The sequence below is a fragment of the Schistocerca serialis genome, chromosome 1 (assembly GCF_023864345.2).
Source record: "Schistocerca serialis cubense isolate TAMUIC-IGC-003099 chromosome 1, iqSchSeri2.2, whole genome shotgun sequence".
In the NCBI taxonomy this organism is placed as follows: domain Eukaryota; kingdom Metazoa; phylum Arthropoda; class Insecta; order Orthoptera; family Acrididae; genus Schistocerca; species Schistocerca serialis.
This window is the reverse complement of record NC_064638.1, coordinates 70,543,072-70,804,119: the sequence shown is the minus strand read 5'-3', so window position 1 is coordinate 70,804,119 and position 261,048 is coordinate 70,543,072. Positions and strand designations below refer to the sequence as shown.

Sequence of the window (261,048 nt, the reverse complement as noted above, 5' to 3'; positions counted from 1 at the left end):
CTGTGGTATAACCACCCAATACATTCAGTATTGCCTGTTAATCCTGTTTGCTCTGAATCCCACATGCTTGAGCAATATATTGGGATAGGACACCTGAGTTTTTTGTAAGCAGTCTCTTTTAGAATGAATGCATTTTAGCAGTATCCTAACAATAGATCTTCCACATGCTTTAACTAGGACTGAACCTATAATATCATTCAATTTCACTGTCCCAAAAATTGCTACACCCAGATATTTGCACAAGTTGGCTGATTACAATTTTGACTCAAAGATACTGAAGTCATATGGGACACTACATTTTTGAATTTTGTGAATTGCACAATTTTACATTTCTGAACATTTAAAACAAGTTGCCAATCTGTGCACCACTACAAAATCTGAGTGAATATTTGTGCAGCCTTTCTCAAACAGTATTTAATATACACTACCGGCCATTAAAATTTCTACACCAAGAAGAAATGCAGATGATAAACGGATATTCATTGGACAAATATATTATACTAGAACTGACATGTGATTACATTTTCACGCAGTTTGGGTGCATCGATCCTGAGAAATCAGTACGCAGAACAACCACCTCTGGCCGTAATAATGGCCTTGATACGCCTGGGCATTGAGTCAAACAGAGCTTGGATGGCGTGTACAGGTAGAGCTGCCCATGCAGCTTCAACACGATACCACAGTTCATCAAGAGTAGTGACTGGCGTATTGAGATGAGCCAGTTGCTTGGCCACCATTGACTAGACGTTTTCATTTGGTGAGAGATCTGGAGAATGTGCTGGCTAGGGCAGCAGGTGAACATAAGTAATCCAATAATAAATTACCTCGCGTGCAGCAGCACGCAGTCGCGCATTATCCTGCTGAAATGTAGGGTTTTTGCAGGGATCAAATGAAGGGTAGAGCCACCAATCGTAGCACATCTGAAATGTACCGATCACTGTTCAAAGTGCCGTCAATGTGAACAAGAGGTGACCGAGACATGTAACCAATGGCACCCCATACCACCACGCCAGGTGATACGCCAGTATTGCAATGACGAATTCACGCTTCCAATGTGCGTTCACCGCGATGTTGCCAAACACGGATGCAACCATCATGATGCTGTAAACAGAACCTGGATTCATCTGAAAAAATGACGTTTTGCCATTCGTGCACCCAGGTTCGTCACTGAGTACATCATCGCAGGCACTCCTGTCTGTGATGCAGCGTCAAGGGTAACCGCAGCCATGGTCTCCGAGCTGATAGTCCATGCTGCTGCAAATGTCGTCGAACTGTTCATGCAGATGGTTGTTGTCTTGCAAACATCCCCATCTGTTGACTCAGGGATCAAGATGTGGCTGCACGATCCGTTACAGCCATGCGGATAAGATGCATGTCATCTTGACTGCTAGTGATACGAGGCCATTGGGATCCCGGACGGCGTTCTCTATTTCCCTCCTGAACCCACCAATTCCATATTCTGCTAACAGTCATTGGATCTGGACCAACGCGAGCAGCAATGTCGCGATACGATAAACCGCAATCGCGATAGGCTACAATCCGACCTTTACCAAAGTCGGAAACGTGATGGTACGCATTTCTCCTCCTTACATGAGGCATCACAACAACATTTCACCAGGCAATGCCAGTCAACTGCTGTTTGTGTATGAGAAATCAGTTGGAAACTTTCCTCATGTCAGCACATTGTAGGTGTCACCACCGGGCCAACCTTGTGTGAATGCTCTGAAATGCTAATCATTTGCATATCACAGCATCTTCTTCCTGTCGGTTAAATTTCGCGTCTGTAGCACGTCATCTTCGTGGTGTAGCAATTTTAATGGCCAATAGTGTACATAATTAAATCATCTGTAAATAATCTATGATTAATTTTAGTATTATCTCTTTGCTCATTAATATACAACATAATGGCAGACATACAAACACACTTCTCTGGAATGCTTCTGAAGTTACTTCTACATATGTCAATTAATGTTCATCCAAGATAAGAGGTCATGTTGAGTAATCCTTATTCATGTTAAATTATACTTTTACATGACAACTGTTGCCACTCTCTACAGTGTAAACTCTATATGTTTGTCTACAACTCTCTATCCTAGATCACTTGTTACATTCTCCTTACCAAGAAATCTCAGTCCAATCACAAATTTCATTTAATACTACAAATAAGTATACTTACATTAATAACCATTGCTACTGAGCCAAGCTGAAGGCCTTCTGAAAGTTAAGAAATACTGCATCCACCTGATAGCTGTGATAAACAGCTTTTAGGGCGTTGTAAGGAAAATGAAAGTTGGGTTTTGCACAACAGATAACTTTGGAATCCATACTGGTTGACATGGATGAGGTCATTCTGTTTGAGATCCTTCATTATACATGAGCTCAGAATATGTCTAAGAGACTACAACAGATGGATGTCAGTTCTATTGGACAGTAGTTTTGGGAATTACTTGTGCCCTCCTTCAGGTAAGTGACAATATCTTTTTTTCGACTGCTAGACATAGCTTTTTGTTCAAGGGATTTACAGAATATTTTGAATAAACATTTGGGTATCTCTGCTGCAATTTCTGTACAGGTCTGGAGCGTGTTTAGTTTTGACGATTTCAGTTGCATCTCAACACTGCTGACACAATATCTATATTACTCATCTTTGATTATTGGGAATGCCTCCACATTTGATGACTGGAACTTTAATAGTCTCATCTTTTTGGGGAGGGGTTGGAGTAGTGGTCCTAGTTTTCTGATGGTATTATTTCCTGAAATAAATGGTGATGTTTAATTATGACCAAGAATCTGCATTTGTTTCTGTCAAAATTGGAAGTTTTTATTTTGATGTAACTCTCAACGTACATGGATTAGAATTAGTCCCTTATTTTGTCTTTATGGATGGATGTGCTAAACCTGCCAGGAATTAGCTGGAGGTGGTGTACTGACGGTTATTACATGTTCCCAGCACAGGTGAGTAAACATTTTTCCACATAAGCAACTTATCATCTGCACAATTCATCGTTGGTTTGATTGGTCAACATGCAATGGAAATGCACAGCAAACTACAGATGAGGGCATTATAAAAGTGACAATGTGTGTCATGAAGAACCTTATTATCAAAACTACAGGTGTGCACATTTGGAAATGAGTGAAGAAATGTACAGCTTCATCCAACATACATAATGAATAATGATGTAGTGTTAAATTTAGACAAATCTGAGACCCTAAGGATGGGTACCAACAACTTTTCTTCCTGTGTACAATCTTTTATACTCAGGAGGACAGGGTGGGGGAATGAATCTCGTACAGTATGTGTACTCCACCACCACACACTGAATGCTGGCTTGTGAAACACCCATGTTGATGCAGATGTTATATTATGTTATGGATTAATTCATGAGATATCACAAAAGGATACACACATTATATCTTGTTCACTGCAGTCAGAAATAAATAGCATCATCTACGTTGAACATTATAACTTAGTAAAACTCTTATTGAGTCTTGATATTCTAGAATAATTAATTCATATCAGGGAGATGCTAAGTCACAGATAGGCACAAAGAAAAGACTGTCACAATATAAGCTTTCTGCCAACAAGGCCTTTGTCAAAAATAGATGACACACACACACACACACACACACACACACACACACACACACACTCACTCACTCACTCACTCACGCGAATGCAATTCACACACATATGACTGCACTCACTGGCAGCTGAAGTCACACTGCAAACAGCAGCTGCAGCACTACTTCATGATGGGACAGGCAATTGGGTGTTTGTAAGGAGGAGGCTGGGGAGGGGAGGGGAAGGGACAGCAGAGTGGGGTGGAGGACGGTGAAGTGCTGCTGGGGAGCATGCAGGGACAAGGTGGAGAGAGGGTAGGGCAGCTAGGTGCAGTTGGGAGGTTAGACAGAGGGCAAAGGAGAGGTGGGGAGAAGGAGAGAAGAAAAGAGACTGGGTGTGTTGGTGGAATAGAGGGCTGTGTAGTGCTGGAATGGAAAAAGGAAGGGGCTGGATGGGTGAGGACAATGACTAACAAGGATGGGCCAGGGGGTTACGGGAACGCAGGATATACTGCAGCAAGAGCTCCCACCTGTGCAGTTCAGAAAAGCTAGTATTGGTGGGAGGGATCCATATGGCACAGGCTGTGAAGCAGTCATTGCAATGAAGAGTGTCGTATTGGGTGGCACAGCCTGCAACGGGGTAGTCCAGTTGTTTCTTGACCACATTTTTTCAGTGGCCATTCATGGGGACAGACAAATTGTTGGTTGTCATGCCCACAGAGAATGTAGCACAGTGGTTGCAGTTTAACATGTAGAACACGTGACTGGTTTCACAGGTAGCCCTGCCTTTGATGGGATAGGTGATGTTTGTGACTGGACTTGAGCACTTGGTGGTGGTGGTGCTGGGAGGATGTATAGGACAGGTCTTGCATCTAGGTCTATTATGAGCCATGAGGTAAGGGGTTTGGAGCAGGGGTTGTGCAGGGATGGACAAGTATATTGTGTAGGTTTGGTGGATGGCGGAATACCACAGTGGCAGGGATGGGAAGGATAATTTCTCATTTCAGGGGACAATGAGAGGTAGTCAAAAACCCTGGCGGTGAATGTAACTCGGTTGCTCCAGTCCTTGTTGGTACTGAGTTACAAGGGGAATGCTCCACTATGGCCGGACAGAGTTACTAAACATGCTGCCCAACATGACATTCTTCATTTCAATGACTGCTTCACAGCCAGTGCCATATGGGTCCTTCCCACCAACACTATCTTTTCTGAATTGCACAGGTAGGAACTATCCTATGTTCCTGTAGCCCTCCTTGCCTCAACCTTTGTTAGTCATTGTCCTTGCCAACCCAGCCCCTTCCTTGTTCCCATTAGAGCACTATAAAGCCCGTTATTCCACCAACAAACCCAGTCTGTTTACTTCTCTCCTTTATGGCTACCCCCTTCCCCCCCCCCCCCCCCGCCACCTCTCCCTTGCCCTCTGTCTAACCTCCCGACTGCACCTAGCTGCCCTACCCTCTCTCCACCTCGTCCCTGCTAGCTCCCCAGCAGCACTTCACCATCCCTCACCTCACCCTGCTATCCCTCGTCCTCCCTGCCCTGGCCAACTCCTTACCCCCAACCAGTGGCCTCTCCCTTCAGGCACTGCTGCTGCTGTTGCTGCTCGCAGTGTGGCTTCAGTTGCCAGAGACTGCAGTTATGTGTGCGAGTTGCGTTTGCTTGTGTGTGTGTGTGTGTGTGTGTGTGTGTGTGTGTGTGTGTGTGGGTGTGTCAGCATCTCTGCTATATGGTGAGTAGAAACTACCCGGGTTAATTATGCTAAGGAAGTTCAATCAATATACTGATCTGAATGCCTGCAGGTCACTACAAGCCATTTAAAACATGCTACAGGGTGCTGAGAAAAGACAAATATTAGCTGGCAGCTAAGAGAGCAATATTTTCCCAGTGTGTTTCACCTGGATCACAATGGAGACTCACGTCGTTATAGGTTTTTTTCGTCAGTGGACTGAGGCGTAAGAAAAGGAAGAATGTTACTGCCTTCAGAGCCCAGTTGATGGAGTGCCATGCAAACACAAGACGGCTGCGTACAATGGGGGGTGACCTGCAAAAAGAGCTGTCTCTCTCTTCCCTAGTTTTCACTAGTGCAGTGCATTGCAGAGCATCACCTTGACACTGTAACACTGTAAGCAAAAGAGGCTGGAAGGTGTGGCACTGGAAGACTTTGGTTACCATCCCAAAGCAGCAGCAGCTAGTTAGGCATCTTCAATCCAACAAAGAAGCACTCTTTTTGCTAAGCAACCTTCACCAAGGCTTCAACTGAACACAGATATATGTGACACTGATCTTCTCCAAGGCTCCAAAGTTTTCTGCTGCCCTGGCTCTCCTTCACCCATGGTTTACTCTCACTGGTTAAATAACTTAATATTCTCCATCCAGTTGTGTGTGGCATTACAAACACAAAGTCATCCTTGTGCCAGTTTGTTCATTCGATAAACAAATTCCCCAAAACATATTTGATTGCTACGTGCATCTGACCATGGAAAAGTATCTTTCAGGAGATGCAAAATTTTCTGCAGTTGCCATTTCCCGTTGGCTTCTTTTGTGTACACATGACATCCTGATGCAGTTGTCCTCTAGAGACCATCACTTCTTGTATCAAGGTGGATGGCTGGATGACCAAGTGCATAATAATCAGGGATCAATTTCAGCCATGTCTCTCTCCCTTCTCAACCACTGTTTCCCTTCCATGCCCCTTGACTTTTATAACTACCACCTGGTTTCTGTTGTACATAACTTTTCACTCCATGTGCTTTAACCCTGTTACCTTCATAATTTCCAAGGGTGAATTCCAGACGCTTTCTCGAAAATACAAAATCTGTAAATGAGAGGCGTTAGCGATGGTGTAGGTTTGCCTTTCTCTAACCAATCTTCTAAGTTAAGTCATAAGGTAAGTATTGCCTTGTGTGTTCCTTCATTTCTCTGGAATCCAAATTGATCTTTCCCGAGGTTGGCTTCTACCAGTTTTACCACATTTCTGTAAATAATTTGAGTTTATATTTTGTAACCATGACTTAGGAAATTGATCATTTGATAATATTCACACCTGTCAGTACTCTTTTGGGACTGGAATTATTACATTCTTCTTGAAGTCTGAGAATACTTTATCTGTCTCATACATCTGGCATACCTGGTGGAATAGTTTTGTCGTGGCTGTCCCTTCCAACAATATCAGTAGTGCTGATGGAATGTTATCTACTCCAGGAGCATTGTTACAACTTAGGTCTTTCAGTGCTCTTTCAAATTATTCTCATCTTCATAGGTATCCTCTTCTCTTTCTATAAGATTGCCTTGAAGTTCATTTCCCTTGTATAGCCCCTCTATGTACTCCTTTCACCTTTCCCTTTTTTGCTTAGTACCTATTTTCCATCTAAGCTCTTGGTATTCATACAGATGCTTTTCCTTTCTCCAAACATATCTTTAATTTTCCTATGCAACGTATGTATCTGTCCCCAATTATAGATGCTTCTATATCCTTGCACTTGTCCTCTAGTCACTCCTACTTGGACATTTTACATTTCCTGTCAATCTCATTTTTTCAGATTTTTGTATTCCCTCTGACCTACTTCATTTTTATACTTTCTCCTTTCATCAATTAAATCCAATATCCTATGTATCTCCAATGGTTTCTATTAGACTTTGTTTTATTGCCTATTTTATCCTCTGATGCTTTCACTATTTCACCTCTCAAAGCTAACCATTCATCTTCTGCTGTACTCTTTTCACCCCATTTTATTGGATCATTGCCTAATGCTCATGCAGACTCTAATTTCCTACCATTTTGTAGTTTCTTACTCTTTAATCAACAGTTCATAACCAATAAATTGTGGTCAGAGTCCACATCTGTCCCTGAATTTGTCTCACTGTTCAAAACCTGGTTCCAAAATTTCTGTCCTACCATTATATAATCAATCTGTAACCATTTGGTGTCTGCAGGTCTCTTCCATGTGTATAACCTTCTTTCAGAATTCTTAAATGAAGTGTTTGTGATGATCAAATTGTGCTATGTGCATAATTCTAACATGTGGCTTCCTCTTTCATTCCTTTCCCTCAGTCCGTATTCACCTACCATTTTTCATTCCTTTCTTTTTCCTACTATAAAATTCTAGTCTCCCACCACAATTAAGTTTTCGTCTCCCTAAACAATCTGAATAATTTCTTGTACAAGTTGGGATCACAAATTTACTCCAAACTTTGCACACTTTTAGTAGATCATTAAAACAACATAATGTGCAAGTAGTAAGGTGCACTACTCAGGAAATTTTGAGAAAATTGCAAGAGAAGTTTCATGCATCTACGGTGTAAGTGATGTATCTGTACAAAGATGCTGGCCATAAGAAGTCAGTGTGGTTAAGTGGTTAGCATTAATACTTTGCAAGAGGGTCGTGGATGAGGTGACGGTTTGACTCTGACTCGAACGTAATTTTTACTCTATATTTTTTTCATCACTGTTCATATTATTTAATTTATGATATTTGAGAGGTTACATAATTAAATAAACCACATGTATTCACATGAAGTTTTAGTGAATTTCATATTATTTGACTACTTATTATTTTTAAATAATTTAATTATTAAAACAAACATATTTATAAATGTCAACAAATAAAAGAAGAAAAGCATAGAGTTTTCCTGAAAATGTATGCCTGTTGTGATTTGCAAAATTCCTTACACATGCAATCTTGTAAAGTAACCAGAACTAATGTGCACCTTGACACTTTGAGTTGCAAACACAAGGCAGGCCCCATTTGTCTGTTAACCAGCGTTGCAGCGATACATTGCTATTATAGCACGAACGAATAGTGTAGATGCACAGAATTTACACTTGTACTACAAAAAGGAAGGTGACTTCCTGTTCTTTGACTATTGCAGTTAATGAATGTCATGACAATTTGAACCGTTACCTTGTTCATGACCCTCTTGTAAAGTGCTAACACTAACCAGTTTATCATACTGAGTTCTTACGGTCAGCATCTTTGCACAGATACATCAGTTACATAATAGACTCATAAAACTTCTCGTGTGATTTTCACAGAATTGCCAAAGTAATGCACCTTACTACTTGCACATTATGTTGTTTTAACGGCCTAATAAAGGTGTACAAAGTTAGAAGTAAATCCATTACCCCAATGTCATCACATACCCTTGTCAAATCAATTGCATGTCTTCCAAATTCTACATAAGGACGGCACACTCACTGATACTACATGCACTGTGCATTTATCTGACTACCAGTAATTCCTCACCCACTGACGCTGCTTATCACCTGGACAGGTTTATATTGATAGTAGGTCAATGGTCGTACTGTTCTGGCTGATCAGTGTAGACCAACATCGGAGTCACACTATGTTGCATTTACACTGCAGCAACGACTTAAACAGAAGCTTTTTGATTGCCCCCTAATATTATGCATAATATGCAACACGACAAATCTTTCAATGAAAAAAGCAAGCAACTCCAGTCTAACGTCACAAAGGAATTTCCAAAGGTGACACACTGGGACAAATTCACATAGATCATCCAAAAAATGCTGAGTGATTTTATCTCTGAATGCTACTACATAAAAATCATGAAAAAACATCTTTCACAGATTGAAGAAAAGTTGATAGATATGTATGTATGTGAAAGTACAAAGAAGCATATCGGCATTAAGAACTACTGGAAAATGATAACCATTAGGAGGTAGTACTTCAGGTAGAAACCTTATTCATGGATGGGTGTTGGAGGGCTATATGACCCCCATGGGGCTGTGTTATGGATTTATAATGATGTGTATGGAGAAACTACACTTACATTTATTATACATAATAACACTTATGATGTGAATACTACAGGAAGTCAACGCTTCTTTTAAAAATCTTGCATAGGTTCATTAATTTTAATTCATGTTCCCGTCTTAAGTTGTTTCCTTCTGTTGTGATTTACAATGCCTTGCTTGTCACAAATTTACACTGTAAGGGTATAAACCCTTCTTTTTTTTTTTTTTTTCTATATTAATGAGTAGACATCGATGCAGTTCATAGTGCATGGCCATCTGAACATTGTTAGGATTGCTAGTGTTCTCTCTTTTAGTATTGCTGATTGTAATTATTTTCTTGCCATTATGTTTCCTGATGTAACTGTAAAGCAGTTCCACCCACACACATTCTCCATGCAAAAACCAACGGAGACTAAAGTCCACTTTTCAACACACATCTGGGCTTTGTGCTTTGTTTATGGTCATGGCATAATATGAGTTCACCGAGTGTTGAAAATTTTTAAAGTGAAATGGTAAATTGTTAGGAATCAGGAGCATTTGCTGTATAAAACTCACTTGCCTGCACCACTTTCCATCGTAATTTCCACTTTTTTGTTGTTGTGTTGGAGACAACTAACTTTAAGCTTCTACGAGTGAAGGATTCTGAGGAGTGAGATAATGAATGATGCTCTCAATGAGAGTTACGTTGCACCTTGCTTTTGGAAGCAGTTTCCAAATAGTCAGTTAATGCCTGATGTTCTCGAATTGTAGCAAGTTTCACCTTAAGCTCTTCACTGGATTCTTGAGAACGCAACCCCATTCTGATGTATTTAAAAGACTCAATAGTTTTATAGGCTTTTTTAAAAACAAAACAAATTGAAAATGTAATGATCAGGTACACCAATACAAAGCAAACTTAACACTTCTTCCTAGTGAAGAATATAAACATCTATTACAAGAAGCACAGCATTGTCATTAAGTTTGTGATACACAGATCAAAGGCAGTAAATCGGTATATCCTAGCCAAGTAAAGTCAATATTAGTTTATACTCAGAAACATGTTTTTCCACAAATTTCATGTAGTAGCATTCAGAAACAGAAGCACTCGGTATTATTTGGATGCACTGTGTACATTTCTCCCAATGTGTCACTTTTGAAGAGTCGTTTGTGACACTTGACAGGAGTTGCTTGCTTTCTTCATTGAAAGATTTGTCTTGTTTGCATTTTATGCATAATATAAGGGGGTAATCCAAAAAATTTCTGTTTGAAAGAGTTGCTGCAGTATATATGCTACACACTGCAATGACAATGTTGGTATACAAGCACCAACATGAAGGCATGGGAGTAGTGTGGCATTCATGTCTTTCCAATGTGCGTTCGGTAAATGCATAAACATAAACTTTGGCGATGTTATTTTCAAATGTATTCACAGAGGACTAAAATGCTATTATTCTTTTCTTCACTACCAAAGGGCACATACCAGTAGACATCCATCAGAGAAGAAAGAATGAGTATGGCGGCAGCATGTCTGCCAAAAACCACATTTGTGCAATGGTGCACAAGTTCATGCTAATGCACGTCCCTACATCACAAATGTTGCAACGCAGAAGTTATATTAAACTCAAGTAGGAGACATTCTAGTAACCTCGCTATAGTCATTTTCTCTCCCCATGTGATTGCCTCACCTTAAGAAAAATGCCTTGAAGGATCGATGATTTCATTCAGATGAGGATGTGCAGCAGGCAGTTATGGACTTCTTCACACAACAGGACACAAGTGTTTTGTGAAACATGTATCTTCAGCCTGGTACATTGATAGGATGATTGCTGCAATTCTTGCAGCAATTGTGCCCAATTGATTTACTGATTCTGAACTATGTGGCCTTTGAATGAAAACTTTTTGATCATCCCTTATATGATGGTTCATTGACATATAACAACATTCACAGGTAGTTCACTGAATACTCTCTCTGCAGTTTCTACGTAAGTTGATTGTAAAACCACGTCTTCCAATGTTAATTCATGATTGTGTCTCTCAAATGAATGTGCACTTCTGTAGGCAATTTCTCTTGATTCTGTTGTTGAATAGCATTGTTCTGCCTCTACTTCCATGTACAACTAAAAACTGTTGAAATAAATGACAGGAATTGGTAACATGATTGTATCTCGTCTGATTATGCGATATGAAAAAAATTCCTTCAAAGTTAATTTTTCTGTTTGTTACTGCACCAGTATATGGTTTCACCTCTTTCAAATTGAAATGGCAACCATCTACTACTCTTACAAAAATTAGTAGACCCACAGAATTGTTCATGTTCTCCAACTATTCTTTAGTTGGCTTGAATCACAACTTTAATCTTATTGGATATCGTTTAATCCTGCATGTATTGAATATGTGACCCAATTGATTGTACTTATGTAACATCATCTGCAGTTTTCAACAATTTCCCATCTCAATCAACTTATTTTTCTGCAACATTGATTGCTGAACATGGAAGTAGCACCTAATATAATCTTTAAAAGTAAGCACTGTATGTGCTCACACTTTTTAGAAAATGTTTTGATTCCATTGTTTCTACAGTGATGAATGAAATAATTCTGGTGGGGGCCCTTCCAATGCTGCTCATCCATTTTTTTACTCTTGCACAAAATATTACTGGTTTTTTGTTCTGAATTTCTTGGCAATCCAGAGTTAACATGCTTGATCCACTTCGCCAATGACAACATGTTTGTTGTACTCTTTAGTGAGATCATAACAGAATGTTTCACCTACCAAATTCTACTCTCTTTTGTTTCATATTTGTACTTCTCATACACTGATCTTTGGTTCCTGCACTTGTGATAATCTTTCATGAAGCTCACTCATTGAAATCCCACTTCATTTCACAATCTTTCTTCAGCAGTTTCTCTCTTTCTGCTGGCTGAGTGTCACTTTTTATCCTATTCTCAAATTTCATCCCCTTCATCTATTAACTCTTCTCTCACTCTGTTCATTCTCCTCTGTTGTGAAGCTAAAACTCTCCTCGCTCCTTTCTTCATTGTTCTTTCTGTTTTCTTCTTTCCAATTTGCCAATGGCCAGATTTGCTCCTCTTTTATGTTTTGTCATCCTGTTAAATGTTAGTATTGCTTAAGATGGAACATATCCTGACCACGAGAGCATAATTGAACATTCTCAAACATCCTGGAACAATTTTTAAATTTTCTGGAACAGTCTGTAACATTTTTGAACCTTCTGGAAGATTCTCAGGCATTCTAAAGAAACAATGCGGCCAACCTCTGTAACTCTGGCATTTGATTGCTAGCTGCTTCACTGACTCCCCATAAGAAGTCCATTGGTGTTATGCCCTCTTTTAATACCCATATCTTTGAGCCCAACCACTGTAGCTCCAAACTGAAACCTTATTCATGGATGGGAGATGGAGGGCTATATAATTCCCAGGGAGCTGTGGGGGTGTGTTGCAGAGTAATACTGGTGCATTCAGACAAACACACTTACATTTATCATACATACACTGATGAGCCAAAACATTATGACCACTGCCCGCTGTGATGTTGAATGTCTCCTGATGGTGTTGTGGGCACATGATACAGTAAGGAAAGAATGAAGGTGAAAGAGGAGAGGAATGAGCAGTCACTATAGTGAAAATACGGGCCACAAATGCAAAAATCCACCGATATAAGGGGTTTTGACAAAAAAAGGGCACATTGCTGTGGCACTGCAGCTGGAAATGAGAATCTCTGAAATGGCGAAGCTGGTTGCCTGCTGGCGTACTACAGTCATGAGCACCTATGGAAAGTGATTGAAGGATGGTGAAATAACGATTAGGCTGTATTGTATTGGATGACCACTTCTCATAACAAAAAGTAGTCACAGGATCCCCCACTGTGTAATCTTGGATAGGGAGCAATCTTTGGCTTATCTGACAACAGAGTACGATGCTGGTGCAGGCAAAAGTGTTTCAGAGCACACTGTTCAAAGGCCATTCTTGAACATGGACGTCCACATCACACGACCCCTATGTGTCCTCGTGTTGATCCAATGACATTGTCAGTTATGACTGCAGTGGGCACAATACCACTGAGTTTCCACCAATATGTCAATGGTTGGGTCCTTACATGCCGTAAATATGCACTGCGCCACAAATGCAGGCCAGTGAGAGCAGAATTATGCTCTGGGGTACATGTAATTGTGCTTCCATGGGATCTGTAATGGTTATAGAAGGCATTATGACACTAGTAAACTACAGGAACAATTTTGCAAACCACAAGCATCACTTCATGCTCGAAGTCTTCCCCCACAGCAATGACTCCTTCCAGCAGGATAACTGGCTGTGTTGCAAGGTCAGAATTGTGCTACAGTGGCTTTAGGAGCATTATAGTGAACTCATATTAATGTCTTGGCCAGCAAATGTGTCTGGTCTGTACCCACTGGAACACTTACTGCGTGCCAGCTGTGTGCCTGTAAACCACCATCTCATAATTTTCAGTGATTCTTGACCCTTGGGTAGACATCTCATGCCATGTACTTCTGGAATCATGTCAAGGACTTGTAGAATTCATGCCAAGCATAATCTCTGTTGTCCTGTGTTTGAAAACTGGAAGAAGACACTATTAAGCAGGTGGTCATAATGTTTTGGCTCATAAGAGTATTAATAGTGGTGTTGCGAATGCTATAGAAAGCAAGTGATTTTTTCAAAATCTTGCATAGGTTCATTAATTTTATTCCATGTTCCTAATTACACAGTAAGTTGTTTTTTTTTTTTTTCATTGAGAGTTACAATGCCTTGCTTGTCACAAACTTACATTGCAAGGATAGAAAACATTTGTGTTATTTTTTCTATATTAATGAGTAGACATAGATGCTGTTCATGGCCCATGGCCATCTGTATACTGTTAACAACGTTTGTTATTCTTGAAGTTCCAGAATCTCCTCCGAGGTAAAGAGTGATGCACAAGTCCAGCAATGTGCACCTAGGGAAACAGTACAGCAGGTGACAAGGCACAGTTACCAGCCACTGCCAGACAACCTGATGGAGGTCTCGAAACATCATCAAGGAAGGATGTGTACAGTTTATGAGTCCATGCAGTGGCATCACAATACCCATTTAATTACATAAGAACTCTTGAACAAGATCACAAGAGTTCAATTTATATACTTCTGGCAATTGTTGTTCAATCTATAAACTGTTCACCTCAATTGTGGTGCAAGTTACTGTCAATAGAATAAACTTGTAGTATATTAAATATTTTTAAGAGTCTGTGCGAGGAAGTATGAGGAATCAAATTCCTGAATAAGAGATAGGTGCACAGTGTTGATAATAGGATCTCAAAAAAGGAAGAATACTTTGAGAACTGGATACAATGAGGCTGAATCCATGCAACATGACAATAACAAGAAGCTGCCTATATTACTATTATTATGTTATTATTAATTATAACATTATGTTGACAGGAATGTCTACTGAAACAAAAGTACAAGCTCTCAGCTTTCCAAGGATGATCACAGAAACTTGCCATTCCCTTACAAATAAGGGAGCAATTCTGGTTTTTGCTCTAATTCATTCAAGCACATCTAATGAACTGGTGATTTACCCTGGCATTTCTAAAATATGAATTTTTCCACAGCATCACCTCCTTTGGTAATGCTTCTGTGGTTATCAGTCTGATGTACCTCTTCATGCTGGTCTATCCTGTGCAAAACTGTTCAGTTCTGTTATAACTATTGTAGCTTACATCCACCTGAGCTTGCTTTCTGTGCAAATTTTACCCCCACCCACCTCACGACTGTCCTCCATTACCAAATTCACTATTCCTTGTTATCTTAGTATGTGTTCTATAACACTATCATTTCATTTGGTCAAGTAGCACCATAAAGGTCTTTTCTCCCCAATTAGAAAAATACCTCTTCATTAGATCTGCCCATCTTATCTTCATTATTTTTCAGTAGCATCAGATTTCAGGTGAAACAGACTTGTTTATATAAGTGCTTTGAATCAGTTAACTGCGGTTAATCAAGTATGGTGGTATTGGTTCTCGAAATACACTGCTCCTGATTACCAGTCCATTACACCAGTGTGCAAATTCAGTGTGTAATGTGCAGTTCCACACAGAAATGAAACCCTTTCACTAAAACATTGACTTATATTAAATCAAAAAGAAAAATTAAAATTATGGCATCATGATACAGGAGAACAGAACACAACTTAAGCACCGAAAACTACTTTATCTTGATTATGAATAAACTAATTAAATAATAAATGTTAGAGTAGAATTCATATTTTGGAAAATTTACTACCAGATATATTAAAATAAAGAATTAGCGTATGGGCATCACTGTCATAAACACAAGGAACCAAGGGCAACTTTATGATAATTGTAGGAGGGGGGCTACACACGGTTGTATGGATTATTTTTAATATTCTGCAAGACAAATTCTGCAAGTAACTATCATGGAGTTCCAGTTCTGACTCTGATAATAACCAGTGTAATAATGACTTTAAAATCATTTTATTAAAAGAAAAACTCCTGACTCCACTTTATTTTTCCTTTCCCTGATAGCTAGGGGATAAAGTGGGGAGCAGCTCCCCCCTTGACCCCGGCGTTCACTTGTTTAAGAGTATGTTAACAAATGTCTCCAGAATTCCAGAAAATGCTAAAATAAAGTAACTGCAATTCATCCTAAAATACTGAATGACATAACAAATCCATTTGACTGGTATTCATAAAAATAAACCAACTCATAAGTGTTATAGCAAGATTGCAATGCAATTTGGATGACAAAAGAAAGACATTCTTCACCACCATTATAAAATGTTTCATTAAGATGGGCAGTATTAGTCTCTTCCAGGGCATGCAGACAACACAAATCTCAACACTGAAAAGTGTGTGCAAGGGTGTGAAATCAAGATTATCACTTCCCAAACTTTTTGATAATGTGTAGGCAAGAATTAAACTGAATTCTGAAACCAGCTCCTAATTATTAATTGAAAAAAAGAAAGATAGATTAGAGTGTAATGTCCCATCCACACCGAGGTCATTTGAGATGGAGCACGAGATCAGAATGGTTAAAGGATGTGGAAGGAAATCAGCTGTGGCCTTTCAATGGATCCATCTTGGCATTTGCCTGAAGTAGTTTAGCGAAATCACAGAAAACCCAAATAAGGACTGTCATATGAGTAAATAACTTACAGTTTAAGGGGCATCCACAAATTACGTGAGGCGTTTTGAGGGGATAGGGTTGACCCAAATCTCACCCAGTCTCACTTGGGGGAGAGGTGAGGTATTGGGAAATACCACACAAGTTTTTCCTTCCACAAGAAATAGCGTAAAATTGCTGAAAAAACTGGCTTAAACTATGTAAAACATGTTTCTCCATTAAAATATGGCTATATCATGCACAATAATATTCATCACAGTTTGTGACTGCCACAAAGTAGCACAGTAGCTCTTCGATTGTTTAGCCGCTACCGACCATCTAAATGTGAGCCTCAATGAAAGCTGCACTGTATGAGCTGGATGGTAGTGACGCATGGACAGGTCCCGTCCATAAACGTTTCATTTCTCGACGGCTCACTCAACATTGTCACTTACTCAGTATGAGTTAGCATGATTATTATGTTGCACACGTGAAACGACATGTCCACAAAATGAAGAAGTGCTGAAACGAAGAAGTTACAAAGCTATGGAAAGCAGTGAAGCAGAAGTTCCCGAAAACGGAAGATTTGATGCTGTACGTTCAGCATGAGCTTGAACAGCTCCTAAGAGAAGCAGCAGAGCAAAAGACCCATGCTACTCTGAAATTCTTCAATAAGGTATGCTAAACACCTCTCTTTCTAGTGAGCTTCTGTGCGCAAGGGACAATGGTTTAAAGTGACTAAATCAGTGCAAGGTTGAAGGAGCAGATGATTTTATTGAAAATTACATGGACATGTTGGTTCCAGTAGTCATTCTCGAGACCACATGTATCGCCGTGGACTGAAGTAGAATGAATATTGTTTGATGAACTTTTGTAGTTCCTTTTACATAAGCATTTTATTGTTCTATTTCCTCACTGTGATTCTAGTCTACGTTGTGTCTTAAATACTAGCCTTAACTAGTCTGAGATAAAAATAATTATGCAAATTATGTTCTTTAAGTAAATCCAATGCAATTAAGCACAGATTAACATATTTACACTAAAAATATGTATTCTGAAAAATCTCACATGAGGTTGTAGGGGTGGGGGGAGGAGGATGGGAGGGACCGATCCAAATCTCACATCTCACAAGGTGGGCATGTGGAATCGAAAAAATGCCAAAATTGCCTCACGTAATTACAGATGCCCCCTTACCCCAATATGTCCAAATGTTAATACACATCACAAAACAGTATAAAATATTTACAAACAATAATTTATTGCATCACTTGGCAGTTTGACAAACAATGCAGTTTTAATATTTAATGCTCTTTACTAAAAAAACGTCATAGTTCATCCAATAATCACATCCACTTTGGTTTAGCAATGTGACCTTTGTATTTCTTCTTATATCTGAGCCCAGTAACTATAGTTGAACTTAATGGAAATGCACTTACACCGCCAAACATGGTGTCTGTTTCTGTAACAGAAATTTCATGAATCATTAATATTAACAGCAATCTATACAGCATAAAAATATTACTCAATGACACTCATAACATTCATTTTTTTCTAGGTCACTGTTTCAATTTTATCCAATGATTCTACATCTGTTCTCCACATTACCTCCTCTTGCTTCATTTTTACTGCGTTAGCTGCTGCTTAAAATCTCCCTCCCAAATTGTAACAGTTTTGTAATAATTGGATATGAAATACTTCTATTAGTATTTCTACAGAAAACAATGATAAGTCTTAAACAGTCAGCAAGAAATAAATGACAACAGTAGAGTCACTTTCTCCTCAAATATTCATTACACTCACAAAGCAGAGTGGAATATATATTATACTAGAAAAGTACTCAAAAGAATTTAAGAAAAGGTTTTTGCCATTTTAGAGTGTGTAACTGAATGAAATATACATCACAGCAGGTTATTTACTTTATTCATTACAATTGTATGTCTATACCAACACCAACAAGGGATGAGTTGCCCAAGAAGTAAAATCCTCTCTATTTTGAAACGTTCAAAACATCAGAACACTGTTTTTGAAAAATGATAGTACATACAGAAGCATGTAATATTGTCAAATGGTTTAAACTCATAATACTTGTATCAAATGGCATAACGAAACAAGTTTACTTATCTATTTACCTTACAGAGTCATATTTTGAACTACAGAGTATTAAGACGATATAAGGTAAGATAAAATGATGTGAATAGGACAAGCAGATACAGCCGTATGCAGGATGATTGTAACTAAAATAATGATGAGAATGAGGTTGAATTTGAACGAAATATCATCAAAGAAGGGGCACATGTTATAGAAAGAAAAAAAATACTTTAATGAAAATTTTAAGTGGTACAATATGGAAAATAAAAGATGTGGGATACATGACTGTTCCTTAATTAGAGCCTGAGACACTCAGCACAACAGTCTCAATGCCAGATTGCATACTACTAGTAAAACTCTTTTTAAAAAAACAGTGATTGTGTGCCAGTCGCTACAGTGACTGTGTGCCAGTAGCTCTGCAGAAGTTCCCAACACTCAAGTGTACGAAAAAAGGCATTGGTGCAATGTCTGCCAAGAGTCTGGAGAAAATAATTACAAAATTCAAAAAGACAAGTACAACATGTGACATAGGAATGAAAACAATTTATCTGGCACCAGTAGATAATGTGATCACAGCACTGCCCCTTTTTTTTTTTTTTTTTAGGGCGCAAAACTTCTATGGTCATTAGCGCCCAGCCCGTGACATAGAAAACAGGAAAAAAACGAAATTTAAAATCAGCAGCAATGGGAACAAAGTCATAAAATTTGAGAAACTAAAGGCAGAAGGAATGCTTAAAAATCCACTATAGAAAGGGGTTGGTTGTCCCCCAAAAAAAGCTTCAAATGACTGACGTCATTTCACTGTCACTAATAAACTGTAGAACGCGGTCAGCTGAGCGCGTGTCATCTGCTAAAATCGACGATAGATCAGGCGATAGCTGTAGACGGGAGCGTAACGGATTAAAATAGGGGCATTCAATTAAAAGGTGTCTGACCGTCCACAGCTGAGAGCAGTGGGGACAGAGTGGGGGAGGATCACCGCTTAAAAGATGTCGATGACTAAAAAGACAGTGCCCTATCCGGAGTCGAGCTAAAATTACCTCCTCCCGACGACGCGTTCGGGAGGAAGAGGTCCAAGCGCAAGGAAGGGCTTTCACTTCCCGCAATTTATTGTGGGGAAGTGTTGACCAATGCGCATGCCATAAATGAGCAGCTTGGCGACATAAACCGCTCCGTAGATCGGTAAACGGAAGAGACTGAATAGCTGGCCGAGGAAGAGAGACTGCAGTCTTGGCCGCTATATCGGCCGCCTCATTTCCACAGATACCAGCGTGTCCCGGGAGCCAGAGGAACGCCACTGAGACGCCCCCCAGGTGGAGCAAGCGCAGACAGTCCTGAATCCGGTGGACCAGAGGGTGCACAGGGTAAAGAGCTTGGAGACTTAGGAGAGAGCTGAGAGAATCTGAGCAGATTACGTACTGTATCCGCTGATGGCGGCGGATGTAGTGGACAGCCTGGAGAACAGCGTAAAGCTCCGCAGTATAAACCGAACTCTGGTCGGGAAGCCGAAAGTGATTTGGGGTGTCGCCAACAATATAGGCACTCCCTACACCTAACGATGTTTTCGAGCCATCGGTGTAAATAAATGTGGCTTCCGTCATTTGTGCACATAGAGCAGCAAATGCCCGACGGTAAACAAGTGTAGGGGTACCATCCTTGGGAAATTGACATAGGTCTCTGAGCAAGTCGATCCGGGGACGGAGCCAAGGCGGTGCTGTACCCCAAGTTGTCAAGAAGGTTTTAGGAAAGCGGAAGGAAAGAGAATGGAGCAGTTGACGGAAGCGGACTCCCGGGGGTAGTAGGGAGGAGGAGCGGCCTGCATACTCGACATCAAAGGAGGCGTCGAAAAAAAGGTTATGGGCTGGATTAGCAGGCATGGAAGACAGATGGCTAGCATAACGACTCAGAAGGACTGCCCGCCGATTGGACAGCGGAGGTTCAGCAGTCTCAGCATAAAGGCTTTCCAAAGGGCTGGTGTAAAAAGCTCCAGACACTAAACGTAATCCACGGTGGTGGATAGAGTCGAGACGCCGAAGAATAGACGGCCGAGCAGAGGAGTAGACTATGCTTCCATAATCCAATTTCGAGCGCACTAAGGCGCGATAGAGGCGGAGAAGGACCACGCGGTCCGCTCCCCAAGAGGTACCATTCAGGACACGGAGGGTGTTAAGCGAATGCAGACAGCGAGCTGAAAGATAGGAAACGTGGGAGGATCAGCACAGTTTTCTGTCAAACATAAGACCCAAGAATTTAGCGACGTCGGAAAACGGAAGGTTGACAGGACCTAGATGTAAGGAGGGCGGAAGAAACTCCTTACGTCGCCAAAAATTAACACAAACGGTCTTACTGGGTGAGAAACGGAAGCCGGTTTCGATGCTCCACGAGTGGAGGCGATCGAGACATCCTTGAAGACGTCTTTCAAGAAGGCTGGTCCGTTGAGAGCTGTAGTAGATCGCAAAATCGTCCACAAAGAGGGAGCCCGAGACATCAGGAAGGAGACAATCCATAATTGGATTAATGGCGATGGCAAACAGTACAACACTCAGCACGGAGCCCTGGGGTACCCCGTTTTCTTGGGAGAAAGTACGGGAGAGAGTAGTGTTCACCCGCACCCTAAATGTGCGCTCTGCCATAAATTCGCGAAGAAAAAGGGGCAGCCGGCCTCTAAAGCCCCAAGAGAACAGTGTGTGGAGGATGCCTGTCCTCCAACAGGTATCGTATGCTCTCTCCAGATCAAAAAATATTGCTACCGTTTGGCGTTTCCGGAGAAAATTGTTCATGATATAAGTGGAGAGAGCAACAAGATGGTCAACGGCAGAACGATGCTTTCGGAATCCGCATTGGGCTGGTGTTAAAAGACTGCGGGACTCCAGCCACCAAGCTAAACGGTAATTCACCATACGCTCCAAAACCTTACAGACACTACTCGTGAGAGAAATGGGGCGATAGCTAGAGGGGAGATGTTTGTCCTTTCCAGGTTTCGGAACGGGAACGACAATAGCTTCCCGCCATCGCCTGGGAAAGGTACTGTCGGTCCAAATTCGATTATAAAGGCGAAGGAGGTAACGCAGGCTATGGGTTGATAAATGCAGCAACATTTGGACATGGATACCATCCGGTCCTGGGGCGGAGGAGCGAGAAGAAGAGAGTGCATGTTGGAGTTCGCGCATGGAGAAAACAGTATTGTAGCTTTCGCGATTTTGAGAGGAGAAAGCAAGATGTCGCACTTCCGCTGCACGTTTCTTCGGGAGAAACGCTGGCAGGTAATTTGAAGAGCTCGAAATCTCAGCAAAGTGCTGACCCAATGAGTTAGAAATTGCGACGGGGTCCACTAAGGTATCATGCGCGACAGTGAGCCCACAGACCGGGGAGAAACTAGGCGCGCCTGAGAACCGTCGAAGCCGACTCCAAACTTCCGAGGAGGGAGTGAAGGTGTTAAATGAGCTAATAAAGAATTTCCAGCTTGCCTTCTTGCTATCGCGGATGACGCGACGGCATCGCGCACGGAGCTGCTTATATCGGATACAGTTGGCCAAAGTTGGATGGTGACGGAAAATGCGAAGAGCACGTCGCCGCTCACGTATTGCGTCACGGCATGCCTCGTTCCACCAAGGAACTGGAGGGCGCCGGGGCAATTCGGAGGTGCGTGGTATTGAACGTTCCGCAGCTGTGAGAATAACGTCGGTAAAATGTGTGACCTCATCGTCGACGCTGGGAAAGCGACGGTCATCGAATGTCGCTAGAGACGAAAAAAGTGTCCAATCGGCTTGGGCAAACTTCCAGCACCGCGAGCGCATATATGGCAGTTGAGGCTGCAGTCGAAGAACACATGGAAAGTGGTCACTCGAGTGTGTATCATCAAGGGCGAACCATTCGAAGCGCCGAGCTAGCGGAACAGTACCGACCGCAAGGTCCAAATGAGATAAATTTGCCGTGGAGGCAGACAAAAATGTGGGGACCCCAGTGTTGAGGCAGACTAGATCCGCTTGGTGGAAGACGTCTAGCAATAGTGAGCCACGTGGACAAGGATGTGGAGATCCCCAAAGCGGGTGTTGGGCATTGAAGTCCCCAACCAGCAAATAGGGGGGTGGAAGCTGATCAAGAAGATGAAGGAGATCAGCTCGTGCCATTGGTGTAGACGATGGAATGTATACCGTACAAAGAGAGAACGTGTATCCAGAAAGGGAAAGACGGACGGCGACAGCTTGGAAGGAAGTGTTTAAGGGGATACGGAATCGGATTTTGGGTTAAAAAATCGAATTTTTTTTTATTGGCGTATTATATTCTGCCATGTTTCCTCTTTAAAATGACGTATCATACACAGCTCTATTACAATTATAACTATTTTATTTTTATATATTTGTGAGATCGGGTATTGCGCTTTAGTTATACACGTCTCTCGTGGCTGACCATGAACTTTTTGGCAGTACCTTTAAAGTGACATGAATTCAAATATCCCGGTTTCCAGCGACTATTTATACACTATTTGCCCGAAAATGTTTCTCTCTGGTTTCCTCAAGTTACTCTTTGACTTTGTGGCGGGACTGTTTTGTAAACAGTGTGATATAAGAAAGTAGTTGTTGTTGAGTTATTTCGTATTTAGTGCTTCATTTTTCGCAGTGAAAATGCCTAGAGCTAAAGCAAAAGTATTTAAAAAGCGTGTGAACTGGCAAAAGAAAAGAAATAATGATTCATTAGCAAAGCAAAGCAGTTTATCATCATCACTGTTGGAAAATGTGAATCCACTTATTACTGATTTGCCGAACGAACTTACACCAAATGAAAACAGTGCTTCTCATAAAAAACTAAGAGATTTGGAAGAGAAATATAATTTACTTGATAGAGGGAATGAAGTTTTTGAACTCATTGATACGAATATATTGTGTGAAGCTCTTGAAAACAGTTTGTGCTGCAAAAAATGTCATGGAAACGTTTCTCTGAAAGTAGAATCCCATGTTGGCCTGGCTGCCCAGTTTAATTTAATATGCAGTGTTTGTAAATACAGCTGTAAGTTTCCAAGTTCGGTTTCAGTAACTGTAAATAATGGATACAAGAAAACTGAACTTTATAGTGTAAATATTAGGTTAGTTTATGGATTGCGAGCAATTGGTAAGGGCAAAGCAGCTGGTGATATGCTATGTGGTGTTCTAAATCTTCCAAGTGCACCTTCAAAGTTTGAAGCTTACAATTATGTACTAGGATCTGCAGTTGAAGATGTAGCACAGAAGTCAATGCAGGTTGCTGTGGAAGAAGCAGTGGAAGAAAATGACGGCAGTCGTGACCTCACAGTGGCGTTTGATGGCACGTGGCAGAAAAGGGGCCACACCTCCAACAATGGTGTTGTAACAGCAACTAGTGTTGATACTGGCAAGGTTATTGATGTTGCAATAATGTCTAAATACTGTAGGTGCACAGGCAGGCTGAAAAATGAACACAGTGATGACTGTATTGCTAATTATTATGGTAGTAGTGGTGGCATGGAGGTTGCTGGGGTGAAGAAAATTTTTCATCGCGCTTCACAGTGGTATAATGTTCGCTATGTCAAATATCTGGGAGATGGTGACTCTAAAGCATTCAAAGAAGTTTTGGAAAGCAAACCATATGGGAACAGTGTAAATATAAGCAAACTTGAATGTATAGGACATGTGCAGAAGAGAATGGGTGCCAGGCTGAGAAGGTTAAAATCAGTTATGAAAGGGAAAAAACTAGATGATGGGAAAACCTTGGATGGCAGAGGAAGATTGACTGATTCCATAATAGACCACATTCAGAACTGCTATGGCCTTGCAATCAGGCAAAATACAGGCAATCTTGAAGAAATGAGGAGAGCTATATGGGCTTTATATTTCCACACCGCATCCACGGATGAGCATCCACAACATGGTTTGTGCCCCAAAGGTGAAAACAGCTGGTGTAAATACAATAGGGGACTAACAACAGGAGAGAAATACATTCACCACCACAGTCTACCATCAGCCATCATGGCAGAAATAAAGCCCATTTTCAGAGATCTGGCTGACAGAAGTCTTCTGATGAAATGTCTTCACGGAAAAACGCAGAACCCCAACGAGTGCTTGAATAGTGTGATATGGCATCGTCTCCCAAAAACAGTGTTTGTCGGAATTAATACACTACATTTTGGTGTGTATGATGCTGTGGCAACCTTCAATCTTGGAAATATAACTAAATGCCAGGTCCTTCAAAAGTTGGGTATGTGTGTTGGTTCCCGTACGGTACGTGCTATGTTCTTTTTAGATCAGCACAGACTAAGGCATGCTGATAATATAATCAAGACATTAGTGAAAAAAGCAAGACAGGTGCAGAGGGGTGCCAAAAGAAGACTTGAAGATGATTATGAAGACTGTGAAGGGGGTATTAGCTACGGATCAGGAATGTTTTAATCTTCTTTCTCCGTTTCCCGTAAGTTTACTTTTTACTTCATCTAGGAACATTATCTCAGGTACTGGTCAACCTAGAAGTCTGAAATTTTTATGACGTAGTGACATAGGTCCCTATTACATACTGAAACAACGATTTTTTAATTACTTGATTTACAAAAGACTTAGGGGTGATAGTCTAGTAAAAAGCGATGGAAAAAATTTACTTAAAAATAAATGTACAATATCTCTGTAAGAAAATACTTTGACAATAAACTGTTGTTTCAGTATTGTTGTAACATATGAATGCACATACAGTAAAATTTTTACCTCTCTGTCTCCAGTAGTTTGTGAGAAAATGTTCCCTATAGTAGGCATATATTAACATTGCGGGGATAGGTGATTCCGTATCCCCTTAAGGGGATTGGGTGATAATGGAGAGTATCATGGAGCAGAATCATGAGTCCTCCATGGGCTGGAGTGCCTTCAACAGAGGGGAGGTCATATCGGACGGACTGAAAATGAGGGAGAACAAAGCGGTCATGGGGACGCAGCTTTGTTTCCTGAAGACAGAAGATGACCGGCGAGTAGGATCGTAAGAGGATCGACAATTCCTCCCGATTGGCGCGAATGCCGCGGATATTCCAGTGGATAATGGACATAGGGTGAACAGAAAATGGAGGAACGTGACCAAGGGTGCTGTCAACTCAACGACTGCTCAGAGCTTGCGACCGACAGCATGGAATGGCATTCAGTCGAAGGCAGAAGATCCTGATCCATAGGTTGGTCAGGAGCAGCTCCTGCCCCCAACGATCGGCCAGTTGACCGGCCACCAGCTGTGCGCCTCGGCGACACAGAAGATGGCCGAGGGCGATTTCCGCCAGGTGGTGCTGTAGATGGGACACGCCTTGGCGGAGAAGGAGAGGAACTGTGTTTCTTCGTAGCCTTCTTGGAGGTATGTTTAGATGAAGGAGGAACCGATGGTTGTGAAGTTGCAGTACGTAAAAACTCTTCACGAGAATGCTCTTTTTTCGAAGACTTGGCGTCTGACTTTTGGGCTCGAGATTTAGCAGAACCCGACGAAGGGTGAGCCATAGAGTGGGCAGGCGAAAGAGGTGAGGTTGAACGGGCGATCTTTGCGCTGGCCGATCTGACGACCGTGGTACTAAATGTGAGGTCGCAAGTCTGCGTGGCCGCCTCCTTTGTTGGCCGAGGAGAAGCAAGGACAGTGCTGTATTTTCCTTTCTGAGGCACGGTGGGCTGTCGACTGGCGAGTAACTTTCGAGCAGCAAAGGTCGACACCTTTTCCTTCACTCTTATTTCCTGGATCAGCTTTTCGTCCTTAAAAACGGGGCAATCTCGAGAGGAAGCAGAGTGGTCACCCATACAGTTGATGCAGCGAGGGGACAGAGGTGGACAAGCACCTTCATGGGCATCCTTGCCACACGTAACACATTTGGCCGGATTGGAACAGGACTGGCTGGTGTGATTGAACCGCTGACATCGATAGCAACGCGTAGGGTTTGGGACATAAGGGCGAACGGAAATTATCTCATAGCCTGCTTTGATTTTTGATGGGAGTTGAACTTTGTCAAATGTCAAGAAGACAGTGCGGGTTGGAATGATGTTCGAGTCAACCCTTTTCATAACCCGATGAACAGCCGTGACGCCCTGGTCAGACAGATAGTGCTGAATTTCTTCGTCAGACAATCCATCGAGGGAGCGTGTATAAACGACTCCACGCGAGGAATTTAAGGTACGATGCGGTTCCACCCGGACAGGAAAGGTGTGGAGCAGAGAAGTACGCAGCAATTTTTGAGCCTGGAGGGCACTGTGTGTTTCTAACAACAGGGTGCCATTCCGTAATCTGGAACAAGACTTTACAGGACCCGCAATTGCGTCGACACCTTTCTGAATAATGAAAGGGTTGACCGTGGAAAAGTCGTGACCTTCGTCAGACCGAGAAACAACAAGGAACTGTGGCAACGATGGAAGAACCGTCTGTGGCTGAGACTCAGTGAACTTACGTTTGTGAGCAGACATAGTGGAAGGTGAGGAAACCATTGCGGAAGAATCCCCCATGATTACCGGCGTCTCCGATGGCGCGCTCCTCCCTTGTGGGGGCCCTCACCGAGGGCACACCCGCCTTAGGTGATTGTTCACACCTCAGGTCACACCTCCCGACAAACGGACGGAGGGACCAATCGGCACTTTCGGAAGGTATCAGCTCGGGTAATCACCCCTCCCTGGGCCTGGCCGTTACCAGGGGGTACGTACGTGTCCTACCTGTCTACCCGGGGCGGGGAATTACGCATTACCCCGTCACCGGCTACGCATGGAAGTGCGTGGGTCGGCCTTCAGACACGCACAGGGAGGAAAAAAGAGAAAGGGAAAGGAAGGAAAAGGGGGTCTCAAACGCCGCAGCGGAGAATAGGGCAAGGAGAAGAGGGAAGGAAAAGAGAAGGACAGAGGAAGGACGAGGACTTGCAAGTGTAAAAGCAAGGAATGTGGAACAGTTTCGAGCGTCCGTCTCCGGACGTAGGCACAAACCATACTCCGAGAGGGGGAGAAAGGGAAGGAAAGAGCCAGAGGTGAGGGGGGGGGGGGGGGGGCGAAGATGGGGGACGGGGAGGGATGCGGAAAGGGAAGGGAAGGTATGCAGCCCGGAAAGGAAGGAGGGCCACATTAGCTCGGGGTCCCGTGCTCGCTACGCACGTGTCCACAAAAGAGTTGTGGACCCCCTGGGGGGGTCACAGCACTGCAAGAGAGGTCAAGCGGTGGTGTGCAAAGGTGCCGTGCACGGGGAATTCCCCGAACTTTGGACATGCCTGTAACTATGGTGCATAAAATTCTATGAAACATCCTGCATTGCTATCAATACAAAATTATACGTATTCAGGAGTTGCTACCAGTAAGACACACATCTGCTCTAGAATTTCTTGCTTGCAGGGAAGTGGACAATAACACAATGGCCATGGAACTTTCTCTTGACAGACGAAACCCATTTCCATCTCCAAGGACATGTCATAATACACAGAATTGCAAAATATGGGCAGCTGAAAATCCGCTTGGATATCAGCTGGTGCTTCATTCCACACAGATAACTGTGTGGTGTGTGATGATACCATTGTTTATTGTGGCACCACATTTTTTTGAGGAGGTGGGTCCTTGTTACCTGTATCTTAATTTCTTTGCGTGTTTTTGGTACTTGCATTGTTTAATTCATAAATTTCGGGTGTATTATAGTATTTGAGAGTTGTAGCATCGCGTTTTAGTACCTGAATAGTGTAAATTCGCGTAGTCGTTTGTCTTCTGTTTTTGTTTTGAACGGCCAGTGTCGGTTGGTCACAGTGTGCTCCCTGCCGCCGTTGGATAAGCAGCTGCTGCAGCAAGTCGTATACTCCTAGCTCACTCATTTGTTACATAGTTTAATTCTTAATTTCTTTGCGTGTTTTTAGTACTTGCATTGTTTAATTCATAAATTTCGGGCGTATTATAGTATTTGAGAGTGTAGCATCGCGTTTTAGTACCTGAATAGTGTAAATTCGCGTAGTCTCCTTCCGCCGCCGAGCAGTGTCAGCAGTGCACAAGTAGCAGCATTACTGCATTTACTAGGCAATCTTGTATTTTAATAACCGTTTAAATTTTGTCGATTTGTTTGCGCTTTCTGTAGATTAGTTCAGACGTTCTTTGCAAAACAGTTTTTAGCATGGATAGGGACTGCAACTGCTGTGTTCGGATGCAGGCTGAGTTGGCATCCCTTCGCTCCCAGCTTCAGGCAGTGTGGGCTTCAGTTACACAGCTTGAGGCTGTTGCCAATGGGCATCACTGTGGGGGTCCGGATGGGGGTTTGTCGGGGACGGCCAGCTCGTCCCACGCATCCCCTGATCGGACTACGACTGTGGTTGCCCGGGATACTGCCCGCATTGAGGCTGATCCCTCACCTGTGGTAGAGTGGGAGGTCGTCTCAAGGTGTGGCAGGGGGCGAAAGACATTCCGGAGGGCTGAACGGAAAGCCTCTCCAGTTTGTCTGACGAACCGGTTTCAGGCTCTGTCTCAGGCTGATACTGATCTTTGGCCTGACATGGCTGCTTGTCCTGTTCCAGAGGTTGCCCCTCAGTCTGCAAGATCCGGGCAGTCACAGAGGGTGGGCTTACTGGTAGTTGGGAGCTCCAACGTCAGGCGCGTAATGGGGCCCCTTAGGGAAATGGCAGCAAGAGAGGGGAAGAAAGCCAATGTGCATTCCGTGTGCATACCGGGGGGAGTCATTCCAGATGTGGAAAGGGTCCTTCCGGATGCCATGAAGGGTACAGGGTGCACCCACCTGCAGGTGGTCGCTCATGTCGGCACCAATGATGTGTGTCGCTATGGATCGGAGGAAATCCTCTCTGGCTTCCGGCGGCTATCTGATTTGGTGAAGACTGCCAGTCTCGCTAGCGGGATGAAAGCAGAGCTCACCATCTGCAGCATCGTCGACAGGACTGACTGCGGACCTTTGGTACAGAGCCGAGTGGAGGGTCTGAATCAGAGGCTGAGACGGTTCTGCGACCGTGTGGGCTGCAGATTCCTCGACTTGCGCCATAGGGTGGTGGGGTTTCGGGTTCCGCTGGATAGGTCAGGAGTCCACTACACGCAACAAGCAGCTACACGGGTAGCAGGGGTTGTGTGGCGTGGGCTGGGTGGCTTTTTAGGTTAGATGGCCTTGGGCAAGTACAGAAAGGGCAACAGCCTCAACGGGTGCGGGGCAAAGTCAGGACATGCGGGGACCAAGCAGCAATCGGTATTGTAATTGTCAACTGTCGAAGCTGCGTTGGTAAAGTACCAGAACTTCAAGCGCTGATAGAAAGCACCGAAGCTGAAATTGTTATAGGTACAGAAAGCTGGCTTAAGCCAGAGATAAATTCTGCCGAAATTTTTACAAAGGTACAGACGGTGTTTAGAAAGGATAGATTGCATGCAACCGGTGGTGGAGTGTTCGTCGCTGTTAGTAGTAGCTTATCCTGTAGTGAAGTAGAAGTGGATAGTTCCTGTGAATTATTATGGGTGGAGGTTACACTAAACAACCGAACTAGGTTAATAATTGGCTCCTTTTACCGACCTCCCAACTCAGCAGCATTAGTGGCAGAACAACTGAGAGAAAATTTGGAATACATTTCACATAAATTTTCTCAGCATGTTATAATCTTAGGTGGAGATTTCAATTTACCAGATATAGACTGAGACACTCAGATGTTCAGGACGGGTGGTAGGGACAGAGCATCGAGTGACATTATACTGAGTGCACTATCCGAAAATTACCTCAAGCAATTAAACAGAGAACCGACTCGTGGAGATAACATCTTGGACCTACTAATAACAAACAGACCCGAACTTTTCGACTCTGTATGTACAGAACAGGGAATCAGTGATCATAAGGCCGTTGCAGCATCCCTGAATATGGAAGTTAATAGGAATATAAAAAAAGGGAGGAAGGTTTATCTGTTTAGCAAGAGTAATAGAAGGCAGATTTCAGACTACCTAACAGATCAAAACGAAAATTTCTGTTCCGACACTGACAATGTTGAGTGTTTATGGAAAAAGTTCAAGGCAATCGTAAAATGCGTTTTAGACAGGTACATGCCGAGTAAAATTGTGAGGGACGGGAAAAACCCACCGTGGTACAACAACAAAGTTAGGAAACTACTGCGAAAGCAAAGAGAGCTCCACTCCAAGTTTAAACGCAGCCAAAACCTCTCAGACAAACAGAAGCTAAACGATGTCAAAGTTAGCGTAAGGAGGGCTATGCGTGAAGCGTTCAGTGAATTCGAAAGTAAAATTCTATGTACCGACTTGACAGAAAATCCTAGGAAGTTCTGGTCTTACGTTAAATCAGTAAGTGGCTCGAAACAGCATATCCAGACACTACGGGATGATGATGGCATTGAAACAGAGGATGACACGCGTAAAGCTGAAATACTAAACACCTTTTTCCAAAGCTGTTTCACAGAGGAAGACCGCACTGCAGTTCCTTCTCCAAATCCTCGCACAAACGAAAAAATGGCTGACATCGAAATAAGTGTCCAAGGAATAGAAAAGCAACTGGAATCACTCAATAGAGGAAAGTCCACTGGACCTGACGGGATACCAATTCGATTCTACACAGAGTACGCGAAAGAACTTGCCCCCCTTCTAACAGCCGTGTACCACAAGTCTCTAGAGGAACGGAAGGTTCCAAATGATTGGAAAAGAGCACAGGTAGTCCCAGTCTTCAAGAAGGGTCGTTGAGCAGATGCGCAAAACTATAGACCTATATCTCTGACGTCGATCTGTTGTAGAATTTTAGAACATGTTTTTTGCTCTAGTATCATGTCGTTTTTGGAAACCCAGAATCTACTATGTAGGAATCAACATGGATTCCGGAAACAGCGATCGTGTGAGACCCAACTCGCTTTATTTGTTCATGAGACCCAGAAAATATTAGATACAGGCTCCCAGGTAGATGCTATTTTTCTTGACTTCCGGAAGGCGTTCGATACAGTTCCGCACTGTCGCCTGATAAACAAAGTAAGAATCCTACGGAATATCAGACCAGCTGTGTGGCTGGATTGAAGAGTTTTTAGCAAACAGAACACAGCATGTTGTTATCAATGGAGAGACGTCTACAGACGTTAAAGTAACCTCTGGCGTGCCACAGGGGAGTGTTATGGGACCATTGCTTTTCACAATATATATAAATGACCTAGTAGATAGTGTTGGAAGTTCCATGCGCCTTTTCGCGGATGATGCTGTAGTATACAGAGAAGTTGCAGCATTAGAAAATTGTAGTGAAATGCAGGAAGATCTGCAGCGGATAGGCACTTGGTGCAGGGAGTGGCAACTGACCCTTAACATAGACAAATGTAATGTATTGCGAATACATAGAAAGAAGGATCCTTTATTGTATGATTATATGATAGCGGAACAAACACTGGTAGCAGTTACTTCTGTAAAATATCTGGGAGTATGCGTGCAGAATGATTTGAAGTAGAATGATCATATAAAATAAATTGTTGGTAAGGCGGGTACCAGGTTGAGATTCATTGGGAGAGTGCTTAGAAAATGTAGTCCATCAACAAAGGAGGTGGCTTACAAAACACTCGTTCGACCTATACTTGAGTATTGCTCATCAGTGTGGGATCCGTACCAGATCGGTTTGACGGAGGAGTTGGAGAAGATCCAAAGAAGAGCGGCGCGTTTCGTCACAGGGTTATTTGGTAACCGTGATAGTGTTACGGAGATGTTTAATAAACTCAAGTGGCAGACTCTGCAAGAGAGGCGCTCTGCATCGCGGTGTAGCTTGCTCGCCAGGTTTCGAGAGGGTGCGTTTCTGGATGAGGTATCGAATATATTGCTTCCCCCTATTTATACCTCCCGAGGAGATCACGAATGTAAAATTAGAGAGATTAGAGCGCGCACGGAGGCTTTCAGACAGTCGTTCTTCCCGCGAACCATACGCGACTGGAACAGGAAAGGGAGGTAATGACAGTGGCACGTAAAGTGCCCTCCGCCACACACCGTTGGGTGGCTTGCGGAGTATAAATGTAGATGTAGATATCTTCATTGATAAATGGTATTAAGAGTCTTATGTGCACCAATGTCATTCCAGCTCAACAGTGTGGATGTGTGGGTAGGATTATTTTTATGCAAGATAGTGCACCTCCACAGATTGCACAAGACAGTGCAATAACTGCTGCAGAGGCACTTTGGAATTGCTAGAACTATAAGTCACCATTTCCCTACAGCGTGACCATCCACATAACTTTTTCATTGCTGCTTCTTATTCAGTTTTTGCCCTCAGAACAATTAAAAACTGATGTCATTGTTGTTTTTTATGCAGTTTTTGGCCTCAGGACAGTTGAAAACTGATTTTTCCCATCCAATTTGATATGACCTTGTAGTGGTGGTTGGGCTTACTTAAATAACATTGCCACAACTGTCGAATGTCAAACTTGTCTGGTCATGCACACTGCAAAGGATTGTTAGTTTAATGTGCAACTTGCTCATAACTGTTGTATTACGATTCATCTGTTATTTATAGCTGAACCCATTTACATTACAATGCTTACAGCACCATCTGGTGAGAAAATTTTCATTAATTTTTTTTTCTTTCCATAACATTTCCCCCTTCTCCGAATATATTCAATTCACATTTGACTTCATTCTGACCAGCATTTTTTTCTGTTTTTTTTCTTTTTCATTTTTTAACACCATTTTGTAACTGGAACTTTAACTGTAGTCACCCTTTGTATGTAAGTATGTATGTCTAGGTAATAATGAAAGCTGGAGAACAGGCAGTAGCTAAAAGAAGTTCAGATATCCATTTTTTATTATACTTGGATATCCAAAGACTCCAACCAATTAACTGCTAAAGGTGCTGCATTTATGAAGTCTTTTCAGATAATGATGAATTTACTTTTTGGGCAGTCATGCAAAATGTGCTCTAGTGTTTGTTCTGATGTTCTGCTGTTGCACTGGTCACTATCTGTTTTAAGTCTCAACTTGTTTGATATTGTTGGAGATGGTGCAGTAGTTCTGACAGAATTGAGAAAGCTCCAGATTTTTCTTGTTTAGTTCACTCCTGGGAGGTTGGATGGTCGGATCTGTTTTATCTCACTTCTTATGACCACGGACAGATGTCCACAAGGGAGAGGGACATCAACTTAACTTACCACAAAGGATGTCTGCTTTACCCTGTGATATAATGGTGATGCTGCACGTGACATCAGACGTGTGCAAACAGAAAGAGAACAGACCAATATTAATGACAATTTTTTTGTGTCTATATTATGTTTTGGAATACAGGCTGTGGTGACAGACTGATCTGTAACATAGCCTATACTATAGGTTAGGTCGAAAGCTGACAAATATGGTTGTGAGCTGGCCAAATTGGAAAATGTGGGCTCAAGTGTACTTGTAGTGTGCTGAAGCTTTTCCAGTCACGCTGGTGTTAGCAATTCATTATAATTTTGGAAGCCAATCGGGTGATAATATGTGGTAGCCAATGAGAGTCACTGAATCTAATGACTGTTTTGATGGAAGATACAACCTGATTACTTTTGTTTTCAACTTGGCGCACCAGGCTGATGAATACTGATCTGGCTATTATGAATTATAAGGTTGGTTACTGGCTTTTGTACTGACAGTGGAATAAATGGAAATGGCACTGGATAGCATGAAATGCACCAGGGATGACGAAGTGAGTGTCGAAATATTGAAGCTGGAGAGGGGGAGGGGGGGGGGGGGGGAAGAGTGGTAAACAGTCTGTATTAGCTGTATCGGTATGATGAGGGTGGTGTGGATTGAGAGAAAGACTTCAGAAGATTTGAGGATGGCACTAATATCCCTATATTCAAGAAAGGGAGTAGGAAGGATTGTGGATACTACAGGGGAGTCACACTGACACCACATTGTGCCAATGTACACGAAAACATACTGGAAAGCAGAATCTGAAAAAGTATCAACAACAAGTTAAAAGAGGAACAAATGGCTTCAGACCTGGGAGGTCAACTGTTGACTTCATGTTTGCAGTGAGACTGCTCTAGCAGCACCATTATGAATTTTGGGAATACCTCGTGATAGCCTTTCTCGAAATGGAAAAGGCATTTGACAGTGTCTGCAGAAGAAAGGCCTGGGAAGCACTACAAAAGAAGAGAGTGGAAAAAGAAACAACAAGAAGACTGGAGAAGATGCACAGTGTAAGCCTGAGTTGTGTGAAAGTGGGAAATGAAAGAACCAGCAAACACAGCATGTGAAACAGGGAAGTGCATTGTCACCTCTCCCTTTCATTGTGGCCTTGCCGAGATAAAGACTAACATACATGGAAAAGGCTAGATGAAAGCAATGGTGTTCATGGATGACTTGATGATTTGGAGGAACAGGGAGGAGAAGAGTCAAGAACAGCTGGATGCTTGGAAGAAACTGTGAGAGAATATGGAATGAAATTTAATGTAAATAAATGTGAGATCCTCATTACAACCAAAGAAAGATACACCAACTAGCAGAAACTGTTCCAAATGACAATGATGAATGTGAATTTCCACATTTTAAGAAACTACGCAATACATATATTTATACACTACACTGAAATCAAGAATGTGCATGGCATAATGTTGCTTATCTTTATAACTCAATAAAGTGTTAGCACACTGCTGCACCGGTGACACTTAAGTCTATTATTTCTGTAGTTTGGAAGTTATATAAGAAATATACCCTGCACAAAATAAATATGGTATGTGATGCACTGTTTCCAAATTGTGGTTTTGAGAAGGCTCATAGCATTGCATTGGGACAAACCAGCTCCTACTTCAATGCTGTCTGACAATGAAGACGCATATCAAAGGAACAAATCCGTGGTATCTGAATCTATTTTTGTATAAAATGCATGGTTGACCATCTGCTTTTATTATAAACCCAATGATAACTGGCTTCAGTCATGGACCATCTTCACGGATAAGGGTTAAAATGATTTAACCCACAACATTACATTTGTCATTACTTAATAATGTGTAGAGCATGTCATGAATATCAATACAGGACACAGGACTTTTAGAAGCAAAGATAGTAAGTGTTAGTTTTAACCATTTTAAGGTGATTTTTATCATTCATTTTACCTACCAATCTTCTTCCTGGTCTTCTTTACTTGGATATTTTAAATTGAAATTTAGTTTACTGATGTGCGTATACTATTGAAATTGACATTTTACATGTTCACATTCTTATTTTTTAGTTACTGCCATATTCTTAGTGTTGTTTGTTTTAATTTTTGGTAAGCCACAAAAAATGTCAATTATTTCAATACGAAGGTTGTGCAGTTCATGTTACGAGTGTCACAAGGAATAACAGACAATAGATTCAACCAATATTTCCTCTATGACAAGTAGTGGAGTGTACAGAAGTATTAATCCAGACTTGTGTGAGGCTTTAGTATACGCTGACATGCCAAAGAATGTGCTAAAGAATCCTACTTTTAAAGGCTTCATGGTTAGTATCACTGGCCACAGTACACCAGATGAATGAAAATTGTGCAATTATTATTTCGAACAAGTGTGTGAAAAGGCTATTACCAGTATTAAAACAGGCATTGGTCACCACTATATTAGGTTTTCAGTCAACAAAACCACTGACAGATGTGGCAGATTTATAGCTAGTGTCATGGCGGGGAAATAAGATTCCATGGCACGAGTAAAGCCCCTCTACTCTGATGTAAAGTACTGGAGAATATGAATCACAGTATTGTAGTGTGCATTGTCAGGGATGCCGTAGGCACCCTACGGCCAGGTGATAATAGGAATGAGAATTTTTTGCTGTTGGTGACAGACTGAGCTGCTTATAATAAAGTGGGAACAACAATGAAAAAATACTGTCATGAAAGAATTCTATCCCATTGCTCCTGCCTTGCCCACAACAAGCACCACCTAGCACAGGAAATGAGAGATAATTTTCCTGATGTTAATAGTACCATTCCCTCTGTTAACAAAGTATTTCTCAAAGCTCCTAACTGCATTCAGTTATTTAAGCTAATAGCTCCACACAGTCTACCACCCATCTGAATCCCTACTTACACACTGGCACACCTGGGTCTTGGCAGTGTTACACAATGACGAACACTACCAGTCAAAGACTTACTACAGTAGTGAATCAGCTTTTACTGAAAAAGCCAAGAGAGCCCTTAAGAATAGCAAAAATGTTGCATCCTTGTCATTTTTAAAAGCTCACATTCAACATCTGTCTGTTGAAATTCAATGCCTGGATTCCGCATCTCTGCCACTGAATAATGCTATAATGTGATCTCTAAGGTGCAAAAGTCTGGAGGAAATATCTCATTCAATGGGTACAGCATGTTCCACTAAACTAAGGACTATTATTCTGAGGAATCCTGGACATGCAGAAAGTGTCCGCGATTATGGGGGGACGAGGCGGAGAGTTTAAAGGTGGAGTGTGTTGGGGACCATGAGCCATTATGATGATGGAATATGCACCACTGACATCTAGTGCTGTGGAGAGATCTTTTTCAGTATATAAAAATGTACTGAGAGACAATGTTTCACTTTACAAAACTTAGAAACGAGGTTAATTGTGTATAACAATATCAGAATGAAAGATAAAATTTCATATTAGTTACTGTGGTCTCAAGTGTGTGTTTTTCTGAAAGTGACACACAAAATAAGTATTCAGTAAAAGTCATCTTTAAATATTATAAAACAGAGAAAATAATTATAGGAAGGGTAAATATCTCAAATTTTTATGCTTTTTCGAGTACTGATATAAGGAATATCTAATTGTTTTATTTTTCAAAAAGAACGAGAATAACCGTATCAAAGTTGTAATAAAATTTTCTACATTTATTCCAAAAAGGCTAAAATAGTTTACCTGAATTTTAAAAAAAAGGCAATTTCAAGAAAATAAAGAGCTGAAATCCATTTCATAAAAACCTACAAATCTTGGCCCTTGTCATAACATAGGTACTGATCTGCAGGTTGGTTTTACAGTTTACAAAGCACTGTTAATAACTTTTAATCCAAAAAGGGACCTAACTTAACCGCAAATTCTATACAGATCTAACCTGGATTCTAGTGGGCCCTAGAGATTTGTTAAATTTTAATAATGTGGCTGTTTTTCAACATTACCGACCCTAATATCAATATTACTCATATTTGCAGTAGTTTGAGATTTGAATTTGGACAATATTTCTGAATATTAATGATCACTATATGCATGAATTACATGAGACTGTTCTACTACGTCACTGATCTATGCAGAGTTGTGACAATAGCAAAAAATATTTTATTTGCGCTTTCTGGAAAGACTGACAGCTGATTCTCAATTTAAATAAATATAATACAAACATCTATAAAAAAGATACACTGTAACTCAACAAACAGACGATTCAATGAGCAGCACACAGGTAAGTAAAATGAAAGATTTGTAGGCGATGCTGAGGCAAATACCTGGTTCAAATTAATTTGAACACTTCTCAAAAATATCACCTATAAAGACTTATTATTGTTCTCCATCTTGAATTCACTCCAAATAGAATTCGTAGGTTCGTAGCAGTTCTAAAATCTTTACACAAGTCATATGCAGACAATCAACAAATATTTATAAATTTTGTCCTGAAAATTAGAGTTTGAAATTTTCCAAATAGGTTTCTGCAATGCGATAGCTGTTTTTCCTCAAAACTGGCCATATGAGAATTTTCAGTGCTTTGCAAAGTTCCATGAAACTTCAACCTCATATGAATTCCACTCACTTGAGCAGTATTCCATTATAGGCAACAACTGCTCATAAGCAATTTCTTTTTCAAATAAATTCCATTTGCAATTAACCTGTCAATAAACCCAAACATCCCATTTGCTTTACTCTCAACTTGGCCAATCTTTCCATTATATCTCATATTACCATACATTTTTACAAACCACTATTAACTCTAGTTATGACTCATAAAGAATGTCAGCAACTACTGCAAATATTTTTGTCTTGCTAAGAGCATTAAGTTCTAACAAGAGAAAAAAATACATAATTATCTTCCACAAGTGCATCACACAATGACCAGAATAGCATATTTTGTGCAGGTGGTATCTCATACCTCATAAATATTTGAAGTGAGAGATATTCCAATACTGTCAAGAGCTACTAACAAAAAAGTATTTATTTACTACTGGTTTTGATCATCTGATTATCTTCATGTAGGCTGCTGTAAATAATTTTATGGTACTGAAGAGGATCAGATAATTGAAAGTGATGGTAAACACAGAATCATATCTATCTCTACAAACAATTGTCATTCTGGAGAATCTTTGAATTGGCAAGAAACCAAATTACACTACAATATTACACAATTTTACATACAAGTTGTGGAGTATAAAGGCACAATGTGAATATGCACTATTGCTTAAAGTGCTAAACAATTCTGAACACACATCCTAACGAAACTGTGACACAGAAGATCATTTGCTCTAACCAAGTTCTTGTAAATGAGATTAATGGTAACAAACTATTCAGACAGACAGAGAGAGAGAGAGAGAGAGAGAGAGAGTGTGTGTGTGTGTGTGTGTGTGTGTGTGTGTGTGTGCGTGTGTGTGTGTGTGTGGTGGGGGCGGGGTGGGGGGGGGGGGGAGGAGTGCAAGTCAAATTCCAAGCAGTACAAGTGTATAACCCTTGTTCAGTGAGCACCCAGGAACCAATCTGTGATAGTCACTTGCCAAGCTAGTAAATCTAAACACTCTAAAAAAGTGAAGCACCCGGAAGACATGGCCATGGTCAGACATCAATGTAAAACACACACACACAATTCAGCAGGTAGTTAAATGAATTTAAACAACTAGATTGGCAGTTGTATGTGGTATGTAGAACGGACACCAGAGTGCATGAGTGTTGTTCATGTTTAGTGCTGTTATCTGGCCTGATACGATTTATAAGAGGCCGCGTACTAGTATTTCACACAGTTTGAATGGCCCCATTGTGGAAATCTACATTTGGCCGGATGGGTGTGCAATATCCATATCTGTGGGGAATTAGGACATGACAGTGAGCTGATGTTAGAATGCATGGTAACATGAAAAAAAGCACATTTGACAACTAGGTTCCCATCGACTGCATCTAACCCACCTCAAGAGAGGACCGCGATATTGTGCAAAAAGCAAGTGTTAATGCCTTCACTTGTGCACCTGTCATCCCAAGGAGGTAGGGAGATTAGATTTTAAAACCCCACTATTAAAGACAAAGCACACACTCAGAATGTTTCATGGATGGGGAAGGAAACTGGACGTTTTCAATGGAACTATCTAAGCATTTGCATAAAGAAATTTAGGGAAATAATGGAAAGCCTCAATCTGGTTTGCCAGAGACAGATTTGAAGCATTGTCCTCCCGAACCAAGTGCTAACCACTGAGTCACCTCACTCAGTGTATGAGAACAAGTAACTGACGCCCTGCAACATTCTATGTCATGGCCCACCATTAGCTGCAGAGTATCAGCAGCTGGACTAGGGAATTACCACCCATGCATAAGATGCTGTTAACATAACAGCTCAAAACAAAGGGCTGTGTTTGGAGTCGTGTAAAGACCAGGAAGCAAAAGCTGCTGATGAACTGTACCATCTTATGTTCAGTGATAAATTGTGTTTCTGCACTACCCCGGTTGAATGTCACCGGCAAGTATGGAGGTGGCCTGATGGGTCTCATTCTTATAATGTTTTGGAGAGGCAGAGTAGGGTTACTACCAGCATCATAAGTGTGAAGAGCCACTGGTAGACTTCAGATAATGGCTGGTAGGGAGTGAAGGAAATCTTGACAGCACATCAGTAGGTCAATGATATCCTGTGTTCTCCTGAATTGCATCTCACTTGACTGTAGTGTGTCGTCGTTTCTCAACACAACAATGCTCATCCACCAACACCACAGGTTTCTGTGAAGTATCTGCATGATACCTTCAACTTTTGTAGTCCTGTCTTCCTCAGTGGTGTGTAATATTATGGTATATTGATAATTTTCACTTATGGACCATCTGACAGCAACTGAAAAAAAATTTTGGTGGCACTAAAATTGAGTTTGATTCAGTTGCTGTCAGTCGGTCCATAAGTAAAAATTATCAATATACCATAATATCTGCATAATGTTGAGGTAATCTTATGGCCAGCAAGATCCTCAGCTCTATCTCCAGTACAACTTCATCCCAGTGCCTTTATCCTAAATATCAAGGCTCATTTAAACAGTTGCAGCCCAACTTGCCTTCAGAAGAGTATGCAACATCGTTATGATAACCTTCCCAACTAAATCAGTGCATATACTCAGGCCAAAGAAGTGCTCATACTGCAAAGTTCTTTGTAAATTTGACTCATCTTTGATAGTAACTGAAATTTCATTACATACTCTCTCATGCGATGAAATTCCACTCCGTTTCCTCCCCTCTCCTCACAGCTACACTTTTTTGCGCGTAGTGTATATTGAAATATCATATAAATGAGAAAGAATAACTAAGAAAAATAAATTGCAGACACAAAACTTTTTGATTGGTGATGAGAACACAATATTTGAAAACTATCATACTGGGAATAGGAAATCCAGGACCTGACAGCACATAGTAATAAATTTGTCGATGCTTCATATGCCCCACTCTTGCTGACATTATCTCACCACAATTTTCCCACACAAGCAGTCTATGCACCACTTTCCCCACAGATGGTAGGCTACTTCTAACATTTAACTCATATGCAGTTATGGAGTGCTTATAGCAAAGAAACTGCTTGGGGATATTTGTATTTACAAAACTGAACAAAGCTGTACATCTATTCACTTCAGAACATTTTCTGTGCTCCATACAAACCTCTTTGTTAAGTAATTCTCTCATTATAATAGAAGTATTTCAGTAAAGAATATTTTCCAAAAATTGAAATTCAGTTCTTAGTCCATACATAGCCTGCATTCAGTAACAAAGTCAGAATAGTTGTATAAATGTTGATCACCTGGGTGAAATCTGTGATATTCATACTGAATATGAAGATTCTCTGGCAGCTCCACCTTTTTCAACGTATCAAATGGAATAGTCACATCTACAGGTGTTTCATAGAAATTTATTACATCATCTGCAAACAACATAAAAAATCTCATTTACTAACAGTGTATAATAGGCTTATAAAAGCTCTAAAGCTAATATTACTGGAAAACATGACTGTTTCATTTCTCAATGTTTTAGAAAGACCCCCTTGCAATCACAAAAATGTGCAATCTTAGTTTTGCAACTTGATGTTAAGGAACATAAAACTTTGCAAAAGCAGGCCTCACAAAATTCTATTACAGTTTTTTTTACGTAATTAGTTACTTACCAAGTGACTCTATTGTATGCAAGAGTGAATTTGGCACTCCGTGTTGGAATTCTTGGTAGCATTTTGCCAACAAGCTGAACTTAAATTCTGAATCTGCTATTGGATTGCTGTGTTTCAAGTTTTGTTTCTTATCTTGCCATACTGACTTACAGATATCGTCAATTTTTTTCTTAATGTCACCTTCTGGGATGTACTGTTTCTGTGGCCGCACGAACCTAAAGATAAAGTCATTCGATAGACATCATCAAACTGCTCCATCTGTAATGAGATGGTAAATATTCATCGTGTGTCAATGAGTACCCTCGTGAAGCAAGAGATTCCCCTGTCGATTCAATTGTTCTAGCTCTAGGCCCCTCTTTCTTCTTATTTTTGGAGGCCAGAAGCTTTTTGCTAGCTGTAAACTAAAAGCAAAACAGTTTGTTTACATACACAATTCTTTCAACATGTCTCGGACATCGATTACAAAGGGGCTACCACACAGTTTTCACTCGGTAAATGTATTACATATCTCTCAACAACCATACGTAAATATTACTACCTACTATACACATCACATTTCCAAAGCTATATTTAATTTCGTCCCCTTTCATCAGCCCATGCCTCGCGAGCGCTGCCATGATACAGTTACATGTATACCATGTGACCATAACAAGCCAATAGAAATCACAGAGTCTCTGCGCTTGTTGTTTCCCATCCGCCATTTTACAGTCGCCATTGGAACGTAAAAACCCTTCAGACGGTACGTGTATATTATCAGATTTTATGTGGTTCTGAGTAGGCTATCCGTGTGGTTGGTGATTTAAACGAAATATAAAACGATGGAGAAATCATGACGCATTTGAATCATCAAACAAACGGCGCAAGTTTGGAGGACTGCCACACGAATTTCTTTGCACTGGTAAGTTGATTTCATAAGTGTTCCTGTTTCATTAAGAAATTGAAGTCAAATTATTACTGTGTAATTTGAGTTATTGTTTCACATGGAAACGTTATTTTAGTAATATGCATAATTTTCCTATCAAAATTTGAAACATTTTAAAAACGTAGTAGGAAATGAGGACAGTGAAGTTTCATCTGTCTATAGTGTCACGCTTCGTGTAGCCCGGTACTTGAGTACGCAATTCGCACCTTTTTGGTACATTGTCCCAATTTGTCGTTTACATGTGCGACTCATTTGTTACTGATAACAAAGTATGAGCCTGCGATACGAGCGAGACACTTACTGCTTATATTATGACCTTCGTATCACGAAATAGGTAAATTTAATTTTATCTGCAAAGTACAGAAATATGTTTATTAGTATCAGTAAAGATAGTCAGCAAATGTCACTCACTGAGAACATAATTTGGGAAACTCCTCTATGTTAACTGGGGAACTTAAGACCAGCTTTCAATATAAAGTATGACAGGTATACTGTTTGCTATCACTTATGACAGAACAGTGTCACGGTTTTATACTTTCGGACTGGTGCTGTGGATAGTTAAATTGTAGGAAGTTAGATCATCGTTTCTTCCTTAATTATGTTAAAAGTAGAAACTCAAAGCGGTGACAAATAAAATCAAAGTTTAATTGCAAGATTATGTAAATTATACGACTCAATTATATTTGATAGAGCTGTCTAGTTCGAACACGTATGAACATATATAGCGTATTAAAAAAATCTTACACAAGCGGCAAATTTTATGGAGTATAGTTAACGTCCCATTTTCGAGGACCTGGTACGTAAAAAAGAAAAATACAATTTTTGTTTCATACAGAACAGCACATGTTTATACCTAAGTTGTACAAAATAAAACAAAAACGGAATACAATATTCATTTTAATTCTGAAAAGGTGTACTTTTATTTCCTTGATGAGTTTAAAGTTCTCTTTGAGCAAAGAAACCGTATTTATATAAAAAAGTGTGTGTGAGTATTTTGATTCCCTCCCGTATTACCCTTTTTAATAGCGCCAGATTTGTCAGTTGCGTCGCAGTGAGCAAAGTGATATTTAATGCATTACGAAGCCGCGAATGGAGGTGGTACCAACCATTAGTTTTCTGCTTGTTTGGTAGTACTGCAAGGAAGTGCTGCCTCCCGTCGGCCCTTACGAGAAACAGCACAAGCGGTGGACAGCGGCGCAATGTTGCAAGATGACCTCGTCCCATGCGTCGCATATGTAAGGCATCTAAATAAACTGGCAACCACTTCGCCTCGTGCACACAGTGGGACGGACGTTATTTGTAGGAAACGTCAGAGGTGTTCATGAATGACACGTCACTCAAGTCTAGTAAAATTAGTACGCTTGGCAACACTGCTTCCGACTGACAGCAGTACCGCAGCAGAATAGTGGCGGGAGAGACAAGATTTGTAAATTGATGTCCACATTGAATTCAAGAACCGATAGAACATCTAACTTTTCAGTGGTTAGAAACTCGTAAAGACGTGCATACGGGATGGCAAGGCCTCACTGCTTTAGAGCTAACGCACATTGTTTTAGGAGCAACTATGGTATCTAATTCTGAAACGGGGATCTTTCTAACAGAAATTCCAGTTGTAAAAATTGGACGTAAAAATTATACGCAATTAGAACAATCTCACTTAGTAGTATTTTGTAGGTTGCTGGATCCAAGTGCATAGGCAAACGTACCACACAAAGACGTTTGCGGTAGAAATAAATCAAATTTTACCTGTTTATGAAGCGTGATCGACTCAAAATAGCCGCAATCCTTTTTTATACTTACGGTACATTTCTAGTTAGAAATTTCTAATAACATCAATTAACGAGTCTTGTACAGTGCGTCAATAAATACCAGTGCCCACCTAGTGGATAGTGAGTTGCTTACATTTGATGTTTGTAATGGAGACATTTTCACGGATCAAAGGATAGATAAGCTTGCACAGTTTTTGTTAACACTGACGAAAAATACTTGCATCTAACTTAACACTAAAAAAATTTCAACGCTTTTATATTACGAGTTTGAAGACTATGAACAAGCTCAATTATTTCAGATTATATCGTTTTTTTAATTTGCATAAGTATATACTACCCAGCAAGTGTTTGTTTCGGAAGCGGGAGTTGTTTAGGACGTTTTCCTAGACAGCTTGTCTCAGTTCGGGCTGTGACTCGAGCCTCTTGCCATCAAGAAATGCTAGCTCCATAAAATGTGTGCTATACTTTCGAGTGAGCATATGAAGGATGGGACCGAGAGTCTTGAAAAGTTTATCGCTATTTGGCTAACCCAGACTAGCATTGTCAGTTGAAATCAGCCCCGGGAACTCGATTGTGTGCCTACTGAGGGATCCTGTATCAGATTTCAAAACAATTCATATGCGTATCCCCTAATAAAATTTTTAACTAGCTAAACTCGGTTTGAAACGATGCGTTAAAATTCGAGCAAAAGAAAATAGTCTTTAACGAATGAGTATAGCATCACCTTTTTTTTATAGAAGTTAATCTAGCAGTGTTCACAGGGGCTCCGCGCATTACATACTTACCATTAAGGGAGTTTACAAATCGTGGTATATTAATTTTGCTGTAAATCGGACACAGTCACTTGTGGTTTGTCTGTTAACTTTCTAACAGGTCACTCACATTAACTGCACGCGGGGCAGGAACGCGGTTCTCCAGTAACGCAATAGGACTTCCCAAGACTGCACACCCTATAGCCATAAGAGTTCTTGAGTACAGTTGAAACGGTTACCGCATCTTCTCCTCCATAGTTGAAAGTGGCTACTGATTGCGCGCCTTTTTTTTATGTAAGTCGAAGTCTTTACTCATAAACGGGACACATTTCTTCGGAGATATAACCTTTACTGCTTTCATGGTTGGTAAGATATGAAGTTCATAACACCATAATGTCGTACTGTGTTAAAGATCGTAGCAGTAATTAAAATAAGTTCGAAGTTTCGTTTCTTAAACAGCAGACCCAAGATGTATCCGATGAGTTTAGACTTCATTGTCATTAGAGATGCTGTTATCCCAATTTGCCCCAGGAACCCGGCTAGGCGTTAGGATAAGTTTCTTACCTCTTGAATTAAGAGGACGTATCTCCACATTACCAAAAACGCACAATATGCAATTTGCAATGTTAACTCGATGACTTGACTTTGAGAATTGGGCTCTCTCTGTATACTATTCTCATATTCCAGCATTTATTTTTTTAAATCCGAAATCTAAGTGACTATGAGTGTGATTCAACAAAGAAAGTGTTCATTTGTCCTCTGGAATGTTTATCAGCAGTGTGTCTATGTGGTATCCATCACAACACATTTAAACTACTAGGGTCAGGCAGACATTTGTGTCTTGACTCACTCCCCTTTTCTTTTGTAATGATTATTCTAATCACTGCCCAGTCATTTTTTTTATTTCTTGGAAGTATGTACTATGAGCAAGGTGTTTTTGCAAAACAAATTTCTTAATACATAATCCTTCAGTATTTTTGAGTTTAGAAGCGCGCCCAAAGGCAACGCCTGCCAAAGAAAGGTTATAAGAGATCCCCCTCGTAAAACTGTGTTAAATTTGCCTTAGTTATGACAAAAGACAGGATTGTTTGTGATACAAACCTCTCGTTAACGCAGGTGCTGATATGTGAATACAGGGAGTGGGACGATTAGTGATTGCTATGTCTGCGGACGAGGCGGCCTTATCACAGTGAACACTGTGTACAGTTCGCAGATACGGAGTGCTGGCGGAGAGCTAGCCAGGAGGGGAGGGACGGCATAGGGACCCTTTGCTTTAATTGTTCTACATGTACATGTATATACTCCGCTAGCCACCAAGCGGTGTGTGGCGGAGGGCGCAATTGGCGCCCGCCAAAGTCATATTCCCCCCCCCCCCCCCTCCCCTCCCCTCCCCACTGTTCCACTCGCGGATCGCGCGAGGGAAAAACGACTGTCTGAACGCTTCCGTACGAGCTCTTATTTCCCTTATCTTTGAATGATGATCATTGCGCGATTTGAAAGTTGGTGGTAATAACATATGTTCTACATCCTCAGTGAAGATTGGATTTCGGAATGTAGTGAGCAGCCCCTTCTGTTCAGCGCGTCGTCTTTCCGAAAGTTTGTCCCACTTCAAACTTTCTAAGAGATTTGTAACGCTCTCGCGATGGCTAACTGTACCAGTCACGAATCTTGCCGCTCTTCTTTGGACCTTCTCAATTGTGCACATTTTTCCTTTTTTTTCACATGGGTCGACTCTGCCGAAAATAAAGTCAAGCATACATAAGTTAGGCTTTTTATTTTCGTGAACGTCTCAAGGATTTCAGTATTTATTTCAGCAATTATCGTGATCCGGAGCACGCAGAGCTTAGGTTTTTCTTTCCGCTTGTTACCGATTGTTTTACAAACATCTTGTTCGATATCGAGTGTTTCATTGTTCTCTCTTATCGCTAACTCCTGAAGTGATATCGTTTATTGCGTAGTTCCTCTTCGTGTTATGACATTTCGTAGAATCTGTACGTCTTGTCATTTTCTCCCCACAAGCGATTTTGTTTGCTTAATGTTTCTCGTGAATTTATGAAGTACGTAGCCGTACAGTCAGTTTGATCAATATGACAAACGTTTGCGGCTTGTTTCTAATTGGTAAGCTACAGATGTTTCAGGCACATTTCCTTACATCACAGAAATGACCTTGATAACACTCTCTCACTGTCTCCAGTCCGGCTGAACGACTGTATAAACATCTTAGATTTGTTGGCCGGTTGTCGTAGCTAGAGCCGATCTTGGCTGACAGTACGGTCCATTAATTATTTTGATAACGATAACGCGAACAGTGGCATGACGGAGAAGGATAAAAAATTTAGTCTCTCAGAAATTACCAAGAACCCTGTAACGTCTTTTTTACTGTGATTATGAAACGACAGTGTAACGCTGTATCAAAATCTGCAACACACAATAATCTTTATCAGAGAAACGCTCCGCTACTGTACCTTCAGTCCTGTCATACAATTTAAGGGACTGATATAGAACAATGCTAAACAATTAACAAGCTTTTGCTGGTGCTGCTTCTACGAGGTAAGTCATGGGGAAATGCTGGTGTAATAGTATTGACAACATGCCCAGTTCTTATTTCGTGGGATGGGCTCATATAGTGGGTGCTACATCAGTTGCTCATGATTTTCGTCAGCAGTTAGTCTTTTGTGAAAAAAAAAATGAAAAATTTTCACTTATTTGTTGTACCCTCGCTAGCACTGTAATTCGGCTGGTGTGTTTTGAACCCGGCAAAAAATACCTTAAATTTGTTCAGCGAAGCATGAGAAGTCCAGTCTTTAGACTGATGTCAACGATTACCAACGGTATCTGTCTGGTTTTATTTTTTTATGTGCAGTGCTGATATTTTGAACTTGGTATTTGTAGAGCTATTGAATGAGAACTGTAGATACAGTGAGAGTGACAGTCACTTGATAGTAATGTGGAATTTACGAATTGAACTTAGAGCTCATTTGCGGCCATCATATTTCTATGTGCAGCATAGAACAACGACATACAATTGTTCAGGAATATACCGAATGGCTGTGCCTTCCAAATTGCATTAATTGTTTGAATATATGCCTTACCCTGGCAAGCTCCCGTGGAACAGGGTAGCTGCAAAATTGTATGTTCTTCCTGGTGACACGGAAGTAGCAGCAGTTTGCAAGGTTCAGCAAGCTTTTGGTGACAAAGCCAAAGGGTTACTCAATTCAGTGAGACAGTTGGCAGAAACCTGATCCCACAGCTCCTGGGGCGAATCTTTAGTGAGGAAAGAGCACAAAGGCAATGGACGTGCTGTTCGACCAAGAAGCAAATTCTGGGTAGCGCCAGTACTTAAAAACAAGCAAGTCTCAGTTTGTCAGAGGAATTAATTAGAAAAAATATTACAACTAGTCAGCCAGTCAACATAGTGCTAATACTATTGGCAGAGAATTCCAGAATGCATCCAGTAGAAATAAAATCTTTCGAATATTTTGAAGGAAAAAAAAAGCACATACAGTTCGGAACTCAGTGCCCAGCATGTACTAAAGAATTAGAAGTTAAATAAGAATGACGAATACATGTAAGGATGATGACAGCTACTGACTGGGCATATTCGAAAAGTGTAGAGCAAGGATATGATCAAACTAAGTGGACGGCGCGACAAAGAGCTGCTATAAGAACTAGTCACTCCGATCTTCGGGGTTGCTATCTCCGGCTGTATGTAGGGCTTAAAACTTACAGACGTGGCGCTGAATATAATAATATGCGAAAGGATCGTGCAGATCACGAGTTGCAAGGCTGGGTGGAAAAATATCTGCGCTTATCTGCTTGCACGTGTTAGATTTAGCCACCTGAAATTCGTGAATGATGATTCGAATTTGAGCAAAATATATCTGAATTTGTAGATTTTATGTGCTTATATAACTCGTCACTTTCAGCATATGGTCTGATTTAGGAATCCTGTCACAGCATTAAACAAGAAAATATTGTTGATCAGAACCAGAATACGTTCGTTCATTAAATTTTCTCTCTCTCTCCCTCTCTCTCTCTCTCTTTTTTTTTACGAGAAATTCTCCATCAGATAACTTGTTGTTGTGGTCTTCAGTCCTGAGACTGGTTTGATGCAGCTCTCCATGCTACTCTATCCTGTGCAAGCTTCTTCATCTCCCAGTACCTACTGCAACCTACATCCTTCTGAATCTGTTTAGTGTATTCATCTCTTGGTCTCCCTCTACGATTTTTACCCTCCACGCTGCCCTCCAATGCTAAATTGGTAATCCCTTGATGCCTCAGAACATGTCCTACCAACCGATCCCTTCTTCTAGTTAAGTTGTGCCACAAACTTCTCTTCTCCCCAATCCTATTCAATACGTCCTCATTAGTTGTGTGATCTACCCATCTAATCTTCAGCATTCTTCTGTAGCACCAAATTTCGAAAGCTTCTATTCTTTTCTTGTCCAAACTAGTTATCGTCCATGCTTCACTTCTATACATGGCTACGCACCATACAAATACTTTCAGGAACGACTTCCTGACACTTAAATCAATACCCGATGTTAACAAATTTCTCTTCTTCAGAAACGCTTTCCTTGCCATTGCCAGCCTACATTTTATATCCTCTCTACTTCGACCATCATCAGTTATTTTGCTCCCCAAATAGCAAAACTCCTTTACTACTTTAAGTGTCTCATTTCCTAACCTAATTCCCTCAGCATCACCCGACTTAATTCGACTACATTCCATTACCCTCGTTTTGCTTTTGGTGATGTTCATCTTATACCCTCCTTTCATGACACTGTCCATTCCATTCAACTGATCTTCCAAGTCCTTTACTGTCTCTGACAGAATTACAATGTCATCGGCGAACCCCAAAGTTTTTATTTCTTCTCCATGGATTTTAATACCTACTCCAAATGTTTCTTTAGTTTCCTTCACTGCTTGCTCAATATACAGATTGAACAACATCGGGAATAGGCTACAACCCTGTCTCACTCCCTTCCCAACCACTGCTTCCCTTTCATGCCCCTCGACTGATCGACCGCATGAATGTAACATGATTTTAAAAAAGGCAAATACTGTAGGATCAGCAGAATTTCTAAATGGAATATATCTGCCAAAAAAGTAACGCCAAATTAAAAACTGCTGAGCTGATTATATATAGTGGTGGAGAGAGGCAAGCAATATAACTCAGTTGCTAAAACAATGAAACAAAGTGAAACGAGCGAGGCGACGCAGTAATTAGCACACTGGACTCGCATTCTGGTGGAGGACGCTTCAAAACCGCGTCCGACCATCCTGGTTTTTGGTGTTTTCCCTAAGTCGCTTCAGGCAAATTCCGGGATGGTTCCTTGAAAGGGAACGGTCGTATTTCCTTCCCTAATCCGAGCTTGCGCTCCGTCTCTAATGACCTCGTTGTCAATGGGATGTTAAACACTGATCTCTTCCTCTGTAAAGTGTTCATATTCCCATCTAGCCAACATGACGTATATTTTCAGCGGTTCCCGAAACCAATAAAGGTGAATGTGCGATAGTTCCTGAATCAAAACCATGGTAGATTTCCTTCCCATCCTTATCGAGTCCGACGTAGGGCTCCGTTTCGATGGAGTGATACTGCCGTTCTTTCCTTGGTCCAGGGATAAATATTTCAAATTGGGTGCTGTGCGCTTTTTGACTCATACACTCGAGAGATGATTCTTCGAAAGAAATGTTGTCTAAGTTTCTAAATAAGAAAAAGAACCCGGTAACTTAGGATTATAGACTGCCTGATAAACTTTCAAAGCCGGTGATGTTCTTTGGATACCAAATGTAGTTACACGAAGTGAAATGAGATAGAAGGAATACCCAAAATCCGTAATGGAAGAGGGTTGAGGCTCAATACGAGACCTGTTGGGAATATCTTGAAAAGTGCAAGGCATCTGTTATGGGAACCACAATTAAAAGACTGAGATGCGATTTTTTATCAAGTGGGTATGGTAGCAGACATCGAAGTAATTTAGAGACGCACTATTAGGATCGTAGTAGATCTATATCAGTGTAACTCAAAGGAAAGTGTCGCAGAGACGCTCAAGGATGTTAGTGGAACGAAGACGCATTTTATCACAGAATTAGTTTAGGAAAGTGGTATTAGAGATGGAGTACACAACAGTTCTCCCGCCTCCATTATGTATCTCTTTTAATGCTCTTCAGAGCCGTGTAGGAGAAAATCAAAGCGTGTACTAAGGCGTCAACACAACTTTCTCTAGTTACATGAGTAAGACAGTGTGTTCAATACTTGTAGAATGAAACCTTTTTTGCAGACACACATGGGCATCTGCATATGTTCCAACAGGTATAGTATGCTGCAATTTATTAATTAAACATGTTTGTGGAGTACATTTGTTACTCATATGGCCACATATCAACGGCAATAAAAAAATGTCACAAACATAGCGTTGAACACCAAGAATGGAGCGTTGTTTAAGAAATAGGTGGCTGACACGTATTTTATTGCTGTTGATACATTGTAGTATGTGCAACAAATAGACTGCACAAACATGTTATTAGTGAATACATGGCAACACACTATACAAGGTCCCGGCGTCTATTTGAAAACATAATGCTTTTTACTGTCTATGACCGTTGATAACGTATGTTCTGAAAATATTCCATTAACATCTAAAAGGTGATGAACGTGCCGTCTTTCAAAAATATTCTTGTTAACTGCGACGCGCTGTGCCTAGAAAACTGTGTGTGTAAGAGGACCTCGGCGACAGCCTAATAAAAGTTATTTCTTACGTGAAAACTGTCTAGTACTGTAATGGAGTAAGGAGGAGGACAAATGTGAAGGTTATTCTACATTTGTGGAGTGGCTCAGTGCTATTCAGGACGGACAGTGAGGCAAAGCGCATCCGTAGATAGGAAAGCGGCCGCGGTGCGCGACGCAGCGAGGCAAGCGAGGGCAAGGCGCATTCCCGGCCCCGTGGCGCTTCACGCAGCGCAGCATCCCACGGTGGTCGGCGACGCCGACGCTGGCACGGACGCCACGTATTGATTGTTCGGCCCGGCGCGAACCGCCGCCCGCGCGTCTTCCAGCGCGCCGGCGAAAAAGCGCAGCGGCAGCGCCACACAACACGCCAGCAGCGTGCGCAGCCGCCGCATTATACCGTGCGGCGTGAAGTGCACGCCAGAGGGACTTCCACATTGTACCACTTATTATAGCTTCTTCCCGTCGCGTTCTATTATGGAGCGATGGGAGATTGACTGCTTAAATGCCTCCCTGAGTGCCCTTCAGACCATGCAACACTTGTACCCAGCGGATACGGTCGTCCAGAACATCCATGGTGCCCTACTCCACCTGCAACGGCAGGGGAAGGAGGTTTCTTTCTGCTGGGTGACGGGACACGTGGGTATTAGGGGAAACGAACTGGCGGATGTGGCTGCCAAAGACGCATGTTCCCTCCCTCACGTTGTTGAATGTGCCGTTCCCCTCCATGCTGTTACCTCCCTTTTGCGTTTTCGTGTTAAGCGTCAATGGGAAGAGGAGTGGCTGGCAGTCGGTGAAAATATGCTGCGTTTGGTCAAGGCCACCACGCGGCCATGGCGTACGTCCTACCAGTCATGCAGGCGGGATGAGGTTCTCCTCACTCGCCTCCGCATTGGGCACAGTCCCTTAACGCATGGTTTTTTACTCCGGCGGGAGGACCCCCCAATCTGCAGTGCTTGTGGCGTCCAGATTACTGTCCGCCACATTTTACTTGACTGTCCTTTATTCTCTGACCAGAGAGCGGTGGTTTCCTTGCCACCGGATTTGCCCTCTATTTTGCAAGACTACGCAACGACCGTGGTTAAGGTCTTACGGTTTTGTGTCCTGTCCAATTTGTTGCCTCGGATTTTAGGGAGAGGATTTTAATGTGCTGCTGGGTGACTGGCTTACCCAGGTTTTAGTTAAGAGGTCCGCCAGTCACGATTACCTACTTGTTTAACTTCGATTTCTGTTCTCTTTTCCTTGCGTTTCCTTTCCTTTTTTAGTGCATTTCTTCTCCTCTTGTTTTACCTCTGTATGTGAGGATTTGGAATTGCGTCAGGTCTGTGTCTTTTAGCTGCTCTCCTTGTTCACTGTCCGTCTTTGTCCCTTCACCGCATGTGTTCTTGTTTCTATGCGTTTGGGCGCTGATGACCACGCTGTTTAGTTCCCGAAAACCTCAAAACACACACACACACACACACACACACACACACACACAAGTTTGAAGTGGAATGATTACATATGCTCAATTGTAGGTAACAGACTTTGGTTAATTTCTTCTACATCTGTACCCTACAAATGACCAGGAGGTGCATGGCAGATACAGGTAAAAAATTCAATGGACGAAGGAGGCTGCTTACGAAACATCCGTACATCAAACCTTAGAATATTGGGATCGGTACTACCCAGGACTAACAGGAGCCACTGAACAAAGAGGGCACCACGAATTGTCACAAGTGGGTTTGGTCTGAGACATGTTTTATTAGGCCCACTGAAGAGCGTCACAGAGATGCTGAAAAAACTTTACTGGCAGACGCGCGCCTCTGTCCACACTGTAATTAGTCTGACGTTGTGGTCTTCGTTGTCCTACGTAGGGGAATGTTGCATATTCCTGCATCCCTCACTTAATACTGACCCTTGAAACTTTGTAAATAGGCTAAGGCAGGATGATTGGTCTATATCTTCAGGCGTCTGCCAGTAAAGTTTTTTCAGCATCTCTGTGACGCTCTTCAGTGGGCCTAATAAAACATGTCTCGGACCAAACCCACTTGTGACAATTCGTGGTGCCCTCTTTGTTCAGTGGCTCCTGTTAGTCCTGGGTAGTACCGATCCCAATATTCTAAGGTTTGATGTACGGATGTTTCGTAAGCAGCCTCCTTCGTCCATTGAATTTTTTACCTGTATCTGCCATGCACCTCCTGGTCATTTGTAGGGTACAGATGTAGAAGAAATTAACCAAAGTCTGTTACCTACAATTGAGCATATGTAATCATTCCACTTCAAACTTATGCAGATTGTTACAACCAGGTATTTTTAGTAGTTGACTGATTCCAGTTGCGATTCATTGATATTGTCATAGGATATTACTTCCTTGCTTTTGTGAAGTGCAAAATTTTAAATTTATATACATTCAGAGCAAATCACCAGTCTTCTCGTCAGTTTTAAATGTCATCAGGACCTGATTGCATTTTTAAGATATCACTATAGATTACAGCAGCATCTGCAGAAAATCCAAAGTTTCTGTTAATATTTTGTGCCAGACCAGTAATAGACAGCACAAACAACAAGAATCCCATCACAAGTCCCTGGGGCCATCTAAAATTACTTCTGCATGTTTTAATGACTCTCCAGCCAAGATAACATGCTATGTTACCCCTGCCAAAAACACTAATTTCGTTAGATACCCAACATGATTGTATCTGGCTACCTTATTCATGGCTTTCCTGGAGTAGTTGAAGAAAAGTGTGATGTTTTCAGAATCCGTTGTTGTTGGCTTGGATATCATTACGTTTGAGTCCAGACTATGTTCTGAGTCTATACAATTGATGGCTGTTTAGTGCGTGTCAGAACTGGGTGAATAATACTAGGACATTCAGTGAAAAATATGTTAGCGCATAAGGTGGATGGAGAATATTCTAGAGAGGTTCGGAAGGCACCCTGCGTTAGTGTGTACTTCATTAGAAAAATCTTAACACCCCTTTGTAATATTACTGTACATAATAACATTTCGTGTTTATGCATACACCATATGTGTCTTAACGATTTGACAGATTCCCTTTGCACAAATTCTGCCGAGTGTCATCGCAGCCAGTTTTTTACATTTTTACATGTTGCCATACTTGTTTAGTAACGATATCATGCAAAAGTTTGATAAATCTGCTAAGTGTTGTTCTGTAGAAGGTATTTCGTCAGTTGTCTGTCTTTTTGTTGTTGGCAATAGTTGGTCGGCCATTTCTGTCATGTCGAACATTTGGTCTTCCACTCTTAAACAGATGAAATCATTCACGCACACCATCTTCACTCGTCAGATTCCTTCAGTTTAATGCGATGTGAATGTCAATGGCTCTGAGAGTTGTTGCTACTAAAAACAGTTTTATCGAACGGATTTCACATCTTGCCGCCTTTTCAACCGCAACATTTATTTTCAGTATTTGCTGCTGAAGGTAGGTGAATTGAAGCTCTTGGCACACTGACCTGTTGCATGTACAATTGACCAACTATTTAGTTACTCACTGCTTCCCAGGCTACATAGAAGCTGAAGGTATGTTATGGGTATGTCTCGTAATCATGAATTCTACACAGGAAAATGCAGTTTCATGTTTATCTAAGTACAGAGAAAGAGTGGTGCAGTAGCCCAGTGAGTAGGTGTCAGGAGTTCAGTGTACAAGTTCGAAGGTCTGGGGTTCAATCTCCAGTCGTTCGGGGATTTGTGTGTGTGTGTGTGTGTGTGTGTGTGTTTTACTGACTGCTTCTTTCACCTCCAGAAATTATTTATGTAGTATGTGAGAAATGTTGAGGTGCTGTGCTTTGTAGCTTACATTAAACTGGAAGTCTGTAAATGAGTGCTCGAGTCTCTTCAACAGCCAATGGCATATCGCCGTCCACAAGATCAAACCTAGTAAAAGCACTGTGGTGTTAAGACCAAATTTCAGTTTGCAGACAATTCTATTTACATACAGAGAATGTGTTGCTAGAACGTTCGGGTATGATGACAGATGATAGATATGTCAAAGAAAATAGTGACAGAAGCATTTTCATCATCAGAAAGCATGTTCGATGATTACAATTCTAGATCGATGGACCACTGTTTTGATGGATCGTGCCAGAGAGGTGATCTAGATATGGAGGGGAGCAGTGGAAAGCAGAGATGTAAGGAAGCAGTTAATGGGAAGAGGTTATTTTGTTTGCAACTATCTTTTCACAAAGCACATGCTTTAAGATAAGCACTTGGACAGAGCTGAGATCTATCGGTAGCTGGATCTTAGGGAGACGTAATACTAGTGCATACACAGGTATTTTGTCTCTTAATGTTAACATTTCAGATATTTTAAAACTGTATGATAACATAGTCTTTTCAGGTGGACGTACTGGTGAAATGTTTGTATGCTGTCTCGTCGGGGTATCATCCTGATTTCAGGGGAAAGGGGGGCGGAGGAAGTAGGATAACTCGACATTTCTTTGATCCATCAAAGTACAACAGAACTGCGTCTCGGTCTGACAGAGCAGTAACGTGCTGTTTCACTATTATTTCGAAGCTGACTTGGCGAATATTACGATTATGGATTTTCTACAAGTAACGGCCTAGTTGTTGAGGCCAAGGTCAAGCGTTATTGAAAAGAGGGTCTGCGCTAAAGGACAACAACCTGTGGTTTGTGAAGTTAACTTCCCTACCGTAACTCCTCCTGGCCACTAAAGTGGGGCAAAGTTCACCCGACCGGGCACTCTCCTGTGAAGTATGGGTTCTTTCTGCGGCGATAGAACTCGCCAATATGCAGTTTATGTGGACGTTGCGTTTTGGAAGACTGCGTCAGGTCCCAGTTTGCTAATGACAGGAGATATGCATTTGGCTGAGGACTTGCCCTTGTTTCAGATGAACAAAGTATTGTAATTACATCGCCGCAATAGCTCTGATGAGACATTTTGAATTGCCATACTTGCGACAAATACCTAATGTTTAAAGCAGTGTTTAAAAAGCAATGATCGCGAAGTTACTTGGATCACGGAACACCAGAGGACATCACAGTATTTTCAGGTTCATCTAGAAATGTGAAAAAGGCGATATTCGTAGATTGGTCAGTATTTTACGTATAGAATTGGTACTGCAGGAGGCGCGAACTTCACACAGACTAAATTAAAAGTTTTTGCTGGATTTTATAGTAACGTGAACTTTTGAACAAGTGCGTACCAATAGCAACATTTATTTTCAATATTTACTGCTGAAGGTAGGTGAATTGAAGCTCTTGGCACACTGATCTGTTGCATGTGTCAGTTTAGCAACTGTTCAGTTACTCACTGTTATTTGACACTTTCTAAATAACTGCTTGCCTAATGGCCGATTTGAACGCAAAGTATCCGACCCAACTATGATCTATCAGAGTCTATTACTGATCCATCAATTCGTCGTATAGTGCAGGCATAAGAATTGCGTTTAGTCAACAGGATCGTTTATTATGATGAAATTCAAAAGTTTATAACTGCATTGTAATAGATGATAATGATGATGAGGAACTTTCGAAATAGAGAGTACAGTGGAATCCAAGAATGCTTAAGCAAAGATGGTGTTTATAAGTTTTCTTCGATTTGCGTACACTTTGACGCAGAGCAAAACACAGCGTGTGAAGAGATGTTTCTCCTTGCCGGCATGGCCTCCTCCTCCAAGGATGCAAGCTGGAGCGAGGAAACGCCCGGCCGTCACGTTATGCGAGGCGGCCTTTGCCTCTAGTTGCAGCGCTAGTCGCCGGAAAGCGCGCTAGTGAAAACATCCACCACCTGTTGCTGCCGCACTCTAGCCACTAAAGAACGCGTCGCCGCTTGGCACTTCTGTCAATTAATATGCGTCAGACATTACTTAGGACGCCCATCTGTACCGAGTGCCCGCGTTTTGGCGAATCTTCGCAGTATGTAGGTACTAAGGGAGCTATCGCTGGCGGCCAGCGTTGGAAGGTAGTCTGAACCGACCTCCAACGAGTCGGCCGCGGCAGTTGTTTTGGCAGAACGCTATATCGCGTAGCCTTGACTGTGTCGTGCCGAAGGTAAACATAGCGGCCGCAGTCGGCGTAGCTGGCGAGGTACGCCGTAGGGCGTAGAAAGTTCCGTCACCGCTGGTGTATTTAAACGTACGGCAGCAGCGGTTTGCATTCCGAGTAGTACGAGTTCCCTTGCATGAGACATTTGATTGGGATTCTGCGTTATCTTGACTGTCGGCATTGTCGAATGTCCCTTCATCTATTTAGCTTTTATTTGCATACGAGCGGAAACGCCGCACGCATATTTTGGGATCCCCGACTGCTCTGGATTCATTTTTGCGCAACGTATTGTAACTATTTGCGTGTTTATTCTCCACAGACCGTGCTAGCTAGGCACTAGTTAGCACATTTAATTCACATTTTGGGAGACCGCGGTTCAAATCCCGCTTCCAGGTTTAGATTTTACGTAGTTTCCCTACATCGTTGAGACAAATAGCAGAATGTGGTTCTTTTGAAAACCACAAGGCTGATTTTCGTCTCCCAGTGGGAACAAATTCTCCTTTCTAATGACTCCGTGGACGTGACATTACATCGTAATTTTTATTTTCATATTTTATTTTTATTTATTTTGTTACATAGCTATAAGGTGTTTTTGCCCCAAATGGTTGTCAGACTAGGACAGTATTGTATCTCATTAAAATTATAGGAAAATTAGCTCTTTGGTAACTCTGATGGGCAGCGAACTTTGATGGCTAAATAACAAGATGTTATGGTCACGATTCCTATTGGGAACGAGTCTCATAGGTCCAGAACTGTTTTTAAACAAAAGTCTTACGTATTTACATTTTCGTTGTTATTGTCGCTTTGTGAAAGTAGCAGTTCTTGGTAAAGTTCCTGCTTAACTATTTTATAAAAATCCCCACGTTATGTGACTGCATGATGTTATAATATTGGATCAATTTCTGCTCCTTCAGGGCCCTGATATTCACTCGCGGTACTAACCAAAACATTTGTCCATATTACGTCATGTTTCTACCGATGTGTAATGAGCACGGAAAGAAATACAGGGTGAGTCAGGTGGAAAGGCACATGCTTTGAGGGGTGATAGTATTAGTGATTCTGAACAAAAAACTTCATGTTGACGTATGCCCTATACCGAATGGTTTCTGAGCTGGAACACATTTAATATCACTTTTGTACGTTTTCTTGTATAGCTCGAAAACTGCACCCTCCATCGAAAACTTGTCGCATTACAAAATTAAACTATATTAAATTTCCTACAAAACAGGTCATATTCATTTTTTCTCTAGAACTAATGGTTTGTGCGAAGAAATTGCGAAATGAAAACACTCGCTCGACGCGCGTACGCTGTAGCTTACGTAGTTCTTGTAGACCAGTTTGAGGTAGCACGTTGAGACGAACAGTTTGATAAGGTCATTTGGGGTCTGTCAAGTCGAGAAACTGCCCGAAATTGGTCTACAAAAACTGCATAAGATCTAGCGCATGCGCGTCGAGCGAGTTTTTCGACACTCGAGCTCTCTTTGCACAAACCATTAGTTCTAGAGAAAAAAAAGTGAATAGGACCTTTTTTGTAGGAAACTTAATGTAGTTTAATTTTGTGCCTCGAAACGTTTTCACTTGAGAATCTGGTTTTCGGGTTACTGAAGAAAAACGTACAAAATTGATATTAAATGTGTTCTATCTTAGAAACCATTCGGAATAGGGCGTACGTCCATATGTAGTTTTTTGTTCAGAATCACTAATACCATCACCCCTCAAAGCATGTACCTTTCCTCCTGACTCACCCTCTTAATTTATGCTCACGTTAATGTTGTAGAGGAACTGCGCCTTAAGGGAGACATTTCAGGAGGCAGTTTCTTCTGTAAGAAACTCACATACCAAGTAATACTTACAACAAGTATTTCATAATAGTGGTAAATAATTACTATACAACGTGTACCAAAAAGAATCATCCGATTTTACAGGCCTGTATTTCTGAAACTAAGCATAAACAATGAATTTTGTTTTTTTATGAACGGGAAACTCAGTTTTTTAGGTGTTCAATATACCCGTTTTTGACATGCACAGCATACATCAATGCAGTATTCACATTGTTCCCACATTGCAGCCAGGATGTCTTGAGTTACAGCTTCCACAGCTGCTGTTATGCGATATCTCTGTTCATTCATTGTTGGTAACGGAAGCACATAAACAAGAGGTTTGTTTTTTATAAACCCCCAGAAGAAATAATAACATAGTCAGGTCCGGTGACCTTGGAGACTCGTAATGTAAAGCTGAATCATTCGATCCAGTCCGACCGATTCAGCGTTCAGTAATCCTTTGATTTAAAAATTGCCGCTCTTCCAGATGCTAGTGTGGCGATGCCCTATCCTGTTGGTAAATGGATTCTTTCGAAACAGCCTCCAACTGTGGAAAAGCAAGTTCTCAAGCTTATCGAAGTATATGCTTCCAGTAACGGTGTTCTCGACAAAGAAAAATGGACCCTACGTACTATCCCGCGAAACTGGACAAAATACATTTTGGAGAGCCCCTCTCGTGTTGTACAAATTCATGTGGTTGTTCCGTACCCCATATTCTCACATTATGACGGTTCACCTTTCCATTTAAATGGAATGTTGCCTCGTCACTAAACAATAAGGGTGAAAGAAAACTGTCATCCTACATCTTGCCAAGAACGAAATTACGGAACTCCACACGTTGTTGTTTGTCACTTCACGAAGAGCTTGCAGTAGCCGAGTGCAAACGTCGACACAACACACGCAAGACGGACATGGGAGGATGTTGAGCTGTCGGGCTGCACGGCGAACGGATTTCTACGGACTCGTGGAACTAGGGGTATGCATTAGGCGTGTGTGCCAGACACTGGGGACGGCACTGCGATTTGCCTTTACAGAAACAATCTGTTTCTCGGAATTGTTCATGCTAACGTCTAATGCTCTGTGCAGTAGGAGGATCCACACAATACGAAAGTCATGCTGAACAATTATTACTGACCCGTACTGCGCGAGACGTAGAACACAAAACGTTTCATGTTGTCCCGACACCATTTTTACTAGAACTGATGTGGGAGCACATTGCTGATACCTAGCGGGAACCGTGTAAAACTCTAGAGTTTGTTCTTTACAGAAGTACGCTGTTCACGCTCATATCTCAAATATAATAACGATTTTTTTGTAGTCGGATGCTTCTTTTTGATACACTCTGCATTTTGTATCTTGAATTGTTCAGATTGTTTTATCATTAACATGAAAGGTCGCCTATGGTATGTACACATGTTTTATCCAGATTACTGTGTTTTAAGCAAATACTGATGTACACATCTGTCAGTTCTTGTTGTCTTCTAGACAGGCACACAGATCAATTCACTTTCACAAGCTGCGACATTGTCGCGAATAAAACAGTGACCCATATACAGAATAAATTTCCTTTACTGTACGTCTGTGGTTACAAATCTTTTTGTCAAATCTGTTGACAAAAAATTTCGTGACCATAGACGTAAAGGAAATATCAATTGACTGCTCTTGCCCTATGTATCGGGACACTAAATAGAAGTTTGATTGTTACAGGACGACAGTTTTTCCCGATACAGTTAACATAAATATTGTTTTACTATATTACCCCAAGAAAACACTAGACATATGAATTATTGTACGGGTTGTGGCTAAAGCTCTTAGCCAAAACTTCACATTGGTAGTTCGTTTCGTTGTTCCTTTAATTTGTGCTGACAGTAGTATTGTATTCACTGGAGGTGCTGGTAAACAAAATGTTACCTACACAGTTGAGAGGTACAGTATTGGAAATAATCCATTATTAGATTAGCTGAGGTAATATCTTGCTGAGCATACAGAACTGCATGAAATAAACAACCGTGCAATAATAATGCAATGACGATTATTATGGCTTGCCATCATGCAAAAAAAAAGGTTCAAATGGCCCTGAGCACTATGGGACTTAACTGCTGTGGTCATCAGTCCCCTAGAACTTAGAACTACTTAAACCTAACTAACCTAAGGACATCACACACATCCATGCCCGAGGCAGGATTCAAACCTGCGACCTTAGCGGTCGCGCGGTTCCAGACTGTAGCGCCTAGAACAGCTCGGCCCATCATGCAAAGGAATTGTTTCGAAATACCAGTCCTGTGGGGAAGTTGATGGACGGACGAGAAGTAAATTTTCTTCACCGTTGATGTTTTAATTTGAATGACAATGCCAAACAATGGGAGATTTGAGGAGAACAATCCCGTTAATTATACCCATAAAAGACTATTATTATTCCTTGTTTACACCTCTCCGTTAAATACGATATGGCGGAGTTGTGGTGGGATGATAATGTTCCAAAAGCATTGTGTTCGCCACGTGCCCGGCCACAGCGTAGGTGATTTGTGTAGCACAAGACGTAATGAAATCGGCAGTAACGAGGCAAGTAACCACAGATGGCAGGAGCACGCGGCGCGCGGACGCGGCCTTGGCTTCTGCGTGACGTCACATGGCGGCACTCTGCGCAGGCGCACAGTTCTCCCGCCCCTCTGTGGCTGGTGCGCCGTTGATGTTCGAATGACATTCCTGCGTGTGCATGCACGTTCGCAAAACGAATAGTGTTTGCACACGTAAAAAGTCGCGCTGTCTACACAGACGACACTATTTCTTCGTATCGGCGGCTACTGAGATCCTTATATTGAGAGCTTACATTTTTTCCTCGCTAACCTAATTGGTATCACGAATTCAATTACATGTTATCTCGGATATTAACGGCGTGCATCAGTCTGTAAAAAGCATTCGGTGTAGTGGGGTTAGAAACTTCGGAACTTTTTCAGAAAGTACCTAGCAGAGTTCGGGATTAAGTTAGTTTTTCTTAGCCAATTAATGAAGTTCTTTCGACACTGATTAGGAAATTAATTTTCATTAATTTACTAAAATTCTGCGTCAGTTCGACAACTCCATGTCAGATATATTCGCTTAATTAAAATGTGTTTTATAGTGAGTGTTCCAAAAGTTGCAATATCACGCGTTTACTCATTAGGAAAAATATATTTAAGTGAAAATATTTAAGACGCCGGAATCTTAATCGACTTCGTATCTGCTGAAGTTACCCATTTGGCTCTTTACAGTTCATACCTTCACAGCATAAAACATACCGTTGGCCCATACAGTCAATTCGACATGCATACAATCTTTGTCGTGATATTTGGCCTCCTTACAGTATGATTTCTAATGTTGCAGAAGCATTAGTATAATAACTAATCGGGGAAGTAGCTAGCTAGGCTAGCTACTTCGCTGTCTTCAGGTCACTATACGAAACCAACAACGTAGGTATACATCGGAAATTCCAAAATGAGCCTCCTCTTACGCATTTACGGGCTTGCAAGCGGTCCACGGTACTGTAACCTCATGTTACAGCTAACTGCGAGTCATGTCAACGATAAAATAGTCTATATCTGCGCTATAACTGCAGTGCGACGTGAGTCGTCCCTGAGCAAACGAAGGACGCAGCCTCCATATATCTTTCCTCACTAGAACCAGAGTAAGGATAAGTGATTTTCGTGATAAGATAATGTTGATTTGTCGTTTAAATTTCGCAGCCTAGAGTGAATCGGAAAAATCTGATATTCCTATTTGACCCAGTGAAATCGATGCTAAAGACTGTCCTGAACCAAGCTATTAACCGTAAACTAGTTCCGTGATTTGTGTGATATCGCTCTCTCTCTCTCTCTCTCTCTCTCTCTCTCTCTCTGGGGGTGATTGTCTCTCTAATTTGTTTTATCTTCAATATCATTCAACTTTCATATTAGCCATTAAATACTGTATAGGAAACACTTTCGGTTGAGGCTGTACGTATGAACAGTACCATATCTGTTGGTTGCACACGGAGACAATAAGTTCACATTATGGGCCTAACATAAAAGGAATAACTGCGTGCAAACGTGTGTGTCAGGCCGAGTATGTGTATCTTTACACAGCTTTTAGCCGCAGATGTTGCAGCACTGTACAGTAGCGAGGGAAGCATTTCCTCACGATTGCACACGGCAATCTATGGAGCTCAGTCTACGAACAACATGGACAGATGTCCCTAAAGAAAAGAAAAGAATAGAAAAGCTAACTATATGGGTAGTGGAATACAAATCCGAAGGCCTGGGGTTTAGTCTTCGGTTGGTTTTTTGATTTTCCCTGTCACTTACCGCATATTTCACCTATTGTAGTGATTTGCATATGTGAAAAATGCCAAGTTGCACCATGGTTGGGAGTCTTTAAACTGTTAGTTTCTCTCTATATACGGTCGTATAAGTGAATTCAAATTACGCAGGAAGGCAGAGGCGTATCATCACCAGTTGGACTATGGCGAGTAAAGCACTGCGATGTTCAGACCACCCTTCGTATTGATGACAACTTTACCCTTACCTAAGCTGTGGTGACAGGACGTCACGAGTATTAATAGACCTGCGCTCACATTCGTCAGTTCGTACGCCACATAGAATACCCAGATCCGATCTAGTGGATTTTTCATTCATTCGTTAGGTTACGCGCGGCTAAAGACAGGTGTATCGGGGGATTATGGAACTGACGAACCTCCAGGTCGCGTCAGAGACGAGTGAGCGTGTAATATGTTCGTTGTCACATCGGAGCACGGCAGCTGCGAGATGAGCCAGCGATGGCTGCAGCAGTGACTTGTCGGTGGAAGTTTTCCGTTGCAGACGTGGCAGTAAAAGTCCGCGCTGTGGGCCTTGTCCCGCTGACCTACTGCTCAGCGCGCGCTCTGGCCCCCGCCTATTGATTCCACGGTATACAGCGCGCTACGCCCCCGCTGCTGACACCTACCCCCTCCATCCTCCCCCGCGCGTAAGTGGTGGCCCACGTGTGCAGCTTACACGCCCGCGGGCCGCTACGTTGACGCGCGTCGCGGCCAGCCGAAGCCTGCCCGATCTTCTTATCGCTTATATAACGTACAACGTCATGCTAAGACTGCTATACCAGTCTGCCGCTTCGTCTACCTCTGGTCCAATATCTCTAGTGTGGCACTCTGTTGTTGAATTTATGACAATTTTTTTAAATCTGCGTGAAATGTTGGGGGTGAATTTTATTATGCTGTAAGATCACAAATAATGGTAAACCATGTACTCGGCTACTGAATATCTGTAACATTTTTACACATATCATGGTGACTGAAAGAATTAGAGTAGCTCTGAGGCGATGTCGAGAAATGGCCCATTAATGTAATTCAGCATAATATGATCATACACTCTCGTGTGTTACAGATATGTGGAAAGGAAAAACCCTGGACAGAAATTAATAAAAGCAACTGAAAATAACTGACATTAGACTGCTCAGAAATGACAAAATTCGTGAGGAACTTGATATCTTTGCCGTGATTGATAAGATCGGAATCGAGATTATAGACGACAATGATGTCGACACACATTATGAAAGGAAGCCAGAGTCAGGTAGACTGCGCCAGTAGAAGTAAGACGAAAGAAGAGTCTACGAGACGAAAGTTATATAGTGGGCCGCAAACGGTTATTCTGCTTGACCTATTCTGGTGGTGGTGATCGGTTTCGAAATGACTTTCATCGGGTGAGTTACGAAAGTCGGTCGGTCGGTGCTAGTTCAAGTATTAATGGTGGGACTGTTAAATTGTGTTGGCGAAGATCAGGTCCCTGCACCAGAAGCGGGTTGTCTAAGAGCTTAGCTGTGTTTAAAGCCGAATGTCCTATTGTGTAAAGCTCGATCACCTGTTCTCAGCACGACAATTTCAGTCATAGCTCAGTGTTTGCTACTAATCTTTATACGTTTTCATCACTATCATTTACACATTTAAAAGTTTCTGTTTCGAAAACAGGGGCAGGGACTCGGGTCATTTCTTTGTATTTTATGAGGATGAGGAGGAGGAGGAGGAGGAGGAGGAGGTGGTGGTGGTGGTGGTGGTGGTGGTGATGATCGTGATCAGCCCAAAGAACGATTTGGTGCATCTTGTCCCCCTGTGCAAGTTTTTTCATCTGCTTAACTGCTGTATCCTATATCCATGTGAACCTTGTTGCTGTGTTTCAACATCAGTCTCACTCTAGCCTATTATTTTTACTTCCCGCACTTCTTCGTATTACCAAAATCACAATTCTTTTATTTCTTGTGTCATGTCATATTATTTTATCCCTTCTTTTAATCAAGTTTTACCTTTAAGGTATTTTGTACCCAATTTGGTTCAGTACCTCTTTTTCATTTACTCCATCTACTCACCAACTTTCATCTGTTGCGCTACATTTCAAAATGTTCTTTTTTTCTCATTTGTGCTGTTTGGCATTCTCATTTCACTCCAATAAAAGACTGTACTCCAAAGTAATAGTTTCAGAAGACACTTTCTAATATTTAAATTTATATTCGGTTTTAAAATACTCTTTTTCATACTTTCCTTTACTACTTTGCAATTTTATATCCTCATTGTTTCTGTCATTTGATTGCCTAACTAGCTAAAGTCATCCATTACTTTCCTGGTCTTGTTTATATAAACTCTTTTTCAAAACAGTCCATTCCGTTCAGCTCAACTCCCATGTTCCTTGCCGTCTCTTTGCAAAATTACAGTGGGATCAGTAAGCCTAGTTCTTATCCCAACCAGAACTTTTAATTCTCATTCGAAAGTTCTCTGCGTCTTCTGTACAAGTTGTACATGCTCTTTTACCCATATATTTTATCAGTAGTAATTTCAGATTTTCAAGTAGGGTGTTGTAAGAACTTACATGAACTATATATGTTTCGATGTGCATATTCAGTATCTACGGTGATGTGAAAAGCTAAAAGATCAGCGATGCCTATCGTTGCTTGCGTCTCTGGTGGTGATGAACCCGCCGTAGGGGCTCTATCTTTCGCGCTGTAGCATCCTTTTAATGGGTAGACAATTCGTCTGCCGTCGCAGTGTGCTTAGCGCGGAGAAAGATACTGGTTAGGCCGGCGACGCGCGCTGGGCGAGTAATTGCCGGAGGCAGCTATGGACCCGACCTTGGCCCCGTTTCGACCGCGCGCCCAGTCCAGAGGAAAGCAGGAATCAAGAGCACGCGTGCCACACCGCAACTACATCGCGTCCTTTCACGTCTCCGTCCGCTGATTCACTCTACGGCCCGCAGATTGACGGAGGCCCAGGGAGGTAAAAAAGCAGTTTCCCTTAGACTGCGCTCCGTAAAGGCGCATTTGACCGCGTAATTGACTTAAAATACGGTGCCTATCCGAAAAATACTAGAGTAGGTAAAGCAAATTTATTAGAAAAATTTTAAAACAAAACTTTTGTATTACTTCTCAGTATAAACACAGTTCACATTTGAGCATTTAACGGGGTTTTTAACGAGCTGACCAGTTCCCTGTGTTGATTGAGAAAGCACCGAGCACAGAAGTTTCGAGATCCTGATTGTTTAGTCACGATCCCAGCCAAAACACTCAGATGAATATCCACCAAGTTGTCTGGAGTTGAAATCTCTAATGTGCCTGTATTGTTAATTTTCTGTACCAGTTTGTTGACACTTTTGATATGAACGTTCGTCGTTTCCTCTTAAACTACGTAATTGATGCACATCTGCACCCACCTATTCAGCAGAAGCTTCACTGCGCTTATCAACAAGCTTTGAAATTTTTTTGCTATTAAAAAGCTTGTATCGCGACGGATTACACTTCTGACGGGACTTTAATTTGCAACGCTCGTTTTGAACGGCCAGTGCAAAGAAACAAGTAGGAATGTGGCTTCCTCGCTATCGCAAGGTTTGTCCTCCACCTTGCCGCACGTGGCATTACTTTCTATGCTACATGAAAACGGAAATAACTTTGCGGATTGCCCTTATATACTGATTTCTTACATCGTCTAAATAAATTGCCTCAAAGAAGTGACATTTACACGCTACCGTATGTACAAATAAAAAGTGTCATACTTTAATGCACATATGATGTCTCAGCTTCTGTCGTAACACGTCGTCTTCCGTCCGTTATTAAAAAAATCCTCACTTGTTTACTGTGATAGAATAATAATTCAGGACACGTAGGCGTCTAGAGCAGTGCCTTTATCAGGTCTTCAACGGCAGACTTTCAGGCGACTGTAAGCGAAAAGGTGGAAAATTATCTTAGAAAATTATTATTTAGCGTAAATCTGTATTTTACACTATACAAATTTAAATGTTTAATTACTAACAATGTAGTATTGTAATAGGTAGGTACAATGATTTAACGTTTTTGCATCGTAACTCATTTACGAGAATTATTTTTTGGTAAAATTAAAAGTCGAGGAAAGAGCCTTTGACTGCCATAGGTCTCGAAACTGTTCAATTCGGTGCAACTCATATTGTAACACCAATAAACGTCTCGCCTTAGTCAAAATTGGATTGTTTTTATGCACTGCAAAAGATATAGAAAACACTTCTGTGGCTTGTTTCGGAGTCACAGGTAGTCATATTGGAAATTTTTACCATGATTATACAAGGTGTACAACTTTGCTTCCACCATTTTTTTCCCCAACATTTGAATCTTTAATGAAACAGACTGGTTACACATGAATCATTCGAAGTATTTTCCATCGCTGGCCACAGCTTTCTCCCATCTTTCGGCAGTGTACGAAACCCGCATCGAAAAAATTGTCCGTCTTTTGAAGTGATCCACGAATCGATCCAATTTGTGACTTCTTCACAATTTGTGACTTCTTCATGAGATCGGAAGCGTTGGTGAGCCAGGCCATGCACCATTGATCTAAACAGGTGATAGTCAGAGGGAGCAATTCCTGGAGAAAACGGCGGGTGGGATAGGACTTACCGTTTTAACGTTTCCAAGTACGTTTTTACCTCTTTTGCAGCGTGGGGTCGAGCGTTGTCGTGCTGCAAAATCACTTTATCGAGCCTCTCGCTGTATTGCCGTCGTTTGTCTTTTAATGCTCTGCTCAGACGCATTAATTTCATTCGGTAACGAGCACCTGTTATTGTTTCACTTGGTTTTAACACCTCATAGTACACGACGCCGAGCTGGTCCCACTAAATGCAGAGCACGATCTTGGAGCCGTGAATATTCGGTTTGGCCGTCGACGTGGCAGCATGGCCGGGATATCCCCATGATTTTTTGCGTTTAGGGTTATCGTAATGAACCCATTTTTCATCCTCGGCCACAATGCGATGCAGAAATCCCTTCTGTTTTTGCCTCTTAAGCAACTGTTCACAAACGCCGTTCAGCGTCTCTTGGTTTCGGCTCATACGGGACCCAAGTTCCATCTTCCTGAATCATGCCCATAGCCTTGAGACGTTTTGAAATGGCTTACTGTGTCACTCCCACTAATCGTGCCAATTCTTCTTGAGTTTGACGCGAGTCTTCACTCAGAAGTGTCTCCAATTCAGCATCTTCGTAAACATTCTCTCTTCCACCACTATGCTGGTTACGACGTTAAAATCATCGTTCTTGAAGCGTTGAAACCACTCACCACACGTTCTTCCGCTAATAGCGTCCTTACCATACGTACTTGAGAGCATTCCATGAGACTCAGCCGCTGTTCTCTTCATATTTAAACAAAACAGTAACACCTCCCGCAAATTATTAGGCTCGTAAACTGGCATTTTCAATTAAGAACAACTTTATGATGCCGACACAAATATACTAATGTTTGAATGAGGTTATGTTGACCGAGGTCCAAGCTAACTGCCTGACGTCTGCGATCTGTTTCTTTCGGCCGCTACTTACCGTTGTCGCCACCTATCGGCAAACGGCGGAAGCAAAGGTGTACACCTTGTAATTAATTGTTGGTTGCAGTAAGTATGTTGAAGCACGATTGATACTTCATGCAGACTTCAAGGATTTGAAACGAGCTCTTCCAAATCTGTCAGCGTGTTTTTACTGTGTGACGATCGAAGTCTGTAAAGTCTGGTATCGTTCTCAATCTATTTCAGTAACGAGCTGTTGCTTGGGAACATCGACAGTACAATATTTCGAGATACTGCTTGCATAGTGTGATTCCCACATTGAAAGGCGGCCGACTATTCCTAATATGTACCTGAAGCCACTATCGTGGAGAATTCTTCATAACTGCTGCTTAGGTGTCTTACAACAACGTACAGTTTCACACAGCCATTCTCGCTACGTCACTACATGTCGAATAAATAATAGACTTAACATATCTTTATACCTAAGAATTCACATACATACAGACAATAACGCGTAGGTATTTGTGGCTAAGATTATGTTTTCAAATATACCATTCCTTATCAAGGCTGTGGGGATATTTAGTTGGTTGCTGCAGCTGCTAATTCCCTCCAACATATATCCATCGTGTACTAACACACTCTTTATGCCCAGTTTGCGGGGACCTATTTGAAAAGAAATAAAAGCTGTAATGCAGTTTTTTCCCTCTGTTGTGCTAAACAAACAAATGCGCATGAAAAGAGAACAGATTTTAAAAAAATGTAATTGAAGTTTTCATTGAGTCGATGTAACTTGCATAGTAAGTAATCGTAAGTCGCTATGCGAAAGTAATTTACTTCCCCACAAAACATATGTAAATAAGTAGCATCTCATACCCACAGATTAAAAAGTTTCCAAAATTAAGGATACCAAATTCAACCTTGAATTAGCAAAGGACTCGCTCTCAACGTTTGCGATTACAATCCACGTACGACACGTCTAGTACTAAGCCGTTTTCCATTAGAACTTCCGTTCATAAATTAAGAATATCTGTAACTCACTCCCTACGATAAAAATGGACCAGTACATTAATAAAATCTTATTCCACTGAAAAAGCATTCCACAAAGTAAAATTCACCAGTATGCGTTTCTAAACATGAATGCAAACTATCTTATTTCTAACATATATGTACGAAACTGGAAATAAAATATCCGAAAGAAGTAATTGGATTTAAGTTTTGAAGAGAATGCTTAAAGATATAGAAAATCACAACATTAACTTATACATCATTTTCAGTATCTTTGGTAATATGCGCCTTTCATTGTCTTAGCTGCAGTAGATGTTCTTCAGGCAAAGAGGCGGTGTACTTGATTGGGACTCGTGTAGAGAACGTGCGTTGTTATGAATGAAATATTTTTGGATGGTAGTATTAATTAGTATCTAGAAACGTATCCGTAAGTTTGAAAGGAAATCAGACCACAAAAGTATCTTTAATTTATCCTCATTGAGCTAATCTTTGTTATTAAGTTGTGAAAGCCGGTGTAATTGAGGTAGATTGCTCATCTCTCGTTCTCTTATCAAGAGAGATGCGTATTATCTTGCGATATCTCTTCAGAAATTACTCGCAGTATCTATTTTGACAGCCTTGTGTTGAAAGTACGGTTCAGTTTGCTGCTGCTGGTTTTTTCACCTACATAGAAAGTATTATAGAGAGAAAATACTCGAATGTTGACACAGTCCACTGTTTTTGTTTTTAAGTTACTGAATTTACTAACATGGTGTGGAATTTTACTACCCATCCACGATATTATTGCACTTTTCTGCTACCTTCAGATAAGTTGTGCATGTACTATAAACTTTAATTACGCGCTGACTCACGATAAGGGCCTCCACTCCCAGGTGCAATAATATTGTGGGCAAGTAACAGGTGATTCTGGAAAGAGCTTTCTGTTCCTGTAACTGTTTCACATACAGGAGCTATTCATTCATCATTCGGCGGATGAGCAACAGATTTCTTATACCTTTGTGAATGTCATCTTCTTGTTTATAAGTATTCATCCAGTCGACAAATGCTTGAAACGACTGTATATTGTTGCAAAACTGCGTTGAACTAGTTGAGTATTTACGTAACTTTTTCGTCACAGTAGAAAACAGCTCCATAATATTTAGACCCAAAGCTCTACAAGTAGCAACACTGTTTCATTGGGAGAGCAAGTACGTGATTCCTCTACAGCGGCTTAGTACAACAATAGCCACGATTTTCAGAATGTCGACCATCGCGTTTGGAGAAAACGTACTCGCAAACTAAGAGTTATGAGCATGTCATTTGTCCCCTTATTAGCGGTTGAAATTGTGCTTTGGCAACTTTACAACGCACGTAATTTACGCTTTTTTTTTAAAGTAGAGGTGTTAACGTTGCAAGATGTGTATACAGTTTCTCCAGATCAGATTTGCTGATCAATTTAGACTGAATGTTTCCTTGCGTTTAATAGATCTTCTGCTATCGCAAGGCCACGGTCCCGTAACTTATTGTAGCTTCAACCTCATTTAGGCGAAGCAGAACTTTTGACACAGGTACCAGTTAACTTCTATCATTTGGAAACCCAAAAACATAGTACTATTGGAAATTACCTGTTCTCAGCCCTGCTATATGGAGGCGAGACGTAAGATTTAGTCAGATAATGAGAATGATTTATTCAGGGAAGAAGTTAGAAGACGGAGCGGGAATGATTGTTTATAGTATCGAAATTGGATAGAATATGAACATGGGACATAATACGAGGTAGAACAAAATATTAGAAGGGAAAAAAAATTACGTTATTGTATATACTGCAGCAAATAATGCCAGAGAGAGAGAGAGAGAGAGAGAGAGAGAGAGAGAGAGAGAGAGAGAGAGACTAGATACGGTACATGCGTATAAAAAGCGTGGGAGACAGCGAAGTTACATATATTGCCATCGAGCCGCCATTGTCAAATCTGGCTGGCAGCCAAGACTGCGCATGCGCACCAACTAATATGCCGCCTGTCGCGGGGGTGGTTGACCATCTGCGCTGTTGCTCGAAACCGGCCCCAGCAAAGGGAGCGCTTCGGGCACCTGCGCCGACAGCTGCGCCTTGGCGGCTGGCAACGTATCGAACCATCCAAGAGCTTAAGTTACGTCGCAAGCGTGCCACTTTATTTCATGGCTAACGTCAGAGCCCGGTACGTAGTCTTCTCCCACGAATTTTCACGAACTTTTGACAACGCAACGATGTGTGTGTCATGATTAGATGTAACGGAGCCTCACCTATTGCTCCGAAAGCTCGGAACTTTCGATTGAAATTGTACATAGGGTTCCGGCTCATTTAGTGTAGATCGAAGGTTTCACCGAAGGTGTAGGTTCAAAATTTTGAACACCAAACATAAAATATGAATTAACCACAGCAATGTTACCATGTGTATACATCACACTGGATACATAAAGAGATGTTAGATGAATGTGACACACTGTGAAGCAGCAATTGTTTTGTTTCTGATTGCGAATGGAACATTATACGAGGACTGCGATCGGACGTGAGTTGTACCGTTCACCATTTATTACTTTGTGGAAGAGATTCGAAAATAAATAACAAATGTAAACAAATCTGAAAGCTGTTCCTTAAAATTTTGGCCGTGCAGCCGCATCAGTTCAGCTTCTTCTTCTAATTTTTCGTCTGAATACCGTCCAGCCATCTTCAGAGTGAGCTGAGGTGACTAACGCTCCAGCACTTGTTCCGTCCTTTTAAACCCGAGAACCGAACCACTGCGTATGCGGCCAGAGATACACAAGGCGCCAGGACGTTGATAGGCGGCAAAGAGGTTTAACATATGCATGGAAGTTAAATCTATGGCTGCGCAGTCGATTTCAGCCGAAATATTAGAAGAAGAAGCCTGAATTTATGCGGCTGCACGCCCTAAATTTTATGGAACAGTCTTTGCGCCACGAAAACATGAAGATGCAAATCTGAAAGCATTTGAATCATTTATGAAGAATACAGACTGAACTACAGAAAAAACAGAACAACTCAGCGAAGCAGCTTTGGGCGCGGAGCGCTAGTGTTAACACGCGGTTAGGTACTAATTACAATTTCGTTTTCAGGTTCAGGACGGGAATAAAGACAGATCAGGGTTCTTACATGAGCCAGGTTCAACTCCCTCGGGTTTGTTTCAACTCATTCGGCAGTTTTTTCTTTATTAGTGTTTCTTTTTATTTAAATAACACCTATTTCCATTACGATGTGTCTTGTAATCGTCAGTTATATAAGTAATTTACGAAAAAACTTATTTTGTTATATGAATAAATAAATTGTTTCACAGTGCTGCTATTCAGAAACGTAAATGCCGACTGCAGCGAAACAAGTTATGCAGCCTCCGGTTCCGGTAAAACCAACTCCGTCGCATTTGTAGTAATGATCAATTGGGTAACTTGCGTACGAGCTCGTCTTTTTCATCATCGTTTTTCCTCGCTGCGTTTAGTTCTTGCCCATGTGGTGTCAACGTTCAGAGAGCCGATAGCTTATTCCTATATTTAGAGTTATTCCGTTTTCCACTTTATATATTTTCTATTGCCCGACTGTAGTACCCACGCAATGGCTTACATTGAGATAGTAGTAGATGAAAGGTTACACGAAACATCATGCTAGTTACAAATGCGTAGTTCCATATGTAAGATTTGAGGGCGCTTGTCTACTGCATAAATTGTTTTGTCTTATTATATTTAAATTATTGTCTTTAACAAAACATTCACACTTGTGATCAAAAGTATCCGGACACCTGGCTGAAAAGGACTTTAAAGTTCGTGGCGCCCACCATTGGTAATGCTGGAATTCAATATGGTGTTGGCGCACACTTAGCCTTGATGACAGCTTCCATTCTAGCAGGCATACGTTCAATCAGGTGCTTGAAGGTTTCCTAGGGAATGACAGCTCATTCTTCACTGAGTGCTGCACTGAGGAGAGGTATCGATGTCGGTCGGCGAGGCCTGGAACGAAGTCTCGTTCCAAGGCATCCCAAAGTCTCGTTCCAAGGCATCCCAAAAGTGTTCTATAGGACTCAGCTCAGGAAAGTTTTCTCACTTCCCGCCTAACTGTTATATTACGGGGGGTGTTCAATAACGAATGATCATAATTTTTTTTGACAAGGTATCTTTGCTCATCCTCATAACTCTGATGGTCCTTCTCAAAGAAGTCTGCCATGTATGCGATGCACCTGTCGCATCGTTTCCGGCAGTCTTCAAATAGATGGTGGAAACCATTTTTTGAGAGGACCTTCAAAATCGCCTCCGCAGCCTTCACCACTGCTTCTGATGATTTATAATGCTTTCCACGAAGGCGTTTCTTCATGTTAGGGAATAGAAAAAGTCACATGGGCCTAAATCCGGAAAATAGAGAGCATGAGAGATGCACTGCACGTTGATTTTTGCGAGATATTCAGGAACAACATTGGCTGTATGCGGCCGCGCATTATCGTGGTGCAGCATCCAGCCTACTTCACGGAAAAGTGGTGTTTTGCGCCTGATATGGACTTGCAATATTTTCAGGCCATTCCTGTAGTATTGTCCTGTTACTGATGTGTGTGCAGCTACAACGTGCAGATAAACCGTTCCATGAATATCAAACAGTGAGGTGACCATAACTTTCCCAGCAGAAGCAACCGCTTTTGCCTTTTTGGAGGTTGGCGATGGAGATTTCCACACTGATCTTTGCTGTTCGCTCTCAGGATCAAAATGATGTAGCCAAGTTTCATTAGCAGTGATTAGATTTGAAAGACGCTCCGGATCCTCCTCTAACACCAACTTTAACTGCATGCAGACCTGCACACGAATGTCCTTTTGTTCGGGAATCAACAGTTTTGGAACCCATCGCGCACACACACACGTGTCATGTGTAATTTTTCAATCACCAACGTGTGGGTGGTACTCAATGAAATGTTCAGTATTTCAGAAAGTGATCTTAAGATAATTCGTCGATCCTTTCTCACGACGACAGCAGCAGTGTCAATGTTTTCTTCCGTAAAAGCAGGAAATGAAGCACCGGGTCCACCTTCCTTTGAAATTGATTGTCTCCCCTCTTTAAACATTTTAAACCACCTTCGAGCTGTGCTGTGAGGAAGAACAGACTCTTCATAGGCCTCCTGTATCATTGTATAGGCCTCCACTGAAGATTTGTTGAGACGAAAGCAGAATTTCAAAGCAGCGTAATGTTCTTTTTTTATTGAACAGCCCTCGTACTTGCAGTGGATCCTGATGCGGTTTGGAATTCCCGTGTGAGAATCTGGATAGATCTGCCTATTACGCATTACGACCCTCTAATCAACTGTCGTCGGTTTTTGTCAGTCAACAGACGAGGTCGGTCCGTAAGCTTTCGTACTGTACGCGTCCCTTCACGTTTCCTCTTCTCTATCACATTGGAAACAGTGGACCTAGGTATGTTTAGGAATGTGGAAATCTTGCATGCAGACGAATATCAAGTGACACCCTATCACATAACCACATTCGAAGTCCGTGAGTTCCGCGGAGCGCCCCATTCTGCTCTCTTACGATGTCTAATGACTACTGAGGTCGCTGATACGGAGTACCTGGCAATAGGTGGCAGCACAATGCACCTAATATGAAAAACGTATGTTTTTGTGGATGTCCGGATGCGTTTAATCACATAGTGTAATAACTCAAAATACACTCTCGTGGGTTAGCACTTTCTACTGGCGACGCATTCAGTTTTGTAAAATTAAAATACGGAACTAAGAGCTCATATACAGAAAATTGGAAACACGGCACATTGTGCGAGATCATCTGAAATGAGCTGGCTGTTTACATAAACGGAAATATAGTAGTGTGATACTGTATGCCGGGGTCCTTCCGTCGACGGAGAGAATGGCGCGCAATGACAGCGCTCCGAAACTCGAATCCAGTCAGGGATCTCGGATATCTTATCCACGGCTAATTGGAAGAACATACTATACCATACTATACTATAACATTTTAATATTGCGTTCTGTGTGACGTAATGTCTCTTTGTCGCAGGTTGTGGCGACGATCATGTTTACTTCGTGTGTTTCCTAAATTTCTCTCCCCTCGTATCGTTATTATCTGCTACGAACTATCATTGGTATTTTGTGTATATTCCTCTCACGCCTCCGTTTACGCCAAGGACACAAAAGCGTACTTAACAGGTTAGGGGGGTCTCGCGAGTATCAGTGGTTCAGTAGTGTTGGTATTTAATGGGCCTTTTTAACGATATTGAGAATCTTACTTTCGCCTTAAGTACACTGATAGCCACGTGACTAATTAGCTGTAAAATAGTAAGAGGCTCTGGATATTACATTCGCATGCTTTATATGTTTTCGGAGATATCAGTGTACATTTCTCTCTGTTGCATTAAATAGGAATAAGATGCAACAGAACCTTCTAACTAATGGGAAGACCTATCGATGGCCATCTTTGCTTCTTGCTAACTTGTCTTACTCTATTTTTATATACACTGAAAAAAAATCACACCAAGGATGAGTTGTACGGCATAAAATGATGTGTCACTGATCTCATTTGTACTAAGATCGCAGTATGCACGAGATACCTAGTGCCTCCACCGCCCTGAGTGGAAAGCACAAGTTCGGAATAATGTTCAACTACCTGCAGTTTTCTATAGTTGTCCCCTGCGCAGAAAACAGCACGTACATCGTGAGTCCTTTATCCTGATGGTGTAACAAACTGTTAGAGAGGAACTGGTATGGTATAAATAATTAAATTTTGAAGTGGAATGTTTAAACTGGACGGCACTCATTTTTTATTAGCAGAATACGAGAAACTGCACAATTACATACCGCTGTTCTAACCCAACATGCTCTACCAAGCGTCGACTTGTTTTCGTGGCCTACTCGATCACCAAATCTGTCTCCAGTCGTGCTCATATCGGACATCATCGATCATCGGACGACATCTCCAGTTTCATCCACAACCAGCATTAACCGCCGCTGTATTGACCGACCAAATTCAACAGGCATAGAACTCCATCCGATTAGCTGATATGCAGCACCTTTACAAGACCGAACGAGGTGGCGCAGTGGTTAGCACACTGGAATCACATTCGGGAGAACGACGATTCAAACCCGCTTCCGACCATCCTGATTTAGGTTTTCTGTGATTTCCCTAATCGCTTCAGTCAAATGCCGGGAGGTTCCTTTGAAAGGGCACTCCCGATTTCCTTCCCCATCCTTCCCTAATCTGATGGGACTGATGACCTCGCTGTTTGGTCCCCTCCCCCGAACTAACCAACCAATCTATTTACCTTTAAAACAATGCATGCACGTCTGCATGCTTGCACTTAACATTCTGGCGGTTATTAATGTAGCGTTTCACGTTTCTGACGGCTTACCTCGCGCTTACTTTAACCTGTGATCTTGCAGCGTCAATCACTTAAATATGACACCTAGACGAATGTATTCCCGAAATGTCATTACTCAACATTAATTATTTTTTGGTATTGCAATTTTTTCCATCTGTGTACGTCGGTGGGTGAGAAACAGCATACTGTAATTGAGTTTCGTATTCGAAGAATTCGTCCACACATGGGAGCACCCTCTTCTTCAGCAAGACAATGCCAGATCACACAGAACGCTGGGACATCTGCAACAACCCGACGCCTTGGGTTCACTGCCATCTATCGTCCTCTGTACAGGCCCGACTGGATCCCATCCGATTTTCATCTCTTACCGAAACATAAAAAACGCCCTGGAGAACTTCATTTGATAGTGAGGAAACAGTGCAAGCAGAGGTGAGGTTGTGACCTCCGTCAACAAAGTCGAATATTCTACAGTATCAACAAATTGATCTCTCGTTGGGAGAAATGTGTTTATCGCCAGGGTGACTATGTTGAGAAATAAATAAGTAGACAGGAAGAATAAAGATGTAGAGTGATACTAATGTTTGTGTTATTTAAAAAGTCTTATTAGTTTTCGTACAAAAAATTCTTGCGTATTTCTTTTCCACACGCCTTCGTATATTTTACTCCGCAATTCGTCAGTCCTACAAAATGGTTGCGTAGTTGTATTTGTGTCATAGTGATCTGCTGTTCTAACACACACTATAATGTACACCCATTTTCGACCGAGCAAGGTGGCGCAGTGGTTAGCTCACTGGACTCACATTCGGGAGGGCGACGGTTCAATCCCGCGTCCGGCCACCCTGATTAAGGTTTTCCGTGATTTCCCTAAATCGCTCCAGGCAAATACCGGGATGGTTCCTTTGAAAGGACACGGCTGACTTCCTTCCCCATCCTTCCCTCATTCGATGAGACCGCTGACCTAGTTGTTTGGTCTCTTCCCGCAAACAACCCACCCCATTATCGAAACGTGTAGTCACAGTTGTATTGTTGTAGAATGTGTCATACGAGTAGCTGTCGGTAGCATAAGCAGACGGAGCATTTGAAAGCAAACAACCACTGTACGAACCTTTGCTCGGCACATCAAAAGTGACAGTCCTTTCAAATGCCAGGGTTAGGGGCACAACCCAATTTGTAGAAGTGATCCAGTCACTTTTCCTGGGCCCGCCCAGGGAATATTTGTGTCGTTTGATGACACTTCGTCGTGGACAACGTGCTGGGTTCTGTCTCATGAGCGAGAATGTACATCCGCCACAAGGCTGTGAGCAGCGGAATAGTAGGTAGTAGTTGCTACTGGCACTGTGCTGTTGTTGAAGGGAGAGGTGCGGCGCTCAGCGCTCCACTTTCTCCACGGAGTTCACAGACGGCGGGAAGATGCCTAGGCAAAAGCGAGGGGAGCCCTTTGCCGTTGTTGTCAAACTGCGCCGCGCTCTACCAGACCGCACCGCACAGCTCGGCGCGTCGCGTCGCGTCCTCCAGTCTCCCTGGCGATCGATTCCGCCGGCGCGCACCGTTCCCAGCCGACGGCAGCCGTCGGCTTGTCTGCCGCCTCCTTGTTAGGCAACTCGGATTGCAGCGCACTGGAACAGAACTGCTACTGTCTCAGTTCTGTTTAACTGGGTTCTAAAGGGAAGGAAACGAAGGTCTTGTAGGAATTGAATGAAGAAAGGCATTTATGTATGGACGAAATATTTACTTGAAAACTTCGAGAGAACATTGCAACATCGATGTTGGGCTAAAGCTGTTAAGATACAGCCACAAAATGTTGCTTTGTATTGTGGTTTTCAGTCCGAAGACTGGTCTGATGCAGCAACTCACAACGCTGTTCTTACTTTGTTCAAACCTCTCACCTCTGCATAACTGCTGCACCCTACAATCATTTGAAGTTGCTAATTTATTCAAGCCTTGCTGTCCCCTAGTATTGTTTCTGCTTCTAATGCCAAAGTCCTTATTTCTTGATGCCTCCAGGTGGTCTTAAGAGTGTGCTCTTTTTTTTTAAGTCAAATTATGGTATAACAACGTTTTCAGTGTAGAGATAGAACAACCTTCTTTATTGCTACCTCTTTTTAATGTTCTAAGACTCGTAGTCCGGTTTCTGTAAAAGTTGTAAGACAGCCATTTGGTGTCTCTATTTTATCCGCGGTAACTTTAGAATTCCAAACAGTGTATTTGTCAACATTCTCCAATATTTTTCTAAATCTACAAATGCTGTTGTCAGACTATTGTACAATGATAAGCAAAAAGATTGCCCGGCCCGAGTAATTTAGAATCCGGGATCAGAGCATTGCGCATGGCCAAGTTCAGAAGTGCCAGTGTTCACAATTCTAGCTACGGCTCGATGTTCACATCGTGAAATATAAGCAACATATTAGTTAGGATACAGTATATATCGAGATTCACTGCAATTTGATTCATCGTACCATGTCTTTTGAGTCATTGCTCGAGCGCGTAGAAACGGTTGAAGTAAAAGCACTCAGCGTCGGTAGAATTTCTGTAACGACGAGCGTTTCACTTCCATTTCAGTGGCTGGGTGGATAGGCTGACGATTCACGAACGTAAAGCACGAGAGTTCGAATCGAACTGGAGTCACTTGTTTTTTTTTATTTATTTACTTAGAACTGTGCAGTTAATACATTAAACCTTAATTTGGTGCAAATTGTGCAGTTGTAGGCTTTTCTAGGTTCCACATTCATTCAAGTGAATCCATTTTAGAGCAGTATTTAAGCAAACAGAAAATTGCTCATAGTAAAAATATTGAAAATGGATTTATTTACTTGTAATTACTTCGAGCGCCACCTGGTGTCTATAGTTGTCAGATGACAGGTATATCAGCTGACAGGTATATGTCATAGGTCTGCTTCAAAAGGGCTTCTTGTGAATGTTCGCGAGCGAGTAATTGTTCTCTCTGAAAACTGTGTTAGTGCATCTGAGTCAGGCCGTCGTTATGGTAAAATGTTACTTGCGCAGGTGTAAATAAAACAAAGCAGTTGACTCCTATTAGATCCGAACGCTCGTCCTATACGTTCGTAAACCGTCAGCCTTTTCACTTATCCATTGAAACAGAGGTGAAACGCTCGTCATTGTAGTAATTCTACCGGCGTGGAGTTCTTATATTTCAACTGTTTCTGCGTGTTTGAATAATGATTTTCAAAAGAAATGTTAAAAATTAGTTAAATTGCAACGAATCTCGACATATAATGTATCCTAACCATTATATTGCTTTCATTTGACGATATAGACACCAAGACCGCGACAGCTGTGAACACTGGCACTTCTTAACTTGTTCTTAACTTGGAACATGCACAATGCTATGTTCTTGGGCTCTGAATTATTCGGCCCTGGCAATCTTTTGGCCTCTCATTGTACATTCCTGTTCTAGCTTACTAATGGCATGGAGCGCTACTTCTTCAAAATTTGTAGCTATGACACTGTAATGTGGCACCAATTCCCTCGAGAGACATTTGAAAGGAAGTTTTTAGGTACTGACAAAGAACACACAACCACATTGGTACACAGGTATAGCAGTAGGAGTCTTGTTGTTGCCGATAGTCGGGTAATTGTAGTTTCGGATATGGAAGATGCCATTTCATGTGCTACCAAAGATACAAGAAGAATAAGACAAGAGGTGCCTGGTAGTCAGTATGTAGAAAACAAAATATATGGGATAGCCAAACGAAAACTAGACAGACTATAGAAGTGCTCTCCATTGGGAATCAGGAAACAACATCGCGAACGTTCACTGCCAATTTGTTTCTTAGAGCATCTCTGTGGGAGGTCAGGTAGTCGTGTATGCCTTCGACTTCATTATGGAGGCCGGGAAAGAGGAACAGCGAAATGCAATGTTGTTTTTGACTGCGAAAGGAGTGTCTGGGGGAAATTCATGCCCTAATGTCTGCTTTGTATGGCGAACACTGTATGTCACGTGCGCATGTGTTTGCGTTCAATAAACTATTGGAGAAGACCGGGACCCACCGAAGGACAGCAGTGAGCGAGGACAGACTCATTTTGTTATTACGCCTTCTATCATTGATACGTTGGGTGCTGCCGTCATAAATGACTGTTGGCGGTCGGTGAAAGACATTCGGCTCATGTCCATCGTCATTCACATTAAAAGTTGAACAGAGTTTGACATCACAGCAGCAGTTGGAATGATATCACGATGGAGAACATACTTTTCTTTTCCGTATTGCCACGGGAGATGAAAAATGGTGTCATCGTTTTCAGCCGGAGAGCAAGCGTCAGCGACAACAGTGGAAACATGGATTCACCACCACCCAAAAAATCCAAAGCCTTGCACACCAACTCCGGGAAGGTCATGATGACCTTTATCTTTGACTGAAAGTGTCCGCTAGTCATTGACTTTCAAGAACACGGCGTCACAATTAACTCACAACGGTCCATGAACAGTTTGCAAAAATTGAAGGGCATCATCAGATCCAAATGCCCAGGAATGTTGACGGACGGCATTATTCTGTTAGAGGATAATGCTCACCAACATGTTGAAAAGTTGCTTCGATTACGCTGCAGAAGTTCCGCTAGGAGACCGTAACACGTCCTCCGTACAGTCCCAATCACTCCATAAGACCATGAAAGACTCGTGGCCATCGCACAAAAGGGTGCGCCCCTAGGTACAATCATGGTTCCGTAGGCAACCGCAAATATTTTTTCATGGATGCATTGAGATATTGTCCCACAGTGAAATAAAAATATTAACAGTTATGGCGATTATTTTTGAAATGATGATCAATTTACATACTTTTGGGTCTGTGTCGTTTTCATTTGAAAACCCTTTGTACACTGAAAAGCCAAAGAAACTTGTAAACCTGTGTAATATCGTCTAGGGCCCCCACGAGCACGTAAAAGTGCGCAACACGTCATGGCATGAACGCAACTAATGTCTGAAGTAGTGCTGGAAGGAATTGACACCATGACTCCTGCAGGGCTGTCCATAAATCGTTAAGAGTACGAAGGGGTAGAGATCTCTTCTGAACAGCACGTTGCAAGGCATCCCAGATATGCTCAATAATATTCGTGTCTCGGGAGTATAGTGGCCATCGGAAGTGTTAAAACTCAGTAGAGTGTTTTTGGAGCCACCCTGTACCAATTCTGGACGTGTGGGGTGTCGTATTGTCCTGCTGGAATTGCCCAAGTCCGTCGCAGTGCACAATAGACATGAATGAATGCAGATGACCAGACAGGATGCTTACGTACGTGTCAGCTGTCAGTCATACCTAGACTCCAACTGCACACGCCCCGCACCGTTACAGAGCCTCCACCAGCATGAACAGTCTCCTGCTGACATGCAGGTTCGTGGTTTCATGACGTTGTCTCCATACCCGTGCACGTCGATCAGCTCGTACAATTTGAAGCGAGACTAGGCAACATGTTTCTAGTCATCAACAGTCCAATGTCGGTGTTGACGGGCCCAGGCGAGGCGTAAAGCTTTGTGTCGTGGAGTCATCAAGGGTACACGAGTGAGCCTTCGGCTCCGAAACCCCATATCGATGATGTTTCTTTGAATGGTTCGTACGCTGACACTTGTTGATGGCCCAGCATTGAAATCAGCAATTTGCGGAATCACGCTGAACGATTCTCCTGTCTTCGCTGGTCCCGTTCTTGCAGGATCTTTATCCAGCCGCAGCGATGTCGGAGATTTGATGTTTTACCCCCGATTCCTGATATTCACAGTACACTAGTGAAATGGTGTGGTACGGGAAAAGCCCCACTTCATCGCTACCTCGGATATGCTGTGTCCCATCGCTCGTGCGCCGAATTGAACACCACGCTCAAAGTCACTTAAATCTTGATAACGTGCCATTGTAGCAGCAGTAACCGATCTAACAACTGCATCAGACACTTTTTGTCTTATACAGGGTGGTCCCGAATTCATGGTACAAACTTTAATGGTAGGTGCAGGACATTGTAACAAGGATATATTGTATAGGAATGTATAGTCCCAGGTGACGCGGTGAGGCGTAAACAGGGGAAATAACGGCCGAAAGGAAAACGAAAGATTTTATTGAAATCGTTGTTGACAAGTGTCATGTTTACAGTAAGTGTTCAAAATTGCGTCCACCATGAGCGATACATGCTTGACAGCGTCGGTGCAGCGATTGGCGTACACGTTCAAAGATGCCTGGTATTTCACGCACACCTGCAGCAGCTACAGATATGCGAGCAACGAGATCCTCATCTGAGTCAACTGGAGTCTCATAAACAAGACTCTTAAGATGTCCCCATAAAAAGTAATCGAGGCAAGAGAAATCAGGAGATCGGGGTGGCCAAGGGACTGGTCCACCACGCCCAATCCATCTAGCACCAAACGTGGCATTCAGGTAATTCCGTACAGCAGTGCTGAAGTGTGCTGGCGCTCCATCGTGCTGAAACCACATGCGGTTACGAATGGCGAGCGGAACATCTTGCAGCAGTTCTGGTAACACTTCTTGCAGAAAAATAAGATAGCTTTCGCCACAGAGTCGCGTGGGTAGTAAGTATGGCCCAATCAAAAAGTCGTTCACAATACCAGCCCACACATTAATACCGAAACGTTGTTGATACGCATGTGGACGCGTTGCATGTGGATTATCTGTTGCCCACACATGGGAATTGTGCGCATTAAAGACACCCTCGCGTGAAAATGTCGCTTCATCTGTAAATAGCACATGACCTACGAAATCCGGCTGCAACGCACATTGCTGCAACAACCACTGGCAGAAGTTCACGCGAAGAGGATAATCTGCCGGATTCAATGCTTGTACTTTTTGAAAATGGAAGGGGTGTAAGCGATTTTCATTTAACACTCTGCATACAGTCTGATGACTCACATGTACGTCACGCGCAACAGTTCTTGTGCTTGACTCGGGTCTATCAGCCACTATGTTCAAGATGCGTTCTTCCAGTCTTGGAGTGCGTACAGCTCTTAATCGACCAGCGTCATGTCTGTTGACGTCGAACGTACCTGTTTCACAAAGTTGACGATGTAACCGTTGAAAAATTCTATGATCCGGCATTCGTCGATTAGGATACTCCGCGCGATACATTCGTAACGCAGCTCTGGCGTTACCATTTGCACGGCCGTACATGTAATGCATGTCTGCTTTTTCTGCATACGTAAAGTCACCCATCGTCTACGGCAGCACAATTGTGAATGGCGCTTGTCCCTACTGCGATACATCATGTTCATCTACTGCCCTCTACCGGCAGTGACACCAACCGATCACTCCATTTCTCTTTCCCCTGTTTACGCCTCACCGCGTCACCTGCGACTATACATTCCTATACAATAAATCCTTGTTACAATGTCCTGTACCTACCATTAAAGTTTGTACCATGAATTCGGGACCACCCTGTATAGGCGTAGCCGACCGCAGCGCCGTATGCTGCCTGTACCATATCTCTGTATTGGAATATGCATGCCTATACCAGTTTCTTTGGCGCATCAGTGTACTTACAAGTGGGATACAGTGAGCTGATATTCGACAGTGTTAACTGGTTACCCAATTGTAGTGGAAACTTAGTAACACGACTAGGTCCAGTGACCTTTCAATTCAAAGGAGCTTGTTCGCCTTGTCACCTTCCAGTGCGCGCGCGAAAAATGATCGCGGAAAAATACACCTTCACGATTAAGTCCTGACAATTTGCTGTTACCGTCATTAATTTTCTTGACAGAGGACGAGAAAGATGGTGGTAGTGCTCACGACTAGAAGGCGACGGAATGTGAAAGCAAATTTTGACAATGAAAAGTCAACTCAGTGATGTGCAAATTAGAGAAAACTATATTAGGTGGAGCGGACTCTATATTTACGCCTATTCCACAAGCTCCATACGGGTCATGCCGGGGTGAGGGTGTACTACTGCTAGTCATTCTCTTATGTGTTGCACAGGCAAACGGATCGTGGGGAAAAAGCTACTGTATATAACAAGTTTGTTGGTGTGGCCGTTATCCATAATACTTGTGCAGGTATTCGTTTCAGTTAATGAAACAGCGATCTGTATGCCGTCGACGATCCATAATTTTTCTTATTTTGTCTTCGCAGTCCTTACTGGAGATATACGTTGGTGCCAGTATAATCGTTCTGCAGTCGGCCGCAGGTGACTATATCTAAACTTTAGCAGTAATGTTTTGCTGAAAGAACTCCCTAACGTGTGTCCTCCAGGGACACATGTTTTATTGCGCGGAGCACTTCGGCAATTCTCGAGTTTTGGTCAAACATGCTGATGAAACATCTAGCAGCACGCCTCTCAATTGCTTCGACATCTTCCTGTAATTTTTTCCTGGGTGGCAATCCCAGACACTCAAGTAGTTCCCAAGAATGGGTTTATAAGCGCTCTTTTATATGGATAAGTTATACTTACCTAGAATTCTCCCAATAAACCGAATTCCATCATTCAGTTTCTTTACAACCGGTCTCATATGTTCTTCAATTTCTTATCGTTTTGTAATGTTACACCTAAATATCTAATTAACTTGAATGTGTCAGGCTGCAAACCACTGATCCTCTGTTCGAACATTACAGGATTTTTTACTTGCTTCTCTGTAGCTTACATTCAGAGCAAGCTTCCATTCATTACACAAAGAGAAATTCTGTCTGTGTCGTCCTTTATGCTCCTGCAGTCACTCAAAGAAGACCGTTTCCCGTGTGACTTAAAAAGTTTTCGAGCCACATATCTGAAAAACTATTCCCTATGCCCTGACCATAGCTAACAGTCTTCTATGGGGCACCGTGTCAAACACTTTCCATAAGTCTAAGAGTATGGAGTCGGCTTGTTTCCTTCATCCATGGGTCTCAAGATACCATACGAGAAAAGTAGCCTCGCTGAGCTTCACACGAGCGATACTTTTGGATTCGTACTGATTGTGGACAAGAACTTTCTCTTTCCGGAGGAATTTTTTTTACATTCGAACTTTGAAAACGCTCAAGAATTCTGCAGTTGGTCTGTTATACTGCGGGTCCGTTCTTTTAACGACAGTCACATACGCTTAAAGTATTACGGTATCTACCCTAAAGTAGAATACGTAAAATGCACACCAGAAATATTTCATTGATGATATAGATAAATGTGCTGTTAGACCGCAATTTCAGCAATTGTATGAACAATACGAGAAAATCCTATCTTTGCAAAACTATACAGCTTTTGTCGCACAGATCAGGACTTCTGCGCTGGCAAAAAAACTCTGTGAGAAACTGTTCCATCAATGGGATTCAATTTCAAAAGCTGTCAGAACAAACGAGTCGTATACGGACGAGAGAACATACTTACAAAAAGCATCAGAATTAAAGCGGACGTTGGTTTAAGTTAACAGGTTCAGAAGTATGGAGGATGCGGCAGTTGTTCGGAGATGAGGCGGCTTGTACAGGATAGAGTAGCATGGGAATTTGCATCATATCACCTTTGGACTGGAGACAAGACGACGACGACGACGAAAACATCTGACGAATCATACACTGCACTGTTAGTAAATGTTGCAAAGTGACAGTGTGCGAAGAATGTTGCTAAACAACAGTGCTAGGCAACGTTTCATTTGTGTGAACGCAGAGTTTCGTTTTGTATTCACTTCCCCTCTGTTACTGTAACAGGAAAATTTCGCATTGTCACGTAGAAATGACTCGAAAAAATTAGAAGCACATAGAGGGAAGGAAACCCGAACTCCTGACGTCATTTTATTACGAAAATCCAACCTTTCCCTTTTTATTCCACTGCCAAAATGGTTCAAGAAAATGATCACCTACTGCGAAAGCACAGCCAATGCTTAAAGCCAAAGCCTATACAACTGGTCTAGAATCTTGCAAAGAATAAAATCCTTAGACTTAATACGTGAAGCATCTCGCTCTCTAACCAGAAAAAACGACGGCTGATGCTTTGGCTGCGGATAAAGAAACGTTGTGTCATCTAGCGTGGTCCAAGCCTTTCGATGTGACGCTACTTAAACAAATTGCGTATCAATTCCGCTGCCTTTATGTTCAGGTGGTTTTTCAGTTAGTTTCACAAGGTTGAGTGCACCTCCTTCTAGATGTTTTCCACCAGAGGAAAAATATGGGTGGGTCACCGGGAACCGAATACGGCATCTGGAGCCAGAAACGTTCACTAGACCACGCGGTAGTTGTGACATTAGCTCTTACTGTTGTGACATTTGAAGGCTTGAAAGGCCGTGTATCACACCAAAAAGGTGTGTCATGACTACTGGAGAAACTGAAAATATAATAAAAACACTCGGCATAGATTCAAAGAATCGCCATTAACAAGTGCTACTGACGCAGCAGACGACGAATCAACAGACATAGCTCAGGAAGATAGCGACATCTATACAGCTAACGAAGCGTCGTGAGCAGCCAAAGTGTGGTACATGGCGACCTGTTTCTGTTCTTGTTATTAATAGGCCCTTCTCTCGGTAGCAGGTACAGAAGTGTAACGCGTGGCCACTACTGGAGTGTAAGCTTTTACTTCCTTCCCTCCGTGTCTCTAGAACGTAAACACAACAGTGCTGCCACCTTGGCCAGGTACCAGTTCGCTTTGCAGGGTAATACAACAATGATTAGAGACAATTAGACTGCATTTGCTACCCTGTTATCGAACAGTGAAGTACGGGTGATGTAAATAACAACAGAGAACAAGGTAAATGTGTAATACGTAATAGCGACAAAGGTCAAGGTAAATTGACAATATGCAATTGAAGTCGTGGGGATAGTTGTGATTTATTGAAAGAGAAGCATCTGCTTTTGTGCGGACACCAAAGAGAATGAATGAATGAATGAATGAAAGTAGGTGGTCGAGGAGAGTTCATAAATAGAAGACTAAAAGGACGCACATCTAGAGCCCGGTAACAAGACGTTTGTGAGGTAATTATCCCCAAAAAACTCCAAGGAAGAAGTGAGAAACACAAGGCACGTCAAATACTGTGATTGAGTGGATGTGTGCCATACTGTATATAAAAAGGTGGTTCGGGGCTCAAACCTCAGTCAGTTATAGGATATTTTTCGACACTTATCGCTTCTTTTATATCTGGTAATAATTAGTTTATGTAAAAACTCAAAAGCTGCGCCGCGGTTAGAAGTCTACGCTGAAATGCGGGAAGACCCTCTAAGTGACTGGGTGTTTAAACAGACAGCTGACAAGTTACATTCTACTAAAGTATAAATCTGTCTGTATTTGACAAGTGAAAAGCAGTATGTATAACGGCAGTCAAATGAAAACGAGACAGATGGGAGAAAGTAGACTTTACTTTTTCAAAATCATCGCCATAACTGTTCATACAAATATCCCACTGTGAAACAAGACGGTCAGTGCCTTCATAGAAAAATGTGGTTGCCTACGGAACCATGATTGTATCCAGGCATGCATCTATTCGTCGGAAGCAAATCTATGGTCATAAATATATTTCTTCAGGGCTGCAGACACATGAAAATCGCGTGGGGAGTGATCGGTACTGTAAGGTCTTCCCAGCGATACTCCAGCAGTGCAGTCGAAACAACCTTGGCAATATGTTGGCAGGCTTTATCCTTCAACGTAGTGATGCTGTGGCAACACTGCTGGGCGTTTGGATTTGATGGTGCGCTTCAGTTTTTGTAAAGTGTTCACATACCGTTGCGCGTTAATTGTGGCGCCATGTTCCAGGAATTCAGTGAACAGCAGGCCCTTCCCGTAAGAGATCGTAATTTCTTTTCCCGAACTGATATGCCTGTTTCGACTTCGCTGCAGATCTTTCGTTGGGGTGCCCCTACACATCCTCCATTCATGTGCACGCTTGGTTACAGCCATGGTTCTGTAGACAACTGGTAACATTTTACCACGAAGGCACTGACCGTATTGTTACGCAATGGGATAAATGTATGAACATTTAAAGCGATTACTTTTGAAATAATAAACAGTTTGCATACTTTGTCCCTATCTGTGTAGCTTTCATTTGACGGCAGTTACTTATTTTTTTTAAATTTTTAAAATCGTATTTCTAATGTTACATTGACTACTTCCTTGATTGCAGTTATTACGTTCTCATTATATGTGACATCTGTTGAACGTGCTAAGTAATATTTGCCATCACTCATTCTTAGCTACACTTTTGTGATAACCGATTCTGCAGCAAACTTCTGCTAGTTTGTACGGGTGCAGTATTAGTGTTTAGTCTTCGGCATCATCTATCAGCTTGTGGCAGATTACGAACTTTTAAATCTAACTAGTAGTAGGAAAGTCATTAAATCTAACTAGTAGTACGACAGTCAGTAATTGGCGATGATATTTTACGAAGCTTTTAAGTAATTGTATGAAAAGTTGCTAATGGTAGACACCGACTTGTTGTAAATACAAATTTTCAAAATAATTATAAGAGGGCGATGTAATCAAAATATAGTAGTATACTTAAATAATCCATTATTCAGTTATACACCTCACTTCGTAACCCCTCATTGGATAGAAGCGTGCATTGATTCACTTGTAAGTTGGGTGGGAGAAGTAAACGGACTTGGTCTCTAGAACGTTTAAGCACTGTTTCCGCCGGAAGAGATTTGGAGGTACAACGGAAATCTAAATCAAGGATCTGAATGATACTGCTCCCAAATACTACTTCAGGGTCTTGACCACTGTGCTATCTTGTCCGGTTTTTTAATTTGTTTGATAAAAAGTGACTCACTTTCTGTCAAAACTCCTAACGTTAATATAATTATTCCATTGATGGAGTACCTGTGCTCTCAAGTTATCACTTATAGCACCTAAAAGTTTGAAAAGTTTGTCTTAACATGGATGCTCACGAGATTGTAATTCTGTCGACCGCGAAGGTCTTGGTAGATGAGTGAACGAAATGTATTGTACCATGAGAAAAAGAGGATATGAGATAAACATCAACAAGACAGTGGTAACGGCTTGTAATCGCATTAACTTGCATTACACTGAAGAAATTTATTAGAAAATGAAACGCAGAAAGTTATGGACGAGTTTTGCTATACGGGCCAAAAAATAGCTGACAACAAAAGAAGCGAGGTTGTCAAATGAAGACTGACAATAGCAAGAAAAGCGTACTTTAAAAAAGATTTAATATGAATGTAATTGTTACGAATTCCATTCAGAAAGTGTTTGTATCGAATGTACTCTTGTTCGAAAGTGAAACGTGGACGAGAAGCAGTGCAGGAAAAAAACATTAGAATTATTTTAAAATGTGATGCTGTATGAGAACGCTGAATAGATGAGTAGATCAGATAACTAATGTAGTGGTACTCAGTCAAATTCGGGATAAACTTGACCAAATGAAGCTATACGTTGTTAGGACATAGCCTAGTGCAACAAGGAATAGTTAAATTAATAAAGACGGGAAATGTGGAGGCGTGAAAGTTGTAAAGGGAGAACAAAAATTTACTACAGTAATCGGTACAAGTGGATGTGTGATGCGGAATTTAGGCAGATAGGAAAAGCACTGCACAGAATCGGTTAGTCTGAAGAGCACAACAGTTGATACTTGCAAATTTATTTGTAATTTCACAGCGTTAAAGTCGTCACATCTTGTGGCAGTACTCATAACATTATTTAACGCTTTAATAGAAGAATCAAAACAACTCACTGTACCCCCCTGTTTCTTTTGGTATCTACAAAGTGTTCTCAGTTACACATATAAGTTGCCCAGCTTTCACGGAAACATAAGAAAAGGGAAGACTTTACCAGTGCTCCAAACGTTTTACATCTCAACATTGTCAGAGGAACGGAAATGGTTGTGGCGTAGAGTTGGTAGCATTGCTGGCGCAGCGTTTGGACAGCAAAGCGACGTTCGCGCGCTGCCAAGTTGCCTGCCTGCTGCCTGCCTGCTGCCTGCCTTGTTGGCCGCCTGTGAAAGTGGCGGAAGGCGGCAACGGCAGCGGCACAGCCAGGGTCGATGTCCCGTGGCTGCAGCCCGCGAAGCAACGCACGCCACGCCGCTGCCTTCTCGGCTCTCTGCAACTTCACAGCTTGCCTGCATATTTACACAGTGCCACTTCCCTAACGTGACACTGGCCATGTCTGACGTCCACAACAGGCAAGCCACAATCCGCACGCTACTTATTAAATATGGCCACATGTTCTCAACTGTTCACAATATACTGGGGAACCCGAAATCCGCCGACAAAATTTCTGAGTCTGTGGCTTAATTTCCGGGTAGTTCGATACAAGGGACCCATGGTACGTAATTACAATAACGAATAACTTGGAACGCTCACATAAATGTTTGAGGGGAAAGCGAACCAAAGACTGCGATTTATTGGCTCAACACGTAGAAAATAAAACAGGTTTAGTAAAGAGAGTGCCTACATTACGTTTATCTGCCCTCTTGTGGAGTATTGCTGCGCGGCGTGAGATCCGTATCAGGATAGGATTGACGGAGGACATCGAAAAATTTCAAAGAAGGGCAGTTCGTTTAGTATTATCGCGAAACAGGGGGGAGAGGGCCTCGGATATGATACGGAATTGGGTGGCAGCTACTGAAACAAAGGCGTTTTTCATTTCCGGAGGATCTTCTCGTGAAATTGTTATCACCAACTTTCTCCTTTGAATGCGAAAATATTTTATTAGCACCCACCTACATAGAGATAAATGATCAGCTTAATAAAATAAGGGAAATCAGTGCTCGCAAGGTATGATTTAAGTGTTCGTATTTTACGCACGCTGCTCAAGAGCGGAACGTTAAAGAAATAGCTTGAAGGTGGTGCGATGAACCCTCGGCCAGGTATTTAATTGTGAATTGCAGAGCAATGATGTAGATGAAACTTCCTGGCAGATTAAAACTGTGTGCGCGACCGAGACTCGAACTCGGGACCTTTGCCTTTCGCGGGCAAGTGCTCTACCATCTGAGCTACCGAAGCACGCGACCGAGACTCGAACTCGGGACCTTTGCCTTTCGCGGGCAAGTGCTCTACCATCTGAGCTACCGAAGCACGACTCACGCCCGGTCCTCACAGCTTTACTTCTGCCAGTATCTCGTCTCCTACCTTCCAAACTTTACAGAAGCTCTCCTGCGAATTCGGGAATGATGTAGATGTTTAGATGGTCAGTGGTGGATCATTACAGATAAGCATTTAGTTTGATTTCTAATCTTCATTTACCTTCCAATCTCAGTTACAGAGAAAATATATACACAATACTCCAAATGTCGATGTTATGCGCTCTGTGTTACCAGTGGAAACATACAACGCAGGTAACTTACAAAACCCGTGTTCGACTGACTCTGAAGAATTGCTACTCAGCGCGGCACGCTCAGCAAGTAAAACTGACAGAGGAGATGGGCAGGAGCAGCACGTTTCGTCACGGGTCCGTATAGTAAGGGCAAAAGCGCTACGGAGTTCCAATCCAGTGGCAGACGTTAAGAAGAGACTTGTTCTGTTAAAATCTGGAGAGCGTGCGTTCCTAGAAGAGTCGAACAACATATTGCTTTGTCTCGTGAAAATACCGTGAAGTTAACATTGTAATTCACGTGTAGGCTTCCAACGGTTGTTCTTTCCTCGCACCACTCGGCACTGGAGCAGGAAATGGTGGAAGTGGCACACGGAATAAATATGTCAATTTAGAGCAGTTACTGTAGATTGTTTCTGACGGCTTCTTGCGTTAGACGAAATACTGAGAAGCTTGGGTGCTTGTGAGGATATTGCCAAAAGCGTTTCATCGTGTTCTTGACGCAGTACGAATTGTAACGAATCTGACGTGTGATATTTTCTCATGATCTACGTTGGAGAATGAGCAGTGGAAAGGTGTGTTGTTACCGAGTTTAGAGCGCGGGGCTTTTAAGGCACTGAACTATCTTCTTAAATGAGCATGGTTCAAATCCACCGGTCAACGTTATTGTGGCAGTGTGTTCATTCCCCATGTGCTTGTTTTCAGGGGTACATACTGCCCTGATTTCATTTTTATGGATGACAGTGCGAGAGCGCATCGTACAACGCGGGTTAGGAGCTATTGGAACGAGAGGATGTTCGGCGAATGGATTGGCCTGCACGTTCCACCGACTTAAATCACATCGAGCACATATGGGATGCGTTGGAGAGACGTATTCCAGCAGGTTCCACGTGCATCGACGACCATCCAGCAGATGTCAATTGCGCTGATGGAGGAATGGAACGTCGTGCCGCAAGAACTCCACACCATTCTTTAGGCCAGCTTTTGAACACCTTGCAGAGCATTCATTGCCGTCCGTGGTGATCGCATCCCTTATTAAGAACAATGTCCCGCGGGCACTGATAATCTCGATGTTGAGCGCCTATAAAACCGCCCGCACCCACATACATTTATTTCAGTTACTCCTCTGTACTATACTGTAGCAGTTCTATGTATGACCAATTTGTATCGAGCTACGTTACTGAGCAGTGACACATGTTGCGAAAGTTCTTTTCGTCTTTTAAGTTTTGCACGCTATTGTATAAGGTGGAATTCACACATCCTGCAAATTGAAGCTTGCTACTCCAAACCAAAGTGAACAAAGTTATTCTATTGTGGAATGTTATTTGATATACAGGGTGATTCATGAAGATATACAAGTAAACCTAAAGAAAAAAGTTCATATAAACCTAGGTTCACAAATGTTTAGTTACGGAGTTACGGGTGATAAAAGATTTTGCTGAAATTTAGCAACGTCGCTAATATGAAGCCATCGCAAAACTATACGAGGTTAAAGTAAAGTACGATTTCCATTTATTTTGTTGGTATTGTGTGGTGAATTTAGTAAAACGAGCCCCAGACGTGTATCTGCAGTAGTTTTCCAGAACGAACAGTTAGTATCAACGAAGTTTCGTTACATTCATTTTACGTAATTTGATACTTCCCTGGGGTCTAGTGGTTTAGCGGTAAAGGTTTTGATGGTTAGGGAGACCCAAGTTCCCGAAGTGTAACAGGCCAATGAGCCGCATGAAGTTATTATTATTATTATTATTATTCAGTAATCAGTGACGTAACAAGGGGATGCGGTCCTCGCCAGTTCCAGCTCCGTGGGGTGACAAACTTGCCATATTCTGTGGCACGATTATTAAAAATATTTTGTTTTAGTCGTTTCATCCTAACACTTTAGGGGAGGGGGGGGGGGGGGCGAGCAACTAGACAGCTGATGCACAGAGCCTAAGCCTTTCGTATGAATACGCACCATGTTTAGGCTAGAATAGCGTGTAAACAAAAAGTATTCCTACGCGGTACTTGATACATTAATGTCGGTTTAATTTGATGTATATTTCTTAGTAATCAGATCATTGTTGACATAGTTTCTCAACCACTGAACTGTTTCTAGGGTCTGGTTGTGCTGTGAAGGTTGCCGTGCAGTTATTATTTTGTGGTTGTACTCAGTGCAAACCTCTCTCTCAATCTGTGCAGGTTATACACTTTTGCAACATTTCCATTGTGTGTGTCTCATTTGAGACCTTAGAAAGTTTCAAAGTGTTTTCCTCAGCTTCTACACCCAAATGAACAATCGTTCTGACAGACGTTGCAGTTACAGTTACAGACATTCAGAAGTGCGATGGAGTGCTCACTGCAAACCAATAAGTCAGTGCTGTAAAAAGTTTGATTCCAATGAGGAATTGTCTGATAGAAACGAGAGGAGGGCTCTTCTTACCTGCGTTGCATAATTCCTTTGTTATGGTGTTTCTTACGTTTACGAAATATTCTGTTCAGAAGACGTCAGCCATGCTCAAAACTATTTTCAGTTTCACGGAGTCATCTTCGGAATGTGTATTACAAATATGGTAAGTCTTCAGATCTTTTAGAAAGACTAGAGAAATTATCGTGTTTGCGAAGCACTTCGGTTTGTGAAGAACGAGACGTTCATTCCTGTGGAAAAAAAGTAAAACTATCAAACTATCAGGAAGAAGAAAATGACGCATAGAGAGAAGGCTGCAAATGAGACGCTGACTTTGCATCAGGAACTAAGGAAGTCAATGTTAGAGAGCATCGACAGGTTTCTGCAAGAAATCGCGATACGTTGTAAAATCATGGAACGTATATCAGATCGTTCGTCTGCTGTAGAGCCAACAGTCTCATTAAAACCACGGAAACGGAACTTTCCACGATCGTAAAAAGTCTGGTTGACAATTATGAGATTTCTGAAGATCGTATCCTTGCATGCCTAGGAAGATTTGTGTAGGCTGCCAAAGTTCTAAAAGAAGAGTCTCTTGGTTGCACGTCTTTGATGTTCTTACAGCTCGGTGATGGCTGGGAATTTTACAAATTTGTTACCTATTTTGACATTAAGATTTTTTTCTTAACTTCATGTGTTTGTACAAACCCAAAGTGATAAAGGAGTATCTTAGGCCCATTATTTATCAAGCACGACTCTCTAGTTTGGCAGTTTTATCGATCGAAAATAATGAAGCTAATGATGATGTGCCGATGGCACATCTTCAAAATTTTCTTAAGAAAAACTTGGAAGAAAGAGGTTGGAAGTTACACTTCAGTCCCCTATCAGCAACAAGATGTTTGGTTATTTGTACTGCTTCATTAATAACCAGTTCATTGTTGCTTGTACAAATGCACTGTACTTAATTACTTTTCTACATACTTAACCACATGTATCAAACTGCATCCGCTAAAAAAATTTATATATTTTTTGTATCTTTTGTGGGGGGGGGGGGGGGGCTGACAAGGTAAAACTCTGCACCGGTTGCCAGCTACGCCACTGTCAGTAATGTCGGGTCATTTTTTAATATATAAAGTGTTTGCCCTAGATTAATGGGAAGCTTAAGTTTTGTAATTGGTGTTACTGTAGAGTTAAACAGGGTACAAACTGCGGAATGCGATAAATTATTTCACCGCATCATTGTGTAATGCGACTTGGTCTTTTCTTTACACTTCAGAAGCCAGAATTAGCACTGAGATCTATTTGAAATATATCCTCGGAGCAATACGGATTGTCCTTAACGGAGACTAACACGATGACTTGCATTACATGTGTGCCATAGCTGCATTCAAATGTAGTATGACGTTTGCTGAGATTTAATTTATAAACCTATTAGCTTTCATGGAATTCTACGTTGATCGTGAACATAAAATCTTGCATCTGTCAATATAATGAACCAGTCAGTATTTGGGCCATTTCTCATGAGCACATTTCTTTGTTGAAGGTAGAGTAGTGCCTTGAAAACTGCCTTTCATAATACTCATCGTAGTTAAGCCATTCGCTAACGACGTTAGCTAGCCGCGACGCTTTGCGGAACTCCGAAGCGGGAGGGAAATGTAAGCTAAGCATAGGTGAACGTTTACAGAACGGGGTGACACGTGACGCAGATCGAGTGTGTCTAAGGAACGCCGCCAAGCACACAGAAAGTGCACGTGTCACGCATTGCGTCACGGGCTGCGGCGTGAAGCTGCAGCGACCGATTCGCGGGCCAGTAGCGCAGCGCTTGTGTACACATGACGAGGTGGCTCGGCGCTGCGAACCTCTCGCGGGAATGCGGTGACTCAGGGCGAGAGGCCGCTAGCGGGCAGTCGCCTGTGGAAAAAGAAAGCTGCCCAGCGCACAAGTTTCGGCGAAGATTCCTCCTCGTTAGGTGGCAACAGACTCATTTACGATGACATAAATAGCAATCAACAACTGCTTCCACATGCTTAAGGGAAAGTTATTCTTTCTTCGGTAGTCTCTTCAGACTTAAAACTCCATACTGTCATTATTGGTTTTTTATCCTTTCCTTCGACGTTCGTATGACCTCGGTCCCCAAGTTTTTGATTTTTGGGTAAAAATATTGAAGGATAAAATACAGGGCGCGAAAAGTACTTGTCAAGAAACCAGATTGCAGTTATAAGTCGAAGGACGTGAAAGGGAAGCAGTAGTCGAGAAGGAAACGAGATAAGGTTGCAGCCACTGCATGATATTGCGTGTGAGCACTGAACAAGCTGTGGAGGAAATTCAGGAAAAATTTGGAATGGGGAATTATAGTGCAAGTAAAAGAAATAAAAAAACTTTTAGTTTGCCGATGACGACGTAATTCTGCCAGAGACTGCGAAGGGCCTGGGAGATGAGTTCAACCGAATGGGTCGTGTATCAATATCAGAAATGTACAACAAGAATAATTGAATGTAATACAATTAAATCGTGCGTTGTAGAGTTAGGAAAAGAGACTCAAAATATAGTAATGATTTTTGCTATTTGGGCAGCAAAATACTGATGTAGGCAGAAAGAGAGAGGAATAAAATGTACACTGGCAACTGCAAGAAAAGCGTGTCCAAAGAACAAAAATTCGTTAACTTGTAATTAACATTAAATGTTTGGAAGTCTTTTCTGAAGGCATTAGTCTGGAATGTACCTTATAAGCAAGTAAACCATAGACGATTAACAGCTCAGCGATGAAGCGAACAGAAGTTTTTGAAGTGAAATGCTGCAGAAGAATGCTGAAGTTTAGGCGGGAAGGTCGAATTAATAGTGAGGAACTACTGAAGTGTATTTTGATAGAAAGAAATTTAAAGCACCATTGGACTAAAAGAAGGTATCAGGTGATGCCGGGATACAACCCGAGGTATCAACAAATACTTGGTTTGGTAATGGAAGGAAGTGTGTGTGAGGTTGGGGGGGAGAGGGGACGTAAAAATTTTAGAGCAAGGCCAAGACTTTAGTGCAGCAAGCAGGTTCCAGTGGAAGTAGGTTCTAGTAATTATGCAGACTAGCGACCCGCTCCGGCTTCGCGCGAATAGCACTAAATGTCTACAGCCGGGCGACTTAGCTTATATTCGCAAGGTTTACCTGTGAATCAATGTATCTAACTGTTGAAAACAGTATCAAAGTCCCTATAGCAGCTAAACATCGAACTGATGAAAGTTCGGTCACTTTCGCCCGTGTATGATTACTAGTTTTCGGAAACAAACTAATCAGCGTCTTACATTTCGTGTATTTACTCTCATTTACATCCTAGGGCATAATTTCCGTGGGTAACTCATCATTTAAAAGAAAATGTTTATTGCCCATAAGCGATTAGTGAGAATAATGTGTTGTGTCCACCCACAGTCATCTGGCAGACAGCTTTTCAAAGAGTTTGGGATTTTAAGTTTTCCCTTTATATATATGTATTCGCAAATTAAATTCGTTTAAGATAAATCATTATGATTTTTTAAAAAGGTAGTTATGTTCACGGCTACAAGACTAGAAGGAAAAACGACCTCTGCTACTCATTACTAAAGCTGTAAGCGGTTGAGAAATGAGTTTAGTATACTGCCACAGAAATCTTTGAACATTTTCCAACAACATAAAATTATTGATAGGTAGCAGAACAAATTTTAAATCTAGCCTAAAATAATTTTTCAGGGCAGTTTTTGCTTCATTGCGAATTCGTGCTTACACAGCATGAAACCTGAGCCGTTTCACGTCATTTCAATAAAATTTTATTAGAAGTCGTTCAAATGACCGACCAATTTTGTTCTGTAGTGTTGTTTATGATTTATTACACTTTGTACTTTGTCCTTACTTCTAGATTTCATTTTCTTTTTGTCCCGGTGTACCCAGCTCTTCTTTAAAGATTTTTCTGTTTTGTTTCTGGGTTTATAAAACCTATACTTCGTTCCCATATAGTAGAGCTGGTATCGCCATAGATGCGTAAAATTTCATCGTGTTCTCTCTTCTTACTATACATTTCCGCAGTTTTGCCATTAATATAATTGAATGTTATTTTTAATTCGATGCCCGCTTCGTTTATTAAGGCAGGTTGTATCTACAAAATATGAATGAATTCAGCCTTTTACCTTGCGTGTAAACTCCTAACTCTCGGCAAAGTATTGCTATTGAACGGATTCCAAAGCGCTAACCACAATAAGCAAGGAATTTTAGGTAGTGTCCTTATTCTGAAAGCTCTTCACTAACACTGCATTCACTTTTTGAAACGAAATGAACCGACTATGCTTTTTATACCTTTAAATGTTTACACTATTCTTTACTTTTGGGAACCTGCTTCCTTCTCTGTTCGCCGTTTAGTTAAATTTGTTAAGTGACATGAGTCTCAGGCTGATTATCAACATATTTGTGTGGATTGTGGGATACAAATGCTTTGATATCACAATATTATTTAGAGATTTCGCGTGATAGTGCAGTTCAGCTGTTATCTCTCCACTCTTGATAAACCTAAATTGACAGCAACTACTTTCATAATTTATCTGGATAAATCACGTGATAACGCAAAGATGAACTGTGTAAGTAAAGCAAGGATATGCACCAATGTTTCTTCCATCGCTGTTCTTCCAGCTTGAATATTCTGTTTCCTTCTTTAGCCCGATGACGCCGCACGTCACGAAGGAGCGGTACTGCTTCAGCAAGTATCCCGAGAAGATTAATATATGGGACAAATACAGTTTATTATTTTCGAAAAACTGTAAGTATGCTAGTCCGAACTTCATAACACATCTTCATAATTGTTAGCGTTCTACGCAAATTGGTGTGTAAGTAGGGTATATGGTTTTCAGCGACCAGTCACTAACCCTTACAACACTTCTTTCTTCATGTATACACAGATGTGAGCATTGCCTTAAACTCTTTGTTTACTATATCCGAAATTAAATTTCATCGTCACGCTTGTTGAGAAATAACTACGCTAGTGGCAATCGTGGTCGTAAGTGGTAAAATAAGGTCGTAGTACAGTATAGAAGCAACTCTTATACGATGAACAGCGGTATGGCGCCAGTAGACACCGCTAACTGCGGAAGTATGTCAGCCCGCATTCCGCCACCGGGGCAACATATGGCCGCCCGCTCCACCTCCATGCCCGTCAGCATTATAGTTCAGGAAACACTGATTTAAATCCCAGCTTCGCACGGAATTTCGATTTTTCACGATGTATTCGTTACATTTCAAGTTCAGCATACCATACATTTCTTGTCATTCCATCCTCATTGATTCATTCCTTTCACGTATCTTCCTTCTGACAGCGTAACCACAGTTTTCACTACTCCATTTGCCCGGTGATGTTATTTCCACATGCCCTGTGGGATACCATCGGAAGTAGTAGATGAAAACAGTGATGACTGTGAAAGTTTGAGCCAAGCCTAGAGGCGTTCTCAGGTAGCCTAACGTTAAGGCGAGGAGAAAAAAATGAAACTTGTGTTTATCGTTGTTGGCACATTTATTATCCTTCTCCCGCTAAGGCGTCTCCAGTAAACTACTGAAGAAGCAATGATGCTGTAATAGGATCACTTCCTCTTCCTGCTAATTTTAGTTTTTTTGGGAATATGTAGTTAGATCTACATAATATTGTTACTGTTCTGCTACCTACTGCACATTTATTAATAACTTTACTATTTATGCCATGTGTAAAGCAAGTATACGATACTGCTTAATTTGAATCACTGTGGTATGTACTCAAGAGAATATTGTAGGAGTTGCTGTTGTAGAAATTTCTTTCGCTTCTTCGTAATGTTAAATTAATAGGCGATGTGTTTTCTCTTCTAAATATGAAAATATTCCACAAGGCACTGATGAAACCTTCGCTTTAAAATACACTGGCGTTTATTTTGTTGAGGCGTTTGTACGTAGGCATTTAATTTAATGCATCTTTTGCCAAATCGGCTTTAAACATTACAGAATTCCAGGAGCACAGTTCCTGGAAACTTACCTGTGAGAACAAAAACGTCTTACTTTAGTAGCAGGGTAATTTAGTGCTTCAGTTAGATGACACAGTGGTTGAGATCTCCGCTCCTCGACGTTGTTTTGTTTTCTGTGGTCTTCGTAAATCGCTTGAACCTATATGTAACTTGTTTCCTAGCTTTCTTTCTTTGTTCATATCTCTTCTTCTTCTTCTTCTTCTTCTTCTTCTTCTTCACCTCAGATATTACAGATTTGCTTGTCATGGTGTCAATCTCTTCCTTTATAGAGGCAGTCTTAAGAAGACTCTCAATTACTTTGTATACCGGTATCTTTTCAAAGAAGGTGAAATAAAAATTGATTTCAAGAATGCATTCCACGGAAGCATGCTAATTTAACCCCCTTTTTAAACACAGACAGCAGATCAGTTAATCGACAAATGAAACACAGTGTTTTAATAAACATATGGGTGGTTCGTAGTACGCTGTGTGCGATGTTTATTTAATCGTGCTACTTGCTAATTTCGACTAAGCGTCATTGACAAGCACATTTGCGAATACGTATTTCATGTCATTTTCAAATCACTCTTAATTACAAAAAAAGTAGCCGTATTCCGTCATTTTACGAAAGGATCCACACTACAGTGACACCTTTTAAGATCTTATTCTGAACTGTGCTCCATGTACAGCATGCTAACTGACATACTGCAAAGGTGTCACTGTAGTGTGGATCCTTTCGTAAAATGACGGAATACGGCTACTTTTCACTTGTAATTAAGAGTAATTTGAAAATGATATGCAGTACAGATGTTACAAATATGGTGACTATGACGCTTTTTCGAAATTAGCTAATCGCTCGATTAAATAATCATAGCATTACAGCCTGCTACGGACCATGTTTACATTTATTAAGTATCTAGAGGCTATGGATTCCCACAGATATAATTTTTTTTTTGAAAAATAGTGTATTTCTCTCGTTTCTTTCCAGATAATCTGGCGGCAAAAATTGGCAATGGTTGCAACCAAAGACAGCAACTGTTTGGTAGGCGGCATTTTATTTCGAATTATCTGCTGCCTGCTTTCTCGGTCAGTTCCGTATGTTGTTGGTTCAATGTGATCAGCGTTGAGACATTAGAACTTTGCCTGTGTTCTGCTGTAGATGTTGTTCTTGTAATTCAAGCAATGCTTATATTAGACTTTCGGAGACGTGAACTGCTAAGACTTCAATAGCTGAAGTTCCCGAGAAATAAAAAGAGGGAACGATTTCTTTTTCATTTTGGCGCAGTTGTTGCTCTCATCTTCTTTTTTGCCAAACGTAGCTACTATGTAATGTGAATGTGTTTACTTGTAGGGCTTTGCTGGGTTAGCGTATAGAATGGACAATAAGTTATTAACAATTTGTTCTAAACAACTTTTTTTTATATCTGAAAGTACAGTATTACGATTCGAGAGATCTGATATTCAGCAACCCTGACACGTGGCAATTTCTGCCACTCGTAGCGGGTGAGTCAACTTTGTTTTGCGCAGCATAGGATGTACGTAGTGGCAGAATACTAGGAGGTAACTGTTGTGACAACTGAGAAGAGGGCGGGAGGTGCAGGCTTGCCGTGGCTGTATTTTTAACGGCTGCGTCACGCCGTGGTCTCTTGCGGGCGTCGTGCTCCTTCCGAAGGTCGGTCCGCCGCTTGGTTTCCGGAGCCGATCCCGTCGTTGCGCATCAAACGAGGTAGCACAGTCCGATGCTTCCTCTGGAGCACGCCGTGGGCGTACGGTTCGATACGGCAACTATCTGAGCGGTGCATCACGCTTTACCAGTCGCGGCGCAAAATTTGTTGCAGTTGGCTTCGGACGTCCGTTTACATTTCTCCCCGCTCCAAATGTTTGGTTTATGTACTACGTCTGTCGTCCCTGTGTTATACTTTTATTAATCGTTAAATTCAGCCCTACTGAAAACTCAGCGATAGGGCCGCTGTGGGGAAAATCGGTTAGAGATACGACCTGCTTATATTTGAAATATTTTGTTATTGAAGCGTGAGTGATACAATGGGGCACTCCAAAGCGTTGTAAGTCTTCAGAGGTTTTGCCAGTTGCCATGATAACCCATGTGATTCATGCTTCAATTCCCATTCAACAGTCGCACCAGTATAGCCTTGTCGTTCATATACATTGTGAAATTGTTCCGTGTTCCGCGGAAATGTTAAAAAAGTGTCGAGGAATGTTCATTCTCTTTACGAACGGAACGAAATTAAATTTAAAGTGTTATTGTTGCCCGCTGTTCGCTATTTACCTTCATACGTGGAATTTGACGTTTTATTGTTCGACTGTTAGGATACGAGGCTCTGAGATAGCTACTATACTCGACTGGGCTTAGCTTAAGTTTCGCGTGAGGGATAAACCAATGACGTAACACACGCAGAGAAATACGTAGCGCGAGGTTGATTACCCACAGTTTAACTTAACAATGGAAGTGTGCCTTTTCTCTTGGGAATAATTTTTTGAACTGATTTTATTTAGTCGTCGTCTTTTTACTTGTAGACTATTCTAACAACAAATTTCTCTTCAGCCTCGGGTGAGAAAATTTAAGCGCTTATCCTGGCCTGTTCAGTTTATATGAGGGTTAATCAAATGTAAACCGAACATGGGCCACAATGTTACCATGGAAGGGTTTCGTAGAACGCGATCGGCACAACCGCACTCACTCGTCTGATTGAAACAGACGTCCACGCATATCTTTCTACAATTCGCCAACGATGTGAAAGATCCGGGCTGTACGGTGACTTTTTCCCAACCAAATCGCTGAAGCGTAGCCTTCGTCCGATTGGCAGTGTGGTGGCGGGCATTATTGTGCAACAGGGTGATTCCGTCAGATAGCAAACGGCAAAGCCAACGGTGGAAAGATCCCACATCTCCCTCGCCAAAGAAATTCAAAGCTGTTCACACAAGTTTTGGTAAGGTCATGATGAATTTCTTCTTAGACTTCAGGGGCCCTCTACTTGTGGTTCCTCGAGTGTGAAGACACTTTGCAGAAATTGCGACGAGCCGTAAAGTCAAAACGCCCAGGAATGCTGCCGGACGCAACAATCCTGTTGCAAGATAACGCCAGCCCCCACACTGTTAATCGGACGAAGGCTACGTTTCAGCGATTTGGTTGGGAAACACTGCAACATCCTCTGTACAGCCTATGCGGTTTATTTTACATCTTTGGCGATCTGAAGAAAGACGTGCGTGGACGTCGGTTTCAGTCGCACGAAGAAATGCGGTGTGGACCCGTCAACGTTCTACGAAACAGGAATTGATCGTCTCTTCTCTTAACGCGTATGGTGGTTACTTTTACGTATTAAAGTCAACGACTGGCTAGTAAGTTGAAATTGCTATGATACAATTTGTGTGAACCGAGACTGAAAAATAAACAAAAGTCGTTTGCAATACGGTCACTATGTTGTCCATATTTGTCTGAAGTAGTAATAAACACATTTAGGAAATCTCAACTAATTCCCGGAGAATTGTATTGAATTTTCGAACTCTCTCTTCCACTGAAGCACCATTTCAAGCTTTCCTTTAGCAATATGCTTATTTTGCTTGGTCTACGCTTCTAGATTTGGGAAACGTAGTTAATTTGAAGCGCATTATGGAATGCTTAAGCAAATTTACTTCTTCAGCAGCAGATGACAGTTAAGTAGCAATCTGATGATAACACGTCTTTACACAGTTCTTTCCTGATTCTGATAGTCCCTATCCTCTCCCCCGCCCTACATAGGGCGCGCATGATTAATAGTAATGTAATTTTGATTCTTGAAGAAGGGGAGTTACGAATCTTCCAAACCATTTTAACGTAATTTTGATTCTTGAAGAAGGGGAGTTACGAATCTTCCAAACCATTTTAACATGCAAGAGAATGTTCTTCTTAGGATATATCTCATCGTAACTAAAGACAAATTATAAATTAAAAATACTAAATGTAATAATTTCGTGTGTGCGCGCCTCAATGGCCCGGTTAATGGCGATTCAATTGAAATACGCTAGACAGGTTTTTACGAATAATATTACTAGCGTACGAACAGTACCACAGCGTCTCTAATATTCAGATGGTCGCTGACACGCATGATACACCACTCCGTTTTGGGGAGGCAGAATAATTTAATGCTTTGTACATTGGATGTATCGAGCTATGACAGATTCAGGCGGCTCTGTAAAGGAAAGCTTGAGTGCTTATCAACGACGTTAGAGGCCATGCGAAAGGGGCCATATAGTGGGACCCGGGTTCGCTTTGGTGAAGGGGTTGGTACGGGCTGCACCCAGCCTTGTGAGGGCAATTGAGAAGCTATTTCACCAATTAGTTGCGATTTCAGGGTCAAGAATCCCGAAAGCGACCGGGAGAGCCATTGAGTTGACAGCATGCCCCCCCCCCCCCCCCACCCATATCGCATCCATTCACGCCATTGACAGGATGATGACACGGTGGTCGATCGAGCGCGATTGACCCATGTAGGACCAGAACGCGGAATTTAGATTTTCGTGGTCACTCCGTGTACATTCAAAGATTACAGGCCGTGCGGAGTGGCCGCCGGTTTGAGGCGCCATGTCACGGATTGCTCGACCGCTCCCGCCGGAGGTTCGAGTCCTCCCTGGGGCGCGCGTTGTGTGTGTGTGTGTGTGTGTGTGTGTGTGTGTGTGTGTGTGTGTTGTTCTTAGCGTAAGTTAGTTTAAGTAGTGTGTAAGTATAGGGTCCGATGCCTCAGTAGTTTGGTCCCATTGGGATTCACACACATTTGAACATTTGAAAGATTACACCGAGGGTAATCATTTTTAAAGACTTTTATATAAATGCAGTTATTCTTGTGAATAATCATAATGTAATGAGCTTTACAAAATAATAGAACTGCCCAGCTACAAAAATTCTCTTTTAATGATGCGCACTGTTGCTGGGGAAAGGCATTAAATAATGCGGAGGACCTGTTTTTACATCGGCTGGCTTTCTCGAAGGCAGTCATTCCCACGAAGTCTTTCTTCGGGAGCAAATAATCTGTTGTGCTTGTGAGCGGAGCCACCACCCGCCGTTGGTTGACAGTTCTTTCCCTACGGAGCCGTGAGTCCAATTGTTGACCCAGATAAGCGAAGCGGACGTTGTTCCCACGGCGGACGAGGCTTGGCAACGCCGACAAAGAGAAAACAGCACTTTCCGTCGTACTACCTGTGGCCTGCCGGGCGGAGCCGGCTGCTGGACTGCTATACACGGGGCGCGGACTGGAGGCGGTTGCTGTTGCTGCAACCTTCTACATCTACATACACACGTTGCTAGTTCGAGGGTGCTGATTCTCTGTATGCCCCTGACAAGCTCTTAACTCCATTATTTTCTCCTTACAGTGGCCCCAACAGCTCGCCTCTGAAATACTTCGGTGTCTTCCTTCAACCCGGCATGTTGGGGATACCAAACGCTCGAACGGTATTCAAGAATCTGTTGCACAAATATTCTGTACGCAGTATCCTTTATATGGTTACTACACTTCGCCAGAGGGCCGGCCTGTGTGGCCGAGCGGTTCTAGGTGCTTCAGTCTGGAACCGCATGACCGCTACGGTCGCAGGTTCGAATCCTGCCTAGGGCATGGATGTGTGTGATGTCCTTAGGTTAGTTAGGTTTAAGTAGTTCTAAGTTCTAGGGGACTGATGACCACAGATGTTAAGTCCCATAGTGCTCAGAGCCATTTGAACCATTTGAATTTCGCCAGAACGCTCCCAATAAGCCTTAGTCGGCCATTCACCGTCACTCTGAGGTTTTCTGCTCGTTCCATTTCCAGTCGCGTAGCAGCTTAAGCTATTTAATCGAAAGGACTGAATCTATAGATACATCTACATACGAACTCCTTATGCCACAATGCTGTGTATCACTTGTACCACTACTAGTCATTTCCTTTCCTGTTCCACTCGCAAGTGAAACTAGGAAAAAAACTTTCTACATTACAAGTTTGTTGGTAGGCCGTTATCCACAAGTATATAAGTTACACTTTATGAAACACACGAGCCCTAATTTTTCTTATATTGTCATCAGTCTTTACACGAGATGTACATTGGTGACAGTAGAATCTTGCTGCGGTTAGTCGCAAGTGCCGCTCTCTAAACCTTCTCAGTAATGTTTTGCAAAGAGAGCTCCATATTCCCTCTAGGTATTCCTATTTGAGTTCTCAGAGCATTTCCGTAATTCTTGCGTGTTAGATTAGATGGGTAGATCACATAACTAATGAGGTGTTGAATAGGATTGGGGAGAAGAGAAGTTTGTGGCACAACTTGACTAGAAGAAGGGATCCGTTGGTAGGACATGTTCTGAGGCATCAAGGGATCACCAATTTAGTATTGGAGGGCAGCGTAGAGGGTATAAATCGTAGAGGGAGACCAAGAGATGAATACACCAAGCAGATTCAGAAGGATGTAGGTTGCAGTAAGCACTGGGAGATGAAGAAGCTTGCACAGGATAGAGTAGCATGGAGAGCTGCATGAAACCAGTCTCAGGACTGAAGACAACAACAACAGTTTGTGTGCCTCCGTAAGAGTTCGAATTTTTCTCGTCTTCGCGGTCCTTGCGCGAAATGTACGTAGGCGGAAGTATAATGTTTCAAAAGTCGGCTGCAGATGCCGATTCTCTAAATTTTCTCAGTAGTGTTTCGCAGAAACAACATTGTTTTCTCCAGGGATTCACATTTGAGTTCGCAAAGCATCTCCGTAATAATCGCGAGCTGATTGAACATTACGGTAACAAACGCCGTAGAACGCCTCTGAGTTGTTTTATACTACCTTCTGGGGATCCCAACCACCGGAGCAGTACTCAAGACTGGATCGCACTAGTGTTCTGTACGCGGTCTCTTTTAAAGATAAGCTAGGTATCCCTAAAATTTTCTCGGCAAACTGAAGTCGACCACTCGCCTTCCCTACTATCGTCCTTAAGTATTCATTCCATTTCATATCGCTATGCAACGTTACACCTAGATATCTAATCGACGTGACTGTGTCAATCAGCACACCAGTAATACTGTATTCGAATTTAATTTTTCCTGCTCGTCTGTGTTAACTTACATTTTTGTTCATTAAGAGCAAGCTGCCATTCATTACAACAAATAAAAATTGTCAGTCATCATGAATCCCACTAAACCACTCAATCATGACACGTTCTCGTTGCCAGCAGTGTCACGAGCAGTCTCAGATTACTGTCTACCATAACCGACAGAGCGTTATGTACGTAAGAAGCATAGAGAGCACTTTCGACGTTACATTTGTGAATAACACTATCCGTCTAGGACGACGGGCTGGGCTGCAATAAGTAATGTAGAATGCCCTGGATTACTATAGTGGAGGAGCGGCGATTCCGCAATCCTGCTCTAGGTTTTACATGGTATCAGTATATCGCTTGAAGCGATTGATGGAGTGGTTCAGACACGTCCAATCTCGTTATCCATCCTAGTTCAAACCGAGCTTTTGCTCCATCTCCAATACCTAGCCATTAACCGGGCGTTAAACGCTTAACTTGCGTCCTTGCTTATTCTTAGCATTCATTTCTGCAGTTACCTAGCTAACGTCAGTTGGCAAGTTATTAGCAGATGCCAGCGGAGAGTTAATGAATTATTTTTGTAAATACATATGGACGTACCAAGTCGGACAGCTACAATATGTAACGACAGAAGTATCATGATGTGTGGGCGTATTGTTGGTAGAGGCTTTAGCATATTAACCGCCCGAGCCGTTACAAGTGTGGACAGAATGCTTGTTTGAGGACACGTCGGGGCTTCCTTTTTTAAAGAATGGTGTCTGGATTAATGTGTATGGTCTCACGTGATCCGACCACAATTTTCCTCGTTCGAGCCTGTGAACTCCATTTGAAAAATCGCACGATTCCTTCAGGTTGTAGGTCTTTGATTCTCTTCTGATGTTCAGCATATCCAGATTGTTTTTCGGTTTTAAGGTAAAACCGGTCTCAGCCAGAACAACACTACAGTGTTGTACTAAGCATGGTCTATTGTTGGTGGTACATCCTCACCTTCTTGTGCATTTGAATTGATTCAGCCAGTTAACAGCGTGATCTTCATTTTGACGAACCAAGGTTCATTCTTCGCAGTAACAAATTATTTTCTGAGGGGAAAACAATAAGTTCCGAAAAATGTCCTAGAGCACGCAGAGAGTTGAACTCCCAAGTCTCTCGATTTGTAGTCTTGACATTAACCTGATTGAACGCCGATTCACCCCAGTTGTATCGCTGTCGAGATTGAGATCCGAGACAAATCGATCACTACAGGCCGTAAGGCAGCAACAATATTCTCCTTATCCCCTTCCACTTCCTGTCCTTCCCTTACTGTACCATTCACGCTGATTATCAGTAATTTTCAACGGAATGTGTATAAATCTCTTTCTTTATACTCAGTTAAGCGATGGGTATTGCCTTCCAACACGGATAATGCCTGAGGGGGGAAAAAATGGAGTGTGCGATATCATCATAGCGATAGTTATACTGTCAAATGTATTGTTATATCCGAAGTTCAAGACTCTTTTCATGTAAGACGTCGACTAATGAAATTTGCTGCTATAGCTACTCTGCAACCACAAAGCACACACGTGCATTGTGAGTGAGGCCAGGTGGGCAGGCAGAGTTGTAGAGCCTGGATGTTGCACCTGGTTGCGCGCACGGCTTGTCTTGGCGCAACCAACGGTACAGCGAGCGCCACAGACCCAGCCGGCCTCCTTCCGAAGCGCGCGCTGAAGGCTCTGTCCGGAATTACCCTTCCATTCGACATAGCCGACCGGTGTATCTCTAGGATCCATAAACACGGCCAGTTTATTAACCTTCATATGTGAAAAAGGAGTCAAACGGGGAGATATCGCTTTGCACACGTTTTGACGTAAATTATGGCACGTAATTTTGCACAGGACGATGTAATCAATACACAGAACGTAAATATGTAAGTATTATACCGTACCTATGGTTCTTAAATTCGCCCATATTACAGTATAACTTGTTGAGGGCATGATAAAAGCTATATTATGAGGCAAGATACCAAACTATATGCTACTGAAACTATTTTGATGCGTCCGAAAGCGCTCCACAAGGTCCCACACACTTCTTAGGGTTCACTTGAAACTATCTATACATGACGCGTGCCTTGGTCCGTGGCATATCTCACGTGTGCAAACATAGATGGACAAAACACTGCTAATATTTACTTTGCTTCTGTATTATTTTTTTGGAATGCATCTTCTGATGACATTGAGCTTACCGTGGACCTTTCTCTATAAGAAAAGTCTGGTTATGAGCTACGGAAGACAATGGATGTGATACCATAAAAACGACAATTCTTGTTATGATAGGTATTTACGTATTTTTGATTTGGTGCGTGGTTTATGTCAGCCATTTTGAAGTCCTGTGCCAAAGCAGACAAGTGGTGTGAAGAGCCAATGCCAGAAATATACAACAGCTTGCCGTCAAGCACGTCGACGGTGTAACTTGAAGCATAAAGTAAATATCAAATGTCATCTTCAGACTGCGTTCCCGGTTGAGGATCCCATTACCGTAGCAACGTTCTGATCTCTGCGCAGATCCCTAAATAAGTGATATTAAAAATCACTCCTAGGCATTGCAAAAAGATATAAATTGCTTGAAGAGGACAGGGCGTCATTTGTTAATATTTCGATTATTTTGTTATCAAATGGTCAACTAAAGCGAAAGTAACTTCGGGTGCCTCACAGGAAATTATTATGGGACAAGTACTGTTGTCAGTGTGTAAAACGATGTTAGAGATTTCACCAACTACTTTGTTATTTAACATGTTCACAAATTACATAATTATTTGATGTACTTAAGGTGAGTTTCCGATACATCGCTCTCATCGTCCTGAATTACCTATCGTCCCTGCATAAACAGCAACATATATAAACGTTATTACTTTTCTTTCAACTAATGTACGTACTACTTTAAGCTGAAGATGTTAATTATTAACATTGCGTGGCACTGGTAGTAAGTTTTATGGGATCCTTCATTAACAGACACAAGAATTAACATTGTAAACATAAAAAATCGCTTAATGAGTAAATTACAGCAGATTGCTTCTTCCAAGTCAATCGAATTAAACTGTTGCTGTCACTCTGTACTCCGATATGTCCGTTATTTGAAAGTACGAGGGTTGGAACTTAATAGTGGTAACTATTTATTTACAGTTCATACAAAATAGATACGTGTTTCAAAGTAGTCACCAGCATAGTGTATAACACTTTGCCAGCGATGTGGAAGTCGTAAGATACTCTTAGCAGTACCAGTTGTGTTGACAGTTCGAGCGGCGCGGTCTATTGCCCGACGAATTCGTAGCAGTTCTGAAGCGAATGCCGTGAATGTTTCCTTCAGTTTAGAAATAGAGTTGAACTCAAGAGAGCGTAAGTCAGGGGAGTGCAGTAGGTGGTATAGCACTTAGCAGCCCCATCAGTCAAACAAATCAATAACACCTTGAGCATTGTCCTGCAAAATGGTCAGGTCCTGCAGAAAGTGTCGTCACTTCTGTCTCTATGCTTTTCATTTTTGGAACACAACCTACGACGAGCTTAGAGACAGAAGTGGTGACACTTTCTGCAGGACCTGATCATCATTTTGCAGGACAATGCTCAAGCACGTACAGTGCAAGCTGTTACTGATTTGTCTGACTAATGGAGCTGCTAAGCGCTATACCACCTACTGCACTCCCATGACTGAAGCCCTCTTAAGTTCAACTCGATTTCTAAACTGAAGGAGACACTTCACGGCATCCGCTTCAGAACTGCTACAAATTCGTCGGCCGATAGACCGCGCCCCTCGAACTGTCAACCCAACTGGCACTGCTAAGAGTATCCTACGACTCCACGTCGCTGGCAACGGGTTATACACTATGTTGGTGACTACTTTGAAGGTCAGTAGAACTTCGAAACACTTATCAATTTTGTACGAGCTGTAAATAAATAGTTGCCACAATTAGTTCCAACCATCGTATCTTACGTTGAGGATCTACGAGTAGATTTTCGGCTATCAAGTAGGGATCGTGACACTCGGGGCAGGAGAATTTCCAGTTTGACGATTAAGGGACGATTGCCTTAGCCTTAGAATATGGTCTGCTCATTTGCATATCGGGAACTGCTAATACACTTAGGTATTGTGCCACAGGAACCGGGGGGAAGGGGGGGGGGGCAGGACAGGACATGTGATTTCAATATAACTGACGGCTGGGAAGAGACAGGATATTGCCCTGTAGTAGGATACTGTCCTGAGTAACATAACACAGTTGAGCGTTGTACACGTCTTTGAAATCACTGTCGCGCTCAAATTCGTCACATATTGTTTTGGTGGGCTAATCTTGATTGAGCGAAACTGCGTGGTTCAAGGTGCGCTCCGCTGTGCCTGCGGAGCGTGCGCCGGCCGTGCAGGTGCGGGAGCTAGCCGCTCGGCTCGGCATATTGTTTGCGTGGTGGTCGCCTTTCTCGCCGCCGCGGCATGGCGGCCAGAACCAGTGTCGCTTGACCTTGGGCGGGTGCGCGCGCGCCACTGCCAGATCTACACTGGCCGTGGGAGCACCGCTCTAGCCCCAACGCCGACTCATGGGTCACGGGCTCGGGAAATAACGGTTTGAAAAATTAACTGCAGCAATTTCTTGGTGCCGCACTGAATTCAGCACGAAAGCCGCCTTAAATCCACCGTAGCGTACTATACTAACAGGCTTTAATAGCAATATTCTGTCTTCAATCACAGTTTTTTTTAAATATCTGCTCTAATACAATGTGTTATGGAGCTACAACTCTCGTTTCAAGAACTACATTCTAGTTTGGCGGCGCTGAAATACATGATGCAGGTGTTAATTTTACGAGATTAACGAACTAATAAAGTATTGTTAGTGGTTACCTTCATTGAACCACATAATGTTCGTCTTCTGTATGAGGGTAAAAAATACCGCGTCTTAGTAATTTCATCACGTATATAAGCGAAAATAATTACATTTACTACGTTTATTTATGCATTACATTTACTGCATTGATTATGCATGAATACCAAATTAAATTGAAATTTGAGCCACATAATAAAACAACAATAATAATAATAATTGCGTGTGGCCAATGTCCGAATGTAAGTATGTTAGTTTGCCGTCACCCCAGTTATCCAACTGGGTAAAGAAGACCTAAAATTTGATGAGTAATCCGAGTGACATGTCGTTCTGGCGACAACTCACATCGTTGAGAAGTTAAGGTTAGATTTATTAAACGCAGACTGAAAATTTTCCTGGTCAGACTGGGGTTCGATCCCGCAGCCCCTCGGTTGTCGCTGATATGAACGCACTTTACCAGTAGACCATCAGTGTAGTCATAAAAATGTTAATTAATTTAAAGTGTAAGAGTAAATATCAGTTTTTACCAATACAGAAGACTAACATTTTGTGGCAAAATGAATGTGATAATTAATGATACTTGATTGATCCGTCAGTCTCGTCTGAGACGCAGTAGTCGTGAAAAAATTATTCTATTGTTCGTTTACTGTTTAGATGATAACAAGAAGTGAAAAAATTATTCTATTGTTCGTTTACTGTTTAGATGATAACAGGAAGCAGATATAACTCTCAAAAACGGCTGTATAGTGTTTGAAAATCATGACGCAGGTCGGAAACGCATTGGACTAAAAATATATATTCCATGTGAAAACGGCATGTTCCGTTGAAAATATCTCTACCCTATAAGCTAGCCATGGACAGCCCATGACGAACTAGGCTACTAAACTCCGCACGGACGGGCCTTCAAGGCCCGACGATACCGACCGGCCGCCGTGTCATCCTCAGTCCACAGATGTCACTGGATGCGGGTACGGAGGGACATGTTGTCTGCACCCCACGCTCCCGGCCGTATGTCAGTTTACCTCGATCAAGTAGCTCCTCAGTTTGCCTCACAAGGGGTGAGTGCACCCCGCTTGCCAACAGCACTCGGAAGACCGAATGGCCACCCATCCAAGTGTTAGCTCAACCCGACAGCGCGTAACTTCGGTGATGTGACGGGAACCAGTGTTACCACTGCGGCAAGGCCGTTTGCATCCCGTGACGAAATAGCTGTTAATAACGAATTATTTTACTTTCTTCACAATGCAGCTGTCATTTCCTACTATCGCCCACACCGTGAAAATATTATAGAACTAATAATCAGAATATTGTCGTCGTGATCACTGCTGCAATGTCGTCTTTAATTTTCAAAAGGAGTGCAGTGAACAGTGTCCAGTTTCTAATAGTCTGTTCCACAACATGTTTAAAATGCACATTTTTCGTTGCGTCTTCCTGTTTGTGAAATATATTTCGTAACTAGAATGTTCTGAATGGATCTGTTGGGTTGGTACATAAATTCGTAGCATTTTTCCTTATAATAAAGACAAAAGATACACATAAGAGACTTCAGTCAACAGTAATATATTATCCATCACTGTTTACAATTGTCTACAAACCCTGGGGTAACTTTCCGATTCTGCGACTGTAGAACTCACATTGTTTTGGGGCAAAGAATTGGTCGAGCCATGTTAGGAGCGCATTCTCATCTGAAAAGGAAGTGCATTGAAGACTGATCGAAAGAGAGCGAAAAGGTAAAAATCTGAGGGCACAAGATCAGGTGAACAAGGTGGGTGCCGAATAGCTTTCAAACCCAACTCCTGTATAGAGGTTTTTGCCAGTCTAGCGGAATGAATGTGTGCGCAATGGTGGAGTATGATCACTACACGCGGTCTTCCTGGCCGTTGTTCTTGGATTGCGTCTGCAAGACGCCTCAGTTGTTGGCAATAAATGTCAGCAGTGATGGCTACATCGGGGGGATGGGGGAGCAATTCGTAGTACACACACCGTCGCCATTCCACCAGATGGATAACGGCTGGTCAAACAGGCTACACGGAAACCGCTTCTGGAGATCGGAATCCCCGTAACTGACGTGCGATCATTATTACGCCGCAAGGTTTTTCAACTTTTGGGAGACGGAATAGCATAATCTCAGTACGCACAACAAACTGCGTGCCATTAAGGAGACTACGAATGTGTGGAAGACCTCCATGCGGGCCTCTCGCGGGGACACTTGTTCTCAACCGGCTCCGCTTTGGCCATACGTGGCTAACACATAGCTATCTCCTCCGTCGCGAGGACCCACCTCGGTGTCACCACAGACTGTGGTGTCACTGTGGCTCACATACGACTGTTGTCCACATCTTCCTGGACTGCCCACTTTTAGCCCCTCTGTGGCGGACTTTTAACCTTCCCAGCACCCTACCTTCGGTGTTGGGCGCGACAGTTTCTCAACAGCAGTTTTAGTTTTACGTTTAATTCGTGAGAGGGGTTTTTATCGTACCATCTAAGCATGGGCATTTAGCCTTCTGAGATCGCCACCCTCTTTCCATTTTAACTTTTGTCGCACTTTCTTTGCATTTGTTTGTCTTGGTGGTCGTCTTTTCCCTACATTTCTTCATCTCGCCTTGTCTTTTTGGGGTGGACATTTTAATGTGTTGCAGAGTGGCTTGCTCATCCTCTTTTTTTATTGTGATCAGCCAGCTCAGACAATATGTTCTATGGTTTTAATACCTTCTGCTTTTTCTTGTGGTATATGTTTTCCCCGTTTTTTGTTCGTTTCATTCGTTTTCTTTTTAGTTGTGGTGTTGGGTGTTTTTGTACCTTGAGCCTTGCTTGCGTCAGGAAAAACGGACTGACGACCCTGTAATTTGATCCCTTTAAACTCCCAACCAACCAACCAACCAGATGCATAACAATAGTTTTTGTGTATGCCCGCAGGTCTTCATACGGGGAGTTGCTGCTTTGTGTAGATTGAACCATTCCATTCTTCTCCTTGCGTTAGCATAGACATTTCTCGTGACCGATAACGGTACAGAATAGGAAACTGTTCACCAGCCAATTGATGACGAGCAAGGTGAGATGCACGTATGGCCACCCGCTATTTGTGTTTTTGGCTTAGAGCATATGGTACCCATACACCCGATTTTTGAACCTTTCACATTGCATGCAATTTCGCACAATGTTGGAATGATCACAGTTCATCACATTTGGCAGTTCTCGAGTACACTAGCGTGGATCCTTGTGGATTATTGCCTTTAAACGATCTTCATCAAACCCCGTAGGTCTTTCTGAGCGTGGAGAGTGATTAACGTCAAAAAGACCCTCTTTAAGACGAGAAACCCATTTTCTTGCTGTACTCTGTCCAACGGCGTATCCTCATACACGGCGCAAATGTTTCTGGCTGCTTCCGCTGGTGCCACTCTTATGTTGAACTAAAAAAAAAAAAAAAAAAAAAAAAAAAAAAAAAAAAAAAAAAAAAACAGGAAATGTTCAGATTTCTCCCTTGGCACTTCATTTTCTAGCGTCCACAGCTCCATTCACCAAGTCCAAATGACAAAATGGCAACATGTAAACGGAAATGGCAACAGTGAACTACAAATAAAAATGATAATCGACAAATAAACGTATAGTAACCGGAATATCAGCATTCAAACAAAAACGCTACGAACTTATGCATCAACCTAACATATTTTCCAGTAATTGTAAAGAGAACTCAGCTGTTACTCTATTGTTTAATACGTAGGAGCTAGTTACTCCAAACTTGAAGGTGACCTGTTAGAAAACACTCTCATATTGGATATGTCTACGTACTTGTATCATCTAAGAATATTACGAGCGTTGTGGCATGTCATCTACGAATCCCAAAAACGGTAAAGGCTTTTTAATTATAATATTATTTTTTGAAATGCAGAACAGGTTGACAACGACAAAATCACAAAGTCTAGGAATTAATTTATCATCTAGTATTTGATTCCGCAGTAATTAAGTGGCAGATGTGATAACAGCACGGGTTGATACAGCGTACAATTGAGACTAAACACCATAATCACCAAAATGTAAGGAAAATTCGTGGGCGACGTAAATGAATATTCCCAAATGAAAAGAAGTCATACGAAAAAAAATGATTAGCGTTTGAACGGCGACTGCAATAACTGTCAGAGTTATATAGTTCTCTCTACGGAATGTTACGTGTTAACGTTGATTCGGCAGCAGTTGGGCGCTGGAAGTTGGCGGTAGGCAGACGGGCGAGTAGCGGAAGCGGCTCGCCGACGCAGGCGTTTCCCCGCCGTACCAGCTGGTCTCGACCTTGTAAGCTTCGTAGATGGCTCGCCAGATGTCGCGGGGCGCTGCACCGCAGATATTACGGTGTTCTATTGGCCGTTGGCAGACCGCTATCTGTAGCAATTTCTGACAGGCGCCAAATGTAGGCATGAGCTATCCATGTTTATCTCATTTTCTAATTGCTTACCGTTTGCTAGCTTTGATAGAGTAACTTTTTACCGGGATGAAATTTGGTATTTTGAGACGTTATGCACGACTAGTGCTATTTTCCATGTCCCAAGAAGTATCTGATAATACTCTTACGGTGAATAAGATAGTTAAACATGAAAATTTGATTCGCTTTAACACGGCCAACTATAAGCAAGTTCTTAAGGCATTGCTGACCCGTCGTAATGAGATGATCCAGAAATGATACAGCATTGTCTGTCCCATTTCCTTGTAACAACGTAATTGCTCTCGATGATTCTTTCACATATACTTTTTATTGATGTAGATAACTCTGTGACCAGTCTGCAGAACAATGGCAAGGCTTTAACTTAAAAAGTTTTAGACAGACAAAACTTGCAAAATTCGTATTAGCAAGAGCCACCTTAACAACCTGAAACGAGTACCAGGTCCTCGATGCGAGAGAAGGGTACGGAAACTAGGCATTTTTAAAGATCATGCGAAAGGTGAGCTACAAGAGCTAAATGAATTACCACACCATGTGAAATAAGTACGTGATATCAAAAATTAGATGTATCGTCAACACGTAGGTCATTTATAATACGAGGAGTGGGGAATTTAAAAGAGCAAACCTTATACAAGAATTCAGAATTCAAACTTGTTTTGTTCTTGGTGATAGTGTAGAGTACTCGACCTTATCTTCTATTCACTATTCACTATAATAGCAGTCTTGCGTTACTGATGCTATATTTACACGCATTGTTGAAGTAAGACAGTGAAATATTTTCTTAAAATTAGTTTTGTCTCTCCAAGTGGGAGTGAGTCTTTTTTTTTCTGGACGCTGTGAGCTCAATGGTTTCCATTCCTCCCTGTAACTCCAACATAACGAAACTACTTTGCTAGACTGGCCTTGTACGACTGCACGGTCGAGACATCGCTTTTACGAAAACATTAGTTTGGAGTATACCTATGACTTGATAAAACAGCACTTGAGCATACTTTTACCTCTAACATGAATACTGTTTTGCGGAACAAGGAAACTCAGTAACTGTTCGTCAAGTGCATGGTTAAAAAAGTCCGCCTGCCCCACCTGCAATACTTCCCTTAATTTACAATGTTTCCCACCAGTCACGTCGTGCGGCTGTTGACAACGTCTATGTCCCCCCCCCCCCCCCCCCCCCCCACACACACACACATCGTGACTAACTACTCACAACGACTGATAAAGCGTAACGCCCGTAAACACAGCATCAAGATTGAAGATTGTACCGGGTGGTTAAAATTAAAGTGCAGCAACTCACGAAGGTGCATTGTGGGCTGTAATTATCGTATGGCAGCGAAACTTAGTAGATATGCTAATATGTTAATGTGGAACCGATTTACGCTGGAAGAACTATTAGTTCCAGTTGTAGCCACCCAATGCAAATCTGACACTGTACACTATTTGACGCTGTGATTTGACAAGCCATAACTTGGGTGAACGGTATGGCTATCGAGAAGAGAGACCGTACGTTGCTAATGAAACTGTTTTATGTGAACCGCAGCAATTACAGTGCGGCATTTAGATTGTGTCGCCGACTGAAAGGTCTGAGGATAGTCCCGATGTCATTAAATGGTTTTAGATGATGATGATGATGATGATGATGAAATTCGAAAACAAGGATGAGCTTGGTGTGGCATCTGAAAGAGGAACGTGCCCTATCCCGGTGTAAGTTAGTTGCTTTAACTGGCTATGCAGCACGGTGGCCCCGTGTAGTGCTAGTCCGTCGCGTGGCCAACAGTACGGAAGTTTTGTGGTCTATTAGACACTGGTACCCGTACAAGATCCAGGCGGTGCAGCAACTGAAACCTATCATGATCCGCAGCGACAAAGTTCATGACATGTGGCTGGCCAATATTCTAGGGAGTGATGCACATTTGTCACTACAGGAAGCAGAACTGCAGATTTTGGGGTACTGTTAAACCGGGTGTTGTGCACGAGGAGCCATTGCGCTCGCCGTATGTGAATGTGTAGTGTGGATTCACAAGCACCTTTATTCTCGGCCCGTTTTGTGAAGAGAACAAATCCTAAGGATCTGTCAGGTGTACCGTGACGTCTGCACGTTATCGAGACAACATTTGGTTCCTACTTTGGAAGAGCGGAACTGTGTGGAAACCACTGTTTTCATGTGAGACGGGGGCAACAGCTCATGTCGCTCATCTCGTGACAGATCTGCTTAATGCAGCCTCCCATAAACGAATTATCTTCAGAGGTTTTCCAGAGGCATGATTTACAAGGTAACGTGATCTGAACGCATGTAACTTTTGCCCCTGGGGATATCTGAAAGAACGCGTTTACCACGTACACATTGAATCTGTACCTACTCTGAAAGCCAGTATACAGGAACATTTGCTTAGGATTCCACCGAAACTGTTGCGAAAAACAATTGATCATGTCGTTTTACGGATGCAGCATCTTGTCGACGTCCCCGGTGCTCATATTGAACAAATTATGGATGCGGCAGTTAATAATAAACCAGCATTGTGCCCTTTCTCGTTTATTTGAGCTTTCCTGCCCACGTCCCGTTCCTAATCCATTAGATGTGGAAACATTTCTACAAGTCTTTCTTGGATGCACGACGCCAGATTTGCACCTTGTGGCCAAAGTTGGAACTAATTTTGTTCCAGCATAAATCCGTTCCATACATTAGCATAACTACCATCTTTCGCTGCCATACGATAGTTAAAGCCCATGCGGGCCCTCTGTGGGTAGTTACACACCTGTTCAAAACTTTTTGCCGAGGGTGTTATTGGGGACCAGTGTTTGTTGTGTAAGTGTCAAACGACACCGGTAGAACACATTCAAAGAATATTCGCCATTTGCAGAAACAGAGAAAAGAGATACATCACACGTCCGTCCGTGTAGCGTGTGGGTAAATTGTGTGTGTGTGTGTGTGTGTGTGTGTGTGTGTGTGTGTGTGTGTGTGTGTGTGTGAACATGTAAAAATATTTGAAAACGAACTGTAGTGGTCATATAGTAATGGAAAGGCTTATACCATGATGCACCACTCGATATTTGTCTAACTTAGTTGCTATGTTCATCAGATAACGCATATTAAATTACTGGACTTCATTACTTTCGCAACTGACGTCCAGCACCAACGTCAGTGTGAGCTGTGACCCACACTGGTATGGATACACTCTTGTATTTATTCTGGCATTGAAGCAAACAACCTCCGAACATCAACTTGAATTTCTCACCATTCCTCTAACAGTTGGTGTGTCGGTTGAAGAAGTTAGTTCCTATCGCATCCTAGACATGTTCTACGGGTCACGGATCTTCAAGGTATTTGGTACCGATGGGTATGACAACAGGGCTTAACCACTCTTGCCACAAAATGGCCCCTTCAATGTCCCTTGCACACGTGCCAGATCAGCCCTGTTTCGTATCCAGTAGCCCCCCGCAACATGATTTTTCAAGTTAGAGAATGATGTTTCGCGAGAATTGTACCACGCCGTCTACTGGCGTGTTGACGTCGGTGTGTGCGCCTCGAACTGAAGCGAAACTTGTTGAACACCAGATAATGCCACTCAGTGTCTCAGTTGACTCTTGTTCTACGGAACGTAAGTCTCTGTTGCCTATGGAGTGGTGTCAGCGGAAAGATTCATGGCAGCTCGGTATCTCTGACCAGCTCCCATTAATCTGTTACAGACGCCTCGCTTAATACTCTACCTATAATCACTGTCCGGATTTCAGCTATTGTTCATCCGTCTGCTCGGCAGACCAATCGAACAACGTTATGACTTCATCGTGTTGAAGTCCAGTAATTACTCGTGCCTTCCATTCTTTGTCACCTGTTGCTCTGAGTCCACCTCGTCAACACTGATTCTGCATTCATTGCACTACAGCCAGCTGCCTGTGTGATCAGTCTGTATGATGCTCCCACGTCCCTTCTCAAAGCTAGAAAGATGTCGGTATGTTGCACGTGCACGTCCTCCGGGCATTTTGTGTTGCGATCTCCACTTGTGAAGTTCCAGCCACTCACACCAATTTTCTGTCTCTAGTAATGGCTTATATCTGTACTGAAGATAAGCTCGCTAACACTTTCCATTTCCCTCAATATACAGAATCTGCAGTTTTCGGGTCGCTGTTCCCATATAAACTTCAGAAGCTGGCCTTTCGGTACTCAGTTGGCTAACTCTCTGCGTCCTTCAAGTAACAAAAACATAAAATCATTGAATGGGTTGTTAATTAACGTAGTGTACATCAAAGTATTTGAGAATGACATTTTATTTAAGCAAATTTGTACAAAAACATGGGTGCATCTCCCTCTGCGTAATTCAGTTGTTCAAAAATGTGTGATTGTTCTTAAGGGACCAAACTGCAGAGGTCACCGGTCCCTAGACTTACACACTACTTAAACTAACTTAAGCTAACCTAGCAGATTCAGAAGGATGTAGGTTGCAGTAGATACTGGGAGATGAAAAAGCTTGCACAGGATAGAGTAGCATGGAGAGCTGCATCAAACCAGTCTCAGAACTGAAGACCACAACAACAACAACAACAACAACAACATGCTAAGAACAACAAACACACACACCCATGCCCGAGGGAGGACTCGAACCGCCGGCGGGAGGGGCCGCGCAGTCAGTGACATGGCGACTCTAACCGCGCGGCCGTAATTTAGTTCCACAACCGCTAGAAGACAAATTACACCTGCATCTGCATTGTTCATATATTTTAAGACAACTGAAAACAACATGGCAGCTTAGATATTATGCTCAAGTGAGCACCTAGTCTATAGTAATAGATACCCATCGAGAAATCTAAAGTTGGAAACGTTACGTAAGACCATGCAACTCGAGTAAAAGTTATGATAAATCTGAGGGAGGCGTGATACTTCACACGGAGATATTTAACGAGGTGATGGTAAGAAGTGGTTGTCATGCGAACAACTCCGTAACGCTGGAAGAAATGTCACTCATATTTTGTGTTTATATATGTGTGGCCTACTCCTTAGCAAAAGATAGAGGGCGGTAAAACACCTGTAGTAGTTTCAAGCCAGTGGTGAAATGGGATGACATAAAAATAGATAACCGGGCAACGCCGAATAACAAGCTGGTTGGCTTAAAATAATTATACTGTTAATATACCTGGATCAAAAACAAAGTGATAGCCAGTTGTTTAAAGGATAGCTACCTTAGCAACAAAGAAGCATATCAAGAATTCGGCTACACCTTCAGTCCTGAGCAGAGTTGTCATGTCCCTAAGCTGCCGGTTACTAAGCGCCTACAGACAATTGCAGTCTGTTACATAATTATGATTTATTCTTATACGCTTTGTTTCGCTGTGCGGCACGTTTCTTTCGCGGAATGTGTGACACTGACCGTGAAATAGCTAAGGAAATTCATAAAGATTATTAACATTCTGCAAAGTGAACCAAACACTGCACTCTAGTTGCGAACCTATCAAAAGACTAGGCACGAAACCGCACAGCTGCTGCTACCAGAACCTTACAGCGCTTGGACGTGTCGGCGAACCGACATCATCTTTTCCTTCCGTGCTCCAGTGTCAGTCCCTTTGATATTTTGATGCAGATATATGTCCTTGTATACCGAGCGGCAGACACTTCAGCGCGACCACTGGCTGTGGGCGTTATCCTGACGGATGCACCTGTTCGTCCTCAGACGGAGCTATGCGGCATAAAATGGCGTAAGCTGACATGGGGCGAGTGCGGCTTCAGCAGCGCGGAGCCGCTGGAGGACCCGGTGCTGGCGAGCTACGCGCGTTGCCTGTCGCACGACATCCTGTGCGTGTGGCGGCGCGTGGTGGCGCCGGCCGGCGGCCAGGGCGGCGGCGGAGGCGGCGGCGGGGGCGGCGCGACCCATCAGCACCACGGCCACCACGCGGCCCAGGGCGCGCCGCACCACCAGCACTTCGACGGGCTGGGACTGCCGCCTCATGCGCATGCCCCGCCCTCCACGCACCCGCCGCTTTCGCTGCACGCCGCCAAGGAGCTCTGGATCTTCTGGTACGGCGAGGAGCCCGACCTCTCCAATCTGGTTGCGCCCGAGCTCATCGCCGCCGGTGAGTACCTTTCTCACACCCATCGTACAGGCAGTCGTCAGAATTCAGCAGGTTTTCTGCAATTTGCACAGAAACAAGGCTGCAGTTGTGAGAGGCGAAGGACATGCAAGAGAAGCAGTAGTTCAGAAGGGAACGCGACAGGATTGTAGCCCATGCCCCGTGTTGTCCGTTCTGTAGAATGAACAAGCAGTAAGGGAAACCAAAGACAAATTCGGAAATGGAATTAAGAGATGTGCCAATGACATATTTCTGTTACATGACAAAGTACTTGGAAGATCTGAAACTTCCTGTCGGATTAAAAATATGTACCGGACCGAAAGTCGAACTCTGACCTTTACCTTTCCCGGCAAGTGCTGCACCAACTGAGCTCATGATCCGTTCTCACAGATTTGCTCCGCCAGTACCTCGTCTCCTACCTTCCAAGCTTCTATCAGGCATACGGTTGTAATCTCCCAGGAAGTTTCATATCAGTGCGCTCTCATCTGCAGAGTGAAAATTTCATTCTGGAAACCCACAGGCTATGGCTAATCCATATTTGCGCAATGTCCTTTCTTGCAGGGGTGTTGGCCTTGCAAGTTTTGCATTAGAGCTTCTGTGAAGCGTGGAAGGTATGAGACGAAGTACTGGCCGAAGTAAAGCCGTGAGAACGGGTCGTGAGTCGGTAGCCCATTTGGTGGAGCACTTGCTCGTGAAAGGCAAAGGTCCCGAGTCAGTGTCGGTCCGGTACACAGTTTTAATCTGCCAGGAATTTCGTATCATCGCATCCTCCGTTGCAGAGTGAAACATTCATTCTGGAGACATGGAAGATTGGTTGAACGGAACAATGTCTGGAAAGGAATTTATAAGTATAAACAAAAGTAAAACTAGGGTAAAGGAGTAGATTCCAACTGAATCAGGCGATGCTTAAGGGAATAGCTTAGGAGGGTGAAAGTATTCTGCCATTCGGGCACCAAAGTAAGTACTGATGGCCGAAGTAGAGACGGTGTACGAGGGTTACCCAGAAAGTAACAGCATTTTTTTCCTCGGTGGAAAACAATGCTACGAATGTGAAACGTTAGGTATGTGTTATTTTAAGTCTTCTGAGTGCGCGCCAAGTTTGTAACTTCCGACAAATACCGTAGCTGTGGAACAGTTTCAAAAATTTACGTTACAAGAACCTACCATCATAGAATTTCTCGCTGCACAGAAAAAAACTGTGGGAAATATTTACAAACGCTTCTGCTGTCGACAGAAGTAGAGTTAGTCGCTGGGCACGGAGGAGCTCCACGAGTTGCAGCGGTCGGGGAGACCATCCACGGCTGTCACACCTGACGTGTTGCAGTGAGCTGATATCATTCGCGAGGACAGGCGCATTATGACTGGGCAATTGGCGTTGCATCTGTCAATCAGCAAAGGAAGTTCACACAGTGAAGCACTGGCTCTGCCACCAGGACAAGGATTGGTGCCGACAAGGCATACACGCCCTTGTTTAGTGCTGGAGGAAGGCCATAGAAGGGGATGGAGATTACGTGGTGTGCAGATAAAGCACCATTCTATCGTGTAATTCTCATTACGTTCCATAAAGAATTGTTGAAGGAAAAATGCGGTGCATTATTGTCAATGCAGGAACTGGGCAACCACTGCCCATTGCAATTTAGGCTGTATTGTCGTCGCCACGTTAACATATCTAGGTGCTGCAGCTTCTCCAAAGAAAATTTGTGGCCCTTGACCTAGTGTTAACATCTAATCATCTACGTACCCTATTACCTTAATTTCCTTTCATGTGCGCATTATAATGATCAGTTAACAATACATTCCATTTCATTGAGTAACAGCCATAATTTCTGTTTACTTTGGACTACTGCAGTGTCATCTGTGAACCGTATCAGGCTGATTTTCTGCTCGTGACAAACAATGTCCACGTTGACATAGTCCTTCAGAACTCAGTGCCTCTTCAAATTAAATGTTAGTGGTGGTAGTGATGGTGATTATTGTTGATTTTGGTCTGTAATAACATTTCATCCGAGCTGATTACACCAATCTGCTCCGTATTATTGAGGTCCCTTCTGGTCGGAATGTGTCACTGTTCATCATCTTCGATCACCGCCTCGTCCTACACCACACGTCCACAGTCGATTATAGCATTCACTATTGTTCCGACATGTCCAAGTATGAGCACTGAGAGTTCTCTGCGTGCCAGAAGAGAGCCAAGGGGTATAATCTGTTTTCTACTTCATCATCTCCAGTTGATTAAAATGGTTCAAATGGCTTTGAGCACTATGGGACTTAGCATCTGTGGTCATCAGTCCCCTAGAACTTAGAACTACTTAAACCTAACTAACCTAAGGACACCACACACATCCATGCCCGAGGCAGGATTCGAAGCTGCGACCGTAGCAGTCCCGCGGTTCCGGGCTGTAGCGCTTAGAACCGCACGACCACCGCGGCCGGCCCCCAGATGATTACTTCTGGCTTACTCAGTTACCATAAAATTCTGACAACGCTTGCCTGCATTGAACGCAATGATTAGTGTATAGTTAATTACGTGGTACAATCTGTTATCGAATGTTTCTCACTATTTATATTAGCAGTAAGATGTTTGCGTGACATTCAGTGGTATAAATGTGTGTTTATAACGTCCGTAAGTATTCTTTTGCTGAAACATCATCGAAATGAAGACAAAATAGTAGGCTAAACTCAGGAAAGAAATTCCATAATTTAAACCACCCAAAATGGGGGTGTAAGCTCTCGAAATGCGTCGGGGATAAGAAAAAAGCTACTGACAGACAAACGGCTTCAATTGGCATAAACTGTCGCAGTTTCCAAATCAGAATGCAACATGAAAACAGATTGTTAGCTTTTGTTATGAAAAATAACTTTGCTTTGAAAAATTTACTAAAAATATTGTATCGTTTATACCATATTTCTATTAACAGAACCCCCAGAGAATTACTCTAAGAATAAAAAAAAACTTACTCAGAAGCGAATTAACTGTGGTTCGTATACATAAACTAATTTCTTTACAGACACAACATAAAGACATTAAATTCACATATCGACGCAAGAACGATAGCTAGATATACAGGTTAGTTCTTATGTACGGCCGTGGTCTCACCATGTCAGTTTTCGACAAAATAGCAATTAGACATATATCAGATACCGGAGCTTGCTGCGTGGTCAAACGGACGGAGCCCCTAGCAGTTAGGCTGTATTCGTAAACATTCTCCTCCTCGGACGCCCGTTTAATTCTCGATTCTTTGAAACTCTTGCTTCTGCCCGCGACGATATCGAGCACTAAGAAAGTCATCGTTAGCTAGGGGAGGAGACAGAACTGGTTATGAAATGATTGTCGACGTGTCGGTGGCTGCTCCGTGTGGGGCACGGGCGGGAGCATACGTCAGGCGAGCAGACGAATCGATTGCCCGGAGCGGAGCGGGCGGCGGCCAGCGGCGGAGTTGAGCGCTAGCCGTCTTGGACGCGCTGTGGCTGTCTCGCGGCCTTCGCGCTATCGATTATCGCGGCCGCGAAATCGCAAGGCTAGTGCTGCCGCCCTCCTTTGTTCGCGGCTTCGCGCCTCCTAATTTCCGTATTAGAGTCCGGGTTAATAATCTCACTGCAGAGAAAGCAACAGCGTTTTGTTCTTTGCTGGAGGTTGTTGTTGTTGTTGGTGGTGGTGGTGGTGGTGGTGGTGGTGGTGATATTCAGTCAGAAGACAAACCAGTGCAGCTCTTCAAACTAACAAGTCCTGTGCACGCTCCTTCTTCCGAGCATATCTGCTGCAATCTACATCCATTTGAACCCGCTAAAAGTATTCAAACCTTGGTCTCCCTCTAATGTTTTTACCCCTTACATTTACTTCAGTTACCTAACTGACGAAATCTTGATGCCGCACGATGTATTCCATCAACCCTTCTTTTGACAGAAATTTATTTTCTCTCCGATTCGATTTTTCAGTGCCTCCACATTAGTTAGATGATCCATCTAATCTTCTGTAGCTCCGTAATTCAAAGCTTCTATTCTCTTAGTGTCTTTTGTAAAAGTCTCCTTTCCAGCCAAATACCTTCAGAAATTAATTAATTAATTTTTCAGATAAGGATTTATTATTGCTATTGCCAATCTCAGTTTTATATACTGCTACTTCTACCATCATCAGTTGGTTTACAGCTCAAATAACAAAACTCATCTACACTTTTAGTGCTTCATTTCCTAATGTAATTCCCCCGCCAGTGCATGAATTTCATTAACCATCTTTTATTTTTGTTGATGTTCATTTTGTAACTTATTTCAAGACTCTTATCTGTTTTCTGCCCTCATCGTCAGAATATCCTCGGTAAACCACGGTTTTCATTCCTTGTCCTTGAACTTAAATTTCCTTTGCTGAGACTTCTTGCTGTTATAATTTTTTTTGTATTTGACGTGTCAAAATAACTCAAAGTGCATAAAATAGAAGGCGCGCGTTGTCAAATCTGGTGTCACAAGTTGGTCGTTTTAGAATAAATGCCGTCTTTCACGCAGGAAACAAGTGGCGATATTTGGGCCATAAGCTAAAGCTAAACAAATAAAAAAATATAGTTTCACCAAGAATTTTCGAGCAGTTTCCTTTGACCGGTTGTAAACTTAAAACGTGCGGCTTGTGTGCTCGTTTGGTTCAGTGCCAGGAGAGCGATCCAGATAGCTAAGTTTGTCTGCAGTTGACAATTTTTTCATGTAATTCAACGTACTTTCGGCGGTTACAGCAAAAACATACAAATAATGTTTTGATGCCTTTAAGAGGTTTCGCATAAACTTTAACGACAATCGTGGATTACAGTTATGAGACCGAAGCGGCATTAGTTGTGTACGTTTGCATTGAGTTAGCCCAGCACTGGTGCTTGAACAGTTTGACGTGCAGCCACAGCGGTCACCAATGTGCGCTCTCCGTAAAACTACACACGCGGCACTTTGAGCGCCAGGCATTGGTGAAAGTGGTTGGACACCGCTGGCATCCGACCCACTTCTGTATGGGGCTATCATAGCCTTCTGGTGTTCCCCTCGCGAGCTGAGTGGTCGTCATTCTAAGGGGTCCGTGTTCGATTCCCGGCTGGGTCGGAAATTTTCTCCGTTCAGGGACTGGATGTTGTGTTATCATCATCCATCATCATCATCATCATCATCTCCTCATCCTCATCGACGCGCAAGTCGCCGAAGCGGTGTCAACTAAATAGACTTGCACCAGTCGACGGTCTACCCGACGGGAGGCCCTAGCCACACATTTCATTTCATAGCCTTCTGGTGTGGAATCGGAACAGTATATACAGTAAGAGTTCCATGCAATTCAGTTGAAACCATCGAGCAATATGCGTAATTGCGTTTCACTTATATATATTTTCAGGCTGTTCTGTGACTAATTGCAAGTGAATAATAGCAGTGAGTACAAAAATGACGAGCTGTTTCCTCTCTGGTGATCCAGACATCTCAAATGTTATGCCAGACGCCGCCACTTAATATTGAAGAAACCTGGCGTGAAAGCAATGGGCTATGTGAAAGATGATTACACAAACTTTTATGTAAATGAATACTACAAAAGACCACTTTGCCTGTGTCAGTAGTGCGAGGTGTGATTGGAAACGATTACAGCTACACTATTGATGACAAACAGCTGGAGACAGCGACTGCCGTAAAATATAAAGGCGTAAATATCCAGAGCGACATAAAACAGTTAGTGGAAAAGCCAGAGACCAGACTAAGATTCATGGGAAGAATCTTAAGGAAATGTAACTCATCCACGAAACAAGTGGGTTAAGGCATTTGTTCGCCCGATTCTTGAATATTGTTCATCTATCGGAGATCCCTGTCAGGTAGGACTGATAGAGGAGACAGAGAAAAACCAACGAAGAGCAGTGCGTTTCGTCTCGGTATCGTTTAGCTGGCGAGAGAGCGTTACGGTTATGCGAAAAAACCTCCGCTGGCAGAGGTTACAAGAAAGGCGTGTGCATAACGGAGAGATTTACTATTGAAATTTCGGGACACCACTTGTCAGAAGGAGTCGGACAACAACATGGATCATGATCACACTTTATATTATGCATTAGTTTTTGTTGATCCATGTTCAGTCTCTGGAATACACAAGGTCAAATGACCGAAATGCTCCATATACTACCTAGGACAAACAGGCCGAAATTTTAACACCAGGCACGCAGAACGCATTAAAGCCTACAAAATGGTTCAAATGGCTCTGAGCACTATGGGACTCAACTTCTGAGGTCATCAGCCCCCTAGAACTTAGAACTACTTAAACCTAACTAACCTAAGGACATCACACACATCCATGCCCGAGGCAGGATTCGAACCTGCGACCGTAGCGGTCTCGCGGTTTCAGACTGTAGCGCCTAGAACCGCACGTAAAGCCATCACACACCACAAACACACTACATCAGCCATACCAATACACATACATAATACAGGACACCCATTTGGAAAAATAGTGCAAATTGTCAAAGTACTCCACTTACTAAATAAAGGACATCAAATGGACTTCCTAGCAGAACTGGAGATATTCTTACATTACAAAAAACATGAAGATAAAATATTAAATGAAAAACTTGAAAGTGGATCAATGAATTTCTTCAGATGTTTCGATAATATACATAAATAAAAATAGTAACGCACATAAATAAAAATAGTAACGCACAGAAATGATCACAATTGTAAAATCGGTATAAGTAAACTATGATCCTAATTGTTAATATAAATAACCTCTATATAAAAGCATATCATAATCTGTGGAAGACCTATAATGTTATCTCTGTGGACTACTTGTAAGAACATCTTTGAAACTGTTTTGTTTATGTAAGATATTTTCGATGTTTAAAGTGTACAACAAATTGTGTATGATGTTTAGTGTGTGTGAGACTCTGAACAAACGGAGCATTAGAAAACTGTAAGTTCACAAAAGAATCGGTAACCAACCAAAAAATCGCGTTTCTTATATGTAGCAGTAAAATCCAGGAAATGAAGCTGACTCTGACATATCGACAATACCAATAGAAATGGCATAATACACACAAAAAACGCACTTGAAAATGAGAATCATTAACCAAAACGCGTCTTGTGAAAAGTAAATAAAGAAAATCGTGACTGGTTGCAGAAGATTCATTTATAAACAAACCCATAACGAATTCAGTTTCATATTTGATATCGAGGTTATTCATGATTTTCGAACACAGTATATGTTACAAAAACCTACTGCAAATAGATGTTAGTGATACGGGTCTGTAATTCATCGGATTCATCACTCCTTCTTCCTTTCTTGAGTATTGGTGTGACTTTTGCAACTTTCCAGTCTTGGGGTATGGATTTTTCTACGAGCGAACGGTTGTCTATAATTACGAAGTATGGAGCTATTGTATCAGCATACTCTGAAAGTAATATTACTGGTAAACACTCTGTGCCGGAGTTGCCTTTATTTAGTGTTTTAAGCTGCTTCGCTACGCCGAGGATACCTACTTCCAAGTTCAGAGGGTATCTACTTCTAAAGTTACTCATGTTGGTAGCAGTTCTTGATTCTAATTCTGGAAAATTTACTTAGTGTACTTTGGTGAATGGATTTCGGAAAACTGTACTTAATAATTTCGCTTTAGTGGCACTATTATCGGTAACATTACCATTGCTATCGTGCAGTGAAGGTACTGATTGTTTCTTGCACTGGTACAAGCATCTCACATTGAAGTTCGCGCCCGGTTTCTAACTTCTGCAAAACTCTGCCACTCTTGCGGATTTTGCATTATTTTAAATTTTCCATGTGTTTTGTCGTTGCTTCTGCGACAATGTTCTTACTTGTTTTGTGTACCATGGGGGAGGGGGGGATCAGTTCCACCTGTTGTTCATTTTTTTTGGTATAACACTCTCCACTACTGTCGATACTACTTGGTACATGTAGACAGACATGTGGTCTGCACTTTCATAGCCAATTCTGAAGAATAGAGGTTGTCTCCTAGGAATGAGTCAAGTGACTTTATCTGATTTTTTTAAATAGACATATTTTGTGTTTATTTTTTGGTGGGTTTGGATGTTACGGTATTCAGTCGCGCTGTAACAACCTTGTGTTCACTAAACCTTGTATGCATCACATTGCTCCCTATTTGCTCAGCGCATTGCCTGAGGCCGCGGAATATAATCTCCAGATTACCTCAAGGGAGGTGAGAACGTGGAGAGAATGGCTGTAGCCACACGAGAACAACAGTGTAAGGCGTGTGGCAGCCCTGTGAATGCGGTGGTGGGGACGATGCCGGTCGCGCTATCGACCGATACAAGCAGCAGCAGCAACAGCGGCAGGCATCAAGAGCGCGGAGCGGGACTCTCGCCCCTCCAACGGCACCTTGTCTCCCGCATATTTACAGCAAGCGACCTGCGCGCCCTCCGCCACCTTCTCCCCAGCTATACGACATGCTGCTCCTTCTCCTAGCTCTGTTAGTGGTGATAGCAACATGTCGCATCATTACAACAGTGTGTAATGTCTGCATCCTACACCATCGACCATCTGTTTGATGTGTTCCTCTCTCTGCCTTGCCGCTTCTGTTCTCTTCTTCCGCCATGCCTTCAGCTTGAGTTCTCAGTTACAACTAATGTCGTTGACGTCAATCCTTTGTAGAATTATGGAACATGTTTTATGCTAAAGAATTATGTCGTTTTCGGAGAACTAAAATCTCGTACATAAAAATCAGCGTGAATTCCACTAAGATCTTGCAAAACTCAGCTCGCTCTGTTCCTCCATGAGATCCATACAGTTGTAGACAAAGGTGCTCAGGTTGATGCTGTGTTCCTTGACTTCAGGAAGGCATTTGACACCGTCCATCACTGCCGTTTAAGCGAAAAAATAGGAACTTATCGAGTTTCTGACCAGATTTGCGACTGTGTTTGAGATTTCGTTCTTAACGGAACAAAATCCACAGTTACAAATGTAACCTCCAGATTACCTCAAGAGGATGTGATAGGACCGTTAATGTTTATAGCGTATATAAATGACCCAGTGGAAAGCGCCGAAAGTATAGCGTATATAAATGACCCAGTGGAAAGCGTCGAAAGTTCTTTAAGACTGTTCGCAGATGATGCGGCTGTCTATAAGAAAGTAGCAACGCCAGAAGACACTTTCGATTTGCGTAATGACATACAAAAGGCTTTTGATTGATATGAAAAATCGTAAGAAAATACAAACCATCCACCAAGGGAGTGGTTTATTTTATACTTGGGCGACCGATTCTTGAATATTGTTCATCAGTCTGGGACTTTTCCGATGTAGGATTGATAGAGAGAGAGAGAGAGAGAGAGAGAGAGAGAGAGAGAGAAACAACGAAGAGCTGCGCGTTTCATCACGGGATCCTTTAGTCTGCCCGAGGGCGTTCCGAAGATGCTCGGCAAACTCCGATCTTGCAAAACTCAGCTCGCTCTGTTCCTCCATGAGATCCATACAGTTGTAGACAAAGGTGCTCAGGTTGATGCTGTGTTCCTTGACTTCAGGAAGGCATTTGACACCGTCCATCACTGCCGTTTAAGCGAAAAAATAGGAACTTATCGAGTTTCTGACCAGATTTGCGACTGTGTTTGAGATTTCGTTCTTAACGGAACAAAATCCACAGTTACAAATGTAACCTCCAGATTACCTCAAGAGGATGTGATAGGACCGTTAATGTTTATAGCGTATATAAATGACCCAGTGGAAAGCGCCGAAAGTATAGCGTATATAAATGACCCAGTGGAAAGCGTCGAAAGTTCTTTAAGACTGTTCGCAGATGATGCGGCTGTCTATAAGAAAGTAGCAACGCCAGAAGACACTTTCGATTTGCGTAATGACATACAAAAGGCTTTTGATTGATATGAAAAATCGTAAGAAAATACAAACCATCCACCAAGGGAGTGGTTTATTTTATACTTGGGCGACCGATTCTTGAATATTGTTCATCAGTCTGGGACTTTTCCGATGTAGGATTGATAGAGAGAGAGAGAGAGAGAGAGAGAGAGAGAGAGAGAAACAACGAAGAGCTGCGCGTTTCATCACGGGATCCTTTAGTCTGCCCGAGGGCGTTCCGAAGATGCTCGGCAAACTCCTGTGGCAGACACTGCAAGAGAGGCGTTGTGCATGACGGAGACGTTTGCTTTTGAAATTTCGAGAAAGCGCTTTCCGGGAAGAGTTGGGCAATATATTACTTCCTCCCACATGAAAATTAGAGCTAATGCAGAGGCTTACCAACAGTCATTCTTCCCACACACCATTTATTAGTGGAACAGATATGTGGGGAGGGGGAGGGGAAAATCAGTTGGTGGTACCAGAAGTACCATCCGCCGCACTCTCAGGTGGCGTGCGGAGTATTGAAGTAGAGACAGTGTCATTATGTTCCCAGTGATTCTCTCTTTTCCATTCGTTATGTTCTTCATATTTTTTTCTAGTTGTCTTGTTGCGGAACATCATTTTTACTTGGTTAATCAGTTTGATCTTAGTGTCTTGTAACATCACATTTAAAAGGTTTCTAATCGTTAAATTTCTGTCTTCTCCATTGTCGGTGTTTCGAACTAGGACCTATTTATGTTCAAAACATAGCCCTTCAAGGCAATTTTTTTCTCGTTTTTCAAAGGTTTGGCTGTTAGTAGCCGATTCTTAAAAAATAAAAATTCCTTCTGCCATGTGCAATCCTTGGTACGATTTCTTCCTTGCATATACTTCTTTATTCTGTTTCCGAGATAGTCAAAGTTTAACATTTAGCCATCCAGCACAGTCGCCTGCTAAACACATCATTGCTGTACTCTTTCTGTTTATTTGTATATTTTAGCCATCAACTAGCACACGCTCCATTTCATTGAACACCAAACGCAATTTCTGTTTACTTTCGGCTACAATCGTTGTCATCTGTGAACCGTATCAAGACTAATTCTCTGAGACAAAGAATTACCATACTAATATATTTCTTTATTTCATTCACTGCGTCTTCAGCATACAGTTGTGTCAACGAAGCAACCGTGCTTTACATCTTTCTAAAATCGACCTCTTCTATCATTACATCAGTTCTCGCTACTGCAGTCCTCTCGCATAAAGAGAATGGAATGGATTACCATTGTACCCTTTAACTGATACCTTAACTGATACCACACTGGCTAAGAATGGAAAAGATTTTATTACATTCCACATTATCAAATGCCTTCTCAGAATTTACGAAAGCTATTCTTCCTCGAGTGTCGTAAATCTGCCTTCCATTAGTAACTGAAGTGCTGAAACTGCTTCACGAATACTCTCTTACTTCTTCTGAAACCAAAAAGGGCCTAACTTTATTTCAATTTTCGCTTGCATATTTCAATAAAGTACTTTCGTCAGCTTTCTTTGTGGTGGTGACTCTAGAGACTAGATTGATTGTACGGTAATTTTCAGCTCTATTGACTCTCGCATTCTTAGGAAGTGTAATTAATTTTAACCCTTCAGAATAAAATGGAAGTACCAAAGTCATGTACATTTGTCTATCGAGCTTTTGTAGGTCATGTTCGACATGTGTTAGACTAGTGTGTAATCAATACCTCGGCATTTGTTTCCGCGGGAACGCGTCCAGAGATTTTTGTTTTTCAGAAATGAGTAGATCAATCTCCGCTAAGGTTATATTCATTATTTAAAAATCCGTTGAAAATGGCCAGAAAATATAGCTGATATTGTAGATGTTAAGGAAATTTGGTCGAATTTTTTTCTGTTCATGAATCAAAGCCGTATTATTCTATGGGGTGATGTTGAATTAGGTCGGTGACTGGAACAGTGTCCCTCCCGTTTATGTTCGTAATTCTACTATGCCCCTTCACTAGTGCTTCTAGCAAAGTTCCTCAGCTGCTTAGTTTCTGTCCTCAAAAAGATTACTGTTTCGGACTTCTAGGTCATAATTGGGATATGAGAGGTACGATGAGTGCCTCATTTCCACTTCAGTGGTATCTTTCTGTTCGACATAAGATGTTTCACAAAACTAGATTACAGAGTCTTCATCAGGCATGGAGTATGATGTTGAGTCTGCTAGATAATCTCTTGCCCATATCGTCTTACCAAATATTCAGTGGTTTTCCTTCGATTGCAGTGCAGTCAGCTGGCTGCACTTCTCTCGGCACGACTTCAGCTTTTTCCTCTTTCATGAACTCTAATCCAAACTTTACTCTTTTTACAGGTAGTGTTCCCTGCCTAAAGTCCTTCGAATTCCTGCATTCATATACACGAGGGCAGTTCAATAAGTAATGCAACACATTTTTTTCTCGGCCAATTTTGGTTGAACTAACCGGAAATTTCTTGTAGAATATTTTCAAACATTCCCGCTTCGTCTCGTATAGTTTCATTGACTTCCGACAGGTGGCAGCGCTGTACGGAGCTGTTAAAATGGCGTCTGTAACGGATGTGCGTTGCAAACAACGGGCAGTGATCGAGTTTCTTTTGGCGGAAAACCAGGGCATCTCAGATATTCATAGGCGCTTGCAGAATGTCTACGGTGATCTGGCAGTGGACAAAAGCACGGTGAGTCGTTGGGCAAAGCGTGTGTCATCATCGCCGCAAGGTCAAGCAAGACTGTCTGATCTCCCGCGTGCGGGCCGGCCGTGCACAGCTGTGACTCCTGCAGTGGCGGAGCGTGCGAACACACTCGTTCGAGATGATCGACGGATCACCATCAAACAACTCAGTGCTCAACTTGACATCTCTGTTGGTAGTGCTGTCACAATTGTTCACCAGTTGGGATATTCAAAGGTTTGTTCCCACTGGGTCTCTCGTTGTCTAACCGAACACCATAAAGAGCAAAGGAGAACCATCTGTGCGGAATTGCTTGCTCGTCATCTGGCTGAGGGTGACAATTTCTTGTCAAAGATTGTTACAGGCGATGAAACATGGGTTCATCACTTCGAACCTGAAACAAAACGGCAATAAATGGAGTGGCGCCACACCCACTCCCCTACCAAGAAAAAGTTTAAAGCCATACCCTCAGCCGGTAAAGTCATGGTTACAGTCTTCTGGGACGCTGAAGGGGTTATTCTGTTCGATGTCCTTCCCCATGGTCAAACGATCAACTCTGAAGTGTATTGTGCTACTCTTCAGAAACTGAAGAAAAGACTTCAGCGTGTTCGTAGGCACAAAAATCTGAACGAACTTCTCCTTCTTCATGACAACGCAAGACCTCACACAAGTCTTCGCACCCGAGAGCAGCTCACAAAATTTCAGTGGACTGTTCTTCCTCCTGCACCCTACAGCCCCGATCTCGCACCGTCGGATTTCCATATGTTTGGCCCAATGAAGGACGCAATCCGTGGGAGGCACTACGCGGATGATGAAGTAGTTATTGATGCAGTACGACGTTTTTCTCCGACATCGACCAGTGGAATGGTACCGTGCAGGCATACAGGCCCTCATTTCAAGGTGGCGTAAGGCCGTACCATTGAATGGAGATTACGTTGAAAAATAGTGTTGTGTAGCTAAAAGATTGGGGAATAACCTGGTGTATTTCAATGCTGAATAAAACAACCCCTGTTCCAGAAAAAAAAGTGTTGCATTACTTATTGAACTGCCCTCGTATCTTCGACATAAAACGGAAGTGGTGTGAAAATTGCGAAGGATTAATCGACAGTAGTAGTTTCTCATAACGGCCTGTCGTTAGTACCGCTCTTAGAATATAGTGCTAACGGCAAAAGTTTTGCTTAGTACCATATCAAACTCGTTATTGCAGAAAATATATTTCGGTATGTCCAGGTGGTGCACGATTCTGGGTTGTATTTTGACGACTCGTCCTTCGTCGGGTATCGCGTAAAATAGGTACACGATTTAAAAATTGGTCAGGTACGAATGGGACTCGCGCACTGAGGGCTCCATACGAACTTAATTATGTACATACACAGTTCGTCCATCCCGGGAATCGAGAATTTCTGCTCTCATTGCCTATTGAAAACATTGGTACTGGAAGTACATCGGTACTGGGAGTTCCAAAACATTCGAGAATGATTTAATTGTAAATTTGAAATTGGATAACAAATGACAAAAGAAATGTAAAGACAAAATAACAATTTTGGATTTTTCCTTTACTCGTACTATGAATCCTTGTTTCCTGTCAAATTTCGTGATTCTAGGCCAACGGGAAGATTCCTACAAGTTTTGATGAGTGAGTTTGCGTGTATCAAAATATGAGAGATAAATGGCCGTATCTTTTGATTGCTTTGACTTAGAATTTTCAATTTATTTACACCGCCAGAGGACCGTAGGCCTTAGTATGAGACGTAAATTTCAAATTGATGCGTCCACGCTTTACTGATGGGAAGAACTTCTAACAGTCTAACAGTCTGACAGCCAGACAAAGACACAGACGGATAGACAGACTGACAGACAGGCAGATGGAGGGACGGATAACAGTGATCCTGTAAGGGTTCCGTTTTACCGATTGAGGTACGGAACCCTAAAAATCATATTAAACGCGAAACTAGGTGGAAAGGCGGCTGCCTCCGTTGGCACCGGTGATATTACAATGATTTTTCACATTTTTAATGTATTTTTTGCCCGTGGTATGTGTATCACAACAATGACCTGAGGCACTGACAGGCATGTAATACCTTCTCAACGTGTATGTTCCTGTTAACGTGTGATTAATACAAAGTGTACATAGCGTACTAGATTTGAGTGATCTGCATGTAGGGTGTTTTTATAGACCAGCAGCATCCGCAACAAACGTCGCTGAACGTTTCAGGGAGTCTTACGTACACAGGAAATAAATATCCAAATTATCCATTACTTATAGGTGGAGACTTTAATCTGGCATCCATTGAATGGGAAATTATACGTTTATCACAGGGGGTAGAAGCAAAGACTCCTGTGAAGTTGTTCTAGGAGCGCTCTCAACATACAACCTTGGGCAATTGGTTAGAAAAACAACTCGAGATGGCAACATATTAGATATCTTGGCGACAAGCAGACCTGATGTTTTTGAGGAAGTTAATGTAGAAGAAGGTATTAGCGACCATAATGTCGTTGTGGCTTCTATGCCAGAGCATCTTTGGTCGGAATTTAAAGGTATTGTCCACCACGAGCTAGAGAAGTATGTACCTAGCAAAAATATAGGGGAGGGAAAGAATTCACCTTGGTACAACAGACATATTAGGAAGTTGCTGAGAAAGCAGAGAATTTTGCATCTTCACCTGCAGTTCACCTATTTGGGTGAGGACACTTTCCCTGGTATGTCATCTTCTTCCGTTGTCTCCTGCCCTCTTTCGTCCCCATGACAATATTGGATTTCTTTGCGCCCAATATACAGCACGGTATCCAGTCCGTTGTGGTGGGCCGTCATGTACCCATTTGGTGGTAGCCCCCTGACAACACAGGGATTGCACTGCTGATGACGCCACCCTCCCTCCACTTTAACTCTGTTGCACCTTCTTTGCATTTGTTTGTCTTGGTGGTCGTCTTTTCCTTACATGTGTTATCTCACATTGTCTTTTTGGAGTGGACATTTTAATGTGATGCAGCGTGGCTGCCTCATCCTCTGTTATTATTGTGATCAGCCATCTCAGACCATCTGCTCTATGGCTTTAATACCTTCTACTTTTCCTTGTGGTGTATATTTTCCGCGTGTTTTTAGGTGTGGTTCCCCATTCCTTTTCCCCCCTTTTACTTTCTCAAACGTACTTTGGTTGTTTTTGCACATTGAGCCTTGCTTGCGTCAGGAAAAAGGGACTGATGACCCTGTAGTTTGATCCCTTTATACCCCAAACCAACCAATCTTAGTACACGTACCAACCGGCAACATGTGCTGTTTCCGTCCGGTACTGCCCAGCGATCCGATGTGTCAGGATAATCGTTGGTCATTAAACGCCAGTGGTTTTCCCCTCTAGCAGTTACGGGGTGAGTTTTGTGCAGACTCGCTAGGCTGCAGCGTTTTGCCATTCGTCTCTCGTAGTGGCGGAGCCTTTTATAGCGGAAGCAGCGTTTTGGCCGCTGAGCGGTCTATTAGCCGGTTTTTAAACGGACGGTGCACTGAGCGGCGTGGCTTGGCGTGTGTAGACACGTGCTGCAGACATGATAACGATCGGCTGGCTGTTCCACTGTCCGCACTCCTCCACGCCGACGCATATTGATTCACACCGGCCGTGGCTTCCCTCTGCGCCCCATGCGGTCACCACGCAATAAACACCGGCAGCTTTGCATCACTGGCACTCATCCGTTTTCTGTGAAGTACGTGTAACAAATAATTTCTCCTGCTCATGAAATCCTAGCAGTTCGCCCTGTGTTATTGTAAAGTTTGCATCGTCTTTGCTGGCATTTCATTTCTGAGAGCTGAAGATTTGGCAGGTAAAAGAGACTGCGAATAGAATTGCCACAGCTCTGCCACTTTCAACAAATGAAAACATGTAAAACAGTAGTTCCCAACATGAGGGTAATTCACCCCGCCCCCTCTCCGGGAGGTTAAAATTAAATTGTTAAAGTAAAAACGAAATAGATCCGAATTTTGTTTTGTCGTGGAGCTAAATTAATTCCAAAAGTATCACATACATTACCGCTGTTTCATTAGAGTATAGTGTTTTATTAGCTGAGTGATTAATAGTGTAGCGCGATGGCCAGACTTCAGATCCAAAAGATACTGAGCGTTGATCAATCCTAGGAATTTCATCTATCACGTATTACTTCTTTCTTCGCCCGTTACTTCTCTAGCAATGTTTGTTAATATGAAAAGCGCTAAGTTGCACCGGAATTCGGAGACGACGTTAAGCTGCACTCTCGTCCCCCCATAACTGCATAAGGCAGTTAAAGGATTGGATGAAGGCAAAGGCATACAATTCCAATTGGGTCATGCCTAATAAAACACCATTTAGCAAACCAACCTCCGAATTAATGGCAACTTCACCTTCTAAGTATCCAATAATTGTTTAAAATTTTCAAATTCGAACATTTGCTCGTGACGCAATGTAGCGAAAGACAACTTGCAAAACGAATGTGCGCGCAACATTATTTGTGCTTCGCGCGCAGTTAGTGGTGCTCACAAGAAATTCATTGCAGCCAGTCGGCCAATTGCTTGTTGCGGCGTCTCCGATCGTTCGACCTAGTCTTCGCTGCGCTTGTTGCTCATTGGTTCGCTCATTGGTTGTTCGCTCGCCAACTGACTCATTATAACAGCTTATTTACAACCTGACATGCCCTATGGGTGCAGTTGGAGAATTAAATAGGATTAACATCGTCTTGCAAGGAAATTGGTTAATATTTTGACAGCACAAAATAAGGTCGTCAGTTTCGTTGCAAACTGGAGCTTTACCAATGCGAGATTGGAGTTATGAACATTTGGATGTTTCCAGAACTGACAATGATCATCGAAGCAAGAATGAAAAATGAGTATTCAATGGCAAAATAAATGCGCACTTGTCGTAGGATATAAATTCTATTAGCAACTGTCTTCCTGATTTTGGAAAACAGACATGTAAACACTTGGCTTGTAAGACGCTTTTCAGTAAATGAAGGAATATATTCAAACTTTTAGTTTGTATATTTACATGGTCGCCGCGAAGAGAGCGTTTTGAAAATAGGCTTTCATGTAACTGGCAATATTTTGGCTGTATATTTAACATCAGTAAAAGTCTTATGAATAATAATCCCATTGCCGCAATTTACAAATGTGTAAGTTGGTTGTCGACTATGGTTGCAAAGAAAATAGAAGCGAGGAACCAAAGAACTTGAGAATAACTAGGACGTTGGCTTAGGCGCAACCGAATGTTAAAAGAATTGACTTACAGCCAGTAGCAACTGCCCCATTGATTCATTATTAATGGTTCCAAAAAAGTGAATATTTTTTATCGTTGACTAAATAATATTTCTTTAAAAAAATACCAATCTAAATATTAGCTAACAAACTTTATTCGAGTGTTGGCTCACATCTGCTCTCATACAGGGGATAATTGTCTCAGAATGGTTGGGAAACGTTTGTAACATAGTCTTTATATCATTACCATTTGCCTCCATAGCTTCAGTATGGGACTGAAGTCTACCTGTCTTGAAGTAAAACACTTTTGTTTATTTACTTCCCCAAAGTAGTTCCAGTGAAATACTACCTTCATCAGTAGGTTTCTGTATCGGTAAACGTGCAAAAGTTAACATCGATACACAACATTACGAAAAATGTTATTGCATGTGTACCGTTTGGTTCCAGACCTGTAGTGTAAGAACAGTTTTACAATACCTTTGTAGCTTTGAGTCTTTTCGCGACTTCTTGGCTTATAACAGACCATCTGCAAGGCATGAGCGGCTGTTATTAACAAATATGAGAAACTGCGCTTACGAATGTTTCGTGTTATTACTGTTGGAATTTTCGATAGTGTTGAGAGTAAAATATTGGTGCGGGCTAGGTTGTAACTTAATATGTCTTGTACTCACGTTAGTTGGTCTGTTTTTATTACTCTAATAACACAGAAAAACATAAAGTTTCTCACTTTGTTAATTCAAAAATTCACGCCATCTTGCTGTTTGTGTGTTTCACGAGATGTATCGCATATCGCTAGAAGATTTTGAAAGCTGTTGCGGGATTCTGAAAACTTTCGTTCGTTGTTTAGATCTTCGTGTGTTGTGGGAGAGTAATCCTGTACTTTACTGACAAGAAGGTAAAACTGTTCTTACCAAGGAAATATAATGATAATAACAGAAACAATTTAGCAAACATTGGTGAGCAATAATTCATTACCTATCAGAGGTCAGTTGGCGAAATAGCCCATCCAATGGCCGTAATTTCCGCGGCATGTGTAGTGGACATCGTATCCTAAGTGGGTGTCAGACTAAGATTCCGGAGATCCGATGTCCATACCACAGCACTCCTAATGTCACGAGCAAGATGCTCCGGAGTCGGCGTTGAACTATGAGTTCCCCTACAACTGGTTGTGTGTAAGTTCAGATGTCGGACGAAAGAATGTTGAGCCAACCTAAGAGTTGAGGACGAGGTTACGTAATTTTATTCTTAAGTGATTTTCAGTTTCCACACGAGAAAGGATTCAGCCTTCATCGACGTGGACGGAAATTATAATGAAAAATAATTTGACATTTTACTGTGTATCTAATTGGATCCCCACTTTGTTCGTGGCAGTGTAGTCGTTGAAAAGCCCTAACCTAAATTCGTAGTTCCTTTATGTTGCAACTCTGGTCCAATATTGGCTATTAGTGGCAGTAACTTTACAATGAAACCTGTACGTAAATTTTAGGTTATGTACAGGGACATCGGTCATTGTCAACTGTTTTGAATACTGTTAACTATAGAGTGACAAGGAACAGCCAAAAAGGAGTTTACAGAAAAGCAACATCTAATATTGCTGCGTTGTCTGCTTCTCACGTAATACGCTGAAATGCATTTGTAAATCGTGAACATAATATCACGGTACCCTCGTCGTCTTCGTCATCGTTGGCAAAAAAGGAGAAAGATTTAATAATATATAAAAAAAACCTCGTGTCGCTCATCGTTTGAAGGTAAGTTAAACTGTATAAAGGATTCCAGTTTCATCCCGTCATCACGTTACATTTTCTTAGTCCTGATACGCAAGACGTAAGTCAGAGGTTGCTGACAATTTTGTCATTTTTCCTGCTGTACTTGAGTCGGTGATAAGCTTGCAGAAACAAGATCCTGTTTTTCAGAATATTATACATTTTTCTTACTGTTGAGAATGGGAAGCCCCTGTTGTTTCCCGTGAGAGAGAGAGAGAGAGAGAGAGAGAGAGAGAGAGAGAGAGAGAGAAAACTTGTGTACGCCGCATGCTGTGACATTTGAGAAGTAGCCTACCTGAGGGGCAGTGTCCTATTTATTTACATTTAGTTTTAGAGCATATAAGTACGGCATTGTTACTTAATGGGTCAGTGTTAAGAGCTTGCAAATTTATAGGTTCGTGGCTCGTTGAACTTTCCAGCTTTTACAATGAAATGTTATGTGAGAAATCCCAAGCTGCACCGTGATTCTTAGTCTACGTTAAACTGTAGGTTTCCCAATAGTTAAACGGGAGAGCCAGTGTTGTGTTAGTATCTGTTAAGTTTGAGTGCGTAGGACTCACAATCTACATTGAAATTAAAGTGATAACTCGGCGTGTCTTGAGTTTTGTGCGGAATCGTAAGATCACAGTACATTTGTTGGATATCTACCTGTTGATACCAGAAGCGCGTGTCGACTGCCTTTCCTGAAGGTCAGCGTAAGGATCCTCAGTTAATGTCCCCTTAAAGTGCGTAGCGGCATCGCGCTCGCCTCGAGCGAGCCGCCGTTACGTAGTGTGACGTCACGGCCTATACGTCAGTGGTGACGTACGGTCGTGTCATCTCCGTGGTAGCGTCTGCGGGCAAGCGTTGGGAGGGGGCTGTCGAAGCAAGTGGTAGGGATAGAGCGCGGTGGGAGCTACTGCGCGCGCGCTCACCCACGGCGTTGCCAAAGCTAATGCAGTGTGACCACTACACTTTCCCTGTGCCGCCTACCAGTTAACTGTCACAGACGTCAGATTCCAGCTCCTGCATTCCTGCAGTCTAATTCTGTGACATTGTATAGTCGATTCGGATTTTTTTTTTTCAAATATCTGGAATCTCGAAACCTCAATAGCTGTTTTAATTTTTAATAGCGGGCAATTTAAACATTTTTATAACGTATCCTGAGCTGTCCTAGTGACATAAATAGATCTCCTTCGAGGTGACGCAAACAAGCCGACTACGAGGAAACCGAGCGAGATGACGCAGTGGTTAGCACGTGGCTCGCATTCGTGAGAACGACGGTTCAAAACCGCGTCCGGCCATCTTGACTTGGGTTTTCCGTGATTTCCCGTAATCTCTTCAGGCAAATGCCGCGATAGTTTCTTTGAAAGGATCTTCCGATTTCCTTCCCCATCCAACCCTAAACTGATGGGACCGTTGACATTGCTGTTTTGTACCCTCCCCCAAATAAATCAATCAGTCAACCAACCAACCAAATATGGGGAAGGGTTACGTTTTCCGCCCATCACACCACTAACCACAAGACGAAACATAAACAAATATGTGGAAAAGGTCAGTAAGGTGATAGTTGAAAGGGGGGAGGGGAGGGGAGGAAGGCCACCTCAATCATCACCCACGCAACTTCAAGGCAACACATAACAGGAGTTGCTCCTAGAAAAAAAGTACTATAGGCGCCGATGGCTAAACTACAAAGGCCCGGCAGACAGAGCTGTAACAGACAAGCTTTCTAGGAAAGTCAGGAAAGAACTGTGGACACACTGAAGCAACAGCTGGGGGAACTTTTTAGTAGAAGGGTATCAAACTCTTACAAGTTTTGGAGACTAATCAAAAACCATAAAATCAGCTAATCATCAAACCACTGCATGGCCGTAACGCAGTTGCTTGTAACCCACAAGGCAGAGCAGAAGCCATGGCGGACACTCTTGAACTTAAGATCGCAGCACCAGCGACTGAAGATCAGGAAAGTGAAGGCCATGAGTAACATGTCCTACGACAGATCAGCAGAATTCTCAGGGCTTCATGTGAAACATCATTCGAACAAGTTGAGGTAGAAACAGTTTATACCTTAATCTAGTGCATCGGAAACGAAAAGACGCCTGGTCCAGACAGCATGCACCCTTTGTATTTAAAGCACCTGTCCCCAAACACACTGGAATTCATTACAGCAGTAATTAATGCATGCTTAGCCCAGCACTAATTCAGCCAGACATGGAAACAACAAGAATAATCACGTCGGCAAAGCCCAACAAGGACCACCTTTTATTCCAAACTAACAGGCCAGTTTCCCCTCCTGTGTTTCTGGTGAAAATTTTAGAAAGAATATCTTGACCTTCAGAAACTCATAAAGGAGAAGAATGTTCTTATACTACAATGGTTTGGCTTTATTGGCGAATATAGCACAATCCACCAAGACATGATACGCACAGCAGATAAGCGTACTTGGAATATAAGATACAGCAGTAGCCACAGACGATGTTAAGATTTATTGTTAAAAGAATCTGTTTACATTCAACTTGATTGATGCAACAAAAGCTAAAGCTTGACAGGCAGACCACCAATTTTGTGACATTTCCAACTTGCCTTACAGTGTTGGTGTTTCTTGAAGTGTTGGGGAAAATATATCTGACGTAGTAACTAAAATTTTATCTTCATAGCTGGTGAGAAGCTAAGTTAATTTTCTTTTTACTACAGTTCCGTGGAACCGTCTCACGTACTATGAGAGGAACATATTTCTCTTTTGTGTGATAGTGTTTGTTTCTTGTTGAAGACAGCAAAAGAAATGTTTTCCCTTTTTAATACTCATTCCAAGTAGTATATTTACACACGTATTTGTTTGCTTGGCCATCTTCCGCAGCAGCTGTTAACACCTGTTACTGTAGGTTATCTGTCTTGAGTTGACTTCATTCAAATTAAAAATAATTACACCAGCGCGCGGGATTAGCCGAGCGGTCTTCGGGTTCGAGTCCTCCCTCGCGCGCGCGCCTGTGTGTGTGTGTGTGTGTGTGTGTGTGTGTGTGTGTCCTTAGGATAATTTAGGTTAAGTAGTGTGTAAGCGTTAAGTCCCATAAGATTTCACACACATTTGAACATTTATACAAGACGCGTTTCGCCTTTATTTATGAAGCATCTTCCATGATTATTGGTGTTTCTTCATATATTCTGCTTCTTCCCTCCTTGCTAGCAGCTTTATTTCACATCTGCGCTTGGCAATTTTTGGAATTCTGCAGTATTTCCTGCGCAGCACTATGTACAATTCATTTTCTTAAACTGTTTCTCATGAGAAACAGTTTAATTCATTTTAGTTAGACTGCAGTCAGCTCAAGACGGCAACGTATAGTAACAGATTATACTATGTATTTCGTTGGGAAGGAAGGCTCAGAGCGCAAATTTCTTACTGATAAATGCAAAAAGACAGGTCTGTAGTGCTGCGCAATGCTCTCCTTCCGCCGTTTTGGAAAGTCGTAATTCGTGAGTCATTGCTTTTGAGAATGGGGTATTATTAACAATGGAGAAGACATCGCATAAGGTAAAATCTCTGTGTCTCAAGCCTATCACAGTTTACAGAATGCGCAGCTGTTTGACGTCCAGGCGAAGGCAACACAGGCGCCCCTACACGGACAGGCCCTCAACGGGTTGCCGTGCTATGCGCCCGCTGTAACCCGATGTTTTGACGCAACGGTCCGCGTCGTGACGTAAGCGTCTGTCCGCGACGAAGCAGGTCGCGCCACTCTGCGGTAGCTGCGCGTACTACGCACGGTCACAACCATGCCCTACTTACAAGACAGCCATTTGATGTCAGCGTCGTGAATATTTACATGAGAGAATATGCCTCGTAGTATTTCCTTTAATTTCCTCACCAATTTTCTGTTTCAATCCATAACATTTTGTGTGAACGGTTGTTAAAAGCGAACTGCATTCCGTTTCTTACTTCCGATAGTGTATATAAAACGTCGCTTCTGTGTTGGATCGACTGTAATGATGCATGCAGTTTCAGTCAGAGATATAAATTCAAGATTGCAAATTGTTGTCCCTGCTTATTGTCGCACAAGAGGAAATAAACACTGGGTATTGTGTATGTAAAATTGCTGGTGCCAACAACCATTATCTTTTTAAATTTCACAATTCGTGCGCATTAATTCCACAATTATTTCTGGGGCAGACATAGCGTTAGTTAATGTCATATTTTCATTGATTGTCATATTTTTATAGATTTTATGTACCTACATAAGTCAGCATAAAACTACAGCTACTGAGTAGGATTTCAGTGATTTTTTTTCCCCCTACTCATTAGATGGGTACCCTTGAAAACAGCCAGCGCAGTTTTCTTGCTCTCTGATTCACACTTTTGGACTTAACCTGCTGTTAAGCTTTTTCCACAACTACCGTAGACAGGGAAGGATTACATCATTAGTAAGTGGTTGTATGATTTTCATCAGACTCCCTAAACCTCGCGCTTAAGATGTACTGCTGCTTTAGCGCAGGTTACGTTTCTGAGAGAAGACACAATATCATGACTTGAAACGAAAGTAAACAAGTGTATCTAGTGAGCAATGACATGCAAAAATTTTCCGAAAAGCAGAGAAGAAAAGTAACGAAGCAAAGCTGTCATTGTTATACCGTGCGACAAGTGCAACCACTAAGTGCAGCCACTTACTGGTTGGTGTCTTTGGATGTTCGTAGAAAAATTCACGCCCGAGAAGAAAGTAATGGGCTTAACCGAAAAACATTGTTTTGGGTCTTGTTATATTGAAGGCAACCTGTCGATATTTTCAGCCTACTCACCTCGTGAAGTTTTAAGAACACACAAGCGTGTTCGAGTTTCCCTTCGAATCTCTCTTACTCGTGTAGTGTAGTGGTATGGCAGGTGTGCAGCTAACAAAGTATCATCAACGGAAGACGTTCACCGTAGGCGACTCAAACTGTCCAGTTACAGTGCATCTGTTACTGCATTCCTGGCTGTGCGTGCATGGAGGCGCAAGTGAGAGAGACGCGACAGGTGTTACTTTGCTCTATTTGATGTGTATTCAACAGGTGTTTTCCAGATATTGTTTGACAAATAGCATACGGTTCTGACGTGAACAATGGCTGTATATATAGATACAAGATAACAGAACGTGATAAATTAAAACTCTTCCCCCATCTGATGTTGGTATTCTTTTTGAGATATATTTATAAACTAACATTGGAAATTACACTTCGCTTCTGTGCAGAGTGAAAACCTTTCTCTTCCCCATGTCTTAGGTAATTGGAATGTTTGGTTCTCCTTACGTTGCAATTGAGAACAGAAGATTTTTAAAAAGTATTAAATATTACTTGCAACACCTTGGACTACGTTGGCCCAGTGGTGACAAATTTACCTAGAAGTCGATCGCACGAAACTGTATGTCTGACTGATTTATCGGGTATGGCCATATTAAATAGCAGTGGTTCTATTAATCTATTCTGTTCGTGCAGTCATGCATTATTTGGCTTAGTTTAGTGTAACCTGTACGATTATGACACCTTTATAATAGGCTCAGACGCAACAAAGCACTGCACTTCTAGGCACAGTAACTTGAATGCATAAAAATTAGGTAGGTTACGATTCAGTGGTAGACAGTTTTTTAATATTCCATCTTTAATGATTCTGGAGTTGACAGGATGATGAACATTCTAACTTTAATTCCTGCCGATTTCTTGCATCTTCACGAAGTGGCTATATAGTTGTTGTGGTCTTCAGTCCAGACACTGGTTTGATGCAGCTCTCCATGCTACTCTATCCTGTGCAAGCTCCTTCATCTCCATGTTCCGATTAGTTATATATGATAAATGCGTGAACCCTAGAGTCATATTGGAGCAACTGGGGAAAAAGAAACACACACGGAGAGCCCTTACTGTATGCCAAATCTAAAATTAGAAGAAACTGCACCAGAACGATAGTTTTTACAGCTGCATGGCACGAGTACACTCTGGCATACCACTTTGCATTAGTGTCCGCCAACAACAGATCTGAGGACAGGCAAAATTGCTATTACAACACTCCTTTAGAATCATTTCAGGCTTAGTTGCCACTGGTCCCAATGGTCACGAGTTTAAAGGCTTGCTTAAGCCATTGACGCCGATCCATACAAATGCGAACATTTCGGATGAGCGTTGCGGACAGTTGTAATGGACAGAACCTCCGTGGTGAACTGACCAGGCCTTGTTCCTTTTGTGCACAGCAGCTCTGCTCCATTAACGCGACATTTGAAAGCGCAATTTTAGCACAACGAAATGGCCACAGTGCAGACATTACGATTCGTGCACATTGATGAGGGAGAAAATGGAATATATGGTTACTATGCGAAGAGATTCTACCACATAGGTATTTCTTAAATTTGTAAGGCGGTCAGAGTTGCCGTACAGTACAATATGAGGGTTCCACTTTAAGTTTATTACAATCGGTGAAAGTAAAATATGATCTTGGAAGGATTCGGCAGCATCTTGAGATCACGAGAAACCGTCGTTTGGCGATAAATTAGGTGAATACGAAAAACGAGACTTAATTCTATGCTTGTTCACCTTCAAATGATCAATTCTTTCATTTGCAGCCATGCCCGGGCATGGTAGGGTTTGTGAAGCCTTAAGAAACCACTCGCGTCCCTTCAGAAGAAAAAGTCAGGTAGCCATTTTATCGAATTTTTGTGCATAATTTACATAATATATGTTACTTCCTGGCAGATTAAAACTGTGTGCCCGACCTAAACTCAAACTCAGGACCTTTGCCTTTCATGGGCAAGTGCTTATCATCTGAGCTACCCAAGCACGCCTCACGACCCGTCCTCACAGCCTCACGGTTTTAATCCTCCAGAAAGTTTCATATCAGCGCACACTTCGCTGCAGGGTGAAAATCTCATTCTGGAAACACCTCCCTAGGCCACTAAGCCATGTCTCCGCAATATCCTTCCGTCCAGGAGTGCTAGTTCTGCAAAGTTCGCAGAAGAGATTCTGTGAAGTTTGGAAGGTAGGAGACGAGGTACTGGCAGAACTGAAGCTGTGAGGACGGGTCGTGAGTCGTTCTTGGGTAGCTCTGATGGTAGGGCACTTGCCCAGAGAAGGCAAAGGTCCCGAGTTCGAGTCTCGGTCGAGCACACGGCTTTAATCTGCCAGGAAGTTTCATATCAGCGTACACTCCGCTGCAGAGTGAAAATCTCATTCTACACTCCTGGAAATTGAAATAAGAACACAGTGAATTCATTGTCCCAGGAAGGGGAAACTTTATTGACACATTCCTGGGGTCAGATACATCACATGATCACACTGACAGAACCACAGGCACATAGACACAGGCAACAGAGCATGCACAATGTCGGCACTAGTACAGTGTATATCCACCTTTCGCAGCAATGCAGGCTGCTATTCTCCCATGGAGACGATCGTAGAGATGCTGGATGTAGTCCTGTGGAACGGCTTGCCATGCCATTTCCACCTGGCGCCTCAGTTGGACCAGCGTTCGTGCTGGACGTGCAGACCGCGTGAGACGACGCTTCATCCAGTCCCAAACATGCTCAATGGGGGACAGATCCGGAGATCTTGCTGGCCAGGGTAGTTGACTTACACCTTCTAGAGCACGTTGGGTGGCACGGGATACATGCGGACGTGCATTGTCCTGTTGGAACAGCAAGTTCCCTTGCCGGTCTAGGAATGGTAGAACGATGGGTTCGATGACGGTTTGGATGTACCGTGCACTATTCAGTGTCCCCTCGACGATCACCAGTGGTGTACGGCCAGTGTAGGAGATCGCTCCCCACACCATGATGCCGGGTGTTGGCCCTGTGTGCCTCGGTCGTATGCAGTCCTGATTGTGGCGCTCACCTGCACGGCGCCAAACACGCATACGACCATCATTGGCACCAAGGCAGAAGCGACTCTCATCGCTGAAGACGACACGTCTCCATTCGTCCCTCCATTCACGCCTGTCGCGACACCACTGGAGGCGGGCTGCACGATGTTGGGGCGTGAGCGGAAGACGGCCTAACGGTGTGCGGGACCGTAGCCCAGCTTCATGGAGACGGTTGCGAATGGTCCTCGCCGATACCCCAGGAGCAACAGTGTCCCTAATTTGCTGGGAAGTGGCGGTGTGGTCCCCTACGGCACTGCGTAGGATCCTACGGTCTTGGCGTGCATCCGTGCGTCGCTGCGGTCCGGTTCCAGGTCGACGGGCACGTGCACCTTCCGCCGACCACTGGCGACAACATCGATGTACTGTGGAGACCTCACGCCCCACGTGTTGAGCAATTCGGCGGTACGTCCACCCGGCCTCCCGCATGCCCACTATACGCCCTCGCCCAAAGTCCGTCAACTGCACATACGGTTCACGTCCACGCTGTCGCGGCATGCTACCAGTGTTAAAGACTGCGATGGAGCTCCGTATGCCACGGCAAACTGGCTGACACTGACGGCGGCGGTGCACAAATGCTGCGCAGCTAGCGCCATTCGACGGCCAACACCGCGGTTCCTGGTGTGTCCGCTGTGCCGTGCGTGTGATCATTGCTTGTACAGCCCTCTCGCAGTGTCCGGAGCAAGTATGGTGGGTCTGACACACCGGTGTCAATGTGTTCTTTTTTCCATTTCCAGGAGTGTATATAAGATATGTTGTAATATATAGATTGTTATGGAGCCAGAAGGGGACAAAGTGCGAGAATTGATTGATCACGTACTTGATGAGGTCTAAATTTCGATGATGGAGATGAAGAGGATGCTATTACTGTCAGTGATCGCGACATATCATTAGAGCAGGTATGGGGCGAAAAAGGATGAAGATGAGGTCAGGTGATATTATTATCTGGGAAAAGATGGAACAAGGAACTGGAGAAAAGAATTTTCACTACATGATTTTTAGAACGAGGTGGCACAATATTATTACTCATGTGCCAGGCGTCTTTGGTGGTGCCAAACAATGCGCCACGCCATAAGAGTGTTTCAATCTCTTTGTATTTTCTGATATTATTGAAAAAAAAAAATTGTTTACACATAATCGCATGGTGAATCAGATAGAGAAGTATTCATATGGGAACGCACTAAAACTTATAACGAAGCACGAAATGATGGCTGTGGGCTCCTGTATTTAGCAGGAACCTACAAGGGAAGTAGATTGAATTAGGAAAAACCTTAGGCATGTGGTGAAACAGGTAGAAAGATTTTTTGGGATACTGTGTCCCTCCAAAGATTAAAATTACTCTTGCTCTGTCCTCGTTTTAATGACAGATACTCGAGGAGCCAGGAAAGAAGTAGAAACATTGACATCAATTAGAGACGCTCTTGACCAGTTTGTGATTAAGTGCAAGAAACTTTTCTCTGTCAGTGAATATGTTTCATTCAATGAGAAATTGGAGTGTATGACACAATATTTGTAATTGGTATGTGACTAATAATTAATAAATATTATTCGGTTTTATTATTGTCACTATATATTAATAACATACAGTAATATATGGTAATAACTTACACTTGATTAAACCACTAATTTCAGTGTTAAGATACTCAAGACATATATTAAAAAAAAAATAGATGGGGGTGTGCTACAAAACACAGTTTCAGACCACACCACTGCCAGTTTAAGGCGTTGGGTAGAAGGTGGTGATAGGAAGGTGTGACAGTGTAAAACTTAGTTTTGAGGAATTTCAGCCTTGTTTTGTGTACTCTGTATGAAACTGCAATCAAATACAACCGGTCGGCTTCATACAGTTGTTGAAATACGTTTGAGATATGTAATAACGTTCATTAATTATTATTCCGTATTAGGCTGCGTGTCACTAGCATACTTTTATTCCAGGGTAAACAAAGCATGTTTGAATGGTAACTGCACAGATACTAAAGTCGACGCGATGATACACATGAGATCATGTGTTACAACAGAAGTGTGACGGTCTGTGGAATGCCACCGCCAACCGATCTGACTTCATTGTGGTGGTGTTGCGTTCTCGGAAGCGTTGGCGCTACGGAGAAGAGGCGCGCGTGTGGGTAGCAGGCTGGTTGTACGCAGCGACGCTAAGAAGTGTTTGCATACGGCAGTGGCGGCGCGCAGCCTGTCCACGGATAATCGCAGGCAGTAGCGTGAGAGTGCGGCACGCGCAGCCGGCCGCGGCCGTTCGATACGGCTGCCTTAAAGCGGACCAGCCGGGCCGGGCCACGCCACGCCACGCCGCTGCCTGCCTGGCCCGCGGCTAATTGCCCGATTACAGGCGGCGGCAGCGGCGGCGCGTGCCCGCGGGTCGATAGCCGCTCTGCATCTGGACTGACACAGGTACCGTCTGGCCCTGGCGCTGATTAAAACAACACGTGTACCGTTTGCGAGTCCCTAGAGCGAGCGACAGAAATGTGATACGCGTGGATGGGGGCTGTCGTGGCAGTCACGGCGCGCAACACACATACGGCGTTTTTCTTAAAGCGTTTCAGTTTTGAAAGTTTTCAGCTACCGTTTGAAAGAAGAGTTACAAACAAAATACCTTTACTAGCCTTCAAAGGTAATCACAGTCAGCAACAACGCGCTTCAGGCATCAGTTGGAAAGTTGTTAGAACGGTCAGCAGACGCTTCTTTTGGAATAACGGTGGTCACGCGCCTTTGGACATCCGCGTCATTATACGAGATGAGACCTAGTTCTGTCAATACGACCCGCAGACCAAGCGACAGTCAGTGTCATGCTGTTCATCGTCTTCCCCGCTTACCAGAAAAATTCGACTGACAAAATCCAAGATTGACCCTTTCAGACCTGAATTTTTTTCTGCAGGCAGGGAAATTTTTCTTTATGCCCTAATGCTCTTAGGTGATTTTTTAAAAATGGTTTTAGATGTAAGATTTATACGCATGTATGTACCCGTTTTCAGAATATAATTTGTAGACTTGGCTTCACTTCATGGACTAAAAGAATTTATTTTGCAATATTCACTGTTGTAATAAATAAACTGATCATTCAATAATACCACTTCATTGTATTCTGGCGGCCACAAGTTGCTGCATATTGCTACATTCACTTGTTGATATTTTCATTGTTATGCCCAACAAATGGCAGCAGTTGTGCATTGTGAGAAGATTGAACATTCACAAACATGTACAGGAGTGTTCCACTCAGGAAAACAGAAAACATTAATGTAGAAAATTGTAGGCAGATGGTCAGAATGGGTAAGACGAAGTAGATCGTCTTTATGGACAGCACGCGCTTTATTCATCGTGAATTTGTACCCGAGGGAAATGGATGATGAACACCATGCCATTGACTGTCGCTTGTTCTCCGGATCGTATTGGCAGTACCAGGCCTCATCTCCTGTAACGATACGGATATCCAACATCACATGACCACCGTGCTTGAAGCTATTCCACAAGAAGCGTCTGCTGACCATGCTCAACAGCTTTCAACCGATGTCGGCAGTGCGATTACTTTGAACGCCAGTAAAAAGTCTTTCTTGGTTTTCTTTATTGTCTAAGACCGTTCACCGAACTTTTTAGACCCACTTTTCAATAAGCATAGACTGCATTTACCGAACGTAGCCAGAAGCGATTGAAAGTAACAGTAATCACCTCATTTACACGCTTTCCCAGCAATAGTGTGCAGACCTGTGTTCACAATTTCAGTGCTTAGTGTCGTACTAGCGATGATTAGTGTACACTTCGATTTTAAGTCGTATCCATTATGACGTTGCCGGAGGTTAATTGTTGCTATTGTTCTTAAATCAGTTGCAAGACGCGCGCACTTCTCAAATTTTCACACAAATGCTTTTCATATGATGTACTTCTCTGACCTGAAATTCCTTGGAAGTTATATCCAAGCGATGTAATATGTAATAATGCAAACAGATTCGTATTATATTAAACATATAATAATAGGAACAAAAAGTTGAATTCTCGCAAGCTGTACCTCGTTAATAGTGGGAGTGACAGTTATATGAGGGGAACAAGCTATGATCTTCCCCTCCACCCCTTCCCTAAAGATTCGTACCCTTGATCTGCGGCTGCATGTGGGTGCCTACTATGGCCCATCTCTCTGGTTAGAAATTCCATCTTTACGCAGTAACCCGTCTCTAACCCCCATTCACCAGCTGTAGACCTTCCTGACAGATTAAAACCTCCGATAGACCGGGAATGATTCGCTTCTTTCCACACAGCTCAAGACATGTTAAATTCAAGATTCTTCAGAGTAAAAGATTCATTCGGGAAACAATTTCTAGGCTGTGCATGAGCTATTCTTCCGCGATGTTATTAGTTTCTAGACTGCTAGGCCTGCATGGTATGCGGGAGAGCTCCTGTAAAGTTTGAGCGGTGGAAGAGAAGCACTAGTTGAAGTGAAACTGTAAGGGCAGGTCGTGAGTCGCGCTTTGATAGATCAGTCGATAGGACTACCGTCTGCGGCGGGCAGTGACTCTGGTCCGAGTCCCGGTGCGACACGGGCCTGATCTGCCAGCAAGTTTCAAAACATCGCACGCTGCGCTGCGGGGTTAAAGAGTTATTCTGGATGCAATGATTCTCAGGATGTCAGGCTCAAATCAAACTATGACAGTTACCCAACCTCCCATCTGTGGTACCCAACTATATTGGTTATTGTAACTAGTAAATTAGCCGGTGCTTTCAAAAATGGTCAAGTGGCTCTGAGCACTGTGGGACTTAACATCTGTGGTGATCAGTCCCCTAGAACTTAGAACTACTTAAACCTAACTAACCTAAGGACATCACACACATCCATGCCCGAGGCAGGATTCGAACCTGCGACCGTAGCGTTCACGCGGTTCCAAACTGGAGCGCGTAGAACCGCACGGTCACAGCGGCCGGCGCGGTGCTTTCTTAGATACTTTATGCATTTCCGCTGATAGCTTCATTCTAGTGTACAGACCCAATGAACATTATTAGGTTTGCTGGTTCCTACTATTTGTTGTTATATACGTTACTCCTGAATGAAACTTGCGTGCTTCGCAGTGTGCACTCTTTTCTTGGAAATCACTGTAACGTTGTGTGGTAGCGTTTATTCGTTAAGCTGTAAACATACTAGAACTGAGGTTTCATTCATTCTTTCTGCACTGTTGTCCGAAATTCAGCGGTGTATTTATTTAACTTTCCCCCTATTTCTTATGCGATTTGACCTAATGTGAGCGTGTATAAAGACCAAGATAGCGTAGCAAGTGCTGAGTTTTTTTAGTGTGTCTTCGATGGACGCTAGTAACTGTTCAACGTACGTGGTAGAAGGTTGGAAAATATAACGGTGCTATGGGAGATAATATTATTTGTGGTTGTCTACTTGAGTTCGAAATACTCCAGCTTCATGTAACATTAAAAAGAACAATTTTTACTGAATGCTAAAGTTCATGACGTAAATCAGTCCCCGCCGCCTCCTCTCAACCAAGCACTATCACGTCTAATTTTTTTGTGTGCTGAATTCAGAGCAGCGAATGTTGCACTTTTAACTTTGAGTGAGTGCTATTTTTATTTTCATGCGCATGCTAACCACCGACCTTCCGTCACTACAGTGTCCTTGGTTTATTGAGACTGGCCGTGCTGGGAGTTTTCCGTAATTTGTGAACGGAGACTGTCGTTTTCTCTCGCTGTGGCAAGGTCGGCCAAGTCGTTATCTTATCTCGGTACGCACGCAGATTTCTAGTGTGCCCCGCTTCTCCAACGGAGTTGTCTTGCAACGCTTCACTTTCACTGTGATGGCAGAAATGGTGTTAAGGAAAGCGTCCAAAAGCCTTACACGACGCAGGAATACGGTGTCGGCATTTTTAGTCTCCGACAAGCAACTTGAATACTGCTGGAAACTAGTACCCTTCCTGTAACTAAATCGAGAGTTGTAAGTTAAGAATGGGTTTGTAGTTCGCATAAACAGTCTGAGTCCGCGCCCATAATGCGGTAAATAAAATACATGCCATGGGCCCCCCCAGGGGGTCCACAACTCTTTTGTGGACACGTGCGTAGCGAGCACGGGACCCCGAGCTAATGTGGCCCTCCTTCCTTTCCGGGCTGCATACCTTCCCTTCCCTTTCCGCATCCCTCCCCGTCCCCCATCTTCGCCCCCCCCCCCCCTCACCTCTGGCTCTTTCCTTCCCTTTCTCCCCCTCTGGGAGTATGGTTTGTGCCTACGTCCGGAGACGGACGCTCGAAACTGTTCCAAATTCCTTGCTTTTACACTTGCAAGTCCTCGTCCTTCCTCTGTCCTTCTCTTTTCCTTCCCTCTTCTCCTTGCCCTTTTCTCCGCTGCGGCGTTTGAGACCCCCTTTTCTTTCCTTTCCCTTTCTCTTTTTTCCTCCCTGTGCGTGTCTGAAGGCCGACCCACGCACTTCCATGCGTAGCCGGTGACGGGGTAACGCGTAATTCCCCGCCCCGGGTAGACAGGTAGGACACGTACGTACCCCCTGGTAACGGCCAGGCCCAGGGAGGGGTGATTACCCGAGCTGATACCTTCCGAAAGTGCCGATTGGTCCCTCCGTCCGTTTGTCGGGAGGTGTGACCTGAGGTGTGAACAATCACCTAAGGCGGGTGTGCCCTCGGTGAGGGCCCCCACAAGGGAGGAGCGCGCCATCGGAGACGCCGGTAATCATGGGGGATTCTTCCGCAATGGTTTCCTCACCTTCCACTATGTCTGCTCACAAACGTAAGTTCACTGAGTCTCAGCCACAGACGGTTCTTCCATCGTTGCCACAGTTCCTTGTTGTTTCTCGGTCTGACGAAGGTCACGACTTTTCCACGGTCAACCCTTTCATTATTCAGAAAGGTGTCGACGCAATTGCGGGTCCTGTAAAGTCTTGTTCCAGATTACGGAATGGTACCCTGTTGTTAGAAACACACAGTGCCCTCCAGGCTCAAAAATTGCTGCGTACTTCTCTGCTCCACACCTTCCCTGTCCGGGTGGAACCGCACCGTACCTTAAATTCCTCGCGTGGAGTCGTTTATACACGCTCCCTCGATGGATTGTCTGACGAAGAAATTCAGCACTACCTGTCTGACCAGGGCGTCACCGCTGTTCATCGGGTTATGAAAAGGGTTGACTCGAACATCATTCCAACCCGCACTGTCTTCTTGACATTTGACAAAGTTCCACTCCCATCAAAAATCAAAGCAGGCTATGAGATAATTTCCGTTCGCCCTTATGTCCCAAACCCTACGCGTTGCTATCGATGTCAGCGGTTCAATCACACCAGCCAGTCCTGTTCCAATCCGGCCAAATGTGTTACGTGTGGCAGGGATGCCCATGAGGGTGCTTGTCCACCTCCATCCCCTCGCTGCATCAACTGTATGGGTGACCACGCTGCTTCCTCTGGAGATTGCCCTGTTTTTAAGGACGAAAAGCTGATCCAGGAAATAAGAGTGAAGGAAAAGGTGTCGACTTTTGCTGCTCGAAAGTTACTCGCCAGTCGACAGCCCACCGTGCCTCAGAAAGGAAAATACAGCGCTGTCCTTGCTTCTCCTCGGCCAACAAAGGAGGCGGCCACGCAGACTTGCGACCTCACATTTAGTACCACGGTCGTCGGATCGGCCAGCGCAAAGATCGCCCGTTCAACCTCACCTCTTTCGCCTGCCCACTCTATGGCTCACCCTTCGTCGGGTTCTGCTAAATCTCGAGCCCAAAAGTCAGACGCCAAGTCTTCAAAAAAAGAGCATTCTCGTGAAGAGTTTTTACGTACTGCAACTTCACAACCATCGGTTCCTCCTTCATCTAAACATACCTCCAAGAAGGCTACGAAGAAACACAGTTCCTCTCCTCCTCCGCCAAGGCGTGTCCCATCTACAGCACCACCTGGCGGAAATCGCCCTCGGCCATCTTCTGTGTCGCCGAGGCGCACTGTTGGTGGCCGGTCAACTGGCCGATCGTTGGTGGCAGGAGCTGCTCCTGACCAACCTATGGATCAGGATCTTCTGCCTTCGACTGAATGCCATTCCATGCTGTCGGTCGCAAGCTCTGAGCAGTCGTTGAGAGTTGACAGCACCCTTGGTGACGTTCCTCCATTTTCTGTTCACCCTATGTCCATTATCCACTGGAATATCCGCGGCATTCGCGCCAATCGGGAGGAATTGTCGATCCTCTTACGATCCTACTCGCCGGTCATCTTTTGTCTTCAGGAAACAAAGCTGCGTCCCCATGACCGCTTTGTTCTCCCTCATTTTCAGTCCGTCCGATATGACCTCCCCTCTGTTTAAGGCACTCCAGCCCATGAGGACTCATGATTCTGCTCCATGATACTCTCCATTATTACCCAATCCCCTTAAACACTTCCTTCCAAGCTGTCGCCGTCCGTCTTTCCCTTTCTGGATACACGTTCTCTCTTTGTACGGTATACATTCCATCGTCTACACCAATGGCACGAGCTGATCTCCTTCATCTTCTTGATCAGCTTCCACCCCCCTATTTGCTGGTTGGGGACTTCAATGCCCACCACCCGCTTTGGGGATCTCCACATCCTTGTCCACGTGGCTCACTATTGCTAGACGTCTTCCACCAAGCGGATCTAGTCTGCCTCAACACTGGGGTCCCCACATTTTTGTCTGCCTCCACGGCAAATTTATCCCATTTGGACCTTGCGGTCGGTACTGTTCCGCTAGCTCGGCGCTTCGAATGGTTCGCCCTTGATGATACACACTCGAGTGACCACTTTCCATGTGTTCTTCGACTGCAGCCTCAACTGCCATATATGCGCTCGCGACGCTGGAAGTTTGCCCAAGCCGATTGGACACTTTTTTCGTCTCTAGCGACATTCGATGACCGTCGCTTTCCCAGCGTCGACGATGAGGTCACACATTTTACCGACGTTATTCTCACAGCTGCGGAACGTTCAATACCACGCACCTCCGAATTGCCCCGGCGCCCTCCAGTTCCTTGGTGGAACGAGGCATGCCGTGACGCAATACGTGAGCGGCGACGTGCTCTTCGCATTTTCCGTCACCATCCAACTTTGTCCAACTGTATCCGATATAAGCAGCTCCGTGCGCGATGCCGTCGCGTCATCCGCGATAGCAAGAAGGCAAGCTGGAAATTCTTTACTAGCTCATTTAACAACTTCACTCCCTCCTCGGAAGTTTGGAGTCGGCTTCGACGGTTCTCAGGCGCCCCTAGTTTCTTCCCGGTCTCTGGGCTCACTGTCGCGCATGATACCTTAGTGGACCCCGTCGCAATTTCTAACTCATTGGGTCAGCACTTTGCTGAGATTTCGAGCTCTTCAAATTACCCGCCAGCGTTTCTCCCGAAGAAACGTGCAGCGGAAGTGCGACATCTTGCTTTCTCCTCTCAAAATCGCGAAAGCTACAATACTGTTTTCTCCATGCGCGAACTCCAACATGCACTCTCTTCTTCTCGCTCCTCCGCCCCAGGACCGGATGGTATCCATGTCCAAATGTTGCTGCATTTATCAACCCATAGCCTGCGTTACCTCCTTCGCCTTTATAATCGAATTTGGACCGACAGTACCTTTCCCAGGCGATGGCGGGAAGCTATTGTCGTTCCCGTTCCGAAACCTGGAAAGGACAAACATCTCCCCTCTAGCTATCGCCCCATTTCTCTCACGAGTAGTGTCTGTAAGGTTTTGGAGCGTATGGTGAATTACCGTTTAGCTTGGTGGCTGGAGTCCCGCAGTCTTTTAACATCAGCCCAATGCGGATTCCGAAAGCATCGTTCTGCTGTTGACCATCTTGTTGCTCTCTCCACTTATATCATGAACAATTTTCTCCGGAAACGCCAAACGGTAGCAATATTTTTTGATCTGGAGAGAGCGTACGATACCTGTTGGAGGACAGGCATCCTCCGCACACTGTTCTCTTGGGGCTTTAGAGGCCGGCTGCCCCTTTTTCTTCGCGAATTTATGGCAGAGCGCACATTTAGGGTGCGGGTGAACACTACTCTCTCCCGTACTTTCTCCCAAGAAAACGGGGTACCCCAGGGCTCCGTGCTGAGTGTTGTACTGTTTGCCATCGCCATTAATCCAATTATGGATTGTCTCCTTCCTGATGTCTCGGGCTCCCTCTTTGTGGACGATTTTGCGATCTACTACAGCTCTCAACGGACCAGCCTTCTTGAAAGACGTCTTCAAGGATGTCTCGATCGCCTCCAGTCGTGGAGCATCGAAACCGGCTTCCGTTTCTCACCCAGTAAGACCGTTTGTGTTAATTTTTGGCGACGTAAGGAGTTTCTTCCGCCCTCCTTACATCTAGGTCCTGTCAACCTTCCGTTTTCCGACGTCGCTAAATTCTTGGGTCTTATGTTTGACAGAAAACTGTGCTGGTCCTCCCACGTTTCCTATCTTTCGGCTCGCTGTCTGCGTTCCCTTAACACCCTCCGTGTCCTGAATGGTACCTCTTGGGGAGCGGACCGGGTGGTCCTTCTCCGCCTCTATCGCGCCTTAGTGCGCTCGAAATTGGATTATGGAAGCATAGTCTACTCCTCTGCTCGGCCGTCTATTCTTCGGCGTCTCGACTCTATCCACCACCGTGGATTACGTTTAGTGTCTGGAGCTTTTTACACCAGCCCTGTGGAAAGCCTTTATGCTGAGACTGCTGAACCTCCGCTGTCCAATCGGCGGGCATTCCTTCTGAGTCGTTATGCTAGCCATCTGTCTTCCATACCTGCTAATCCAGCCCATAACCTTTTTTTCGACGCCTCCTTTGATGTCGGGTATGCAGGCCGCTCCTCCTCCCTACTACCCCCGGGAGTCCGCTTCCGTCAACTGCTCCATTCTCTTTCCTTCCGCTTTCCTAAAACCTTCTTGACAACTTGGGGTACAGCACCGCCTTGGCACCGTCCCCGGATCGACTTGCTCAGAGACCTATGTCAATTTCCCAAGGATGGTACCCCTACACTTGTTTACCGTCGGGCATTTGCTGCTCTATGTGCACAAATGACGGAAGCCACATTTATTTACACCGATGGCTCGAAAACATCGTTAGGTGTAGGGAGTGCCTATATTGTTGGCGACACCCCAAATCACTTTCGGCTTCCCGACCAGTGTTCGGTTTATACTGCGGAGCTTTACGCTGTTCTCCAGGCTGTCCACTACATCCGCCGCCATCAGCGGATACAGTACGTAATCTGCTCAGATTCTCTCAGCTCTCTCCTAAGTCTCCAAGCTCTTTACCCTGTGCACCCTCTGGTCCACCGGATTCAGGACTGTCTGCGCTTGCTCCACCTGGGGGGCGTCTCAGTGGCGTTCCTCTGGCTCCCGGGACACGCTGGTATCTGTGGAAATGAGGCGGCCGATATAGCGGCCAAGGCTGCAGTCTCTCTTCCTCGGCCAGCTCTTCAGTCTCTTCCGTTTACCGATCTACGGAGCGGTTTATGTCGCCAAGTTACTCATTTATGGCATGCGCATTGGTCAACACTTCCCCACAATAAATTGCGGGAAGTGAAAGCCGTTCCTTGCGCTTGGACCTCTTCCTCCCGAACGCGTCGTCGGGAGGAGGTAATTTTAGCTCGACTCCGGATAGGGCACTGTCTTTTTAGTCATCGACATCTTTTAAGCGGTGATCCTCCCCCACTCTGTCCCCACTGCTCTCAGCTGTGGACGGTCAGACACCTTTTAATTGAATGCCCCTATTTTAATCCGTTACGCTCCCGTCTACAGCTATCGCCTGATCTATCGTCGATTTTAGCAGATGACACGCGCTCAGCTGACCGCGTTCTACAGTTTATTAGTGACAGTGAAATGACGTCAGTCATTTGAAGCTTTTTTTTGGGGGACAACCAAACCCTTTCTATAGTGGACTTTTAAGCATTCCTTCTGCCTTTAGTTTCTCAAATTTTCTGACTTTGTTTCCATTGCTGCTGATTTTAAATTTCGTTTTTTTCCTGTTTTCTACGTCACGGGCTGGGCGCTAATGACCATAGAAGTTTTGCGCCCTAAAACCACAAACAAAAAAAACAAAAAAAACTTGCCATGGGAATTTTCCGTGAGAGAGTTAATAAAAAGATACAGCAATTTTTTTTAATATCTACTATTAAACTTGGCTTAACCCAAAAGTTTCTGCTGATATTTTGTCTCTGAGTGAGGTGGCGCAGTTGTTAGCACACTGGACTCTCATTCGGATGGACTCCCATCCCGATTTAGGTTTTCCTCGATTCCCCTAAATCGCTTCAGACGAATGCTAGGATGGTTTCCTTGAAATGACATAGCGGATTTCCTTCCCAATCCTTGAAGCAATCGGAGCTTGTGCTCCGTCTCCAGTGACTTCGCTGCCGACGGCATGTTAAACCTGAGCCTTTCTTTCTTCTTTATCTAATACTTTGTCATTCGCTTATCCGATGCACTGCGCAAGTATAACTGTCTTGTCTCCTGTTGGGTACCTTATTCGCCGGATAAAGGCATTGGCGAAGAAAGACCATTTTGACAGAATAAATAACGCTGGCGAACCTTGATAACAGATTACCACTAGACGGTGAGTTCACACTGCTAGCAGGGGGGAGAGGGTAGGCCTGGGTGGCACGAGCGCGGCAGAACCGGTCCGGCTGGCAGACGGCGCGTGCGGAACCTAGTCGCGTGCTTCGCAACTGGCTCACCGCGCATGTGTTATTTCTTCCAGGAAACTACTCCCATGTGTCGTTAGTTTGGCCTTGACTTGCCCATCTCTAATCTACGGCGATATCTCTCCATTGGCGTGCGGCACAATTTTATTTCCCCCCCTCCTTGTAAGTGATCCCATTGTCACTGTTCGATGATCGAGGTAGCCGGATGGCCAAGGTGCTGTCTCGATATTGGGATGGACGCGTGCTCAAATTCCCGTTCGACCACCCTATTTAATTTTACATTAGTTTCTGGAAAGGTCTTGGAAGGCACTCATGTATATGCCCCATAACCCACTATATACTCTATGGCGAGAGGTATACCTCCGACTTTAGCAATTTTCTGTATGCACCCTAATTTGTTATTCCCATGATCACTACGCGAGATGATATATGATGGTGAGAGCACAGTGATTGCATGCTGTTCTTCTTCTTCTTCTTCTTCTTCTTCGAATGCGGGTTTCAAGAGTACTTTGTGGTATTCCCTCCAAGAATTCCTGTTTAAGTTTCCCTGATATTTCTATTACACTTCAGTAAGTACTGTTTAAAACTGTTACGCTCTGCTAGCGCACCTCTAAATTCGTTCGATGTCTGTTGTCTCAGATACGTCGCAAAGACTCCAAACACGGAAACACTATTCTATAATTGGTTGCACTAGTGACTTGTATGTGATTTCTTCGACAGATGCATTCCATTTTCAAGTTCCCTTCCAACAAATCTTAGGTCTTCCGTTCGCCTTCGGTAGTACTGATTTTGTGCCCTACCGGCTTCATACCGCTTTATAGTATTACCCCCAAATACTTAAACAGCGTGGGCTCCAAATATTTACCACTAAATTCAACGACAGTTATTTAAAACAGACCTTGGCTAATTCCTTCCGCCGCCCTCCGCCTCCATTGACATCGACGACCACCCGTTTGCTAAATGTTTCTCGGTCCGTATTGGCAAGAACTCAGACTGTCCCTGCCGTCATCAACTGGAGTCCACTGTCATACTAACACGCCGTGTGGTACGCACACCAAAAAAAGTTTTGCATCACCTTGGTTCCGAGAGTTCCGGAACCTGTACAGAAAATTGAAATCGAAATCAACGTAAACATAATTTCCGCCCTTTTTATTGCTAATGAAAACGGCACATTGCATGTTGTACCCCCATACAGCGAGACCTTCAGAGGTGGTGCTCCAGATTGCTGAACACACCGGTACCTCTAATACCCAATAGCACGTCCTCTTGCATTGTCCATGCCTGTATTCGTTGTGGCCTACTATCCAAAAGTTCACCAGGGCACTGTTGGTTCAAATTGCCCATTCTTCAACGGCGATTCGGCGTAGATCTCTGAGTGGTTGGTGTGTCAAGTCGTCCGTAAACAGCCCTTTTCAGTCTATCCCAGACACGTTCAATAGGCTTCATGTCTGGTGGACTTGCTAGCGACTCTAGTGGAGCGTTGTCGTTATCCTAAAGGAAGGCGTTCATAAGATGTGCACGATGGGGGCGCGAATCGTCGTCTATGAAGACGAATGAATGCCTCGCCAATATGCTGCCGATATGGTTACACTATCGGTCGGAGGATGGGATTCACGTATCGTACAGCCGTTACGGCGCTTTACATGACCACCAGTGGCGTACATCGGCCCCACATAATGCCACCCCAAAACAACAGGGAACGTCCACCTTGCTGCAATCTCTGGACAGTGTGTCTAAGGCGTTCAGCCTGACCGGGTTGCCTCCAAACACGTATCCGACGACTGTCTGGTTGAAGGCATATGCTACACTCACCGTTGAAGAGAACGTGATGTCACTCCTGAGCTGTCCATTCGGCATGTTGCTGGGCCCATCTGTACCGCGCTGCATGATGTCGTGGTTGCAAAGATGGATTTCGCCATGGACGTCGGGAGTGAAGTTGTGCGTCATGCAGCCTATTGCGCACAGTTTGAGTCGTAACACGACGTCCTCTGGCTACACGAAAAGCATTACTCAACATGGTGGCGTTGCTGTCAGGGTTCCTCCGAGACATAATCCGTAGGTAGCGGTCGTTCACTGCAGTATTAGCCCTTGGGCGGCCTGAGCGAGGCATGTCATCGACAGTTCCTGTCTCTCTGTATCTTCTCCATGCCCGAACATCATGGCTTTGGTTCACTCCAAGACGCCTGGACACTTCCCCTGTTGAGAACTCTTCTTGGTACAAAGTAACAATGCGGACGCGATCGAACAGCGGCATTGACCGTGTAGGCATGGTTGAACTACAGACAACACGAGCCGTGTACCTCCTTCCTGGTGGAATGACTGGAAATGATCGGCTGTCTGACTCCCTCCGTCTAATAGGCGCTGCTCATGCATGGTTGTTTACATCTTTGGGCGGGTTTAGTGACATCTCTGAGCAGTCAAAAGGACGGTGTCTGTGATACAATATCCACAGTCAACGTCTGCTTCCCGAGTTCTGCAAACCGTGGTGATGCAAAACTTTTTTGTATTTTCTTAAGTAGTTGACTGAGTTTATGTCGGAGAGACGTCTTGAAGTCATGGAACTTTCATATGCTACCAGAGATTACGCCGATGTCTACTTGGGCGGAAAACAGTAGGTAAGCTGATGTCGTTAGATGGTAGATAGCTTATTTCTCCGTAGCCTTACAGCATCGAGCGTTCGCGTCCATGTGCCCTAAGGGTATTGCCGCTGTCCCAGTTAAAGCAGTTGTTGCGGATTCCATATTTGAAGCAGTTGTCCAGCGCAAGTAAACGAGGTAAAAATTGAAAGGCATTCGTTTACACTTTGTGTAAAGGACACACAATTCACGAAAATCTTGATAACTGTTCGTAAATAACGTATTGAGAGTGTTTGTTGGTCACGTTCATTGAGAGTGTTTGTTGGTCACGTTCAATAGTTACTGTGTCGGTAATGTCGATTCATGGTTGAAAAGCATTTAAACACAATTGCGCTTGTATGTCTCTACTTTCCGTTGACGGCAAGCTCAGACACTAAGCCAAGTTCAGATTGGATAAGTATGGGGAAGGAAGTCGGAGGTGAGGCATTCGCCCCAAGTAATGGCGGATTATCCTGAATAGAGTACCGCATCACCTCATTCGGTAACAGCAATGCCTCTACGGAGTGCATTTAGTTTTCCTTGTTCAGAACATCCTTACTCGTCTAAAACTGTGAAGTTTGATTTTTATCTATTTATTATTTAAATGTGATGTCAAAGTCAAAATTGTCTGTGTGGATCGCACATTTCCTCAAATGGATAATGCGTTTCGGCAACCTGCCTTCAACAGATCAAAAACTTTAAGAATCAAGACCTCGTACTGCATGAAATAGTACAATATCGTACCCGGTATAAGTGCATACTGACTACTGAATTGACGAGTCATTTTCTGCGCTGTGGCGTATCTGTTAGCCCGCGCAATCTATGCTATAATCCGTTCAGCATAAGAACAACCCTGATGTATAGATTGCACTACGTATTCCATGAACCATGGACCTTGCCGTTGGTGGGGAGGCTTGCGTGCCTCAGCGATACAGATAGCCGTACCGTAAGTGCAACCACAACGGAGGGGTATCTGTTGAGAGGCCAGACAAACGTGTGGTTCCTGAAGAGGGGCAGCAGCCTTTTCAGTAGTTGCAAGGGCAACAGTCTGGATGATTGACTGATCTGGCCTTGTAACAATAACCAAAACGGCCTTGCTGTGCTGGTACTGCGAACGGCTGAAAGCAAGGGGAAACTACAGCCGTAATTTTTCCCGAGGGCATGCAGCTTTACTGTATGATTACATGATGATGGCGTCCTCTTGGGTAAAATATTCCGGAGGGAAAATAGTCCCCCATTCGGATCTCCGGGCGGGGACTACTCAAGAGGACGTCGTTATCAGGAGAAAGAAAACTGGCGTTCTACGGATCGGAGCGTGGAATGTCAGATCCCTTAATCGGGCAGGTAGGTTAGAAAATTTAAAACGGGAAATGGATAGGTTGAAGTTAGATATAGTGGGAATTAGTGAAGTTCGGTGGCAGGAAGAACAAGACTTCTGGTCAGGTGACTACAGGGTTATAAACACAAAATCAAATAGGGGTAATGCAGGAGTAGGTTTAATAATGAATAGGAAAATAGGAATGCGGTAAGCTACTACAAACAGCATAGTGAACGCATTATTGTGGCCAAGATAGATACGAAGCCCACACCTACTACAGTAGTACAAGTTTATATGCCAACTAGCTCTGCAGATGACGAAGAAATTGAAGAAATGTATGATGAAATAAAAGAAATTATTCAGATTGTGAAGGGAGACGAAAATTTAATAGTCATGGGTGACTGGAATTCGAGTGTAGGAAAAGGGAGAGAAGGAAACATAGTAGGTGAATATGGATTGGGGGACAGAAATGAAAGAGGAAGCCGCCTGGTAGAATTTTGCACAGAGCACAACATAATCATAACTAACACTTGGTTTAAGAATCATGAAAGAAGGTTGTATACATGGAAGAACCCTGGAGATACTAAAAGGTATCAGATAGATTATATAATGGTAAGACAGAGATTTAGGAACCAGGTTTTAAATTGTAAGACATTTCCAGGGGCAGATGTGGACTCTGACCACAATCTATTGGTTATGACCTGTAGATTAAAACTGAAGAAACTGCAAAAAGGTGGGAATTTAAGGAGATGGGACCTGGATAAACTGAAAGAACCAGAGGTTGTACAGAGATTCAGGGAGAGCATAAGGGAGCAATTGACAGGAATGGGGGAAATAAATACAGTAGAAGAAGAATGGGTAGCTTTGAGGGATGAAGTAGTGAAGGCAGCAGAGGATCAAGTAGGTAAAAAGACGAGGGCTAGTAGAAATCCTTGGGTAACAGAAGAAATATTGAATTTAATTGATGAAAGGAGAAAATATAAAAATGCAGTAAGTGAAACAGGCAAAAAGGAATACAAACGTCTCAAAAATGAGATCGACAGGAAGTGCAAAACTGCTAAGCAGGGGTGGCTAGAGGACAAATGTAAGGATGTAGAGGCTTGTCTCACTAGGGGTAAGATAGATACCGCCTACAGGAAAATTAAAGAGACCTTTGGAGATAAGAGAACGACTTGTATGAATGTCAAGAGCTCAGATGGAAACCCAGTTCTGGGCAGGGAGGGGAGGGCAGAAAGGTGGAAGGAGTATATAGAGGGTCTATACAAGGGCGATGTACTTGAGGACAATATTATGGAAATGGAAGAGGATGTAGATGAAGATGAAATGGGAGATACGATACTGCGTGAAGAGTTTGACAGAGCGCTGAAAGACCTGAGTCGAAACAAGGCCCCCGGAGTAGACAATATTCCATTGGAACTACTGACGGCCGTGGGAGAGCCAGTCCTGACAAAACTCTACCATCTGGTGAGCAAGATGTATGAAACAGGCGAAATACCCTCAGACTTCAAGAAGAATATAATAATTCCAATCCCAAAGAAAGCAGGCGTTGACAGATGTGAAAATTACCGAACTATCAGCTTAATAAGTCACAGCTGCAAAATACTAACACGAATTCTTTACAGACGAATGGAAAAACTAGTAGAAGCCAACCTCGGGGAAGATCAGTTTGGATTCCGTAGAAACACTGGAACATGTGAGGCAATACTGACCTTACGACTTATCTTAGAAGAAAGATTAAGGAAAGGCAAACCTACGTTTCTAGCATTTGTAGACTTAGAGAAAGCTTTTGACAATGTTGACTGGAATACTCTCTTTCAAATTCTGAAGGTGGCAGGGGTAAAATACAGGGAGCGAAAGGCTATTTACAATTTGTACAGAAACCAGATGGCAGTTATAAGAGTCGAGGGACATGAAAGCAGTGGTTGGGAAGGGAGTAAGACAGGGTTGTAGCCTCTCCCCGATGTTGTTCAATCTGTATATTGAGCAAGCAGTAAAGGAAACAAAAGAAAAATTCGGGGTAGGTATTAAAATTCATGGAGAAGAAATAAAAACTTTGAGGTTCGCCGATGACATTGTAATTCTGTCAGAGACAGCAAAGGACTTGGAAGAGCAGTTGAATGGAATGGACAGTGTCTTGAAAGGAGGATATAAGATGAACATCAACAAAAGCAAAACAAGGATAATGGAATGTAGTCTAATTAAGTCGGGTGATGCTGAGGGAATTAGATTAGGAAATGAGGCACTTAAAGTAGTAAAGGAGTTTTGCTATTTGGGGAGCAAAATAACTGATGATGGTCGAAGTAGAGAGGATATAAAATGTAGGCTGGCAATGGCAAGGAAAGCGTTTCTGAAGAAGAGAAATTTGTTAACATCCAGTATTGATTTAAGTGTCAGGAAGTCATTTCTGAAAGTATTCGTATGGAGTGTAGCCATGTATGGAAGTGAAACATGGACGATAAATAGTTTGGACAAGAAGAGAATAGAAGCTTTCGAAATGTGGTGCTACAGAAGAATGCTGAAGATTAGATGGGTAGATCACATAACTAATGAGGAAGTATTGAATAGGATTGGGGAGAAGAGAAGTTTGTGGCACAACTTGACTAGAAGAAGGGATCGGTTGGTAGGACATGTTCTGAGGCATCAAGGGATCACCAATTTAGTATTGGAGGGCAGCGTGGAGGGTAAAAATCGTAGAAGGAGACCAAGAGATGAATACACTAAGCAGATTCAGAAGGATGTAGGTTGCAGTAGGTACTGGGAGATGAAAAAGCTTGCACAGGATAGAGTAGCATGGAGAGCTGCATCAAACCAGTCTCAGGACTGAAGACCACAACAACAACAACATGTATTCTTCCGTGTTTGCTGGAACCTCATTCAGTTTCCGTTTGACGTGGGACAGCTGCCAAGCTGTCTCGAGACTGTCAATTACGATAATGATACATTTTGTGCTGTGCCTTACGTGCACATCGATTAAGCGATAATACGGGACAACAGCTTTACCAGCGCATTTAACTAGCACAGCACTGGCCGGTCGTACAGCGAGCCTGCAGTGACGTGACCAGCTGCAGTTTCACACGTAAAAAGAAAAGAGCAGAGGAGCAATACAGCCTCGAATGTCATTTAATTTTTAAGTAGAATGAAATAATACACTGCAAATCTCTCACAATTCGCTCCTAAGACGAAAACCGTGACACGTTATCGTTTTTGGCTAACGTACTATTGTAATTAAAAATAAGAATGATGAAAATTCCTGACTTAACAACAGGATATTTTTTCTGCATAAGATGTGTGTAAAATAAGAGAATATTGAAAGATTTCGCGGTATAGTTAAATATTGAAGCCACTGAAGATATTGCTTAGTCAGTCGTTTGGTAATATCTTAGCTCCTTCCGTATCCGGAACCGAGAAATGCATTTAAATTCTGGAGGTGTCACCTGCTACGTTGATAACGGGCCTATCTACAACAGAATCCACGAAGCCAACCAGCTTCAGCCGCAGCATTTTCTCTTCTTCTGTTATGACGAGCCGTTCTAAATCCCGCCAGCGTTCGGCAGTGACGTGTGAAATAGCTGCATGCGTTAGTTCCAGTACGTCTGGGGCTTAGTCTTGTTACTTCTCGGGCCAAATCCGGCAGCTTGGCTCCAGAGCAGTTCCGTTGGATTCATAGTGTAATGGTACAGTAGCAAATGTAAATATGCAACATTTGTATGATGTGCTCGATGTTGTGAAAGTGATTGTTTTTCATGTTTCTGCGATACTTACCTATCTCTGTGGCATAAAACGATGGACATAGTCCAAATAAAGAGAATTTGGTTTTTCATTTTTGCCCTAAAAATTAAATTATGTTTACCTAATTTAAACAACTTTTATGAACAGTTTTTCATGAAACATCGATGATTAAGAATTTGTATTTGAAATGGAAATAGGAATTTCGCGTCGAATATGTAATTAGAAACAAGAAGACGTGCATTATACATAAAAAAATGATGATTTTTATAATCACGAGATGTAGGTATTTAAAGTTGAACGAGAGAAAAATTATAGAAGAGAGAATTGAATCAACGCACGAATAACAGCGCGACAATCAGAGCACAATGCTGCAGAGGCTGTAACTGTACACGATTTTTGAAATAAAAACTACGTAGCTAAAGCTTGATTAAGAAAAACGTTGATGTCTGCTAATACGTTTGAATATCTTAAAGTTAACGTTACTTAGTGATAAGATATCTAATACATAAGTAGGACCTACTGGCATCTGACCAAACATCGCGTTTATGTTTGTTTACATCAGGTTTATTCTTATGATGAACGGATTATAATCATTGGCGACCCCTGTTGACAAGTAGGTGTCCACGGCCTGTGAAAAGACCATTTCTGCAGGTTTCTGGGGTGGGGGGGGGGGGGGGGGTGCCATATGCGTCAGGCACCCTAACTGCGGTCAACTTGAACAGAACGTTCAAAAGTATGCTTAAAGTTCCTGCAATGCGTGCCATTGTGGCGTGTACTCAATGCACAGAAAGAATAATGCAATCATTCCGTCTTAAATCGTCCGTGCAAAAAATCTCATAAATATTTCGTTTCCACAGATAGTCTAATTATACCCGACGATGGAAGTGAGTAAAACGCAGTCCAAACATTTTTCAGCCAGTAAATTAGTCCACGTCTCAGCTTTGCACTCTTGTATCAGACCATTACGAGGAAAAATGCCGTAAAGAAACCAAGGGAATCGGGGGAGAGGGGAGATATAACGACGGAAGCTCTATGATGCCGTTTGCGGAAGAGGAGGATGTCTGTGGGAAGATTGCAACACCGGAAGGCTATAGCGAAATACCGAGGTTTGGTTCTAAATGTAACGAATCACACACAAATAGGCAGAGAGCTCCATTAACGTTCAATTTACACTGTTAGCGATGTATCACTGGAAACAATAACCGCTTTAAAATACCTCGGGGTAAACGTCCAGAGCAGCCTAAAGTGGCCGCGTGGTGTAGGGCGTCTTGTCACGGCCCGCGCGGCTCTCCTCGACGGAGGTTCGAGCCCTCCCTCGGGCATGGATGTGTCTGTGTGTTGTCCTTAGCGCAAGTTAGTTTAAGCTTAGGGTCCGATGACCTCCGCAGTTTGGTCCCAGAAGACGTTACCACAGACTCCCAAAATTAAAACTAGTTGCAGGAAAACAAATCCTCAAGCTGACATTTAATTGCAGAATCTTAAGGTAGACATTAATTCACGAAGAAAAGTGGCTTAAAAAACACACGTTCGACAAATTCTTCAGTACTGCACCATGTAGCATGACGGGGGAAGAGAGAGATTCGAAGAAGATGGCTGCATTTCGTTACAGGTTCGTGTAGTAAGCGCGAGAGCATTGTGGAGCAGTTCACCAAATAACGTTGCTGGCGCTGTGCATTACGGAGAAATTCCTAAATGAGTCGAGCAACAAATTTCTTCTTGTATACTCGTAGATCTCGTTACATGGCCATGACGAGAAAATAGAGAAATTAGACTTCATTCCGAGGCTACAGCAGTGCGCAATTGGAAGAGGAAAGGAAGAAAGTGTTAAAAACTTCAGTTAGATAGGTGTTAGTCTGGTCATGTTTTATCAGTTGTATTTTCGAATAGCGTGATGTTAGCATTTGGTTTCATATGTACCGCTAGAAAGCGGTGTGTAGTATGTAAATAGTTTCTATTATTGAATTTATGTTGTTGTATTTGAATTTAACCAATCATATATATGCAGTAACACATTTTTATTGTTTAGCACTTTCTTCCGCCGACCCCTTCAAATTATATTGGTACGGAGAAGTACGCTACGCCACACACCGTAAGGTGGCTTTCAGAAGGTAGGTGGAGGGTAGATGACAGCAACGTCAACGGACCATTTGAGCTTTCTGGGTTCGGTGTTTATGGACTCGGGCGCTCTGTAGTGCCTTAGAAAACGTCCTGTAGCAGCCACAGAAGGCTGGGGCGTCACGGTAGCCGGTAAGCAGGTGCCTGCTCAGAGAAGAGGCACGGTGCCAGAGCTCGCGAAAGTGTGCCGGGCGGGCGTTCGCGACGCGACGCGGCGTGGCGCGGCGTAGCGTGGCAACGTCGGGGCGCGGGAGCGATGAGCGCCGCTGCGCTGCTCTGGAATCCGCTAGCCCGGCCGCGGCGCGGCAAGGCGCGCTGACCTTCCAGCAGCGGGTCATTGTCCAGCCCGCCGCCGCGCCGCCCATTCAGCGCCGCCCGTGGACCCGTCTTCTGCCAGCTTCCGACATATCCCCAACAAATTGAACTTTTGTTCATTTTGAAATCGATGAGTAGAAAACGTATAGTGTTATGCCCATAAAGCAATAGTACTGGTGAATGGGTAGATTCAGTCTTCCTAGATTTCCGCAATGCAGTACCGCATCGTCAACTACTAACCGAAATCGATCGTACCGACTATCTTCACAGATACGTGAAAGTCGCGAGGAATATTTGACTAGTAGAACCCACTACTTTGTATTGGATGGAGAATGTTCAACAGAAACAAAAGTAAGAACGGGTGTGGCCCAAAGAAATGCAGTAGGAACTCAGGAAATTACCGTCTTTGGACTGTTCTCAGACTTGGACTAAATTTCACTCGGTGTAATGGCTGCTCTCTTTAAATTTGGATAAATGTACGATAATGCCTGTAAAGAGGAAAAAAGAACCAAATAGCTGCCGATTTACCGAGCAGGTCTCATCGCACAGTTATTTAGGTGAAATACTAAGAATTGGGACAATCACGTAAAATCAGTAGTACTGATGGCAAATGGAGGACTTAGGTTCGCGCCGAAAATGCAGTGCGTCTGTGGAAGAAACTGCGAACGATATACTAATACGGCAAATTGGAAAGATATTAAATGAATTTGGGTAATTGCAGCTAGTGTCGTAACAGGACAATATAGCCCCTATGAAACTGTAGCAGAAATACTCGGGGAACTTCCCCGAATGAGAATCCTTGGACAAAAACCATCTTCATTCTCGCAGGACCCCATTGTGTCAGTTCAGAGAACCTGCGCAATCATTATGCTCTCGGCATAGTATATGTTGTGTAGTGACTGTGAGAATATGATAAAGAGAAATTAGGGAGTGTACAGTGCTTTGTAGACAGTGATTCCTTCCTTACTCAACACTTAAATGGAATGAAAGAGAAAGTCTATAATATTGGTAAAATTCGCCATGCACTGGGCACTGTAAGTGGCTTATGGAGTAATATGTAGATGTAATGCATAACTATTAAATTTTTTATGTAATTGACATAAAAACTCATGTACCTAGAAATTTCTCATTTGCCCATGTACATAACACTTGGACTTCTGTTTGTACATCTTATGGTATGACTGTTATTTGCATTCTCTGTTAAACATTCACTCTTTCTCCTGTGCTGCAGAAGGGGAGCAGGGCTCGTGGGAGAGTGGTCTGTCCTATGAGTGTCGCTCACTACTCTTCAAGGCACTGCATAATCTAATAGAGAGGTAAGTAGTGACATGAAAACTAAGTTTGATCCCAACTACTCTAGTGTTCACAAGACTGTGCCCAATGATTGTGTAAATAAACTACAGAGTCTTTAGAGTGATTCTCAGAAGTTTATTTTCATGGATACGTTAAAAATGTATCAAAGTTAATTATTTTCGTATTAGTCATTTGAATCTGTCAGTTGTACAGTGTGAGAAAAAGTCACACCAGTAGCTTAAAACTTATATATGTAGCACTGGTCCTGAATTTGCTGTTGTTTTTTAGAAATTTTCTTGGCTTCACCACATTGTGCAGTTGAAATTTATAAAATAATTGACCTTTCAATTGAGACAACTTGGAAGGCAAAAATATTTCTAGTATTTTGTCATAAAATGAGTAGCTTTATTTCCCATAGTGAATAAAACCTATGTAGTTGAAAAATGAATGAATTTTTGCCTACTTCAATGCAGGTAGTGTAATTATTTTGCGAGACACATTTTAGAAAGCTCATTTTATCATCAGAATGGCACTGTTTCCCAAACTAATGACTGTAAGTGCAACAAAAAGCAAACGACTAAAATTGAATGTAGATGTGGATTTCAAAAGCAAGTAAAATTCAAATGGGTGAAATTGAATATGTGAGTCATGATTTCAGTAACATGAAACATATTTTTCTTTATATTTTAGGATTTTTGATATCTCCATGTATCTGAAGAGACCTTTAAAAAAAATACAAAACTATCCTGTGTTCAGTTTTTTCTGGGTCATTTCTGTAATGGTCTTTATCTACCTAATGGATGAAGACAGTAACATGAGTAAATGTGGGAGGATGCTCAAGTTTGACAAACCATGAAACTTTCTCTTGGTTAGCAGTGACATGAACTGGCACAGCTATGAAGAAGGTAAAACGAAGGACCAGGCAATGAGTCTGTAATCATGTTTCCTGAGTATGTATTCAGCTGTACTCTTTTTATGGAGCCAAATTAATGTTCAAACCAGTATTCTCATTTGAAGAGGCCTAGCTGTTTTGTATTTGAAATATGAGAATAGCAACACGTTATTTTGAAAGGGTTAAACAACAGAAAATACATTTTAATTATTTACTAAAATATTATTGCCATAAAATATGATAAATTCTAAATTTGCATTTGAGTATTGTCACATTTTAGTCAAAACACAATGAAACAATGTAGAACTGCAGTAGTACAATAGGAGACACAGCAATAAGACGCTGAAGTTGTAGATGGTGAAACACTGGTCCAGTTGCAGGTGGAATAGATGCAAAATGTGACCTTAACAACAGGAAAAGAGGTATTTACTGAGGAATGGACAATGCTGAAATAGTTTTAAATACCCTTTTCAAGAAAATGTCTATTTTTAGAAACTGGCAATTACTCAGTCAAGGTGACGAGTCATGTAGAGTGTTGCACATGATGGATTTAGTCCATTTGTAGGCAGAAGTATCCTGCTTACATGTTATTGGTTCAAGCTCAGTTATGTGCAGACACAGGAGTATCCCTAGATCCTATATCTGTACCATTTTATTCATTACTCAGTAAACATAATTTGTCTGAAATGTAACAAATGATTACACACAGATATGCTGTTAGATGGGATATAAATATTTAATTCCGAGTGTGTTTACATGTTTCTTAATATTTTCTGTTACAGGTGCCTGTTATCACGCGATTTTGTTCGTCTTGGCAAGTGGTTTATACAGCCTTATGAAGGCTCAGAAAAGATGATAGGTGCCAGGTGCGTAATAAACTTTCCTTTACTCCAGAAATAGTACCTATGATATTTGAGTGAACAGAAATAATTGGTCATTTGTTGATTGTATTAAGTACAGTTGAATTTACTAAACTTAAAATTCCTAAGAATTATAGTGTGTTTTTTCTTTTGGACATGTCTGAAAGAACAGGCACCAGACACACAAATGTATGTGCCTTGACAGCAGTTAATGATCCTTCAGTGCAGATGCGCTCTTCATCTGACCTCTGGAGTAATCAGCATGTGGCTGCAAGCAATAAGGATAATGGACAGGGGAAGCTATGTACATAGTGTGCAGCAAGTTAGGAATTTGGGTTGGACATGAAGTGTGCTCAATAGTAGTTAAGGTGATCTCTTACATGAAGTGAGAAATCTGGGTTTCTGCGTCTATATCTCATCTGTACTCTGCAAATCATCGTGAGGTACATGGCAGAGGGTATGCCCCATTGTACCAGTTCCTAGGGCTTCTTCCTATTCTATTCACATATGGAGCACGAGAAGAATGCTTCTCCTACATAAATAATACCTTGGATTTCATTTTTTACTTCCTTTATTCCTTATATCAATTTATTCACACCAATTATGCACTTAAATTCTGACTTCATACCACCAAATTTGTATTTGTGATGAAACTGAAATTCTGAACTTAGAAGCATGCTTGAATGTCTGTATGCATGCAGTAATTATTCTAGTCCTATCTTCACGATGCCTATATGAACGATATGTAGGGGGTTGTAGTATATTCCTAGAGTAATCATTTAAAGCCAGTTCTTGAAACTTTGTTTGTAGACTTTCTTGGGATAGTTTACGTATATCTTCAAGAGCCTTCCAGTTCAGTTCCTTCAGTATCTCCATGACAATCTCACAGTTTGAGTCCTGGTCCGGCAAAAATTTTCGCTTGATCCCATCAAATTTATTTCAATGCCCAAATGCTTCTAAGTTCAGAATTTCAGTTTCATCACAAATACAAATTTGGTGGTATGAAGTCAGAATTTAAGTGCATAATTGGTGTGAATAAATTTATATAAGGAATAAAGGAAGTAAAAAATGAAATCCAAGGTATTATTTATGTAGGAGGAGCATCTTAATTTCTGTTTGCTGAAATACAAATCAGTTAGACAAGCCTATTAAAACAAATATTTATGAACATATTTATCCAAACTTTCTGAAATTCGTCACCAAGATGAAATCTAACAGTTTCGGCACTTCTGTGGTGCCGTCCTCAAGCTCCTGAGGATTAGAGCATCAGGTAATGCAGGTGTGCTGTACCTGTATTATATCTTGTTTTATGTATATCTTGTGTGTGTGTCGTGTATCTGTATTGTATCTTGTGCTATACACCAGACACACACTACATTGTTTATTTGTTGGTGTTCTAATGGTCAGGGGCCTGAGGGTGGCACCCGCGGAATGCTGAAACTAGTAACTTAAGGAAAAATAAATAAGAACTGATTGACACAGGGCTGTTGTAAGTTTTTTGTTCTACATAAGGTATGATCAGCTTCTATCTCAAGTCCATGATACATCCCTTGCTTCATGACATGTGCACCTAGTCTTAAGTGTTTGTTTTGCATTGATGCCTCTCTAGACATTTCTGAAAGCTAGGAGTCAATTGTTTTTGGATTTGGTTATTGGTCGGCCTTGCTCCAGGAGTCCACATTGGAGCAGGTAGAAGAGGATCATGTATTGTAAATATTGTAGGAACAGACACCAATATATTCTTATTGAATGTGCTGTATACATACCAAATGTTTTAAGACTGTGGTATTATTCAGTGAAAAAATATATTGCAATTCATCCAATGGAAAATCTAGGATGGAATGTAACAATATTATGAGAAGGAAAGTTGCTACTCGTCATATAGCGAAGATGGTGAGTCACAGCAAGGACTATCTGCGACTCAGCATCTCCGCTATATGATGAGTAGCAACTTTCCTTCTCATAAAATTGCAATTTTATTGGGTTTCATTAAATGTGATGTGTACTGATTTGCATTGTTCTATTTTCAGCACACACTTCTCTTTCTCCTTCGCATTTTTTGTCCACGGTGAGAGCACCGTGTGTGCAAGTATTGACGTTCGCACTCATCCGTTAGTTCGCAGTTTAACTTGGCAACATCTTCAGCAGGCACAGGCTTCTTCATCAGGTATTCCAGGTAATGAGATTGACCTGTCCCATGTTCCACTACATATCACTAGTATCTACACGGAATTGACTGCATATTTAATTATTATTGTCCTTAAGATACATAATTATGACAATACTTGACTAAAGAGGGCCAATTTTACAGTGATTCTTGCTCCATATGGTATGGCTGGTACCCTAACTGGCCAGGTTTACAAGAGCACCGACGTGCAAGTCCAGCGACACTTAGAAGACTGGCGGCAGTTTTTTCCCCTTGGGCCAAAGTGCTCAAGTCGTGACGGAGGAGGTGAAGAGTCTGCACTTCCCCCTGCAGTAGAGGTACTGGTGGGTGGCACAAAAATGCGCTATCCTAGGTGCTATGTGCTTGTCACGGACATGGATGATCCATCTGCGGCTCCAAATCGAGCAACGTTGGGACTGTCTCCTGCGGCAGCTGCAGATGCAGTTCTCCGTTCCGTCAGCCTTCCAGCGACCACTGCACCTGCAGACACTTCCACCCCACCTCCGCCACCTTCACATCAGAGTCCTGGTCCAGCAGCATGCCTGACTGAGAATGTGTGGCAGGACAACGCTTTGAATCCCACACAGCATGAACAACATGAGCAGGCATCGCCCACAACAGGCCTCTGGGAGTTTGCAGACCCTACCAGGAAAGCTCCCTGCAATTGTTCTAAGTGAGTCAAGGTTGCAGAGCAACATTTTACATTCATTGTTTCTACTTCAATCTCTGCCTGTTTTATGATTTATATGGTAGTAAAAATCTCACCAGGCATAAAGTAACGGTTGTCTTAGACACCCCTGTAAGCATGTCTAAACTTAATGTGCATTCTTAATGTTACCATAGATGTTAATGTGTACAATAAAGATTCCTACTTGTGATACTTCAGTTAATAATAGTCTTGTGACATGGGAATACTGCTGTTTCTTGCTCGCACTATTTTTGTGTTTAGAGTGAACAGTTTCTCTATTCAATACGCTAAACGTATGCGACATGATACAGTTGTTCCTTTTATTCGGTGTATGTAGAAATAGAACATGTTGATCTGGTGATTGCATGACATTATTTTGATCTATTATTGCATTCATTGCAGGTAGCATGTTTAAAACTTCGAGATTTCCTTCTTTTAGCTTTTGTATCCTAAGTTGTCAGAGATACTTTGACTGGGTTGTTATTGCTCATTTGTTGTACTGTAGATTTTATCTTCATTTCTCTTTCATGTAATCTTTGTTTTCTATTTGCATTTCAATAGAGCTTGCTGTGAAAGTTGTAGCTTCCTTTTTACCAAGTTCACAGGACCAGGAAAGTTAATGTTATGTTGTAAGTAAGTAAAAGCTATCATGTCACACAAATGTAATGCTTCCGAACTTGCAGGTATAAGAAAGCTTCTGGTGCTAAACAAATAGCCCTGATCAAGGGTGGAGCTAATTCTAGCGGGGGTATGAAAACTCTGAAGGGTGAAAAAAATGAGAAGGGTGTCCGTGGGTGCGGGCGGGGTGGTGTGACACCTTTCCATCGACGCCCACCCCTCGGCGAGGAGGCGCCTTGTCCTCTTGAAGTAGCTGTGCCCCTTTCGAGGTTCGTAGACGAACACTACAGGCATTATCTTACTTTAAATTTACCGTAACATCCAAAAGTTACTCTAAGACTGTTGTGAGTGATCTCTTCTGGAGGTACGTTTTGGAGTGTTTTTCAGAATCACTTTTAAATGCAGTCATGTAAATTGGGCCATTGCTTATGGATTGCACATTCCGTGTTTTTAAATGGGATGAATATTATTTCATGCAGTGAGTGGGTGTTAAATGTAACTTCTGTGCAGGGCGTATCAATGACTGTGATTTATGCTTGTCAAATGTATGCAAGTATTTGTTCAGTCACTATTAAATAGATGACTGGCTAAAATACGATTGTTTGCATTTGAAAGTTGTATGTATTTGCCTCTGTTTGTAATCCTAACACGAATTAAAGTAATTTTATCAATTACCTTCACTGTAACAAGGCGTGTAACAGGAAATCTAGTCAGTGCTTTAATTTATGCTTCATGTGTTGTGTGTCCAAGTATGTGCATATGTTTTCACTGGATTTGTTTTAATTTTTAAAGACCACTGCTACATATTCATGTTAAGAGTGCTTTAAGCTGTTTACTTTTGTGCAAGAGAGAACATTCTTGGGTGGAATTTTAAAGGATCTTGCCTCAAACTGGAATTATTTTTTATTCAATGAATCAAACATGCAAAATCTGGAATGAGAGAACACTGGCGGCTTGGTAGCAGGACTTCTAGAATCTGCTTTAGTCTGTAGCCTTATGGGTAATTATCTGATCTGCCTTCTTATTACTTATTTGCCATTGGGTGCCTTTTAATGAAGGCAGAGACACACTAATCATAGTTTTTTTTTCCTAATTCCTCAGTTGGCAGGGTATGTATTTAAGTTAACAATAACTATTTACTTGTTTGGCATAGAACTTCAGATCACAATCCTGATTTGTGTTTCCAGTATGTTGTGTTTTATTGGAAGTTTCATTTTTGTGCTTTTACCTCTATGCTAGGCTTAAAATTATTGTTACTTGGATGTGCGTTATTAGTACTTGTGCATGGAACAATGCATCCTACTACTGGTTATCAGAAGTAGTAATATTCTGGAATAGTGCATGCTTTGTTGCTTTGATATTGTTCTTGGCAATAGGTTGATACTCTTGGCGTTTTGGTATAGTTATTCATTTGAACATGTCATAAAATTGTAGATATTAAAGTGTGCTACTAAACATTGCTACGCAGTACATCATGACAGTGTGAATGGGGCTGTTTTTCATTTTTTTTTTCCCGCCTTTTGTTTCCACAGTTTCATATTTATGAGAGAGAATTTGCCTGCACTTAAATGTTGCTTAATAATGCTGTAGATTTAGTAAACTGTGGAGTTCCTTTGTTTTGGTGCTATTATACTACTGTTACAGTGAAACCCCGCTTTTACACTTTTTCAAATAAAAAAAAGGTGTAGATGGTGGAAAAATGCAAAACTTGGGAAATAACATTTTATGGTTTAAAAGTATAGGATACCCCCTTGCACATTATGTATGATATATGTACATAACAGGCATCAGAATACTTGTCAGGGATTTGTTTATTATCTAATGAAGGTTTATCATCTAATGAAAACTGCTGATATAACTGGAACTTATAACTGTCTGGGAAGTAGGACCGTTTGACTCAATTTCATGTGTCATAATCGATGTTTTTGAAAGCCAGCAACTTTCACTCATTATTTAAAGAATGAAATACTACACTAGTTTCAAATTTTTTTTATGCTTAGCACAACACATTTCGAGAAATTTTTCTCGTTAAGTGCAAATATGTACATAAGTATTTTGTACGGTGTTTGAATGTGCGTTATTCTGCATCTCTTGTGCTGTAGTCATCTTTTTGAGGTTATTAGGTACTGTGCCTCATCAGTTATGTAGAAAACCACACACTCACGCAAACTGTCACTCACATTGTTTGTGTAACATCACAAAAAATACATATGTAAATACTGCACTTGACAATGAGAATAAATTCTTGAAACCTGTTTTGCTCAGCATGAATAAAATACGTAACCCGCTCTGTGTTTAAACTAAAAACATCATTTGAGCATTGCAAAGTGAATGACGGTGTCAACCAGCGCTCCAAGTGGCCATAGGCCGAAACATGCTAAATATGGTTCGACAAAGGTGTTACAATGATCACAACTATCATGAAACTACATTTGTGCAATAGAGACAGTTTGGAATTGATTGTGATTGGTCATGACATCTTCATTCGAAAGAACTTAGTTACTCCCATCAGCTACAACACCAAGTAGAGCTTGGCAGCGGCGGGAGATACAGCATGAATTGTTCAAACTTTTACACGTTTACTGGCTCAAATCCACGGAGTGGAGTGCTGTGGTGTCAAGAAACTTAAACACACAATATTTATAAACACTACTGGATGGCCAGAATCGTGCCATTTTTTTCTTCAGAAACATTTTTTCGTAATGCATAAATCACGGGAAAATGATGAATATGTTGGCGCAAAATCGGGTGCAAATTAACATTGTGGGCATAGGAAATTTGATGGAACCGGGAAAAAAACGGGGTCGTAAACGGCAGGAAATGCTAATTCCCGGAATGTAAAAGTGGGGTTACACTGTATTTTCAAAAAATGTGAAGAGTTCCAGAAAAAATAATATTGTTCTACACATGTCAGGACTTGTCTTTCTGCTTTATTATTCACATTTTTAAGTAGATCTACATAATACAAGCAAACTGTAGATGTCTAATATGAAGCAAGTAATAATCCATGATAAAACACTCTTGCTGCCTTTAAGGGAGCCTGGTAAAGACACACATTGAATATATTCAGTAACTACACTAGTCTCATTTGCTTGTGATATCAGTAGGGAAAAGTAAGTGTTGCCGGAGAAGTTTAATTTTGTATAAAAAGCAGAGACCCGTTAACAAGTTTATTTACTTTCGTAAGAGACAGATGAGCTGGCTTTTTATTTACTTCCGTAAGAGACAGATGAGCTGGCTTCCTTTCCACCTTAGACAGGGATGGTTCCTTTAGCGTGGGTTCTGAGTGCCTCACCCATTCCTTTCCCACTTAAATGCTGACTGTATATTTCTCCTCTTTTGTCCAGAAGAAAGAACCTATGGTTCCAGAAAGCTAGGTGCACTGGCTTTATTTAATGTTGTGCATGTTGATCTCCTGTGCTGGGTGTTGCAGTGCTGAAGGTAAGTACTTGCCAGCCCATCCTTCTCTTTTGGAATTTATTTTGAGCAGTGGACAGATTACAAGTCTGTCATTGATTTAGTAGGTATAACACCATATTATTAATGGACTTTTGATCTACAAGTGCATGAGTGCTCTCGCTCTCTCTCTCTCTCTCTCTCTCTCTCTCTTTCAATTTAATGGACAGGGTCAACTTCATCACACATTTAAGTAGTAAGAAAAAATTTGCACCTTGAAGTAAACAGTGTTGATAATACACCAGTTTCTCAGTTCATATTGAAATGTATCCCTGGATTTTGACCTTTTGTTTGTAATTCACATCTCAGACCAGCAGATAGACTTTGAAATACTACTGAAGTATTGGCTACTAGCACAAGACAAAAGAATGATTTATTAATTATTTTTCATTCTTAGCTCAGACGATTGCTTTTCTTTGTTTACCTGTTACACAATTTGTATACTTCTTTCAGGCTGGCTGGTTCCGGAACTCCTTCAGGTGGCCCACCTTCCTATCCACGGGGTCAGTCGATGACTCCAAACCCGCTGCCCAACTTGCACAGTGGTGGAGGTCTTAACGATTCTCTGCCTGTGCCGTCAGTTGGATCTCCTGCATCAGCTGCTCCGTCCCCTCTTCCAAATCCGCATTCTCAGCCAGCTTCTGTGCCCCCTGCTGATCCCACAATGCCTACACTGAGTCCACATCCACCAACATCAACTGGCGGTCAGCCTCAGCCAGCAACACCTCTCGAATCTCAGGACAAGATAACACCGGCAGCCACACCTTCGGACCTCAATGGTCCAAAATCTGTTTCTTCTGTTTCTAATCAGGTAAGATATATTTCTAAAGCACATCTTTCTTCAATAATTGATAAACTTAATGGTTGATAATATTAGTGTACAGTTTAAAATTATAATAATTATATTTAATGTCAACTAATATCATCATTTTTGAAGCTGTAAGATGTGACTGTTGCTGTGTTACTTGCAGTTCCCAAAAGAAAAATTGTATAGAAGTGCCCAGACTTCGTAAATTGTATGCCACACACCATGTTCTTCTACCGTAGCTGCAACAGTATCATGCAAGGAGGAAATGAGAACAACTTGTAAAAGCTAGGCCAAAATTTCTTGTTCGTTGATGTTAATTATTAGTGTGCTAACTTCAACACTCTGAATTCCTTAAGACAGCATTAAATAGATAAGCAGGTCTACCTTGTTTAAAGTGAAAGACAGTCTGTGGCATACACACTTGACCGTTAGAAAACCACATTAGTTACCAAATTGTCAGTCAGTATTTTCACATTTTTCACAGCTGTTGCTCTTTATTACCTGAAAACAACATGAACATCCTAGTCAGCCTGCAAATTTCAATATTGGCTAAAAAGTTGTGAACCAGTTTGTAAATAATGAAATGTAATCAGCTTTTTAAAAAAAAAGTTATTAGATTTTGCTCTACCCCCTACCGTTTTTAATATTAAAAGTATGATCAATAATGGTAATTTTTATTCATTTGTGTTGTGTTTTAAATGTTCAGTGATAAAGTTTATTTGGGAGATAATGGATTGATAGCACTGCTAGTTGCCTGAGCTTAGTTTGGAGGATGTTTGTGGTCATGTGGCAACCATTATTCTTGTTGCCATTTTTTGTGAAATGAATACTTCCTGTCCAGACTGAAAATTATTCTGGTTCTGATGAATGAAAGTGTGCACAGTAAGCTAAAATTAGCAGTTATATTAAGAGAAAAAGTTACTAAACTTTACCATTTAAGATAAATTCTAGACACTCTAGTGGACATCAAAGTTCTTATTATGATGCCCATCCAGGAAGTTTGAACTTCTTTCTTGTGCCTTTCTTCAACTTTTCTGTAAAATGATCTATTTCCTTGTACAGAACTTTAAATAGTGTTCACTTTCTGTGGAATATGAAGGAAGTGAGCACACTGTAATACAAGCCTGTGAAAACATGCCTTATAAAATAATTGTATGAACAGTGCAAGGGTAAACATATCTGATGACTTGTCAAATAACTGGCTTCTTCTGTGCAACAAACAAGATCAAGACAAAACCAAATGCTTCCTAATCCAAGGAATGACCAAACATGTTACATCGATAAACTTGAAAAATTGGAGAATAATTCTGAGGCAAAGGCATTGAGACTGCGACACTATTTATTCTGCTTTTTAAAGTCCCATTTGCTTATATCAATTTTATCAGGCAACATCTGTCTGTCTGTCTATCAATCTTTAACACATTTTGTTATCAAGACATAATTTCATGTTATTGTCATATAGTTCATGTAGTTTGTTGCAATCATCAACAATCTTGTTGTCTCCTATTTATTCTGCAACAGTAGCAGATCATTATGGTTACGGGGACTTCAGAGATATATTCTTTTGCTGTAGCTTTTAAAAAGAAAACTGTTCTAAATATGCTCTAATCTATTTTTGATAGTGAAGTTTCTCTTTTTTATGTAGTATGCTTTGTCCACAGGTGTTTTCACCATATCCCACTACATCAAGTGTTGAACCTGCAACAAAAGCTGTTGATAGTGTGGGAGGCTCGCAAGGCCCTGCAAGTGCCCACTCCACAGCACCCTCACATCCAACAACTACAATGCAGGAAGTTCCACTTCTCAAGCGACCCATCCTTACTTCAAAGGAATATGAAAATATACTTATGGAAGAAGAACAGCCTCTGAAGTTGTTGTATGATTACTCTGCTATTGATGCTTGGTGAGTGTGCAGTAAAAAATGAGTATGAGGTTTTATTCTGACGCTCCGTGTTGTTGTTGTAGGTTTTTTTTTTTTTTTTTTAAAAAAGATGATGTCGACAATGTACTGGAGAAACCAGCACAATACAATACTTGGAAAACTTTGATGTTAACTGACACTGGTCGCGGAAGCTTACGCCATTGTATGGGTATGGTTAGTTACAAACCACAGACCATTCCGTTCAGCTTCGTGATTTCGTTGCATTATCAGATTGAAAAATTCAAGCAACCGGTTTTCGCAGACTGTGTGGTGAAAGTGCACAAAAGAAGGGTAAAAAATAAAAGGGGAAAAAATGAAGAATGTGATGAGATTTACTCTGTAAGCTACAGACACCAGGTACAGGGTAAAACCATAAAAAGGACTTATTATTTTCTTTATTGAGTCATTTGAGACAGACTTGATTACACAAGGACCAAGGCTGGCACATGGGACAGTGCTTTTTCCCAGGGACAACACTACAGTCCATAATGCTGCAATGTCAACAGTGTCCATGCATCAGTCAGTGTCAGTGCATCAGTTGAGATCCATGTATGTTCCTGATCCATTTTATTCTCCTTCTTTGAAGCCATTTTCATACAGTAACAGTTTTGACTTTGTATCAAGAAGCATTGTATATTACATACAAGGAAGTTTTATGTGTAAGGCCATATAAGATGTCAGAAGTCCTTCCAAACACAGCTATCACATTCTCAGGATTTATCAGTCTTCCTTATTTTAAGATTCTTGTTAATAATAATGCAGCTAAGCAGTAGAAAATATCTGACATTGTGCTTTACTTTCTCTATTATGTTAAAATAAAATCTGTTGCTGTATATTGGTTCTTCGTAAAGAAACTTGTTCTCTTGACGCAATTAAGCTATTATAATATCTCTTTATGTATCGTTCCACTGCTCTATTGCTACTAAAAAGACATTTCTGCATGTGTGTGGATATTGTGAACATGACACTAAATGAGCAATGTTGCCAAACTATGTATTTATAATTTGCCAGGTACATTGAGCCTGTCACATATTTTGAAGTTTCGTCAGCGTCTTTAGTAGCCTCACATAATTTTATTATAAATTCAGTAGCAGATGATGATTGGCTTTTAATATATTCTTGTTTATAAGTAACTGTCGGGCATGCACAGCAAGGCTTTAAGGCCCAGCCATTATAAGCTACATAATGGCTGATATCTTTTCCTTGCAACATCATGTGTCCATCAAGTGAGCACAGGCGGGTGCCCAAAATTACCTGCAAGCTATGATGGAACATTGTTGGAGATCTCTCTTTAAGCCTTTTGCTGCTAGAGACGTGCTCTCTGCATTCCCGGCTGAGGGCAGCTTTTGTTATGGCTGCATTCCTCGTCAAATGTTGGTGCCTGTGCTGAGAAAAAAATACTTATCCGATTTTTTTAAAACTATTAGTGGAAGAAAATTTAATTTTTTACATCTTACAGTGTGATATCTTTCCTCAATAAGGTAATGAATTTCTTTTCATTATATGCTGTAGTTAGTGTGCTTCATGAAATTAAGTAAAACATTGCATGAAATTTTAAAGATCTTTCTGAGAGAGAAACACCTTGCATAAACTTTGCAATGATTGACTGTACCTCATACATTGCCATGTATGAAATGTAGGTCAGGTATCGAAATTTTATTTAAAATTGAAGGCAGAAAGATGTTTAATTCTCGAGTCACAGAGTTTTATATCTGACGGATAGTCGCACGCAATGCGCCCATTCACCTCCTTGCGCAACACAAATCACGTGCTTGCAACAGTCGTCATATTGAATATTGATTCAAGATATTGAAACGAGTTTCTTTGCAAATTGTAGCAAGCAATGAGGCACACACTTTGCATGATAAAAACTTGAAACTTACTTTTTAATGTGTAACTCGTCCACAGCAGTGAGGGTTCGGCGGCTCAGGACGCTTACAGATGTCCATAACACTGTAGGTAAACCCAAACGGCATATGCACACACATCCACAGCACCTGGGGAATGTCATAGCAGGATGTGTATACATGTCCACAGCAGTGGTAGGGTTAAACCATAATTACTAATCATGAATTATTATAGCAGCATTGATGTGAAGAATATCACACACTTAAGATGATAAACAGGTGTTGACTCGCAAGTTATTTCCTTATTTACTAATACATTTATCTTACTTGCAGATTAGACTTTGAGTTCTTTTCTCATTAGATTTTGAAACTGACAAAACTGCTTTCTTAATATACTACATACATATTTATCATTTCATATATGTGAAATTTGTGCAGTTGTGCATTTTGCAGCTTTGAGGCTGTCTATCAGAGTGATGACCTGAGCGCTATTGATTTCTCTTAAGTTATGAAAATTAAAACAACAAAAAAGTAAATCTTTCTAATAAAAACTGCATACTTTTTTTGTCGACGAATCCTACCCTATTAACAATTTAATGGGATTGAATAAGGGGCATATTATTTGTGTGCAGGGAATTACTCCATAACAGTAGTATTTATAATGATGATGTGTTCTCCAATCTGAAGATTCGTTTAATGTAGCTTGCCACGCTAGTCCATCCTTTGTGCCGCAAGATATGTCCTGTCAACCTCTGCTTTCTTCTAGCCACATAATGCAATACAGTTTTTCCCTCTCCATTTTGATTCTATACCTCTTCATTATATATTTGACCTGCTGAGCTGCCTAACAAATCTTCAGCATTCTTCTGCGGTACCATATTTCAAAAGCTTCTATTCTCTTCTTGACTGTCATCTTTATTATCCACATTTCATTTCTGTATAAGCCTACACCCCAAACAGTTTCTTTTGGAAGACATTTATATTACACATTTTCTTCCCTCATGCACCACTCCCTCCCCTCACTCCATCAAAGAAAGAAAGAAAGAAAGAAAGATAGATAGAGAGAGAGAGAGAGATTTTATTTTGCTATTGCAAATCTGTATTTTCTATCCGTTTTCTTCTGTCATGCTTACATTGCTAAACAAAGAGTGAAACTAGTTCACTGCTTTTAGTGTCTGATTTTGTAAGCTAAACCCCACAGCATCACAAAGTTTAGCTTGTCTGCACTCCTTTACCATTGTTTTACTGTTGTTGGTGTTCATCTTCTATCAGTGTACTTTACAAGAGATAGCAAGTCTCTCATAATTATTAAGTTCCTTTAAATCACTATGCATTCAGAGTTTATAAATTATTTTGTTCGACTTTTTGCAGGTTGAACCATCCTGTGAAGCGATTTAAGCCATGTGAATCGAAGTCGGGTGATCCCAGCAGGCATTCAGCTTATACTCGCCGGATGAGTCCCAGTGACCTCTACTCCTCGCATCAGCATGCAGCGTCACCACCTAATGGCATGTCCCAGCCATTTATGAGACAAGAGATTAAGCAGGAACCTGGCTGTGGCATGATGGTTTGTACTGTATCATGCTCACTGTATTCTTCTTTCTCCTATGGTAAAATGTTGATTTATTCAGCAAGTAAGATGGTGCAGTGATAATGCACTGAGTTTTTTGTCAGGACAATGGCAGGTCAAATCTCTGTAGGCCATCCAGACTTAGCTTCTCCCTGTTCTAATCACTGGAGCTATATGATTAATATAAAAAGGACATGGACAAGAGACCTTATCCTTCCCAATTCTAAACTTGTGCTCAATCTCTAATGAGCTTGACATCAGTGGGATTTTAAAACCTAATTTTCTTTCATTTAGTGTGATAAGGCTGTTAATTATTATTTGGAAACAACATTAATTATATAAAGATTTTGGAAACGAAGAAGATATGTTCATTACCTTTCTGAGAATTAGTCATTGTGCACCATCAAAATGTAGTGCTGCAAGGTTGTTCTGCCATATATTCAGTATGGAATACCAGTTGAGTTTGTAAGAGTCCTGCTGCAACATTTTGAGATTGAAATTCCGAGGTTTAAATAGTGGATTCTCTTACGTGTCAGCAAACCATTAATTTGTTGCTTTCTATCGATCCATTATAAGGTATTATTGTAGATGCATAACAGAGCAACACACGCAAACCCCCTATTACAAAATTCTAGTGGGTATGTAGTGTGCTGTTGAATATTTAGATCTTCATTGGATAGCAGTGTAAATAGGTGAACAGTTGACTACTGCTGGCATCAGTCGGAGGAGTTACCTGAAGAGTGTACGATGTACATAATGGGGAAAAATTGAAACACAATCTGCGTAACAGAGCCCACAGATTACTCTCGAATGTGCTTTCAAATATTCTGCCACCAATTATTTGATAATTGGAAAGTGTGCTATTAAATCTTGTTGAGAAAGTATGATCCCATATCAGTGACCCATCAAACAGATTGTAAATACATGGGCACCATCTTTGGCTGGTTTACTGTGGTGCTCACGTGAGGCACACACAGTAAGGTAAAGAGAACTCTTAACAAGAGTTACTGCCTTCCATCTGTAATGTGTTTATGGATTTCTCTTGAAAAGTCATTTCCCTCTGCACATTAAAGTGTGATAGATCATCATGCTGTTAATTTCAGTCTCTTCTCTAAAATGGAGAAATGGCAAGAGATATGGACATAACATACAAGAAGATAACTTTAAATATGAAAATAAGAAAATCTTTGCTTAGTAATTATAATTCATTGCATGAAAATTTGTTAAAAATTATTCAGTATTGCATGGCGCTATTGTATTTTATTATTATTGTTTTATCTATCCATTTATTTTCTTGAGAGCATTATGATCATGAGACCCTCTATTTTCAAGTAGGCATTCTTTTGTATCTCACCATCCAGATTCCGTTCGGTCACTTTTGACCTGAATCAGCTCTCTCTCTCTCTCTCTCTCTCTTTCTCTCAATCCTCCCAGTGAAATTTACGTGAAATTCTTATTGTCTGTTATGCCAATGTAGTTATAGTAATATGTACTACTTGTACATTTATGAGCTTGCTGGTTAGTTCCTAAATTATATTAATCATTAATTGTTGAAATGCGGTAAGAGTTTCATGCAATGAATTCATGGTGAGAGCATTTTTATTTTATTTTTTTCCCTTAGAAGTGGTAAAGTCAGTAGTTTAGAGAAGCATTGGAGTATTTAAGTTGTGTAAAGGATGAAACCTTGAATGTGAATGATGCATTCTGTGGAAATTTGCTTGGGTGCCCTTTTTTTTTTTTTTTTTTTTTTTTTTTTTTTTTTTTTTTTTTTTTTTTTTTTTTTTTTTGGAGGGGGGGGGGATATGATTGACGCTTTCCAGTAGTATTTGTTTCTCATAAAGATTTTTGGTTCTGTTATCTCAAAGTTTACATGTTGTGTTCTCATTTGAAACTTGATGTTGAAAGGAATGCATTTTCCCTGCATGTTATACTGTTTTTCATTTTAGCCCCGCAGTTCCTCTGAATGTCTGTTTTTCGAATTCTTCATGCTTAGAGTACTTCTTCTTCAATCTCACACTGTTTCTTTGCTTTAACTTTGTAAAACTATGGCGGAAACTGTATGATAAAACATATGGGTAAATTCTCTGTGAGGATTTAATAAACTTAGATACTAGTTGTCCAAAACTTCACTGTTCTAACTAAATCATTATGTAGAGAGAAATGTATTAGTCATGGTTTTTATTACAGATGGAGGTTGAGAGTGTTCAGTTAAGTAAAAGGTCTGATCCGTACGAATTTGATGATGATATGGCTGCCCCTTCTGTCAGTATGGAAGGGTTTAAACGAACTAATTCATTAAAAGTAAGTGAAACAGAAACAGTGATACACTGTTTTCATCTTTTTAATTCCTTCAGAGTAAAGCATTACTGAAGTATAGCATTCCAAACCACTGAAATTGAAAGACTCTGCCTTTCCTCTGCATAATGGTGCAATTTCATTTAGAACTCTTAGTTTTGCCGTTTAATAATTTTTCCATTTGTTCACAGGAAGAAGACAGGAAAAGTGGCAATTCCATTGGTCCTTTTGATCCTGTCAATGCCAATGGGCCTACAAATAAAGTCCCAAATAGCCTGTTTACAAATGAAGGTCTTCAACCCTCATACAGGGACCTGGACCAGATATTTGACAATGATGATGAAGCCTCCTGTGATGAAGCGGTAAAATATTGTGTTTCATATAAAAAAAAAATTCAGTTACTGACTTTACTATTGGTCATTAACATTTTGTGTCCTAATGCTACATGTTATTTGTTGTAACTCTAAATGACAAATTAAAGTTTAATATCCTTTATCAAAACCGTGTCAGCAGTTAGTGTATCTCAAAACTTAGCACCAATTCATGAATTTGAAAAGCATTCTGTGCTACTTTATTTTTTTTCTTCTCTCAAATTTTCTCAGTAATGCAATTGTCTTCTTTAAGTTGATGCAAAGTATTCCAACTTTTTTTTAGATGATTAGTATGCATATAGTAATCCATTAATAAATATTCCAGTCAAATTGTATTTGTATCAGGAAAATTGTGGGGTAGTTTTGATTTCTTCCATTCTACACTTTGTGTGTGTGTGTGTGTGTGTGTGTGTGTGTGTGTGTGTGTGTGTGTTTTATTTTTTTTTAAAAAATGCGAATCATTGGTTTGCAAACGATATTATGTGATGTTGAAAAAATCCAAAAAAAGGAGTAAAACATATAATTTTTTCTATCAGTTTGTTGCTTATACCTCAGAAACACTTAACTTCAACTCCAAAACTCTAATTTATTGTTAAAGGCTGTCAGTAATATCTTCCAGTTCCCTGCATGTCCCTTATTTAGGTATTTTGTGTAAAGGTAAGAGTCAATTTTTTATTTCCAAAAAATTGCATGATGTTAGTTATTTAATGAAGGTTGAAATTTTACAAATTCATTTACAACAAAGTTGAAATTCCAATGGAAAATACTAAAAAATTATTACATATTATTATATGTTACATTGTTATTATGAGCAAAAATTATATGTGCGTCATTATTTAGAGGGACCCAGCTGTTTTTCTTAGTAGATGGCAAGTCTTGGTATAGGTTCGGATTGTTCAGTCATTAGTGTCTAGGCTTACACCTCTCAAAAATGAAAGTAGGAAGAATAAACTAACTTATAGCCTATAATAATAAACTAGAGTTTTTGGGGCGGAAAAAGTGGGCTTTTGTTCAGACAGCCAAAACAAGCCAGTTTTCAACTAGCGCTTGTGCCCCAGCGGTTCATCAGGCGGAAAAACCTAAATAGTGAAATATGTAGGAAAATTTATGTACTTCCATTTTGAATGGGGGATGTTTTTAGCGAAAATTTGATAGTTTCTGAGTTACAATCGAAAAATATTTTGCATCACAAAATTTTGTTGGCAAACCTTAGATTCGGATTCAGATACAAAAAAAAACACGTGAAATGGAAGAAATCAAAACTAACCCACAACTTTCCTCCTAAGGGCCCTTTTGCGTACAAATTGCCTGTATTTAAACATCATTTGGAGATTAAGAAAGTGTGTGTGAAAAGCATCTTCAATAATGAAGCAGTTCCTTCCTAGACTGAATGGGAAAATTGGATGCTTGAGGGCACAATATTAGGTGTCCATGGCAGAAGTAGAGTAGCCTCCAACTCAAGACCCCTGTACAGCTATTTTCATAATGTTAGCAAGACACAGGCATGCATTATCGTGTTGCATCAGCTTTTGAGACAGTCTGTCTGATCAGTTGCGAAGCATTGGAATTTTGGCAGTAATTGCTACATTTAAATTCATGCAAAGTAATTCATAGTAAAGGATTCGTCTTTTTATGCAATAGTTCACATCATTGTCACCTGCTGATGAATAATTTTCTTTCATGAACCAGAGCTTAAAACCACTTCTTTTTGTAAATATGGTTCATGGGCGACGTGTCTGATGTCATTGTGAAATTTTCACAATATTTTGACAGCGAAGCAGACTGACATCTTCAGTTGTGGCAAACACATTGTTCACCGCACCTAAAAATGTCTGTCAGTTGCATCGACAAAATAGTGTTGAAATTTCCTGATGACATCTAGCGTCTCGCCCGAGAAACATACTTACAACTAGTCTGTCGGGAAAGCCTCAAGCAACATATTACTATTTCCTATTGTTGACATGGTTGTTTTGTCATAATTAACAGTTTTGGGGGGAGGAGTAGTCAGTGGTGTTCATGAACTAACTGGTGGCAGTTCAGCTGGTTCGTCAGTGATCAAATTACTCGTCTCAGAAGTACTACTCTGTAGAATGTCACAGTTGTTGTCTTAATAATTTAATTGGATAGATAAAAAAATCTGCGCACCAAGTGGTGGCAGAACACACACACAAAAGAAAGTCATAATTAGGCAAGCTTTTGGAGCCAGTGGCTTCTTCTTCAGGCAGAAAAGTCAAAGGGGAAGAAAGAGGGGCAAAGGAAAAGGACTGTAAAGGTCTAGGAAAAGATGTAGATTTCAGGAAAGTCACCCAGAACTGCAAGTCAGGGGAGACTTAACCAGATGGGATGAGAAGGAAAGATGATAGTTGGGGAATGCATCAAACAAATTTGAAGATATGAGTGCATGAGTTAATAAGAGTAAAAGCTAAGTGCATTATATGTGACAGATGTGAGAGGGGAGGGGTGAAAAATAGATGCGTAAGGCAATGAAAAATGTGTAAAACTAAAAAGGAGTGAAGAAAAGACTAGTTACTGTGAAGAAATGCTGAGACGGAAGGAATTAACATAAATTAAGACCAGGTGGTTGGTGAGAACAAAGGATATATTGTAGCGCTGGTTTTCACCTGTGGAGTTCTGGGGTCTGGCGTGTGTGGTGAAACAAGCACCGAGCCCACAATTGTGATTTTCTAGGGCATGCGCTGCAACTGGATATTACATGTATGCCGGCGTAAAAAGCGGAACAGTGTTTACATAACAGCTGGTTATAAAGTGTCATTTCACAGGTGGCTCTCCCTTTGATAGTATATGTTTTGCCAGTTACAGGGCTGGTATAGGCAGTGGTAGGAGGGTGCATAAGGCAAATCTTGCAGTGGGGATGGTCACAGGGTGAGTAGTGGTGTGCTGCAAAGTTGTTTTTTGGAGTGGTCAGCATTACCACAATTGTATATGATGCCCGGGAAATCTACTTTTGAATTAGACTAGTGGAATAGTTACATCCAGTGAAAGCTGAGGTGAGAATGAAGGTATACTGCTGTAAAGAGTCTGCATCAGAACAAATATGTTTGCCTCAAATGCCAAGGCTGTATGGGTGGGAATGTTTGACTTGAAAAGGATGGCAACTGTCATAATGTAAGTACTATTGTTTGTTAGTAAGTTTAATGTGGACAGAAGCGTATAGCTGGTCCTCAGTGAAGATGAGATCAACATCAAGGAAAGTGGCATGGGATTTGGAATAGGACCATATTAAATTTAACTGGGAGATGATAGTCAGAGATTCCAGGAACTTTAACAGATCAGCCTCACCATAAGTCGATATGGTAAAAATGTTATCAGTGTATCTAAACCAAACCAGGGGCTGAAGACCTGTGGTTCACAGGAAAGCCCCTTCCAAGCATCCCATGAAAAAGTTGGCATAGGAATGAGCCATCCTGGTTCCCATAGCTGTACCCCTGATATGTTTGTATGTCTGTCCCTCAAAGGTGAAGTAGTTGTTGGTAAGTATAAAGTTGATTAACGCGAGTTGGAAGGATGTCACAGTTTGGGTATCAGATGGGCGCTAACTGAGGAAATGTTCAGCAACAGACAGACCATCTACATAGGGGATGTTGGTGTAGAGGAAGGCGGCAAGCAAGGTGTGTGGTGGTAGTGGGACAGGCACGAATTTAAAATGAGCCAGAAAATGGTTGGTATCTTTGATATAGGAGGGAGGTCTTTGTACTATAGGTTGCAGGTGCTGACCAACTAAGGCAGATATATGTTTGGTGTGTGCTTTGAAGCCAGCAGCTATAGGACAGCGAGGATGATTGGGGTTGTGGACCTTAAGAAGAAATGGGGGTGCATGGTTTAGGTCGGGTGAGAGGTTCTATGGATTGAGCTGTTAGTCCTTGCAAGGGGCCTGATGTTTTAGGGAGGGACTGCTGGTCAGTTCGAATCACAGGATGGTATCTTGATGGCAGATGCTGTATGTAGAGATGTCACACTTTCACTAACAATCCTTTTGGTCAAGTACCACAGTGGTAGATCCTTCATCTGCTGGGAGGATAATGATGGAGTCATCAGCTTTTAGGGAGCATAGAACATGGAGCTCTGTATAGGAAAAGTTTTAAATCTTTAGCTGCCTTTTTCTATGATATTCTCTGCACAAGTGTCACTGCATTCAGAAAGCTGTCGATAATATTACTTTTGTTCTGCTTGGAGCCTTAGCCCACAGATAGGAAAATCCTTATTTAAACTGCTATAATTTGAGATATATTTACAAATTGTGCACTCCAAATAACAAATGACAGCAGATGATGACCAACATTAACAAAAAAAAGCTAAAACTTATGCATAATATAATAATAGTTTTGCATATTTGCTTAGAGTTATCAGTGAACATATTCATAGCTCTCCATAAATTAAACAATGAAAATTTGTTGGCAGTTGCAGGTGCAGACTCCTCCAGGATCAAACAAGCCTGCAGGTCTGTCAGATGATACAGCATCTACCAGTTTGCTGGTTAAACCCCCAAGAGGAAGTGGAGGCAATACATCATTGAACAGCTGTGGAGGATCTGGAATTCTTCGTCCTGAAGAACTGTCTAAAATGTTTCCCACACCTCCGTCAATGGAGCACAACCCTATTGCTTCACCTTGTGGTCATTTATCAGATGGTGCTCTTGGTGAATTAACTGAAAGCCTTTCAGTTACGTGTAGTACCAGGTTCAAACAAGAAATTTATCCTAATATGGGCAGTCCACAAGAGGAAAATATTGAGGACTGGTCTTACGTTTTTCGGCCTCCAACAATTTATAGATTTGTTGGCTCATCAAAATATGCACCTCTGACAAACTTACCAAGCCAGAGTTTACCCCCTGTGAATTTACCAACGAACTGTGTCTACAAACCGTCGTGGCAATATCCTCCTGTACAGCAGGTCAGTGAGAAGTCAGCATCATCGAGTCATTCAAATAACATCCCGGTTTCCTCAAATGCTGGTACAAATTCTAGACCTAACTCAGTTTCTAGCAATCCGCATACAACTCAGGTATCCCACCCCCATCATCCACATCCTCACCACACCCAGCTTCCGCACCCGAGAGCGATATCTCCAGCTGGCCCCTTCCCTCCGAGCCCAATGACTCTTGTTGCCATGAGCAGTGGAGGGCTTCCTGTTCATATGCAGTCACAGTTCCGTGGAGGTGGTGTCAGGACTCCTTGCCCTCCTCCACCACCTTATGAACTTCCCAGTCCGGCTACTTCCACTGCATCTTCCTACCTCAATAAAAATTTGAATTCTGTTGAGCCAGTTCCCACACCCATTATGGCCCGTGCCCCTGAAGCCAATTCGCTTGTTGTCAATATATTACTCAGTGATACTGCACTCAATATATTTAGAGATCACAACTTTGACAGTTGTACACTTTGTGTGTGTAATGCTGGTCTCAAAGTAGTAGGGAACATCCGTGGTGCTGATGCGGGGATCTATCTGCCAGATCCACCTTCTCAGCCACCTGCTACTTCTTTACCATATCCTCCTACATCTCCCTTCTTGTCAGTGGGAACTATAGGAATGGGTGGACCACCTCCACCTTATGGAATGATGGGTTCATCTCCAGGACATCACGGTGGAACGTCTGTCATGAATGGAGCTGCTGAAGAGGATCCTATTCGCTGTAGTTGTGGTTTTAGTGCCGTTGTGAACAGAAGGCTTTCTCACCGTTCTGGTCTGTTCTATGAAGACGAACAGGAAATTACAGGAATCGCTGAAGACCCGAGTGAACGTCGGAAGGGCTCAATTATGGCCTACTTGCTTTCTAGTAGTGAAAAATCAAGTACAGAAAATGGTGGTGCTAGTGATTTAGTGGACCAGGTACCGCAGAATGTTATAGAACTCGTAAGGGAACAGTGTGTTATCGTCCAGAGTTCCAGTAACTCACTTTATCGTGCGTCGAAGCAGTTCCGTGGAAGTTCAGGCCCTGCCGTCCCATATGGTACGACAGTGAATGTGCTAGAATTTACGGACAGCAATGAAGTGACTTGCATGGCACTAGAACAGGGGAGGCAAGCGCTATTGGAAAGTACAACTGTAGCAATGTGTAAGGTTGAGGAAATGCAGCAAAGGCAGCAGATGATGCAGAACAGTGGAAAAGGGGCTAATGTACCTTGTGTACATCGGTGGCCATATTTGCGTGCAATGGGACCACAGTGTAATCAGGACATAGTGAGGGTGATGAAAACTCTGCAACCTCTGCTTCAAGAAGCTATCCAGAAGAAATGCACGACAAGATTGTGGGAAGCACCATACACAGTGTCTGGGCCACTCACATGGAGAAAATTTCATCGCCTAGCAGGAAGAGGTGCAGTATATTTTTGTACCTGTAGGCTTTATATTGTTCTGTCATTCTGATATTGAAACTAGTGTTTGTAGTAGAACTATCTTTCAATTTGATGTTCCATTTAATGTTCAGCTAAAAGCTTGCACTTGCTTGTATACCTTTTGTGCCAAGTTCTGTTATGTGATTCATTGTGTCTCATTGAAATTGGGTTATCTTTGATACAGTTAGCATGCTGTATTCTCTCTCTCTCTCTCTCTCTCTCTCTCTCTCTCTCTCTCTCCCCCTCCCCCCCTCCTCTCCCCCCTCCTCTCCCCCCTCTCCCACCCCTGTGTGTGTGTGTGTGTGGGGGGGGGGGGGGGGGGGGCGCGTGTGCGTTGAATCGCCTCACCGCGCGCGCGGTGGAGGGGGGGGGGGTCTTAAAGAATCTACCTTGATTGTTAACCAATTTGCTGAACTGTAGTTTGCAGATAAATACATGCTGAGATTACACTAAGGCTCTCCTGGACTGTAACTGTAATGAATTTATTCTTCTGAAAATTAACCGTATATTACCACGTTACACTTCTAATAAACACACCATTGTTTTTTGTAATCATGTTTCCGCATAGTGTTCAACGTCACTTATTTGTGATCACTATATGTACATAACGTAATCAATTTTGGAGTTGTCTAATACCATCCTCAAATGCCACTATGACTGTCCAAATCAACGAACTAGAGAATACATTGAGCAATTCAAATAGCATGTGCCCAGATCATCTAATATCGAACCAACTTCTGACACAGATGATTGGAGAAGACACTAACAACAATTAATCATTTAGACAGGTACAGTTAACAGTAGCTGAAGGTGTTTGATAAACATCTTTATATAGATTTATAGCATAGTACTCTGCTGCTTTATCGAATATGTTTAGTTTCTGTTACAGTCCCATATCTCTTGATGTAACTATACCATTGTTGTTGTCTCCGTAAATCATATTCTACTAAATTTGGCTTGCACCCTATGTGTGTACGCTTTTTTGGTTGATTGGTGTACTTGAGGGTAAATTTGTTTGGACAGCCACATGAATTAATGTCTGAACTGACAAGGAATCATCACCAACATGGCCTCATATTTTAAGGAGGGGAGGGGTGTACATTTGCAAGATATCAGCCCAAGGAAACGGCCCTATGCAAAAATTTAGGACATTATTCTGCTACTATGCTGTTATGATCTTCTGAATGTACAGCTTGTAAACATTCCTGTACACCAGTTGGCACTTGCTCTACCCTCCTTCAGTCACCTAATGCCCATACGCAAAGTACTATACAGCAGAGTGAGTAAGAGGATTGTGTTCATAGTGTCTGTGAACCAAAAAGTGATAGTGCTTCTTTGTTCATTGTCAGAGTGCAAGGTTTTTAACCTGTAGCAGGTGCCAGAGATCTTTTTGCTATGAACTCTTCTATGTTGTGATTCACAAACACAGTGTAAATTAATGACATGATTGAATGTGTCATTAAAGTAGTAGTGTAGCCCTACTTAACCCTTTTGGTGCCATGCGATTTTCATGGTATCAGTTGAAAAGTGCCAGGCGATTTTGTAGTTAATTGCAGAAGTTTGTTAAACTTACCATAAAATCTGAACTGTTTATCATAGGACCTTAATTTTTTTCTTTCAGCTACAGAAATATGAGCAGAGTACACCATTAGGCCTCATACTTCTAAAGAAAACAATATTTGTATTAGAGTTTTTGTACGGACAAAATTAAAACTTTGGTTTTAAGTCATATTTAGCCACATGTGATATAATTGAACTTAAAATTTGTGTTCATATTATCAATCTACATAGTATTCTGAATGATGTAATATTTGTTTGTGTCTTTCTGTCAAATATTTTAGAAAATAATGCACCCTGAAATAACTGATGCGAAAAATGGGCAAAACATCTATAATTTTGTCACTAGTTCCAACAGAAAATAACATAATACCAATTAAGTTGTAGGATCATTTATTGACACACAAATGTTTATTGACACATAAATGTTGACCAACACATTTGGGATATAATCCCTTCTTACAGAGTACACACATAGTTCTTGATCGTCGCCTCGTATCTTTTGTAGAGCACACAACACCGGCTCGCTCCTTCTTTCCCGGTAGTATTTCTACACCATACACTGTAGGGGGTGCTGCATTTGCACTTGATGTAGGGGGTGCTAAGTTTTGTATCATGAACCACTCCTGGGACAACATGCAGATGATTTTGCTGTTGAATTTCAGATGTGTGAGTGGTTTCTCGGACGAAGATAGATTTTCTTTATAAAGAATGTAAGCATTCAGAAACATTCTGCCAGTTACGCTGAAAACCAGTTTATTCCATAATTTCACAGTCTTCCTCTCATCCAGATAACAGTACGTCATCAAATCTGAGGAATAACTCACTCCCATGTATTTATTATATTGAAATATGACATCAGGTTTCTTCAAAGGTTGTCGTTTGTGAGTACTTCTCTCTGACACCGTTGCAGCAGTGGAGGAACTGATCAACAGAACTGGATTTTTCTGTGACTTCTTTTCCCTGAAGCCAAGAGAAGCACAAAGGCCTTTCTAAAGAATTTGACCTGCCCAATGTCAAATTTGGAAAAAGATTAGGTGGGAGAAATTTTCTGTTCCTCCATATTCTGCCAGTGAGGAAGGTTCCCATGGAATACAGTTTCCCCACTACTGGAATTGATATGAAAAAATTGTCACAGAAAATGTGGTACCCCTTGTTCATGTAATTTCCAAGAGCAAGTAATTTTGTAATAACTACATAGCCTAATCCGTGCTCTTTTACCTCCACTCTGTCAGCTTCACTTCTTGCTCCACAGTACACATAGAATCCAAGGCAGTAATTCACCACAGAATCACATGGCATCCAGAACGTTACACCCCATCTGTGGTGATATTTATTAAGGAGATACTGGTTGAGTTGAGAATGAGTTTTAGAGCTAACAAGACTTTTGTCAACACTCAGCCGTTGATGAGGCGTATAATGGTGACAAAGCGCATTATTGGCAATGTTCAGCATAATATCAAACTTTGCAGTGGGGTCATACACTGGATGCCCAGGAGAATGCAATTTTGTATTTTCTGTCAAGCGGAAAAATTTTAGGAGCAACTGAAATCAATTTCGTGAAAACATTCGGGAAAACCATGGGGTTGCCATATTTTCATCTGTGGACCAATAACTAAAAATTGTTGGTTTCTTTATGAGTCCCATATTTAGTATTACTGTCACAAAAGCCCTCATTTCTGGCAGTGAGGTAGGATACCACTTTCTCACATGAGCGTTCACTGATAAGTTTACGTTTGCTTCGAGAAATTGCCGAGCATATCTGTTTGTTTCCGTTGCCATTATCGTAAACAGTTGCACTGTAAAAAACAAGTTGTTAAAATCAATTGTCGTAGCATTTATTGGTACATTTTTGGGGACTGGTAATTCCGAAAACGTGAAGTGGTGAGGAGCAGGATTGTCCAACTCATCAGTTCCAATTTCAGCAAACGTGTCACTGGCTGCAGTCAATTCTTCAAAATCGTCTTTGTCGGTGTTTGGTGCAGATTCGGTTATTGATGACTCACATGATGAGATATCACCACTAGACCACTCATAGATCGATCCACTGTCCGAAAAACCTGCAAAATTGTTCTCACCTTCACTACTTTCCGCAGTATACACTGCACTTAAACGAGACTTCTTCCTTGGCGCCGCCGTAGTACCTTTGAAATGAACGAAAAACAACGTTGTGTTTGGAACTCGAAAATATCTATTATTGGCATCGACAATCGAAACGAAGTACTTGATGACTACCTTTTGACCTTGGTTTGTCTTCACGACATCGATATACCACGATATGTGCCATAGTTTGAAAGAAAAGTGCGCGAAAATGGCTGTACGATTAGATCGTACGTGGCACTTTTCGCGCGATCTGATTAGATCGTATTTGGCACTAAATGCTTAGTAATTAATATCGTCGTTGTGTGTTATTTTCATCGGAGTTGAGAGCTGCCACTGTTAAAAAATACATTTGCAGGAGTTGCACTATTCTTCAACATGATTGATGTAGATAAATTGATTTTCTTAATTTTGATTTTGAGGTATGTATACAGAGTGATCCAAAAATATATATACACTGTGTAAATGTCCAAAACTTTCAAATTAATTGATGGAAACTTCACATTTGTGGTAGTTCAATTAGTTTTTTTTTTTTTCCTGGAATCGCCACTTGGTTGTTTTGTTTTGTTACCTGATAGTTGCTGCTCCCTGTGTGTGTGTGTGTGTGTGTGTGTGTGTGTGTGTGTGTGTGTTTCAAAATTATTGTTGGGGTTTTAAGGCTTTGTGGCATTTATTCAACTTACAATTAGAAATAATACACCAGAGCAAAGAGAAATAGACACTCTAATTCAGTCCACACATTCTTCACTCACACTCTGTCATCCCGTACTCTTCCCTTTGCAAATACAGCTAGTATTTTCAAACATCTGATAGTGCCCTCTACAGATTTTATCATCACTTACAAGATTACAGTGGCACTTAACACAGTTCAAACGTTGCACTGTAATAACAGATTCAGTCCTTGCAAACTGTAAAACACAAAACTTTGTGTTCACTATTCTCCATCTTATCTACTAATGCTTTCTAATGGAAGACACAGGAAACAAGACATGCAGATAGGTATATGAACAAAACTGTTTGAGTTGCTCTTTCATTTTATGTATTATTTGTAATTGTAGGTTGAATGTAACAAATGTTACAAAGCCTAAAAACCCCGATATTCATTTTGAAACACGCATTGTTGAACAAATATGTGCATGAAGTTGACATATTATGTACTCATATTGCTTACATCTTTTTGACGCAGAACATGTTATTGAATAAGATTGTAAAACATGTTCAGCAGACGTGTTTCCCTCCCTCCGAATCTTCTTTTGTCATCAATATGTGAAAAATAGAAGGGTGCTGGTTGTCACTCCGATATAAGTACTTCACACTCGGGCATTAAGACAGTTGCAGTGGGTCAGAGCAAGTGACATACAACCTGTGCATGCAAAAGTTTAAAAGCTGTACGTTCAGAAGGTCATGACTGCTTACTAAAAGAATTATGGTCCAAATTTTCTCTCAGGATCAATTGCAGGGCTGATATATTGCTAGTGTGCCTTTTTCTCCCTAAAATATGAGGTCAAGTTGATGATGTTTCCTTTTGCATCATATAACTCCAAAATCAGCAGCACAATGTGAACAGAAAGATCTTAAATGCCATATTTACCAGAGAATAGGATGACACTGAATAGAAGACAACAGCATCCCTTCTTTTGTTCAAAGAGCCACCTTGAAAAATTTATTTTTAACATATTCTGACTAATCAAAATTACAAATTTTTTTATTGGCGTAAAGTACCTGCCTAAATTCTAACTAATCAAAATTACCGTTTTATTGATGTACAATATCTGTTTATAAAGTTAACATAATATTTATTCTAAATTTATGCCATTTACTGGTTGTCTGCATTTTGACAATACAAAGAGAAACAAAATACACAAAAAGAGAGAGCTTACATTATTTCGCAGACCATTTCCTTTTCTATCTCTTTTGATTAAGGATCCTGTTGTTACTGGTATCACCACCCTAATAGCACTGATGTGAAATTTATATATTTGGTTATCAGAAATATTTGACTGTTTCTTCCAAATATGTTGCAGTTTCTGAGGTTGTGGTTTTACGATGATACCTGTGAACACCCCCCCCCCCCCCTCCCCCCCCCCTCTCTCTCTCTCTCTCTCTCTCTCTCTCTCTCTCTCTCTCTCTCTCTCTCTCACACACACAACACACACACACACACACACACACACACACACACACACACACACACACCATCTCTGCCGAACATACATCGTACTTCACTTGTCTACTGATGAGAATGTAAAGACGTCAGCACATGATTTGTCAGTTGGCCAAACTTTACTATGTTTGCCAAACATTTGACTGTATACAGTACTGTTTGACATGTTTGCCAGCATGGACCATATTTGAAGTGTTTGCAAGAAACTCTGATGGAAAGTTTAATGTTGTTTGTGGCGATGTTTTGCTGCAGGTGTTTAGTGAAAAATAGTTGTATTACAATTTATCTCACTGCATCATGACTTCCCACAACTGTGGAATCTTTGATCAAGGATAAAAATGAAATATCACTGGCAGTTACCAAAACAGTACCAATGTCACATCTTTCCAGCCAAATATTACAAAGGGAGAGGTTAAGAAGAAAATCAACATCCTGCACATTAAAGTATGATTGGAATGAAATTTAAAAAATCAATATTCTCGAGTTCTTCCAGGGACAGTGGGTGCTTTTCTTCCCATGTTGTGGAGCAAGTAGGAAAGAGTAAAATTTTGCATACTTGGGTCTTCTTTTTCAGTGTGAAGGTGAAATAGCTCTAAACAAATTATTGAAAGCATCACAGTCCATCTGCAGAAAGTTGATGTAGTTATCAGACTCTGAGTGTAACATTTTTTAACAGGTTTTCGTGTGTATATTTCTCTCTAATTTCCTGGACCAGTATCTTGTTTACTACTATGTTAAACTCAGTGTCAGTGTCCGTGTTAGAAATGCCTTATCTACATTTGTAGCCATTCCAACTAGTGTCAAAATACAACATACACAAAAAGCATCTGCTTTGAATGTGAGGTTAAATTGACAAATGCCTAAGGCCCTGTTTGATAAATCTGAAGCTAGACAATGACAAATTTGATAGTTTGCTCTCGTACAGGGGACTTTACAATGTCTCTTGCTTCCAAATATATTGTCTGGTCACCACTCTCACATTGGCTGCGTAGAACCAGCAGCTGAAACATCCCTTTTGTTCCTGTCATACATTTTGGTGAGTGTCAACAATATTGAAGCATGAAACACAAAAGTACGCCACTGGCCCCTAGACATTTACCATCTCGTGCAAAAATGAATACTATTTTTGAGTTCTTGTCCAATTTTAAAGTAAGTTCAATTCCAACTACAAATGGTTTCAGGCAAACTGCAGTTTAGCCAAAGTACACATATAGATTCCCATGGTTGGCAATGTGATGTATTTTGCTACCTGGTCACTAGTACTCTCCCTCCCCCACACTCATCTAGTCCTCAGACAAACTGGTAACACTGTTCCCCTCCAACCCTTCCATTGTGATGTGCTGAGCAGCTGTGAAATACAGACCGCAATGTCTTCTAGAGTGCAAGTTATATGTAACAACAGCAGTTAATACATAAATGAAATATCACAATCACGATTGAGTCCAGTTCTCGAACTTTCGTTGGCCTTTGATCTACTGACATCTGTTGGTACTTTATCCATGAACGGTCTTACCACTGAAGTAATAGATTTCATTTGTTAGGCATTTCATTCTTTGTTTCATATGAATGTTGCCATTATGTTCTAAAGTTGGCAACATTTCCAACTGGTGTTGTAATATATGAACATAGACTGAATTTCTAATTAATAACGCACTTAGTAAATCATTGCCCTATCTCATAATCAAATAAAATGTTGATCTGGGCTGAGAATCAAGTAATGTATCATGAATTAAAACATTTTCGCTTTTGAATGTTGTCTTTACGTAAAAAGAAGTGTCAATGTTTGTATGTGGTATCCATAGATATATAGAACCATTATTTCAAACGTGTTCAAATATAACAGGAGTATGTTAGATGATAGAATTTAATTATGTTTCGTCCACTGTTTCACAAATTTGTCATACATTAAGCCAAACAATAGACTGTTGTTGTGACTAGTTCATAGTTTCTCACGTAGCCCTTGCAGAAGTGCTGCAAGAGTCAGATGTCACTTGATCGTTTGAGTAACATTGATGCTGTATCAAGTGCTTCAGTTTATCAGGAAATTTCAAGCCTATTTGAATGTCAGTATTGTTTTCCCAGCCCTGTCATTCCATGTTCATCAAAATAAATCTGCACATGACCCCAATAGCCAAAGCTTCATCTTTATGGGAAATAAAGTTGAGAGAAATAAGCTAAACATAAATCGATGGTAGGCAATGAAAACTTCGTAACTATGTCTGTGAAAACTCATAATGCTGCTAACCAGAAACTCTGTAATCAAAGAGAGATTTGAAAGCACATGTATTTCCCTAATCTGCCAATAACAAGACTTTACTACACAGTTACACCTGTAGCTACTTTCTGTATCACCTTATTATTTTTTAAGAAACTGTTTTTCATTCACCTGCAAAATTTAACAAAATGAAGTTACAAAATTTTCATTGCCTGCCATCAATATTATTAAGTACTTCAAACAATGGAATATCCTGGATGGAATGTAACAATTAGGTACTTCTTTATTCATAATTTTACTAGCTCCATGAAAGTGGTTTGTCAGTAAACAACTAGTTTCTCAATAGGTACACTCAAACAGTTAATTTTGTTTTGTAAAATCAGGTGTTCTTAGGTGATTTGCTCATTACGTGGGCTGTAGAGAAATACCTTGGGGAAAATGAACATAATGTGAGAACAAAATACATTCAATCAGTTTGAAGATGGTTTTCTCTCTTGGCTCAGGTTTGTTGGTCTCTGAATAGTTTGCTTGAATTAACTTCGGGATGTATCTTTAAGCATGCTTAGTGGTAGGGGACTAGCCAGTTTTAGTTCTTTCTCTGGTGTAGGCTGTTCCAGTGCTGGCCCATGAGGCTATCCAGCCCTGCCCGCCCTTCATCACACTTGTGGGTAGACACAGGTATTGTAGGCTGGCTGCCACTTGGCCCTGTTGCTCATGTCTGTGTTGCTCATGTCTGTGTTGCTTGGCCACTCCTGTCCACGTACACTCGACCATTGGAGTACTCTCGTGTATACTGCAGCCTGGCTGCAAGATCACCTGTTCGTCAGCAATTTGCCCATGTGCACTTGTGCTGGAACAGACTGCTCTAGTGCCACATGCTTCAGGCATTGTGTGTTTTCTAGGCACAGTAAAAACCTTGTAAAGTGTGGCTGGCTGCATGCCAGCATTGCTGTCCTCTGCCACTGCAATGTGTCAGTCACAAAGCTATTTTATTCGTGCTGTACACAGCTCTTTTCACGGAAATTACAGTCTAGAATTGCGCTTTCATGTTCCATTTCACCATGACGTTCTTTCGTTGCAGCATCAGAAAATAGAAAAAGTGGTCATTTTCTCTCTTGATGAGCACAATTTAAAATAAATCGTAACTGTCAAAATAATATAACTATTTTGAGTCTCACATTTACATAGCTGTACATATTCCTGTCTGGCACACAAGTGAATGCACAAAGCAGCAATCATTGACGTTGTTATGTGTTCCGTGCAGCAACATTGTTAGTGCTCACCATGATGTATGGTGGGATGGAAAGAGAGTGTGTCAGCTGATGGACCTACACAGCCAATGAGAGAGCAGCAGTCAGACAACTTGTTTTGAGGGAATATTGTCACATTCTAATGCCAATACATCACAACATTCGAAATGGTAACACAGTCAAAAGAAGCAGGCAAAGGTTCAGACAACCCTTATAATTCATGCAATATTTTGATGAAAGAAATATATGTGACAACACAGATCGTTAAATTAATTTTTACGAGTAAAACTTTCACTTTGCAGTCTAACCTAAACCCTGGGCTAAGCTGCAGATCAGTCTGGAACCACAACAGGTTTCTTAGCTTTACATTTGTTGGCTTTGCCAACTTGCAACCAATCTGATTCCAAACTGACCACATCCCTCAACCTTGTAATTCGTGACATACTCCCAGTTAGTGGAGGAGGGAGGGGGTTAAATAATTGTCAAAATAGCAGAAAGAATAGTTTCTATTTAGCTGCTAGAAATTCATTGTCTCTTTTCTCACTTATCGTTGAGTACATGATAATATCACCCTGTTGGCTGTGTGGGACTGATGGATCACCAATCTATGAGCATTAGAGAAACACGACCATAACCACCACTGGTCCTGCTGTAGACTTTAGCTGCAGTCATTATGAACCTGAATCAAAAGAACAGACTAGTTAGTAGTGTCACATGGAAATGCTTTCATTCAAATACTTTGCAGTAGTTATCCAATGTAGCATTATACGATTGAAGTAAATGCCTTTTTAGCCAGTAATGAGCTGTTGCCTTGCGCACATAGACACTTTCAACGAAATGTGTAGTGTACGAAATGTGTCATCATTTATATTATAGATAATTTATGAGTTGCACTTGATATCCTATTGAGCATCTCAAAAGCAGTTGAAATAGAACTTGGAGAAACGAATGAGTTAAGAAATGATGTGTAATTCTCGATACTGTTGCTAGGAGAGTAGTGTTCCCAGTATTTTATTGCTAACATCAGTGTTCATGTGAAAGAAGCTCAGAATCCAAATAGTGGACATACTGAGCGTGTGTTGAGTTAGAACAATTCTCTACAGAGTATTTTACAATTTAGTATATGATCCTTTGTGTTTGTCTTGACAGTAAAGTGTTTATTTAAAAAAAAAAAAAAAAAAAAAAAAAAAAAAAAAAAAAAAAAAAAAAAAAAAAAATGGTGACCTATTTTGTGAACCACCCTCTGTGTAGAGGGACAGTATTTACTTAACTGTGAGCATCTGCTGTTGGTAATTTCCTGTTCTCTCACTTGCTCACCTTGTCCTATTTTCAACTGAATTATAGTTTCATGTAGTGATTTCGCCATCATCCAATCTGAATCTTCACTCTGCTGTGGAATATGCACTAATTTGACACTTGCTGCCAGATCAAAACAAAACCAGACTGGTACTCAAACCAGGGACATATGCCTTTGAAGAGCAAGTGCTCTACTGGCTGAGTTATCCAAGCATGACTCTCAATCCGTACCTACTGCTGTATTGCTAGTCCCACAAGGTATGCAAGAAAACTTCTGTCAAGTTTGGAAGTTAGGAGATGAGGTGTTGCTAGAAGTTAAGCTGTGAGAGCAGATCATGAGTTGTGCTTAATAACTCAATCAGTAGTACACTTGCTAGTGAGAGGTAGAGATCCCAGGTTTGAGTCCTGGTGTGGCACACAATTTTGATCTGTCAGCAGGAACGCATTCATTGTATTTGATAAATATAAATTTTGTTGGCTGCAACACTTAACTAACTACTACCAACTTTGACAAAACACAGTTACTACAAAGGCATCTCTCAAACTGCTGTTTTATGTTTTGTATGTGAAACTACTATATTGGTGAATATATATCTTCATGACTTCAGGTTGTTCATTACACTTCCTGGAAGTAGACTTCATGGAAAATTTGATTGTTTTGTAAAGAATACATGATTTAAAACAGACAGTTAAAACTTAGCAAAATTTCCAACATACTTTTATTTTAAGTATTACTAAAATAACTGTAGATAGCAAGCTCTCTGATTACTCACTGTTCATCATCAGGAAGCTAATAATATAGATTCAAAACATAGCTGTATGGAAAAACACACATCATTTATGAGAAATTGTGTGTTAAATCAGTTTTGAGTTTACTGCTTATCATGTCAACATGTAGCGACTATTGCACTCCACAAGTCTATGAAGGGAGAAACTTTGCTTCATTTTCATTTTAAGTAATTATTTATTCCTATGAGGATCCAAATCATGTTTTAATCACTTTCAGCATCCAAGCATTTCAGAGAGACTATGAACCATTCCAAGCAAATTGGAACACCACACTATTGACACAGATATCTTGTATTTACTTTTCAAATGAAGAGCACAAAAGGCACATGGTTTCTTTTCTTTTCTTAAAAAACAATTATTTCAAGAAGATGTAGTGTTGCTTTGTTCTTAGTTAGCTGGTGGCTGCTATTTTCTCCATAGAAGACATCTGTACTTACAGAACTGGTATGCTTCTCCATCATCATAAGCTATGACATCTTCATTGTTTTCAGTTTCCTTCTTCAAATAAGCGTTACAATCATTAAATATTTTGAAATTTTGAATTGTTGCTGTCACCCAAGTCTTCATCTGAGACATTCTTGAGAATTTTCTGAGGCACTCTTGTAAAAAGTGTTGCATGGGTCATTCCATGTCAGTTCAACCAGGGGCTCCAGCTCATAGCCTCAGATTTGACTGAAATTCAGTACACTAATTCTACCATGTGTGGAACACTCGTGTACAAAGTATTAGTTTCCCCTGCCAATTAGTTCCAGAATTATGACTTGTGAAAGAAGGTGGCGTGACCTGGAAATTGCAACCCACATCTGGCAATATATCTTCAGACTCAATTTCAGGTCTTAATAACTTTGGAACTATTCCACACAGTCCAGTGAAATTTTTAGAACCCAGTAACGTCCATTTAGAGAATACACTCCATGAATCAAAACACCAACAACGTATTTCTGAGGGAAAATAAATTCCAAAATGTGATTAAAAAATGTAGTACGTTAAAAGGTACATATTGTAGGTGCCCTCTATACCAAATATAATTCACTCAAAAAGGGTATAATTTTTTTGTGGTACGCTTAATGTGGCCTAAACAGACACAGAACTCATCATGTCCATATCAGTCACAAAAACTGAGTTACATGCACATGAAAATACAAAAATTTGAATAGTTACCTGAAAAACATGGATTTTCGAAGTGTGGTAGCACAAAAGGGACAAGTGATATCCAAGCCAAATTTCACACACTGTATAAGTAGACCATAATGATATATATCTCAAAATTTCAGCATGTTATTGCAAGACATTTGTGTACTATGGAAGTTGACAGATGTATTTGGTGATGTGGCCATTGTTCCACAACACAATTTTGTAAAAACATATCGTAAACTGTTCTGCCTCTTCTTATCCTCTCCCACAACTGTTTAATCACTAAGCAACAACATATAGAGAGATTAACACAACCTATCATTAATGTTTACTACACCTTAACTGCTAAAAACCAGTCGATTGTGCTTCGAACAGGAGTTCTCCCACACCTTAGCTACTGTACTCTGTACATTAAGTGGCAAATTGTACTGTCATCCTGACACTGTGGTAGGAACTGGAACTGTCATAAGAATATGTTCAAAAGGAATCAAACACCTGTCTGCCAAACGTGGCCAATGAAATGATCTTGCTGGTCCTGCTGGTGCCATGAAGTTCACAAATACATCACCTTCTGCTTCACAGTCCGCTGGAGAGAAGTGATGATAGCTCCTTGTGCCTGCATCAGTTTTAATGTGTTCTAGTCTGCTTTTTAGCAACTCTTCGACTGATTTCACCTCATCTTTCAAAACGTAGAATGATTGTATGCCAGAGATATTTTTCTGTACCCAGGTAAATAATTGAAGAGGTATTAGAATGTGAGCTTCTGTAGGGTGCTGCAGACTACCTCGTGATGCCATGCGCTTAACGGTAGCACCAATACCATCACATACAGTTTTACCGTGACTTGTTGTGAAAAAATTCCATTCTGTGTGAATCTGAAAATCATGGTAATGCATGCATAAATTTGAGATTTTTACAGTTTTTGTACTGACTAGCTGCCCCATCACTGAAGTATTTTGCAAAATGTATGTGGGGCAGGTTGTTTTTCACATATGCTGTGACAGTGCGAATGTGGGCATGAACTGCAATGGTATCGTGAATTAAACAGTCACTAAAAACGCACAGGTTCATGACAGACACATCACCTGATTCACCTCTATAATAAATCACAAATGGCTGGGGAGTTGTTCGACTGTTGTCCCAATGATATCCTTGGATGGCATCTTGAACTATAAATGCATAATTTTCAGAAAAGGCTAGTATTACTATAATTTCGTCTTGTTTCAAATTATCCTTACAAAACTGGAGATAAGCTGATTGTGCTGTTGCCGTGAAGCTGTGTGTGGTCAGTTTGTCCGTTTTTTGACAACACATTTCAGCAAAATCTTCCACTGTACTTTGTTTTGTTTCAAGAATTGTGCGATCCATGTGTGTCCATTGTTTATAAGAAACAAGTTCATCGACATCCATAAGGAGTTCACCATACAGTTTGTTATTCACATGTTCTGCAAGATTTGCCTTACCAGGACACTTTTCACACCTGTGTATCATGCACTGGTAGGAACTGATGTCACTCACTAGCAGCTTCATTGCACCTTTGTAATCCAGACCAGAATCCTTTATAGCAGCAAACATCAGCTTAGCATTTTGATGGGTCTCACATACACAAACATTAAACATTGTATGTGCCTCTTGCACTTACAGGCACAACTCATTTTGGCCGAAGATTGAAAAAAGATGATAAACCTACTTTGGTATCGGATACTTTTCCTTGAATTCTACATATAGTTCTGATATGTTGCATAGCAACAGTCTTTTTTGCATCTGTACACGTACATTTCCCATTTTCACCATTACATAGTCTTTTTTTCCAGGCATTATTTGGCTAGAACCTTTATTTCTGAACTCAATTGCTTACACTGAGCCTGCTGAAGTTGTGGAAGCACTCCGTGGGTTGTTTTTATTTTCCTAGCTTGCTTTACCATCCATGTAGAAACGTTGAATTCCTTTGCAGTGTAGTCAATAGACTAGCTGGAAGGTGCAAGGGTAAGATTAGCTACTTTTTTCTGGCGTGTGGATATGGCACATTTTTCTTTCAAATCATGCACAATTTTGTCCAAATCAGAGCATTTCTGGCATGATTTCTGTTCCTATTGAGCAGATAGTTCTTGCTCTTCCACCATTAGTGTGTCAGCTATTTTGTGTTTTAATTCCATTTGAGCCTCTTGTAGTTTTCTTCTAGTATAGCTGGGCCTGTCTCTTTTTCCCAACTTTGTGTGTCTTCGTGGGAGACAAACCAAGAGCAGTCACTGAAGTATTTAATTGCTCATCCACTGTGGTTGTAGGTGGCTGATACTCTTCATCACTGTCATGTAAATTATCAGAATATTCTTCATTTTTTAGCAGTGTAAGGCACCTGGAACATAACTTTTGTCCTGGTTTCATGTTAAGTCTCATGCGCTGATTCACTTTCAATACTGATTTTATACCAGTTTCTCTGAGGCTACACTTCACTGTCTGCTTATGAATCCGAAATGGATCAAAACAACTTCTTTGTAAGAAATAATACTTATCCAGAAACACTTTCATATGATAACAAACACTAAAGTTTCCTGGAACTGTACTTCTTGTGCCCACAGGAAGTATCCCAGATCTCCATAGCAACAAATCTTGGTCCAATTCATCCAGATCATACAGTACAAAGCGAATGCCATATTTTGTTCCATAGGTTGTTTTATGACATTCAGATGCTTGTGCTCTACCAATACTGCAACCTGTTTGAACAAAAGCACCACTAGTACACTCTTCTGCCTCCATACCGACTTCCCACAACAGTATTGACCAGTATAAACTAGAATCTTAAAAACTTGAGTAACCTGTAATTGTTGCTTGTTTCCCTTGTTGTTCCTGCCTAACAGTGACTCATTCTGTCCCTGAAAACTACCATTGTTTAACTTTCTGTTGCCTAGTGGTTCCGAACAATTGCTGCAGCTTTATCTGAAACAAGCTGTCTGCATCATCACTATTACTTGCTAAATCGTGTTAAAAGAAACGTAACCAAATACATACCATATCTGAACACTTCTTAAATAAGGAGATAATTCAGAGGCTTCCTTTACCAGGATACAGGTTGGCTGGCAGCTTTTCGAGGAGCTCTTTGCGGTGAGGGGGAGTAGCCGTGTATGTGAAAAACGGCATCCCATTTGAGTCAATTGATGTTTCAAAGTACTGCACTGAAAAGGTGTTTGAATGTTGTGCAGGTGTGGTTAAATTTAATGGAGCTAAACTTCTAACTGTTGTTATTTATAGATCCCCAGACTCCGATTTCACAACATTTTTGCTAAAGCTAGAGAGGCTCTTGGTTCACTTTATAGGAAATACAAAAAGTTAGTTATATGTGGTGACTTCAGTATTAATTGTATAAGGGATTGTGCAAGGAAGAGGATGCTGGTAGACCTCTTTAATTCATATAATCTTAGGCAAACCGTGTTCTTTCCAACGAGAGTGCAAGGGAACAGTAGAACAACCATAGACAACATTTTTGTTCATTCCTCATTACTAGAAGGGCATTCTGTTAGCAAAAAGGTGAATGGCCTTTCAGATCATGATGCACAAATTTTAACTTTAAAAGATTTTTGTGCTGCAACACGTGTTAAATATAGTCATCAGCTCTTCAGGAAAACTGATCCAGTTGCTGTAGAGACCTTTGTAAACCTTATAAAGGAACAAGAGTGGCAAGATGTTTATAGCGCTGATACAGTAGACGATAAATATAATGCTTTTCTCAAGACTTTTCTCGTGCTCTGTGAAAGTTGCTTTCCGTTGGAACGTTCAAAACAGGGTACTAGCACAAACAGGCAGCCTGGGTGGCTGACTAGAGGGATAAGAATATCTTGTAGAACAAAGTGGCAATTATATCAAAACGTTAGAAACAGTCAAAATCTAAATGCAGGAGCCCATTACAAACAGTATTGTAAGGTGCTTAAAAATGTTATTAGGAATGCAAAAAGTATGTGGTATGCAGATAGAATAGCTAAGTCTCAGGATAAAATTAAAACCATATGGTCAGTCGTAAAGGAAGTTGCTGGTCTGTAGAGACAGGTCGAGGATATAGAATCAGTTCGTAGTGGGAATGTCCGTGTTACTGATAAGTCGCATGTATGTACAGTATTTAATAATCACTTTCTGAATATAGCAGGTGAACTAAAGAGAAACCTAGTCCCAACAGGGAATCATATAGCGCTCTTAGAAAAAAGGGTTCCGAGACTGTTACCTGAAATGCTCCTCCATGATACTGACAAGAGGGAGATTGAGTTAATAATTAAATCACTAAAGACCAAGAACTCTCATGGATATGATGGGGTATCTAGCAGAATACTGAAGTATTGTTCCATGTATGTTAGCCCAGTACTTAGCCATATCTGTAACTTTTCCTTTAGGAGTGGTCGGTTTCCTGACCGATTAAAGTACTCGGTAGTGAAGCCACTTTATAAAAAGGGAGACATTGATAATGTTGACAATTTTAGGCCTATTTCTATGCCATCGGTGTTTGCTAAAGTTATCGAGAAGGTTGTATATACAAGGTTACTGGAGCATTTAAATTCACATAATTTGCTGTCAAATGTTCAGTTTGGTTTTAGAAATGGTTTAACAACTGAAAATGCTATATTCTCTTTTCTCTGTGAGATTTTGGACAGATTAAATAAAAGGTTGTGAACGCTAGGTGTTTTCTTTGATTTAACGAAGGCTTTTGACTGTGTTGACCACAAAATATTACTCCAGAAGTTGGACCATTACGGAGTAAGGGGAGTAGCTTACAATTGGTTCGCCTCTTACTTTAAGAACAGAAAGCAGAGGGTAATTCTCCGCAATATTGAGAGTGGTAGTGATGTTCAGTCCCAATGGGGCACTGTTAAGTGGTGCGTTCCCCAAGGGTCGGTGCTGGGGCCACTGCTGTTTCTTATTGATATAAATGATATGCCTTCTAGTATTACAGGTGATTCAAAAATATTTCTGTTTGCTGATGACACCAGCTTGATAGTGAAGGATCTTGTGTGTAATATTGAAACAGTAACAAATAATGTAGTTCATGAAATAAATTCGTGGCTTGTGTGGAAATAATTTGATGCTAAATCACAGTAAGACTGAGTTTTTACAGTTTCTAACTCACAATTCAACAAGAACCGATATTTTGATCAGACAGAATAGGCATATTATAAGCGAGACGGAACAGTTCAAGTTCCTAGGCGTTCGGATAGATAGTAAGCTGTTGTGGAAAGCCCATGTCCAGGATCTTGTTCAGAAGCTAAATGCTGCTTTATTTACCATTAGAACAGTATCTGAAATAAGTGGCACTTCAACATGAAAAGTAGTCTACTTAGCATATTTTCATACGCTTATGTAGTATGGTATTATTTTTTGGGGTAATTCTTCTGATTCAAAAAGGGTATTTTTGGCTCGAAAACGGGCTGTTCGAGCTATATGTGGTGTAAGTTCGAGAACCTCTTGTCGACCCCTATTCAAAAATCTGGGAATTCTGACATTGCCCTCACAGTATATATTTTCTTTAATGTTGTTTGTTGTTAGCAATATTAGCCTATTCCCAAGAGTTAGCAGCTTTCACTCAGTTAATACTAGGCAGAAATCAAATTTGCATGTAGAATGCACTTCCTTGACTCTTTTGCAGAAAGGAGTGCAGTATTCTGCTGCATCCATTTTCAATAATCTACCACAAGAACTCAAAAATCTTAGCAGTTGCCCAAACGCTTTTAAGTCTAAACTGAAGAGTTTCCTCATGGCTCCCTCCTATTCTGTCGAGGAGCTCCTGGAAGAGCTAAAAAATTAAGCAAATTCCAGTGTTACATTGTTGATTTTCGTCATTTAAACTTGCGACTTGTCACCTGAATATGTTTTTTTATATTTCATTTTATCTGTTTCTAATATCGTGTTATAATTTCATGTATTGACTCGTTCCATGACCATGGAGACTTTTCCTTAATGTGGTCCCACGGAACAATAAATAAATAAATAATTAAAAATAAAACCAAATACATCTCTGTCAACTTTTATTGTACACAAATGCCTTGCTATAACAAGTTGAAATTTTGCTACATATAATATTATGGTCTGCTTATGCAGTGTTTGAAATTTGGCTTGGATATCACTTGTCCCTTTTGTGCTACCACACTTTGAAAATCCATGTTTTTCAGGTAATTTTTCAATTTTTTGTATTTTCATGTGCATGTAACTCTGTTTGTGTGACTGATATGGGCATGATGAGTTCTGTGTGTGTTGAGGCCACATTAAACTTACCACAAAAAATGTATACCCTTTTTGAATGAATTATATTTGGCATAGAGGGCACTTACAATATGTACCATTTAACATATTACATTTTTAATCACATTTTGGAATTTTTTATTTTCCCTCAGAAATATGTTGTTGGTGTTTTGATTCGTAGAGTGTGTCCTCTAAGTGGATATTACTGGGTTGTAAAAATAGTTCCAAAGTTATTAAGACCTAAAGTTGGGTCTGAAGATAGATTGCCAGATGCGGGTTGCAATTTCCGGGTCATGCCACCTTCTTTCACAAGTCATAATTCTGGAACTAACTGGCAGGGGAGCTTAAAATTTTGTACATGAGTGTTCCACGCTTGGTAGAATTGGTGTGCTAAATTTCAGCCAAATCTGAGACTAACAGCTGGAACATTTTCTCAAATTGTTTGAATTGACATGGAATGACCCGCATAGGAGCTCCAGCTTCCCCGTTATGGGAAAACTGTAACTTAAAAAAAAAAAACTACTTATCAATACGTACATTTTGTGGCCACTGTACCAGATGGCACTTGTGATGAATTTGAGCTGGTATAGATCCTTTTGCACCCAAAAATCGAATTGCGCTTACACTTTGCAGATGGAGGGAGCAGTGTTTTTTTTTGAAAACCCTGTTGCTTGCTGGCAACCTGAGTCAGTTAACTACTGAATCAAATCAATGATTCCTGTAACAACATTTACTTTTCTTACATGACTGACATTTTGCTGTTTGCTGATTTTTGGAAATGAATTATCAGAAATTTCGATCATATGTGTTGTTATGTAGAAACATTATTAACAAGCCATCATTGCAAATTTCTGTGTTAAATGTGAGTGAATGCTCTTTTTAATGTATTTATTGATGTATTTTAGGTACAAATGACCGTTGTGAACCACAACCTATTCCATCGCTCATGGTTGGTTATGACAAAGATTGGCTTTCGCTGTCACCTTATGCCATTCAGTACTGGGAGAAATTATTACTGGAACCATATTCATATGCTAGAGATATAGCATTTGTTGTTGTTGCACCAGACAATGACTTCGTCCTGCAGAAAGTACGAACATTCTTTAAGGAGCTCAGTGCAACTTATGAGGTAAACAGAATTTATTAAATTTCATATATTATGTCCATAGAAAGTTCAGGACAGAAACTATTAACAAAAATGAGGAAACTGCAGCTCTTTCATCATATATAGAAACATTAACAGCTCAGAAAATTGCAGTGACTGCACTCAGTCACTGTTATTTTTCTGCAAGTTTTGGGGAAGGTGGCTTATCAAACAATTTTTCGACTCCCCATTTCCTGTTACTTTGTTTTATTTTCCTGTACAGCAGTTTTTGAGTGTGGGTTATTGCTAATTGTCATTTAGTGTAGCTCAAATGCCTTACAACAGTCTGTCAATTACTGTTGATGCTTCTGAGACTGAAGGATTGGGGTGAAAAATGGGACTTCACTTTCCACCTAGAAAATATGTTATATTGAAATCATTTCGGTTGTATAAATGTTTAATTTACCCAAGGTACGCTATTGCAAAGGTGTAAAGTCTGAGACTGTTTGACATGCATCTTATGTTTCTATGACAAGCCTCATTTCTAGCACCTGTACTGCATCTGGTTAGTCATCTTTAATTATTAAACATTGGCTCTTCAACATTCAATAGCTTCACTCACCCACCAACAGAATGACTGATAAATATTCAGCCAAAAGTATTAAAATCGTTAGAGAAGTGAATGAAACACCTTGTTGATGATCATATTGTAGTAGATAAGAAGATTCTCCTGCATTATTAGTGTAAGCAGCTACTCTGCTTGATTAGTGGCCTATACAGTTCTTAAGGTATTTTCAAGGCATGTACAACAGCTTTTCGTTTACCAGCATTTGTTCCATTGTATATTAAATATATCCCATGCCGATTCAATGGTGTACACTGGTAGCTCTGAGCAAGGCCAGTTTTTTGTTTTCTGTGTTATTTTCGAAGAAAAACAATCCCATATACACATTTCAAGTTAAATTTTATTTATTTTCTTATGCGAAGTGATATGTGGCCCTTGTGGATCACAGACTGGTGAAATGTGACAGTGCACTGTATTCCCCATGTGTTATGATTCATCAGGTGCTCTTTAGACTGTCCAACAAAAGAACCTGCCCCGAAAGGTTTTTCAGTGCATGGAGGATACCATTGTCTCTTTCCAAAATGAGGGTAGAGAGGTATCACACTGCTGGTTGTTAGGACATGTCCATAATCCACACTTGATGAGATAGCAGGAGTGGCATTTAAAAAGGCTTTAAATGTGCCAACCCCTTATATTTAATTATGTTGCAATTGAAAGTATTCACAGGGCGGGAGGGGGGGGGGGGGAGGGGAAGAAGTTTGATGTGAAGGACAAGAAACTTTGACTGGTTAAATCAAACATTCAACTGAGTCATTGGGACAAAATGATAAATTCAAGAAGAGTGGTAATAATACTTTAAAGAATCAAACTCCCATGTATAAATGAACTTCAAACATCTGATTATTTTATTAAAGAGTTAATATGTTAAATATTTGACATTAATGTTAGTGAGAAAGAGGTGGTTTGAAATTACATGAAAGTTTGGTGGAAGCTGTTAAGTGCTCTCATTCTCATGTATTGGATGGCTGTTGTTTGGATAATTTGCGTACCGTGTGTTGCACTGCTTCAAGACGTTCATTGTTCCTAACAATATTAATTATCTTACTGTGATAAGTCTTTAAATAAGATTATACGTCTTAATGAGTGTATTACGACAGCCTTTTAAATTTTAAAATTTGGTCAGTAATGATAAGAAATACGAAAATCTAATTTTTGTTGCTCCTGGAAGCCTGGGACCATATCGTGCAACATGTTAGCTATTTGGTAATACAGGTATGTTACAGACCTATGATGTATTGTAATTTCACGCAGAAAAGAAGAGTTTTAGCACTTCTGTTAAATGGAATATGCAGGAAAATCTCTCTCTCTCTCTCTCTCTCTCTCTCTCTCTCTCTGATATATTAGGGACAAATATTCTGGTACAGTGTTCACAACTATAAACATTAACAACTGATTAATATTATAAGGACTTTAATATCTTGTGACATATTAAAGGAATTTCCACTCTAAGTGGACAGATTAATTAAAATTGATTCTACATCACTACACTATACGAACATGTTGCCCACAACAGCCAAATAATGTGCTCATTGCTGTGCTGAACCCTTCCTGCAGCGTCTCCATGATGTTACATCTGCTTATTACAGAGCTTTTGTTCAGTACCCTACTTCAGTTTTAACAATGTCTGAACACACATTTAATTGCTTGTTAAATTTTGATAGGGGCTGGGATTCGTATTGTCATAATGTTCTCCAGATTTTAGGCATGTGTCAATGTTCTTTCAGGTATGCAGACTTGGTAGACACTGCCCTATTACAAAACACTGGAAGGATGGTATCCTCCGTGTTGGGAAGAATACAGCTCATACTATGAAGGAACCCGTTGACGAGTGGTTTTCTTTACTTGGTGATACTTCCACAACCAACATGCTCAAACTGTATGCTCAGGTAAGCATTTTATTTGTATGCTGTCATTTGGTAATTGTTCATAAAATCCAATAGACATATTATTTGCTTCATAAAGAAAACATCCATATACTGTTGCTTCTTTGCCTACTGTCTGTCCTTCATCCACCTCCTTTGCCATAATGCTGCCCCCTCCCCCACACCATCACGCGCGCGTGTGCGCGTGTGCGCCTGTGTGTGCCTGTGCGCGCGTGTGTGTGTGTGTGTGTGTGTGTGTGTGTGTGTGTGTGTGTGTGTGTGTGTGTGTGTGCGCGCGTGCGCGCGTGCGTTCGTTCGTTCGTTCGTCCACACCACTCATCCTACACCTCTGTTGTACGTCATATTTTGTAACTTGCCACTTTAATTTTCCTGTCTCCATAACATTAACATAACATTTTCCTTTTCATTTCCTCCTCTTCATAAACATTTCCTTAAATCACTGTCATGTGCATGCTTACAGTCAGAAATTTTGCCAATGTTTTATGAAAATTCAGTAACCTGTTTCTGATTTTTGGCATCTTTGTACAGGTGTGCCGTCATCATTTAGTTAACCTTTTCACGCAAGTACCTCTTGATAAGACATTGCTGGATCCACCAGAAAACGCTCAGTTATCTCGCTCTTGCGTGGAGAGGCCTATGCCTTCCCCTATGCCGCCTCCATCAACTCCAGAGAACAATCAAGGGCAAATTCCAGATAAAGCACCATCCACTCCAAAATCTGACCATGGTAAGAAATAAACAGCATACAGTTAGTTATTGTTTCACATTGATGCATTGTACTTAGCTGAATGATTCTAAATCCTTCCTGTTATTGCTTTACAAAATGTAAACTTTGGTACTGGCTGTAGAGAGAACTTAGTTTGGTGACATCAAAGTACATCTGTGTTTTTACAGAGGTGACTCAGAAAAAAGTTTGCAAACTTACGTAGTGACATCAGCACCATATGTTCCAGTCTGAAATTTATTTTATTCTTCAATTTATTCCTCCTGTAAATTTAAAACACATACACCATTGTTCGATAAGGCATTAAAGTGTGCATGGATTTGTTGTGGCAACATTTGCATCCAACAATGACCATTAAAGCTATAACAAATTTATTTCATTCCATAAATTGCTGCAATCTCAAAGATTGATGTGTTCAGGGGTAATGAAACACCTCTAAATGTGGAAACAACGTGGCGTCACCTGATAACCATGACTTTTCTTTTTTGTGATTTCTTTTCCTTGTTCTTCTTTGAATTCCTTTATCCAACTGAACACAACTTTCCATGCAATGCAGTTCTAAACGTATAAGCGATGAATTTAACTGTGAACATCCACTGCTGATGTCCCTTGGCATACGAAATTCGTGCTGTTCTAGTCAGGTACACATGGCACACTTGCCATCTGGCTGCAGATTACTGTGTGTTAGCCACAATACTGATTATCAGCTACCTTCTACATGAAATGTGCTTCCATTTTCTAGATACGTTCTAGTGCATAATTTAAAACAATATGTGCTATTCTGGCTTGTGAGACTTATTTATTGACTCACTCTCGTATAAAGTGGTGTTCAGAAAGTGCAGTACAGAATTTGATTACAGGAAATGCCGCCATGAACATTTGTCAGGGCATCTTGCCATTACTTATACCAAAAGGAAAATTCACTGGAAAAAAAAATATGGAGTATGGAATAGTAGGCACAAATAAAAGTACAGGAAATCATCCTAGCTTTAGGAACTGTTAGTTCATTCCTCAGGGAGAAAAGAGGGTATGTTCAGAAGGTTATAAAGGAGGGGCATGTCACTCAGACTACAGGATGAGAAGGATCCACATGTTGCATGAGTGAGAGGAAACCACATCCTCACATCAGGTGGCATCCCTCTCACCCTGTGGTCTGTATGACCTGCCCAGCCTTAATTATATTCCCCAACCTATTGCCCTTTCTTCCGTGAAGAAAAAAAGTAACAGTTCCTGAACTAAGACAGTTTGTTATACTGTTAGCTGCTAACATTGTTAAGTTTCTTGATCGCCAGACAAAAGAAAGATAGACTACTTACCTAATACGCAACAGAATGTGCACCAAGATGTGCGAATTATGTAGGCAAGGCTATTGCATTATGGTAAATACGCTAATACAGAGTATTTTTTTACACATATGTTAGTGGGTCAATGAATATTTGACTAAGAGAACACATATGTTACACTGGACAGTCAATGTGCCCAAGTACAATAGGACATCAGGTGTTGTCAGTATATGTAAAAGATTTATCAGAAATGATCAGCACCACTGTAAGATTGTTCACTGACAACACTGTTGTCTATAAGAAGGTACTGTCATTGTATGATTGTAAGGAAATGCTTACTTGATTTAGCGAAAGACAACTATCCTCAAATGTGGATAAATCGAGGATAATGCTTGTAACAGGGAGAGAACCTGGTTGTTTCGGATTACCAGATGAATGGTAAACATCATGAGCATGTCACATTATGCACAAATTAAGAAGTGACGTGAATTGGAAAGATCTCATAAACCAGTGTTAGGTTAGGTGACTGAAGGACTTAAGTTCGTTAGAATAGATCAAGAAAAAAATGCAATGCATATGTAAAATAAAACGCATTCAAGATGCTACTGTAATCAGTTCTGGAATACTGTTCAGTGTTTGGAGTACTGATGACATATGCATGACAATAGACATAGAGTGAACCCGGAAACACTAATAAAACACTACTAAAACCAGAATGGCTTCTTGTAGTCCATACGTAAGTGCAGCAGAAATTCTTGGGAAACTTAAATGTGAATCCTTGATGGAAAGATAATATAATTTTCACAAAACTCTGTTGAGTGAGAGTTTTGAGAACCTGTCTTCCAGGAAGACTTGACCATTACGCTGCCACCACCATATATATCTCATGTGAGGGAAATGAGAATGAAGACAAGACAGAGTAGGGCGTTTGCAGTCAAATATTAACCATCATTTTTCCCTGGCTCAATATGCTAGTGGAATAGGACAGGAAATTGATAATTTTGGTAGAATATGCTCTCTGCCATGCACTGTAAGTGGCTTTCAGAGTATGTGTGTAGATGTAAATAAAACATGAGTATTTACTCTAGAGGAGATAAGGAAGTAGAAAAGAGCTTATTGATGATTTGCTTAACTGTCTTATGAGGTAATTGTTTATTTAATACTATGACCAGTGCCAGAAAATAGCAGTCCTTTGGAAATTAGAGAGATGACCTAGTTTTTGATGATAGTAAATTATAATTAGGAAATTCTTTGGTAAGTTCTTTTTTTAAGTACAGTAAAAGACAAGTGGCAAAGTAGAAGCAGGACGTGGCTGGTAAAATTGTAATAATTGTAATTTTACAATCCTGACACATGCATTGGAAAATGGGTAATGAAAGGGAGAGTGAGAAGCAAAATACAATATAGTGGGATGAAACCTTGAGAAATAGTATTACAGTGACAAAATAGGACTCAGGGCTTAGATGATACTAGATACGTCAGTTACGTAAAGGAGAAGAGATTACCCAGGAAGGTACACAAGATGAAAGGGCAGGGGAAAAAGGCTAAGAGACAGGTGGTTAAAAGGAGTGGAGGACAGCGTACAAAAGAAATTATAAGACTAAATCAGTATAGTGTGAAATTCAGTCCTTACCTACTGAAAGTTATCTGAATTTATGAGCCAAGAAAACACACACTGCTATAACCCTATAATATGCAGATAAGCACCACAGCACCAGACTGCAGGTGCGTTACATTTTAAATGTTCATCTGCGTGGGCTGTCCACTAGAGAGGCCACGTCTGATGGACCTCATGGCTTGTTCACACAGCGCAGCACCAGCCACACTGTCTACCGGAGCCCTCCATTTTGTAAGCCCTGTGCTGCAGGCACTTGCCCTTATATTGTGGTCAGACCTACAGTCAGCAACTGCTTGTGTTCGTACTCGTTTTGTTTCCAAGTTTGTGTCTGTGCTCTGAACTGCTGTTCACTTGTATATGGATGAAGAATAAATTTTGGTTAATTATGACAATGCTTTTGTTTGTGTCCTACAGTACGATAAAATTGGAAACGATTGTGGTGTTCCGTCTGTCAGTTCATCTGTCCATGGAGGTAGTGTTTCAATCTCTCCTCAAGCAGCAGCACAGCAGCAGGCTCTTAGGGTTGCTATCAGGAACTTAAGTCAGCCACACTGACTAAGCAGACTTCCATGCTATCAGCATACCTGCCACCTTTTTCCCCTTACAATGATGCAGCCAAAGACTGGGAGGCTTACGAGAAGCGACTTTGGCAACACTTCCTCACTTTTGGTGTCACTAACACAAACATGTGTAAGGCATTGATCCTTTCTTGGATTTATCTTCGGGTCTACCAGCTGTTGTACTAGTTACCACTGCTCCAAGAATGTGTGCCACTTCCATTCAACAAAATGTGTAAGTAGTTGTCCAATTATTATCATAAGCACACACATCATTGCAGTACATGTAGAGTTCTATCTTTGTCATAAATAGCTCCACCAGTCTACCAGACTTAGCCGCAATTCAGCTTGTCATTGATGCTCTACACAATTCTTGTGCTGATTCTATGGTCCGTGATGCCATCATTTGGTTGGCTCCTGAGTAGGACATGCGTCAACAGGCACTGCAGTTCGAGAATCTGTCTTTGGCTGAAGTGTGAAATATTGCTCAATCTTTTTAGTAATCTCATCTGCTGGTGATCAGAACGAGGCTCGATGTGACATACCCACAGTGGCTCCTGTTCCTGGTAGTCAGGTGTCGGTAAGTTCAAGCGGACAGCAATATAAACATGATCTCTGTGCTGCACTGGACAGCTATGTGCTAAACCTCCACCACAGCAACGGCAGTGCTTTGTGCTTCCATATTGCCCATAGTGTTTCATGCAAAATGACAGGGCCATGTGCCCTAAGTACTGGGTGACTTGCAACAACTGTAGGAAAAAAGACATACAGAATCTGTGTGTCGTTCCCAGCCCCTTCCTGCAGTCATGGGCATGGGTGTTAATTGTGTCTCTCCAGTGCTTACGAGTCACAACAAACTGTTTATCAAGCGTGAATGATGGACAGATTGCTCAGACTATAAACGGATCTGGGTGCAGCCATGACGACTGGACTTGCAAACTTGTGTGGATTCTGGATGACTGGTGTTGTCTCTTGTTACTCAATGTATGGTAAATCACAACAAGCAGCTACTCCAATTTTGGGGCAATTTACAGCTCCCACTATGTATAAATCTGTGGTTTATTTCTTGACCTTTGTTGTTTTTGTAGTGATTGATGCTGGTACCAAAGATTTGTTCATCTGGGTTCTTCCATTTTTTTTGGGTTTTCCATTTCGAATACAATGCACATAGTTTCTGACCATGTTCCCTGCCAGCAGTTAGATTCTCTGTGTTCAGAGTTCTCATCTCTCTTATCAGATATGTTAGGATATGTCACTAATTTTGTGGATCACATTATCCTGAAACCTATGGCACAGCCACCCTTTTTCCATGCGTGCCCTATTCCAGACTCTTTGTGTTATTAAGTGAAATAAAAAATGGAAAGGCTGATTTCATTGTGTGTCGTACAGCCTATTGCATCATAGTGGTCTACCCCATTCATGATTGTTAAAAAAACTGACTATACAGATGCACCCCTCCAACAATTTTAAAGTTTCAGTTAACACTCAATCTGTCTTTGACACCTACACTTTGACACCCCCCCCCCAGACAAGTTGTTTGCTAAACTCGCTGGAGGCCGGCTTTTCTACAAAATTGGTTTGTCTTAAGCCTATTTATCAGTTTCATTAAATGTGGATTCTGATCTTTCAGTATTTTTTACAATTGACAATGTCCAAGGGGGTGCACCTGTGGAAGAACGTTTACATAACCCACCTTGTTCATAGTCTTATGAACTGCAGGGTTGAAGCATGACTTGGGCATGTTACACTTTTTTCAGCCATACCATGTGTATTTGGGGTTTGAGGTTTATCAGTATGGTGTTATGCCTTTACATTGTCATGTTGCTGCAGTTACAGTTCTGCATTACCCTACAAATGTCAAAGAACTGTAGCGATTTTTAATTAAAATCACTTACTAGCATAAATTTATTCCGTAACCTGGTTGTGCTACAAATGCCTCTCATTGTGGATTCAGTCTCATTCCCGCACATTGATATGAGGATGGTTCTTAAAGTCTGACAGATTAAGCATTAAAAATGCTCAACTCCATTCAGTAGTGCTACTCCAATTTGAAAATAAAGTGCTTGCTTTGGTCTATGTCCTCAAAAAGTTTAATGTGTTCTTGTATGGGTCCCAGTTCGACCTCATTACTGATCACTAGCCCTTGGTTTCTTCTTTAATCCTTCTGCTTTGTTGTCCGACAAAGCACCACATTGCCTCTGGGATTGGGCCTTGTTTCTGTCTTGCTACAACTGTGAAATACATTTTTGGCCTGCCACACAGTGCCGGTGCCGGTGCCAATGTGCTGCACCAGCTTCCGATGGGGCCGGATCATACTATTGATCGGGATGAACTCCTGTGCTTTCACTTAGGCGTTGAGGCACAATGTACAATGGAAGGGTTATGAGCTCCTGGATTGCAGCTGTTATTGCTGCAGATCAGATTTTGTGTCAAGTTGTTCTCCTCTTTCAAGCATCTTTGGCACAACTATTTTGCCCCCATTCACTGCTGGTTGCTATTTGATGATGTTGTTCTCTTAGCTAAGGATGTGCTCTCGCCTAAGGTTCTGATACTGGCCACCCTATGGTGATATGTGCTTCAGCTCCTACATCAGAGACATTGGGGGGGGGGGGGGGGGTATTGCGTACCAAGTTATTGGCCTGTCTCACTCATATTGGCTTGTCATTGATGGTGACTGTGTACATCTTGTTGCGGCCTGCTCTCAATTTCGTACACAAAAGGAGGCACCACAGGCTCAGTCTCTCCATGGTCCACAATGCAGTGTCTGTGGAAACATGTCCATGTTGATTTCTTGAGACCCTTCCTAAATTCTTCCTCGCCATTGGTTGTCGCTGCTTCACATGTTATCCGCTCTCCTTATGTCACAGCTATGATTGAGGCCTACTCTAAATTTTTTTCTATTGAAGGATTGCGTGATATATTTATGGCAGATAATGATCCACAATTTGTCTCTCAGGTTTTCTAGGATTTTTGCGCCCCTAAAGGAATTTGCTACAAGAGAGTCCATCCGAGATGCTCTGTGATCGCCAGCCACACTTTCTCCTGCATCTGCTTATGCAGATCCACCGCTGCAGCCTCCTTCCTCAGCACCTGTCGTGGCCTTGTAGGATGTCCCTTCTGCACGGACGGAACTACCCTCCTTGTTGATGTCGCCGCCTCCTGCCTCTCTTCTCTCCTCTGGGGTCCAGCTCCTCGCGCCCCGCCCCCTCCAGCACCTGTTGCCGGGCCTTCCCACAAAGCTTTACTGCCACCAGCAATTTCGCTGCCAGTGTGGCTGGTGCCTTCACCTTGGCACAGTTCCACCACTTGGAGGAGGTGGATGTCAAGATGCTGCCATCATTGCCTGTGGCATCTGCTACTGTTGCCAGGGATTTTTACACATTTACCCTGATGCCCCATCAGCATAACGCCTATTCTTTATAGTAATTTAATAAATATTTTTAGGGGGGGGGGCTGGGAATAGGGGAGGGGAGAAGGACGTGCTATAAATCTGTGCGTAGAACTTGAATAAAAGTCGTGGCACCAAGCAGCTGGTGTGCTACGCTTTGAATATTCAGCCAACAGCATCCATGTGGGCCGGCCATCAGAGACCACCCGCAGTGGGCCAGATGACTTTTGCACACAGGATATCATTCTCTGTGCTATCTACCAGAGCCCTCGTCTTTATAAGTTCAGTGCAGCAGGCACTCTCCCACTATTTTGTTGTTACTGATTCTGAGCAGCTGCATATTATCAGTGCCTGAATTGTTTCTGTGTTTGTGTATGTTTGCAGTTGTAGTTTGCTTGTATATGGAAGAAGAATAAACTTCAGTTCATTGTGGCCATTCAGTTGTTTGTGTTTTACAGTACGATAGAAGAATTTAAGGCAGTAACTAAATAAATAATTAATTTTATCCTTGCTTGTATGTACAATTTGTTTATGACCCGGAGTAACTTACTTTGAATATTGCAAACAGTTAAATTTATGATCACTATCCATGTAACACATCCATTTCAGAGCTATGTAGCTTCCGGACTTAGTTCTTTGAAGGATGAAACTGAAATTAGGTACTGTTGGACTGCAAACATGTAAGATTTATCACTACCTGTGAATGAAAGAGAAAAATATGACTGCACATGATATGATATATATATCATAAAAAGAAAATTGTGGCACAAATACTGCTTGCAAAACTTTCTATAAAGACAACTGCACATGCTCATTTTGAATTTTTATAGTAAGTCGACTGGCATTCGAGGCAAATTTACTTGGTTAATGTGATATTGTTCCATATGTAATGGCAAAAAGATTTGCTGAATTTATTGTGTAATACATGGAATGCTATTTCACATAATATTTGTGTAGTAGTCTACTGCATGTAATTTAATTTCTTGGATAATAATTGAATAACAGAATTTGATTATATAGCATACATTACAAACTGTACAGATCCGAAAATTCTAAATTTACCTCATGTTAGTACTTATTTGTCTTACTCTTTCAACATATTCTTAAAAGGCATGATTTTATATTTGCGCTTGTTAGTATTAAATGGTCTTGTAATTATTTTTTATCTTCTGATTGCTTTGGCAGATAGTGACACAGGATCTGGTGCTCGTGATCCATTGTTATCTGGTGGTTCAGTGGGTGGTTCTGGTGATTGCAGTCATGATGATGATGATTCAGATCCCCCAGCAATAGTTGTGTATATTGTCGATCCTTTCACCATTGGAAGAGACAGTCCAGACCTTCAGCGCCTCTCCTGCCTGGGCTTATTAAGATGCTTCATTGCTGTGCAAAGCAATGTGCCAGAGAATATGCGCAATAATATAACTGTGCAGGTAAATTGTGTAAAAAGAAAACCTATTTTTATTAAATATGAGTAGAAAAATCTTACAAGGCTTATAGGTGCAATCAAAGATTGACACTTGCTGTGAGACGGTACAACAATAAATGTTTTTTGGTAATGTGTACATGCTTATTTCTGTTGTGTATTAGAGATCCTTTGTTCTTGAAGTATTATTTCCACAGTCGGTGTTCTCTTGGGTTGTAGATTTGACTTGTACTTCTATTTTGTGCCTTTTTGGCAGTTCTTAATAAAATTTCTGGGAAAATGGTTATTCGCTGTTAGCAGTTTCAACCATTAACCACTCGCTGCCATCTCCATATAAAAATATTGATGTGATGACACAATCAGCACCTAGCATGTTGAGGTATACTCTTTGTTTATATCCGTAGAAATTGTTTTAATCATTGAGAGGGGTGAAATTGCTTGTAGCTTCATAGTAAATGGTCTAGTTAGAGTTTTTACTTCCTGGATGAGTAAACAGTAACTATTATTATTATTATTATTATTATTATTGTTATTATTGTTATTGTTACATGACCATCTTCCTGTGAAGATTGATCCTTGTATTGAGCAGTATGGTTAATGTGGAACAGTGTGCATAGATGTATGCAATGTCAGAGGTGAGACAGTATATTTGGATCACTCCCCTCCATACAATTACATCAATACTATTCGCAAATGCCATGTATTGCTACTCATCATTTAGTATTGTGTTCATTTCTTCATTTATTGACCAATCCATGTGACAGACTATGATTATCAGTGGGCAGGCGATCATGTATTTCCTTACCAATTACCATCAGCTACCAAATAATGCTGCTAAAAAACAAATTTATCACATGCACTGGATCACATAATCATTAACTTCTGTGAATATAGTGTATAAAATGTATAAAACATTGCTGTTTGTTTCTAAGACCTGACAGTGGATATAGCTTTACTGTTCTGACATTTTTCATCTTTGACTGTGTAGATGGGCTTGGAGATGAGTTTCACTTATTTGAGATACCTGTAGCTAACTAAATTGTTCTCTTGCCTTACCAATGGACCTCAATCGACACATATCTCGAACACACAAATGGAATTTGTAGAGCAGAATGTGTTGTTCCCACGGATATTTCTCTCCTCCCTCAGTCCATCTTCTACCCTATACTCCCCTCCACCTCACCCCACCCCACCCCACATCCTCCCCTTACTCTGTATGTCTACATATGTATCTTTTCTGCCCTCTTCTCTTCCACAACCCTCTCATGCACACACAATTTTTCACCTTTTAAGAAACCACTTTGCTTATCTTTAACTTACTGTATAATTTCATTGTTCTTTTGTGCGCTATTTTTATCCACAGAAATGTGGAACTCACGTGTTATGACCACAGACTTAAATATCTTCCTCTAAAAATTATAGCACTTTCTTAAAAAATATTGTTGTTCAATGAAATCAGTATGGATATAATACCTGTGAACTGCTGAGTTCCATGAAATTTTATAACAGTGTGGCCAAAAATGCAAAATCCTTGCCGTTGGTGGGGAGGCTTGCGTGCTTCAGTGATACAAATGGCCGTACCGTAGGTGCAACCACAACGGAGGGGTATCTGATTCCTGGAGAGGGGCAGCAGCCTTTTCAGTAGTTGCAGAGGCAACAGTGTGGATGATTGACTGATCTGGCCTTGTAACACTAACCAAAACATCCTTACTGTCCTGGTACTGCGAACGGCTGAAAGCAAGGGGAAACTACAGCTGTAATTTTTCCAAAGGGCATGCAGCTTTACTTTATGGTTAAATGATGATGACGTCCTCTTGGGTAAAATATTCCGGAAGTAAAATAGCTACTCAAGAGGACGTCATTATCAGGAGAAAGAAAACTGGCATTCTACGGATCGGAGCATGGAATGTCAGATCCCTTAATCGGGCAGGTAGATTGGAAAATTTAAAAAGGGAAATGGATAGGTTAAAGGTAGGTATAGTGGGAATTATTGAAGTTCGGTGGCAGGAGGAACAAGACTTTTGGTCAGGTGAATACAGGGTTATAATTACAAAATCAAATATGGGTAATGCAGGAGTAGGTTTAATAATGAATAAAAAAATAGGAGTGCGGGTTAGCTACTACAAACAGCATAGTGAATGCATTATTGTGGCCAAGATAGACATGAAGCCCATGCCTACTACAGTAGTAAAAGTTTATATGCACTCTAGCTCTGCAGTTGATGAAGAAAGTGATGAAATGTATGATGAGATAATAGAAATTATTCAGGTAGTGAAGGGAGACGAAAATGTAATAGTCATGGATGATTGGAATTCGAGAGTAGGAAAAGGGTGAGAAGGAAACATAGTAGGTGAAATGGCTTGGGGGTAAGAAATGAAAGAGGAAGCCGTCTGGTAGAATTTTGCACAGACCATAACTTAATCATAGCTAACACTTGGTTCAAGAATCATAAAGGAAGGTTGTATACATGGAAGAATCCTGGAGATGCTAGAAGGTATCAGATAGATTATATAATGGTAAGACAGAGATTTGGGAACCAGGTTTTAAATTGTAAGACATTTCCAGGGGCAGATGTGGACTCTGACCACAATCTATTGGTTATGGACTGTAGATTAAAACCGAAGAAACTGCAAAAAGGTGGGAATTTAAGGAGATGGGAACTGGATGAACCGACTATCCAGAGGTTGTACGGAGTTTCAGGGAGAGCATAAGGGAACAGTTGACAGGAATGGGGGAAAGAAATACAGTAGAAGAAGAATGGGTAGCTCTGAGAGATGAAGTAGTGAAGGCAGCAGAGGATCAAGTAGGTAAAAAGATGAGGGCTAGTAGAAATCCTTGGGTAACAGAAGAAATATTGAATTTAATTGATGAAAAGAGAAAATACAAAAATGCAGTAAATGAAGCAGGCAAAAAGGAATACAAATGTCTCAAAAATGAGATCGACAGGAAGTGCAAAACAGCTAAGCAGGGATGGCTAGAGGACAAATGTAAGGATGTAGAGGCTTATCTCACTTGCGGGGAGATAGATACTGCCTACAGGAAAATTAAAGAGACCTTTGGAGAAAGGAGAACCACTTGTATGAATATCAAGAGCTCAGATGGAAACCCACCAGTTCTAAGCAAAGAAGGGAAAGCAGAAAGGTGGAAGGAGTTTATAGAGGATCTATACAAGGGCAATGTACTTGAGGACAATATTATAGAAATGGAAGAGGATGTAGATGAAAATGAAATGGGGGATATGATACTGCGTGAAGAGTTTGACAGAGCACTGAAAGACCTAAGTCGAAACAAGGACCCGGGAGTAGACAACATTCCATTAGAGCTACTGACGGCCTTGGGAGAGCCAGTCCTGACAAAACTCTACCATCTGGTGAGCAAGATGTATGAGACGAGCGAAATACCCTCAGACTTCAAGAAGAATGTAATAATTCCAATCCCAAAGAAAGCAGGTGTTGACAGATGTGAAAATTACCAAACTATCAGTTTAATAAGTCACAGCTGCAAAATACTAACATGAATTATTTACAGATGAGTGGAAAAACTGGTAGAAGCCGTCTTCGGGGAAGATCAGTTTGGATTCCATAGAAATGTTCTAACACGTGAGGCAATACTGACCTTACGACTTATCTTAGAAGAAAGATTAAGGAAAGGCAAATCTACATTTCTAGCATTTGTAGACTTAGAGAAAGTTTTTGACAATGTTGGCTGGAATACTCTCTTTCAAATTCTAAAGGTGGCAGGGGTAAAATACAGGGAGTGAAAGGCTATTTACAATTTGTACAGAAACCAGATGGCAGTTATAAGAGTTGAGGGGCATGAAAGGGAAGCATTGGTTGGGAAGGGAGTGAGACAGGGTTGTAGCCTCTCCCTGATGTTATTCAATCTGTATATTGAGCAAGCAGTAAAGGAAACAAAAGAAAAATTCGGAGTAGGTATTAAAATCCATGGAGAAGAAATAAAAACTTTGAGGTTCGCTGATGACATTGTAATTCTGTCAGGGACAGCAAAGGACTTGGAAGAGCAGTTGAATGGAATGGACAGTGTCTTGAAAGGAGAATATAAGATGAACATCAACAAAAGCAAAACAAGGATAATGGAATGTAGTCGAATTAAGTTGGGTGATGTTGAGGGTATTAGATTATGAAATGAGACACTTAAAATAGTAAATGAGTTTTGCTATTTGGGTAGCAAAATAACTGGTGATGGTCGAAGTAGAGAGGATATAAAATGTAACTGGCAATGGCAAGGAAAGCGTTTCTGAAGAAGAGAAATTTTTTAACATTGAGTATAGATTTAAAATTCAGGAAGTCGTTTCTGAAAGTATTTGTATGGAGTGTAGCCATGTATGGAAGTGAAACGTGGCTGATAAATAGTTTAGACAAGAAGAGAATATGAGCTTTCGAAATGTGGTGCTACGGAAGAATGCTGAAGATTAGATGGGTAGATCACATAACTAATGAGGAGGCATAGAATAGAATTGGGGAGAAGAGGAGCTTGTGCCACAACTTGACTAGAAGAAGGGATCGGTTGGTAGGACATGTTCTGAGACATCGAGGGATCACCTATTTAGTATTGGTGGGCAGCAAGGAGGGTAAAAATCGTAGAGGGAGACCAAGAGATGAATACACTAAGCAGATTCAGAAGGGTGTAGGCTGCAGTAGGTACTGGGAGATGAAGAACCTTACACAGGATAGAGTAGCATGGAGAGCTGCATCAAACCAGTCTCAGGACTGAAAACAACAACAACAACAACATTCATTTAATTGCATTCTGTTTTTTACAGTTGTTATTAGGCTGCGAGTAGTGCAAGAAGTGACTGATTCTGAATTTGTGTACCCATACTATCACTTCATTGCTCAGTTGATGCCTAGAATCTTTAGCTGCTTTTTTAGGCTTATCAAGACAAGATCACATATATTACTTGTTTTAACCGTGTACTTGTCATTGGTTTTGTTACAGATAATATCTCTAGAAAGCATAGTGGAACTTGGGAAGATGGGTGATCACATCAAACACAATGATCAAATGAGAGCGCAGGCGTTCTCAGTATTTTCTCAATGCCGACGTCTGCTTACACATACATCAAATATAAAGTCATTAACTGGTTTTGGCACAGCAGCTATGGCTGATCTATTCTTGAAGAAAAAAGATGTGAGTTTCTGTTTTTATTTATTTTCATAGAACTTTGTGGTATACTTAGAAGCTGTAGTTGAATTTGAACAACTATTTAGTAAACAGTAACCGAAAGCATTTGTTTTGCAGGAAAAGAACAGAGCTCCCTATCGTCTCTACACACCACCCTATGTTCTTGCACCAGTTAAGGAGAAAGCGGAATCAAATGAATCATTTGGCCAGTCTAGTGGAGAACAGTGTTCTGTGTTGTATGTGAGTTATTGTCTGTCTGAAGACCAACGCTGGTTGCTTACTGCAGCCACAGATGAGCGTGGTGAAATTTATGAAACTTCAGTTATAAACATTGATATTCCAAATAGAAGTCGAAGAAGGAAGGCATCTGCGAGGCGTGTAGGGCTTCAGAAACTTATGGACTTCATTTTGAGTGTAATGTCACAAAGTGTACAGTCGTGGCGGTTAGTGGTGGGTCGCATTGGCCGAATAGGGCATGGAGAACTTAAAGGTAACATCTTTTTAAGATTTATTTTTAATTCATAATAAATGGAAATACTGTAAGCAAAGAACAATGATTCAGTGTTACTAAAATTACTACTCTCATTGTTCTGTAGTTACATAAATCACAGTGTCTCAAATTAACAATTGTTTCAAATTGTTAATGATTAGTCTGGCATCAAATACATGAGCTGTTCGCAATTCGTATTACATTTCTAGATGCTGTTGACAGGAATAGATATATAAACTTCTACACAAATACATGTCTAAAAATTGCTCATTTTATTTATTACAATTAGGACAAAACTTTTTTTAAAATTTAGACTAATGAGATAATTCTTAGATAGGTACATAGCAAGCTGCTCAATAAAATGACTACAGTATAGGTTGCACAAATTTCCCAATATGTTCTGACCACTAAGTTAAAAATACCAGATGTGTAGTGAATCAATTCTAACATATCAATAACATGTACACCTCTGACTATAGTGGCTTCATAAATTAAATGCATCACCCAGTAGTAGTCTGAAGGGGTTGCACCTTTGTCAAAGAAATTTGATGGTGTAATAGGGAACTTTGTCAAATCTCATCTGTTGTCAAACAAATTTGATCAAATCTAGGGCCTCGCTGTAGATTTGATCAAAGAAGTCGCTTGTGTCCTATTCACTGCAATGTGACATGTTACTACGTGGAGCGCTAGCATTGCTGCAGCGTTTTGTCTTTGTAGTGTTTTTATAAACATTGCCAGTAAATACAATTTGTGTGTACCGACAACTACAAATTTAATAGAGATGTATGAAGCTGATGAGGCACTTTACAGCGTGAGGCACCCTGAATACAAAAATAGATTAAGAAGATTGGAGACCTGACCTGACCTAACCTAACCTAACTCTCTCCTGTAGCAAGGAATCGGAGTGTTAGGTGAGCCTGTCTTTTGCAGATATAGCAGTTATTGAGTGAGTATTGTGCTTTGTGATATGAGGATACACTTCACTGAGCACATACTGAAATGTTTACTCATCCATTCTTAAGTAATTGATGTACGACTTGATGTCCTCCACTATAAGCTCACGTAACAAGTTTTGTTGAATGCTTTTATCGTGTCGTCAAACCCCATGGCTTCACCCAGGTACGTTTCCTTTTTCCTCCTTGCTTCTCTTCCACATGTGCACACAGTGCAATTGTGGTACATGCAACTGTTACAGTTAATAACAAGTTGTTGTTGTCAGCCATCTTGAACTTTGACAAAAAAATATGACGACAGTGTAATACCCCTTTTTAGCGCCACATCAAAGATCTTTGTCAAAGAAATTTGATGAATATTTGATCAAATCTTTGACAAAGAAATTTGATAGTGTAATACCGGCCTTAGTTACGGCAGTCTGCTCCGCTGCAGTGGTGCCACTGATCGGTGCAGTGTGCTGCGAACTGTGAAAGTTGCACGTCAGTACGCTGATGTGCAGGTTACCTTATTTAAGCATTACATAACAATATATTCCAAGATTTTACAAGTATTATAAACAACAATGTAATTTGGGATCATTCAAGAGATTTTTAATATCATCATCATCATCATCATCATCAGTGTTCTGCCTAAAGGCAGGTTTTCACATAGTAGATCTCCAGGCTGTCCTGTCTTCTGCCATCCTCTTCAGGTCTGCATAATTTCCTCTTCTCTTTATGTTGTCTATCACCTTGTATCTCCTTCTTCCTCTCAGTCTTCTTCCACAAACCAATCCTTCCAAAGCATCTACTAGCAAGCACTCCCTTCTTAATGAGTGTCCCAACCAGTTCTTTTTCCTTTCTCTTACAACCATCAGCAGAAATCTTCTCTCACCAACCCTTTGCAATACTCTTTCATTACTCACTCTTTCCATCCAGCTTATTCTCTCCATTCTCCTCCACATCCACATCTCAAATGCTTCTAACCTTTTTTCATCCTCTCATCTCAGTGTCCATGTTTCTGCCCTATATAGTGCCACACTCCAGACAAAACATTTGCCAAGCCTTTTCCTTAGTCCTTTATCTAATTTGCCACATAAAAGTCTCCTCTTCCTGTTGAATGCCTCCTTCGCTATGGCAATTAGAGTTTTCACCTCCTGGTGACATCTCAAGTCTTCAGTTATTGTGCATCCGAGATATTTAAATTCACTTACTTGGCTAATGGTAGATTGTCCTATTTTAATATTGGACAGTCTGCGTCTTGTACTGATGACCGTACTCTTTGTTTATGCTGTGTTTATTTGCATCCCATATTCCACACAAGCTTCATTCAGATCTTTGAGGATGTTATTCACTGTCTGCTCACTTTCTGCCACTAATACCGTGTCATCAGCAAATCTTATACGTTCTATTCTCTTTCCACCAATACATATTCCTCTTTTTCCCATCTAAACTTTTCGCAATAATCTCTTCAAGGTATACATTAAACAACAGTGGGGAAAGGCAACAACCTCGTCTTAACACCTCGTCCAATGCTGCTTCCTTCTGACATTTCATTTCCAGTCCTTATCCTTACTTTCTTGTGTAAATATAGATTCTGTATTAGTCGTCTCTCTTTCCAATCTACTCCTTTCCTTTTCAAGATATCCATCAGCTTGTTCCACTGAACTCTGTCAAACGCCTTTTCTAAATCTATAAAAACAGCAAAGATTTCTCTACTCTTTTCCATATATCTTTCCCCTATAGTTCTTAGCAGGCCAATAGCATCTCTTGTTCCTTTTCCTCTTCTAAATCTGAACTGCGCCTCTGCAATACCTCTATCCAGCTTGCCATATAACCTTCTATTCAACACTCTCAGCAAGACTTTAGCTGCATGAGAAATTACACTGATGGTCTGGTAGTCTTCACATTTTTTAGTATTTCTCTTTTTCTCTATTGGTATCATAACTGTTGCAGCGAAGTCCTCAGGCCATTCCCCTTTGTCATATATCTCGTTACAGAGGTAGACTATTTCTTTTCTTACCTTGTTTCCCAGACTCTTCAACAGTTCTGCTGGCAATTCATCTGTTCCACATGCCTTCCTGTTCTTCATCTCCTTCAGCACCTTTTCTACATCTGCTTCCAAGATGGTAAATCCCTTTCCATCTTCCGGCACATATTGCTCCGCTTCAGCCTTGATTTTGCTTTGCATTTCATCCCCCTTATGCAGACATTCAATATATTCTTGCCATCTGTTCAAAACCTCCTGTGGTTCTTCTGCTAGAGTACCATCCGCTCTTTCTATTTCAATGTTATTCCTCTATCTTTTACTTTCAAAAACTATCTCACTAGCCAGTCTATACGTAATAATGTAATTCAGTATTATTTGAAAACAAGGGTCAACACACAAACCCACATTACAGTTTTTACACCTGTACTTAGATTCTTGTCTTCTGTCATTTGCACTGCAAACAACACACTTTCTATTTCTGTTTCTTCCTACCAATTTGTAAACCTAAGGAAAATGTCTTTCTGTTAATCTCAGTTTATGATTATTGCCTGTTGGATGTTGACATTTTATAATTCGATGATACTTTTCCAGTATTTCCGAAATTAACTGCAATTGAAATTTTGCAATGGATACTGGTTCTTTCCTCTTGTGTTTATAAAGGCAAGAGGCACTCCACATACAAATGCCCAACATACGAAAGAAATATTTGCGATACCATTTCAAAGATTTTTCTGTTGATTCCACAGTGCTTATAACGATGTCAGATTTATTTACTGCACCTATTGAATAGGCATACAGGTTTTTGGACAACTGCTTTCCCCCACTGTTGTTGATTATTGTATCAAAGTCACCTGAGTACATGGTAGAAAGCATATAGACTTATTTTTTATCCATCCACTTTGAGTAATAAATTTTGGCATGATCGAGACATTGCCTGTCCTCTTTTTAATCGTTCATCAATGTTGGGCATTCCTTTCCTTCTCTTTCTTATGCTTGCATTTGTGCAATTATTATGTAGCATTCTAAATAAAGCTGGACTAGTATACCAATTATCTACTTAAACGGTATGGCCCTAGGAAAACAGGGCTTCATAAGTGCTTCAACTATTGCTCCTGACTTTCCAGTATCCATATTTTTGGTATCCACCAGGGTACATGATACGACATAAACAATTAAATCTTGTACAAATCCTGTATCTCAGTCACAAAGAACAAAAGGTTTTATTCCAAATCTGTTTCTTTTGGACGGGATGTATTGTTTTGAAAGACAGCTGCCCTTTATATAACAGTAAACTTCTGTCTGTCCACGGCTTTTATAATGATTGAAATGACGGACTAAATTTTTTTCGTAATAAATCAGTGACGTTCTGTATTTTGTACAAACGATCATTGGTAGAACCGACATCATGGTTGAAATGTAGCATTTGTAATAATTTGAAATAAGTCTACTCCAAAAATATTGCTACACAGAAGTTTGTCTTTACTGCAATACTCAACCAAAGAGTGTTTCTTGCTGTGCATCTTTAAAAATGATTCAGCAGAAAGACAGTATAGTTCGGCTACTTCAGTTCCTTCTGAATTGTTTATGTTACTATTATATTTCCAAAACCAATAGTGATTTGTTTAATTTACAATTAATTTTATGAGATCTTCAGATAAGAAAAGCTGAAACTGATCTAAGAGTTTTGCTGATCTAGTTATGTTTACTTTAATCCCTGAATTTTCTGACACAAAATTGTGTATTTTAGGCACGAATATTTCTGATGTCCTTAGTTCACCGTCACTGTTAATGAGTTAAATATTCTCTGCTTCTCATTCTGGAGTACTACATTCAGCTCTTCTCTTCTTAGTTTTTGTAGGTGATGTAACAATATGTTGATTTTTATTTTCTGAATCAGTGAGTCTGTTAGTGAATAGAGTTCTTTTTGAACTCGTCTGTAGAATTCTAAAAGGGAGGTAAAATTTTTTATAAAACTAACTAAACTTAGCCACAAATACAATTTTCAAATTAATGTTATGAACCTCGAAAGAATTAATAACTGTTTTCCAGTGTCCTGTAACGCTTGAAGGAAGATTTATGTTGACGCCTTCTATATATGCTGCTCGTACTCGCACATCAGTGTGTAGATGTCGGCAAACTGCGGCGCTTGTAAACACAGCTCAGCGCGTGGATTTCGACTAAATACACCACTCATATATACAGAGCATCGCATGGATGCTGGCAAACTATGGCGCTCACACACAGAGCAACACATGGATGCCAGCTAAATATGGCGCTCGTAATGAAAGGGTCAAATGTTGGTGGGGAAGTCTCAAATGGAATTGACTAAATGGGTTGATCTGCCACTGTGCTGACATCACCTTTCTTCATGACTTTTCAGTGGCACAACTTCCAATAACTCCACCTATACAAGTTGCACAATGCTTCAGTGTGACTAAACTCATGATGTGGTATAGAAGTATTTACCATAGGAATGTGTGGCATGGGAGGTAACATCATCCACATGTGGCTGTTTTGAATGTTGAAAATAGTGTCCTTGGTGAAATGTGCTTTATCAATACAAGTAATTAGATGGTAAAAATCAGGAATGTCACTGATTTAGGAACCAAGTACACATGCTGGCATATGGCTCAAAAACTGGTGGGCTCACATAATCTTTTGGTGGTGGACAGATTGGTGTTGCTGTTTACGCAGAGCACACCAGCCAATATTGTGAATATACATTTCTCCTCTGGCAAAAATTGCACAAGAAAGCATCTTGTGATCTACATCTCTAAAATTTCTGAATGATTCACAATTAAGTGCCTGCCAGAAGAATCTCAATCACCTTCCAGCCACCTCTCCACCATTCTGACAGCTCTAACACCTCTTGGGAAAAATAAACTCTTAAATATTTCTGTGTAAGCTCTGATTTCCCTTATTTTATTGATCATGTATCCATGTGTAGGTGGACATCAATAAAATATTTTTACACCCTGAGGGAAAGTTGGTGATCGAAATTTCTTGGAGGTTCAACCACAATGAGAAATGCCTTTGTTTTAATAATTGCCACAAGGATCCCATACCACACAGCAATACTCTAGCCGAGGACGCACAAGCATAGCATTGAGCAAGTAAAATGCATTCATTTGTTTGCCTTCCCCACAACATTATCTATGTGATTGTTCCAGCTTAAGATGTTCATAATTGTAATTCCAAGTCATTTAGTTAAACTGACAGACATTAGGTTTGTGTGGTTTATCATGTAACCAGAATGTAGTGGATTACTTTTAATAGACATGTCAAGGACTTACACTTTTCGTTATTTAAAATCAATTACCACTTTTTGCACCATACAGATATCTTGTGTAAATCATTTTGCAATTCATTTTGGTCATATGATGACTTTACAAGATGGTAAATGACAGCATCATCTGCATAAAATTTCAGAGGGCTGCTCATAGTGTCCACTAAACCATTTGTGTACATTAGGGACAACAGATGGCCTATAGTACTTCCTTGGCAAATGCCAGATATGACTTCAATTTTTAGAACACAGTACATGTTCCAGAATCCTACTGCAAATCAACATTAGTGATAAGGGTCTGTAATTTCCTTTCTTTAGTACTGTTGTGATTTGTGCAACTTTCCACTCTCTGTGTATGGATCTGTATGTGAGCGAGTGGTTGTATATGCTTGCTAAGTATTGAGCTATTGTATCAGCATACTCCAAAAGTAATCTGATTGGTATATAATCTAGACCGGAGGTGTTGGTTTTATTGTTTTAAGCTCCTTCAATACGCCAAGAATATTTACTTCTAAGTTACTCATATTGGTGTATGTTCTTGATTCTAATTATGGAATATTTACTTAGTTCTCTTTTGTTAAAGTATTTCAGAAAACTGTGTTTAGTAGCTGTGCTTTAATGACACTGTCTTCAGTATCACCACTATCATTACTGCACAGTGAAGGTATTGATTGCACCTTGCCATGAGTGTTTCATTGTGGAAAGTATTAATAGCATATCACATTGAAGTTTGTGCTAAATTTCAAGCTTCTATAAAACTACACAAATCTTAGGGATTTTGCGTTCTTTTAAATTTGGAGTGCTTTTTTCATTGCTTCTGCAACAGTGACTTGTTCAGTACCGCGTCTTATTAATTTATTTGGTATATATTTCCCAATTGCCGTAGATGCTAGTTCTTTCAATTTAAACCACATCTGATCTATACTTAATTACTCAAATTGGAAGGAGTGGAGATTGTCTTTTAGGTAGAGTGCTTATTCATCTGCTTTTTTTAAAAAAATGTAGTTTGTATTTATTTTTGGGTTTGGATATTGATATTCATTCAAGCTACCACATCCTTGTGGTCACTAATACAAATATCTGCCATTGATACTCCCTATTTGTTCTGGATTATTTATTGTTAAGAGGTCATGTATGTTTTCACAACCATTAACACTTCGAGTGGGCTGCTGAATTAATTGTTCAAAATAATTTTCTGAGAAAGTATTCAGTAAAACTTTATACACACCTTTTTGTCAACATGTTGAGGGTAGATTGAAGTCATTGCCAACAATAATTGTGTGAGGGGGGGGGGCGTACTTATTTGAAATGATACTAATGTTTCCTTTGAACTATTCAGCAACTGTTATCATCTGAGTTGGGTGATTGGCAAAAGGAACCGATTATTAATATATTCCAGTTATCGAGTATAGCCTCTATCCATACTCACAGGACCTATCTGCTTAAATTTCAGTACAAGGTAAACTACTTCTGACAGCAAGAAGCACTCCATCACCAACTTATTTAATCTACCCTTTGTGGATAGAGTTAAGTCCTGTGTAAAAATTTCGGCTGAACTTATTTCCAGATTTAGCCAGCTTTCTGTGCCTATAACAGTTTGAGATGCAGTGCCTTCTTTTAGTGCTTGGAGCTCTAGTTCTTTCCCAACACAGCTATGACGCTTTACAGCTACAATGTTGATTATTGCCATATCTACCCCCTTCCTGTGTTCATCCTGCATCCTTTGAAACTAAAGACTTTTCTGCACTTTCCTGGGATCCTCTAACCTAAAAAAGCCACCCAATCCCCTCCACACAGCCCCCACTACCTGTACAGTCACTTCCTGTGTGTTCGGGACCCCTGACCTATATAGTGGAACCTGGAAACCTATCATCCTACGGCGCAAGTCAAGGAATTTGCAGCCTGTACAATTGCAGAACCGTCTGAGCCTTAGATTCAGAACCTCCCCTGGGCTCTGTACCAAAGGACCTCACTCTTTATCTGTCGATGATACTACAGACTGAGCTCTGCTATCATCTCACAAGCAAGACCAGCTGTCTTTATTACTTCAGCTAGCTGCCCAAAATCAGAGATAACAACTTCCGATCCAAAGTGACACATATTGTTAGTATCGACATGGACTACCACACGCAGTTGGCTACACCGGATGCCCTTCAAGGCATCTGGAATGACTTCTCCTAGTATGCACACAGAGCACATGCTGGATTCCTTCTCCTTCTTCATGGCCATATCCGTAATGGGCCCTCTCATTACATGCCTAACTTTGGAGCTCCCAACTGTCAACAATCTCACCCTCTTAGAATACCCAGACCTTGCAGGCCAAGAGGTTCAAAACTGTCAGTGTGGGTACTGTGTTTCTCTGCAGTCACATTATACTTGACTGTAAATTAACAGTATTTTGATATTGTATTTGGGCATACTAAATGTGATACTGAACAATCTCCATCAGTAACTGAATGATAAGTGATGATAGAATAGGTGATGGAGCTTATAAGTAGAGAACAAGTAATAATACCCATTAAGCACTCAATATTGGTACCTAACCATACAGGAAAATTATGCAACAAATATTGGTATGCAAGTTTGTTTTCTCTTCTTTGTAACATGGAAAGTGTGTTCAGACATCTGTTACAATCCAAAACATTATCTACTATCTTAAATGGAAGCTTAGTTTCCACATAGCATGGGAAAGTGTGTGGGAAAATGATCAATTTTTTCACTTACTGCCACAGCAGGTCAGTGCGCTTAGAGCTGTTGTAGCGAAAAAGCCATATTGCTTCATGTTTGCCTACAGTAGCCATTCAGAATGAACATTGCAGTTAAAAATCTTACCAAATGTGAAATTCGTTCTCTAATATGGATTTAGTGTCGGAAATCTCATTCATTGAAAAATCTGTTTTTACCCAGACCAGATATAATGTGCATCAGTGGTGTCATTTGTTTAAGAATGGAAGAAGTATGTTCATGACTGAAGTGCCTGCCTATCCTTCTGTAGTCAAACACTGGCATAGTAAATTACAAAAACTTTGTGATAAATAGGATTTCATGACTTGGCACAGTGATTTTTACCTCTTCAAACACGCAAAGACATGGCTTGGTTCCCAGCAGTCCTATAACAAACTTTCAAGATGCTGTCGTGGGCCGGCTGAGATCTCAGGTGGCAGAAATTTATGCAGAGGTTTTATAAATGTGTGATGAGAAATATGTTAAATGCTTAAATTTGAATAGCGATTATACAGGGAAGGTGTAGTTTTTTATAATTTTGTAATAAATTTACTTTAATTACCTCTGTATGTTATTTATAGCTTACTGGAGATTACTGTTGGATAGCTTTCTTATCTTTAAATGTAATTTCAAAGATGTCATTGGCAAAGTGTGTATGGGTGTGATTATGAAATATTACACAACTACTTTTGTAGAATCCAGTAAATAATTGGTAAGGTAAAATCACAATAATGATACTTCATTCATTCTAGAAATTTGCCATAAATATCTTATGTACTTGTTCTAATGCAGAAAGAGACACACAATTCTGTGGGACCTTTGAAAATTTTCTTGTTAATTTATTTCTATGTAAACTTTGCATCGTTAAGACTGTGAAAATTGCTGTCATTGTTCTATAATAAACCTTTCTCATTACAGGTTGGAGCTGGTTGCTTAGTCGGAAATCACTGCTGAAAGCATCGAAACATCTCAAAGAGATATGCAATCAGTGTAGTTTAATGTATCCAAACAATGTTCCTTGTGTGTTAAGTGCTTGTCTGGTCTCTTTAGAGCCTGACTCTGCTCTTAGGCTTATGCCAGATCAATTCACTCCTGATGAACGCTTCAGCCAAGCATCAGTCAATTGCCAGCTTTCTACTCCACAGGATGTTTCTTGCACTCATATTCTCGTTTTTCCCACATCAGCCACCACCCAGGTAATTGTTTCATTAAAAAAAAAATGGAAATTGCATCTGTAGATATTCTTTTTTCTGCCCGTGTAGAAGAACAGTTATTCCTTTTTTAAATTGTGTCTCAAATTAAAACTGTGTGTCTAGTATTGGATCCATCCACATGTGCACTCATTTTTGTTCATATGAAATTGCTGAAATACACTAGTAATTACAAAAAGTTAAACATTTTGACAAACATGTACACACATTAAAATTTTAAGGAAATATGTGCCTCCAGAACTGCGGAAGGCAACGGAATACCACTGCAGATTATCTTCCCTGCATAATGCAGTCTCCATTTTATGCACAAGAAATGGCTTCCTCTCATGTTAAATCAGTGTCCGGAGGTAAAATAGTCCCCCATTCGGATCTCCGGGGGGGACAACTTGAAAGGAGGCAAAAAATCAAAACGAGAATTGGTACCTGGAATGTCAGAACTCTGCTACAAGCAGGAAAACTAGAAAACCTTAAAAGAGAGATGGAAAAGAATCATATGGACCTCGTAGGAGTTGCTGAAGTAAGATGGAATGGACATGGAGAGTTGCAGTCAGATGAATATGTATTCTACTACTCAGGAGGAGAAATAAAAGGAATTAATGGAGTAGGAATGATTATGACAAAGGAATTGGCTAAATGTGTGGAATATGTAGAGTATGCAAATGACCGGGTTATTGGTGTAAGGCTGAAAGGAGCACAAAAAGATTTACTGATTGTCCAGGTGTATATGCCAACTTCAGAACATGATGACCAAATTGTAGAGGAAACGTACAATGTAATAGAGAGAATAATGGACGAAAATAAAAAATGCTGCAAAATAGTAATGGGAGACTGGAACGCCATTGTGGGAGAAGGGAAAGAGGGAAACATAGTAGGCAGTCATGGTCTTGGAAAGAGAAATGACAGAGGTGAATGGTTAATTGACTTCTGCAGGGAAAGGCAGCTGATAGTGGCAAACACATGGTTCAAGAACCATAAGAGGAGGCTCTACACTTGGAAATCACCAGGGGATAAATATAGAAACCAAATCGATTTTATACTGGTAGAAGAAAGATACAGGAATGGAATCAAGAAGGTGCACACATTACCAGGTGCAGATATTAATAGTGACCACAACTTACTTATGGCAGAAATAGAAATAAGAATGAAAAAACTGAAAAAGGCGACAATGGTGAAGAAATGGGATCTAGAGAAGATAAGGTCCAACAAAGAACAAATTACAGAAATGCTGTCTCGGGACTTTCTAAACACATTACGAGACAAAGAAGCACCTGATAATGCCAACGAGTACTGGAATATGCTGAAAGAAGGAATCATTAAAGCAGGACAGCAAAATATAGGATATGTAAAAGGGAAAAGGTCAAAAAAACCATGGGTCACACAAGAAATGATTTCCAAGATGGAGGAGAGAAGAAAATTGAAAAACAAGAACACTAAAGATGCAAGAAAGATATACCGAAGGTTAAATAACGAACTGCGAAGAGAAACAGAGCAGGCTAGGAAAAAATGGCTAAAAGAGGAATGTGATGAAATTGAAGAACTGGACAGGAAAGGAAGATACGACTTACTATACAACAGAGTAAAGACTGACATGGGAACAAAACAGAGCAGGAAGTGCTACTATGGAAATTTTGAGTAAAGACGAAGAGGTAGTGTATAAAGATCGTGACGATGTCCTCCAGAGATGGGAAGAATATATAAAAGAGCTATATGACACAAATAGCAAACCAGAAACTCTGGAACTTGAATCACACAACAGTGTAAGTGATGAAGAGAAAGGACCGACCATCATAATGGAAGAAGTAAAGTCTGCTATTGCTGCAATGAAAAATGGCAAAGCAGTAGGTACAGATACAATACCGGGAGAAATACTAAACTGCTTGAACCACAATGGAATAAGAGAAATATTGAGGTTATGTAATAAAATATATGACAGTGGTGAATGGCCTGAGGACTTTTTGACAACAGTAATGATTCCATTGCCGAAAAAACAAGGAACCAAGAAATGCAGCGAGCACAGGACAATCAGCCTCATTTCACATGCAGCCAAAGTGATGTTAAGAATAATTAATAAAAGACTTGGAAAAAGTAATAGAGGAGAATCTCGGCGAGGAGCAGTTTGGCTTTAGACGGAATACGGGCACCAGAGATGCAATAGGGCTCCTACGAATCTTAGGAGAAAGGTTTATTGAAAAAGGAAGAGACCTATATATGTGCTTCATCGATTTAGAAAAGGCATTTGACAATGTGGTTTGGGACAAGCTGGCGACTATTATGAGGGAAAAGAGAGTGGACTGGAAAACCAGAAGACTTATAAACTCATTGTACCTTAATCAAAAAGTTTCAGTTAAAGTGAGAGGAGAAAGTACAAACTGGATCAGACTAGGGAAAGGAGTAAGACAAGGATGCTGTTTATCACCTACTCTTTTCAACCTGTACTTGGAAAATATGATTGACCAATGCTCATTAGATGACAAAGGAGTAGAAATTGGAGGAAGAAGAGTAGGGTGCTTGAGATTTGCTGATGACATGGTCCTTCTAGCCACAGGGGAAAAAGAATTACAGGATTTGGTGGACACCATTGCAACTAACGGAAAAAAATATGGAATGAAAATTAACACAAATAAAACAAAAGTATTGGCAATAGGAGGAAATAAGGAACTAAAAATTGTGCTGAATGGAGAAAAACTAGAACAGGTGCAAAATTTTAAGTATCTTGGAAGCAGGATAGACACCGACTGGAAGTGCACCACAGAAATTAAAACAAGGATAGCAATGGCAAAAGAGGTGTTTTATAAGAAAAGGAGAATCTTCTGCAGCGGTATGGACAGAGAACTCAGAAAGAGACTCATAAAATGTCTTGTATGGAATGTTCTTCTATATGGCGCTGAAACATGGACTATGAGGAAAAAAGACAGAGAAAGGCTGGAGGCTTTTGAGATCTGGACATGGCGGAAGATGGAAGGAATAAGTTGGATGGACAGAGTAAAAAATGAAGAGGTACTGAGAAGAGTGGGAGAGAAAAGGCAGTTACTAGATGTAATAAAGAGAAGAAAAAGAAATTGGATTGGGCATATATTAAGAAAAAATGACGGACTGATAAAAACAGTTTTAGAAGGTTATGTAGAAGGGAAAAGGAAGCGAGGAAGGAAGAGATTCCAGATACTGGATGACATGATGGACGGTACAACATACAGCAGCCTTAAGAAGGAAGCATTGGATCGCAGAAAATGGTGAGGCAAAGGACCTGCTAATATAGCAGATAACTGATGATGATGATGTGTATATAGTTCAAACAGTGGAATAACAACAGTATTATGAAAAGCTTAGATTTCTACTCACCATATAGTGAAGATGTTTAGCCGTAGACAGGCGCGAAAGAAAGATCCTAAACACATATATTCGCATAAGCACAACTCACACGTGATCGCCATCTCAGGCTGTCAAGGCTGGCTAGAAACAATGGTGTGACCAAGTGAGACACAGAATTTGCTCTGCTTATATTGTTGTAATGATATTTAAAATCTAATCAGTTAATAGATGTCTTTTAAGTTTGTGAAGTGTACACAGTACGGTTCTGAAATTTAGAGCCATTTGCACTAGTTTTCATTTTTCTATTTCAGGCAGTTACACAACTAGAGGAAAATGGTGTGTGTGTGTGGGGGGGGGGGAATGGGAAAACCATCTTCATCCTTCCAAGCTGTATGTTCCCACATGAAAAAATGAGAAGAACAAGTAGTATACAGAATCCCACAGAGAGTAGTTAATTACACGCTGTCAGGCTGCACTTAGCAAAAATCACTGAAGTGTGGTGTGCAGTTATTCTAAAGGCAGCAAAGTTTGCAATTTACCAGGACTAGCACTCTTGTTAGGTACTGTTCAATATGTTTGATTCCTTCATCAGTGTTATATATGCTGTTTCAGGAAGGGATTGTAAATTTACAGATAAAGTACTAATACAGCATTCAGAGTTCATAAAACAAATTTTTTGTGATATTAGTTCCAATGATGGAACATTGTATGTAATACTTATTTGCTGAACAATTTCTGTGTGATGTTGCTACTATTTGTGTTGTAAGTCGTAGGCCGTGGCCCAAGGTGTAATTTTGTGCATTTTATAATTTCTATAAAATATGCATCCAGTGATATTCATTGCCATTCCAGTAGTCAAGCTCATTAGTGTGTTTCCATAATATCAAGATATTTTGTAATTTCCTTTCAGTCATCGCAGACAGCATTCCAAGAGCAGCACATCAATGGTCCCGATCTAGGAGACGATGAGCTCTTCTCTGCCCTCAATGATGACATGCCAGAGGGTATAGAGGAAATGCAAGATTTTAACGACATATTCACATGGCCAGAGACAGGTCCTGGTGGTGTTCAGTCTCCCACAGGTAGCCCCCACAGAGATTCTCCATCACAGCCTGGCAGCCCATCCTGTGGTATGGGAGGAACATCAGACCAGCACAGTCCCTTCCCGTGCAATGCATCATCAAGGGTGAGCATATCAGTTATTCCAGGAGAATAATGTTTATAAAAGTTTCTTATGGATGTTTATTGAAAGACTGAAGTTACTTTTTCTGTGTTTGTTACAGTAAAACCCCTTTTTAATTAATGTCTGGTAACCCAAATATTTTTTTCCTGTAATAGGGGTTTTCCTTAAAAGGGGGTTTTGCCAGGGTACATGGAAGAAGTAGCCTAGTTGTTTAGGTTTATAAGTGCTATTTCATTACAAAATCAACAATATTCTTTGCTACAAATTTGAATACAGTAAATATATAAATATTACACTTATCATAAAACACGTCCTTTTTTACAAATGCAGAAGTCTTGTTTGTTTTGTCCTTCCAGCTTATTGTAGTGAAAGAAGTTGTCGTTTCAACTCGTTGATGTAAGTTAGATTTGATTCATCTACATTAAAAGAGTAAAAGAAAATCTGAACAGTGTCAATTCTTTGCAGAGCAGCAGCAAAACTACTACTACTTATTATTATTATTATTATTATTATTATTATTATTATTAATGACTGTCGTCTACCCTGGTTATGAACCCATCTAATGGTGGTGATGTAATATTCTTTATTCTTCCAATGCTTTACACTTTCTATGATCAGACCCTCACTTCCTCCACTTATGCCTTAAGAGCGGGCTTTTTCTTAATGTGGGGAGAAATGAGATTGTTCTTATAGGATTTTCACGTGACCAACAGAGATTTCACTTAAAAGCAGGTTCATTAATTAGGGGTTATACTGCATTTATTTAAATATTAAACTAGTTTAAATTCATAAGGCAAGTTAATAAAACTCAGTTCCCAATAAAAAAAGTTCATGACCTAACTTGAGGATAACAAATGCTAAACTGAAAACTTAAGCTTTATGAAGGGGGGGGGGGGGTCAAAAAGTATCTAGCCTAACAAATAAAGAATGACAGAAATTCCATAATACCAATTTATTTTTCAATATAATACCCGTGTACACTAATACACTTATGGGAATGCTCTTATAACTTCTGCAGACCATTAAAATAAAAGGTTTTCAATTTTGAGTCCAACCAAGTGTTCACAGCATAAATCACTGCATCATCATTGTCAAATCGTCATCCTTTGAGGTCTTTTTTTAGGCTTGGGAAAAGAAAAAAGTCTGATGGAGCCAAATATGGAGGATATAATGGATGATATAACAATTCGAATCCGCAGTCACACACAGTTTCCAGTGTTGAGGGCTTTGTGTGCTGGTGCATTGTCATGATGCTAAAGAACTCCAGTACCAATTTTCTGTGCCTTTTTCCCTTTATCTCTACTTTTAAACAGCGCAGGAGGGTGCAATAGTATGTTGTATTGATATTTATGCCCTTTTGCAAGTAATCCACCATAATTACCCCTTTCTGCATCCCAGAAGACCGATGCCATCACCTTACTGGATGATTTTTGCGCACGGAAATTTTTTGGGGTAGGGGATGAAGGATGTCTCCATTGTTGTGACTGTTGTTTTGTCTCAGGATCAAAGTGGGGAACCCACATTTCATCCTTTGTCACATATCTTGCAAGAAAGCTGTCTTCATCCACTTCAAATTGGCGGACCATTTCTTCACAAAAATGCACACGCTCCCATCTCTGATCTGCAATTAAGTCTTTCGCGACCCACCGAGACGAAACTTTCTGCATTCCCAAAATATCCACAACAATGCCATGAGCTCAGCCATGGGGGAGTCCAAATGTGGTTTCAGTGTTCTGCGATGTTGTTAGACTATTCTGCAAAATCATATTCTGAATTGCAGTCAGTTTCGTTAGTGGCCATGGAGACAGGCCTTCCACTCCTTGGTGCATTTTCCACACTTTAAAGTTTTCCACATTTAAAGTCGGACACCCAGTTTTTCACTGTTGCATGAGATGGAGCACTATCCTTGAGTGAGTTCTGCATGTTGTGTGCAATTTCCTTAGGTATCATTCCCATCAAACGTAGATATTCAATTACAACACGGCTCTTGATTCTCACAGTATTAGCCATTTTGCTCACACCACGGTGTACAACTTATCCTAGTGGCAAAACCAATGAAGCTTGAGCCGCGAAATTAGATTTGCATACTGACAAAAGGTCACCATGAAAGTTGGTGGTGGTGTTTGTGCGAGACATTATGGTAACTATCTCGGGCTTGAAACTTTTCGACCACCCCTCGTATAAAGTGAAATGGTTGAAATAACAAATAAAACTTTCAAAATTGGATTTAAAACTTAGTTTCAAGGAAAAGTATTTCAGTTTGACTTTTTTTATCATGTTTGATTCCTAATAGTCCTAATATTTTTAGAAATGACATATCTCATTTGTTATTGTTGTTTACGTTACTGTTGCTGCTACAGTTATTGGATCCAAGATCTCTTCATTGCTTGTTGGACAAAAAAACACAAAACATTTAATAATAAATTATTCTAATAATTTTCACATAGAGAGAGAACAATCCATTCCTAAAATTGCTTAGTATGACACACAGGCAAAAACATTTATGATGTTGCTGCCTCAACTCTCACCTCCCAAAACATACACTCTCTCTCTCTCTCTCTCTCTCTCTCTCTCTCTCTCTCTCTCTCTCTTTGTCTCTCTCTGTGTGTGTGTGTGTGTGTGTGTGTGTGTGTGTGTGTGTGTGTGTGTGTGTGTGTGTCAACACTCCAGTGGACAGCTGTCACGACAGCATTCTCATTAGTGTAGCTGGTATTGTCAACAAACGTACTTCAAGTGGACTCAGAATTGATAGGGTTATAGGTGGTATTGAAGAAATTGTAAATTAGAAAATGTTTTTCTGCAATTAGAGAAGGAATTAAGACAAGTAAAGCCTTTGTAATTGCTGTTCAGTGTCAGTATTGTTGCTTTTAAATGCTTTTACAAGCATAGAAGAATGAGAAAATGTGCTTTGGTTGTAGTACCAATTCTACAAGTTATTAAAACTTGATAATTTGGTTAATAGGAATAAGAGTATGAGGTAACGATATTTTAATTTGAATAGGTCCTGTGTAGCAGGATTAAATGTGCATAATTAATTTTACATACATAATGATTACCTCTAATATAAATTAAACTAATTGTATATATCATTATTGCTTGCTCTCGTGCCTCCTTACTCAATCCTCTGTCCAACACTATTTTGGTTAAAATAAAATATCTCCAACTTCTGCTTTCTATATAACAGAAATAATCCATTTTTACATTAATGTATTGTGTTCCAGGGTGGAGCGAATATGGGAATAGATACTCAAGAAGAAGTGGGTACATTACACCAACAGCCTCTCGCATTGGGATACTTTGTATCAACAGCTCCAACTGGTAGGATGCCTCGGTGGTTTTGGGCATCTTGTCCCCATTTAGAAAATGTTTGTCCTGCATTCCTAAAGAATGCTCTTCATTTGCACAGTCCTGCCATTCAACAGAATTCTGATGATATCTTGCAGCAGCAATCAGCTGTAACAGTGCATCCACTGGATTCCCAATATACAACAGATGTCCTTAGGTATTTTAAATATTTCTGTTTTGCATGCACTCTTGTTTGTGTAGTGTTCAAGTATATCATCTAATTTGGAGTGTACAGTAATGAACAACCCCCCCCCCCCCCCCCTCTCTCTCTCTCTCTCTCTCTCTCTCTCTCTCTCTCTCTCTCTCTCTCTCTCTCTCTCTCTGTGTGTGTGTGTGTGTGTGTGTGTGTGTGTGTGTGTGTGTGTGTGTGTAGGAAAGTATACCACATTGTAAGCAGTGTCTGTAATTGTTAAATAAGTGCATCAGTTCCTGAGCTGAATGTGGTGTTGCATACTATCTTACTGTTTTCACTTTAAGCTGTGTAGTAAAATATGAATCAGTGATTTCCAAAGTTCTTCTTCCAACTATATTTAATATATAGCTTCCTGGTTTTCCTTTCAGGTACGTCTTGGAAGGATACAATGCTCTCTCCTGGCTTGCCTTGGATTCAAATACACGTGACCGTCTTTCCTGTTTACCAGTGCATATTCAAGCTTTGATGCAACTGTATCACACGACATCGGCCCTTGTCTGACCTACGTGGCGGCAATGATAATTTTAGGCAATATTAATTTAGTATCGACTCTGAGAAAAAGTTCTACAGATCAAGAATTTAATGCAATAGTGTTGTATAGTGTGTTTGTAAATCAGTGGGCTCTAGAGTCCTTACTATGTTGCCACAGCAACAATTGTGGTTCCGATGGTAAGGGATTGCACCTTATTAGCATTTTGTTATTTGTTGGCAACAGTGGTTCATGTGGTTGTGTTTTATTACTTAACGAGATTATGTAGGTAACAGAATGTTGGATTTGAATAGTGTATCAGCAATAACCTACTTCACTACAGTGATCAGAAGTTTTAGGTTCATGGTTTAAAGACTTGCGTTTTTGTCATGTAACATACGTGCTGCTTGTGGAAAAATGACAATCAGTTAAGCATGTGAACCCGAGTGAAAAGTTTATTGTTACCGCAAGAATGATATCGGTGAAGTAGCCAAAGATTCAGCTATAGCTTTCTATGCCACTTTTATAATTTGTAATGAAAAAATTGAAAAACAAGAGGATGATTAAAACAATCCACATGCTGTGAAAGCTACCAAAGTCATGTTATACATACGTCAAGATTCATTTTTTATATATTTACAAAGTGATAATTATTGTGTACTATATAAATATTGTTCGGAAAATTAACCACAGCATAAAATAGTTTCTTTGCTCATTTTTATTATTTATTCATAAAAGTACATATGTGCAGTTAATAGGATTAATAACTCTTGATATCTGAAGCAGGGGGCCAAGTCAATTTTCTGTGGACTTAACAATTCTACTCCAAAGTGCTACCAGGCTGCCAATTTTAAGATGCGTTGTAAGATTATTTTAAAACATTTTCATTGACTGTTGTGATTTATAAAGAAGTATATTGTGATGAAACTTGAAGATAAATGAAACGACATTTATTTGTAGACTATTTATGTGGAATCAAATGTGTGAAGAAATCGGAAAACGGATGATGATTCGTGATCCTTGTGTTCTTTCTGGCTCCAACATCAACTAGACTCATCAGTGATACTCATTAGCATTTGTAGCTGTTATCAAAAAATTGTGTTAAAAAAAGAAAAAAATAAGCCTACTGATAGTAGGACCTTAATAAACAGGGAGAGCAGGCTTAAGTTTTTTATAATTTAAGGTAAAGGGACGTGTATCATAAATGCTATATAAATATATCTATATCTTTATATAAATATAAATTGATTATATATATATACTTATATATATATATATGAAAATTGAAATAGTACAAACTATTGCTCTAGAAAGGGCATCACGTAGTTGACCTCTCGGGGTGTGCCTGTGTACAAAGGACAGTGTAATTGTGTGAATATATATACATATATATTTGTTTTGATTTGAAAGAGTGTACATTTTGTACAGGTAATGTCTTCTAGTTCTGAAACCGTGTAATATTGTTAATATCATATGAGGTTGGCTGTAGAACAATTAAATTTTTAAGTCATCGGGCATTTTTTAAGTCACATTTGTGTATTTTAACGTTTTTAAAGAGAAAGACTGTAATTGAGCACAGGCTAAGTTTACTTGTGCTGCTGTTGACACTGTCATGTTATCTGTCTCTTTCTGTTGTTTTCTCCCCCCCCCCCCTCCCACTCTCTCTCTCTCTCTCTCTCTCTCTCTCTCTCTCTCTCTCTCTCTCTCTGTCTTTTTCTTCTTCCCAAGTACAACTACAGGTTTATTGCACTATTTCATCATAAATTTCAGATGAATTGTAATAAGTTTTGTGAAAAGGCCAGCTATTGTGATTTGCAGTAAATTATTTATTTTGTATATAGGCATACAAATGCAAGATCAAATAGTTGGTCTCTTCATTCCCGTTTAGTGTAACTTTGAGGTAACAGTGACCAGGAATCATTGTATCATTATAATACAAAAACGGGAATAATTGGATTTGTTATGTATACATTTTATGAGGAGCATATGTCACCTAAGGTGATAATACTCCTTTTGTTATAAATGAATATATATGGATTCTTTTACAGTTGACCCTTTGTGGTGAAAAATGTATATAGTCTTTTTTTTTTACCAACTGGCATGTTTTAAAAGTGAACAGCCGTCTCAACTGTATTTGTCATGTCTTTTGTGTAAAGAAGTCATTGCAGGGATGTAACAGGTATTAGGAACTTTTGTGTAGCCCTGAATTTCAGTCTTGTTGAATATTTTCTGAAGTCTCATGCAAATGTGTACCATGCAGAAACTGTTACAAAATTGCTGTAAAGGCTTAAGGTTCTTGTTGAGTTTTTCATATTGAATTGATACATGCCTAAAACATTCTAAAATATTTCAGAATCCAAAACATCAAAATTTTATACATGTTATTGAAAGAAAAAAAACTGAGATTCAGTTCATACTAAAGACAGATTTTGGTACAAGCATCATTAGTCTTTGGAAGCACAGATATATGTACCCTGGACCAACTCTGAAGTCACATTTATTTACTTGTGTGATCTGGAAGCAGTTTTTATGAATATTTGAATATTTTTGTTACACTAGTGTGACAGTTAAAAAATATTGATAGCTGTTAAACATTTTCAATAATATTTCTCTACCAAAGTTAAATGGATTTTATGCTCAGATCACATAGTAAATAATTGAAGCTTCAATTCCCCTGTTATGTCTTTATTTTTTTCAACAGGAATACAGATACTACTTTGATACCAAAGTCTTCCTTTGTTCTGCATCTGCATTTCATCATATGAATTTCTAAAAATGCTGTTGTGATATTTATTACCTGGGTAGCAAAATGTGGGAATGCTATATTAGTAACATTATTGACAGTGGAAAATCCAGGATGGAATGTAACAACATTATGAGCACATATACACAGAAGACTTTCATGCATAGGAAATGTACCACATGATTTCAGTCTCTTCTTTCCCATTATTCATAAAGTTGACGACTAAAATCTGTCGAGTCTTGTGAATCCAAATATATTCCTTTTTAGGTGTTAATCAGCGGTCCTAATTGTCAACAACAATGCAAAATTTGGCAAAACAATTATTGTGTTTAGAATAAATACATCTCATAGTACTGGATGAGATGTTCATTGTTTGTGGCTTTCTTGATAAGCTGCAGCTGCGTTTATAAACGTTTACATATTTAACATTATATATGATACTGTACACTCTCAGTGAAAGGGAAAGTATACATTGTTGATGGAAAAGGCGGGTATTGGAAAGGTGATCTACAGATCTCTGCTTTAAAATGTTCCAGGCTGTGCTTGAATTGAAAATTATCTCATCCCATGCACACTTAAATGTTGCAAATAGAATTACTTTTATTTGCTTGATGTTAGAAATGTTATTGATACACACTTCATGTGTGGTAATGTGGTTGGAATAAAACTAAAGTGTTGTTCAAGTAACTAATTTAGTATCCAACCACTTATTTTAAGGAGCTTCATTCTCATGCTGTTGGACAGCAGTCTAGTTGGTATTAAAACAATGACAACAGAGATATACATTGTAGGTATGCTGTATGGCACATGTGTTAATTGATATACTAATAATGGAAGAAATAAAGGTAATGACTCACCATATGGTTGAGAGTTTGAGGGGTAACTTAAAAACTTTGCTTAGCACAGTGTGTGTATTTTCCATGTTAGTTAGCGCTGAAAGGGAGGGCGTTGTTCACAAGCTTAAGAAAGTTTTCACCCTCTTGTATGTGCCTGTCAACCACAAAATCCCTCAACTATATGGTGAGTGGTCACCTGTGGTTCTCCTTACTCCTTCCATTATTTTATTCCACTCAGGACTTTAACTATACATTGGAATTATTACCAACAATTTTTTTTTTTTTGTGGGGTGTTGAGGGTGTATACGCCACAGGAAATCCAGGAAAAATGTGAGAATTTTTTCATCCAGGAGAAAACGGAAAAACCTGGGGAATTTTTCGTCATTTTAGTTTTGAGAAAAAAATTTGTAATTTTAACTGATGAGAACTGATGTACGAACAAAGAATTATACTTTAGCGTGGCACTGCAGCAATAAAACATAAATGAGAAAAAAAAACACCAAATGAAATGTAAGTTGCAAAGAAAATGCACCATTTACAACAAAAAAAACATGGTGTACACACAAATGTTGGACGACGACAAAATGTGTCAGGGGCTTTAGGATGAAGACTATGCAGTACTTAATAAAATCAGACTGCTTTCAATTAGTGTGGCATCATGAGTGTTTAAAACTAGGTTTGTCTGAACAGTTGCCAGTGGGCTCATGCACATGTGCAGAGCTGATGTCGCAAATGAGCAGTGCTTTCTCCCGCTTCTCGATGCTTGGAAGCGTGGCTATTAGATGTATAGCTGCAAGCAGCGAGTTGCTCTCTGGAAAAACTTTTCTGATTTGTTCAAGCTTCCAGATTCACTCATGTGCAGAGTTGTGGAGTAGTCTCCACATCGCCTGTGTTTACATTTTGTGATTATGGTGTCCTCTCTCTGTTTTCAGCTCTCGCACCAAATGAAAACAAAAGGGACTATTTGGCTGGCATTTATCAACTACATTAAAATACATTTACATAATTATAGAAGACACAAATTTGTTATTAATTTCAGTTTCCTGATTTTATTTTATTTCCACTTTATTGGCAATCAAACATTAATCGCACTGCAGGAACAATGAAGTTATTTTGGTCATTTTGCTTAAGAAATTTGGTTTTTATATGTCTTTTCTCCAGAGGCAGTCAATTTATTTGAAATGAAAAGTGTTTCATTCCACATTATTATCCAGTTTCAACTGGTCACGAATTTCAAGTGCACAATTTCATCTTCTGGCACTTATAGCTCTATACCATAATAAAGTAAACAGGAGATAATACAATAATGGTACTCCAAGAAATGTAGCTTCCTGAAAACCTCACTGAAAAGCTTTAGCAGAATTTTACATATCTGCCTTCTGTGAAACGCATTGTTCTTCGGTCACAAGTTCCTTCTAGGCTTGATGTTATTTCTTAATTTGTTTTGTTTACATCAGAAGTTTACAGAACTTATTCTTCAATAGGATATAGACTGGCAGCATAGGGTGTTTTATCATTGTAACCGGCCACAAGACTTTATATTTACTCCTGGAATAGAATGTAAACTGCCAGTTACACAGTTTCTTGGCTTCATAAGTAACCTTGTTAATTTTTACACAGTTTGAAAAAAATCATGAAAAGCTCATTATTCTCAGTTCCGGTGTATACAAACAACTTTTTTCCCCAAGAAATTTGTATTCTTTCTTCCTAGCATTTTGCAATATAATAAGGTGCACTGTTCTGGCAGTTCCGAGAAAATCACAAGAGAAGTTGTATTTGTAAATAATAGATTTCCGCTATCAGCCCTCCTTTGGAATTTACGTGTCTGGAAATGCTACGTAACAGTATGGCAGAGTATGTTAAAAAAAGAAAATATGTGTCAAAGTTAGAATATGGCAAAATATTATTGTATTTTCAGTTGCATTGTATAGTTTCGAAATGAAAGTTGTGCCAAGGACTTCTTTCTAATTTTGGTTTCCCTATCTGTATAGGGTATGATAAAACGTTTTCCCTTAATACAATAACTCTGTATGTCTCTTATGAACAACATGTCACACTTATGCACATGCTCACTTGATGCCTCACTACACATGAAATTCCAAACAGAAATGCCGCAAGAGGTATATCGTCAGGCACAGGCTTCCTAAGTTCCTATATATATCCTCAATCTTTCCTCTCCCACATCCACACCGGCTGTTCAGAGCATCCTCCTACAGGCCAACCGCAAATTAGAACAGCATGCCACCCTCCACCTCAAAAAACTATCCAATCTCCTAGTTTCCCACCTCCGGAAAGGCAACTCACTCACCTTTCACAACCTTTCCAGCAAATCTCAACCTCCTCTCATTGCACACAAACCCAGTCTCTCCCATCTACTCAATCTCCCACTTCCAGCTCCACTCCCTCCAAAACCTCAAAATTCCAATCAACACAATCTGGAACCACAACACCCTAATTCAGTAGTTAACCTTTCCTCCAAACCTCTCTCCCAATCCGAAACCTCTGTCCTATCCAAAGGCCTCACCTTCAGCCCCACTCCCAGATTCAACCAAACAGCCCTCGTCAAAGATTTACTGTCCTACACTCATACTCTCTGCTGGAAATATCACTTTGCCACGAAGAGAAATGATCCTAATCCTACTCCTAATGATCCAACTCCCCAAGACACTATCCAAATTGAACCCTGCCTGGAACAGTTCCGTCCTCAGTCACAACGGGACCCACCTCCTCTTCCTCAAAATCACCCTCTCCAAACCTTCCAGGAATTTCTGACTTCCAGCCTTGCCTCTCAATCCTTAAAAAACCATAATCCTACTCCCAACATCACCACTGCTGAAGCCCAAGCTATCCGTGATCTGGAGGCTGACCGATCCATCGTCATTTTTCCGGTGGACAAGGGTTCCACGACCGTGGTACTTGATCGTCGGGAGTATGTGGCTGAGGGACTGCGTCAGCTTTCGGACAACACCACATACAAAGTTTTCCAAGGTAATCCCATTCCTGATGTCCAGGCGGAGCTTCAAGGAATC

The 261,048-nt window shown here is 41.2% G+C and overlaps 2 protein-coding genes across 3 annotated transcripts; one reads left to right on the top strand and one right to left on the bottom strand.

Moving 5' to 3' along the window:
• Positions 1–17,669: 17,669 nt before the first annotated feature.
• On the bottom strand, positions 17,670–42,434 carry LOC126461730 (39S ribosomal protein L50, mitochondrial). Its single transcript, XM_050096019.1, has 5 exons — positions 42,278–42,434; positions 42,036–42,136; positions 41,736–41,950; positions 41,376–41,495; positions 17,670–17,889 (listed from the first exon to the last, which is right to left on the bottom strand). The coding sequence occupies exons 1-5, from the start codon at positions 42,380–42,382 to the stop codon at positions 17,774–17,776; spliced, it is 657 nt and encodes a 218-aa protein (XP_049951976.1). The 5' UTR covers positions 42,383–42,434; the 3' UTR covers positions 17,670–17,773.
• Positions 42,435–42,450: 16 nt separating this feature from the next.
• On the top strand, positions 42,451–258,290 carry LOC126461704 (mediator of RNA polymerase II transcription subunit 13). 2 transcript variants are annotated; one of them, XM_050096016.1, is made up of 23 exons: positions 42,451–42,633; positions 123,342–123,741; positions 174,944–175,028; positions 176,680–176,763; positions 178,788–178,933; positions 179,069–179,597; positions 180,296–180,499; positions 184,140–184,497; positions 186,156–186,397; positions 189,634–189,829; positions 192,020–192,133; positions 192,319–192,489; positions 196,924–198,832; positions 218,481–218,704; positions 221,009–221,170; positions 221,696–221,894; positions 229,923–230,170; positions 235,123–235,314; positions 235,426–235,798; positions 245,649–245,926; positions 250,161–250,436; positions 253,655–253,935; positions 254,340–258,290. In XM_050096016.1, exons 1-23 carry the CDS (start codon positions 42,565–42,567, stop codon positions 254,470–254,472), a joined length of 6,873 nt encoding a protein of 2,290 aa, XP_049951973.1. In that variant the 5' UTR covers positions 42,451–42,564; the 3' UTR covers positions 254,473–258,290. The 2 variants fall into 2 exon arrangements, with proteins under 2 accessions (XP_049951973.1, XP_049951972.1); XM_050096015.1 differs by having other exon boundaries at positions 196,918–198,832.
• Positions 258,291–261,048: the final 2,758 nt, after the last annotated feature.

Excerpts from the sequence above, each read along its gene's own strand:
- LOC126461730 (XM_050096019.1), bottom strand. The coding sequence starts at position 42,382 with ATGGTCACATGGTATACATGTAACTGTATCATGGCAGCGCTCGCGAGG. Across the intron at positions 41,496-41,735 it reads GCATACAATAGAGTCACTTG|ATGATGTAATAAATTTCTAT; the intron begins GTAAGTAACTAA and ends TGTTGTTTGCAG. Across the intron at positions 17,890-41,375 it reads ATATCACAGATTTCACCCAG|AAACAGACACCATGTTTGGC; the intron begins GTGATCAACATT and ends TTTCTGTTACAG.
- LOC126461704 (XM_050096015.1), top strand. The coding sequence starts at position 42,565 with ATGACGCATTTGAATCATCAAACAAACGGCGCAAGTTTGGAGGACTGC. Across the intron at positions 123,742-174,943 it reads GCCCGAGCTCATCGCCGCCG|AAGGGGAGCAGGGCTCGTGG; the intron begins GTGAGTACCTTT and ends CCTGTGCTGCAG. Across the intron at positions 189,830-192,019 it reads AACCTGGCTGTGGCATGATG|ATGGAGGTTGAGAGTGTTCA; the intron begins GTTTGTACTGTA and ends TTTTTATTACAG.